Source organism: Myotis yumanensis, unplaced genomic scaffold (genome assembly GCF_028538775.1).
Source record: "Myotis yumanensis isolate MYYU_CA2020_CCGP unplaced genomic scaffold, mMyoYum1.0.hap1 SCAF_7, whole genome shotgun sequence".
Taxonomy (NCBI): domain Eukaryota; kingdom Metazoa; phylum Chordata; class Mammalia; order Chiroptera; family Vespertilionidae; genus Myotis; species Myotis yumanensis.
The window spans coordinates 36,388,451-36,671,547 of NW_027223758.1; the positions used below are offsets into that span (position 1 = coordinate 36,388,451).

At 45.2% G+C, this 283,097-nt stretch overlaps 8 protein-coding genes, 1 non-coding gene and 1 pseudogene across 16 annotated transcripts; 3 read left to right on the plus strand and 7 right to left on the minus strand.

The window, feature by feature from the left end:
- The first annotated feature begins 7,085 nt into the window (after positions 1-7,085).
- On the plus strand, positions 7,086-51,559 carry MMP24 (matrix metallopeptidase 24). Its single transcript, XM_070420196.1, has 9 exons — positions 7,086-7,307; positions 26,496-26,644; positions 30,622-30,738; positions 33,209-33,513; positions 40,818-40,979; positions 43,029-43,243; positions 45,248-45,386; positions 46,731-46,997; positions 48,876-51,559. Exons 1-9 carry the CDS (start codon positions 7,086-7,088, stop codon positions 49,211-49,213), a joined length of 1,914 nt encoding a protein of 637 aa, XP_070276297.1. The 3' UTR covers positions 49,214-51,559.
- On the minus strand, positions 9,991-10,095 carry LOC139014734 (U6 spliceosomal RNA). Its single transcript, XR_011472291.1, has one exon. It is a non-coding gene; the product is annotated as a U6 spliceosomal RNA (small nuclear RNA).
- Positions 50,912-52,602, minus strand: MMP24OS (MMP24 opposite strand). The gene has a single exon (XM_070420197.1). The coding sequence runs from the start codon at positions 52,434-52,436 to the stop codon at positions 52,275-52,277; it is 162 nt and encodes a 53-aa protein (XP_070276298.1). The 5' UTR covers positions 52,437-52,602; the 3' UTR covers positions 50,912-52,274.
- Positions 52,603-53,012: 410 nt separating this feature from the next.
- Positions 53,013-61,514, minus strand: EIF6 (eukaryotic translation initiation factor 6). Of its 2 annotated transcripts, XM_070420199.1 has the most exons (7): positions 61,412-61,513; positions 61,100-61,211; positions 60,895-60,980; positions 58,826-59,001; positions 58,136-58,312; positions 57,767-57,948; positions 53,013-53,275 (listed from the first exon to the last, which is right to left on the minus strand). In XM_070420199.1, the coding sequence occupies exons 2-7, from the start codon at positions 61,204-61,206 to the stop codon at positions 53,266-53,268; spliced, it is 738 nt and encodes a 245-aa protein (XP_070276300.1). In that variant the 5' UTR covers positions 61,207-61,211; positions 61,412-61,513; the 3' UTR covers positions 53,013-53,265. The 2 variants fall into 2 exon arrangements, with proteins under 2 accessions (XP_070276300.1, XP_070276301.1); XM_070420200.1 differs by lacking the exon at positions 58,826-59,001 and having other exon boundaries at positions 60,895-61,211; positions 61,412-61,514.
- Positions 61,515-62,011: 497 nt separating this feature from the next.
- FAM83C (family with sequence similarity 83 member C) lies at positions 62,012-69,023 on the minus strand. The gene is made up of 4 exons (XM_070421515.1): positions 68,511-69,023; positions 66,338-66,505; positions 65,989-66,113; positions 62,012-65,466 (listed from the first exon to the last, which is right to left on the minus strand). Exons 1-4 carry the CDS (start codon positions 69,021-69,023, stop codon positions 64,035-64,037), a joined length of 2,238 nt encoding a protein of 745 aa, XP_070277616.1. The 3' UTR covers positions 62,012-64,034.
- Positions 69,024-78,948: 9,925 nt separating this feature from the next.
- Positions 78,949-194,236, minus strand: UQCC1 (ubiquinol-cytochrome c reductase complex assembly factor 1). The gene is made up of 10 exons (XM_070420201.1): positions 194,137-194,236; positions 182,943-183,053; positions 171,079-171,174; positions 167,703-167,810; positions 151,691-151,763; positions 143,433-143,490; positions 125,106-125,214; positions 90,239-90,316; positions 83,316-83,429; positions 78,949-80,421 (listed from the first exon to the last, which is right to left on the minus strand). The coding sequence occupies exons 1-10, from the start codon at positions 194,158-194,160 to the stop codon at positions 80,287-80,289; spliced, it is 906 nt and encodes a 301-aa protein (XP_070276302.1). The 5' UTR covers positions 194,161-194,236; the 3' UTR covers positions 78,949-80,286.
- An 8,621-nt stretch (positions 194,237-202,857) lies between these two features.
- Positions 202,858-206,670, minus strand: GDF5 (growth differentiation factor 5). The gene is made up of 2 exons (XM_070421516.1): positions 205,991-206,670; positions 202,858-203,862 (listed from the first exon to the last, which is right to left on the minus strand). The coding sequence occupies exons 1-2, from the start codon at positions 206,613-206,615 to the stop codon at positions 202,988-202,990; spliced, it is 1,500 nt and encodes a 499-aa protein (XP_070277617.1). The 5' UTR covers positions 206,616-206,670; the 3' UTR covers positions 202,858-202,987.
- A 6,543-nt stretch (positions 206,671-213,213) lies between these two features.
- LOC139013471 (polyadenylate-binding protein 2 pseudogene) lies at positions 213,214-215,000 on the plus strand (annotated as a pseudogene).
- Positions 215,001-221,514: 6,514 nt separating this feature from the next.
- On the plus strand, positions 221,515-269,336 carry CEP250 (centrosomal protein 250). 7 transcript variants are annotated; one of them, XM_070420203.1, is made up of 33 exons: positions 221,515-221,596; positions 226,615-226,903; positions 227,960-228,016; positions 228,944-229,026; positions 229,253-229,418; positions 230,218-230,324; positions 230,581-230,832; positions 232,239-232,335; positions 234,178-234,279; positions 234,980-235,141; positions 235,642-235,820; positions 236,142-236,324; positions 238,414-238,558; positions 239,338-239,484; positions 240,793-241,023; positions 241,783-241,976; positions 242,201-242,328; positions 242,965-243,134; positions 251,001-251,168; positions 251,559-251,693; positions 252,971-253,114; positions 254,000-254,133; positions 255,537-255,675; positions 256,558-256,900; positions 257,419-257,540; positions 258,518-258,638; positions 259,689-259,810; positions 260,287-262,893; positions 265,361-265,474; positions 265,654-265,809; positions 266,259-266,360; positions 267,047-267,106; positions 268,683-269,336. In XM_070420203.1, the coding sequence occupies exons 2-33, from the start codon at positions 226,718-226,720 to the stop codon at positions 268,956-268,958; spliced, it is 7,332 nt and encodes a 2,443-aa protein (XP_070276304.1). In that variant the 5' UTR covers positions 221,515-221,596; positions 226,615-226,717; the 3' UTR covers positions 268,959-269,336. The 7 variants fall into 7 exon arrangements, with proteins under 7 accessions (XP_070276304.1, XP_070276303.1, XP_070276305.1 ...); XM_070420202.1 differs by having other exon boundaries at positions 221,516-221,601; XM_070420204.1 differs by having other exon boundaries at positions 221,516-221,601; positions 234,980-235,102.
- A 7,178-nt stretch (positions 269,337-276,514) lies between these two features.
- Positions 276,515-277,649, minus strand: CUNH20orf173 (chromosome unknown C20orf173 homolog). The gene is made up of 4 exons (XM_070419499.1): positions 277,338-277,649; positions 276,927-277,105; positions 276,680-276,845; positions 276,515-276,541 (listed from the first exon to the last, which is right to left on the minus strand). Exons 1-4 carry the CDS (start codon positions 277,647-277,649, stop codon positions 276,515-276,517), a joined length of 684 nt encoding a protein of 227 aa, XP_070275600.1.
- Between the last annotated feature and the right edge of the window lie 5,448 nt (positions 277,650-283,097).

Consider the following 283,097-nt stretch of genomic DNA (forward strand, 5'->3'; position numbering starts at 1 on the left):
CTGGTTTTACTGTTTTCTAGGTGTATCATTAGATAAATCATTTCCCCTCTCAACCTTTCCTTAGAATCCACTCCATGGGACAGTTGTGAGGATTAAGTGATATAACATAGATAAATTGCTTGGCAGACACTAAGCCCTCATTCAGTGTTAGCTGCTGCAATAGGAATTCAGAGGAAGGACAGAAGTCAAAGAGACTTCCTAAGCCTCCAACCTATATTTCCTTTCAGATTCCTGTTTTTAGTTGTTTTGGGTGGGATTTGTTGTCTTTATTTTGGGGGTAAATTTGGCTGGCTTTATGCTTAGGGCCTTCTGGCAACAAGAACTGCCCATTGCCGCAGATTTTGGTGACCACCAACTATTTCCTTCCTTTATAAGAAGCATCTCTACCCTGTGATTGAGCGATTGAGCTAGAAGTTAGTTTCCTCCTACCTAATGTTAAAGAAAAAAAAAAAACTCAGTGACACTTGTGAAAGCATGGTAAGGAAGACTTTACTCACAGTAAGGGGACTCTCACTGTGGGCATAGGGTCCACTGCAGTGAAATTTTGCAGTGGGCGCAAGAAATTAGTCTCAACTATGAATACACCATGGTCCTCGTGGGAATTTATAGTCAGGGAGCAGGGCAAGGGTCAGTGGATGGAAATTTACTAAGAAGAACCATTAGGGGTCAGGGATTCTGGCTGAACGAACCTACCAGGATTCTGGTTGAAGAGAGGCCAGGGTGATCAGACGTCACATGAGGAATGATGGAGGATGAGAAACCCAATCAGATATCAAGGTGATCAGATATTGAGGGCTAGGGGTTCTGATTAAACCAGTGGTTCTCAACCTTCCTAATGCCGCGACCCTTTAATACAGTTTCTCATGTATTGTTGGAGTGACCTCCAACAATAAAATTATTTTCGTTGTTACTTCATAACTGTAATTTTGCTACTGTTATGAATCGTCATGTAAATATCTGATATGCAGGATGTATTTTCATTGTTACAAATTGAACATAATTAAAGCATAGTGATTAATCACAAAAACAATATGTAATTATATATGTGTTTTCCGATGGTCTTAGGCGACCCCTGTGAAAAAAGGGTCGTTCGACCCCCAAAGGGGTCGCGACCCACAGGTTGAGAACCGCTGGATTAAACTGACTTAGTGGGGCTCGAAACTAGATTTACAAGGAAGTGCACAGATGGGCCCAGAAGGTTTAGGAGCCTGACAAAAGACGGGTCAAGCAAAGAATCTTTGTCACCGAATGGAGTTCTGATATCTGCAGTGAAGAAGCCCACATGATCTGGGAGAAAGAAGTTCCAAGGGAGCATGAAGAGCGCCTGCCTTGCAGCTTCGGGAGCTTTATTTAGTTCAGTTCTCAGCTTTTCTCCCCTCCTTGCAACAGCCTCTTAACCCATCTCCCTCTTATATCAAGGACTGTTGTGAGGAAAGCATCTAGCACAGAGCTGAACAAAGTAACCAGTAAATGCAAGTCCCCCTCTAACCTCCTCCACACTGGTCGCAGGTTTATACGCCTAAACGTCCTCTTCTTCCCTCTGAAGATGGATGAATATCCTAGCTCGTACGTAGCCCACCTCTCCACTTGTATACTTGCTACTCAAGGACATCGCTTCAGCAATTCTCCCCCTCTCACCTGCAGCATCCATTTCCCCCTCTACTGGATCCTTCTCAGTCAACATACACGTTATCTTCCCCATCTTGAAAACAAATAAAAAGTTAACCCTTTCTTGACTCTACTTCCTCCTCCAGCTGCCAGTTTCTCCTTCTCTTTGTAACAAAACTCCTTGGAAAAGATATGTGTGTGTGTGTGTGTGTGTGTGTGTATATATATATATATTTTTTTTTTCACCATTTTCAATTCCTCCCCTATTCTCTCTTGAACTCACTCCAATCAGATTTTTGTCCACTACATGCCACCAAAACTGTTCTTCTCAAAATTGCCAATATCTCCACATTGGTTAATCAAATTACCATTTCTTAGTCATCATATCATTTAACCTGTAAGCAGCATTTAACACAATTGATTATTCTTTGTTCCTTAAAAAAGTTTCTTCACCTGGCTTCCAGGATTTCTCCCTCTCATAGTTTTTTTTCTTTTTGCCTGTTCCTTCTTAGTGTCTTTTGTGGATTCCTTTTCATTTTCCCAGGATTGAGTCATCAGAACTATCAGAACTTTTTTTTTCTCTCTCTCTCTCCACTAAATTCCTAAGTAATTTTTTCTGGTCCTTGGCTTTTAAATATTATCTTTATTCTGAAAGCCTCTAAGTTCATATTGTAGACTAGACCTCTTTCCTGAACTCAGACCCACCTATGACAGAGCCTACTTACCACATCCACTTGGGTGTTTAAGAGACAGCACCCACTTATGTTCAAAACCAAACTCTTCCTATTTCTTTTCAAACCAGTCCCCTGGCAGCCTTCTTTGTGTCAGATAACAACAACTCCATTCTTCTAGTTACTCAGGTCAAAAAGTTTGGTGTAATTCAACTCCTCTCTTGTTCTCATACCTCATGCGCAATCCATGGCCAAGTTTTATCAACTCTGCTTGCAAAACCTATTGAGAATCCAACTACATTTCACTATTCTCACTTGGACTCTGGCCCAAGCCACCATCAGCCTACCCTGGGATTAGAGTAATGGGCTCCTACCTGGCCTTTCTGCTATTGCCTCTCAGCCTGTTCTCAGTGCAGCAACCAAAGTGCTTTTGTTAAAGGTAAGTCAGAAGGTGTCTCTTCTGTTCTCAAAACCTTCCATTGGCTTTTTATGTCAGGTAGATAAAAACTTTTCCCCTCCATAACCCTCATCTTCTAATATTCTCACCCTTCTGCCACTCCAACCACACTGGTCTCCATGTTGTTCCTGAAACTTACCAGGCATGCTCTTGCCTCAGAACTTGTTCTCTGTGTCTGAATTCATTCCTCCTAAATATCCCCATGGTCCCTTATTCCTGCAGGTTTTTACTGAAAACATATCTTTGTAATTATAAATCTCCCTAATTGACTAAAATAACGATTATAACTTAACCTTCTTTAAATCTCCAGCTATCACTCAAAATATATTTAATAAATATTTGTTGAATGAAGAAATGAGAGGGGGTGAATGGAAGAAAGGTCTCCCATGTTCCTACAGTGCTTCTTGGTAAGATTACCAATATAAAAAAGTTTTTTCTAACATCCACTATGGGAAGCCACCCATTGTCTTCACTATCAGAGATGTGTAAACAAGGATTCCTGAACGCTGGCGAACCTTGAGCCCTGGCAATGGCCAGAGCTATGCACCGATTGTTTAGTCCAGCCAATGGGGGCTCAAGCAACTTCCTCACCAAATAGTCTGAGAGTAAATCTTTCTAATATTTACTGACCTTTAGGATAGTCTGTCTGTTACCGCAATTGCCTGTCTGACTCAGGGCTAGGTGTGTATCCAAAATTGAATAAAAGGTTGGCAAGGCCTGGGCACGAGTGGAAGTCCTTCTCCTTGTGTTGGGCTTCCCACCTGGCCCCCAATATTTCCAAATTATTACTTCTTGTCTTGTCTCTGTCATTCGCTCGCGGCCCTTCTCCAGATCCCAAACCCTGAACCACGCAGGACGTGGATCCACAATCCACTCAGTTAACTATAGTTTACAAAGTGAATTCCAACCATTCATACGGTCCTTTCCATGAAGTGGGGAGGGAAGAGGTTGTGAGTTTTATTTTACGAATGAGAAAAACAAGGCTCAAAGAGATGAAATAAATGACTTGCCCAATGGTGCACCACAAAGTAGTGACAGCCAATGCCTGAATCCAGGTATCTGACTCAAACTCCTTTTCCATGAAGAAAAAGGAAAAGAGAAGTCAGAGCCCTGGTGATTCCATCTTAGGGTGTTACTCTGAAGTCTTAACACTCCTCTTCAGCTGGCTTCACAATGGACTCTGAACCTTCCTGACTAGAAAGTTACCTTAGGGATACATTTCATAAGCATCCATTTGCCTTATACCAACCTCTTCTTTCTTTATCATTAATTATCTTCTGTCACTTATATCCACCATCCTTGGAAGTCAGCTCTAGCCCTACGTCATCATTAGCACTTCAATGAGCACTTGGCATTATGAGTAAGGAGATGAATAAGACAGATCATGTATTTAAGAAGTTCAGCCCAGCCTGCTCCCTTTCACTCCTTGAATGTACTGTTTCCTCCTCCTGGAATATACCCTCTCCAAAATCTTCCAACTTTGGGCAGCTCCTTGCTCTTTCCTCAATGTTTCCAGAACACTTTGTTGCCATCTCTGTCATAATTTATTTCGTAACCACAGTGACTTACTTATGTCTGTCTCTCTCTTGAGTAGAATGTGAGCTGTTTAATTCAATGGTGTGTATACAAGTCTTCAGTCCCTGTGATCTCCCTGAAACTGCCAACCCTCTGCCTCACCTTGAAACACTCCTCCACTTTCCCATGATACATCACAACCAATTCCTCAATCTTTCTAGGCCACTCTCTAGGCTCATTTGTTGGCTCCACTTCTTTTAGGCCCTGAATATGTATGTGTCAGATGAGGCTTGTAGCCCGGCCAGGGATGGCTCAGTGGTTGAGCGTCGATCTATGAACCCGGTCAGGGCAGATCAGGGCACATGCTCAGGTTGCGGGCCCAATCCCCAGTGTGGGGCATGCAGGAGGCAGCCCATCAGTGATTTTCTCTTATCATTGATGTCTCTCTCTCTCCCTCTCCCTTCCTCTCTAAAATCATTAAAATATATATATATAGTTTTAAAAAGATGAGGCCTTTAGCTTATATGGCTCTTTCCCACTCTGGTCTTTCAGTTTCTATCATATTGACTGAAGGTTTCCAAAATATTCCTTCTCCACCCTCTTCTGAACTCATTTCTACATGCATCTCAGGCATCTTGTGGTCATTTCCATCTCAGAAAGTCTAAACCAAACTCCTGTCACCTCCCTCAAGCCATTCTAGAAAAAGTGTTCTAAGGTCAGATTGCTCCAGATAATCTATTTCATAGGGTTTACCTATACGGATTAAAGGCAATATAACATAGTAAAAGGCTTAGGCCAGGACTTGATACACAGTAGGCATTCAATAAATGTTAATTATTTTGTTATTTGTTATCATTAGTTCTTTTTAAAAAAATTTGAAACTGTTTTTTAAAAATATATATATATATTTTTTAATATATTTTATTGATTTTTCACAGAGAGGAAGGGAGAGAGATAGTTAGAAACATCGATGAGAGAGAAACATCGATCAGCTGCCTCCTGCACATCTCCCACTGGGGATGTGCCCGCAACCCAGGTACATGCCCTTGACCGGAATCGAACCTGGGACCTTTCAGTCCGCAGGCTGACGCTCTATCCACTGAGCCAAACCGGTTTCGGCTAAAATATATTTTTATTATTGATTCCAGAAAGAGGAAGGGAGAGGGAGAGATAGAAACATCAATGATGAGAGAGAATAATTGATCAGCTGCCTCCTGCATGCCCCACATTGGGGATTAAGCCTCCAACCTGGGCATGTACCCTGACTGGGAATTGAACCATGACCTTCTGGTTCATAGGTCAATGTTCAACCACCAAGCCATGCCAGCTGGGCTTATCATTAGTTCTCATATCTAGACTATTGCTGTAGTCTCCCAACTAATCTGTCTGTCTCCTCTGGTCATTGTTCTGTACACTGGGAGGAGAACTAATGTGGAACATCTATTGAGTCCTAACCACTTCATCCTTACAGCAACCTTCAATAGTTCTACCAGCATCATTTCATAAAAATGTAACAGAGCCAAGATTTGAACATAGGACTAATTCTAAAGCCTGTTCCCTTTCCACTGTTCCAAATTACCAGGTAACTATAAAATACCCTTTTCCACATATCATCCTGCTCAAAAAAAAAAAGAAAAAGAGAGAAAAAAAAGAAAGAAAACACAAACAGAAAAATCTTCAACCGCCACTCCCATCTCCCTTCAACCCACATTCATAATCCTAGGAATTAAGGTCTTGTACTATTTCCCTCACTTCCCAGCTCTTTCCTATAGAAACCCTGTGCTCCAGAGAAACTGCCCCAGTCACATCCCGTCCATCCTCACCTTCCTACCTGACGTGCCCCTCCCGTTCCTTTTCCTGGTTAAAATCCGCCCTGACTTCAAGGCCTCGCTGGAGTCCCACCTGCTCCGTAACCCCTCTTCTGCCTTCCCCGGGCCCCAGCCAGTCTCCCCGAGCCCTGAAGCACCGGCCAGTGTCCTTTTGGGCACTCTGCGTTTCCTACCCTGTGCTGCTTCTCACCAAGCTGTAAACTCTACACGTCAGGGAACCAGCCTCCTTTCTTTTGTATCCCAGGTAGTCCAGAGTTCCCCATACATATAGGAAGTGCTCGCTAATGTGGGTTGTTTGGGATGACAGATGATCTTCCCAGCTGGGTGATCTCTCTCCCTCTGGGGGGTGAGGGGTGAGCTTCACCTTAATTTCACCTAACGTCGCTCAGGTCTGCCCCCTGAAACACCCTCCGCTCCATTCTCCAGTCCTCACCAGGGCAGACCCCAGCCGCTCTCCTCCGGGCTGTTTCTTTAACTCATTCTTCTCCAATCCCGCCATTAACCCCAGGGCACCCCCGTATCCCCCCTCAGTCCAGTGGCTTCGGACCCTCGACCCCTATACCCTCCCGGGAGCCATCACGTGGCTCTCTCTCCAGGATTATTTGTTTAGCCTCTTCCTCCTCCCTCAGGGCTGCCCCTCGACCCCCCTCCTCCAGCCCCACCCCTCTGGACCCTGCCTCCTGAGCTGTTCTTCTGGCCTCCGCGGCCCCTTCCCGGCCTCGCTCCTCGACCAGTGCCCCCCGGCTGGCGCGGAACCGCCCCCCGCGGGTCCCGCCGGGTGCTGCCCCCGCGCCCCTGGCCGCCCCCCGCAGGGGCGGGGCGCGCGGAGGCGGGGGCGCGCTGGCGGCCGAGGCGGCGGCGGCGGCGAAGACAGGCGGGCCGGGCGCGTGTCCGCAGCGCCGTGACTCGGCGGCTCCGCAGCGGCTGCAGCGGGAGGACCCGGCCGGAGCCGCCGCCGCCGCCGCCGCCGCCATCGCAGCCGGGCGGCCGGGCCCCGCCGCGGGGATGCCGAGGAGCCGGGGCGGCCGCGCCGCGCCGGGGCCGCCGCCGCCCGGCCGGGCCCCGCGCTGGAGCCGCTGGCGGGCCCCTGGGAGGCTGCTGCTGTTGCTGCCCGCGCTCTGCTGCCTCCCGGGCGCCGCGCGGGCGGCGGCGGCGGCGGCGGGGGCCGGGGACCGAGCGGCGGCGGCGGCGCGGGCGGCCGAGGCGGAGGCGCCCTTCGCCGGGCAGGTGGGGCTGGTGCGCGGGGCCGGGCGCGGGCGCGGGGCCTCCGGGCAGGGCGGGGGCTGGGTCGGCGCCGGGGCCGGGCCGCGCCTGCGGCTGGGAGCCGGGTGGTGGCGGTGCGGGGGTCCGCGCCTGGGGTCGCGGGGCGGGGGCTGGCGGGCGGTGCCGAGGCCGCGGGGCCTGGAGCGCTTCAGCACCGCGGACAGGGGCAGCGGCGCGGGCGGCGCGGGCGGGTCGCTGTTGTAGCGGCGGTGGGGTGTGTGGCCTGCATGACTATGTGTGAGGGAAGCCGTACACCGCCTCGGAGTAAATAGTAAGCGCAGCCGGTCTGTTGTGGGCTGGGGAAGAGCCCGAGGATGTGCACGCTGGAGGGAGAGGATGGGTGGGGTGGGGGCCAGGGGACGGGGAAGGACTCCATCACTGTCTTCGTATCCGAAGGGCTGTCACGTGGAGCAAGGATAGACTTGCTCTGCGTGGCCCCGCGGGGCAGTACTAGGGCCAACAGGGGTGGGGGTAGGCGTTGCAAGAAGGCAGGTTTCGGCTCAATATAGGAAGAAGTTTGTAACAATCGGAGCTGCTCAACCAGCTTCGGAGGCGGTGAGCTGCTCATTACTGGCATGTGCAAGCGAAAGCTCCAGGAGAAGATGGGATGGATACATGCATACTTGCACGGATACATGCATAATAATAATAATGCCAGCTAGCATTTAATGAGCACTCACTACATGCCAGGCCTGGTGCTGTGTTGTATATAAATTAGTATCCTGTTTAATCCTCATAACTACTCTAGGAAATAGTTGCAATTATTATTCCCATTTTACATGATGCCCACCTGTCCTTCCTTCAGTGGAAATAGAGAACAATTTGCCCAAGGTCATAGGGCTAGTGAGTGATGGAGTTGGGGTTCTAACCTAGGCAGGCTGATTCTCGTCCCCGTATATATTTAACCATAACTTTGTTTTATATCACATGGTGGTGAAGACAATGGACTAGGTAATTTCTTTGGTCTCTTCCAACCTAGAGGTCTACATTCTAGTAAGTGATGTTAGTTGGGATAGTGGTTTTTTTGCTGAGGAAAATCAGAGTGATTGCCTTAGTAAATTCTAAGAGATAGAATATGCTTGTTGAAGCAAGTAGTCTATTTGTTCAGAAGAATCTGCCAGAATGGGAACTGGACATGGAACACAGGGGGTCATAAACTCTCTGAAATTATGTGCAAAATTGTGTTTGTATGTGCAGATGTGTTTCTCTAGGAGAGAATCCATAGTGTTCTTCAATCTCTCATGGGTACATGATCCAAAAAAATTAGAATATGTAGCCCAGCTGGGTGGCTCAGTTGGTTGAGCACCAAAAAAAGAGAGAGCGAAAGGAAGGAAGGAAGGAAGGAAGGAAGGAAGGAAGGAAGGAAGAAAAAGAAAGAAAGAATAGGTGGTGGGTTCAACTCCCAGTCAGGGCACATGCCTAGATTGCAGGATTTAGTCTCCAGTTGGGGCATATACAGGAGGCAACTGATGGATATTTCTCTCGCCTCTCTCTCTCTCTCTCTCTCTCTCTCTCTCTATTTCTCTCTCTCAAATCAATAAAAAATATCCTTGGGTGAGGATTTAAAAATTAGAGTGGGTAGAAAGTCTTTTTAGCCCCATTTGGTAGTTGTCTTTCAAAGATCTTATAATTGCTAGTCTACTTTTAAAAAAATATTTTATTGATTTTTACAGAGAGGGATAGAGAGTTAGAAACATCGCAGAGAGAGAAACATCGATCAGCTGCCTCCTGCACACCTCCTACTGGGGATGTGCCCGCAACCAAGGTACATGCCCTTGACCGGAATCAAACCTGGGACCCTTGAGTCCACAGGCCGATGCTCTATCCACTGAGCCAAACCGGTCAGGGCGGTTATGGCGACTTTTAATGAAAACTTTCCCTAGTCTGTGTTTCATCTTTTTTTTTTTTTTTAATCCTCACCCGAGGATATTTTTCCATTGACTTTTAGAGACAATGGAAGAGAGAGGGAAAGACAGAGAGGAATCGATGTGAGAGAAACACACCCATTAGTTGCCTCCTGCATGCGCCCTGACTAGGGCCCAGATCGGGGAGGAGCCTGCAACCGAGGTACATGCCCTTGACAGGAATTGCACCTGGGACCCTTCGGTTCGCAGGCCAATGCTCTGTCCACTGAGCCAAACCAGCTAAGGCTGTGTTTCATCTTTATTACAACTCAGCGTAATGGATTTGCATTACGTCATGGGTTTATACACTATAAAAAGTAGGATTCCTTTAGTCCTCCTGAGTGCATAGGGTGAGGTGGAAAGATCCTGACCTGGGATTTAGAAAGCCTAGCTTCTAATCTGAATGTGGCCCATGGTGGTTTCTGTGACCTTGGGCCCTTTCCTTGCTTTCTCTGGGCATGGATTTTACCATCTCAAATATGGAAGGATAGGGCCAGATGATCTAAACTCTGAAACCCTTTTATTCCTATGAAATTTCAAGCACTAAGAGGAGGCTATTTGCTTGAATGTGCCAGGATTTGGAGAGAAGGTTGTATCCATTCCTTATCCTTGTTAGTTTTATGGGCTTTGATTGTTCCACCTCTCTTAGCCTTTGTCATTGCACACTTAAGTTTGCCCCTAATAACAGGCCACCCCTAGATTAGCCGTATTCATCCTCTGGGTCATTTTTGTTGCCCTTTTCTAGTTATCCTTGGGCCCTGACTTCTTTTTTATCTACTCTTTGTGCAGGGGCCATGCTAATCCGTGTATAGTTCCAATTTTAATATATGTGCTGCCGAAGAAAGCACCCTCGCTTTCAATAGATATAAACCTGACCATTGTCCCTAGATGTGGGACCCTGTAGTCTTGCACAAAGGAAGGTTGGTTTTCTCTTCAGTTTTCAGGTTCCTTCCTGCTTCTGCCTATTCCTTTGTCAACCTTCCTGACCCCAACACGTTAGGCCACTGCCTTTAGGAAACAGTCTAGCTCCCGGATCCCTTTCCTGGGTCAAAACTGATAGCCTGGAACACAACACCCAGGACGTGGATTATTTTTATAGCAGTGCATTACCTTACATCCCCCCCACATTGACTGCCATTTTGCATCTCACTCAATACCTTTGCTTCAGCTCTTACGCTCTCCTTTGGCAAAGCATTTCCCTACCTGAAAGGGCTTCATATGATCTGCAGCCCTGAAATTTTCACTTTGCTCTACTTCTTCGGGATCACTTATAAAAAATTTAAATCAGACAAGTCCCAGCAGAGTCTCTTGGGGCCCCCTGCACGCTTAATCGCCTTTCATTCAGTGAAGTGACCATTTATTTCCACCTATTGTTTCCTGTCTCTGAGTTCTCAGGCCCTCATTAAAGCACCACCCTTAATTCCATGATGATATATTAGGCATTTTCAATGCCTGATATATTGTCCAAAACTTTCTAATAGATTAATTATATCCACTGCTTCTCTCAACAATTTGCATCTAATTATCCCTTTATTGTGCACTAGTAGATCACATGGTTGAAACCTTACAGAAATATTGTTGTTTTACTGCCAGCAGGTAATGTTGCTTACTCCTCTTTCTCTCTTTTGAAGCCTCTGGAGTTGGACTCCACGCTGCCTCCTTACTAGAAGGCTGCCTTTCCCACTGCTCATCAGTGCACATTCTTACTCCAGAAAGGCTTGTCTTTATCTTTTTTTTTTTTTTTCATTGATTTCAGAGAGGAAGGGAGAGGGAGAGAGAGATAAAAACATCAATAAGAGAATCATCGATTGGCTGCCTCCTGCACGGTCCCTACTGGGAATCAAGCCCAAAACCCAGGCCTGTGCCCTGACCCGGAATCGAACCGTGACCTCCTGGTTCATAGGTCGATGCTCAACCACTGAGCAACACTGGCCGGGCTCTCCTTTATCGTAAGGCAAGTTACCCAGGTTTCTCTGGACACCTACAGATGCTGTTTATGTCTGCACCTCCACCCATCCATCTGCATCCTTTCCTTAAAGTTCCAGCCCAGGCTTTGCTTCTCTAGGAAACTTTCCTTGACTTCTCTCGTCATTTATTTCTCTCTTCTCATGGGAATAGTTTGAGGCAGCCTCAGCCAGTTTGCCATTTAAGTTTTTTAAATAATTAAACATTATTTGTGGGGGGTGGGAGTTATGGTTCTTAGGCAGGGCCTTCCCCAACCAAAACACTTTATGTTTTTAGATCTAACACAATCCCCAACAACCAGTGGTCATCGTTAAGTATTCAAGCATTCAATGATTCTACACTTAATCCTTGATGCCAAAAGTTACATGGATCTGAAATAGATGCCCATGGGCATGTGGCCCTCCAGGTCCTTTCTAAAACCCTCCTTAGGGATGGGACTTATTGCCTACCTGTTCTTCCTTCAGTGGGAACAGAGTTATTCCTTTCGGCAGTGGTCCCACAATTTCGCCCTTGAGTTCTTTCATAACCCATTCGGTAGGTTGTCATCTAGTGGTGGGACATACAATAAAGAGGAATTGAGAGAGAGGTGGCCATGACCTTAGAGACCACCACATAAGCACATAGTAGTACTTAGCATTTCTTGAATTGCCATTATTGAATTGCCCAAGTGCACTAAACCTGATAGTAGGTGACTGGGAACTTTTTCCTGGTTTCGTGACTTCTTAGTTGAAAGCATTTTCACCATCTCTGGCTTTTGGTTCCATATCTCTCATCTTTCTTTTTTTTTTTTTTTTTTAATATATTTTATTGATTTTTTACAGAGAGGAAGGGAGAGAGATAGAGAGTTAGAAACATCAATGAGAGAGAAACATCGACCACCTGCCTCCTGCACGTCTCCTACTGGGGATGTGCCCGCAACCCAGGTACATGCCCTTGACCGGAATCGAACCTGGGACCCTTCAGTCCGCAGGCCGACGCTCTATCCACTGAGCCAAACCGGTTTCGGCTCTCATCTTTCATTACCAAAAGACAAAAGAAATTTCATTCAGTTTGTTTTCTCCTTTTTTTTTTTTTTTTTTTTCTGGGGCATGGAGGGGGCGGGGAGGAGGAGAGAAAAGGGAAAGGGAAAGGCAGGGAGGGCGTGCTCCTGGGAGGGAGAGCACCTCTCCTTTGCTTTCTTAAGTGTTTCTTTTGTATTTTGCACTTTGGGAGGGGGGGTCCTCTACTTGGCTTCCTGTGTTTGGTTTATTTAAAGCATCTCTCATATTAGCGGAGTAGAATGGCCCACAAATAGTTTTTTTGGCCCTCCCAGTTTCCCACTGATTCTAAGGAAGATTGGTACAGGCAGAAAGAGACAAGCCAATCAAACAGGCCATGTAAGTAACAGAGTGATGCCTAGTCCAAGGGCATAATGGATTCCTGCCCTCTAGACCAGCTTGAGGAATCTGCTCTGGGCAGAATGTTCTTCGGTTTGTATCTGAAGTCAAGGAAAGTTAGAGCCCTAAATGACTCTAGCGGTGGGGTAGGCCTATTAAGAAGCACTATCAGATTCCCAAGCCAAAACATATTTCAGTGTTACCATGGCCTCCAGCATATCTTCATTCTTGTCTAAAAAAAAACACACAAAAAAACAAAAAGAACTTCACTCTTAGGAAGTTCTTCCTTTTACCTAACCTGAATATAGTCCCTGTGTTTTTAATTCATTGTATCTTACAATTACTGTGCGTTTCTTATTACTACAGGGTGCTTTGTACTTCCATGTTCATAGCCCCTCTTGATCCTGGCAACAATGCCAAGAGGTAGACAGGGAAAATATTGTCCTTACTTTATAGAAGAGCAAACAGAGATTCAGAGAGATGATGTGACTAATCTATATCTTATCCAGGGACCCATGTGTAGCTAATAAACAATAGAGGACCAGAATTAGATTTTCTGTCTGTGGTCTGAGTGCTTTTCCCTCTACACTAGACTGTCCTGTTCTTGATTACTGTGATAGCTCTTTAGCCAGTATTTTCCATTTTCAGGTATGTCCCACTCCAGTCCTTGAAGAAGTAATTTTAGAGCAAATAAAAGTAAATTATAGCCGAAACCGGTTTGGCTCAGTGGATAGAGCGTCGGCCTGCGGACTGAAAGGTCCCAGGTTCGATTCCGGTCAAGGGCATGTACCTGGGTTGCGGGCACATCCCCAGTGGGAGATGTGCAGGAGGCAGCTGGTCGATGTTTCTCTCTCATCGATGTTTCTGACTCTCTATCTCTCTCCCTTCCTCTCTGTAAAAAAAAAATCAATAAAATATATTTAAAAAAAAAAAAAAAAAAGTAAATTATAATTATACCAAAGAGATTAATCTTAGGAAATGCTTAGCCTTATGATATGGTATAGTTTGAACTCAAAATGAGAGGAACTGAATTCTTAATAGACTGCAGCCAATGTCTCCCCAGTACCTAGTATATGCCTGGCACATTCAAGACATTTGATAAACATTTTTAAATTAATTTCAATGTCTCTGTCCCCCACCAACTTCTTTGAACAGTGCTTGGTGCATAAAAAATCAGTAACTTTTTGAAAGAATAAATGAATGCTTGCTAGAGGTATAAACAGGTCTGGAGAGACACTGAAGGAGAAGGAGATGAGGTCCCCAGCTGAGGTTGGGGAAGTCAGGGAATGTTTTAGAAAGAAGGCTGACATTGAAGATAAGCCTTTGAGAGAAGAGAAGGACGGAGAATGTTGAGGGGGGCAGTCCAGACAGAAGAAAAACCATGAACCAAGGTTCCACAAAAGCGTGTGGCATATTTAGTTAGCAGTAAATAATTTGCTGTGCCTGGGGCATTGGGTTACTTGCTATTTCCAGTAAGAGTGCATGAGAAGAAGAGGCTGGAAAGGGAGGCTGAGAGCAGATTGTGAAATTGGCTTTCTTCCAAAGCCAGGGGAGTCATTAAAGGTTTCTGAGCACAGAGCTGGCCTGCTCAGAGCCATGTTGAGGAGGTGGAGGGACTGGGGCCTGTGCTGAAGCTGCTCTGGGTGCTGGCACCTGCCCTGGATGTGTTCAGCTTTCTTAGCACAACTTAGGTCTGTGTACCTGTTTTAGGGATACAGCTGTGGATAAAAGCAGTGAATGCCAGCTCTGGCCCTCTCCAGCTGAGAGATTTGGGAACAAATCATCTAGGTTCTCTGGATTCAGCATTGATTCCATTCAAGTCTTTCACTAGTTTTTCTTCATCATTACTCCATGCATTCATTTTAAAAGCCAACTTTGAACCAGACTTTAATGGTATGTAGGATAACAGCAAAGCCATCTACATAAAAGATAATACTTTCTCAAAGATCATACCATGTTGTTATCATAAAGTAGGTAGAGAAGAATAAGACATTGTTATTAACAACTTTTGTTAGCAATGGTCATTTAAAAACTCAGTTATATGCCAAAAACACTCATGTGCATGGTTTTCTGTGCCCCAAAAACACAGGGCCAGAAGGATGGGAGTCATCCTCACCCCTTCCTCTCCTCACCTGCCTCAACAAAATCAATTGCCAAGCCCCAGCAACCCCACCTCCTGTGTGGATCTTCCCTGTGTCCACTTGTCTCCACCTCCACTGCCTTCACCTTAGTCTAAGCTTCCAGCATGTCACATCTGGATGTCAAAAACTTCCCATCTGATCAGCCTCTTTTTCCTGCCTCTAATCCTTTTTCAAATAGCAGCCAGAGTGACCTTTTAAAAATAAATCTACAAGGGGTCAGTTATATCTGAAGTAAATATGGCAAAAGCTATGGTTTAACAAAGCTGGTTGGTGGTTATCCAATGTTTGTTTTATTATTTTATACTAGCAGCCTGGTGCACAAATTCATGCACAGGTGGGAACCAGCCGGCCTGCCTGATGGGGGCCCATCGGGCCAGGCTGGTGGGATGGAGGGGCTGCAGGCAGTTGGCCGTCTGGCCCTGCCCCCAATTGGGGTGGGGGGGGGGGCAACTGGGGGTGGGGCCTGCTGGGGGGAGAGGCTGTGGGCAGTTGGTCGGCCAGCCCCGCCCCCGATTAGGGTGTTGGGGGCCTATTGGGAGCAGGGCTGGCCAGGAGGAGAGGCCGATCGGGCCCAGATCAGGCTGGTTGGCTGCTGCAGTGGGTGTCATAGCCACTGGTTGTTCCAGTCGCTGGGCTTTTATATAGATGCTTTTGGACACTTGAAATATTTAATTAAAAAATTAAAATAAGACAAAAAATCTGATCATGCTTGCTTAAAATTGCTTTTAGGCCTTGACTGGTATGGGTCAGTAGTTAGAGCGTCAGGCCACACACTGAAGGGTCACAGGTTTGATTCCCAGTCAAGGGCACGTACCTGGGTTGCAGGTTCAATTCCCAGGTCCAGTCAGGGCTCGTGCAGGAGGCAGCCAATCGATGTGTCTCTCTCTCTCTCTGTCTCTCTCTCCTCTTCCTCCTCCCTTTCACTCTCATAAATAAATAAATAGATAGATAAATAAATTTGATTTTAGGATAAAGGCTAAAACTACTATTACCATACTACTACTTCTTTTTAGCTCTTATTATGGAAAAAATTCAAAGACACATGAAAGTAGAATGAATAGTATTACAAACCCCCTTGTAGCCAGTACCCACTGGGATGCCTAATAAGTCTGAGGCCCTGTATCACTGAGTTCTGCCCACCTTACCAGCTTCCTTTTGTACCACCTTCTCAGTAAGCTCCAGCCACCCTGGCCTTTTTTCTAATATACAAGCTCCTTCCCATCTCAGGGATTCAATAAGATAGTCTTTTTCCTGGGATACTCATCATTCCACCTTTACCTCTTTCACTCACACCCAGATTTCAGCTGAGGTGTCACACCCTCTGGGAGGCCATCCCTGACATAGACGCATCTCCTGTCATACACTGGCATAGCACCTTCTCCTTTTCCTTCACGCCACTTACCACAACTGCAAGGAAACATTCAGTCTTTCCACATCCACCTCCCCCACCAGACTGTAAGCTGTATAAGGAAGAGTTCAGTCGGGGGTGATAGGCACGTAAACCACTACTTATAATGTACTATGACAGATGCTGTTCGTGAGGGTGCAGATGATGCCATTGGGAGCACAGAGGGAGTCCATGTGACCCCCGAGAGCCCTCCCAAATGAAGTGGCATTCAAGTTGTATTTTGTAGGCTATTTAATAGTTTATCAGGGAGAGACCAAAATACACGAGGGAAGACATTTCAGGGGCGGGGATGAAAAAGGTACAGAGGAAGGAACCTACAGAATGTGTTCAGGCAACACAAGAAGATCCGTAGCTAGAGTAGGGGGACCTTGGGGTGGACAATAAAGAGGTAGGATATAAAAACAGAAGATAAGGCTCAGATGGCAAAAGCTTGTTGAGTGCCATGATAAGGAGCTTGGGTTTTAAGACTGGCAGTGAGAAACCAGAAGGTAGGCTCCATACTGAATCCAATTAAACTAAAATAATAGAACTTTATATAATTACTCAGCGGTTATCTAGTTCAGCCATCTGCCTGTTACAGTTGAGAAAGTAAGGCCTTACCATGGTCTTTGTCTTCCCCTCTTCTAACTCATCAATAAGTCAAGCCCCAGGGACAGGAAACGAGCAGGTTTGCAGGAAGGCACTGGAAAGGGCGAGGAAGGCGAAGGCTCCTCACTTCTTAGAGAGTGAACGAGAGCATTGCCACACTCCTGGCCTTGAGAGGAGGCCTCCCCACATTGGAAAACTCAGACATCCCAGAGCTGACCCCAAACCCCAAATGTGCCACCTCCCTGGGCATGGTGGTTGTCTGGCTTGTGGTGGCCTCCTGGGAGTGGGCCAAGGACATTGTGCAGAACACCAGGGAATTCCCGCCAGTGCACTTACCACCCACTCAAGAGCTGGTGGCAGCCAAGAGGCAACACTGCGCCACTAAGGTGTTTGTCAAGAAGCTAAGTTGGGCATTGTGGGCGATCCTGAGAGCCCTTTTTAGATTGGCTGTGTAACGGGGGGGAGGGGGGGGGGGCAGAAACACAGCCTTTGGAGGCAAACCAGAGCTAGTGTGGAGGGTGTAGCATGACAGAGAACCCTCCCTAGGAGGCAGGGACATGCGGCTTCATTTTCAGTTTCTCTACCAACTTGCTCTTTGATTTTAGATAAGTAATTTCTCCCTCTCTCAGATTTATTTTTCTCTTCTGCAACACAAGCATGCTAAATTAGATGCTCTCTAGGTATGGTTGGCCAGTGCATTTTCTAGATACCTGAATGGTTAAGCCTCCACATTTAAAGTATTCAAAAATTAGTTATAACTCAGGTGGGCTCAGTGGAAAGGCTGGGCCTCAGTTGTATGGGTAGAGGAGGAAACAGGGTTTCTGTGGGACTGGAACTGGAGGGAAAAGACACAGTGATAGAGCTGATCTCTGAGGAGTCACCAAAGAGACACAGTGACTTGTTCTGGCAGCAATGACCAAAGGGGGTCAATCTATTGCTGGAGTGTGCAGGAGCAAGAACACAGACAGTGACATTGTGAGAATGCCTCCTGTGTGCCAAGATCTGCTCAATGCTTTACATGCATCTTAGTTTCCTATTGCTGCTGAAACAAATTACCACAACACGGTTCTGGAGGTCAGAAGCTCAAAATTGGGCTTAAATCAAGGTGTTGGCAGGACTGCATTCCTTCTGGAGGCTTTAGAGAGAATTCATACCTTGTCTTTCTCAGCTTCTGGAGGCCACCCACATTCCTGGGTTTGTGGCCCCTTCCAGCAATGGCAACACTCTGACATCTGTTTATATTATTACATCTCCTTCTCTGACTCTGCTCCCCCTGCCTCCTTAAGAACCCTGGTGATTACATTGAGCCCACTTGGGTAACCTAAGATTATTTTCCCCACCGAAGGTCCTTTACTTAATCATATCTGTGAACTCTCCTTTGCCATGTAAGGTAACATAGTCACAGGTTTGGGAGATTAGGATGTAGACTTCTTTGAAGGACTGTTATTTTACCTACCATAGCTCATCATCTCACTGAATCCTCTTAACAAGCCCGTTTTTTAAAAATATTTTTTTATTGATTTCAGAGAAGAAGGGAGAGGGAGAGAAAGAGATAGAAACATCAGTGATGAGAATCATTGATCAGCTGCCTCCTGCATGTTCCCTACTGGGAATTGAGCCTGTAACCTGGGCACGTGCCCTGCCCGGAATTGAACCATGACTTCCTGGTTCATAGGTCGACGCTCAACCACTGAGCCACACCAGCCAGGCCTAACAAGCCTTCTTTTATCATCCTCTATTTAACAGCCAAAGAAAAAGAAGTTAGGTCATTTGCACCAGGACACTCAGCTGAAAAGAGCAAAGTTAGGCAATAGAAGTTAGGGATTAGAGCAGCGGTTCTCAACCTGTGGGTCGTGACCTCTTTGGGGGTCGAATGACCCTTTCACAGAGGTCACCTAAGACCATCAGAAAACACATATATAATTACATATTGTTTTTGTGATTAATCACTATGCTTTAATTATGTTCAATTTGTAATAATGAAAATACATCCTGCATATCAGATATTTACATTATGATTCATAACAGTAGCAAAATTACAGTTATGAAGCAGCAACGAAAATAATTTTATGGTTGGGGGTCACCACAACATGAAGAACTGTATTAAAGGGTCGAGGCATGAGGAAGGTTGAGAACCACTGGATTAGGGTCTCACTCTCTGGAAGAGACTGAGAACCAGGCAAGGAATCTGAGATTGAGAAACAGATTAGGATCATAGCAATCTCAGCTAAGACCTGAGTACCAGACTGGGGAACTGAGGTAAACACCCAGTTGTAAGAACTGAACTAATGTGGCAATGGAAGGGGAAGGATGATCTTGGGCCAGTCTTGATGCTACTATGCAATGACACAATGGAATCTCAAGGTTGGGGTACTGATGGGCTGTTTGCTGAAGTTAGGACTGGCCAAGGAGATGGGCAGGCAAAGGACCCAAAGGTGAGAGCAGAGCTGAGGCAGAGAGGGTAGCGGCTGGCTTTTCTAAGTGGGTAACAGTCTTTCTGCCTTAGTAAATTAGAGGTGACACATTTCTTCGTGGCACTGGGTCATCACTCCCAAAGGTCCTTACGTAGTGCAGCGTTCTCAACCTGTGGGTCGTGACCCTTTGGGGGTCGAACGACCCTTACACAGGGGTTGCCTAAATACATCCTGCATATAAGATATTTACATTATGATTTATAACAGTAGCAAAATTACAGTTATGAAGTAGCAACGAAAATGATTTTATGGTTGGGGGTCACCACAACATGAGGAACTGTATTAAAGGGTCGCAGCATTAGGAAGGTTGAGAACCACTGCTGTAGTGGTTCTCACACTTTAGTAAGCAACAGAATCACCTGAGGTGCAGATCCCCAGTTCCCAACCTCAGAGTCTCTGATTCAGTGCCGTAGATCTAGGCGCAGGTTTGGGAATATGCACTTTGAACAAGCTCCCCAGATGATGCAATGCCGACAACTCATGACATACAGGACTACACACTGAGGAACACATTCTTAGTGTTTGGGGCTACAGTACAGTGAGGTGATTAGAGTTGTTTGTCACCTACCAGGAAAATGATAGTCATTAGTCATTATTATTGCTATCTTTTGCTGAGTTCTTAATACCACATATTATGTGACTTAATCTCACAACCACTCCATGAGGCACCTGCTAATGACATGATGCGGGTGATGGAAGTAAGCAGTAGAGTGGCTGGATAATTTGCCTAAGGTCATGTAAATGAAAGAATTAGGATTTGAACCCAGCACAGTTTGTCTCCAGAGTGTACACTCTTAACCCTGACCCTAAATGTGCACTCAGGCTTTCTCGCTCTCCACTGCTCTCCACATCCTACATCAAGCCTGCTCACAGCCACCTGCCCAAATAAGAAAACCAGCTCTCACTCTGAATCTCATCCCAGGAGGCAATTGTGTCTGCCTCAGGGAAACTTCCGGCAATGTCTGAGACATCTGGCAGCTAGTGGGTAGAGGCCAAGGATGCTGCTCAACACCCTACAGTGCACAGGACAGCCCTCTACTGTAACAGAATTATCTAGCCCTAAATATCAATAGTGCTGAGACTGAGAAACCCTGCTCTATAAATGGTTCTGACCCTGAACACATCAACTCATCTTCATTCAATAAATATGTATCTACGACAGGCCCTGTGCTAGGTGTGGGGATACAATGGTGAAGAAGACAGACTATGGCCCTGTCATCAGGCACTGTATAGTCAAGAAGAAGAGACGCGTGAGTCAACATGTGATTACAGCACTGTGTGATAAGAACTGTGATAAGGAGGAAGGAATGCCTAGTTTCAGATAGATCTGGGTATGAATCCAGCCACTTATTAGCTTTGTGCTCTGGGTGATTACTTAACCTCTCTGAACCTCAGTTTCCTCATCTGCAGTTCAGGGATCACAATTCCTACCTCATGGGGTCATCACATTCTAGGGTGCCTAGCACAATGCCAGGTATATAGTAAGGTGTTCTAAAAAGTGTAGCTATTATAATTGTTCTTATAATTAGAACATCTCTGTTAAAAAGTTGTTTCTTATATGAGTCAAGATCTATATCCGCTTGTCCCCATGCCCGTCTTGGTTTTGCACTGTGCCAACCAGAATATAAATCTCCTTCATCCATAGCCATTTGACTTTTGAAGACTGTCTTGTTCCCTGCAGCTCTCTTCTTCAGCCTCCACAGCCTCATCTTTCCTCACAGAACATGGTTCCTGGTCGCCTGGCCTTCCTGGCCACTCTCCCTTAGTCATTCTCTTGTTTGCCACCGTCCCTCTACACATGCAGCCTCTAGAACCGGACTTGGGCCTCCTGTGCTTGTTGAGACCAATGCCTTGCTCCTGTCACTCACATCATCACCCTAGCCTTGGTTGCCCAAACTCTTTGATCAAGTTTTTTTCATTCTTTCTCCCTCATTCTAGTCCATGCTTTCCAAATTTGACACCTTCCTGCCTGGTCCTTTTTAATAAACATCACCTCTGGCCTTTTTGATAACACCTTCCCCACTGCATTTCTGATCAAATACCTGATCCCCCACTCCTTCTCCAGGTCTTATAGTGGTTTGAGCTCCCATCCAACCAGGTGGGGGCTCCTGCATACCTCCAGGAGCTCACACAATTTTAACTGATACATCTTTCTCTCCCTCCGCACCCATGATCATGTCTGTTTTCCAAGAGCAAACAGCAGCACCACCAGTTGGCCTGCTTCTTGCTGCCTCCATTACCACTTCTAATCTTACCACCACCTCTGCTGTCTGCCACTCTCTTCCCTCTTTGGGCCACATTTTTTTCTCCTTGTTATTCTCTGTTCTGTCCTTTGTCTACCACTAATTCTGAATGTCTCCGCTTTGGCTTCTCAAGAACCAAATCCTGCCTTGTGGCCAGCAGACCAATCACACTCTACATCTTTGGTTCAGCCCAGCTATTTTGGTCCCTGCTCTGTGCTCTGAGCTTTTTCTCACTTTCCTCTGGGTTTACACCTCTTTCAGCACTCAAAGGGTGACAGACATCTTAGAGTTGGTTAACTGAGCTGTAAAGGCCAGACTTCTGACGTGGCTGGTGATTGATTAATGGGTCCAGGTGCAAAAAAGATGAAAGGTGGATCATTTTGTTTAAAACTGAATGGGATCTCTCTCAAAAAAACAAAACAAAAACTGAATGGGGATTTTTTTCCTTTAGTGGATTTTTTTTTTTTTCCAGATGGGACAATGGAGCCTATTGCCTCTTTAAACAAAGAAGTCAAACTACAATAGATTCAATTTCAGCAAATGTTTTTTCCAACCTCTAATAGATACCAAGAATCATACTTGGTGCTTTCATGTATATTACTCATTAAACCTGCCAAGATGAAATGCCTTTTTTGGTGCCCAGACTTTGCCTCCTAGACGAACTATTCATCTGTTCATTCATTATTTATTGTGCCAGGCACTGTGCTAAGTACCATAGCAAATACAAAAATAATTACGAGCCTCTGCTCCTCAGGAACTCAATCTAGTGAACAAAACATGTCAACCATCAGGTGTGACACACGGCGGCAGTTGTGCTTAGAGTGGCAGAGAAGGAAGGCGCTTCGGGAGCAAACAGGGCACCCACTAGCTCTGCCCAGGAGAGCTAAGGGAGGTTTACCAAAGGAGATGACATTTCAGCTAGACCTGAAGGATGTGTTTGCTCACACACATAAAGAGAATGGGCTTGTGGGCAGCAAGAGCAGCCTGGGTGTGAGAAAGAGCAGGACATGTTTTGGAACTGCTATGCCTGGAGTTTAGAAGACTTGCTTCAACATCAGGGGCTTCTGCCCAGAGCAGTCAGAGAACTGCCTGGGTCGCAGAGCAAGTGAGTGGCAGAGACAGAGTGAAGCAGCAGCAGTTGGAATTGTCCGGTGGCTAATCCATAGTCCTTGGCCTCCGACCCTCTAACAGGCACACACATGCGCATGTGCTCATAGGCATGTACCAGGTCCAAGCTCAGTGCCCTGTTCCCTGGTGCAGAGCTGTCATTTGACCAGCCCCTCCTGCTTCCACTTCCCCTCATAGGCGCCTGCCCCTGAGCTCTGAGGATTGTCCCCAGTGAACATGGGAGGGAAGCAGAACCCAGAGAAGGCTGATCCATCCCAGTGTTTGGTCCTGACCCAGACATTTACCTAGGACTTGAGTGCTTAGATCTTAACTCCTGTAGCTTCTGAGATAGACTCTGAGACCTTCATAGTGGATCCTATTGGCTTTGAGATGCTTCTTGCTGGAGTGTCCCAGAAAAGGATCTGGGTACGTCAGCCTGCCCTTTACTGAGGAGGAGATACTTTTAATTTCCCGGAGCCCTAGAAGGCTGGAGTGGGTTTATGCTAAAAGTTCCCTGTTCCCTACCTCCTACCATAAGCACTAATGAGAGCAGGAGGGGAGAAGATTCTTAAATTCCATGCTAGTTTAGAGGTAGGTAATCAAAAAATAATCAGTTGGCTGACTGGTTTGTCAACAGTATCTGTCCAAAGAGCCCCAGCCATTTCCTAAATGCCATAATTCATTTTAGTTGGATTTTTAGAGAGGAATCGGATTTACTGTAGATTTGTACCATACCTCTTTTTGGAAGGGCTTGCGGCAGTTTACAGATTGAAACAATGTTCTTAAGTAAGACTTTTAAGGATGAAACATACCGTGGTGGTCAGAAAGATGAAAAAAATAATAGCTACTTCCAAGCATCACTGTGTTCAACACTTATGCTATAAATCTGGCTGAAAGATTCCTGGCAGAAAGGCCAAAAAGGAAAACCATTGGTTACCCAGTGTTCATTTTCTGACCCCAAAAAACCATACAGAATCTCCTGTAGGGAAATCATTTTCCTTAAGCTAAAGTTTGATAGAAAGTGATTGTGTTTGGTCCTGAGAAGTTGAGAAACAGGGTAAAGAGTACACAATCCAAGTCGGCTGATGTTTCTCCGTGTGCAGTGCTCCCAGTGCTGCTGAGCGGTTATGTCCATAGGTCACCTGAGAGCAAGTCAGCTTGACCATGACAATGTACTGCCTTCAAAGGACCCAGGAGGACTGGCTCTTGGCTCAGGGAGAACGTGGGAAGGCGAGATGACTAGATCTCAACACGCACGTTACCCAAAGAAAGAGATAACACACACCTTTGGAGTGATTATGCCAGGTGCATTTGTTCATTTCATCTTAATGACCATCTGGGGAGGAGGAATTATTGTTTACATTTTACAAGGAAATGGAAGCTTAATTTTTTGGCTGATCCTAGGCCACCATCAAGTCACAAGTGATTCTCTGTAATTTGTCCACTTGTAAATAGATTATTATACTGGGTGGGACAAACACAGATTTACAGTTGTGAGTACTTGAAACACAGAGCTTATTCTTATATTATTTTCCATACAAACAACTGTAAACCTACTTTTGCTACACCCTGTATATCACCTCCCCACTTCCTTCCTTTCCAACCCTCTTTACTCATCACCACACAGCCCTCCCCCTAGTTGTACCCATTTTAAAGACTGCTCAGAATGTGCCATGCTCCCTCACAGCTCCAGACAGTTGCACATGCTATATCCACCAAAACAGCTCTGATCCCATCTCCACTCAGAGGCCTCTCCCAAGCTCTCCTTTCTCTCTGTCCCTGCCCCCCATGTGGCTAAGACACACTTCTTTTGTTCTCCCATAGAACCCTGTACACGCTGGATTTTTTAAAATATATTTTTTATTGTTTTCAAAGAGGAAGGGAGAGGGAGAGATAGAAACATCAATGATGAGAGAGAATCATTGATCGGCTGCCTCCTGCATGCCCCCTACTGGGGATGGAGCCCGCAACCTGGGCACGTGCCCTGCCCAGAATTGAACCATGACTTCCTGGTTCATAGGTCAACATTCAAACACTGAGCCATGCTGGCCAGGCTGTTTTTGTGTTTTTTAAAAATATATATCTTTGCCAAAACCGGTTTGGCTCAGTGGATAGAGCGTCGGCCTGCGGACTGAAAGGTCCCAGGTTCGATTCCGGTCAAGGGCATGTACCTGGGTTGCGGGCACATCCCCAGTGGGAGATGTGCAGGAGGCAGCTGGTCAATGTTTCTCTCTCATCGATGTTTCTAACTCTCTATCTCTCTCCCTTCCTCTCTGTAAAAAATCAATAAAATATATTTAAAAATATATATATATATATATCTTTATTACTTTCAGAGAGGGAGAGAGAAACATCAATGGTGAAAGAGAATCATTGATTGGCTGCCTTTTGCACCCGCCCCCTATTGAGGATCAAATCAGCAACCCAGGCATATGCCCAGACCGGAATTGAACGTGATCTCCTGGTTTATAGGTTGACACTCAGCCACTGAGCCATGCTGTTTTTAATCAGTCCAATAGGTTTTATCACAAGACAGTAAAGATGTTAGTCACCTTTGGTAAAGTAAATAATTATTTATAGTTTGTTTGCCTCCTTCCAAAAATGGTTTGATTTGCCTTGTAATAACAGGCATATCCCCAATAAGACTGTTCATATAGAAACAAGAAACAAAAACTATAGATAGAAAGGGAATAATATCGTTGTCTACATTCTTTTTCTTCCATGAGCTCACCTGGTGTCCAGGACAATCCTCTGTGGATGGGCACAGGTTCTGTCTGGCTTAGAGGTAGGCACGCAGGAGGCTCCTGTAAATGCTTATGAATTCAGGAAATACATGGATGTTCTTCTCATTCTCCAGTTGATGCCACAAGTGTTTCCTGGTGCTCTGGTTTCTTCAGGCTTCCATCCCCTCATGCACATTAGTGGGAATAATTGTCTTTACTTAGCTGCCTTTCAGATTCATTGCTTTGTTGGAGCTTCATCATCCAAGCTACTTCAGATTCTCTTGCCCTTTTTGTTTTTAATGACTCCATGCATAAAACTTAGAAAAAAGAAAAGAGCAAAAAAAGAAGTCCCCCATGATACTATAACAAAGGATATTTATTAATTTTTTTATTTAAACTTTTTAACATTATTTCAGATTTTCAGAAAAGTTTTCCAGAATAGGACAAAGAATTCCTGAATATCCTTCACCTGATTCCCCAACTATTAACATTTTACAACATCTATTTCCTCTCTCTCTCTATTTTTTTTTCCTTAGCTCATTTAAGAAAGAGTTGCAGATAAGATACACCCTATGTAAACCTAAATACTTCAGTGTGTATTTATTAAAAACAAGAAATTCTCTTATGTAATCATACTATTATTGTGCCCTTATAGGCTTTTCTATGCATATGTTTATGTATTGATATTTAAATTAAATATCAATATTGTTTTGTTTATATTTGGTTTTAATGGCTTGCTTTATAGAAGGGGTTAGCAGTAAAGAATGTATACTATAACCTCATGCCAGTAAATATTCTACAGCATAATTCATCATCAAACTCTGGCTTTAGACAAATAGGTTTGTGGAAGGCCACTCTCTTTCAGAAAAGGAACTGTTCTTGTGCCCTCGCATGTCTAGTCGTATGTTACATCTGTCAGTGGAAACCACTCAATAAATGAGCAAAGAGTCAGGGTAGTAGAAAGCCCTGAATGCAAATTTAATCTTTATTCTGTAGCCAGTAGAGATCCAGTGAAAGGTTTATAGCAGGAGAGTAAGCCAACAAGAGCTGTGTTTTCTGGAGATGAATTTGCATGTCTTCAGGAGAGAGTCAAGGAGGAAGACATCAGAGCATGAGTCCTCAAGCCCCTGGGTAAAATGATCCGTTTCAAGGGCAGATCTCTGCCCAGGTAGAACAGAGGCTTCTCCAGCATAATGCATCCTTTCCTTTCACATGTCTTTCAGAACTGGTTAAAGTCCTATGGCTATCTGCTTCCCTATGATTCACGGGCATCTGCGTTGCACTCAGGGAAGGCCTTACAGTCAGCTGTCTCCACTATGCAGCAGTTTTACGGGATCCCAGTCACCGGTGTGTTGGATCAGACAACAATCGAGTAAGATTTGCATAGGATATTGTGCCTTTGAAATTTCTGGACTTACGTTTAGGTTCACATTTGTCATGGCCTCATGTATGCACCATGCCCACCCATCCTACCTTCCTTACCTTTACTCTTCAGTGTCATCCCGGAAGGCAACACCCCAAGGTGCCCTTTCCTAGGTGAGCTGGGGATGGGCTCTGCCACAAACGTGCTGTGTGACCTTGGACAAGTCACTTAACCCTTTGGGGCCTAGGCTTCCTTATCAGCACAGCGAGGGGTTTGGCTATAGATTACCTTAAATTTCCTGACTCTAGAACTGGTGGTTCTACGAGTCATCCCTCTAGCATTCCCCGAGATAGACACTTGATGCAGAGAACACTTGAAAAAAAAGTTGACAACACTTTTTCCATTTATCAAATGTTTGCTGAGTGCCTGTGCTTGATCCTATGGTCCCTGACCCCCCAGAGGCTTACTATTTAGTGAAAAATAGTCATCTGGCTACATCAGCCTAGGACTCAGAGGAAACACTGAGTTTCAGGGAGACACTGAGAGGTAATAACCATTCAGCCACGAGGATGGTCGAGATGGCTCAGGGAGAGTATAAGAGGAGGAAGAGAAGAGTGCGGGGATGGAGCCCCTCAGAACAAACTGAGAAGGAGCAGACAGAGAGGTTTAAGAAGCCTGGGGTTGTGATGTCATGGCAGTGAAGGGGGGAATGGTGAATGAGCTCAGCTGCTGCAGGCTGGTCAAACAGGAGGCTGAGATGTGTCTGCTGAGTTTGGAAACAAAGAGGTCATTGTAAGCTCTGGAATGGTGGAGACAAAATTAGATTGCAGTGGGGAGAAGGAGAGGTGAGGAGTAGAGATGGCAAATGTAGGAAAACTTTCAAGAAGCTTAATAGTGAAAGGGAAGAATAGATGATAGCTAGAGAGGAATGAATTTTATTTGTTTATTTTAAGTTTGAAGAGAGTTGGGCATGCTTCAGTTTGTTTAAGAAATAGCCATGGAAGTTATTGAAGCTGTTTAAGAAAAGTCATGAGAAAGGAGGTGTGGGGGTTGGATCCTGAGCTCAGGTGGCGGAGAGAGCAGGGCTGGATGGGGATGTGGGGAAGGTAGTGGATGAAAGAATGGAAAATCCACCCAATTGAGGAGCCAGGATCTATCCACCCCTTGGATGAGTCACTCTGTGAGAGAATCATCTCTCTGGGCTTCAGCTTGTTCATTTACAAAGGGGAGTGTTGAATTATGACTCTCAAATTCTAGATTCCATTGTTCTGAGTGTCTAAGCTTTTAAAATGTGGTGAGTATGGGGTTTTATGATCCTAACATTCTGTCCAAATGTTTACTCCTAGGATTCTCTGATTGTGAGACTGTGGAATTCTGAGATAATACATTAGACTGCTCCTATGATGCTGGGAGTACAATGGACTCCTTAGCCCTGTGACCCCATGAGTGAGCTGGTTAGAGAGGACCCGACCGCCTTTCAAAGCGGAGGTTATTTTGAGGGCTTTGTGCAGGGCTCGTGGCAGTGCATCCTGGGGCAGAAGCACTGGTGTCTCTGCTGAGGCACCACCTGGCCTTGGGTTTTACTCTGTTCCAGAAAGCCACAGGCCTGCTGGACAGAGTTCAGAGTGTGGCAGGTGGACACGAGAGGAGGAGGCAGAGGGAATGATCTGAGGGAGGAGGATGGCATTTCCCACTTGCGGTTCTGCCCCGCCCCTTCTTTGCAGGAAGGTGGGGAATGCTGATTTGGAGGCCTGGACAGGAAGAAGGCAGTCACACTTAAAACAAGAATAGGGAAGGTGTTGGGGTAAAATTTAGAGACCTTAGTTTTGGCTTCAGCTCTGTGGCCTTGGGCAGTCCACTGCCTTCTCTGGGCCTGTTTCCCCCCTGGGGAACCTTCCAGGCCCTGTCATTGCAGAGATGGCTCCTGGTTCCTTTCCCAGGGACTGTCAGTGAAAGGAAGCTAGATTAGCAATTCAAAGTACTATTTTTTAAAAAATATATTTTATTGATTTTTCACAGAGAGGAAGGGAGAGGGAATAGAGAGCCAGAAACATCGATGAGAGAGAAACATCGATCAGTCGCCTCCTGCACACCCCCCACTGGGGATGTGCCTGCAACCAAGCCACATGCCCTTGACTGGAACCGAACCAGGGACTCTATCCACTGAGCCAAACCGGCCAGGGCCAAAGTACTATTTTTCAGTGCCTACCTTGGAAAACGTCACACATTAGTCATTCACTCATTCACTCATTCATTCATTCATTCAACAAACAGTTCCTTTAGCCCAACCTTGTGCTAAGCATGAAAATTAATAGTTCACTTATTCATTCAACTAAGTTCTAGCCCCAACTCACTGTTTTGTTATATTTTGCAAGTTACTCAATTTATGTGTCTCTTTTCCCTCACCTATAAAGCAGAGAATAAATAATTTCTGGTTACCTCACCAAGTTGTATTGAGAATCAGAAAAAAAAATTTTTTAATGTAAACACTGTGAAAATTATCAATTTTTATTCCAATGCATGGTATTGTTATTATTGTGTTTTCCATTATTGATTTCTGAGTATAGGACACTGTAGATGATGTAGACACTATATTTTATTTGGTTATAATATTCTGTCTCTTTTCTATATTGCCAGTAGCAACTGCTTTCAACAACTGCAACTGTTTTCCCTTCTAGCAATCCCAAGCTATTGTTTTAGTGAGAGAGTCATTAGGCCAGCAGGGACTTGGACGGCCTGGGCCCCAATCAGCCATGAGCTTTTAAATCTCCTACCCTGGCCCCTCTTTTATATCCCAATAATGTCCGAGGTTACTGTTCCCTGATATAACTTTACCTGGTAATAAACAGTCACCAGGATTTACTTTAGTACCAGGCACTGGGTTAACTTCTGGGGAAACAGTGATGAATATGATACAGTTCCTGTCCTCAAAGATTTTCCCATTTACTAGAGACAACAGACTAATAAATTTAAAAATGCTATGTCCTACAGTTGTTTAGCCACTTTTTGAACAACAGGGCACTTGCTGTCTTCCAAGCTATGCCGTTCTACTGTTGAACAGTTCTCACTCACTCAGCAAATCACTATTGACCACCTCTGTGTCAGGCATTGTGCCAGCACTGGGAATACAGGCAAGGTTCCTGTCCTCATGTGGCTTAGAATCTGGGAGAGAAAAAGAATAAATAAAAATGCAAATGTATCATTTCCATGAATGGTAAATGCTATGAAGAAAGTTAAGCAGGATAAACCTTAGAGAAGGTGGGCAGGGAAGTCGTCTCTGAAGGGGTGACATGTGAGCAGACACCTAAATGAAGTAAGGAGACAAACCATGTGAGAAGTGTGTTGCAAGCAGAGGGAACAGCAATTGCCAAGACCCTGCAATGGGCATAATCTTAGCATGTTCAAGGTACAGCAAGAAGGTCACTGTGGCTGGAGCAGAATATATGAGGGGAAAAAGGGTAAAGGTGTCATCAGACAAGTAGGCAGGGACTAGATCACAGGAGGCCCTGTGAGCCAAGGTAGGGAGTTTCGAATTAATTCTAGGTGTTTGGGGGGATCATTGGAGGGTTTCAAACCAGGAAGTGATACGATTCAATAACATTTACAGAGCATTTTCACATATGTGTCCTCCTTTGAGGCTCTCTACAACCTAAGGACAGCAAGAACTTGAATTTTCATGTTGCAGATGAGGAAACTGAGGCTCATGCTGATGCAGTCGCTTGCCTGGGCTCCTATGATTAGTGGTAGAGCTGGAACTATCAAGCCCATTTTCCTGACTCCCAGTCTCATATGCAGCAATGTTTCCACATATTCAGTTGTGAGTGAATGAATGAATGAGTCGATTGTGTTCCTATTGGGGAACCCATCAAAGCCAGGGTTCCAGTGACCCACACAGCAATTTAAACTGGGACTGGAGACTGTGCAGTATCTTCCTAGAGTGCTCAGTGACCACAGTGTAGGTGTGTATGTGTCTTCTCTCTGCCCAGATGGATGAAGAAACCCCGATGTGGTGTTCCTGATCACCCCCACTTGAGCCGTAGGCGGAGAAACAAGCGTTATGCCCTCACTGGACAGAAGTGGAGGCAGAAACACATCACCTACAGGTGCTTTGACTTCCTCTCTTCCTCCCTGGTTTTGGCTCCACCTTCATTCTTTTTTTCCTGGCCTGAGTTTCGGAGGTTGACACCTTAGGTGGGTCTGTGATCAGGGCGTGGGCCAGGTGCTGAGAGCCTATGACAGAGGTTCTCAACTTGTGGGTCTCGACCCCTTTGGCGGTCGAACGACCCTTTCACAGGGGTCGCCTAAGACCATCCTGCATATCAGATATTTACATTACGATTCATAACAGTAGCAACATTACAGTTATGAAGTAACAACGAAAATAATTTTATGGTTGGGTCACAACATGAGGAACTGTATTTAAAGGGCCAGAAGTTGAGAACCACTGGCCTATGACTTTGTCATCCTTGTGGCTCCAGAGGATGCTGTATCCAACTTCAGATTTATTTGGTTCTTTAGGGGTTCTTCTTTGTGTTCTGTTCACATTCCAATCATGTTTAGCTACAGAAAGTGGGGCATGGATTGTTCAGTAACTTTCAGCAATGATAAAGAACCATAGCTGAACTCATTCTCCTATCACCACTTGACAAACGACACTATCTGTGATCTACATCCCTTTCCCACTTAGTCTGATAGACTTCATTCGAGATTCCCAGCACAGGTTTCCAGTTGTTTCTTAAGGACTATAGAGAACTGGGACCTAAATCACAACAGTGTCATGTGCTGACTGTCTAGGGCCGTGGTCGGCAAACTGTGGCTCGCGAGCCACATGTGGCTCCTTGGCCCCTTGAGTGTGGGTCTTCCACAAAATACCGCCACACTCAAGGGGCCAAAGAGCCGCATGTGGCTCGCGAGCTGCGGTTTGCCGAGCCGCAGTTTGCCGACCACTGGTCTAGGAAAACCAAGGACAAAGCAGGATCAGTCTCTAAGTCACACCAGCGATCAAGAGCAGAGATGGCCGAAACCGGTTTGGCTCAGTGGATAGAGCATCGGCCTGCGGACTGAAGGGTCCCAGGTTCGATTCTGGTGAAGGGCATGTACCTGGGTTGCGGGCACATCCCCTGTGGGAGATGTGCAGGAGGCAGCTGATCGATGTTTCTCTCTCATCGATGTTTCTGACTCTCTATCTCTCTCCCTTCCTCTCTGTAAAAAATCAATAAAAATATATTAAAAAAAAAAAAAAAAAAAGAGGAGGGATGATGGAGCCCACCACAGCTTTCTCAGATGTCTGAATTCAGACTGGGGCTGGGACAAGAGCCAGACATAGGGCAGGCTCAGGTGGGCTCTGGTTGGCACCTCACAAGACTCTGAGTCCATCTTGGGTAGATCTCCTGGGTTCTGAGGTAGGATTTAAGATAGAGATCTTAGAGTGGAACTGAGGGCTCTCCTGCTGACAAGCTGTAGAGATCAGAACAGGATTCTTTCAGAAATTTGACAAGAAAAAGAAACTGAAGAAGAATCTGGGTTAGAAACTGGATAGACTCTTAGGGTCTCCTGAAGAGGTAGAGTGGATCAAGAAAAAGAACTGAATTCTAACACAACCCTGACCTTAACTTCTAGAACCCAACTTCTCTGAGCCTTAGTTTTCTTGCCTATAGAATGGGTGAATAATCCTTCTTCCAGGTGTTCATGGGGCAGAACATCCAGAAACAGTGATATTCCATTATGAGTAACCATGCAATATGGATATAGTAACCTTAAATAGCTAAATCTATAGCTGATTAAATCATATACTGCCCTATACCAGCTTTTAAATAGACTAGCAGTAGTCAGTGCCAAATGTGTGGAGTGTTTGTAAGAGACATTTCATTTAAACTCTCCACTGTTTAACTACTTTTATAACTTTTATAAATGCACATATTGTATGTATTGGGAGAATGTGAATTATTGAGCCTGGGTTGCAGGCTCAATCCCTAGTGGGGGGCGTGCAGGAGGCAGCCAATAAATGATTCTCATCATTGATGTTTCTCTCTCTCCCTCTCCTTTCCTCTCTGAAATCAATAAAAAAATATTTTAAAAAAGAGAAAGAAACATCAATGATGAGAGAGAATCATCGATCGGCTGCCTCTTGCATTTCCCCCACTGGGGATAGAGCCAGAAATCCAGGCATGTGCCCTGACCTTGAATCAAACTGTGACCTCTTGGTTCATAGGTCAACACTCAACCACTGGGCCACACCAGCCAGGCAGAGGAACATTTTAGAAACTACTATCCACCAACTTATTTTTTTTTTCTAAAAATTGAAGGGAAATCCTATATTCAACACAGACTTTGTCAGAGACTAAATACAAAGCACTGATTAAAGCAAAGATACTCTGATTTAGGCAGGGTTTGGGACCCAGAGTCTTGCCTACTCAGCCTATCCCTCAACCCCTAGGGTACCTAAGCAGAATTCTAGGTGTCAAAATTTGAAGATTATAGGACCATATGGTCTCTGATGTTCCTTTTAGCTCTGCTAGTCTTTGACTCGCTGTCTGTTCCTCCCTATTCTAATTCCTTTTCCTCTCTCACCAGCATTCACAACTATACCCCAAAGGTGGGTGAGCTAGACACACGGAAAGCTATTCGCCAGGCTTTTGATGTGTGGCAGAAGGTGACCCCACTGACCTTTGAAGAGGTGCCATACCATGAGATCAAAAGTGACCGGAAGGAGGCAGACATCATGATCTTCTTTGCTTCTGGCTTCCATGGAGACAGTTCCCCATTTGATGGGGAAGGCGGATTCCTGGCTCATGCCTACTTCCCTGGCCCCGGAATTGGAGGAGACACTCACTTTGACTCAGATGAGCCATGGACATTAGGAAATGCCAACCATGATGGTAAGGCAATGAGGGAATAGGGGATCAATCCTGGGTTTCTCAGAAGCCCCGAGTAAGAACCATAGATGAGATGAGTTCCTAGTTTCTAGAGCTTCTTGTCCAAGAACTAAGAACCTAAAAGGGTAGGAACTATGTCCCCTCATAGTATTCAACATGTGCTCCACCAGGGTCCAGGCCATGGAGATGGGTGAGATCACTTGGTAAATGGTCTAACTGGGCTGAGTCAGAAGGGAGGAGTTGGAGCATGAATAAGAGGATAAAGTAATGAATCAGAGGCTGGGGAAAAGGGTTAAAAAGTAACTAAAAGCTGAATGTGGGGTCTGAAAGCGGTAGGCTCTGGCCTGACGACAGCTTCAAAGGCCATCTTATGGGATGACGTGACTGGCTCACTCCCTTATGTCAACCTCACAGGTAACTAACATTCTTGGATAACTTTGCTCTTCATCACTATGATTTAATGAATATTACATGGATCCAGAGTTAGTACTGTACAGTAACAGTAACAATACTCTTCAGGTTGCAAAAGAGTCCCGCATCTATATTTACTCATAAGGCACATGTTTAGTAAGCAGGCAAGTGTTTGTCATTTTTAAATGAAGAGTTTGGGATTGAAGTGGCATAGCTGGCAGATAAGTGGCAGTGCCAGGGCTCAAACCATAGTTCAACCACCTGGTTATGCCTCTAGGGGCAACTAATAATTAACCCCCAGTCTCCTCACCTGTAAAATGAGGGGCTGGATTAGATGATCTCTGAGGTCCCTTCCAACTTTAATGAAACATGATACACAACCCAGGGGATCCAAACATTAAAAAAAAAAAAAAAAAAAAAGACATGGTCTCTGCCCTCTGGAAGCCCAGGGTCAAGTCGGGGAGACAGATATTGTACCTAAATCACCCTGGCACAGGCAGCCTGTACTGGAGGATATAGCAGAAATGCCAAGAAAATGCAGAAGGAGGCTAGGGGAGAAAGGGACAGAGGATCCTATTCTATTCTATTTTAGATTGTAATAGACAACTAGTATGTTAATATTCTAAGGCCCTGTCAAGTGCTTTTTACATAGTCTATATATATATTACTACCCCCATTTTACAGATAGGTAAACGATATAGAGAAATATTAGGTGACCTACCCAAGGTCCCATAGTTGGTGAATGATGAAATAAGGCTTTGAACCTGAGCATTATGATTCCATAGCACACCCAAATCACCTAGAAACTTTTTTTTAAAGAATGAGACTCCAGGCTCCAGGCCCCTAACCTTTTGCTATTCTGATTCTCTGATTCTGGGCCTGGGCCTGGGAATCTGCATGTAGGCTGATAAAATCCCTTCTGATGCAGGGGTTCCATCACCTCAAGAAACACTGTCTCCAACCCCAGAGTGTCTTTAACTTGTCTGATCGTAAGACTCAACCATGGCTTTTGTTAAAAACATGGATTCCAGGCCCTCCCCCTGGAGATTCTCATGCTTAAGCCTAGGCGAGTTTGGGAAACACTGGGCATTCCTTTTCCTTGGCGAAGCTCAGGCTGAGAGCAGACTTTAAAACCCATTTCCTCAGAGGCTGTGCCTAGTGTTTGTAAATGGGGATGACCTCCTTGAGAAAAATTTGTACTTATCTTTGCATGGATCAGGGATCATCAACTCTTGGCTCATCCTTCAAAGGGTGGTTCAGGAGGTGGTTTGGCCAAAGCTCAGCCCAGGCAAAATTATAAATCCAGTTTCTCTTTGCCCCCTGCCCTCTTCGAACCTGTGTCCTCTTTCCTACCTAGCTCCATTTCCTCTGCCCCAGTGTCCCTTCCCTTCTGTCCTGGAGGTGGTTTCCTGGCTTTCAGGACTCCTGTCCTTTATCTCATTCTTATTCTTGGATCCGTGTCAGGGAATGGCGGTCTGTGCTAACTGATAAGGTGTGAGGAGAAGAAAACTAACATTTTTTAGCTCCAGTGATATGCCAGCTTGTGAGATTTTAAGTCATAGCCCTGATAGAGATCAAGGAAACCCTCAAAGGTTGTTGTCCAGGAAGCACCGGGAAGACACTCCTCCTCCTCTGCCCTCCCCTTCCCAGCTCTGGGGTTTGCATTTCCCACATCCACTCCCTGCTGTTGGAGACCTTGGACCCAGTCTCAAAAGCCTAAGCATTGCTGGTGGTGTGGGTGGGAAGGAGTTGGGACCATCCCGGCACCTTCCTGTCTGTCCCACCCCATCCTGATGAAGGACTGCTGGTTCTGACAGAAATTCCAAGGTAGCCAATGTCTTCTTTGGACAAGAGTCAGGACTTTGCTACGCTCTGGAAAACCAAGCATGAACTGTCCAGATGCCTCTCGTAACCACAGTAATAGCTGGATGGCAAGCTGGAAAGGCACCAGCTGCCCTGGGACGGCTTTGGAAAGAGAAGGATAGGAACCAAGATTTATTGAGCACCTGTATATTATCTTGTTTAATTTCCACATAAACTCAGGGAGGGAGGGAGCAGTGTTCTCCTTGGAACTTTTGTTTTATGGCTTTCTTCTCTATTCTATATTTCCAATATGGAAAATTTCAAATTCACAAAAGTAGAGAGAATGACAATATGAACCCCCAGGCACCCATTACCCTACAACAACAATTATCAACATTATGTCATTCCTATTTTATCTATCCTCTCCCGTCACACACTTTTATTTTTTGGCTGAGATTTGTTTGTTTGTTTTAATTTCAGAGAGGGAGGGAGAGAGAGAGAAACATCAATGATGAGAGAGAACCATTGATTGGCTGCCTCCTGCACCCCCACTTACCCCCCGGGGACCGAGTCCACCACTCGGGCATGTGCCCTGACCAGGAATGGAACCTTGACCTCCTGATTCATAGATCGATGCTCAACCATGCTGGCCAGGCTTGGCTAAGGTATTTTAAAGAAAATCCCAGGCATAATCATTTCACCTGTAAATACTTTGGTATGTATCAATACCTCTGATTACTTTTTACACAACCACAAAATCAATATCAAACCCAACGAAATTAACAATAATTTCTTAAAATCAAATACCCGGTTTGTGTTCATTTTCTCAAGTTACTTCAAAAATGTCTTTTATAGTTGTTTGCTTGCATCAGGATCCAAACACCATGCATACATCATACAAGACTGATGTGTCTCCTAAGGCCCTTTTAATTTAAAAGTCACCTTGCTTCCTTTTCCTGTGCCCCAACAACCATATATATTCAAGAAACTGGGTCACTTCTCCTGAGTATAGTCATTTGGCTTGATGAGATTCAGGTTCACTTTTTTGGCAAGAATACTTCCTAGGTCAGTGGTTCTCAACCTTCTGGCCCTTTAAATACAGTTCCTCATGTTGTGACCCAACCATAAAATTATTTTCGTTGCTACTTCGTAACTGTAATGTTGCTATTGTTATGAATCGTAATGTAAATATCTGATATGCAGGATGGTCTTAGGCGACCCCTGTGAAAGGGTTGTTCGACCGCCAAAGGGGTCACGATCCACAGGTTGAGAACCGCTGTCCTAGGTGGTGCTGGTCCTCCCTAATCCATCACATTGGGAAGCACATGTGATGCAGGTTGTCCCACTTCTAGTGATGTTAAGGTTGACTGGTTGGCTCAGGTGTGTCAGCCTGACCCAACCTTTAAAAAGTTTACCTGGGGAACTTTAAAAAGGAGGGGAAAAAAAGTTGCCTAAACTCTAACCCAAAACTCCTGAATCATAATCTCCTCCACCTGTGTGTTTAAAAGGCTCTCTGTTGCAGCGGTCGCCAGCCTTTCGGACCTCACAGACCACCTGTGGTCTGAGGACCACCAGTTGGCAACCCCTGCTCTGGAGAACCACTGGATGGTAGAGGTGATTCTGATTCTCCAGCTCGTTGGAGTCTGGGTGAAAGGTAATCTAGCCCACCACGCCTTTAAGCTGGTCTTGGGGACTGCTTCCAGGTACTTTCTGTCCTCAACTCTTTCCAATGAGTCAAGTAGTGAAGTCAGCAGAATTTACTAAGCTCTGCTGGGGAGGGAGCCCAGCCCAAGGGAAGGTGACAAGACGGGAAGAGTCATCCAGACCAGCAATTCACAGGGTAGAGCCCTTTTGCAATTATTTCAGTGACTCTTCCCCACGTTGGGAGCTAGACTCAGCAGGGATCATAACGTCCATTTTGTAGATGAGGAAAGTAAAGTTTCATGTGGTTAAGAAATTCACACAGTCGGTAAGTGGCAGAGCCAGGAGTGAACCCAGGACTCTGAATTTTTAAAAGTCACCCCAGGTGGTTCTGCTGCAGGTGCTCCAAAGACCACACCTGAAAAAATATTGAACTTTTGGCACTGTCCTGTCCTGACTGCTGTCACCGAGCCCTCTCAAACACAAAGCTTGCTCTCAAGGAGCTTACAGTCCGAGGATGAATGAGAGTGTGTGCTAGATACTATCATGTAGAATGGAAAGTGGTCAGTGCCATAGAGATAGTTCAGATAAACCGCTGGTAGAGTGCAGAAGAGGCAGCATTCACTGCCAGTGGGAGAAATCAAGGAGGGCTTCCTGGAAGATATGGCATTGAGCTGAACTTTGAAGAAATAAGGCTATTCCAGGTGGAGGGGATGGCACTGGCAAAAGAACAAAGGAAAGGGGAAATTCTGTAAACTTTTGGGTGTTGGAGGAGTAAATCAGATGGGGCTCGCCAAATTTGGAGGTCCTAAGAGAAGGAAATGAAGCACACACAAGGTATATACTTGCTAAGAGGCCCAAGGCTTTGAGCTCCCAGCCCACAGGAATACTCCCTATTGGGGATGCTGGTCCTCACACACAGCTCAATGTGACCCAGCTAATTAACAGTGACAGTTTTGTGACAGGAGCCTATATGAATGCTTTACATATTTTGCCTCATTAATCTTCACCTCAGTTTTTATGATGGTACCATTATTCCCTTCATTTTACAGAGAAAGAGATTTAACCTGTCACCCTGCTAGGACATGGCAGTGCTGGGATTCATGGCAGTGTGACTCCAGGAACTGCCATTCTGACCAGTGGAGTCTTCTCCATACCTCTGCTCTTCCACCTCACACGCTCCAGGGAGTTCTCCTGCTCCTGATCCCTCTCCTTCCATCTCCTCAGGGCAGGTCTCTTGGGTTTCTGTGCAATAAGATGCCAGTTCCCCAGTTCTCTGCCTTTTGGTCCCTGGATCAAACCCCCAGGCCCTTTCCTTCAAGGACTTACTCCTGTTGTCAACAGAGACCCAGGCACAGAGGCTCACAGAGTAACAGACACAGGCTAGGGACAAAGGTTTAGTCTGGCCAGGAGCTTGGAGCCCTGCTCCCTGGTTTCCAGCAGAGATCCTTGTGGATACCCCCGAGGAAGAGCCTGGTCAGGAGACAGAGGCCTACACAGCTTGTCCCAGGTGGAAGAGCAGGCTAGGATCAGAGCCAAGACTGGACCCCAGGAAGCAGAGCTGCCTTCCGCTGGCTCTAGCAGCCGCCTTTGTTTGGAATGGAGCTCAGAGATGAGCTCACCCTTTCCTGCTGCCAGAGGGACCAGGACCTGAGGAAGGAACTGGGGGCAGCCTGGCCTCCTCATGCCAGCTTGCCCTTCCCCAGCAGAAGGCAGCCCCAGGCTCCTGGCCAACCTTGTGCTGATCTTGCCCATGCCCCCTTTGCTGAAAAAACTGGTGGTGTCAGCAGAGCAGCAGGCATACACGTGTCTGGGTCCACCCCATGGGGTTCTTCTCTTTTCCCAAGACTTTAGCCAGAAAGGCCAGAGACAATCCTCAACCCCATCTGACCCTCACAGGGCCCTTGGCTGCACTGAGGTAGGGTATCTTTGCCAGTGACACTGGGGCCAGAGTGGACACTATGACTCCTGACAACCTTCTGGGCTCCTGGCAGCCTCCCCTGTACTTGAAGGTGGCAGGAATGGACTGCAACATGCCTCAAAGCTGGGCAGTAAGAGGCAGGGCTCAAGGGCATTCCAATGCCAGAGATCAAGGGAAGCAGGGATCTGTAACTGGACAGACAGGAGTCAGGACTATTGAAACAACAGCCTGCCCAACTCCCAGCCCCTTGCATTTCTTTCACAAAGTTGGGGTTATTTAATCCCACCAAAATCAGGCTTTTCCCTGTCCCAGGCCTGATCAGGGGAGTTGGTTTTAAGAGGACCTGGTTGCTAGAACCCCAATGGCCTTGTGCTTCCCTTCTGGTCAATAGGCTTATTCTAGGCACCAACCTTCCCTACCTTATGTATGGTAACAAGAGCAACTATGCCCTCACACAACCCTATAAGGTAGGATGATTTCCCCAGGCTCAGGGGGTAGGCCTTCTGGCCAAGTTCCCACAGCTGGTGGGGGTAGAGCTGGGCATTAACGTGATCTGCTCCACTCAGGCATGTGCTCAAGACCACGATGCTATGTGGCTGCCTCAGCTTCATACTTGAGATCCCATGCCCCACTTTCAGCACCTGGACCTTATTGTTTTTTACTCAAATTTGAATTCCTGTCTTTGATCTCAATGATAACTCAGTTTAGATCTGAGGTCTTGCTGGACTGAGAGCTGCCACAGGCCTAGAGCCCGGCCTGCCCCTGGGTCTCCTGAAGCTGACCTCCAACCTCTCGCCCAGGACTCCCCTCTGCCTGTCCCACTACCTCCTCCTTGGCTCAGGCCCCTTTCGTCTCCCACCTGGGCCCTTGTACAGCTTCCGAACTGACCCCCTGATCCCCCTGCCTCTGGTCTCACCGCCCTCTAAACCCTCCTCCAACCACAGCCAGAGTGATGTCATTGTGTCACCACCCCCACTCCTGCTTAAACCCCCCACTGGCCAAGGAGCCAATCCAAATTCCTTTGCATGGCATCATAGCCTGCTGCCAGCCTGGCTGACCTCATCGCTCTCTGGCCCTCCCCTCGTGCTTTGTTCCAGAGCCAAGTGGAATGAAACTGCTTGTCCCTGGATCTTGTTTATAGCTTTCCGTCTGCCAGGAATGCCATCCCCACCCATCTTCCTCTCCTACCCCCTGAATCCATTCTCCTAACTAACTTCTTATCTTTCAACACTCAACTTATGCTTCACCTTGATGAAGCTTCATGGAACACCTTCCTTCAAGTTTAAATGACTCCTCCTTCTTGATATCCTCACTCTATAGACATCTATTAAAGCACCTGGAACACTAGTTTCACTTATTTCATTTCTCCTTCCCTTTCCCTCATGATGTCGAGAGTTCTGGAAGGCAGGGTGTGATCCAGTGTCCGGCACGGGGCCTAGCACAAAGTCTATGGGTGTTTTCCAACATAATGGATTGACTGTCTGATATCTAAGTGGGTGCCCTGGGCACCTCCCCATCCCCCTCTCCACAGGGAATGACCTCTTCCTGGTGGCTGTGCACGAGCTGGGCCACGCACTGGGACTGGAGCACTCCAACGACCCCAGTGCCATCATGGCACCCTTCTACCAGTACATGGAGACACACAACTTCAAGCTGCCTCAGGATGATCTCCAGGGCATCCAGAAGATTTACGGTGTGTGGCAGGGGAGAGGGGGCCACCACTTCTACTGGGGGGTTGGGCTGTGGCTGCCTGCCTGTCACGGGGAGCGGGGAAGGGAAGGGGGAGCACTGCCATCCATCCACATAGCTGCTGTGTCTCTGACAGCTGTCTGACCTTTAGAGACTGAAGATGTCCTTGCTTAACCAGAGTGGGCAAAGCTACCTCCCCACCTCCACCATCCCCCCTTGCCCTCACCCTGGGAAATAGGGGAGGGTATGCTACTGGGAGGGTATGCTACCTACTCCCTCTTCTCTCTTGCCTTGCCCCTCCACACACCTCCCTCTAGCCTCCTGAGGTTCACTTTCAAGGGGTCCCACCTCTAGCCAGGAGATCCACACATCTGCCCAAGTAACAGTGATACAATGTGATGAATATCATAACCAGAGCTTTTTTCTTAAACAAGAAAAACTAAGAAGCTAGGCTGATATCTTGATAAAATATGAGAAGCCTGCTACCATACCACCCACCCAGTTCTCTGGTAACACTGGTATGTGAAATTCTTGTTGTTGTCCAGTAGGTGGAGATGGGAAGACCAGTTTACTTGAGAAAATGCAGGTCCATATAGCACAACCCCCTCCCCTGCCCCACCTCCCATGTCCCACTGCCCCCAGGCTATGGAGCATAGATGGGCTCTCTCTGGACCTCACCGAGGAGGTGGCCCCACACAGAGCCCTGAAGGTTAGGCAGGATCTCCATAGGCTAAGCTGTAGAGGACTGGACAGGGGTGGTGGTAACTGGAAGGTATTTTGAAAATAGAATGGCCAGGATTTGCTGATTGATGAGACATGGGGTGAGGAGGATGACAACAGGTTTCTGGCTTTTGTAATTGTGGGGCCACAGGACTGGGATGTTGATTTGGAAATCTTTGGTGTCCAATATAGCCACATGTGGCTACTGAAATTGAAATTTATCTTAATTAGACTTAAACAAAATAAAATTTTCAGTTCCTCTGTCACACTAACACTAGTCACTCATTTCAAGTGTTCGGTAGCCAGGTGTGGTGAGAGGCTGCTGTACTGGACAGTGCAGATATAGAACATTTCTGTCATCCCAGGACATCCTATTGGACTCTAAGGGAGTCTTTCAAGCTGTGAACTGGATGAGATCACGTAGAGTGGTGATTCTTAACCTGGCTGCCCACTGGAATCACCTTCGGTTTTCAATAAAAAATACCAATACCAGACCCTCACCCCAGAGATTTGGTTTTAATTGGTCTGGGGTGCCTTCTAAGCATCAAGAGTTTTTTTAAACTCCCGAGGTGATCCTATTATGCAAGTTGAGAAGCTCTGACCTAGGGACCAAAATAGAGAGAGAGAAAAGAAGAGGACCCAGGGCTACCGCCACCTTTCGAGTAGAGGGGAATGAGGAAAGGCTGCCAGTAAAGGAGGCTGAGAAGGCACAGCCCCGGGTAGGAGGGAAACCAGGACAGTGCGGGGTTCCGGAAAAGAGAGAAGAGTGTTTTGAGGAAAGGGTTTCTATGATCTTGCTACAAGTGTGGGCCTCAGACAGCAACATGAGCATCACCCGAGAGCTTAAAGAAATGCAGAATCGCAGGCCCCACCAGATCCTCTGAGTCATAATCTGCATTTTATCAAGATCCCTAAAGAACTCATATGCACATCAAAGTCTGAACCAAGTAACCACTGAATCTGGCAACATAGAGGCCACTGGTGATCTTGACGGAGCAGTGCAGTGGGTAACGGGCAGAGCCATGCTGAGCCATGATAAAGAATGGAGGGTGTGAGGAAGTGGGCCAGCATGTGTGGAGGGGAGCAGAGAACCTAAGAAGGGACTTGTTCTCTCACAAAAGGAGAGAAGAAAGAGAACATATCAGACTTGAGGGTGGACAAATGAGAGTCTCATTTAATGGTTATTTTTCACATATTTTCTCAAAGATTGGGGAATAAAAAATGGGGAGAGAGGACAGGAGGCTGGAGTGTGACAGACCTGTCTCAGGCTGCTTACGTGATGGGGAGGCAGGGAATGGCTGGCCCCTTTCTAAGATGCAGCCCCTCTCTCCAGGACCCCCAGCCGAGCCCCTGGAGCCCACAAGGCCCCTCCCCACGCTCCCTGTCCGCAGGATCCATTCACCGTCTGAGAGGAAGCATGAGCGCCAGCCCAGGCCTCCTCGGCCACCCCTCGGGGACAGGCCATCCACACCCGGTGCCAAGCCCAACATCTGTGATGGCAACTTCAACACAGTGGCTCTCTTCCGGGGCGAGATGTTTGTGTTTAAGGTAGGCCCAGTCAACAGGCACCTTCCAGGGGTCCCCTCCCATGTCTTTCCCACCATGGAGCAGGCTGCTGCTCTGGGATTCGGCCTGCTGTGGGGCCTAGCTGGGAGCTGGCCCAATGGCCAGGACACGGGGTCTCTTCCTGGTGCTGCTGAGTGAATCAAGAGGGGGTGGGGGAATTGGTGACCTCAGGGTTACCTCTTGGAAGGGTTGGAGACTTGCTTCAGGTCTGTGACTAAGCAAGTCACCTCCCTTCTCTGGACCTCAGTTTCTCCATCTGAAAACTAGGGGTCATTCCCCTAATGAAGGTGTATGAAGATCAAATAATGCATGGCTATGAAGTAGGGGCTGGCACAGTGGTGGCTGTGTCTGTCTCCCGATCCTGCCAGGGCTGAGAGGCTGGCACTCAGGTGTGCCTGACAGGAAGCAAGCCAGGCTATATCTTGTCACCTGCCTGGTCCTGTCACCTTAGCCAGGGGCTGACTGGTGGGGAAGCCTGCTTGGTGTGTTGCACTGGGTTCTAAGGAAGCAGACTCTGAGACGATGTTTGGAATGCAGGACTTTGATGAGGGAGTACCTTTGGGATCAGCATCTGTGGGAGGGAAGCAGGATTGGGCAGAAGATGATAGTTATAAGCAGCCATTAGGCCCATTGCAGACTCAGCCACCCTCACAGGGGGCTCTGGAGCGAGGTTGGCTGGTCAGAATTACCCCATATTGGGCTCCACATGGCTGTAACTTTATACCCCCTGCCTCATTCAGTCACTGGATGAGGAAGGATGTGACCTGGAGGGAAATCTCTGAAGCGGAGGCCATCCTGAGAGGCGGGCGGGCGGTTGAAAACTGCCTGCAGACCACACTCCCAGCCTCGGAGGCAGTAAGCCCTCCAATGAAGGGGGTCTGGGCAGCACGTCTCCATCACACTGGGAGGTCGTGGAGGACTTCCCCACTCCCCTCGTGGAGTTCTCCCCAGCAAGGTTTGAGCAATGAGCAAGAATCAGGCACCCTGGGTCAGCCTGCCTCTCGCCGAGTGGCTCTAGGAAACCACTGGGCATTCCTTAGGACCCTGTATATCCCAGATCAACTTAACCAGAGTTGTGAGAGTCAAAACAAGGTTTAAACAAACTGGATGTGAAAGTGCTTTGTAAAACACCTTTGAAAAACCTTTCCTAGCCTTTGTACCATCGTTTACGAATCATTCATTCTTCTGTACTCTTGGATCCTCCAACTGAACAGCTCCTAGGCAAGTCTGGGTCTTATCATCCTCACTTACACATAAGAAAACTGAGGTCCTGGGAGGGTGTAGACCTGGCCCAGTATGCCCACCAGCCAGGGGCTGCAGTGAGGCCAGGCACCAGTTTGAAGAGGAGGGCTTTTCTCACACTCTTGGCTTACTGACCTGCCATTTATTCCACATCGACTATGTGCCCCCTATTGTTCCAGGCACTTTGCCTATATTCTCTCATCTGACCCCTCATTATTCCCCCATTTGCAGGTGAGGCTCTTTAAGTACTATGCCCAAGGTCATGCAGCTATAAGTGGAGAAACCTGAATTCACATCCAGGTCTTGGGGGAATTCCCCCAAGCAAAAGAGGGTTTGCTTCCCACGGTCCTTGCCCTGCTGGATGGAGCCAGCCATATATGAGGAGGGCACTCTGCCCAGGCTCAATGAATGACCTAGGAGTGGCTCTGCTGATGTCAGTGACTCTCTGCTGCCCTCACGTGGCTACTCCAGGCCCTGGCATCACCCCTTCTGCTCCTCCACATCTCTTCTCCCATCAGACCTGTCTACTCTGTCTCAGGCTGCTCCTTTAAGGAGGCTTACTTAAAATTAAAGAGAGTTCATGAGCATCCTGTCTTCCTCACAGGGCTTTGAAAGTTAGAAGCAGTAAATGGACAGACTTGACAAAGGGTTTCAAGGCTGGACACAGGGGAAGGTATTGGGTGGTTTGGGCTGAGCACTGGGTTCACAGGTTATGCCTCTTCCTCTCCCCTCCTTAACCCCTAGGATCGCTGGTTCTGGCGCCTGCGCAATAACCGGGTGCAGGAGGGTTACCCCATGCAGATCGAGCAGTTCTGGAAGGGCCTGCCTGCCCGCATAGATGCAGCCTATGAAAGGGCTGATGGAAGATTTGTCTTCTTCAAAGGTAACGTGGCCTGTGCTGAGGGGCTTGGGATGGTTCCCTGTCCTCGGGACCCCCTTTCTTCATCTGTGAACTGGGAGAAGTGGGGTGGGAGGCAGATGTACTCCAAGGGTCCTTCTAGCCCTAACAGAGACACTGACATTTGAAAGGACAGATCCCTTCAGGCAGGCAATGCACAATTTGGGGAAATCAAGTCAAGGAGTGATTGTTAAGGGTCTGTATGTGTCAAAGTTGGTGGGCAGCAAGCCTCAGCCACATGAAGTAGAGGGTTGTGCAGGCCACTGAAGACCATCAGTGCTCCATGGAAGGCCTCCCTATCAGTTCTGTAAGAGTCCGGAGGGAGGAGGCCACACAGCCCAGAGGCTGGAACAGTCGGGGAAGGGGGAGGGGGGCCTAATATGTGCAGCAGGCCACCCTGTGCCCTCCCCGAGCCCATCCTGTGCTAGGTGGTTTCACTTCAATTATCTTGACCTGGGTCCGGTAAGATACAGACAGTTAGTGAGAAGCAAGGAAAGCATTCCAAGGGGGAGGGAACAGCATGGGCAAAGGAGGAGTGTGGGAATGTGCACGCGTGGAGCCCCTCATCGGAAAGCTGTGAGAAGTGGCCTGGAAAGGTAGTTTAGGGGGGAGAGGCCTGAAGAGCCTTGTTTGCCAGGCCAGGATTTAATATTGATCTCTTAGGGCAACACTGGAAATTCACTGAATGTCTGTGAGCAACAGAGAACCAGAGAGCAGGTGCAGAGGCGGGAGCTGAGGAGAGTGATGTCGGCAAGGCCCATAGCAGGGAGGCTAAAGACAGCTAGAGGAGGAGGAAAGAGGGCCAGAGGTGATGCCAGGACTTGTTGGGGATGCTGGGAGGCTGAAAGGTGATGGAGATGGGGAACTCTGGAAAGCCAATCTAGAAATGCCCAGAGGCAGATGGGCCACAGGGTACCAAGGTCTGGTGCTTGGTCCACTGAGAGAGTGGCTATGGGCTAAAGCCTCAGAGTTGGGTGTCATTGGTGGAAGTGGGGGAGCAAGGAACACTAGTGTGTACGAGTGGCTGAGATAACTCAGAGAGGAGAAAGGAACAAGTCACAGAGGGTGAAACACGGAGCCTGGGCAGCATGGAATGAGTTGTCCAGGATCTGTGACTGGCTTCTGGCCACTTGCCCCCCACGGTTTGCCTGGGCCAAGAGGCCTCAGTCTTCTACTGAGGGCATCAAGCAGGCCTAGGGCTGTTTCCCTGTCGTACTCTGGCTCTATGAATGATTTCAATCTCCGAATAAGATGGGCAAGTGGCACTAGCCACAACCTCTGGCATTGAGTGACTGGGCAAAGCTGATCCTGGGCTCCTCTTGGCCACAGGTGACAAGTACTGGGTGTTTAAGGAGGTGACGGTGGAGCCTGGGTACCCCCACAGCCTGGGGGAGCTGGGCAGCTGTCTTCCCCGAGAAGGCATTGACACGGCTCTGCGCTGGGAACCCGTGGGCAAGACCTACTTTTTCAAAGGCGAGCAGTACTGGCGCTACAGCGAGGAGCGGCGGGCCACCGACCCTGGCTACCCCAAGCCCATCACCGTGTGGAAGGGCATCCCACAGGCTCCCCAAGGGGCCTTCATCAGCAAGGAAGGATGTATGTATGGGCCCGGCAGGGTGGGAGGGGGTCTCAGCAAAGCCCTCGGGCACACTCTCAGGGTACCCAGGTTTGAGAAACACTGCCTGAGAGCAAAGACAACTGCCTCATATCCACCCGTGTTCACACAGCAAAATTCTCTTACCAGCGACCAAGTCACAATTTCTTATCTCCAGGGATGATTCTCCACTGAGAGGTGTTTTCATAGACTGACTTCATTCCTTCAAACAGCATTCCTCATGGGCCTCAGGTGTACTCCAGGAGCTCCTTGAGTTATCAAGTCTGAAAAGCAATGATATGGTTTTCCCAGGGTTTGAGGGCAGGGAGGTGGAGAGAGAAGCTTTCTTTGTTTACAAGACATTTTCTAAGCTCCTCCTAGAGGCCAGAGTAGGAGCTTCTCAGGAAGAGGCTGGGTCTGGTCAGGTGCAGAGTAGGTATCATAAATGTCTGTTGAATACGTCTCCACTGATATGGTCAAAAGCACAGCCTGGCTGGTTTCACATCCCATCTCCACCACTTACTATGAGTTTGGGAAAATCACTTTTTTCCCTCAGTTTCCTCATCTATAAAACAGAGATAATAATGATACCTACCTCATAGGATTTTGTAAGGATTAAATAAATCATGTAGAGCACTTACACCAATGCCTAGCACGTGGCCCATGCCATCTGCTTTAGCTGCTATCATCATTGTCATCTTGTTGATGTGTTTTAGTTTATATGGAATGACAGATGTACTCACTCCACAGTAATTACTTAGAACCAGGTTGTGTGGGAGGGCTGAAGATGGAGCAGAGAACAAGACTTGCATTGCATCCTGTTTCTCAGGCTAGGGGCAGAAAAATAAGATAGCAACAAATGCTGCAAGGGAAAGAAATGCTGTGAGAAAGCAACTAGGCAGAGGGGGCCACTTTGGAGGTCACTGGGAAGGACTCTGACGAGAGATTACTAGTAAGAAAGCCAACAGCTCCAGGGACAGAGCAGCTATCTGGTGGCTCTCCTGTGTACCTAATGCTTTACACACGTGGTCTCACTTTCTGGGGAGCCTCAGAAACAGATGACATCAAAGACTTTGGCCAATGAACGTCTCAGCCAGGGTGGGGAACCGGCCAATGAGAGTCTGAGTGTGTTGCTTTGCATCTGTGGACTGACTTGCTGCTAAGGCTGTTGCTGGGAGCCTTGGGGTGCCCCCCCCCAAGTTTGCTGCCTTCTTTCCTCCCAGCCGCTCCCCTAGAAGGGTCCCAGAAATCTTGTAATCAGTGTTTCGAAGTGATGTATGCCAAGCCAAAAAAAAAAAAAAATCCATGATAATTGCCAAGAGGTGGTGTCTGCTGTCAAGAGGAAAAATCTTGCTCCCTGCCTCCCTTGGCTCAGGCAGGAGCTGGACTGAGGCACTAGAGCTATGGAGATTGCGCTGTCCAAGCCCTAAGTTGGGGGCTTGATCTAACCCATGTGGGGGTGCCTATGGGGAGAGTGTGACAGAGCTATGGCCCCAGGCTGAGAAGGTCCAGTCTGGGAAGCACAAATTGAATTTACCAATTTGACTTAAAGCCCCTCTATGGCTCCCCAGAACCTTTGAGAATATGGGGTGGGCTGCTCCAGGTCCTGGGTGCCCATTTCTGCAGCCATGCAGGTGATAGTCCATGACCCAGACACACTATTTGCAGGATGTGCCAAGCACTGCGCTCCCCCACCTCCAAGCGTGCCAACACCCTGTTCCCACCACCTCACCAGCCCACCCCTCCTTCAGAGCTCCTCTGGGACTCCCCCAGGTGAGAGAGGTGCCCCTCCTCCACACAGCCACAGCACCTTCCGCCCTCACATTCAGGCGCAGGGAAGTGTCTGGGAGTGGTGGTGATGCTGGGCTGTGTTTCTGCAGATTACACCTATTTCTACAAGGGCCGGGACTACTGGAAGTTTGACAACCAGAAACTGAGTGTGGAGCCCGGCTACCCACGCAACATCTTGCGTGACTGGATGGGCTGCAACCAGAAGGAGGTGGAACGGCGCAAGGAGCGGCGGCTGCCCCAGGACGACGTGGACATCATGGTGACCATCAACGACATGCCAGGCTCTGTGAACGCGGTGGCCGTGGTCATCCCCTGCATCCTGTCCCTCTGCATCCTGGTGCTGGTCTACACCATCTTCCAGTTCAAGAACAAGGCAGGCCCTCAGCCTGTCACCTACTATAAGCGGCCAGTCCAGGAGTGGGTGTGAGCAGCCTAGAGCCCTCTCTGTCCACTCAGTCTGGCCAGTCAGGCCCTTCCTCACCAGGGTCTGAGGGGCAGCTCTGGTCACTGCCCACTGGAGCCAGCAGGGCCCTAGGCTAGGGGTCATGTAGTTGAAGTGGTGGGCACATTGGCCTAGGATGAACGTGGGGCAGGGAGTGATGGCAGCTGTGCCCCAGGGTGTGTGCCTGGCACCCAGATGCCAGCCTTCTGTCCTGGGTAAACTGCTCCCTACTCAAGGGAATAGGCCAGGCCCCATGCCAGGTGGAGGCCCTGTAGTCACTGCATCCTGTGGTGTCCATGAGACGCCACAGCTTGGTTCCTGGCTGGACCCAGCACCTTCTGTGGGAAGCCAGCACTAGTGCTCTCGGTCCCATCTGGGAGAAGCCACCAGTCCTGGTCCCTCTTTGCCAACACCTGCTGGTCAGATGTCCCCCCACCCCCACCCCACTGTTCTCCAAGGCTACAGGACCCCTGCTGCCAACACAGTGGGCAACAAGACGGGTTTCCCCTGCTGGCATGCAGCAGATCCCTCAGGAAACCTGCTCCACACATCAGGGTCTCCTCTGAGACCCAGGATTTAGGGTCACATGCTGCAGGCAGGGCTGTGGCCCAGCCGGGTCTCACAAGGACCCAGCTGTCACATCTTGAACATTTAAATGTCCTGTCTCTACTGTTTAAAGTCCCATTCTGCAAAGGCTGCTTGAGGCTTTAGGTGAATTAGAGGTGACTGTCTTGGCGATGAGGCCGGGTGACAGGCCATGCCCCAGGTGATAAGGACCACGGTGCTGCTAAGGCCACTCTAACACCCAGACACCCCAGGAGCCAGGCCCTCCTCCCGAGGCTAACGCACTGGGGCAGCCCCCTATTTCTGGAGGCTGATCTGAGTTTGTGACCATCCTCCACTCTCCTTACTTTCTCCCCATTCCCTCAGTCTCTAGCAGCACCCCAGCCTGTAGCTTGTGGCCTGGGGGCTCAGCCTGACTGGTTACGTGAGGCAGAAATGGCTTCAGGCCAACATCCTCATGGCCTTGGGTAAGGGAGTCAGGGCAGCCTTCTCAAGTGCTCAGAGCCCATACCCCCCACGTACCCTGAGGCCCACTCAATCCCTCAGACTGGAACCAGTGTTCATATCATGAGCTTGGCCCTTGCTAACCCAGCTCTCTAGGCCATTTTCCTGCGTTGCTCTTTGGAAAAGAGCACGCCCATGGGTAGTGGCCCCAAGCCTAGGGGCCCACCCTACACTGTCTCTGGCAGGAATTCCTAGGGCTCAGCTTGCCTCACTCCAACCCAGTAGAGGCAGCCCTGCTGATCACTGAGAAGCCCTGGGCAAGACCAATGGGTTCAGTGATGCCCGCTGGCTCTCTGCCAAATCCAGGAGGTGGTATCAGTCCTCAGGATGCTGCCACCCTGGCCCTCTGAGCCTACAAGGACCTTGCCCCCACCCTGTGACCTCTGGTCTTTGGGTCAGCTTAACCTGTAGGAGACAGGGACTTCTGTTGCCCTGGGAGCTAACTGTCTAAAGCAAAATCTCTTGTCCCAGAGGCACCTATTGGGCTCCACTGTGTTCCCTGTCATTATCCTTCTGTGTTTTGTTTTGTTTTTCTCATTTTGGCCAAGGGCGGGCTCCCTGGGGCGGGTGGGGAACAACTGCGGAGATATAAGTGATTCATAGGTTTGTACACTGTTTTATACTTTGCAAAGCACTTTATTAGCTCACACCTGTCCACTCACATGAAACTAGTGTAGGCCCTGGGAGGCCAAGGGTAATTTTCATCACGCCCTCAAATGAAGCACAGAGAGGTTGTTACGTGCCCAGGCCGTCCAGTGAGCTGGCTGGGCCTTGGTCTCCACCTGTGGACCCCTCTAATGTCCAAGATGAGATCAGAAGTGTCTCTTTTATCCATCTTTTCCTGGCCTCCTTTCGCCCCTTCCTGGTCCCTCTCCACTCCTCAGGTTGGTGCTCTCACTTCTTGAATGCTCTAGGCCCCGCAGGCTCCCGTTGGCTCCTAATACTACCAAGGTCAGCTGAGAAAGAGCAGGAGATGGAGGCAGGCAGCCCAGGCTGCAGATGTGAGGGATGCAAGGCTAGACCCAGAGAGGGCTCAGCCTGGAGGCTTCCAAACTCGGATTATCCTGCCTTGTGATCATCTGTTTGTCCATCACCCCAGGACAGAGCAGACAGAGGGGCAAAGCCCTGGGGGTCCCAGAGCCCAGCTTCCCCTCAGCCTGGGGAACATCATAGCATTTCAGTGTCAGTCACATTTTAAACTGATCAGCCTTTGTATAATGTTTTTTAAATCATTTCTAAATAAAACAAAAATACAGTCTGTCATTTCCCTTGAATGTGGGAGAGAGAAACAGGTTCTGAGAGTGGCCTAAGAAGCTTCTGGGAGGAGAGAAACAGGGTACTTTGGGGTGTCCAGGAGCTGCCCCATTCGTCTCATCTGCCGGCCCAGCAATCGCACATCCCCTCTCTCCAAGAGGCCCAGTGGAATCGGGTCCCAGAAATACAGCCTGACAATGCCTCATTGGGTCCAGGCTGGAGGACCAACCTCCCCCGGTTCAGGAAGAGTCACCGCAGCAAGGTCTTCTCTGCAGTCAAGGCCCATCGTGCAATGACCAGCACAAAAGCAGGAGCCGAGTTCTCAGCAATAGGGGACAAGTGAGGTCAGTGGCCTTAGGGTCTCACCACGAACCCTCGCCTGGTTCTGGAAGTCAGTGACAGGAAAGCTGAGCCGGGACCCAGATGGCTGGAGCTGAGGGTGCGGGTGAGCACGAAGGCTGAGGTGGTTTGGGTGTAGGATGGGGAGCGAACAAATTCAAGGTGTCCCAAGGCGCTGCTGTGGAGGCAGCTCTGCCGGGACTTCCTTCCAGGCCCCTCGACCTCCTCAATCCCCGTCTCTGGGGCGCCGGTGGGGCTGGGGCGTGGGGCGCGGGGGCGGGAGGGAACAGGCTGAGAGAGACACTGGGCCATGGGGACAGACGACAGTGGCCGGACCGGGCGAGGCGAACAGAACCGGCGGTGAGCGGTGACTCGGAGGGCGGAGTCAGTACCAGGAGGTGCAGGCGATGAGGAAGCGCACGTCGTCCAGGGGCCCCCAGGGGCTGGGCTCGGGCCCAGGCCGCTCAGGACCCTCGGGCGCCGCGGGCTGGGGTTGGGGCTGCGCCGGCCCCGCGGCGCCCTCGCCGCCGCTCAGCTGAGCGCCCATGGTCTGCAGGAGTTGAAGCCCGTCAGGTGCTCGGCCAGCCCTACGGCCCCCTCCCTGCCCCTCCGACCCTCACCTCGCGCGGCGGGAGCAGCGGGTCCGAGAATCGCAGCGCCGGCCTCCACGTCCCGCTCGCCCGCGCCGCTGCGCCGGGAGGAGCGATCGCCGTGACGTCACCACCCCCGGCCTCCAGAGCCGTTTCTGGCCCCGGGGGCGGGACCCAACCAGCTCGACCCCACCCACCAGCAACCGGCCAATCCCGTCCCAACCTGCGGTGACGCGCCCCGCGCAGCCAGACCAATAGAAGGCCCGCCCCAGCTACTGGGGAGCCCGCGGAGGGGGAGGCTGTCCAGGTCCCCGGGCCGCCAGGCCAGCGACCTCCAACTATGTTGGGTCAAAGAGGGCAAGCCTGCCCCATAGCCAGGTGCCCCAGGATCCTCAGACCAGCCCTGGGGGAGCTGACTTTCATCAAGTATGAGGCTGAAGTTGAGAGGAAAATGGAGAACTAGTGTAGCGGAGCCCATGGCGTACCCCCGCGCATCCTCCCCCATCTTTCCCCGGGAATAACAACACATTCAGAATGATCAGAAGCAGCTGCCTTTAATTGGCTGGCACAGGACAGCAGAGCTCTCAGCTCGCAGCCAGAAGGCCTGGCAGCTAGTACATGGTAGATTTTTGCAGTAACTAGAGTCAGGAGATGGGCACTGGTGAAGAAGGGTTGGGCATCCAGCCACCTGATACCAATGAGCTCTCTGCCACATCCGGGACACAGTGGGTGGGACGTTGAGAGGGAGCCAAAGTTCAGAACCAAGAAAACGGCATGGGAGGTGACTCAGGTAAGGCTAGAGAGAGAGAGAGAAAGGAGCATTGTCAGTAGGTGCTTCACAGAGCACACCTCACCCTCCATTCTCAAGGTGCTTGCCTCCAACCTTACCCCAGGCCCTTTGTGCCAGCTCAGCCCTGAAGAACCATATTCAAAGCCCCTTCCAGGTTCCACTGATCCCTTGAGTTACAATCCATTGTAGAACTCTCAATGCTTAAAAAGTAAAAGTAACTCCTTCCCTGTTCAGATGGGTCAATAATTTATTCAGCCCAGCTGTCCTGGCTCAGTGATTGAGTGTTGACCTAGGAACCAGGAGGTCACGGGTTTGATTCCCCGTCAGGGCACATGCCTGGGTTGTGGGCTAGACCCCCAGTGTGGGGAATGTGGAAGGTAGCTGATCAGTGATTCTCTCTCATCATTGATGTTTCTCTCTCTCCCTCCCTGAAATCAATGAAAATGTTTAAAAAATAATTTATTCAAACTGTTAGTGGTCTTAGGTTGGATCCTCAAGGGTCAAGTCCAACAGACATGAAAGAAAGGAACAAGGGGGCTCAGACAGGGGAAGGGATGGGCCTAAGCCATAAATCCCCCAGTGGCAGAGCTCAGGCCAGAACTTTCTTCCTGCAAGTAATAATCATGTGCATGATTATGAAAATGAAGTACATATTTCTAGTGGCCTGACACCTTTATTTTAAGGTCTCACAGGCACCTCAAATTCAGTGAGTTCAAAACCAAAGGAGAATAATGAGTTTTGTCTCTTCTTTCCAATACCCATTTCTTTATCTTATCAAACTGCAATGCTGACCAGTGCTGCTGACTATATGACTTTAATAACAATTTCTGGGGGAGAAACCAAGATGGCGGCATAGGTAAACACCAGAGTTTGCTGCCTCGAACAACCACTTTAAAAATACAACTAAAAGACTGAACGGACATCACCCAGAACCACAGGAAGGCTGGCTGAGGAGAGACTCTTCAACTAGAAGGAAAAACAACAGCATTACGAGGCCCAGAGGAAAATTTAAAGGTACGGTGGTGCGGCGGTACGCGCGCAAAGCGGGCTGGTGGCTGAGGGCGCGGTTGTCGTTTTCAATCAGGAGTGAGTCTCAGACTCTGGGCTACAGATCCGGGCGAGTCTCTAGGGACCCAGACTCAAACGGGAGAAACGGGACTGTCTGGCTACGGTCCCTCCGAGGTTTGCAGCGGTTGTGGGGACAGAGAGGCAGAGCCCCTGGAGACGGACTGAGAGCAGCCATAGCTGCTCCCTACCCCCGCCCTGTTGAGCCCGCCCCGCCCAGGCCCTGCGCAGAGCCATTTGCCGATCGCCTCAGGCAAAGGCTGGACTAGCGCCTCCCCAGAGGACTGAAGTTTTCCACGCAGCTGATTCCTACAGCCAGTCGGCCTGGTGGTCAAATCCCTCTAGTGTTAACTACAACAATTAAGGCTTGGCTAGAACAAGACTGCGCACAGAGACCACAAGGGGGTGCACCAAGAAAGCATAAAAGATGCGGAGACAAAAAAACATGACAGAAATGGAGGATATGGAGCTAAGAATCACAATTTTGAGGGCTTGCTATAAACTTGTGCAGAGCCTCACGAAAACTAATGAGACCCTCGATGCTACGATAAAGAAATTAGAAAGTAAGCATACACGGACTGAAATAAAGAATATTATATCCAATAGCAGACCAGAGGAGCACAAGAATCAAACCAAAGATTTGACAAAAAACACCCAACTGGAAAAGCAAAATGAAAAAAGAATCCGAAAGTGTGAAGATAGTGTAAGGAGCCTCTGGGACAGTTTCAAGCGTACCAACATCAGAATAATAGGGGTGCCAGAAGATGAAAGACAGCAAGATATTGAAAACCTATTTCAAGAAATAATGGCAGAAAACTTCCCCCACCTGGTGAAAGAAATGGACTTACAGGTCCAAGAAGCGCAGAGAACCCCAAACAAAAGGAATCCAAAGAGGACCACACCAAGACACATCATAATTAAAATGCCAAGAGCAAAAGACAAAGAGAGAATCTTAAAAGCAGCAAGAGAAAGAGACTCAATTACCTACAAGGGAATACCCATACGACTGTCAGCTGATTTCTTAACAGAAACTTTGCAGGCCAGAAGGGAATGGCAAGAAATATTCAAAGTGCTGAATACCAAGAACCTACAACCAAGATTACTTTATCCAGCAAAGCTATCATTCAGAACTGAAGGTCAGATAAAGAGCTTCACAGACAAGGAAAAGCTAAAGGAGTTCATCACCACTAAACCAGTATTATACGAAATACTGAAAGGTATCCTTTAAGAAGAGGAAGAAGAAAAAGGTAAAGATACAAATTGTGAACAACAAACATGCATCTATCAACAAGTGAATCTAAGAATCAAGTGAATAAATAATCTGATGTACAGAATGAACTGGTGATTATAATGAATCAGGGACATAGAAAGGGAATGGACTGACTATTCTTGGGGGGGTAAGGGGAATGGGAGATTCGGGAAGAGACTGGACAAAAATCGTGCACCTATGGATGAGGACAGTGGGTGGGGAGTGAGGGCGGAGGGTGGGGCGGGGAACTAGAAGGAGGGGAGTTATGGGGGGGGGAAGAGGAACAAATGTAATCTGAACAATAAAAATTTAATAAAAAAAAAAAAAAAGGACCCAAAAAAAACCCACAAAAAACAATTTCTGAAGTTTCACCATTAAATGCAATATTTGCTATAATTTTTCAGTAGGTACCAATAATCAGGTTACAGAAATTTCTGTTCTTAGGTTATAAGAGTTTTTTTGTTCTTTAAATGATTAATGGTGTAAGTACTGTCTTTTTCTCATGAAAGTCTGTTTCAAAAGGGCAGGGAGTGTATATTTTATTTATCATCACATCACTATTGTCTGGCACATAACAGGTGCTTAAAAAAAGCTGTTTAACAAATGACAGAACCACTGGTCCCACTTTCCTGTTCAGACCCTTTCCACTGCTCTCTAGGGCTGACAGCACACAGTCTGTCAGTGTGGTCTCCAAACTGTCCCATCACAATCACACAGGGAAGCTTATTAAAATAGCCACACATGGTTGGGCCCCACTCCAGACTGAGCGAATCAGTAACTGAGGGATGATGCCAGGAATCTATGTAAACAATCATCCAACATAGACCAAAGGTCAAAATCATAGGTCTATAGTCAAAACTTCTTGACATGGGGGAGGGAGATTGGGGGCCTAGGTGAAAAAGGTAAAGGGATTAAAAAGTACAAATTGGCAGTTAAAAAAATAGTCATGGGGATGTAAAGTACAGTATAGGGAATATAGTTAATAATATTGTAATAACTATGTACCAGTCCTTCCAGGGGAATCACTTCCTTAAGTTATATAAATGTCTAACCACTATGTTGTATACCTAAAACTAATATAATATTGAATGTCAACTCTAATTGGAAAAAAAAAAAAAAGACTTGACATGGGCATTCAGAGTCCCCAACACTCTGGGAATAATAGTTTTCCCCTTCATACTCCTCTATCTGTGTGTCTGTTTAATGTGCTTCCCCACTCTATCTATGCACATTCAATTACCTACTCATTCCTTAAAGCCCAGACTAAATGAACTGTCCTTTCTGGATCCCAAAAAGTGTCTCTTAGAGCTTGCCAAGCACTTACGGCACCTTTTATTTCTTCTTTGAAGATAGCTAAGAGTATGTGTGGCCACTACACCTTTTCTCACCTGCTGCACTGTGAGCCCCTCAGAGACAGAAGGAGCACTAAGTTGCCTATCCCACATGAAGCCTTGTCTTTAGGGCTCAATGAACATCAGGCGGATGAATAAATGAAGAAGGGAGAATGAAGGGAAATACTGCCCGTTGCAAGTGCTATTACTGGGCACTCAACCCACTTTGCAGTTTCTGTTCTCATAAAGACGCCGGTGCTAGTTGGGTGTAGCATATCCTGGGAAGGATCCTCAATGGGGAATAAGAGAGAAGGAGCCTGAATATCCAACACCTGCTGCTCTTCCAAAAAAAGAAGAGATTCTAGAGATTCATACCCCTGAATCTCCAGGGTTGAGGCCCAAGAACCCACTTTAAAAAACAAACAAACACAAAAACCCAGGTGACTGTGCTTGTGATGTAATCCCCACCCCCAAGTCCATTAGGCACCTAAGGTCTCCTCAGTTCCTAAGGGCAGCCTCCCCTCCTTCCCTCAGTAAACAGCTCTTTTCTGTATCAGTCTGCGGGCTGGGGCACCGATACACAGGCAGATACAAACTACATGTGGTAAGTGATAAAATAAGACAGACCAGAGGGAAGCTTTGCCCAGAGAGAAGGTACACTGAACCAAGTCTTCAAAGACAGGGATGAGCAGATACTCAGGCAATGCTTGCAGCTATACCCTATGACAGCCCGGCATTGTGAAGGTGTGCCCTCACACGCAAGTAGAACCTACAGGTATGAATACAGTGTGGCTCCCGTTATAGGTGATCTCCTTCCCCTACTTTCAAAGGGCAGAAGAGAGACCCAGATACCTGTCAATGAGTGAATCCCGCATGCTGGTAGCAATGGTGCTAGGCTGGGCTTCATTCAGCTTAAAGACACTCTCCACCACTGAAAGCTCTGTGCTGGTTGTGTCCAGGCCACAGAAGGCACACCAGTCGTTCACCACCATCCCAGCAGCGATGACCTCGCTGCCCCGGTTCACAGTGCCCGCCTGGAAATGATAGCTCAATATGGATCATAACATCAATAATCAAAGTTTCTCCCATCCCTGATGAGAACTCCCCCCAAACCCTGCTCCCTGACCTGCAGCCCAATCCCAACCTGTGATGGGTAATAAGCCCAATAACGCAGGACAAAGGGATCTGCTTCAGCAGGAGACAGAGAACAAGAATGCTTACCACAAGGGGGACCTGAAGGAGAGAGGACAGTTCATCCTGGTCTTCAATTGAAGTCTTGGGATGTACCAGCCCTCCCTGATTGCTGAAGACACAGTAGCTTCCTACTAACACCTGGTCAGCCACGGTCTGTCTGAAGACTTCCACTTTGAGCACATCAGCCAGGATTTCTTCTGTCTCCTGTCAGTCAGAGGTACTGTGCTCAGCGCCCAGGGCTTGCAAGTCAAAGAATCCAGGGTCCTCCATGCCAAGAACCACACAGGGCTTAACGCCCTAAAACCCCCATTCCTCTCCTACATAGCTGCATATGAAAGCTTGATCCAGAAAAAGGAGGGGATACAGCTTGGAGCACAGTTGAGGCCAGCTATGGAGCCCCTAACATCCATGCATGCCCTGAACAGCCAGGGACTGCTCTCCACACCACCCTTTAATGCACACTCAAGGTTCAAGTGTCAATCATCTCTCCTGGGCCTGGCTGGTTTCTAATTCTGAAGGATTAATACCCTCTCCAGCTTCTTTCTTAAACTGACCACACCATGGAAGGTCTCTATTATCACTATTCCAATGAGTAACTAAAATGTGAGACCACAGGTATAAAAAGATACCCCTATTTCCTGCCTGACAGGTAAGAACGGTGACTAGCCATTTACTACGCTAGTACTGTGACTCTTGGACCAAGCTAGGCTGCCTTACCCTGTCCAGATCTGGGTGGACCAAGGCCACATAGTCATTGCAGGTGGTGACATTGCCCAGGGCTGAGAGCCGCTCCTCTACCCGCCGGATCTGCACTGAGTCTGGGAGGCAGTTTCTAATATGTTGTAGCTCCTGGTCAGTAGTGTTGTTGGGCACCAGGAGACCATGTCTGTTCCCTGGAAAGATCCAAATTGCAGGGTGGAACAAGGAAAGACCATGAATACACAGATACCTGCTGAGCCCTGGAAGCTGAGGATACAACCCAGCCCAATTAATTAGCTTTCCCAGGAAAGCTTTAGGCCAACTCCAGCCTTCTAACCAATTGATCCATACAACACTAAGAGAGACCAGGAGTCCTACTGGGCAACCCGAGACAGCCTAGGAGTCTATCCCAACACACACTACCTACTTTGACAATACCAACCAGGGGGACCTGGACTATCAGAAAGTGTTCTTGGCATTAGTTATATATTTTGCCACTTAAAAGATAACACCACACACCTACTAGAATAGCTAAAATTTTCAAAAGAACATCAATACCAAGTGTTGGCAAATATATGGAGCAACCAATAGGAGTGTAAATTGTTTAACCACTTCAGATAATTATCTGGCATCATATATTAAACTGAATATTCACATATCCTGTGACCCAGCCATTTTCTCCTAGGTATTACATAATCAATACATGTACTCACTAAAAGATATAGCAGCACTATTTATAACAGACCAAACTGAAAACTACCCAAATGCCCACTGTCAGTAGAATGGATAAAAACATTGTGATATACTTACATAAAACATACTATACAGAAACGAGAATGAACAAACTACAATTATGTTGTAACAACAATAACTAAACCTCTGCCTCCCTCTACAAGGGCACAATTCTGTGAACTTCTTAATTCTCAGTTGTTACCATTATAATATAAAATAAAACAGCAATGGTCAGGCTCAATTCTCCCTAGTTACATCAGAACTTCAAGTTCTGAAGTCATGGTTAGGAGTAAGAGTGTTTTGCCTTTGTAAGAAAATACTGCCCTGGCCAGTGTAGCTTAGTTGGCTAGTGTCATGTTGTAAAATCAAAAGGTTGCGGGATTGATTCCTAATTAGGGCACATGCCCAGGTTGCAGGTTCAATCCCCAGTCAGAGTGGGTGTAGGAGGCAACCAATTGATGTTTCCCTCTCTTGCTCAAAAAAAAAAAAAAAAAAAAATCAATAAAAAACAAAACAAAAAAGAAAATACTCAAAGGCATCATCAGAATTAAGATTTTAAAAAATTAAAGGAACAAACTCCTATATGAGCAGAACTAGAAATAAGGGGTGGCAGTAAACAGAGATTCAGCTCAAAGAGTCAATGGTGCTGAGAGGTAGGATAGGGACGCCACTCAGAGACATGGGGATTTAAGATTTAAGTAACTGAACCGGTTGCCCCAGAATCTTAGCTTTTTAGAAATCTTAGAAAAAGCAATTGACCCAGAGTCAGCAACAGGGAAGAAGTCTGATCTTGCCTCACTCCAGGTGTGGCACCTGGTGAGTCAGTTCGGTTCTGTAAGTCTCAGCTTTCCCATCAGTTGAATGAAGCCAATAATCCCTACCTCCCAGGGCAGTGATGACGAACCTATGACACGCGTGTCAGAGGTGACACGCGAACTCATTTTCTTGGTTGATTTTTCTTTGTTAAATGGCATTTAAATATATAAAATCAATATCAAAAATATAAATCTTTGTTTTACTATGGTTGCAAAGATAAAAAAATTTCTATATGTGACACGGCACTAGAGTTAAGTTAGGGTTTTTCAAAATGCTGACACGCCGAGCTCAAAAGGTTCGCCATCACTGTCCCAGGGTCTTCGTGAAGAAGATATGCGAACAAGGGTAAGAGTGAAAGCACTGAATGCTACTTGTTGTGACTACGATCCGGAAGCCTCTGCAGAGGCTGGCCTGCCCGCAGAGCCCGCCATGGAGGAACGCCTGGAAACCCCTGGGCCACCCGGGGCCCCTCCAGGGCCAGAATGACAGGTGCTGGGAGGCTCCGCTTCCCCCCCCCCCCGGGCGTCCGCCCCGCTTACCCACACACATCCGCCCGATGATGCGGCAGCCGGCGATGGAGGCGTGCACCACGGGGATGGTCTCGGCGAGCTCGCCCTCGAACACGCTGCGGGGACACGGGCTCGGGGGTCACGGGCTGCGCCCTCGAGGGCTCTGCCAGGCGCCCCCGCCACCCAGCCCCCTGCCCGCCACCCATCCACACACGCCGGCGGGCTCCCGTCGCACCTGTAGAAGTTCTCCGAGCCTCCGATGGCCACCAGGCAGTAGGTGTTGGTGAGTTTGGCAAAGCAGCCGATCTCACAGTTGTTCTCGAACGACGCTCGAACCGCCATGAGGCCTGGGGGCAGTGGGCCGGGAGTTCAGGGCCGGCGGGTCCTCTCCGGCCCGACTCCTGGTCCCCCGGGGTGACCCCTCGGGCCCCACCGCGACCCCACCCCGGCCCCACCCTCTCGGCCCCTCGGGCCTCCGGTCCCGCCCACTGGCCCCTCCGAGTCCTTCGGCCACCCCCACCCCATGACCCGGGGAACCCGAGCTGACCCTTCACACGGACTCAGCAGGCAACCAGAAACTCGACACGCTACAAATGGACCTTCTTTGCCCCAAGTAGGTTTCCGTTTCCGCCTCCGCCTAGGAGACTTCCGGGAGAGCCCGGCGCACCCAGCCGTGCTCGCGGCCTCTCTAGCTCCACCCTCTGGGTGCACTTTATGGTTGCAATCAGCCGGTTGTGACGTCACCTCGCCCCGCCCCCAGCATGCTCACGCTCGGGCATTCACTCATTCGCCATTCATTCCTTTAAGAAGTTTTAAAATATATATATATATTTATATATATGTATATATTTCTTTATTGATTTTAGAGAGGAAGGGAGGAGAGAGAGATAGAAACATCAATGATGAGAGAGAATCATTGATTGGCTGCCTCCTGCACACCCCCTACTGGGGATCGAGCCTGCAACCCAGGCATATGCCCTTGGCCAGGATCGAACCTGGGACCCTTCAGTCCACAGGCTGACGCTCTATACACTGAGCCAAACCGGCTAGGTCTCCTTTAGGAACTTTTAAAAAATAATCCTTTATTGTTGAAAGTATTACATATGTTTCCCCACCCCCACCCACCCCACCCCCAATTGACCAGGAACATTTTAGGAGGCACAATTGACCAACACTTGTGGCTGGTTGGATGTGAGGCATACAAGAGGAGCCGGGATGTCTCACAGATGAGTTGATGATGGAGAATTTACTGAAATAAAGCCTGAAGAGGAAGAGCAGGTCTGGGGAGGGTGACCTATTGAATGTGAGGTCTGAGACAGACGTGGCGGGATCTGGAGCCCAGGGGAGAGTGAAGCGCTGAGATTTGGGGCTGAAGCCTGGGGTGGATGAGGTCACCGATGGGGGTGAGACCAGGTGAGAAGTGAGAGCAGGACAGAGGCTGGAGAAAGAGGCGCAGTCAGAAAAGTAGAGGAAACCAGGCTGAAGAAGGTATTGGGGAGAGGAGAGGATGGATGAAGCAGAGTCTTAGGGAGGGTCCAGAGTAGGAAAGGGTGTGGGGCTGACTGGCTCCCACTATGTGCCCTTTGCATGTGCTTGATCACAAACTCGGCAGCCACTTTCTGTCCCATGGCTAAATGGTGCTGATCAAGGGACGTGCACTCATGGACAGGATATACTTGACCCACATTTTGTAGGATCTACAAAAACCACAAGAACTCTCAGAATGTTACAGTGAGGTCAGAGAGTGCTTGGAGCCCTTTTCCTCCCCTCGGCCCTCCTGTGGCCATCCACACTCCTCCAGAGAGCCCTCCATAATTGCACTAAATGGTGCCCTTCCCCTGCCCCCAAGGCACAGTTCCATAACACCATCCTCCTAGGGACACACCAAGCTGCTACTGGGTCGGTCATACCATGTCTGCTTTTGTTGATTTGTATCATATATAACACTGTCCCAGGCAGTGAGCTCAGGAAAAGGACCCACAACTTGTCAGAGCCTGTGCTTCTAGGAACACTCAGCAAAATGTGGGTGTGAGTGTGTGTGTGTGCATGCATGCCATTGTATATCCTCTTCATCCTCCCCAGTTCATCTCAGACCCACTCCCTCAGTCCCCTCCCTAATAGCTCTTCACCTGGTTCACTCTAACAGGAATTCCTCTAACCCCCTTCATCTGTCCAAATCCTCCTCATCCTTCAAGGCCTGGCTCAAGGCTGCCTCCTCTAAGAAATTTTTCTCCCCTCTCTACCATCACCATGACTCTCTGCCCTTCATTCTCTACCAACCTCTTTCATTGGTTTGCCTTTAATTAGATACAGCCTTGTCTTGCTGGCCAGTGGTTTAGGCATTTAATCCTAATTCATTTGTCAGCCCTATAGCATGCTCAGCAGGCTGGGTACATAGCCTAGGTACAAGAAAATACTGATTGGTGCATGTTCTGGTGTGTGTGCATGTGTGTGTGTGTGTGTTTATGTGCATATTTGTGGTCTGTGGATCCTGAGGGGTCTACAATGTGACTGAATGCATATATTTTGTGTAACCATTCATTTAGTCAAATGGCATTTATTGTGCTTATGGGTGTGCAGCTTGTGGGTGTGAACCCTGTTAGTGTGCTATGTATATTGTGAAGGCATTTGGGGCATCACTGTGATGTGTATATTTAGTATGCCTGGGCACATATGAATCGTTGATATTGTGGGTTGTGTCTGTGCAAAAACACAATCATAAGAGTAAGAGACAAATTTGGGTCCTTCCTCTGCCACTTACTTCGACCTGATTTCAAGCAAGTCATCAAATTCTTTGGGCCTCAGCTTCCATATTTATAAAATAGGAAAGATTAACATTTATGATCCTAGGATTGTCTACCTACTAGAGGTCTATCTTGTAGGATGTGAAGATGAAGGGGAGACATAACTGGTGTGAAGTGCCCAGCACAGTGGCAAATAACATTAACTGAGGGTTCCATTTCCCTGTGTGTGTGCATCTGTGCATATGCATATGTGTGTGTGTGTGTGTGTGTGTGTGTGTGTGTAAGCAAGAATCCTGAGCACAGGGAGTGTCTAACCTGGGCTTCTAGACATCCTTTCCTCCCCGGAGCTTCTACCCCAGAGTCTGGAACCTAACCAAATCTAGTCTCAGCAGATGTAGGAGGGACATGTCCCTGCTGGGAGCAAGACTAGGACTCAAAGCGGCTTCGGAGCAGCTTGAACTTGGATTTGTTGAACTTAGTGATGAGGTCCAGTTTGCTGTGGCCCAGGGTCAGCCGTTTCTCATCCCCAAATGAGCCATTGCTACTGCCATTGCAATGGTCACCTGTGGGTCTCCCAGGGAGGCCATGCTCAGGTCCCTGCCTGGCACCCTGCAACTGATGATACTTGGTGATGAGGTCCAGCTTGCTGTGGCCCAGAGTCAGCCGCTTCTCATCCGCAGAGCCCACTCCAGGCTTGCGAGCATGGCTCGGTCTAGGGAGACTATTGGGCCCCGGCCCCTCACCCCGGAATGGGCCAAACTTTGTGATGAGGTCCAGCTGGCTGTGGCCCAGGGTCTGCCGTCGCTCATCTGGACCCTGCTTGCCAGCCCTGGCTGAGGAGTTGGCTTCAGGGGGCACTCTGGAGCCCCCAGTCTTAGGGTACTGTGGCAGGAGGTCCAATTGGCCGTGGCTGTGGTTTGGAGGCAGCCTCTTATGCTCTGGGTGCCCATTGCCAGGTCTGGGGGAACCTGACTCAGGGGCACCCCCAGCACCTTGGGTCTGGGGTAGGAGATCCAGCTGGTTGTATCTCTGGTTTGGGGACAACCTCCTGTCTTTTTGGGCCTGCTCACCAGGCCACAGGGAGTCTGAGTTGGAGGTAACACGAGGATCAGGGCCTCTTGCTTCTCGAGCTCTGGGAAAGGGGATGAGGAGATCCAGCTGGCCATGGCTCTGACTCAGAGACACCTTCTTCTCCTCCACTGTCTCCAGGGCTGTGCCAGGTACCCAGCGACCTCGTGGGGGGCAAGGCTCCTGGCTTCCCGGGAGCCCATTCTCTGGGAGCCTAGATAGGGCTGGGACACCCCGGGAGAAGGGGAGGAGGGAACGTGGGCGAGTAAGCAGAGGTGACCCCACTGCCAGGGTCAAGGGGCTGGTGCTACTGTGGTTGAGGGCAGGGGAGGACTGGGACCATGGGGACGCCCCCATCTTGCCCAGGTTGGCCCTGCAGGGCCCTGGTGGTGAGCCATGGTTAGGATCTGACAGCTGGCGTTGGAGGGAGGGCTGGCCACTGGCTTTGCGACAAGTAGGGCCTGGGGATGAGGACCCCATTCCTGTGTCACTGCAGCCACCGCCTCCTGGTAGAGCAAGGTAGGAGGAGCGGCCCATGAGAGGGGAGTGCTTGATGCTGCTGAGGCTGGTGCTGGAGTGCGATGAGGACCTGCGGCTTGGGATGCTGGGCCCGAAGGCCAGGGCCACCAGAGGAGGGCACGGTGCCCTGGGATCCTCGCCGCCGCAGAAGCCCTCCACAGGCCGTGACTCGGCATACAGACAGCGGAACTCCCGGTCAAAGTCTTCCACGATGCGGCCCCGCAGCTGCAGCACCATGCTGGTGTGGGCCTGGCTGCAAAGCCAGGTGAAGCTGCGGGCAGAGTGTCAGGGTCAGGAAGCAAAGTGCAGAACCCTGGGCCTAGGCAGGTGTCACAGCAAAAGACAGCCCCACCACCACAAGGGTCCAAGTAAGGGGGCAGAGCTCTGACTACAGAGTTTGTACGGGTTCTAGCCCGGCTTGGTGACTTGGGCACGTGGTTTCCCGTCCCAGGGCCTCAGCTTGCCCGTCTATAGAATGGACCAGGGGCAAGGTTCTCTGAAGTCCCTTCAGTTCCGAGGTAAAATAGTTATTTTCTATGCCAATAGCATTAAAGTAACCCTTCCACATAGGAACCACTTCCAGGACCCAGCCTGGGGCTGTTTCACTCCCCCCCCCCCCCCGCCACACACACTGTCCCCTGAGCCCTGCATAGTGTCTGGCAGGTGGCAGCTGTTCAGCCCATGTTGGAAGAGATGGATGAGTGAATGAAAATTCAAAGCTGCCAGCTCCCAGGTGCCCCTGCCAGCCAGTGGCCCAGCCCCAGGCCCCTCTGCCTCGGTCCCGCTCGCTCACCTGTAGCTGCCCGCCACCACCTGCTCACAGTCGATGATGACGAACTTCTCCAGGGCCTGCCCCGTGAAGCGGCGGCCCGCCTTGCTGCAAAATGTGTCCCCACATGTGCTCCGTACACGCATGTTCTGAACCAAGGAGGGATGAAGGTTGGGGGTGGGTGGTGGTCTTGAGAGAATGGGACTCAGGCCATGTCTGAATCCCATGGGGTCTCTGACCTTAAACAGCTAAGGGAACCAAGTCCCCCACTCCCATGGACCCCTCCCCAGTGTTCACTAACCACCCAAGTGACTCTTCTGCCCTCCCTGACTCCCCATCCCACCCTTGGTGACTGCCCCTGTCCCTCACTGACCGGCAGGTGCCCCCCATTGAGGTCCATCTTATAGCACATCTCCAGGAAGTGGCTCAGGTGCTCCTGAGCCAGGAGCAGGTAGACAGGGACGCCACGCCTACTAGAGGCCTCCATGAGGTCACACAGGAGCTCCATGTCTGTGAATATGTCCATCACCACAGCCACCACCTGGAGGAGAGAGGGGGAGCTCAGCCTTGCCAGAGGCCATGCCGGGGTCCCAGGAAGAGAGCGCTGGATGGGAAAGCAGGAGGCCGGACCCCGCAAGAAAACCTGAACTGAAAGGGCTTTTAGCCATGACCTAGCCCAGTGGTTCTTAACTTAGACACAGGGAGGTTTCGGTGTCTTAAACCGCCAGATGTTGTATGGAAGTTTTTGTGTGCGTTTTTTTCTGAGGACAGAGTGTGTATCTGTCATCAGGTTCTCAAAGATGTCTGTGGATCAACTGCACCAGTCTGAAGCTTCACTCCGCATAGGGGGACACTAAGGCCCAGAAGGGAGAAGGAGTCAGAAGCAGAAGCCAGACCCCAGTTCCCAGTCTGGGTCCTCACTCTCTCCCCACTAGCTCCAGCCCTAGCTCTGGCCCAGGGACTGTCTGTCTGAGGTTCCCTTCTCAAGGATCAGAGCTTCAAGCCAGGCACTGGGGCCTTCAATGTCCTTTGCCAGACCTGCCTCAGTTTCCCTATAAAGCTACAGAGGTCTGCAAGACCTCTTACAACCATGGATTCCCTCTCTCCACCCACCCCAAGTGGGACCAGGTCTTCTCCTCAGTTGAGGGGCTGGGGCTTGCGGCCTCCCTCATATAATGGGCTGCGTCCGAGAAGCCCTGCATAACCCCTGGTGCCACCAAACCTCCAGCTGTCTCTTCCTCCCCCTCCCCAACGCAGGCCGACAGGAGGACATGCAGAGCACAGCGTTCCAGCTCGAGCCACACAGACCTGGGTTCATGCCTGCATTCTGCTCCCTCCTAGTAATATGGCCCTGGGCGAGTAGCTTCACCTCTGGAAGCCTCGACTTCCTCACCTGCTAAATGGAGGTAATGGTAGCTGCATCTCAGAGTTACGGGGAATGAAATGTGAAAATACTCAACGCACAACAGAAGCTCAACGCATGTTCCTTTCCTGCTGCCTCCTTAACAAACGAGGACATTGGGCCTTGGGTAGCAGGGAGAGGAAGCTTCCCAGTTACTCAGAGTCAGTGGCAGCCCAGAGCAGAAGCTTCTGGCCCAGAGGAGAAGGGTCTAGATGGGGGATGAGGAGGCAAAGTGCTTGGGGATGCCCAGTACATGGCACAGGCCTGACCAGGGATAAGGGGGGAAAGGACAAGCAGGAAAGATCAAAGGGACGGGGTGACCACAGCAGCTACCTCAGTAATAACCTCACTCCCAGTGCCAATTAGACCTGGCCCTCCCCTGCCCCGGGTAAAGGCAGGCCTGTGAGGGAGGCTCCGACTGAACAGTTGAGATCCCAGCATCCTGGCTCCTGCTCTCTGCAAGAGGCACCCTCGGGGCTGCTCCCCCAGACAAGGGCACTGAAGCCAACCTACCGCAATTCTGCCTAGGGCCATGTGATTCATCCCCCTGCCTCCTGAATCAGGGGTCCTCTGCCTCAGGCCCAGCTGGAGGTACCGTGCACAGGGGTGAGGGGTGGATGGAGACATGCGCCAGGAGTCAGGGCTGTACCTGAGTCAGGACCCTTTCCTCTCCTTCCTGAGCCCTGGGCTCTATTTTACCAACTGACTGTACCTTCCTGAGCATGTCCTAGCCCCTCTCTGACCTCAGTTTCCTCCTCTGCAAGTCAAAGGGTGCCTCATATTTCACCGAGGTTGGGATTCTTAGTTTGGGGATTATAAACTTTTTTGAGAATCTGATGAAACCCATACACCCTCTCCCCAGAAAGATGCAGGAAGGGTCCCTCTCTGCAACAAGCACGACTTTGCATGCGTTTTCAGGATGTTTGTGGAGTCCTTTAGGGCCATCCTGTTCTATGCTTATCCATAATGACCCTGAATGCCAAGGGGTTACCAAGATAAATAAAATACAGCTCACCCTCTAAGAGCTTGTGTTCTGATAGGTGCTGCACCTAAGCTGCAGTGTGTCCCTGGGCTCAGCCCTCCCCTCCCGGGGCCTCAGTTTTCACATCTGTGAAATGAATGTCTGAAGAGATGAGGTCCTTACCGTGCGGGCCTGGCTGAAGAGGAAACGCAGAAGGTCTTTGATGTTCTTGGTCTTGTCCCGCTGAAAGTGGACCACCGCCTGGGTGGGGCTGAAGCCCGTGGCCTGTGGAACCTCAGGCCAGCCCAAGTCCAGGTCTGGGGGGTCTATGTCAGAGGCCATGGGAAAGTAAGTGCCCGAGGTGACTTCTGAGAGCAGGCTGAGGCGGTCAGGTCCTGAGGCCTCCAGTCCGTGGGCCTCACCCAGCTCGGGACCCCCACGCACATGGCTGGTCATGTAGTCCACATCCAGGGAGCTCAGGAAGGGCAGTTCCTGCTCCTCCGAGATGACCTGCAGGTAGGCAGCCTCACCCCGCTCCAGGAGGGCGTCGGCCGCCAGCCGGGCTGCCTCGCTGTGCTGCAGCACCAGTGGTGAGCTCTCCCGCCACCAGGGCCGCTTCAGTTCCTCCACCCTGCCCCGCAGGGGTCCTGCCATGCCCTGTGCTCCCAGGCCCCCAGGCCCCAGGCCTCCAAACATGCCCACCCACCAGGCTGCTGTCACCCTCCAGTGGGCTCCATGGCCTGCACCCCGCTGGTTGCAGCAGGAAGATAGCAGCAAATGCGTCTCCTGCCTGCCTGCCTGCCTGCCCCAGTGTGGCAGGGCCCCCAACCCGTTGCCACCTAAGTCAGGCACTTTGCTCCGCCCCATTGCCCCTGGCTTCTGGAACCTGTTGGGTTAGCCTCACCTGTTGGCCTGCTGTTGGGACTTGCCCTCCCAGGAAAACGTCAGTGGTAGGCCCTTAGCACACTCCCATCCCCCCACCCCCACCCAGCATTACATGCCCCATCCACACCAGCTCCTAGCGAGTTTCCTTCAAACCCTGACCTTCCAGAGCCCCCTTGGAGGTTGTATTATGCCCTTGCTCAGGGACACACACACACACACACACACACACACACACACACACAGAGGAATGACTCAGGACACCAAGATAAAGACGTGAACACACAAGCATGCAGGCTGACTGACGTACTGAGAGTTGACAGACACGCATAGCCTACAGGCTGACGTGCAGACCACACATTTTGATCATATGTAAACAGATCCAAACACTAATTCAGAGACTAGCCATAACCCCAAACATACCCTGATGGCTATTGCAAGCCTAGCACCCCTGCACATAGGCCCTAATAAGAGCTGAAGGGAATGTCACAGGACTGCCAAGGACATGACCTGTCTGTGGGCCTTATTTTGTTCCCTTATGGCCCTGCCACTCTCCACCTCCATAGCTGTGGCATCACGGTCACCTGTCCCACCTTTACCCCAGCTCTCAGCCCATCCTCGAGGGTCTAGAGCTGTGGCTCTCACTCTACAGTTCCCAAGACTAGCCAGGATGTGTTAAAATGCAGAGCCCCAGGCTCCACCCACCTGAGATTCTGATTCAAAAGGTCTGAGTGGGCTACTGGAGTCTGCCTTTTTAAAAGTGACATGGTGCATCGGAGCAATGTGCTGAAGCCCACCCTGAAGAATGCTGTTCCAGAGGCCACGTTTCCAACACCCTTAACTCGGGGGAAGCTCTCGGCCTGGTGGAGACCAGACCACAGCCTTCCTCCCCGCCTCAGAAGCTGAGTATTAAATGGTTAGTAAGGAAGGTGGTTTCCAAGAATGTGAGGGGGGAGGGGAACCCACTGCGAAGTCAGGAGGCAAACAGGGCTGGCAGGTTTCTTATCTCTGTTCCTAACATGGGCCGAAGTCCCAGCATCCTCAGGAGCATGGGTGGGAGGCTTTGCTCTGGAGAAGCGGGGTCAGCAGATGGCAGCTAGTTGGGGGGCCAGGCCAGGCAGAAGTGGTCACAACAGCGTAGTGCCTGCTTGAGGGGCCACCTTCTATGGAGGGTGAGGTCCAATGAGGATGGCCAGGAGGCCTGATGCCATGTCTGGAGACCCTGTTTAGTGCTGATTGCAATTGGTCTATCTGATCTGGGGTCAGGCCCAGAGCACAGGTTCTTTGATGTCCACAGAGTTTCCCACACGGGGCCCAACACATGCACAGGGGTGCGGGGACTAGGCCCCCTCAGCGTCGAGCTGGGCCCTGTGATCAAAGATGAATGAGGCTGGCTTTTTCTTTAAGGAGTTTAGAAGTGGGCAAGGGACAGGGGTTTGGGTGGGGGGAGAAAGTAGCATAGGCCAAGAGCTGACATGTGGGAACATTACATCCCATCTCAGGGGCAGGGACAGAAATTGGAGCAGCAGGAGCTGGAAGGAGACCTTTCCCTGAGGCTGGAGTGGCTGTGTGAGGGGCAGGAGGTTGAGTAAACAAGGTCAGACCGTGGGAAGGTAATGAGCTGTGGGGCAGCCAAGGTGGCAAGGCCTTCATTAGGGCCTTATCCTCAGATTTATTTGAGGGGAGAACCAGGGCCTTATCTGGGTTGAAGAAGTGCTCCTGGGAGGGAAGGCAGCCACGTTTCTATGCTGCTGAGTCCCTGTGTGAATCCCTCAGCATGCATATGGTATATATTTTTGGCTTTTCTTTTTTTAAAAACTATTTTAATTGTGGTAAAACATACATAACAAAGTTTGCATCTTAACCATTTACAGTTCAGTGGCATTAAGCACATATGCATGGTTGTGCAACCATCACCATCATCCATTTCCAGAGCTCTCTTCATCTTGCAAAACTGAAACTCTGTACCATTAATAGCTCCCTATTTCTTCCTCTCTCCAGATCCTGGCAGCCACCTCTCTACTTTCTGTCTCTATGAATTTGGCTACTCTCGGGTACCTCATGGAAGTGGAATCATAGAGTATTTGTCCTTTTGTGACTGGCTTATTTCACTTTGCATAATGTCCTCAAGGTTCATCCATGTTGTAGCGTGGTCAGAATTCCCTTCCTTTTTCAGGCTGAATAATATTCCATTGTGTGCGTATACCACATTGTTTATCCATTCACACAATGATGGACACGGGTTATTTCTACCCTTTGATTATTGTAAATAATGCTGCTTGTATATAGGTATACAGATTTGACTCTGTATCTTTATATATTTCCCTCTATATCCACATTTGTATTATATTTCATTTTTGTAAGTAAAAAACCCCCACACTTAATATTGACAATTTTATATGGTTCAACTCAACATATATACATATAACTATGCAGAACTGTACTTGTGCATGTATGTACATGTATGTACTGTGATGTTTGAGTGTCTACTTGGCGGTCTTTAAGCATCTAGCTGCATGTCAGTGTATATTTGCCTATGTGTGCATCTGTGTGTACATACTCATGTGTGCCTGTCTGGGCAGAGATCTATTTGTGTACATGAGTGCCTGGACAGTGATGGCTGGGACCCTAACTCTGGTACAAGGGAGTTCAACTGAGAAGGGCAGGGGTGGGAAGACTGAGCCAAAGGGATCCCTGACATCCTGATAATGAAAGCATGTAAATCAAACCCCCCAGGGCTGCAGGAATGGAGGCCCCTCCCTATGGACCGAATGGGTAAAGGGCAACAGGAGGGTAGATAGATGGATCCTGGCCATGGGCCTGCGGCTAGGGGTGGGGACCCAGGGTGATGGGAACCATACAGATAGCTAAGCCCCGACCAGTGTGTTGGGCAAAGGTCCCTTAATAACTGTTATTAAGAGGAAAAAAAATATTTTCCTGTCCAAGGGTTGTGTCAGGCGCCTGCTTGGCATCCTTCTGACATCCTGGGGGACACTTAGCCTTGTCTCTAACCAGCCGAGTGGCGCCTGGGCAGGTGACTGTCTGTGGGGGTGGTGCGAGCAGAGGCTGGGCTGCAGCCCTCCAGGTGCAGGCTGCTCTGATGCCAATATTGCCACACATCTTTAATGTGGCACCTCCAGGAGAGGGGAGATAAGACTCCCGGGGAGAAGCAGCCAGGGTGAGTAGGGGAGCCAGTGTGCCCCACTCCCTTGAATCAAGGCAAAGCAACCTAAGATCTAGAGATACAGGACCACGTGGTAAGGATTCCCAGAGATTGGCTTGAGGTGGGTATTAGAAGATGAAAATGATTTCAAGATGTACAGAATGGCAAGCAGGGTGTTCCAGGCTGGAGGTAGAGGGACAAGGGCATGCCTAGTAAAGAAGGTGAGGGCGGTGGTATAGGGAAAGGGCTGTCAGAAAGGCCATCTGGGCCACACTCTGAAGAGGATCTTGTTAAAGTGCGACCTCTCTGTGTAAAGATGATGACACAGAGGTTGGCAAGATTCCTAGTGTGGAAGCAGTCCCCCGGGGGAGAGTGGCCCAAAGCACCAGACTCCCAGAAACAGCCCAGGTGGGTGTGGTTCACTGACCCTGAGTGCCACAGAGGCCTCTGGGAGGTCACACTGGCTCTGCACCTAATGAGTTGAACAATCACAACTCTGAGTCACAGTGGCTGAATCTACAAGATGGGACCAACACCACCTCCTTCACCAGGTTGTTGTGAAGAATAAGCAGGCTACTCTGTGTCAAGTGACTGACTGAGGGGAGCAGTAGCCCAGTACCTGCTTATTCCAGAGCTTTTCAGGCCATGAAAGGGCAGGGGCTTGGTGAAGGCCAGAAGACAAATGAAGCAGTGACTGGGGCGCCTCCTGGTCAGTCTCTGGCCCCTTCTGGTCCAAAGGCTGGCCCTGAAGGTGAACATGGCTCCTGGCTGTCCGTGGAGTGTGGCTCTGAGATGCTCTCAGCTCAGTTCAGGAGGCAAGGTCCTCTCCCCACTTTGCATACACAGACCAGTATTCACACCTTTCTTGGGCACTTGGGACTCTAAGGAATGAGAGTTTTGGCATTCTACTTCAGAAAGGTGGCTGTGTCTGTGTCTAGGCTGTAGACACTGTGATTCCCTCACATTCTTCCCTCCATCCCTCTCCATCATCTCATTCAATGGTGGGTGATCCAGTCCCCACTCCCTCTCCCTCTCCATCCACTCCACCCTGCAGGCATTTACTTATTTATTTGTATTGATTTGAGAGAAAGAAAGAGAGGAAGGGAGAGGAGAGAGAGAAATTGATTTGTTGTTCTACCCATGTATGTGCCCACTAGTTGTTTCTTGTGTGTGCCCTGACCAGAGATCAAATCTGCAACCTGGGTGCATTGGGATGATGCTCTAACCAACTGAGCTACCCGGCCAGGGTATACTCTGCATGTATTTAATGCCTACTTTAGGCCAGCACTATGGTTCCAAAGATGAGTAAGACTTGGTCTCTGCCCTGAAGGAATTCAGTTTAGTGGGGAAGGCAGACTCATAATTATAAGCCACAGATTAAGCTGAGGTATAAACCAAATGCTTGGGGTTTAGAGCTCATGACCCATTCTGGAATCCTGTCCCCACTCCACACTCCCAGCTGGGGAACAGCCCTGTGGCGGGCTTTCTCAGATGGTCACTAGTTGAAGGAGCTGTTTCTGGCCACAGGGAGAAAGCAAGAGGAAAGGGGCAAGCCAGCACAGGCCATGGGTTCTGGTTGCTGACTGAAATCTCGAGTGAGCTCTCAGGGCCTCAGCTCCTGCCTGTAAAGCAAGCGGCTGGGATAGAGGCCTCCAAATCCCTCACAGAACCCACATGGTATTCTATCACTTTTTAAACACACACACACACACACACACACACACACACACACACACACGTTTATTGACTTCCGAGAGGAAGGAAGAGGGAGAGTTAGAAACATCAATGATGAGAGAGAATCATTGATTGGCTGCCTCCTGCGTGCCCCATACTAGGGATCGAGCTTGCAATCAGGGCATGTGTCCTGACCGGAATCGAACCATGACCTCCTGATTCATAGGTCAACGTTCAACCACTGAGCCACGCCAGCCAGGCCTATCACTTTTTGACATCACAGGTCAGTCAGTGCTTGAAGACTCTTCCTGGAAATTCCCCAGTCAGGACCATCAGGACCTTTCCTTCCCTCAGTAGAGGGAGGAGTCCTTGACCTGGGCAGGGTATAGGTCCCAGGCTCACCAGCATGGCTCAAGGGAAGCCCCTTGGAAGCCCCAGAAAACTTGTGATGGTAAGTTAACACCTGGGCAGGGGTAAGTGGGTAGAGGATTATGGCCAGTGTACTAAGGTCTGTCCTACCCCCAACCTATGGCCCAGCCCAGTGGAGGGGGTGGGCAAGGCATGGTGGGTTGGAGTGGGGAGAAGGCTAGTTAGACATAGGCAGAACCAGGGCAACAAGTAAAGGAGGGTTGCTCCCAAGGAACGAGTTCTAACACTTTAGGAGTGTCCAGTTCTCTGCCCACAAACTTGCCACATTCCCTTCCTTCCCACTTCACACATATGGCAGATAAACCCGATTCCTGGGCACCTAGGCCAGCACGCGCGCCCCCTTCTCTCTCAGCCCTCACCTCTGAAATCCCTGTCCCCCACCTGTCCTCCACTTTCTGGTCTCAGGAAATGGTTCCCTTCTTCGGTCCAAAGCCCAGCCCTTGTTCTCAAGTCCTGGCCTCCACTTCTAGAGGGTTATAAATAATAATAATAATAATGCCACCACCTAACATTTATGGGAAGTTTCTTTCCATTAAATAGTGTACATTTAATTAGACTCTTCCCTGGCCCCACACACATCTTCAGCATTATCCCGTGCTGAGGCCTTCGTTTTTTAAAATATAATTTTATTGATTTCAGAGAGGAACGGAGAGGGAGAGAGAGAAACATCAATGATGATAGAATCATTGATCGGCTGCCTCCTGCATGCCCCGGACCGGGCATATACCCTTGACCGAAATCAAACCTGGGACTCTTCAGTCTACAGGCTAGGGTGAGAAGGCCTTCGTTTTTACCCTGCTCTCCTACCTCCTGTCCAATTTCCCCCCATTTCTTCTCACCTCCCAAGACACCACAGCTGCTGCCACACTCTGCCTTAACCCTTTGCAATCTGTTCTCTCAAAAATCCTGTTCCTGAAATGGTCTAAAGCCCTTACACCTCACCCACTTACTCCTGCAGCATTGAGAGCCGCCTCCTGGAAGCTCTCCTATCCCCTGGCCTCTGCTCCAGACTCTCCCTCCTGTGCCAGGTCCTGCTCTTCCTACCACACCCTGCGCATGCTTCTCCCATGCCCTTCCCAGTGCTTGGTCTACCCTGTGCACTTCACCTCTGGGAGCTCATCCAGCTTTGAGATTCCGAGTGTATCTTCTATACCGGACAAGCCCAGTCCTGGGACCCTGTCCTAATCCTCCCGAGGTCCCTCCTGCCCTCCCTGGGGATCTCTGTTGGCTCATCTCCCACTAGACAGCTCCTATGCAGACGCAATGAAGTGCACCAAAAGCAATGGGGTTGGGCTCAGAATACATGACTGTCCAGCTTGCTACAGGGTCACCTGGCACCAGTAAGTGGTTTCTCCTCAGTGGCCCAGGTCCCCTCTGGCATGGTGGGGGCAACAGTCCCTGACCTGTCTATTTCATAGGGCACTTTAATTAGCACTTGGGGGAAAATAAAACCACAACAAAAAGAGGATTCTTCTTTTCAAGCACCCCTCATCTGCCTGACATCGCCATCTCCCAGCTTCCAGGAGAGCTCTGTGGTTTTTCCCTCTGGGGTTTGAACTTCCTTTTAAATCCCTAGTCACTCCCAGGCCCTCAAGCCTAGATGCCTGGAATCCCACTGGGACTGCACCAAGCCACCCTGTGCGCTGCTCTGCATCTTTGCTCCCATCAGGCCAGGCCTTTCCAAGAACGCAGGTGGTTCCCTGTTGCCTGTCAGATGCAGCATAACCCAGATTACCCCCATCCGTGGCCCCACTCGGAGCTTTGCAACCTGTTCTTCCCTTAGCAACCAACTCAGTTGGTCCACTTGAGTTCAAGGCCCACTTAAGTTTTGTGCCTTCCATGGGCAGCTCCTCACTTCCAGTTTTTCTTGTCACTTATCTAAACCTTACCCATCCGTGTGTCCTGATTCTCTTCAAGGCATTTCTGATTTCTAACCCCCTGTTGATTTTTCCTGTTAGCATGTCTATGTGTCCACACACGTGGCTGGAATGTTGCTTTAGGTTTCCTTTTACTTTTTTAATTGTAGTACAACTGACCCTTCCTCCCTCTAGTACTCCTTTTCTAGCATTGAAGCATTGGACGTGGGTGTCAGAACCATCCCAGTCTGCGTGCAGGACAGATTTGGGCCTCCCGGAGCTTCAATTTTGCTCAGCAGTAACATGAGCTTAATAACACTTACCTCACAGAACTGCCACTGAGGATTAAATAAGATAACAACAGAAAATACCAAGCAGTGTCTGGCACCGAACAGAAATGCAGAATGTATTGGCTGAATTACAGCCTGGGTTTTAATCTTAACTTCATGTATAAAATAGCAATTATTTATGATTTTTTAAATTTCAGACAAAATAAAATCTTATTCACTACATTGTTCTGTATTTCTCATTTACAACCGCTAAAGACATTCTTCTCAGTAAGGGAAATATTTGTTTCTTCTTTTTTTTAAAAAAAATATATTTTATTGATTTTTTTTCAGAGAGGAAGGGAGAGAGATAGAGAGTTAGAAAGATCGATGAGAAAGAAACACCGATCAGCTGCCTCCTGCACATCTCCCACCGGGGATGTGCCCGCAACCCAAGTACATGCCCTTGACCGGAATCGAATCTGGGACCCTTCAGTCCGCAGGCCGACACTCTATCCACTGAGCCAAACCGGTTTCGGCTGTTTCTTCTTTTTTTATACATATTTTTATTGATTTCAGAGAAACATTTTTATATATATTTATAATATTTTTGATTTCAGAGAAACATTTGTTTCTACTTTTTAAATATATTTTATTGATTTCAGAGAAGGGAGAGGGAGATAGATAGAAACATCAATGATGAGAGAGAATCATTGATCAGCAGGTCCCCTACTGGAGATCAAGCCTGCAACCCAGGCATATGCTGTGACCTCCTGGTTCATAGCTCAACACTCAACTTCTGAGCCACACCGGCCAGGCTGTTTCTTCTGATGAATAAGTACACTTCCTTTTCTGTGGCAATGGAAACTACATAATCTTAAGGCTTTCCAGTTTCTGCCTTTGGCAGCCAGGAAGCTCCAGAGCAACATTTTATACTCAATTGCAGATTTCCTCGCTGACCTGCAGGAGGCAGTGTGAGCAGGGAGAGAGTCAGGGCCCTAGGGCTGGAAGATGTGGGCTGGGGCACTCTTGGCCCCTTCTTACGCTAGATGACCCTACAGGCCTCTGTGAGCCTTAGTCCCCTCACTTGTGTCAAGGGGATAAGACGATGAGGATAATATCTATTTTTAGGACTGCTGTGAGATGATATGTTAAAAACACTTCACAAATTACCCAAAAAGTCATATGAAAGTTGGTTATTAGCAGCTGAGGTTTTCTAAAATGATTATTTTCCTTCTCTTCCCTCCCAATACTTGCATCATATCTTTTAAACTTTGTTTTAATTGTTTTGCAGTTTTATTATAACTGTGTCTCTTGATTTGCTGTGATCCTTTCTGGAAGTATACAGAATACAAATAAATGACAAAATTATTCCTAGAGGACAAGAAATCAAGACCTTCACTTGTTTTGTATAACAACACTATCCAATAGAAAAACACTTAGCTATACTGACTGTTAGAGTAAGCTGAACTGTGGGTTAGTCTGAGAAAAAAGGGGCTTTTGAGAGGGCTTGTGCTGCTAATGACTGACGAGTTAGTCACTCATTCCTTCTTTCATTTGTCAAAGCTTACACGGATGCCTGCTGGGAGGCAGGCACTCTGTTGGGACTGGAGAAACAAAGGTGACTGACCCAAAACAGTGCTCACAGGGCAGGATAGGGGGAGGGATGTAAAAAGTAGTTTCACTGGAGGATACCGCCCGGAGTGAACAGGAGACGGGGGTCTTTGAAGGCACATGGAATTTCTTTGGTCAGAAGAGGGAGGGAGAGGATCCAGGCAGAAGAAACACACAGGATGGTCTCTTCTGGTAACCCCAAGGGGTTCAGTTTGTTCAGGGAAGAAATTGGTTAGAGATTCACAAAAACAAACAAAGGTCAAACTAAGAAGAACCTTATATCCTCTGAGGAACTTGGATTTTATCTTGAAGGGGAGACTTATGTAGTCAGTGAAAGATGCTGATGGCCAGAAAGTGACTTGACCTTTTGAGACGCAGTATCGTACAAGTTGCGTGCAGTGTTTGACAATTACTCATGAAGGCAGGACCTGACTCCAAGACGAGGATCATCTGCGGGAGGTATTCATGTAGGGCCTGTATGAACATGGGCCAACTGAGATGTTGAGAAAGGGAGTCAGGTTCTGGACCAGGGCTGGACTAAAGGACCTTTAAAGTTCCTTCCAAATCAGATTCCTTGATTCTAAAGCAAACCCGGTAGCTGAACTGGGATCTGTGGCTGCGGAGCTGCTGTGGGCAGCAAATGGGTTAAGGCTCAAATAACTTTTATATATGAATTAATGTGTAGAGTAGGGAGCCAAAATCTGTTCCATTAATTTTTCCATCCATTCCAGGAGCAGTTAGGTACACACAGTAAAGTTTATTTTGGTGCATGGTATACTTCACTCCATTAAAAATAAATTAATCAGCAAATTCCTGCCTGGCTCAGCTCTGGTTTATGTAAATAGTGCCCAGCTGTAATGAGTTACAAGGTGTTATTATCTCACACACACAGAGGAGGCTTCACTCTGGAGCTCCGTTCACAACAAAAGCATCTTAAATAAACTCAGAGAAGGCGGCTTGATTTGTAATGTTTTCACAGAAGTGGGATATACCTCATCCATATAGAGTTTCTTTATGTGACTCATTTTATAGCAAGTTAAATGAAGGAAGTTTGATGGGGGAGGGGCAATATGGTTCCACGCCCCCTTTCTTCAATTTAAAGAAAATCTCCCAAGAGATGACCCACACTCAGAGGGAGGAGGAGACTGGTCCTCAAGTGCCCAGGCCCAGCTGGCTCGACGGCACAGGCTCAGAAGTTGGGAAGGGCATAGGAAGCTGGGCACAGGGCTGGGCCCTGTGATGGTACAGCAAAGCCAGGAAGAATGTTTTCTTCTCCTCCTCAACATCTCAAATAAGGGGGAACCGAGAGAGGAAAGACAGCACGTTCCTCACCTGGTTCACTGTTCGTGAGGCCTCTTTCCATATGACTTGGGATATGACAAGCACTTGGTCATCAGAGGCCTTTGGGGCCCCAGAGGACAGGGCCTGGAAGCCATGGACGGGCCAGAACAGTGATATCTCCATGAATTGGAGGCAAAAGCAGCAGCAGGGACCCTCCTGACCCTCTCCCTACCCGTGTCTCTGAGCTGGGGGGTACTCCTCGGCTTATAGCATCTGCCACCTCAGATAAGTTTCTAAAAGACCCTGGATTAAAGAAGAATCATGGGAGAGTTAAATCTGATTCTTTTAATGGCCAACTCAACCCCACAGCTCAAAGCCAGCGGACAGAGCATGGTTACCCGTCTTGACTCAGCAGCATTACAAACTGCTCCTGGGCCACAGTGGGCCCTTGGTGGGGTGTCCTCTTTCTAATGTACCCCCATCCCTTCTGCAGCCTTTGGGAAAAGCTGTCCATCACAAGGTTGCTAGAGGGGACTTAGAGAATGTTTGCTGGGGAGCTCTTGCTCAGGGCTTCTCATGAGGGAGAGAACACCCCAAAAGAGCTTCTCCCATTACTAACCCCGACCAGATCAGATTCCTGGGTACACTAAGAGGAAAATCAACACAAATGGGGTCAGGTAGTTGACAGATGCTGTTCATAGGTCAGTCCAGGCCACTTTCTGCAGGGTCCTGGGCACTTCTTCTCTGGTGGTTCTTCAACACCAGCGGGCCAGCTGCTCAGAGGGACCAGCCCATCAAAGACCCTCGTCATTATAAATTGGGGAATGGGGCTTCAGGACGCTCTGAGGATTCTTCTCCACTAGAGGGCGCCAGCTCACCTCCCCGGTTAGAAGCAGATCCTCACCATTCATGGAGTCCAGGTACTGAATCTGCAACGGGGAGAGCAGCACATAGAGGAAAGGGACAGGGCAGAACAGATGTGAGATGGCATAAGGAACCAGCCTTCCAAAGGAGAGCAAAGGAGGGGCATGAGGGAACTTCTGACCATCCCAGCTCTCAGGCCACGGGCAGCCTCTGATCTCCCAAATTATTTCACTTAGGAGGTTTGGAGAAACAAGTCACTGGGAAGGCTTTAGGGAATTCCCTTATGCCTCCAAACAGACACACAGACACACAAACCCTGACTTTCTGGACTGAAAGAACTTTCTAGGGAGGATGTATCAGGGGGAGGTATGTCCTTGAGGTAGGGGTGTGTGTGTGTCCATTCAGAGTAGCAATGAATGATACCCAGGTGAGTCAATTCCCTTCTCTGAGACTTAAGTTCCCTTGTCTGAGAAAGGTCTGAGAAAGGGGATAGTAACATGTACCTCACAGGACTTATGACAAGATTAAATGATAGAACATTACTAGTCCCTGGACTTTTGTCTCTGCTGTCCTCTAGTGGGCCCTGACTCTGGTCAGTGGGCCCCAGCTTCGTCCCTCGAGGATGGCTGGGGAGTTATCCCCTGACCAGCTCTGTGGAGAGGGGACACCTGAGATGGAGAATTGGAACAGCTGCAGGGGAGATATGGTCAGGCAGTTCTGCAGGAAGCAGGTCATCTAGTGAGTGACTAAATCTCAGGAGATAAGGGCAATCTCTGGAAACTTTCCCCAGTGGCTGCTAATAAGGAGAGCAGAAGAAAAAGAAATGCTTTCAAATGGCCTGGCAAGATCTAGGGTGAGAGCAGGATCAGAACAGGAGTCAGCACTAGATTTAGGAAGATGAGACTCCATTTTGGAGTAAGAAGACATCTGGGGGATAATGGGAAGGGCAGGAGTCCAGAGGCCTCATCTTATGCCTCAGATCACCTCCCCCTTCCAATAATTACTTCACTTCTGTTGTTTCATCTTCAGGCTGCTGGCCTTTGAACAGAACCCCGGTCTCTCCCATTACCTCAGGTCTAGATTCCACATATCCTGCTATCCTCCGGGGCAAAAAGATCAACTGACCCATTATCTTCCCTAAAATCCACTCCTCTTTCCAACTACTCCATTTCTGTCCTTAGGGCCCCCACTCTGGCCACCTCCTGGGATGAAAATCTCAACATAATCCGACTGGGGCTTGGGACCACCTACCATACCAACTAGCATCCTGGTGCGGTACTAGAATCTGCCCAGGCCCCAGCTTCCTGGTCTCGCCTGTTCCCCTGGGTCAGACTTTGTCTCTCCTTCCTTTGGCCTTCCACAGCACTTTGTTCCTACTGTATCACATCACAGACTGACTTATTCCAGGGTTAGCCTTGTGCCTGACTGGCTTCCTCACCAAACCAGGAGCTGGCTCCTTAAGGGCAGGGCTAGGATTCAGTAATCTCTGCTTTCTGAATAGAGTGTCTGGCACAGAAGGTGCTCAAAACAGTTGCTCACAGAACTGGGTCCCTGTCAAAGCTCCATGCTTCCCTAACAGCCTCATCACTGTTTTCCAATTGCCGGCCTCTCCTTGGGGCAATATGGGACTTCTTATAGGGCATTGCTGGGGCAGTCCCTTCCTTTAGGACCCTCAGCTACCTCTTTGTCATGCCCCCTGGCACAGGCCCACCACAGCAGATGGAAAAGTTGGGCTGGTCTCTCAGAAAACATAGCATTTGCTTTGCCAATTGCTACTGCTGGCTGAGGGTGAGCCTAGTGAACAGTAGGAGTCTCAGAATTCTCTGTGGGTGGGGCCCTCTGGCCATAATGCCTTCTCTCTGGTGCTGGCAGATTTGAAGAACTGTCAAACAGAAGTCCTAGCTTCGGGGGTTCTCTACACTTTGGGTCTGAAAAGCCCCAGTATGTGGCTTTCCCAGCAATCAACAAGATGGTCCTGTTGCCGTCTTCTTCTCAAGAGCTGGGGTCTGGCCTTCCATTTTCTGGCTGTTGGAGGCTTGAAGGCCATAGACACAGGTGAATAAGAGAATAACTGTGGGGTGAGGCCCTTTCAGCTCCAGGGGCCAGGCCCATGAAGCAAAGATGTGACTCATGGGACAGCCTGAGCTGATGAGCTGTCTGGAGCAGCTGAGGCCTCTAGTGACTACATGAATCACCCAGCTTAGGGTTCTAGGCCAGCTGTGCAGGCTGACTCACTGGGAGACCCTAGAAAAGCATCTATGTTCCTCTTCCCTGCCACTCAGCTCACTCATCCATAAAGTAGGGGTTTCCCATCAATACAAGATGGGGGGCATAGGATCAAGGAGTGAATTCTCCATGGGCCTGAGAAAAATCAATTAAGTAGTCCTCGCTCTGGAGATTTCTCCTAGATCCTTGGATTTCAGGAAGCCCTGGAGAGCTAGAGAAGTGAGGAATGAGGGGGTGGGGGGGACCCTACTTGACTATGCATAGTGGGAAGAAGCTTGAGGGATGTCTGTGGAATGCTCCCTTGAACTCAGTCCTGTTAGAAATCAGGAGCAGGAAACATAAATCCTGGGGCTCAAAGTAGGTACAGAAATGGTGCTACAGTGGGTGGCTGCATTATACCCCATGCCCATACCTTATAGGACTATGTGTCCCAGGATATAGCACACCACTTGGCATGCAGAAGGCAATCAAATGTGCCATGAATGAATAAAAGTTCCTGAAAGCAGGTGCCTGTTCTCCTATTCCCATTCCATGACCTGTGGCCTAGCTTATGGTGGATACACAGAAAGTGCTCTTCTTCGGTGCCCACTGCTGACATGATTTGATCAGTATTCCCTCAGAGTTGCGTCTGGGAACTCAGCCTCTCATGATCCTCTGGCAGCCCAGCACTGACAGACCTCAGGAAGGACCTGCTTTCCATGAGACTCTGGAGGGGAGGGGAAGGGTTACTCACCTGTTTCCTCACATATTCCACCAATAGTTCAAGCTGTCGGGGGTCTTCACATTTCTGGTTGAAGAAGGTTCTCCATAGGGCAGCAGCCAGCCCATGATCATCTGAAAGGATCCCCTGGAACACAGAGTACCACAGTTGGTCTTCTGAGAAGTATGGAAGAGCCATGATACAAAAGCTGGGGATATTGAGAACACGCTAATAGCCATAGAATTGGCTCAGAAGGACATTACAGACACTATGCGAAACAGGGAAGCTACATGGTAGAGCTGGAAGAGGTTTTCAGAGAGTATCTGGTCCAAATTCTTCATTTTATACAGAGGAGGAACATGGAGACCAGAGGGGCTGAGCGACTGGCAGAGATGGGGCTCATGTCTGGTTGACCCTCCCAGGCCACAGCTCCCTCTACTCAGCAGTGGTCCCACTGCTGTCCACAATGTATGGGCTTGAAATAATGGAAGAATATATTTTTTTCCCAGGAACAGAGATGGGTGTGGACTGTACCTTCTCTCCTGGTCCAAGGGCATATATCTGCAAGGCAGCTGGTAATTTGGGGATGGAAGCTAGGCATCTTGGCCTCAATGTTACCCAGCTCTAGCCTGGCCATGGCTGGCTCAGCCTCTCTAAGTAGAGGAACAGGCTGTTCAGCAAGATTACCATGGTTCACAGAGGAAATGCTCAGAGCCTGTGTGTATGTGTGCCTAACATTGTCTTTCCCAGCACAGTTGGGAAGTCCAAATATCACAGAGGCTAATCAGCAGCTGGGCCATGAACTAGGGCCATTTTACTAGTATAGCTTGGACCTCTGAGGGAGGACAGGGGAGGGTCTTACTTCCTGTGATAAGGGCAACTGAAGGGAAAGGCCCTGAGAAGTTTTCTGTCCAGGTGCCTAGGTAGTGTATGGAACCAGACAAAGTGCTGACTGGGAGTTAGAAGGCTGGATCAAGTCCTAGCTCTGCCATTGCCAAGCTCAGAGATGGTGGGAAGTTCACTAAACCTGAGTCCCAGCCTTCTCATCTATAAAACAGAGATGAAAATACGTGCCCTTCTCACAGCATCCTTGATTTATAAATAAAATATAACATAAAGATGTTTTGTTGAGTGTAATATATCACTTACAAAGATTAGGAGCTTGCTTTGGCAGGCAGCTGTTGATAATAGTTGAAACAACAGTGGGATCTGGGGATCAGACCATCTGACTTCAAATGGGGGCTCTGTCACTTGATGTCTGCATGGCCTCTGAAAAGCTACTAGCTCTTCCTGAGGCTCAGTTTCTCATTGGCTAAACAAGCATAATACCTATCCCACAAAGTTGTTGCGAGAATTAAGAGATAATGGCCATGAAAGACCCTGTAAGTGTTAAATCATTACACAAAGACCCAGGACCATTTATTTGACATGTTGTGGGCTGGCCTCTGGGGCACTGCAGTACATGAGGTCTGGCTTCAGGTCTGCTGCCAGGAAAAGCCATGCCCAGTATGACAGTTTGGTGGAAAAATAGTCCACCTGTTCCAAATGTCCCTGCGAAACACGCCTGCAATTCCACCACTTAAGAGACTATCCTGGCACAATGGCCGAGTCAGGAAAACCAGCTTCTTCCGGTAGATGGGACAGGAGCCAAAGACTAGCTCAGGCACATCACCGTTTTCCTAGCTATTTGCTAACACAACAGACTGCCTGTGTCTGAAGCGCCCTGGGCACATGCTGGAGTGCTGCTGGCAGCCACCCACATGTGCTACATAGGAAGGAACAGGAGAGCGAGCGGGTGTTATGAGGACTTGGAGAATGAGCACAGAGCACAGGACAGCCAAAGCCATGGCCTGCTGCAAACAGGCAACCTTGGTGGGGGGTGAATGGCTGGGAAGGGGCAAACCCATAATCAGTTCCTGATTGTCAGAAGGAAAAGGATGACTCAGGACTCACATTAACAGTGATAACAGCCTGACTATTCCAGACTGTCAGAGTTCCTTCACACCTGGCTCCTAATGACTATGGGTGCGAAGAAGAACAGATATTATTATCCTCATTTGAAAGAAAAGTACCCGAGGCTTGGAGGTCATCTAGCTAACTGAATGTAGAACTAGGACCAGAATGCACTGGTGAGGCCAGGGGATGGTGCCTGACTAGCTCTAGTTAGGATGCAATACCTGGAACAGAGTGGAAGTGCAAGAAAAATGGTTAACTAAATCTATGAACCCAGCTTCAGCCCTCTTTCCAGCTAGTAAGTCAGTGAAAACAAACTGGAGACAGGTCTGAGAGAGTATAAATTTCAAACCAAGGAAGCAGGAAAAAAGGGTGCCTTGGAACCAAATATTAGGTTGCATAGCAATTCTCACAATCTACTAGGGCACCTACCTGTTTTCCCTACGATGCAAAAAAAAAAAAAAAAAAAAAAAAAAAAAAAAAAAAAAAAAAAAAAAGCATCCTTCAGGAAATAAAGATACTTAGGTCTAGAGTAACTGAGAGGAAGCCAAAAGGGACTCTCTGGCTCTAGAGCAGCGGTTCTCAACTTGTGGGTCGCGACCCTTTCACAGGGGTCGCCTAAGACCATCGGAAAACACATATATAATTACATATTGTTTTTGTGATTAATCACTATGCTTTAATTATGTTCAATTAGTAACAATGAAAATACATCCTGCATATCAGATATTTACATTAGGATTCATAACAGTAGCAAAATTACAGTTATGAAGCAGCAACAAAAATAATTTTATGGTTGGGGGTCACCACAACATGAGGAACTGTATTAAAGGGTTGCAGCATTAGAAAGGTTGAGAACCACTGCTCTAGAGGGCTCTGGTGATAATTAAGGGTTTAGAGTAGCAGAGTCTCACTCAATGAAGACTGATTTGACACCATGATGTGCTTAGCTTGATGCTAGGAACAGAGAATCACAGCAATACGGTCTTGCTCACAGGCAGCTTGCAATCTAGTTGAAGGAACAAAGCTAGTGCACATCAAAATAGGCTTAAATCCTGGAGAATAAGCAAATGCTAATCTGTATAGGGAGACCCTGAGGTATACTCTGTTCATGGCTGGCTCCCATTCTTGAGTCTTAGCTTCTATGACAACTCTTCAGAGACCTCCCCACACCAAGTGCATTCCCCCTGTTATTCTCTATCACTGCACTCTATTTTACTGGCTATCTCCTCTTTGGTAATGGGAAGATAGGCAGCAAACTAAGTGGGAAAGAACCAGACTATGTTTGTTTTATTCACCAATATATTCCCAGTGGAACACATGGTAGGCATAAATAAGTACCTGTTAAATTGATGGATGGATAGTGAAGTTCAGAGTAAGAGACAGAGATCGAGAGAAGTCAGGGAAAGCTTTGTGGAGAAAGGGGCCTTTAGGAATGGAGAATATTTGGAGAACTACAGGACATTCTAAGCAAGAGAGGATAATTTTAGTTTACTAAACATTTATGGAGGGAGTTGCCTACAAGGTGCCAGGCCTTGAACCGAGCCCACAGGGGCAAAGCTGACAGACTGAGCTACTACCCTCTAAACCATGGATTAGGGTACTTTTCCTGGTTGTCCAGAAGAGCCTCAATCAGGCAGAGCATGTCTGTGGGGCAGCGAGGCAAATGGCCTCACTTGGGAAAGCTACACATCAGCAGGAAATGAGAGATAAATGTAGATAGGATATGTCATAATGAGGATGGTTTACAAAAGGCCTGAAGTTCCTTGAACCTAACGTAGTAGCAAACAAGAAGGTTCTGAAAGTATCCAGGGTGGGGCACAATCCCAGCAAGAGTCTAGGGCAGTGGTTCTCAAACTTCTGGCCCTTTAAATACAGTTCCTCATGTTGTGACACAACCATAAAATTATTTTCGTTGCTACTTCATAACTGTAATTTTGCTACTGTTATGAATCGTAATGTAAATATCTGATATGCAGGATGTATTTAGGCGACCCCTGTGAAAGGGTCGTTCGACAGCCAAAAGGGTCGCGACCCACAGGTTGAGAACCGCTGGTCTAGGCAAAGGTGCTGTAGTATAGCACTGTCCACTGAGATTTCTGTGATGATGGAAATGCTCTACTGCTGCACATGAAATATAACTAGTGCAACTGAGGAACTGAAATTTTAATTTAATTAATTAATTTTTTAAAGCATGTTTTTGTTGTTTTTTTATTTCAGAGAGAGGAAGGGAGAGGGAGAGAGAGATAGAAACATTAATGATGAGAGAGAATCATTGATCAGCTGCCTCTTGCACGCCCCCACTACTGGGGGTGGAGCCCACAACCTGGCACTGATTAGAAATCAAACCGTGATCTCCTGGTTCATAGGTTGACGCTCAACCACTGAACCACACCAGCTGGTCTTAATTTTATTTTAATTAATTTAAATCAAAATAGCCACATGGGGCCCAGCTGGTGTGGCTCATGCCCGGGTTGCCACTGCTGCACCATACTGCTTGCAGCTTGTTAGCAATGCAGAATCTCAGGCCTCACTCTAGACTTGCAGAATCTGAATTTTACCTAGGTCTCCAGGTGATGCGCATGCACATTAAAATTTAAGAAAGACTGCTCTAGAATTGCATATTAAAATCACTTAGGGAACTTTTATAACTATAAATGACAACCTACAACAGTTAAATCAGAACTTAAGGGGGATAGGGCCTAAATATTGGTATTTCTAAAAAGTGTCCCAGGTAATTAGTATATTTCCCAAACGTTCCCACTTTTAAAAGTCACCTGGGGTACTTGTTGAAATACCAGGCCCCACTTCAATTGAACTGGAATCTTCAAAGAGGTGCTCAAGAATCAAATTCAAAAAGCACCCCAGGTAACTCTTGTGACCAGACATGTTTGTAAGATGACTCTTCTAGGATGGCCTAGGCTAGGGGACAGAGAAGAGATGCAATTCAGAATATATTTGTTAATATTGGTGAAAGAAATCAACTGAGCCACCTGCTATAAAGACTTCAAACAAACGCCAATAGAAAGAATTCGATTTCTTCAATTCTTTTTTGGTTAATCCTTACCCAAGGACATTTTCCCATTGATTTTTAGAGAGAGTGGAAAGGAGGGGGAGAGACAGAGAGAGAACAAGATCGATGTAGAGACACATTGATTGACTGCCTCCCATAAGCGCCCTGACCGGGGCCAGGAATTGAGCCTGCAGCCGAGGTACATGCCCTTGACTAGAATTGAACCTGCGACCCTACAGTCTGTAGGCCAATGCTCTATCCCCTACATCAAACCAGCTAGGGCTATATTTTTTCAATTCTAAGCTTCATTCTTTTATACACTGTAAGATCTCTGAAATCAGAATGTATCTGACTTAACAACTAATGTGTAGATTCAAGAATGTTTCTCAACTCCCATCTCATTCCCAGAAAGTTCATGTTAAATTAATGGTGTGTGGGGTATGCAATCTAAATTGCTCTTATAATTGGCTATCTGGTGGAAATTTTTTGTAAGCTTCTCTCCTGGCTTTAATTATTATCTTTAGGCTGATAACATTTCCTCCACCCTGAACTCTAGTTTCTTACTTTCATCCTTTTATGTATTTCCTCCCTTCCTTACTCCTCACCTACCCTGTGCCAAGCACCATGCTAGCCAATAGAAACACAAACACAACAGATACTGCCACTACCCAGAAGAAATCCCCATCCAGGATGACAGTTAATATTAATGTAGTAAGGGCTGTGAAGTCCAGGGAGGGCAGAATGGCTGAGCCTGGGGAAGTTCTGGGACCATTTCCCAGAAGGGGTGATGCTTACATTAAATCTGGAGGTAACCACAAAATGAGCATAAAATAATAAAAGCACATGGTTTATTAAAACAGATGAGATATGATGAATCCTGGTGATGTGCACACAGGTATTCATTACACCATTCTTTTAACTTTCTTATGTTTGAAATTTCCATAATAACAGGGGGGAAAAGATGAGACAGATGCTACAACATGGATGAACCTTGAAGACATTATGCTAAGTGAAATAAGCCAGACACCAAGGACAAAAACTGTATGATTCCACTTAGATAAGGCATTTAGAATAGTCAGCATTATAGAGACAGAAAGCAGAATAGTGGTTACCAGGGACTGGGGGAGGGGAGAATGGGAGAACAGTGTTTCATGAGCACAGAGTTTCAGTTTGGGTAGATGGAAAAAGTTCTGGAGCTGGATGGTGGTGATTGTTACTAAAAAATGTAAATGTACTTAATATGAATAAAATGTACATTTTAAAATAATTAAATTTTTATGCTATGTATATTTTATAATAAAAAATGAGATATCCTCGGGTGAAGATTAAAACAAACAAACAAAAGAGATATATCTAAATGTTCTGATGTGGAAGAATCCCCAAGATATAGTGTTCAATGAAAAAAGCAAGTTGCAGAACATGTGTATAGTGTGTACTTACATAAAGAAAATAAATATATGGTGCTGTGTATGCCCAGATAAGGTCTGGAAGAACACCCAACAGACTATTAACAAAGTTTCCTCTGGGGCAAGGAAGTGGGCAGGACAGGACAGGGGCCTTTTATTTTCTACTTCAAACACTTACGTACAGTTACATTAATTTTTAAAATGAGTATGTATTGCTTTTATAATTAAAGACAAAAAAGTGTGCTATTTGTCTGGCAGATGGTACTGTTTATATGTGTATGTCTTCCTCTCTCTGGGGGCACCTGGGGCTGAAAAAGTGACTGATTTGCCTTTGTCCCTCCATCCAGTTCCCTACAGGGACTCAATAAATGCTGACTAGTTGAATGATCTGCCCATATTATATGGTGTTCTCTTCCCCAAGCACAGGCAAACTAGGGCACATAGCTGCCAGTGAAGATGAGCAAATAAATACTAAGCCATGATGGCAGGCAGTGACAACCCCTGAAGCTTTGCTCGGAGGCTCTCATCACAAGCCTTTGTTGGGGAAGGCCACTGTTCTGCTTAAGGCTTTGCAATGATCTTACCTCATCATATCCCAAGATTGCTGCATAGAAATTATTTGTCATAACCATCATGTTCTTCTTCAGGATATAGGGATTAACCTACAAGAAACAAAATTGCAAGAACAAAAGTATGAAAGAAAGGAACAAACTAAAAAGTAGGATCTTTGGCTTTTAGCTGTCACACACTCTTAAGACAAAGAGAGAGGGCCCCTAACTGGCCAAAATGCCAGTTCACCCCATTTCCCTGATCTGTCAAGGATTCTCCCCAGCTTGACAGCTTCTTTTAAGGTTTCAATGCCAAATTACACAAAGCAGTAACTTGGATTAATGAACTGAGCCCCAACTGAACACAAAGTAGAAGAAACAGTTTCCTCACTGGAGGAACATAGTCTAATATTAGAAAACAGACATGTAAAAACTACAGTTGACCCTTGAACAACATGGGTATGAACTGTGTGGATCCACTTATACACGGATTTTTTCCCCTATAAGTGCCTATACTGTTTTCCATCCACAGTTGGGAGTCCATGGATTACGAGGGCCAACTGTATATATTGATCTATACTACTTTATCTATCTATCTATCTATTTTTTAAATATATTTTTAATTGATTTTGGAGAGGAAGGGAGAGGGTGAGAGAGATAGAAATATCAATGATGAGAGAGAATCACTGATTGGCTACCTCCTGCATGCCCCACAGTGGAGATTGAGCCCGTAACCTGGGCATGTGCCCTGACCAGGAATCGAATTGTGACCTCCTGGTTCATAGGCAGATGCTCAACCACTGAGCCACCATGGCTGGGTGATCTATACCACTTTACATAGAGGACGATGGATTTTGGTATCCACAGAGGGTACTGGAACCAATCCCCCATGGATACTGAGGGTAGTTTTGGGGGAGTCAAAAGTTATACATGGGTTTTCAACTGTGCAGGGGTTCAATATCAGGTTGTTCAAGGATCAACTATAATTACTTGCAACATGTTGTCTCAAATTCTATTCCAGTGATGGCGAACCTATGACACGCGTGTCAGAGGTGACACACGAACTCATTTTTTTTGGTTGATTTTTCTTTGTTAAATGGCATTTAAATATATAAAATCAATATCATAAATATAAGTCTTTGTTTTACTATGGTTGCAAATATCAAAAAAATTTCTATATGTGACACGGCACCAGAGTTAAGTTAGGGTTTTTCAAAATGCTGACACGCTGAGCTCAAAAGGTTCGCCATCACTGTTCTATTCAAAACGTGGTGAGCCATAAATGAATTTTGGTACAAATGATCTCTGCTTGGGAGACTGGGAAAGAGTTCTCTCCACACTTCAGTGGACCTCAGAGGAGGAATGTGACAGAAGAGAGTAAGGGGGAGAAGAGATGACATTCTAGACAGAGGGAATAAGGTGTGCAAAGGTGGAAAGGCATGTAAAAAATTTAGGGAGTCCCAAGAGGGGTAAACGAGCAGGAACACTGGTAAGATCTGTTGGGTCCAGATTAGGAAATGTCTTAAGGACCACTCAAAAGAGCTTGTTGTGGTAAAAGGACAAAAGAAGGAAGTGACAGATGTGGGAACAGGAAGGAAAGAGGCAGGACTATGAGATGCTGAGGAGAAAGAAGGGACTCTGAGGCCATGGACAGGAGGAGAAAATAAGATGGGCTGAAGTAGTAAGATTGTTAATGTTAAGAGAATATTCTAGAAATGCAATTCCAGTGAGACCACTGAGACCCTGGTAGGATTCCTTTCAGAGAATGTCCAGGAGGGCCTGCAGAGCCTAGAGTGCAGTTCACTGAATATCTCAATAGGGCAAAACTTTGACCTCCAAACCTCCAGAAATATGCTCGAGGGCAGGATCCAGCTTTCATTCCTCTCTGGAATCCCAGCAGGAAGTCGAGTGTAATGTGTAATATGTAGTAAGGACTTGTGAATTATTTAAGCTGACAGGTTATTTGGAGTTTTATATGGAGAATAAGATTTGTGCTTAACAACCCCGACAATGACCATGCTCACTATCCTCTTTTCCATTTACTGGATACTGGTTAACGACCAGGTGCTTTATGGACATCATCTCCTCTAATCGTCATGGGAACTCAGAGAGGTAGATGTGCTATAGTCATGTTTGTATAGACACAGAAAACTGAGACTCAGACAGGCGAAGTGACTTGCCCTAGGTCCCACAGCAAATTAGTGACAAAGCTGAGATTAGCATCCAGGTCAGTCTGATTCCAAAATCTATGTGCCTTACGTTCCATCAGGTTACTGCCTTCAGGAGGATAATTTTACTTTGGATCATAAATTCAAGACTGAGTGATTTAATCCTGTGGTTTATAACTGGTCTCTGAAGAGGGCAGAAAAGAGTAGTGAAGGATTTAGTCATAAAACCTGAGTTCAAGTCATAATTCTGCTATGAACATAGGATGTGATCTTGGGTAAGTCAAGTAACCTCTGAGTATTTCCTTGTCTTTTAAATGTCCTACATACAGATGCTGGTGTGAAAAGCAAATGAATTAGCATGTATTCATTCACTAATGCAACAACGTATGCTGAAAGCCTTAGTAAGTTGTGAAGTGCTCTGCAACTTCAAGGAATTATGAGTAATACCTTCGGTTTGTTTGTATAAAACTAAAATCAGTTCCAATACTTTATAGTTATGAATAATGTTCAAAAAGGAAGAGAGAACTGTGAAGCTCAAGACTGGAAAATGTGAAATTGGATGCAAGCAGATAGTACTATCCATGACCTTTCCCACCCCACCTTCAACCCAGGCCAAATAAAACATCCATCTTTGTGTTCCCAGAGCTCTCTGTTCACACTTCTCCCTCTGGGTACATAACATGGTTTAGAATTGCTTAAGTACCTGTCTCTCCCACTAGTCTGTGAGCTATTCAGAGGTCATAAGAAACTCTGATTAATCTCAGCAATCCTATCACCCAGTCCAGAGCCTGGCCCAGAGCAGGATTTAAGACTGGCATGCTGATGACTGAATCCTTACAAGGGCCTGAGTGCCTCGCATAACATGTTCTATCCAATGATACCCATTTATTTGTTTCTGAAATTTCATAAACATTTACTGCCGAACTTCTACTGCACCATCTTCTAGAATGGGCTGAGGTGAAAGGAGTCAAGAAATAGGCCAGAACTAGAGTTAATGTGAGGATGGGACTACAAACCCAGACCCGTTGATACCTATTGTGGGGCTCTCCCTACTCCCATACTAGCTGTTCTCCTAATTGTGCAAGAAGTACCGGATCCATAAACAAATGCTGGAGTTGTCAAACACGAAGGCAGGAGCATCTCTCAGAGGTAAACATTCACTGAACACGCTCACAGAGCTGGTTTATATGTGGCATCAAACCAGTAGGCTTTGAGCTGGAAGAGCCCTCAAAAACCACCTAGCTCAATCCCTTTGAAAAAATGGTAAACTGAACAACCCAAAAAGAAGACAACTGTCCAAGGTCACACATCAGGTTAGTGTTCGAGTCAGAATTGGAACCTGATTTCTGGAGTGCTTTTCCTATTTCACCGTCTTCAGGGCTTTTCCAGAGATCACCAACACATTAATCTGCAAACCTCAGTTCTGCTTTTCAGCAAGGTCCATTTACATATGAACACACTTTCTTCTCTTGGGATGCACCTGCATTCTGGCTGGCTACTGCCCAGCAGGAGTGGATAGCAGGAGTGGAATTCCTTATTAGCAAGGCTCTTCTACCTCCTTGTCCTATATTCTAACTCCAGTGTCCTGTAAACTGCCTCTCCTCCTCACCTCTAACTGAGAAATGGCAAGCAGCCACAGCTAGAAATGGTTTTCAGATATCATCACCCAGGCTGGATTAGATCATGAAAAGGGCCCTTCCTGGAAGAGGGTGGAAGCTCAATCAGTGCAGACACATGATATGCAGGCAACAGGTGAGCATAAGTGAGAACAGCTTCCTGAACTACTGGACTCACCCCACTGGGCCCTTCTAGCCAGTCCAGCAGCCAAGGGGAGCTGGATATTCCTTCTGGTGAACCTCTGTTGGGATTTTATCATCTCATTTAAGCTTGTTTGCTGGTGTGCAGGTTCTGTGTCCCCATTGCCAGATCATCCCATATGGAGCACCCTGTCCATGAATACACAGACGGAGAAACTCCTCCCAGATAGCATTGGGACGTTTTCTTATTAAACTCTTATCCTTTTCATAATGCTTTACTTTTTATAAAAAGCCATATATATAGCACCACCACAAGGAAAAGGTTCCTTTTATATCAGTTTACTCATATTTTCCCATTTATTTAAGCTATTAAAATTCATGCAGATATTTTATAAGCCATCAGGATTTGGTGACTGGTATTACTGAATGTTTAATAATAAACTAAACAGAAGAAATCAGAGGGTTAAATGATGACTGCAATTCCTGTAATGACTTAATTAAATTTTTATTGAGTACATAAACTATGATGTCATTTCTAGCCAACCATGGGTGTGCTTTCCCAGCATGTCACAGGGTGGGAGCACTCAATAGGAGGCTATGCTAAATGAGCAGCAAGTCTCAGCTGAAATGGGGAGGGGAGCAAGGCTCATGTAACACACTCAATAAATTATCCGTTCATTTTTAAACAAAGTCCATGAGTTATAATATATTTGCCATGCACTTTTTATGACATAATAAAAATGTTACCTTAAGGATTACTTAACACATACTACAAATGTTATAGCAGAGGCAGGCACAAGGGGCAAAGAAAACAAACATGAGCAGGCCAGAGACGGGTCCTGGAGTTTACATCCTGGGGGAATAGCATAGTATATTAAAAAGGGAATGCAAAAAAGGGAGGGGGATGCAAGAGTTCAGGGTTACTAATCAGCAGATTAATGAATGAGACAACCAACAGGGAGCAAAATTAAAGCAATAATGAATCTTTCAAGGCACATGTTTAATTAACGTAGTATTCTCAAGGAGGAATATTAGCTGTAAAGAGATGCCAGTTCATTTGAGGCCAATTTTCTGCCCTCTTTCCCATTTTTGCTGTTGCTGCTCTTAAATACGTTTATTTGACTGCTAACAGAGAAACCAGATTATGTGGATGGGGGACTGATGGAAGATTAAGTTTAAACTCTTCCAAGAGCTCTACCATGTTCTTTGTGATCTGTTCTTGGTCGTCTTTCCTGCCTCACCTCCTCCCACATTCCCACTTTTAGCTCATCCTTCAGTCAGAGTAAACTATAAGCACTTTCCCAAACATGTCAGGTGTTCTTACAGCTCTTAAGCATACTGCTGCTGGGAATCCTCCTTTTTTAATTCACTGGGATGCTAACTCCTTGTCCTTCAAGACTCAGCTTACAAATTATATGTTCCCCAAAGCCACCTTTCTCCCCAATCTGAGGTGCCACAAAAGTGATTTGAATCCAGAAACAGGTCCCATAATTCATTATTTAGCATGTGTCAAGAACTACACTAAGGGCGTTATATGTATATATGAGCTCACTTAATCCTTCCCAACAACTCTATGAGATGGATACTGTTACTATCTCCATTTTAGAGAAAAGGAAACAGGTCTGGGAAAGGGTAAGGTTATATAGCAAGGAAATAGTGGCTCAAGATTAAAATACATAGCAGTCTGACACACCATAAATAATGTGGCTGCTCCTTCATATGTTCTACATTTCAGGCTATCTGTAGAGGCAGGGCTAAGATGGTCTTGGGTAAACACAACTCAGAGAATCCAAATTCCAATGGTAGCTAGAGATGGGCCAGAAGATGGGTCATCAGTGGCCAGTTATTAATACATCAGACATCTCTAGTATAGCTAAGTCCCCTCCTGGAAAAACTGGGGGGAAAATAGTGTAACTATGGTATGGGAGGGGAAAATGAAAAAGGTTGGTATGAACAACACAAGAACTGATGGACCAGTTGGTGTGGTTCAGTGGTTGAGTGTCAACCCATGAACCAGGAGGTCACTTGTTCGATTCCTGGTCAGGGCACATGCCTGGGTTGTGGGCTCAATCCCAGTAGGGGGCATGCAGGAGGCAGCTGATTGATGTTTTTCTCTCATAGATTTTTCTCTCTCTCCCTCTCCCTAAAATCAATAAAAACATATTTTAAAAAGAAAAATAAATGATGAGCATGAAGGTGAGAATAAGCTTTAAGGCTACTAGCTTAGGCAAAGTTGCTAACAGCAAGCTGATAAGATTTTGTTGGAATGAACGAATGATAAAGGGTGGCTAGGTTGCTGACTGAAGCATAAGGAATGTATCAAATTTATCATAAGGCTAAAATGCAGTGCAAATATTGCAGGTAAGGTTTTAGTAGTCTTTCTTGTAGCCAGGAATGCCATCAGCAAAGCTGTATAGTATCAACACCATGGGCCACAGTTATTGCATGGCAATAGGCTTTGTGCATTCACTGAACATCAGCCAGTCTATTTAAACGTAATGTTAGAAATTAGCTCAGTGTGCATTCTTATGTGAGGAACATAGAAACAGGTGAGAACAGAAAGAAAGAAAAGGGACATGGACAGACCAAATACACATATGTGCATAATAACTCATTCAGTTGCTTTATGACCGAGGGTCTTTTAGCAATGATAAAAAATACAACAAATAAAATTAGCTCTAACTGTATGTGTGTGCACGTGTGAATCTGTAAATGTGTGTATATTGAAATGGTACATGGTCAGCAGGCAGAAATGCAGACGCAGTAGCCTTAATTTCTGAATGGTCACAAAGTACAGGAGTCCTTTCCTTGGACTTGGAAAAAAGCCAATCAAGAGATGGCTGTCCTTGAAAATTACAGTCATTTACTGACTTGACAAGGCAGTCAAACACATCCATAAGTCCTCCACAATCACCTTGAAAAGAAGCTGATGAGGTATATTAAGGTCCTGGGAAGATCAAACTATTACACCAATTTAATTTTCTTCTATGTCAGGCCATATAGATAAGAGGAAGACAGCTAGTATATATCTGATTTCTGATGTTTTTTATTGAATTCCACATGACAAGTCTCATGAATACTCTAGTCAGATGGGGTCAATATGGCTTGAAAGAGTCCCTGTTTTAACAACAGCACTGATGGGCAGTCCTAAAGGAAACAATTCTGAGGGCCTCCACTGAAATCCATACTGATAATAATTATGATGGTGGTAGTAACAATGAGAATATATCGCATTTGACTTGATAGTTTTCACTTATATGATCTTGTGCCTCATGATCATACCTGGCACTCGAGGAGCTCACACACTAACTGCTACTTTTGTGTTGATTCTATAAATAAGGGAACAGAGGCAAGATGTTAAGTGATTTAACCCAAAGTCACACCCTGCTTGTGACAGTGCTGGGACTTTTATCTCAGATGGCCAATCCCTAAGTCTAGTGTCTTCTCTATACTGTCATACCTTTCTGCTTCTGATGAGTCATATCAGAAATGGAGAGTCACACAAGCAAAAAGCTAAAATTGCTTATTCCAGCACTTTGTAAAACAAGAGTAAAAAGCTGAATTGTTGAAAAATTATCCTAGAAACAAGATGAGATTCAAAAAGGTAAGTGCACAGAAGCATACCAAACTAAATAAATAACAGGATGTAAAAGGGTTTGACTAGTTAGACATCATAAAGTTTCAGAGCAAATCCCTGATCATGAGCAGATAAGTGAGAAATGTGAAATGATAATAATTAAATATATTAAAAGAAATGTCATAAACAAAGATAAAAAAATTGTCTATCTTCTATTATTGTAATAGTCAAGAGTCTATTTTAGCTACCACACTTAAGAATAAACATGGAGAAACCAGAGAAATTTCAATGAAAGATGTCAGATAGGTATGGTCACATTGGTTCTATGGCTGTTCCATGGGTTGGTCTGGTTGTATCCATCATCAGTTTCCATGGATCAGTAGATCTTTTTTTTTTTTTTAAATATATTTTATTGATTTTTTACAGAGAGGAAGGGAGAGGAATAGAGAGTTAGAAACATCGATGAGAAACATCGACCAGCTGCCTCCTGCACACCTCCTACTGGTGATGTGCCCGCCACCAAGGTACATGCCCTTGACCGGAATCGAACCTGGGACCTTTCAGTCCGCAGGCCAACGCTCTATCCACTGAGCCAAATTGGTTTTGGCAGATCAGTAGATCTTAAAGGTACTCTGATACTGTCTCAAGTGAACATCACTCTCTCTCTGCATTCCTTCCTTAGGGTTGGAACCTACTCCCCAACTCCATATGAGTTGGCAGGCTGCTGATCCTGGAATCCAGTTCTCTCTTCACAGAGCCCAAACTAATCTAATCAGACCTAACTTCTGAGTAGAGACATCCAAAGGTAAAAGGCATCTAAAGTTGGATTATCCCAAAGAGACTATACTAAGTTCTGTTACTAATACTAGGATCCCTAAGCTTCCTTGTATCTTTCCTATCTGAGGCCTGTTATTAAACTCTCCTTCCTATTCCGTGAGCCTTGTTACCTGCCAATACATTCACTTGTTCACTTACTTTAGCAGAAGTCAATCTCTGTTGCTTGCAATCAGTGGATATACTGTTATTCTTCAATTTAATAAAACCTCTCCGTAATAATATAATGACACGAGCTAACATTTGTTGGATGCCTACCATGTGCCAGCAATTGTATTATTAAAAGCTTTATATGTGCTATCTCTTTAATATTCACAATAATCCTAAAAAGGGGGTGTTGTTATCCTCCTTTATAGAAGAAACATCACCTTATTTCCTGTGAAGCCTTTCAAGTACTTTAAAGTTTGCTGCTTTTGCCTTCACATGGTTTTTAATATTCCCACCAGGAAGACTAACTGTAGTTATTTTAATAAACTGTTTATAGTCTGCACCTCCATTTCCCCACTGCATTAGACTATGAGCTCCTTGAGGGCAAAGATGGCACACTGCTCGGCACATGTCATAGAATGAATCAATATATTATTTCCTGCCATAATTATCTCTTGTAATACTGATGCCCATGCACTTTTACAAATTTCAAGAAAGCTCCCTGAGTACAAGGATTTGCAAAGGGGTTGAACAAGTTTGTGTATATGCTGCTGCTGTCTTTATGGTTTCAAACACAACTGTAGCCTGAGGAGGCCCAACTCCTGTCCTTGTAGTCTGTCCTCACACGGCCTCTGAAACCCCACACCCATTTCAAATCAATCTCTTCCATGGAATAAGTTTCAAGGCCACATTTAGTTCTAGTACTACCATCCAATACAGATTTGGAGTCAAAAGACTTATACAGCAGTATGAAGTAAAAAGGAGCACTTCTAATTGAACAGAGAAAGAACATTGAGATTGCAAAGGTAAGAAAACACAAAATGGACAAGTGAGTTTTTCTTGGTCACTGGTCTCTCTAACAAGATAATAGGCAACTAACTCTTTGAAGTGAATAGGTTAAACATTAACAGACTTGATCCTTGCCTGCTCTATCACAAATGCTATGGAAGAATAATTAGGAAATTTTCTAAGAAGTGCCTTTCGTATCATATTTCTAAGTTTAAGAAAGGGCTATGCCCTGCTAACAAGTGCCAGTGCACAAAAGTTTTGGTCAGGCTTTGGTTTTCTGTTCTTAAATACAAGATTTGGAAAGTGAAAACAGTTTATTAGTGGTCACCAATGGCCAATAATCAAGGTAGAACCAATTAGTAAGACAATTAAGTATAAACAAAGGATAATGCCATTCACACCTACTAGAATGGCTATAATTTTTTTTTTTAAAGAAAAAGGAAAATAAGTATTGGTGAGGATGTAGAAAAAAATGGACCCCTCATGCATTGGCTGAAGAAAATGTAAAATGGTATAGCTGCTGTGGAAAATAGTTTGGTGATTTCTCAAAAGGTTCAACATAGAACTACCCTCTGACTGTTCCAGAAATTCCACTCCTAACTATATATCCAAAAGAATTGAAAGCTGAGACTGAAACAGATATTTGTACACCAATGTTCATAACAGAATCATTTACAATAGCCAAAAGGTAGAAACAATTTAAGTGTTCATGGATAAACAAAATGTGGTAAACACAGAACATTATCCAACCATAAAAATAAATGAATTTTTGATGTATGCTACATAGATGGACCTTGAAAATATTATGCTTAGAGAAATGTCAGTCAGAGAAGGACAAATATTGTGATTCCAATTATATGTGGTCCCTAGAATAGGCAAATTCATAGAGACCAAGTAGAGGAGAGGCTATTGGGGCTAGAAAGAGTGAAATGGGGGAGTTATTTAATCGGTACAAAGTTTTTGTTAGGAATGATAAAAAGTTTTGGGGATAGACAGCAGTGATGGTTACATAACATTGTGATAGTATTTAATACCACCAAAATTGTACACATATAAATGATTAAAATAAATGTTACATATATTTTACCACAATAAAAGAAAATTCTAATCACAAATGGTTCTTCTCCCACAAGTATTTCAATCTGTGACTTAATCATGAACCTGGTATATATATTAAAGCCTCCCTTATGATACTTATCCCATCTGAGCAGTAGTATCATGAAGTAATTTTTGTTTCTTGCTAGACATTGCCTTGTACATGTTCAATAAGTATATATTGAGTGTTTTAGCAATCACTGTGCCCTCACTGTCTCCTATGTTGTGGTAATGGAAAATCTTACTTGGATAAGATGTAATATGAACAAGATGTATATTTAGATTGAGCCCAGTAGGCGTCTCCAATGGAGCTTGAGTATAGTGCACCAGAGTCTGAGCCCCTTTCTCCTCTGCATTTACCTGCAGCCGTGAGATCTGACTACTGTCAGCAAGAGGACACTGACACACCTTAGCTTTCCAGTGACAACTGCAGGCTCCCAACTGCACCCTGGATCTCATGACTACATTTATGAGTACAGAAAAGCTGCAGGCACAACTTGCTTTTTTAATGATTTTCCTATTAAATTTAGGCAGACTGGGGACAGTGGAAAATTACAGGATGTGTGTTCCCCATCAATACCAGCCATCTCAAATGCACAGATATACAAGCCAAACAGCTGGAAACAGACAATTAACAAATTGAGTTCTTTGCTAATGAAGCCTGGGCACTATCACCTGTCCTGGGTGTTGTGGATCTAAACCAGCCGTGGGCAAACTACGGCCCGTGGGCCGGATCCGGCTCGTTTGAAATGAATAAAACTAAAAAAAAAAAAAAAAAAAGACCGTACCCTTTTATGTAATGATGTTTACTTTGAATTTATATTAGTTCACACAAACACTCCATCCATGCTTTTGTTCCGGCCCTCCGGTCCAGCTTAAGAACCCATTGTGGCCCTCGAGTCAAAAAGTTTGCCCACCCCTGATCTAAACTACCTAGAGGCAACGCCGAGCTCAATGACCCCCAGCCAGAATGCTTTTCCACTCAGCAATTCCAAGATACATATCATGTTGCCTGGACAGCAAAATTTTTTCAGAGGATCCAAAACCTAGCCCATTCCTGATCTTGAGATTCCTACCCCTTTCATCAAATAGCCCTGCCTTCTCTCTTTCTGCAATAATGGGAAACAAAAGAGACGGGCCAACCTAACAAACTGAATCACACATTAACTGGTGACTTCAGCTGGGCAGAGGAAGTCAGACTAAAGTTTAAGCCCCAAACAATAAAGTGGACATTCTCATTGTTCTCCATGTGTTGTAGAATGCTTGTTTTTCATTGTAGTTTCCTTACTTCCTATTGTTCAGAACTGTACAATTTCCAAAATATTGACCCGATGGTAATCTGAGTCTGTTTTCTACTGTAGAGATGAAGAAACAAAGGCTCAGAAAGGTCAGGGGACTCTCCCAAATATCACTCAGCTCATAGATGGTAGAGATTTTCACCGAAACAAGGTCTTCTGATTCCTAGTCCAACATACCTTTATTTTAAGGCTCAAACAGAGTTGCCATGCAGCTGATAGCTTACAGAATCCTGCAGAAGTATCCTGAGAATGGCTGAGCCTGGATTCTGGATAGGAGCGATATGGGCACTCCTCCTGAGTAATGAGAAGGCCAAGAGCAAGGCAAGGAGTAACCTTCAGACACTACTTGAAAGTGAATTGTACACTTGACCTTATGAGCTCTGAGAGTGGCCCCATCTCATTAGAATAATTCTTTTTGTCCTCTTTTTTTCAGTAAAATGTTAATGGTAAGCATTTTTTTTTTAAATTTTTCGCTAAAGGTATTACAAAGGGTATTACATAAGTGTCCTCCCCCCCCCCCCCTCCCGCCCTTGACAAACCCCTGCCCTCCAGTGTCTTATGTCCATTAGTTATGCTTATAAGGATGCATACAAGTCCTTCAGTTGATCTCTTAATGGTAAGCATTTTATCCAAAAAGAAAACCTCGATTAGAATGGTGTATCTGTTAAAGAGATGCTCTCTCTAGTGATGTCTATGTCTACTTGGACCTAAGAAATGCTCTGAAGTCTAAGTAAATTCTGGACCCGAAAACTCCATTTCCCTCCTACCTTGTGACTCTGAAAAGGCAAATCTCTGAGTCTCAGCTTTTCCATGAAAACTGCAAAATTACCTTTCCTTTTTCTTTTTATAGTACCATGTGAGATAAAAATGCTCAAAAATAATGATAAAATTAATAGCAGCAAACATCTAGCCTTCAAGCACTGTTCAAAGAGTCTCAAATGTGATAACTCATTTAACCTCCACAATGCTGTAGAGTGAAGTGGATTCTATAGCTACCTCTATTTTACAAGGAGGAAACAAAGGACAGAGATGAAGGACCTTGCCCAAGGTCACATAACTGGGGTGAATCTAAGCCCAAAAGTCTGGCTTCAGTGCCTAAATATTCTCAATCACCATGATGCTGCCTTAGAAAGGAATTTACAAACCCAATTCACTCCTCCACCTGAGAAGCAGGCCTGGGGGCTGCCTAGTCTCCTATACTATCCTGCCATCACTCTCAGCCGGCTCTGGGCCAGTTTTTCTAGGAAGTCTGTAGAAACAAAACAAAACAAACAAAAAACAACGACAAAAAAACCACAAAGGTAAATTCATATCTTATTTCTTCATCTATTTAGTTTGGAATTTAATCTAGGAGAGAGTCACCTTAATTTCTCTTCTTTGCATAAGTTAGAATGTAATCCCTATAAGATCACTTCTCTCTGGTGTACTCTCTATCAGGGATTAGCACGAGGCGAGAGACAAATGTGATCCTTGAATAAATAAATGAATGAGTGAATCAATCCTTAATAGAGCTATACAAATTTTTTCTTTTTTTTACTATTTCAAGAAAATGGATTTTAAATATAATAATGTTACGTGCAATAAACATCAATATTTCAAGAAAAACAATTTTAAATATGATTTACATGCAATAAACATTAATATTTTAAGAAAAAAAATATTTTAAGTATAATATTACCAAAATTGTACTAACAGTATATCACAAAAGTTGTAGGAAATATTAAAAATCTGCAAATAATAGGATTACTTCTATTATATTCTAAAAATTTTTTTCTCTGGCTCTATTTTCGTTCATCAGTTTATGTTGTTCTTGTTCATTATAGTATTCCACAAATGAGTGAGACAGCATTGTGGAGGTTAAATATCAGGTGATATTTATCTTTCTCCGACTGGCTTATTTCACTTAGCATAATGCTCTCCAGGTCCATCCATGCTGTTGCAAAAGGTAAGAATTCCTTTTTTTTTACAGCAGTGTAGTATTCCATTGTATAGGTCAGGGGTGGGCAACCCCTAGCACGTGTGCCAAACATGGCACGCCAGTAACTTTTGCTGGCACGCAAAACCCTCTCTTATAATCTTCCATTTACAATTTTTTTCTTATTATCGACTTTTTTATTTTTCAGATAAATTCGGTGTAGGTGCATCTTAGATAAATAAATAATTTTACATAACAAGTTATCTTAAAGACCATAGACATGGATTGACGAGAGAGGGGAAGGGCAATTTCTATGCTTCTGCCTTAACTCTCCCTGCCTTCCTAGATCTGACCAGTGTTTTGGTTTCATCCACATACGCTTGTGAATCTTTGTTCTCAGTGATGAATTTTGTTAAGTCTCGTTATAGGAGTAGCCTGACGGATGAAAGTAGTAGCCCGTGCATATCTCTGAAGGTCGCGAAATATAAACCTGATGTAAAATCTCTGTCATCAGTGATACAGCAGCAAAAGTCCCACTGATAATATCAAACGGAGTCATAAAGTTTTCTGTTGGACTATCAGTGTACATGTATACATTAAAAAATAAATGTATTTTTCATCATCATATTACTGTGTTTTTGTTGCTCAAATGAATTTTATTATTTCTTCAAGGTTCTTCACATACGTAAACCTTAAGAGATATCAAGTAGGCGTAACATGTTCTCGAAAAATTAGGGTTGGCACGCAGAAGAATTCTGAGTCAGAGATTTTGCTGGTTTTGGCACACACTCACAAAACGGTTGCCCACCCCTGTTCTAGGAGATTGCAGGCCACAGAAGTGGCACAAAATGTAAACTTCAACTGCTTTGCAATTCTGATCAGCTAGGTCTGCAGCCCTGACTGGGCCTGCCTGCCATCAGCCAGAGCTGCCTGGACTTCCATTACACAGTCCCATGGGTCATCACCAATGGGATTCTGACATCCATATCCACCCACTGCTTCTCACCAGACAACTCTAGCATGTTCTGAACCTCACATTTGACCCCAAACCATTCTAGTCTCTCCTGGGCCTTTGAGCTGAGGATATTAGGGATGCGGCTAGTTACTCCAGGGCAAGAGAGGCTTTGAGAATAAGTAGGAAGTCTGAAAAATTGCTATTTACTCTTGTAAATTCTACCATAGGTTGGAAAATTCTTATCTTATGGGGTTTTTTCCAAGCTGGAAGGGCCCTTAGAAATAACGTGGTCTAGCTCTTCACCTGAGTCTGCTGATGAACAGTGGAACCAAGTCACCAGAAGAGTCTCTACTCTTCTGGTTCCAAGACTAGCAAGTGGTTTTGCAACTCTCCCATTCCCTCCTTCTCCTCTAGATGGAGGATCTTCCTTTGGCAGGTGACATGGCCCGGGACCTAAAGCACAACAGACAGTAAACATTTTCTGTCTTTGAAAGAGAAGTGGTATGGCCATAAATACATACATATACCCAACATACCAAATACAATAGAGTTCACTTGATATCTGATCATCTTAGCAACAGGGCATAGGACATGGATGAGAAGTAGCAGCGTGGGAGACACTTGGAAGGCCACTCACTGAGCACTTAATGGGAATCGTCTCCTACTTCCCCCATAACCAGGCACAAACCACAAGCTTGCTGATTCTTAACCCCAGCAGCTGAACTACTCAAGGCCCAGAAAAGGAGCAACACACACAGTTTACACCTTTTATTATTCTGATAGAAATTTCTCTCCTGGGAGCAGAAAGGGGTCAAAAGTCCAAAACAAAAAATATATATCTTTATAAGTCAGAGCAAAGAAGCATTAAAGCAGTTATTAAAAAAAAAATAGTCTCAGTGAACAGAGCAGAGTAGGAGGTGTTAGAAAACTCACTCCAAGTAATTTATTCGCTGGGAACCACAAAGGGCTTTCCCAAGAACAGCAAAAACACCATTAATTTCCCCAGTACCCTCCTTTCAAAGGGCTCCAAACACTTCACACATATCGTTTTAAATTGTCCTCAAAGGCTCCAAAATAAGGGGTTACTATTTCCCCAGGTTCAGATGGAGAAACTAAAACATTCATGCCTGCTCTGCTTTGTCCAAGTCATCCTAACAGATTTGGCCAACATCGACTGAGTGCCTGCTATTGCGTATGACCCATGACGGGCAGAACAGGAGGTACAAAGATGAAAGGTATCATTTCTGTCCCAGAAAGTCAGAAAGAATCCAGTGCGGCCTGACAGATGTATACATGAATCTTCTTGAAATAAGGCAGCCTGTGTCAAGTGCCATAGAAAAGGTCTAAATACAGTGCCCATGTTATCAAATGCCCAAAAATGTGCCAAGCAATGTGCTAAGTCTTTACTAGCATCACATTAAGTCACACACTATGTGTGGCCTATCTTACAAAGGAAGGAATGGCGACAATGAGAGGTGAAGCGTCTTGCCCAGGATCTCAAGGCCAACTGTGACAGAGCAGGGATTAGAACCCAGATCTATCTGGCTCCAAAGCCCATGTGATAGGAAATAACTGCTTGGAAAACCAAGTGCTGGCCTTTGGACATTTTAGTATGAAGTATCCACCTCCTATGGACAGAACATAGGAGCCCTCACTAAATTTTGGGGGAATGCTCTGTTTCCTGGCCCAAAACTGCATATATAGGGATATATGAGCAAATTTGGATTCTCCATCATAGGGACTGATTGTTCTTGTGGGTTGAAAAGCCAAAGGTAAGTGTCTTCCAAAGGGAACAAAGCTCTCTCTGGGCAAAGAAGGGCTGAAAGGTCTGAGCACTTCCTGTCCCATACTTCTGTGTATTACTATCTCACTAACACAGGCGACTTTGCTCCCATCAATGGACGGGTTAGTCAGTAGTTCGTTCACTCATTCATTATTTATATTCTACCTCCTTCCAAAAAGTGGCTCAAGTTGGCTTACAATAAAAGACATGTGGTAAGGCCAAAACAGCAAAATGTTTTAAATCAGTCAGATCTGGACTTATGACTTACTATGCTGCCCACAGCCAAGTCCTTTAACTTTTCTGCCCCTCAGTTCTCCTCAGCTGCAAAATGGGGACACTCTCACCTCTATAATAGGACAATTTGTAAGGACTCAATGAAATGGTGCCTAAGAGGTGCCTGGCACAGAGTTTGGCCCAGAGTATTTATCTCAACCAAAACAAAAGTAAAAGAAAAGAGTTAAGTAATAAAGTGTGTGTGAGAGAGAGGACAATGAGTAACTATATCAAAAGATCTAAATAAAAGAAGTGCTGTACTTTCTGGCAGCAGGGAAGCAGGACTGTTATACCATCTCACTGTTAAAAAAAAGGGAAGTATATCAGTTCATCAGGACAGAGAAAGTTCTTAATTCTAAATGCAGAGCGAGACTCATATATTCCTGAGTGAATGTGAATGTGCACACACATACACACAGGCTTCTACCATTTTTCTCTCCAACAGGAACAGGGGAAACGGCTCTCCAGAGCCCTGCTGCCCCTCTGACAACACCACACTACTTCTGTGCAATGAAGTACTTCAACAGTTAAAACATTTTTGTGCCAATATTTTAAGAGTGCAGAAGGTTCCAAATTACATGTAAAATAAACAATGCCAGACTGTGAAAACTCTTGGCTGCAACGTTCTCTGATGTTAACAAGAGTCTCTTTATTACTGTAACCTTTCAGAAGTGAATAAAAATTATTTCTCTGCCCTAGTTTTGCCCTCCAGTAAAAGGGAAGAGAACAGTGACCATGGAAAGAGCTGTACAATGACCTCTCATGAAGGGTAGGAGGCTGGGAAGGGGGCAGTTTCAAACACAAAGCCTTCCATATATGTTTCTAGTCAAAGGTTAGAACTTTAGTTTGTGCTATGCTGATCATATTGTAAAGTTTTACGTTCCTAATATTTTTATGTAACTAAAATGCTTAGGGGGACGACAGGGCATTTGTGAGAGCCCAAACTAAGCCAATGCTATGGAGGAAACCCAAATCTTGACCAGGGCTCTTTAATTATTCAGTGAACCTCCTTACTCAGAAATTTAGTCTGAAGTTCCCTTAAGAAACAGAGAAGATCTACAGGTGGACAGGACTTAAAGAAAATATGGACAGAACATAGGAGCCCTCACTTGTAGACCTTTAAGTCAATGACTGTAAATACTGGACAAACAGAAGAATCTCAAATGGTGCTAGTAGGATAAAGATAGAGTCTGCTTTTATCACTGCAGAATAGAAGGGGGAAAGTCACCAAATGAGGACAAATATGCTTTGTCCTCTCACACCACTCTGCCTTTACCCACACTGTTTCTCTGCCAGGGATGCTCTTCTTGTCTAACAAACACTTATCTGAAAGATACAAACCAAATGTCATCTACCCCAAGCTTTTCTCCTCTGGTCCTTCTCAGCAATCTTTAAATATCATAATCTGTAAATATTGTAGTCACCAGTTTATATGTGTCTTCTCCTACTAGATTTGGAAGTCAGGGACAGTATCGTCATCATCTTTGTATTTCTAGTGGCTAGAGGCTAGGCACAGAGTAGTAGCTGGAAGCTAGCAGGCCACAATAAAATGGATGGATAGATGGGTAAAACCTTGTTTGTGTCTGGGAACAGAAATAAGACAGAGAATGATGAACTGCTAAATAAACAGAACACAAGCTCTGGGATTTAACACAAGGCTAGCTTTTCAAACTTTCACAGAGTTGCAGAATGTTAAGTCTGGAAGAGAATTTAGAAATCATCTAGCTCTCCTCCCCAGAGAGGTGAGGTGATTTGACTTACTCAAGCTCACCCAGAGAGCAGCTGGGTTGGCCAGAACTCCTTCCATTATACCATACCAGCCCTTCTCTTACTGTTGAAAATTTTAGGTGTAAATATTTATTTGGTAACAAGATGAGAAATGTATTAAGACTACATATTTTGAGAATGTTATTTCCTTATAAACAAATAAACAACGGATATTACACTAGGAATTCAAATAACTTGATATAAGATACAATATCTGAGCTGCTCAAAAAGCTAAACATAGAATCACTGTATGACCCAGCAATTCCACTCCTAGGTATATACCTGCCAAAATGGAAGCATATGTTCAGATAAAAACTTGTATGTGAATGTTCATAGCAGCATTATTCATAAAAGCAAAAAAAAAAATGAAAAGAACCCAAATGTATATCAATTGATGAATGGGTCGTAAAATGTGGTATAATCCATACAAGACTATCCATAAAAAGTAATGAAGTACCGAAACATACAATATGGGTAAACCTTGAAAACATTATGCTAAGTGACAGGAAACAGACATTAAAGGCCACATATTATATGATTCCATTTATATGAAATGCCCAGAATAGGTATATCCATAGAGACAGAAAGAGTTGTGGTTGCCAGGGATGGGGTGGGGAAGGGAGGGAGGATGGGGAGTGACTGCTAATGGGCACAAAGTTGCTTTTTGAGGTGATGAAAATGTTTTGGAATTAGATAGTGGTGACGGTTGCATAACATTGCAAATTCACAAAAAAGCACATTTAAAATAGTGAATTTTATGGTTTATGAATTATACCTCCATTTTTAAAAAAATATATTTTATTGATTTTTTTACAGAGAGGAAGGGAGAGAGATAGAGAGTTAGAAACATCGATGAGAGAGAAACATCGATCAGCTGCCTCCTGCACATCTCCTACTGGGGATGTGCCCGCAACCCAGGTATATGCCCTTGACCGGAATCGAACCTGGGACCTTTCAGTTCGCAGGCCGACGCTCTATCCACTGAGCCAAACCGGTTTTGGCTATACCTCCATTTTTTAAAATGGGAAAAAAAAAAAAAAAAAGATACAATCTCTGCCTTCTAGGAGCTAACAATTTAACTGAGTCAGGACCAAAATACAGAGATACGAAAGAAGTCATTGGTTCAGTGTTATGTGACAAGTAATGTTATACAAGTCAGCAGAAGAAAGAAACTATAGTTAAAAATCTTAATGCTAATGCTAGAGCCATAGTGTTTAGTGATGATATTTTCAGGCAACACAAAGCAGTGATTAAAAGCATAGGCTCTAGAGCAGTGGTTCTCAACCTTGGCTGCACATTAGAATCACCTAGGCATCTTTTTAAAATCCTGATTTCTGGGCCTCATCCTTCGGAAATTCTGTTTCTTTGTTATGGTGTGGGGCCACAACATTAGTAACAAAGAAACAGAATTTCCGGGAGATGAGGCCCGGAAATCAGGATTTTAAAGAGATTCCCAGGTGATTCTAATGTGCAGCCAAGGTTGAGAACCACTGCTCTAGAGCCTGGCAGGTTTGGGCTCCAATCCAGGATGCCATATGTACTGTATAAGTCTGATTAAGTTACTTGACTGTTAGGCTAAATAGTTGTCTCCCAAAAGATATCTACATCCTAATTCCTGGAATCTGTGAATATTACTTTACATGGCAGAAAAGGATTTCGAAGCTGTGATTAGGTTAAGGATCTTCAGATGGGGAGTGTCCTGGATTATCCAGGTGGGTCCTAAATGTAATCACATGTATGTATTCTTATAAAAGGGAAGCAGAGAGCACTTAGACCCAGACAGAAAAGGAGAAGGTAACATGACCCACAGAGGTAGAGATTAAAGTGATGTGGCTACAAGCCAAGGAACGCCAGCAACCACCAGAAACTGGAAGGGGCAAGGAACAGATTCTCCCCTAGAGCCTCCAGAAGGAGCACAACCCTGCTAACTCCTTGATTTCAGTTCAGTGAAACTGATTTTTAGCCTCCAAAACTCTGAGAATAAATTTCTGTTGTTTTAAGCCAACGAGTTTCTAGTAAGTTGTTACAGCAGCTGCAGAAAATTAATATACCAACTTCTCAGAGACTTACTTTCTTCATCTGTAAAATGAAGGTGGAAATACTATCTATCTCACAGGTAAGACTGTGGTAAAATGTAAAATTCAAATGGTTCTGGTAAAGTGCACTTAGCTCTCCCAGAGCCAGTTTCTCACATCAGTTAAAAATGAAGCTCAGGCCTGGCCGACATGGCTCAGTGGTAAAGCATCGACCTGTGAACCAGAGATTACAGTTTGATTCCTAGTTGGGGCACATGCCCGGGTTGCGGGCTCAATCCCCAGTGTGGGGCATGCAGGAGTCAGCCAATTAATGATTCTCTCTCATCACTGATGTTTCTCTCTCCCTCTCTGAAATCAATAATATATATATATTTTTAAATGAAGTGCAAACAAGAGCAGTGGCTCTCAAATTGAAGGATTTGTTAAAACAGATTGTTGGGTCACACTTCCGGAGTTTCTGATGAGCAGATCCAAGGTGGGAATCTAAACTTGCATTTTTAACAAGTTCCTAAGTGATGCTAGAGCTGCTGATCTGCAACCACACTTTTCAGAATCTCTGGGCAAGGTTACTTTAAGGTTCCTTTCCAGTTTTAATAGTCTAAGACCCTTAGGTACATCTAATAGATGTAGCAGTCAAATAATAAACACTGCTATATCAGGTTGAAATAGTCTTAAAACTAAGTTATTTTCCTAGGTAGAGAGTGGAGGATGGGAGCATGACTAGGAGGTACATGGTAAAGACTAGTTTTAACTTTTGAACTAAGCAGAATGAAAAAATCTTAAGCAATGGTGGGACTAGGAAGAGGCTGTCCCCTCATCCAGCATGCTGGCCTCATTTTAATTTATCTTAATCCCACCTTTCTGCCTTTTCACCAGACCCCTTCCCCCGCATGCCCTCCTCTAGAAACACATCTAGGTGTCTCCTGAATTCATTTATTGGCTTTGCCGTGCACAGCATAATACCGCCTTTGTTAGTCTCCCAGCCCAGCCTCTCCAAGCACGGTGTTCAGTCTCGGTGTTCCTCTACTCTTAAAAAAACATAAGCAAGGAGTCTCTGAAAAATAATTGTAAAATCAACTAAGGCAAATTCAGAGGATTGGAGACATTCAGACCCTAAATGTTGGAAAAAGAAACAAATTCCGAAATTGTTGGCATTCTCATCTGTCTTTCACCCCTTTAATCTCTATCAGTTCTGTTGAGTAGGAAACCTCTGCCGTATTGGATTAGAAATTCTGAATAAAAGGGGCCTCAGGTTTGGGACTGCATTGAAGAAATGGAATGCTTCTAGATTCAAGAAAAGCTGTCCGTTCTAGCCGGCTTGGCTCAGTGGATAGAGCGTTGGCCTGTGGACTGAAGGGTCCCGGGTTCGATTCCAGTCAAGGGCACATGCCCGGGTTGCAGGCTCGATCCCTAGTAGGGGGCATGCAGGAGACAGCTGATCAATGATTCTCTCTCATCATTGATGTTTCTATCTTTCTCTTCCTCTCCGAAGAGAGAAAGAGAGAGAGAGACACCTAGTTAAACTCTGTGGGGGAAAAATTAGCAAAATAGCAGCTTGCTTTAAAAAGAAAAGAAAAGAAAAGCTGTTCTCTTGTCTTTGAAAGTCCTTGGTAATACCACAGAGGAGAAGGAAGCTGCCATGAGGTTGACTAGGGAAAGTTATCATGGTATAGCAAAGTGGACCCTGGACCGGGAATAGGCATACAACTGAGCCCCTTCAGATTGAGAACCATTTAATGAAAGCATCTCTGAGACACCCAGTCTAACATTTTGAGGTTCATCTATTCTATAAAGTAGATTAAAAGTACAAACAACCAGAGAGCCAGGGAACCCATGAGGCAAGACAGGGAGAAAAATGAACCTTTTGTTTTTTGGCAGGGGTTAGGATTAGGGGTAGAGGGGTGTCAGCGAAATTGAATCTTGACATAAGAAGATCATTCATTAAGTCAGTACTTGGGAGCCAGGACTGGCCACACACTAAGAACAGAAACAAGTACCTATGTTCACCCCAACCAACAGGTGGGTGGCTACGTTAGGCACTCTGTTTAAGACACCAGGGATCCTAAGATCCTTATCCCATATAATGGTCATGACCTACACAAACCCATAATTAGAGTATGTCTTATTTCAAAGTCTGTGCAAAATACTGCAAAAATACAGAGAAGGGAGAGGCCAAATATACTGTGCTAACATTATTGAGAGTGTTGGGGAAAGTTTCTTGGAGGAGGTACTATGCAGCTGTGTCTTATAGTGTCATGAGCAGAGGAGATAGGGGTTAAGTCAACTTTAGACAGAGAGAACAGCATAAACAAAGCCCAGAATCATAAAAGAGCATGGCATACTGTGACACCAGTAAAAATCTGGCATGAGTGGAACATATATTTGAGTGTATGTGTGCAGGTACTCGCATATGAAAATTTGTGTGTGGGTAGAGTTTGTTGGAAATTAGAATAGAAAGGCAGGCTGGGGCCAAAATGTGAAGATTCCACTCCCAACCCCTAATTGTCACTTTTAAGAATTTCAAACTTATTGAAAAAAACAAAGATGTAAGAGTAATATAACAAAAACTTGTATAATTTTAGATTCACAATTAATATTTTGTGACATTTGCTTTACATCTATCTACAGCTGACCCTGAAATAATGTGGATTTGAACTTTGGGGGTCCACTCATGCATATTTTTCAATAAATACTGTAACTGTATTTTCCCTTTCTTATGATTTTCTTAATAACATTTTCTTTTCTCTAGCTTACTTTATTATAAGAATACATATAGCATACAAAATATGTGCTAATCAACTGTTTATGTTATCAGTAAGTCTTCCAGTCAGCAGTAGTTAAATTTTGGGGAAGTCAAAAATTATATGTGGATTTCTGATTGCATATTTGCGGGGGAGCGGTCAGTGCCCCTAACCTGTGCATTGTTCAAGGGTCAACTTTATATATACACACAAACACACTTTTTTCTTTTACTAAATAATTTGAAGATACTTGCAAACAAAACATTTCACCCATAAATACTTCAGCATGTATCTTCTAAAAACAAGCACATTCTCCTACATAACTATGAAGGGTTCTTCTGTATGCCACTGCTAAGGAGTTTGAATTTTATCCTGTATGTGGTGAGAGCCCACAGAGATTTCTAGACAGAAGAGGGACATACTCAGATGTGGGATTTAGAAAGAAAACCTGTGGCAATTATATGGTGGGAGGGTTCAATTAAGTCAGGAAAGTCTAAGAACTAGTTAAGAGGCCATGTGCAGCAAGACAGATGATGAGGATTGACATGAAGCAATGGAACAGAGGAGAGAATAAAACCCAGAGATATCTTGGGAAAAACCTGACAGGTCAACTAGATGCAGAGGATGAGGCAGGAGATGAGGATGACTTCAAGAATTCTAGCTTGGGGGACTGGATTGATGGTGAAGACATCAGAAGTGAGACAGGACACACAGGAAAAACAGGTTCATGGAGCTATTTTTCCCATCTGCTGAGTGAGACTTATTTAGGAGAGGCATTAGTGACCCCTGAAAGGTGGGTATGGAAAATGGCTTTAGCGGTGTCCGATGCAACCAGCTCTAAGCAGTATTATAACTATGGTACAAAAGATAATCAAGTGAAACAGGGCCCCCAGATAGACTGGAGGCAAGAGATGTGTTGGCAAGAGGTAAACAGTTCCGGAATGACGAGCTAAATTAGGAGTACTTAGCATGAAGAGTACTTAAGCAGAAGTATTATAGAAAGGCAGTGCACTGAGGTAGCCAGGGCCTTGAAAAATGGAATTAGGTCTCTGTCTTTCTCCTACAGAAATGCCATGAGGTAAGCTGAGGATAAAAAGGGGATCAAATTCACTCGACTCCTTCAGTCAAGAAGCATTTACTGAATGCCTACTATGTACAAAGCTCATTTTTGTTAAGGTAGGAATACAAAGACAGGTAAATATGAATGACTTCAGGAAACTCACAATCTGTAATTGAAGGTAAAAATGACCGTGAAAGAGACAAATTATCATGTGCATAGATAGGAGATTCATGCTTTATTTAATTTCAAATACAAAAAGGTTAAAAATTCTCTTTCAGGGACATTCCCTGAAATAGTGAATCCAGTATGGCACTCGGAAGCCATTAGAGTGGCACTCCGGTTATAAGCACCCAGGCATCCAATCAGTTGGAAAACCATCTAAAGCAGCGGTTGCCAACCTTTTGGACCTCACGGGCCACCAGTGGTTCGCAGACCACCAGTTGGCAACCGCTGATCTAAAGCACATACTCTGCATACTGTTGCTACCTCTTAAAGCCTGAGGGTATGAAACTTGTATAGGGAAAGGAATGCATCTACTAGAGCAGCGGTTCTCAACCTGTGGGTCGCGACCCCTTTGGGGGTCGAACGACCCTTTCACAGGGGTTGCCTAAGACCATCAGAAAACACATATGTAATTACATATTGTTTTTGTGATTAATCACTATGCTTTAATTATGTTCAATTTGTAACAATGAAAATACATCCTGCATATCAGATATTTACATTAGGATTCATAACAGTAGCAAAATTACAGTTATGAAGTAGCAACGAAAATAATTTTATGGTTGGGGGTCACCACAACATGAGGAACTGTATTAAAGGGTCGCGGCATTAGGAAGGTTGAGAACCAGTGTACTAGAGGAACATCTTCAGTTGGACACTGTTTAAATTCATTAGGCAACTCCCAAATGGAATTGCTCTGCCTTCTAAGAATTTAGGCTTCTCTCCTCTAATAAACAAGTATCCACTCCACAGCTTAGGACATTTTAACACTTTTAAAAGAAGGATTGATATATGAGAATAAACACATTCTTAAAGGCCTCAAGCCCAAGGGATTGCTCTGTATTTACACTCCACCATTCATACCAGTGACCACAAAAACTATGCTGCGTGGGAGTTAAACCATAAAGTGGTTCTTTTAAAACAATACCTTTGGTAGGGAGTTTTAATTCTGACCTAGAGATATAGCAAAAGTTTTACCTCATGGTAAAACAGAGAAGTCTGATTGAAGACTTTTGTGGGAGGAGGGAGATGTGAGTAGAATTACAGAAGCCTGGAAGGAAATTTCCAAAACAACTAAAGTACTTATAATTCTTATTTTTACCAGCCTTTATAGATTTAAAGCCTTTGTTAGTTTAGGAGATTTAATACTCTATGTATAAATTTTTTTTTAAATCAAGTAATTCCATTAGAAGATGGGAAAGCGTGGAAAAAGAAACAGAGAAAATGAGGGTAGAGGAAACAATATCTCATTTCTTTTTCTTCCAATGTTTAAGACCAGCAGAGCAAATAAATGTCCTCCGATGCTCAGTGGATAGAGCATCAGCCTGTGCAGGGAAGGGTCTCAGGTTCAATTCCCGGTCAAGGGCACGTTCCTGGGCTGCAGGTTCGATCCCCATGTGTGTCTCTCTCCCCCCCTCCCTCCCAATTTTTCTAATGGAAAAAATATCCTTGGGTGAGGATAAACAACAACAACAAAAAAGATACCTCCCACTCCACTTTTTCCAATACTTATCAGAGGCTTCCAAAACTGTCTTCTTTCATGATATATTTACTCGGCATGCATTTAGCCAAAGGGCAATGACAGGCACTTTGGAAAATACAGAGGGATGTGTGTGATCCTGTCTCCCCGGTCCCCAATTCACCTGGAAGGCAGTCAACATATGTGCATGACAATGGTACAAACAGAAACAGTAAGAACCAGAAGAAGGGTGCATATAAATTATTATGGTACTTTCAGCTACAGGAAACTGGGATTGGCTTCCAGTCTGGGGTGGAAGGACATGGAGGAGTGTTAGGGTAATGTAGGTTTATGTACCACATGAAGAAAGACACAAGACAGGAAAAGCAAGGCATTCAGCTTGCCTGGAGTGAAGAGTATGAGAAGCAAGGATGGGATTGGATGTTCACTGAAGCTTACTATGTGCCAGGCACATGTGCTAGATTCTAAAGTTTTACATATTTAAGGTTCCAGGAGAGCTAAGGGAAATGAGTTTGGAAAAGTAGCCTGGAGTATGATCACAGAGAACCTTGCAAAGCAAAATGCTGGTACTGAAAAGCAAAATCGAATTTTACAAAGGAGTCCAGTTCAACCCAAAGTTCCTCCACCTCTTCCTAGGACCTCTGCACCATCCCTTGAAGCCGCTCTGCCACAGAGAGAGCAGGAGACTGTGAAATGACAGGAGGTTCATCATTATTCCGGAATGGTGCTAGCAAAGTATCACCTGGAGTTCTGCTAAGGCAACTGGCATGCCAGGGACCACTGATAAGGATAAACTTGCATTTTCTTAACTACAGACCACTCCACCCTTTTCCACCTAGTTAGTCTCCAGGACTTGGAAAGCTTTTAAACCTGCTCATTGTAAGCCACAAGGTGGAGATGTCTGGCAGGACAGAACTGAGAGGAAGTCGTTTAGTCAGCCTAAGGTTACCATTAACACTTTGAGCCACTGCCTTGAGCTAATTTTTATGTTTGTTTTTTAAGTTTGGTTGAAATGTCACAAATGGAAAAATTAAGTAAAGCGCCCTGTTAGCCACAAGACTGGACACACCTGGCTGCAAACCCCGCAAAAGAAACTTACTTCATTAGTAGGAGAGGCAGAAAGTGAAATTTACATCTGAAATCTGCCTGCACCAGGAGAAAGAGCTGAGGCCAAAGGCGCTGTCTGTTTTTACAGCTGTGTCAAGACTTAGTTCTCTACTCTTACCAACACTCAGGAGTGAGGCAAGGACCCAAGGAAAAATGGTCTCCAACCTCTTCAGCTGCGACTCAGCTCACAAAGGTTTTTAAGAACCAGTTAATGAAATAAAACAAGACCAGATGAGGTGATATAATGAACTTTATTTCCACAGCTAATTTATATGTTTAAATCCCAAATAATGTTTTTTTAAAAAGTCAGAACATTCTAAATTACTGATGTGATTTTTGTAACCTCAAATTTAACACTCACTTTTTATACCAGCTTCAATGAAGATATATGAGTCTGCCTCATTTTTCACAATAGCTGGGCTCCTAAAAAGCTGGTAAAAAGCAAAAATTTATCAATTAAATTTTCCCACCGAATAAGGCTGGAATTCTAATTTCAAAGGAGTTCTTGATTAAAATTTCTGATTCATCATTAATTTGCAAGTGGCTCTGTTGGTTCTTGATCTTCCCCACACCAATCCACTCAAGTAAAGTAATGGCCTCTAAGAATTACATGGCATAAGAAAAATCACTACTGCATTGATCAGTCTTATAAATTCTACTTAAATGAGTTTTCTTAAAGATGCATACCTGGGATGCCAAATAACACAGATCTGCAAATTACCACCTTCAAATCACAGGTTTCAAAGCTGACAAGAAATTTGAAAATCATGTAGCCTACCTCCATGATTTTTCTTTTTCTTTTTTAAATGAAAAACTGAAGCACAGAGGAGGAAAGACTTGCCAGTCAGGATCAGAACCAGGCCAGACTCGTTCCCTACTGCCTACTACTTTTCTCCAGCTACATATCCCTAATTTTCCCATTTCTTTAGGTTGTACACACACAGAAGACTGAAATCTCTTCTACATATACACACACAATCATTCACAACTTAGAAGTGACTTATACCATGAGATTGAAAAGGAGGATCAAGTCAATTATAATAGAAAAACAATAATAGTAATTCCACAGCTCTTCCAAACTCTCTTATTTTTAAATCACCATCTTTTACTTATAGTCTTTGAAATAAAATTGGAGCATGGCATTTCCCTTCATGAAGGCGAATTTAAGAGTCTGTACTTGGGGAACATTATGTATTATCTAAAACCTTGCTATTCAAAGTGTGCTTGCCCCTCTCTACCCTGTCCTACAAGTGGCACTCAGCACCAAGCTTTTTAGAAATGTACACTCTCTGACCCTACCTCAAACCTACTGAAACAGAATTTGCATTCTAACAAGATCCCAGGTGAATTGTAAGTATGTTAAAGTTTGAGAAACACTGATCTAACACTCTTTATAGGCAGCATCATATCTAGAACAATTCAGATAGTAAAAATGGTTGAATGAAAGGAAAGGGGAAAAAAAGGAAAAACTACTTCCTACAGGACTACGTGGATATACACCTAGACCAGAGATTAAGTCAAATATGATTTCTCTGGCAAATAAGTGGACTTTAAAACAGAATTCCAGAGGCTGAAGTTCAATTTATTCATCCAATCTTAACTGTCTAAGTAAAAAAACTGTGGGTAAGACAAGTCTCCTGCCATTATAAAGCATACAGTTAAATAGAAGGAACATGATACAGTAACATACATAGGAGATGATTCAAAATGTTGAATACTGAGATATAGATATAAATGGAGGTCCAAAAGAAAATTCATGGAGAGGGTGCAACTAAAAGATTCCTGTGGTCCAGAATCAGTAATCTAGCTCATTAAGCTACTTAGGGTAGGGATAAACTGTGGCCCACATGGCTCTAGTGGTCCAACTTCCAGCAGAGTTAGTCAACAATGATAAGAAAAACGGGCTAACTGATAGAAGAGTTACGGTGTAACTGGCATGGCGGTCAGCCTAGGTTTTAGGGTATTACTGGTCATCATTAAATGGGGATGCTTTGAGACTCTAGTACTCCTGTGTCCACTGTGTGCTGCCACAGAGATGGGGAGTAAGTACGTAAGAATATGTGGAACACTCAGTTGTATGAATACCTACAAGGCTGCTACTGATCCTGCTCTGGGCAGCTAAGACAGCAGAAAGGCATGACAGGGAGAAAAATGAAAAAGGAACCAAAGAGCACAATTACAAAGACAATTTAATATTGACTCCAAAACAGATGATGATGATGATGATGATAACAGCTAAAACTCTGATATATACTCTGATCTTCTTAGATTGAACAGACATGCCAATGGTCTGTCATCCCAGAGAAAGGCATACAAACGTCAATGAAGTAGTCGAAAGGTAAACCCATGTCCACTGTGCTTTCTACACTTGATCTTAGCCAAAAGGCGGAGAAGCAATCCATTGTGCTTCCTGTACATGCAGATCTTCTAGACATGAGAATTTGAAAATACCCTCAATCCAGACTCTCAGTAGGCAACCATCATTCTCATAAGTAAGTCTCAAAGACTACAATTTTACATACATATTAAGCACAGGAAACCATTAGGCAATAACATAGGAGTATGTGAAAATAATTATAATACAGAAGAGTAAAATATGGGTAAAGATGACCCACTTAACACCAGGCAGCAAGGAAAAATCTCTAAAACATATTACTGAGTGACAAAGAAAGTTGCATATAAGTACACAGAGGATGATGTTATGTATAATAAAATATATACACACAAAACCAATACTATGAATTTTCTATAGATAACATAGGAAAAAGTCTTAAAAGATAAATACCAAAGTAGAAACAGTGATTACGTCTTGAAAGGAGGTAACTGACCAGGATTGAGATTGATGATTAAAGGGATTTTAGTTTTAGTTAAAACATTTTGGCCCTGGCCAGTTTGGCTTAGTGGATAAAGCATCGGCCTGCGGACTAAAGGGTCCCGGGTTCGATTCCGGTCAAGGGCACATGCCCGGGTTTCAGGCTCGATCCCCAGTAGGGGGCATGCAGGAGGCCTCTCATTCATTGATGTTTCTAACTCTCTCCCTCTCTCTTCCTCTCTGAAATCAATAAAAATATATTTTAAAAAAACATTTTGAATTTTGAAAACAATTGTAAAGTTAAAACATATCTAATATATATTACGTAAAAAGGCCAAGATGTAAAATAGTGTGTATAGTATAAGGCCACTGTGTTACGTTAAAAGAAAAGAAAACTAGAAAGATTAGCATCAATTCTTTTTTAAAATATGTGATTTTAGAGAAAGAGGAAAGGAGAACAGGGAGAGGAAAAGGGAAGGAGAAGGAAAGAGAGAGAGAAATATTGATGTGAGAGAGAAACATCAATCAGTTACCTCCCATAGGCACCCAGACCATGGACCAAACCTGCAATCTGGGCATGTGCCCTCACTGGGAATCAAACCTTGGTACATGGGATAATGTTCAACCAACAGAGCCATACCAGCCAGGGAACACATCAATTCTTAACAATGATGACTTCTGGGAAGTTGGACTGGGGAAAAGACACTTGTTTTTTACATAAATACATTTTACTGTTTGATTTTTATTCTATGTATGACTTTTATAATACATCTATAAACTTTATCAACAGGGAGAGCTTTGCTCTATAATGAACAAAACCAAATTAATCCATTTCGTGACCCTGTCTGATGATTCTGCTTTAGACACTCCCAACCTGGGAGGTAACAAAAATGGGAAAATAACAAGGAACTACATCTACTGTAACATGGTCTAGACCAGCCGTGGGCAAACTACGGCCCGCGGGCCGGATCCGGCCCGTTTGAAATGAATAAAACTAAAAAAAAAAAAGACCGTACCCTTTTATGTAATGATGTTTACTTTGAATTTATATTAGTTCACACAAACACTCCATCCATGCTTTTGTTCTGGCCCTCCGGTCCAGTTTAAGAACCCATTGTGGCCCTCGAGTCAAAAAGTTTGCCCACCCCTGGTCTAGACACATAAAATACACAAAATACACAAAGAGAGCATTATTTATTTAACCAACTATATTCTAATTTTTTGTTTCATTTTTCTGTTGTCATCATTCTATTATACATACATACATATATGTCATATATTCTCCTTTTTCAGCTTAATTATTAAATGTACTAATGTACATTTTCAGTAGTACTATGCCAAAGTATTCTAGGTTGTTGGCAATCAAGCTGCTTATTTTTCAGTTCCTGAGCACAGTGCAGGTCCATTGCAGGGTCTTTTCATCCAAACTAAATTAGAGGAGGACTGGTTCAAACATTGAATCAGTGTCAAAAGTATAACATGCTTAAACTGGATTATTATTTGATATCCTCCACTCACCAAATCCATCTCTCCTATCACCATGATGTGGGTTTAATAATTCCACACAGAGGATGTCCTCACACTGACAAAACATGATAATGTATGCAAACATATAAAGTATGTAAGGCTTGTCTGTCTCCATTGAGGCAAAAGTGACTCTAGCTGAATTACTACTTGGCATTAGTCAGCATTTCATAGAAATCTATAAACAAAGCCATTCTATAAACACAAAATGGGTTAAAGACTTAAATGTAAGACTCGAAACCATAAAACTCCTAGAAGAAAATGTAGGCAGTAAAATCTCTGACATTTCTCTTAGCAATATTTTTGCTAACATATCTCCTCGGGCAGGAGTAATGAAAGAAAAATAAACAAATGAAATTACATCAAACTAAAAATTTTTTGCACAGCAAAGGAAACCATCAACAAAACAAAAAGATAATCCACTGAATAGGAGAAGATATTCACCAATGATACATCCAATAAAGGGTTAATATCCAAAATTTAGAAACTCATATAACTCAACACCAAAAAAACCCCCAAATAATCCAATTAAAAAAGTAGGCAGAGGACCAGAATAGATACTTCTCCAAAGAGGACATAACAGATGGCCAATAGATATATGAAAAGATGTTCAATATCACTAATTATGTTATTCTATGAACATGTATGACTTTTATAATACATCTATAAACTTAGTTTACTTCTCAATCTACAGGGAGAGCTCTGCTCTGTAATGAAAGAAACCATATTAACTCATACACATTAAAACCATAATGAGATAGTACCTCAAATCTGTCAGAATGGCTATCATCAATAAACCAACAAACAACAACTGTTGGTGAGGATATGGAGAAAAGTGAAACCTCATGTGCTGTTGGTGGGAATGTAGAATGGTGCAACCACTGTGGAAAACAGTATGGAGGTTCCTCAAAAAATTGAAAATGGAACTGATTTATGACCCAGCGATTCCACTTCTGGGTATATATCTGAAGAAACCCAAAACACTAATTCAAAAGAATATATGCATCTCTATGTTCATTACAGCGTTATTTACAATAGCCAAGATATGGAAGCAACAAAGTGCCCCAAAATAGACAAATGGATAGAAAAGGTGTGGTAAACATATGCAAAGGGGTATTGGGCAGAGATATAAAGAAAGAATAAAATTTTACCATTTGTGATGAGATGGCTAGACCTAGAGGGTATTATGCTAAGTGAAATAAGTCAGACAGAGAAAGGCAAATAGCATAGGATTCCATTTATGTGTGGAAAATAAATAATAAAATAAACAAAATAGAAACAGACTTATAAATACAGAGAACAGACTGATGGTTGCCAGAGGGGAAGGAGGTTGAGGGAATGGATGAAAATGGTGATGGAATTAAGAAGTACAAATTGGAAGTTACAAAATAATCATGGGGATGTAAAGTACAGCATAGGAAATACAGTCAATAATATTGTAATAGAGAACAACTGAAGATGGCAGCATAGGTAAACACCGGAGACTGCTGCCGCAAACAACCACTTCAAAAATACAACTAAAAGACAGAACGGACATCATCCAGAACCACAGGAAGGCTGACTGAGGAGAGACTCTTCAACTAGAAGGAAAGAGAACAGCATTCCGAGGCTCAGAGGAGGCGCAGTGTGGAAAATTTAAAGGTGCGGAGGTGCACGCGAAAAGCGGGCTGGTGGCTGAGGGCGCGGTTGTCGTTTTCAATCAGGAGGGAGTCTCAGACTGAGCTCCAGATCCGGGCGAGTCTCTAGGGACTCAGACTCAAACGGGAGAAGCGGGATTGTCTAGCATCAGTTGGAACGTGAGGGCAGCTTTCTCTCTGAGATTTGCAGTGGTTGCCTGGGTTCTGAGATGCAGAGCCTCTGAGAACGGGACTGAGAGCAGCCATAACTGCTCCCTCCACCCGCCCTGTTGATCCCCTGCGACCCGACCCGCCCAAGCCCTGTGCAGAGCCATTTGCCGGATAGCCTCAGGCAAAGGCTAGATTAGCAGCTCTCCAGAGGACAGAAGTTTTCCCACTGCAGACACAGCTGATTCTCACAGCCAGTCGGCCTGGTGGTCAAATCCCTCTAGTATTAACTACAACAATCAAGGCTTACCTAGAACAAGACTGCGCACAAAGACCACAAAGGGGTGCACCAAGAAAGCATAAAAAATGCGGAGACAAAAAAACATGACAGAAATGGAGGATATAGCGCTAAAAAACGCAATTTTGAGGGCTTGCAATAAACTTGAGGAGAGCCTCACGAAAACTAATGAGACCCTCGATGCTATGATAAAGAAACTAGAAATTAAACATAGACGGACTGAAATAAAGAATATTATAACCAATAGCAGACCAGAGGAGCGCAAGAATCAAGCCAAAGATTTGAAATGCAAAGAAGCAAAAAACACCCAACCGGAAAAGCAAAATGAAAAAAGAATCCGAAAATACGAAGATTATGTAAGGAGCCTCTGGGACAGCTTCAAGCGTACAAACATCAAAATAATAGGGGTGCCAGAAGATGAGAGACAGCAAGATATTGAAAACCTATTTGAAGAAATAATGGCAGAAAACTTCCCCCACCTGGTGAAAAAAATGGACTTACAGGTCCAAGAAGCACAGAGAACCCCAAGCAAAAGGAATCCAAAGAGGACCACACCAAGACACATCATAATTAAAATGCCAAGAACAAAAGACAAAGAGAGAATCTTAAAAGCAGCAAGAGAAAGAGACTCAGTTACCTACAAGGGAATACCCATACGACGGTCAGCTGATTTCTCAACAGAAACTTTGCAGGCCAGAAGGGAATGGCAAGAATATTCAAAGTGCTGAATACCAAGAACCTACAACCAAGATTACTTTATCCAGCAAAGCTATCATTCAGAATTGAAGGTCAGATAAAGAGCTTCACAGATAAGGAAAAGCTAAAGGACTTCATCACCACTAAACCAGTATTATACGAAATGCTGAAAGGTATCCTTTAAGAAGAGGAAGAAGAAAAAGGTAAAGATACAAATTGTGAACAACAAACATGCATCTATCAACAAGTGAATCTAAGAATCAAGTGAATAAATAATCTGATGTACAGAATGAACTGGTGATTATAATGAATCAGGGACATAGAAAGGGAATGGACTGACTATTCTTGGGGGGGAAAGGGGAATGGGAGATGGGGGAAGAGACTGGACAAAAATCGTGCACCTATGGATGAGGACAGTGGGTGGGGAGTGAGGGCAGAGGGTGGGGTGGGAACTGGGAGGAGGGGAGTTATGGGGAGGCAGGGGAAAGAGGAACAAATGTAATCTGAACAATAAAGATTTAAAAAAAAAAAAGACTGAATATAAAATAAAAATAAAATAAAATAAAATAATATTGTAATAACTATGTATGGTGCTAGGTGGGTACTTGAAATATTGGGAAGACCACTTTGTAAAGTGTATGATCATCTACCACTACATTGTACACTGAAAACTAATACAAAATAATATTGAATGTAAACCTGTAATGAAAAATAAAATAGATAAAACTTCAACTCAATCCCTCATTGGAGTTTTTCAGGACCAGAATCTAACAGCACTCACTTACCCCCATGACTCTGCCACGCTGCTCAACATCCTCCCACATAAAATGAACTATGATACGACACATGTATTTCCCAGTCCGGCCTTCTTGCTTCATTCGGACTAGACACATCCTGGGTGGGAAGAAGAGATAAAGAGTCACTGGCTGTTTCCATTTTTCACATCACACATTTCCCTTGAAGGTCAGTTCATCTGAGTGATTTCAGCAGAGCACAGAATAAAAAAACTGGGCCCTAACCGGTTTGGCTCAGTGGATACAGCGTCAGCCTGCGGACTCAAGGGTCCCAGGTTCGATTCCGGTCAAGGGCATGTACCTTGGTTGCGGGCACATCCCCAGTAGGGAGTGTGCAGGAGGCAGCTGATAGATGTTTCTCTCTCATCGATGTTTCTAACTCTCCATCCCTCTCCCTTCCTCTCTGTAAAAAATCAATAAAATATATTTTTTTAAAAACTGAAAGTGATTTTTAAAAAACTTCTACTAAGGTATAATATAGATACCATAAAGCACAAAATCTTAAGTGTACAACTTAATGAATTTTTACATCTTATATACACCCACATAAGCACCATCCAGATCAAGATATAGATTATTGCCCGATCAACATGGCTCAATGGTTGAGCGTTGACCTATGAACCAGATCACGGTTCGATTCCCCGTCAGGGCACATGCCCAGGTTGCAGGCTCAAGCCCCAGTATGGGGCATGCAGGAGGCAGCCGATCAATAATTCTCTCTCATCATTGATGTTCCTCTCTTCCTCTCCCTTTCTCTCTGAAATAAATAAAAAATATATATTAAAAAAAGATATAGATTATTTAGAGCAGGGGTCCTCAAACTACAGCCCGCGGGCCACATGTGGCCCGCCAAAAACATTCATCCAGCCCGCCGGGTGTTTTTGCCGCCGCTGCCTGTCCTGCTTAGCAGCCGACTCGTCCCAGGCCTGCAGTGCGCATGTGTGGAATGTCTGAGGGACAGTGAACTAGCCCCCTGTTTAAAAAGTTTGAGGGCCTCTGATTTAGAGCAACTCAGAAGGCCCCCTCACAAATGGAAGGAACCTTTCATAGTTGTAGAAGATAAGTCTGAATCCTTCATTACTGATGAAAACTGGAGTCCTACAGAAGGCAAGTAATTTGCCCAGCCACAGAGTAGTCTATAAAGGTGGGTAAAGTACTGTGCTGTCCAATATGGAAGCCACTAGCTACATGTGGCTATTTAAACACTTTAAATGTGGCTAATGCAAATTGAGATGTGGTATAAGTTTAAGATTTCAAAGATTTAATTCAAGAAAAAATATAAATATCTTAAAACTTTTACATTGCCTACATGTTGAAATGTTATTTCAGATATATTGAGTTCAATAAAACCTACTATTAAAATTAAGTTCATTTTTTTACTTTTTTAAATGGAGCTACTTTTAAATTAAATATGTGGCTTGCATTTTATTTCTGTCGGACAGCATTTGTACAGAATATAAGTCACAGAAAATATTATTATTTCATCTGTAATTATAAAATTGTTTGCCCCATTAGAATGTAATCTCCATTGAAAGCAAAGATCAAGTCTGGTGTGTTTTTTTTAATCATTGTATTTCCAGGGCTTTAGTAGGCATTCGATATATGTTTGCTGAATAAATAGATAAATTCAGGGCCAAGTTTAGGGCTCTTTCCCCTATACAACATTGCCTTTCATCAACCAAGAGGGCTTTTCTTGCTTAAGGCCTTACATAAGAATGTAAGAATTATATTTTTTAATTAATAAATACAACATTATATTTCATGATATATAAGAATATAAACAGGACCTAGCCAGTTTGGCTCAGTGGATACGGAGTTGGCTTGCAGACTGAAGAGCACGCACCTCGGTTGCAGGCCTGATTCTTCTGTACAGGAGGCAACCAATCAATGTGTCTCTCCCACATTGATGTTTCTCTCTCACTCCTCCCCCTCCCCATTCTTTCTTTCTCTCCTCCTCCCCCTCCTCCTCCTTCTCCCTTCCACTCTCTCTAAAAAAATCAATGGAGCCCTATGGTTTGGCTCAGTGGATAGAGCATTGGCCTGCGGACTGAAGGGTCTCAGGTTTGATTCCGGTCAAGGGCAAGTACCTTGGTTGCGGACACATTCCCAGTAGGGAGTGTGCAGGAGGCAGCTGATCAATGTTTCTCTCTCATTGATGTTTCTAACTCTCTATCCCTCTCCCTTTCTCTCTGTAAAATATCAATAAAATATATATTTTTAAAAATCAATGGAAAAATATCCTCAGGTGAGGATTAACAAAACAAACAAACCAAGAATATAAACAGGGTTATCAACTTTCCAAGCTAGTTCCTCATCTCATTCTCATGACCATACTTATACGTATTTCTATAATTTCCCATTAGTTACTAAGCAGTTACAATAGGACAACTTCCCTAAAAGATAATTCCTGCTATAAATATGGAATATTCAGTTTAAATTGACAAATCTACCTCCATAAACAATTAATCCTGCCCAATAAAATCTACTAGCAATAGCATGGTACAATGGAATGATCCCATCCTGTCTGCCTCAACATTTCCTTTAGTAACTAAGATGGAGAAATGCAAACATACTTATCAAATTTGCAGAGCACAAGAAGCTGGGTAGGAAGACAAATATGCTTGATGACCCAACCATGAACCAAAAATACTTCAACAAGCTGTTTCAAGGAGCTGAATCTAACGGAATGAATTTGAACAAGAATAAATCTAAGGTTCTGTAACTCGGCCTAAAAGAACAACTATAGCCCTGGCCAGTGTTTCTCAGTGGTGAGAGCACTGGCCCACACACCAAAGGGTTGCAGATATGATTCCTGGTAAAGGGCACATGTCTGGGCTGCAAGTTCAATCCCTGGCCCCAGTGGGGGCGCCTGCGGGAGGCTATTAATCAGTGTCTCTCTCACATCGATGTTTCTCTTTTTCTTTCTCTCTCTCTCTCTCTCTCTCTCCCTCCCTCCTTTCCCACTCTCTCTAAAAATCAATGGAAAAAATATCCTCAGGTGAGGATTAACAAAAACAAAAGTCTTATAGGCTTAAGTAATAGTATATGTTTTAAGGGAATCAAGAGGAAGAGGAAGTTGCTCCCCAAATTATTGTGATTTTAGATACAGTAATGGAAATACAGTATCTTCAATGTGTAAAGTAAGATTTCCTATTCAGCACAGATCAGATTCTAATAGGAATACTGTCAATAGTTTGAACAATATATATATTGATTTCAGGGAGGAAGGGAGAGGGAGAGAGAGATAGAAACATCAATGATGAGAGAGAATCATTGATCGGCTGCCTCCTGCATGCCCCCTACTGGGGATCAAGCCTGCAACCCAGGCATGTGCCCCTGACCGGAATCAAACCTGGGACCCTTCAGTCCACAGTCCGACACTCTATCCACTGAGCCAAACCAGCTAGGGCTGAACATTATATTTTTAAGAGACAAAAGGAAGAGATGAAAGATCAGAAGGTATTTAACCTGGAAAAAAACCAGGAGAGTTGCCTTAATATTGTAGAACAGTAATTAGACTGCCCAAGAGTTAGAATCAGAACCAATGGGAGGGCCACAGAAAGAGAAAGAATTACTCAGCATTGAATATTGAAAGTAGAACTTTCTAACAGGGGAGTTTCTGAAAATTCAAATAATGGAATGAATAACCTCAAAAAATAGAGAACTGCTGATTTTTGAAGGGTGAATACATATTTTGTGGGAACTCAGCCATGTGACTACCTGGTCTTTAATGTCTCTTCCAACCTTGGGAATTGCTGATGCTATGATTCTAAAGTTGCACCTCTGAACCCAATTTGTGACTAAGAAATAACACTTTGTGACAATAAAAACAGGTCATGGAAAAAGATTTGGCCACTTTATATGATATAGGGCATATTCCAAGGCAGAAACAAACTGGGGAAAATTCAGTCCTTTTCATAAGATTTTTTCTTAAAGCTAATCAAATCACTCATGTCAGCCTCTCACCTGAAAAGAGCTGTGTGTTTTGATGCTTGAGTGTCGTCAGAGGCCAATTCATCAACAGCAATAGTGAGGTAATGGAATTCTTCGTTTATTTGAAAATTCTGTAGTTTGTTAATACACCTGCCCTCTGAGGTTTAAAAGGCACGGATTTTCTCAGACCATAAACTTACTAACTATATTAACATGGGGTGAAATGTTTTTTTGTTTCAGAGTTGTTTGTTCTATAGCCATTACAGATAACAGGTAGGCTCAAATGGTCATCTGGGTAGGAAAGATCAAGCAAATTGAAAACACTTTCAAGATTGCCCTCGGACAATTCACTCAATGAACATAAATTGAGTTCCTACTGTGTGAGGGAATATATATGGGGATTATCAGAGTGATGGCTAAAAAAAGCCCAGCTTCCAGAGAGCAGTTAGTCTCCCCGGGGAGACAAAATCCACCACATATACAAAGAGTCCTAAAAGAGAATGTTGTAAGTATCCCAAAAAAAGTACAAAGCGCAATTGAGTTTGAGAGGATTACTTTTGGCTGAGTGGGATAAGAGAAAGCTTCATGGGACTTGGAAAGATGAGCTGAAGTTGGATAGATAGAGACAAAAAATAAAGAGAATTTCCAGCAGATGGAACATTATGAGCAGAGCAATGGAAGAGCTCAACACATGTAAAGAAACAATGCTTTTGTGGTAGGGCAGGTATAGGAAACAGAAAAATGTGCCAGAGAGGTCATAAAAGGCTTTGAAATGCCATGCTAAAAAAGTCTGGACTTTACTCAGTAGACAATGGAGAGCCAGGAAGAGGGAGTATAATAACATTAGCACCTTGGCACTGATAGCAGATGAGTCTCTGAGAAATTAACCCTTTCTTCTCAGCCTCAACCCTGTAATCAAACATTAATATCACCAGGGCTGGAAAAATGACAAATTTATGCTTATTTGAACAGAACTATGGTATTCAGAATAGTCTGATCCAGAAATATAAGAGCTACACAACCAGCAAAATTTGTTATAACCTGTATCTATTTTTGCTGATACTAACAGTTTAGAAAACACAGTATGGATTCAAGCCTGCTAAATAAAAGGAGGGCAAATTCAAATTATTCTGTAAACATTGTACCTGATTAGTTCAATAGACAATTGATGTAAAACACTTTCAAATATAAAGCTCTATGGCAAATTTCATCACACGTAACTAAAGTTATAAAATCAAAACAAAGAATCAGTCTTCTCATCAACAGGAAGTCTAATGAAGATACCCATCAGTTCAAACGGGAGAAAATAAGATACTAATAATCCACAGGGCTGTCCATTCACCAGCACCATATTCAGCTAATTAAAAGCTAAACTAATTTTCCCCCTGAGTTTGTGAATCAAATTCTCTAGGTAGTTAAGGACAGAATGTCGTCCTGTTATGAAGAACTTCTGTGTTTTCCTCTTCAAGGAAAAAGCACAGCACAAGGCAGGGCCCACAAATTAGACAGTCAGATGCCTGGAATGTCCAGACCAAGCAGCCAAAGGCCAATTCTTAGGTCACCTGACCTTATAGCTTACACATTCAGTCTATTCCTTTCTTTCTTTACTAACTGCTTTGAATAAGTAATACTTGCACATGGTAACAGAAACTAAGTCTCCTTCCTGCCCACATCCCCCAGCCACCTTCCCTGTTCCTCTCCCTAAGGCAGTGATGGCGAACCTATGACACACGAACTCATTTTTTTGGTTGATTTTTCTTTGTTAAATGGCATTTAAATATATAAAATAATATCAAAAATATAAATCTTTGTTTTAATATGGTTGCAAATATCAAAAAATTTCTATACGTGACACGGCACCAGAGTTAAGTTAGGGTTTTTCAAAATGCTGACACGCCGAGCTCAAAAGGTTCGCCATCGCTGCCCTAAGGCAACCATAGTAAGTAGTTTCTTAGGAATCCTTCCACATATAACCCACCAACGTACATGAACATGTATTCTTTTTATATAAATGGTAGCCTCTTTTTTCCCCATTTCTCATAGTGATAGCCATTCTACGCACACTGTTCTTATGTTGAGAAAATACTTAATCTGCTACAAAAAGATGAAGGTGAAGAAATCTCAACTCTAACTCTGTTTCAACCACAAATACCACAGTCACCCCAGTGAAACTATTTTTTAGATCCCAGAGATAATAGATTTCCACTAACTGACATAGCAATTGTTAGGGTAACATCTGATCTAGGCTGAATTCAACTTATCTGGCAATTTTTCCTATTCTAAAAATGACTAAGAAACAGGAAGAAAAAAATCCTTAATAGCAAAAATAAATATAATTAACAGCTAACACAACTATGCGCCAGGCACTGTGCTGTGATAGAGAAGCATTATTTCATTGAATCCTTATAACAACTCTACTAGACTGGTACCCTTCTTGTCTCCACCTTACAGGTGAGGAAACTGAGTCTTAGAGAAGTAACTTGCCCAGAGTTATAAGCCTAGTAAGTATCAAAGGAGATCTAAATCCTGGTCATCTGGTCCCAGAGTCTTATTGTTTTTCTGCCTTCTTTAATAACTAGAAGAAACCCTCCAGATTCCATTTCCTCTATTTTTTCATTTAATCCTCACAAGGGCAGTGATTTAAGTTTTAAAACTAGCATCACATTAGAAATAGCATATCGGAAGGGAAAAAAGACTGGCTAACTTGAGACAAGCATAATTACAACAACAAAAAGTAACTCCTGGCAGCCTAACAGGAAAAAAAGAAACTAAAAATTTATTTAAAACAGACTCAAAAAATAGTACAACTCAGGTTGTACTATTAATACAGGGAAGGTAAACCTACCCAGTGCAATTCAAAGAAGACAGCCTGCCAAAAATCAGTAAAAGTACCAGGACCTCCTGGATCATCCAGAAGATGTTAAAGTATGTTAGAAAGTGAAAAGAAAATGAGTGAAACAAATTCAAAATGGTAAACAAAAACAAAAAAGGATGTGATGATCACTCCTGGTATCCACTGCAAAACAAAACTTGTCACAGGCTCTAACTAAACAACAATAATGTTTGAGTCATTAAGTAAACTACTCTACAACAAGTGAGAATACTAGGTTTAAAGAAAAGAACAGAAAAGCTCTACTCCAATTCACATCATGGATACATTTCTCATAATAAATGCTTAATTAAATGTTGTCATGTCAAATTACATTTTGCTACTGATTCAATTTCATAATTTCAGAGCTGTTCTGGGAGGAAAAGGAAAGGTGGGAGGGAAAACTTTCATGTTAAAATATAGTAAAAATTGCCCTTAAGAATGCTAAATTGCCGAACCGGTTTGGCTCAGTGGATAGAGCGTCGGCCTGCGGACTCAAGGGTCCCAGGTTCGATTCCGGTCAAGGGCATGTACCTTGGTTGCGGGCACATCCCCAGTAGGGGACGTGCAGGAGGCAGCTGATCGATCTCTTTCATCGATGTTTCTAACTCTCTGTCCCTCTTCCTTCTTCTCTGTAAAAAATCAATAAAATATATTTAAAAAAAAAAAAAAAAAAAAAAAAAGAATGCTAAATAAACTTTAAAAAGAGACAATCGTCTGCTCAGTTTTGCTGTGAACCTAAAACTGCTCTAAACATATAGTCTATTTATAAAAATATTTTTAAAAAGAGACAATCTAGATTAGGACAACAAAAATTTTTTTTAATATATTTTATTGATTTCAGAGAGAAAGGGAGAGGGAGAGAGAGATAGAAACATCAATGATGAGAGAGAGAATCATTGATCGGCTGCCTCCTTGCATGCCCCACACTGGGGATTGAGCCTACAACCGGGGCATGTGCCCTGACCAAGAATCGAACCATGACCTCCTAGTTCACAGGTTGATGCTCAACCACTGAGTCACGCCGGCTGGGCAGGACAACAAAAATATTTTAAAATGAAAACTGATTACCTGGAAGAAGTATATTAAAATAATAAAAGACTGAATGTTTAAAAAACAGAAAGAGCCCGGCTGGTGTGGCGTGGTGGTTGAGTATCGACCTATGAACCAGGAGGTCAGCGTTCAATTCCCAGTTAGGGCACATGCCTGGGTTGTGGGCTCAATCCCCAGTATAGGGCATGCAGGAGGCAGCTGATCAATGATTTTCTCTCATGATGGATGTTTCTATCCCTCCCTCCCTCCTTCTGAAATAAACAAAAACATATTTAAAAAACAAAACAAAATAGAAAGACAATCTGATAATTTAAAAAAATTCTTGCATTAATTAACTTAGTCATTCACTTAGCAAGTATTTACTAAGCACCTGAGTATAGATTTAATCTGTGCATGAACTATTATTCTCTGTCTAGGAACAATTCCAGTTGCCCATTCAAGTTTGATAATGTTCTTAAACCTAAAATTTATTATTGAGGTTTTAAGCTTCACAGTACTATCCCTATCTCTCAGTGATTCCAGTGGCTCATAAATAATACTGATCTCTTTTACATATAAGGAAAGCAAATAATCCAGCTAGCAAAGTAAAGAAAAAAAGGAGTGTTCAAGTCCTAATCTAATCTCTCCCTAATATCTCTAAAAGGCAAGCACAGAGATGAGAAAAGGGAAGAAAGACTAACTGACCAGGAAAATCAAAATATAAAGGGCTAAGATATAACGTCTGTCTTGTGGCAAATAACTTATTAAGTCCTCTAATATGAGATTTGTCACTGCAAGATGCTTTTGCATTCACTATGTCTTTCAATCTACCTAACCACCTGTCTAGACAAAACTGATGCTCTGAGGAGGTTAAGTAACAAGGTTGCACAGTGGTGAAGAGAGCAGTTGGAATGAAGTCTTAGCTTCCCTGTCCCCTCTCTCCCCCAAAACCACAGTATCTCCCAGCACAGTGTCAGCATTGGCTGTTTCCCCCATTCTGTGACAGCACAGGTCCAAGAGCCCCTTCCTGCTGGATCAAACAAGGAGGAGGACAACATTGCCTGCAGAGTTCAAAGAAACGAGACTTTCCTAGCCATGCTTTCCTCCTCTCTGCCTAAATCTGGGAGAAAAGAATTCTTGTTATTCCTGAGGCTGACCTCCTGCCATGTACTGGCAGCTCAGAGCATCCTGTCTCGCTTGCTCTGTTTGGGCCCCTGACAATGCCAGTTGTGTTTTGGCCTTGTTTCTCCCTCATGGTAGTTTATACTCTGCTCGGAGCAGATTTGATTTGAATTAAATAAAGACTAGTGGGCACTCAGGCAGGTTTGTGACTCTGGCTGTTACGAAGGAATCCCAAAGGGGACCTTCGTGTAGTTTGTTTCCTGTACTCTGCCACCACCTAAGGCCAAGAAAGCAGAGCCTATATGGCCACACTCAAGTCTCAGCGATGTGCTAATGAATGAGTTTATTTATTTGTGAACTGGCACACTGACTCTTTCCCAGGGCTGTGTACATGGCTATCTCCACCTGGTTTCCTAAACCCCCTCTCCACGAAGCCTAACCTTTATGGGGGGAGCATAGAGGCCACAGGGACAGTCTGTGGGCAAACAGACAAATGGGGTGAGGCACTTCCTGAAGTCATCTCACCTGACAGTGAGCCTCCTCCAAGAGCTACACCTGGCCTAAGGCCTGCCTGTCAAATCCACTATAAAGAACAAGCTTATGGGTAGCAGGTACCAGTGTTCACAGGTTATGCAATGTTAGTAAAATGATGCTTTATAGATCTTTGGTTTGTGCTAAAAGCTACATGTGAGTGTTTGAACAGAGTGACTCTGGCTGCAGGCAGGAGGGAGAAAAAGGTGTGCACATGGCCAGGGCTCACCATATATAGCAGGTCTGGAGCTGCTGGAATCCAGCATGAGCTTGAAAGCCCTACAGCTACATCAAAACTGCAGTGATGGTTTTAAAGAGCCCTCTTGCAAAGGCCAGGAGTGTCTGCCAGGGCAGTTCTCTGGCTGGACTGAGACTGTTTTCCAACCCCTTCCCACCCCCACACTTTACTTCTCTTCTTTCCCAAAGGTTTCTTCCTCTAGGCTTATGAAAACATTTCAGTGTTTCCCCATCTTAAAATAAACAAATAACAAAATGCCCCCCATTCTGTAGTGATCATCCTCTCATCCATTTTTTTTTCTATTGAAACATCTTAAAAAATAGTTTAAAATTACTTCTCCTCCTCTTAATAATAACTCCTTAAGACACATGTTCTCTGGTTCCAGCCCCCAGAGGCCAATGTAACTGCTTTCCTTGACCATCCCCAGGAAGCCCCCTTCCCCCTGTGCTCCCGTAAGATCTGTATGTCTGCTGAATGCACTTATCACCCTGTACTATTTTCAGGTTTACTTGTTGCCTCGCCCAGGACACAGACAGTATGTGCCAAGAAACACACTTTTATACAGTTGATGGTCGGTGCTATGCTGTTCTTATTCAGAGGAAGAACCCCTCATCGTCCCCATGACCACTAAAAGGGACACTCCAGCAGGAAGCAGTGTTGCAGAAGAAGCAGTTTACATAGCTATGGATTTGAGTTTGGATCCTTCATGACTGGTAATGAGGACTGAGACAAATCCCTTAAAATTTCCCAAATTGTCTTCTCATTTGTAAAATGGGGTATTTGGACTAGATCTATGGTGTGTGTTTTTTTGTTTTGTTTTGGGGTTGTATTTTTGCTAATCCTCATCCAAGGAGATTTTTTCCATTGATTTTTAGAGAGAGTGGGAGGGAGGGAAAAAGAGAGAGAAACATTGATGTGAGAGAGACATATAGATCGGTTGCCTCCCCGATGCACCCAATGGAGGCCAGATTGAACCTGCAACCCAGGTACATGCCCTTGACCAAGAATCAAACCTGCAACACTTGGGTGAGCGGGACAACGTTCAAACCCCTGAGGAACACTGGCCAGGGCTAGATTTCTGGTTTTTAAACTGTGTTCTGAGTTTCCATGGAGGTATGTAAGGGTCCCTTATCAGTGGGCATGTTGTAAAGACCTGAAGTGAGCAGATCATTCCCACTTCTTTAACCCAAGTAGCAATTCTTTGATCTATTCAAACATTGTGGCTGAGCATAAAACTTCACTAAAAAAACACACACAACTCTGCTGGTAAAAAGATCGAAAACCACTAGGTCTCTCTGCCTGGAATGCTTTGTCATCTACTCTTTGACTTGCTAACTTCTAGTCATCAATCAGTGATGACCTCCCTAACTGACCTACACCCCCAACTAAATTATGTACCCCTCTACTGCCACAGAGCCCTATCATTTCCTCTCAGAGCACCTATCCCAGTTGTATTTTATTAATGATTTGTTTATTGTCTCCTTCTAAACTACCCATGAGGGCAAGGAACAAATCTGCTGCATACAGTAGTTTCAATTACAGGATAATTGCTATAATTTATGAATTTATGTTAAAGAATAAGCAAGAATTTATGTTAAAGAATTACTTAACTCAGTAATAATATTAATTAATATTAAGTATTATTAAATTAATAAATAATTATTTAGTTAGTTACTTTGGTCGTTTTAATTACCAATGAGGAAAACAACTTAATACTTTGAGCTAGCCACACTTAAATTTCCTCTCCACCATGTACTAATTAGTTCTTTGGCCAAATTTTCTGACTTCTCTAAGTTTCTGATCCCTCATATGTAAAACAGAAATATAGTAGTTGTAAGAATGTGTGAGATATATAAATAAATAAAAAGTAATATATATAAAGGACCCAGTACTTATTATATTTGATACACGACTTTAAAATAATTTTTTAAAATACAAAATGCATTTTACTCCCTCTCCATTCCATCTCCATTATAGGCATATTCTAATTTTATTTGTCCCATTGCATTTTCTAAATTTAATTTTTCTAAAATTAATTTATGCATTTATAAGGTACCAGTGTTCCGTAACAAACTTTAATAGGGAGTCCCTATTATGTTAACATTTATAACACCAACATAAATTCCAACTATAGACACGCTCCACCACCCAAAGAAACTCAAGTAGGAACAGAGGTTTGCCACTCTCGCCTGGTCAACAGGTATGGCCACTGCCCTAGCCGGATCAGTTGCGAACTGAAGAGTCCCAGGTTCGATTCCGATCAAGAGCACATGCCCGGGTTGCAGGCTCCATCCCCAGTAGGGGGCGTGCAGGAGGCAGCCGATCAATGATTCTCTCTCATCACTGATGTCTCTAACTTTCTCCCTCTTTCTTCCTCTCTGAAATCAATAAAAATATATTTTAAAAAAAACAAAACAGGCATGGCCAGGACTCTTCCAATTGCCACAGGAGCCAAGTCAGATCTGAGGCCATCAATTATTTTATAAACATTTATTGATGAAAACAAAGAGTTAAGAGATGGGACTGAGAAGAAATAGCTTATTTGCATATCTTTCTTAAAAGGTAATAATTTCATCATCCACAAAGAAGATTGATACATACATGGTAAAATATATATAAATGTTATGTGATGAGTGCTGTAATAGAAATAACCAAAATACTAAAGAAACACAAAAGAGGACTAACTGCTTTCAGAGGGTATGAAAGGCTTCAAAGAAGAGATGATATCTGAGTTGCATAATGAATGAAAAATAGAGGAGTTTGTCAGGTGGAGAGGAAAAAGGCCTTTTACTAGTAGGCTGAAGAAACCTTTGTACAGAAGACTTGAAATTTCTATTATATAGTCTTGCTTTTTTTGCAGAGGAAAGAGTGGTGGTGGTGGTGGTGCTACCTAGAATGGCAACAAATGAGACTAGTAAAGGAGTGGCATATTTGGTGGGATAGAAATGTCATGCTAAAAAACATACATTATTCTGAGAACAATGGAGAATATTAAGGATTTTGTGTGTGTGTGTGTGTACTGATCCAATGTGCATTGAGAAGCATTGATTAATACTAAATATCATTAGCATTTACTGACACAGGGAGAGGGAAGGTTGTAGGCCAAAGACCAGTTTTCAGGTACTACTGCTTATAACCCAATAAATCAATTGAATGTGTGACATCTTGAATTTTTGTTTAAAATGAATTCAAATGAAATAGAAAATACCAGAGATTATCTTTTGTAAAGATAAGTTTTACAAAACTATTGTATCAGATACATGTGTGTGTTCTGAGTCACAAAGTAAAATGATGCATTTGCTACTAAGTTTTTGGTTAAAAAAAGTTTGAGTTGGCCTGGCCAGAGTGGTTCAGTGGTTGAGCATCTACCTATGAACCAGGAGCTCATGGTTCGATTTCTGGTCAGGGCACATGTTCGGGTTGTTGTGGGTTTGATCCTCAGTGGGGGACATGCAGGAGGCAGCTAGTCAGTGATTCTCTCTCATCACTGATGTTTCTATCTCACTCTCACTCTCCCTTCCTCTCTGAAATCAATAAAAGCATATATATACTAGTGGCCCAGTGCATGAATTCATGCACAATGAAAGGAAATTAATTAGAAGAAATATTTTAATATTGCTATTCACCTTTTTTCTATAATAGAAGTGTCAGAGATGAAAGAAAATTAGTAAAATGTATATGAAAATTATAAATTGATTAATAAATAAACAGTAACAACATGATATAAAAACAACAAGGACATGATATAAAAAGAACAAAAACATTGCCCTAGCCGGTTTGGCTCAGTGGATAGAGCATCAGCCTGCGAACTGAGAGGTCCCAGGTTCGATTCCGGTCAAGGGCACATGCCTGGGTTGTGGGCTCCATCCCCAGTCGGGGACTTGCAGGAGGCAGCCGACCCATGATTCTGCTCTCATCATGGATGTTTCTATCTCTCTCCCTCTTCCTTCCTCTCTGAAATCAATAAAAACATTAAAAAAAAAAAAGAACAAAAACATAATATAAGCCAAAACCGGTTTGGCTCAGTGGATGGAGCGTCGGCCTGCGGACTGGGGGGTCCCAGGTTCGATTCCGGTCAAGGGCATGTGCCTGGGTTGCGGGCGCATCCCCAGTGGGGGATGTGCGGGAGGCGGCTGATCGATGTTTCTCTCTCGTCGATGTTTCTGGCTCTCTATCTCTCTCCCTTCCTCTCTGTAAAGGGTCAATAAAATATATATTTAAAAAACAAAACAACAAAAAAAAAAAAACATAATATAAAAACAACACTGATAAAAACAATGACTGATAAATTGATTAAACTTAATCTAACACTGAGGCCAGTGTCAGACGGGGACAAATCAATTCTTGGAACCAGAACAACCTCTCCTCCGCAGATCCTGTTAATACTTCAGCTTCGATTATGTTAGGTCGCAATCTTTTGATAATAAATCTAGTACCATTACAAAGACCCCATTTACTACTAAGATTTCTCAGTAGCATGATGATTGCACCTACTTTCAATTCTAATTTATGACACGGCATTCCTGAAGGAGTAATACTTTTAAGAAATTGGATGGGAAAATTTTCCTTTTCAGCATCATCCGTTGAATCTAGTATTATTGTCGATTACACTGTCGTCTCTGAGTCTCAATGCAATATCCGTTCTCCAGCCTTTTTCACCATGTGGGAAACGAGTAAGACAGGTCATTGCATCTAATGTAGGAAACAGGATACTGATCTGTTTCATCTTAGTGGCATTCGGATTATTGGGATCTGGTTTACAATGAATGAGCAAGTCCCTTTCAAAAGGAGGTCCTCCATCTTCGTTTCTGAATATGATGGCAACTTCGGTTACATGGTGATAATTATATCTACCCGGATCACTGTTACGATCATATTTAATCACCATTGTTATTTCCGTGTGACACCGCCTCTTATATAGATAGATTTATTTTTTTAATATATTTTTTTGATTTTTTACAGAGAGGAAGGGAGAGAGATAGAGAGTTAGAAACATCGATGAGAGAGAAACACCGATCAGCTGCCTCCTGCACATCTCCTACTGGGGATGTGCCTGCAACCCAGGTACATGCCCTTGACCGGAATCGAACCTGGGACCTTTCAGTCCGCAGGCCGGCGCTCTATCCACTGAGCCAAACCGGTTTCGGCATAGATAGATTTTTTAAAAGTTTGAATTGGTGACTGGTGACTAACCAGATGAAGGGAATGAGGGAAAAGTCAAGGAGGACTCCCAGGTTTCTGGTGTGGGCACCTGAATGGATCATAATGCCACTGACCAAGACAGGGAACAGAGGAGGAGACCTGTTTTTATCAAGTCCTTGTGGGGATACTGGATAGCCCAGACAGCAACCTCTCTCAGCACTGTTTCAGCAGCTATAGTCAATACTAATCCTGTTCAGCAAAGACAAAGGACACATCGGTCATTGCAGTTACAAGTTCACATAAATACACAACTGATAAGGGCCCTCTGGAACAGTCCCAATCCTAAATCCCAATACACAGAAAAACTTGGGAACCAGAGAAAGCAGACAGGATAAGGGAAAGATCAACACCTTCTCCAGGGAGCTAACAGGATGTGAGAAATCCTGCCCCTGTTCTAAGAGCCAGCAGGGAGCCACCACCCTTGGGAACCCAAGCAAGCTTTCTGGAGAGTCCACTGCCAGGGTATTCTGTTTATTAGGCGATTTGGTTTTTTTGGTGTTTTTTGTTTGTTTTGTTTTGTTTGGGGGGAGGGATTCTTGCTACTTTAATGACTGCTTTCTAAGCTTCACCAGCTCTCATACACACTACCACCTACAAGAGGCATTTCAATCCCTATATATCTCCAGCAAGTCCACTGAGCTTATAATATTGGATTTGGCTATCCCTTGGTTATCCTCCTTGGAGCTTCAGGCTAACAGAAAAGGGATAGAAGAACACAGCTTCTCCACAGACTTGGGGTGAATCCATTAATCCTCCTAATAAATTTTGCCATGTTAGCCATTTGAAGTGTACAATTTAGTGGCATTAATTACATCAACAATGTTATGTAACCATCACCACTGTTTTTAAAACTTATCATCAAACCAAACAATTCCTTACCATTAAACAGGAACTCCCAATTCCTTTCTCCTCTCAGCCCCTGATTACCTCTCATCTACTTTCTGTCCCTATGAGTTAGTTTATTCTAGGTATTTCACAGAAGTGGAATGATACAATATTTGTCTTTCTGTGTCTGGCTTATTTCACTTTCCATGTTCTTAACTATGATCTGTGTTTTGCTTTTGAGATCCCCTCAACCTAAAATGCCCCCTCTTCTCTGACAGAAATTTTCCTCACCCTTCATGGTGCATCTCAAATGTCACTTCTTCTACAGAGCCACTCTTCTTTTTTTTTCTTTTTTTAAATCCTCACCCAAGGATATTTTTCCATTGATTTTTAGAGATAGTGGAAGAGAGGGGCAAAGACAGAGAAATATCGATGTGAGAGAAACACATTGATTGGTTGCCTCCTGCATGAGCCCTGACCAGGGCCCAGGCCAGGGAGGAGCCTGCATCAGAGGTACGCGCCCTTAACCAGAATCAAACCCAGGACCCTTTGGTCCGCAGGCAAATGCTCTATCCACTGAGCCAAACCAGCTAGATGCCAGAGGCACTCTTTATCCAACAGTCCCCCCTCCAACCCTCCCCCACCAAATCTGGATTTAGTCTCACCTCCTTGTACTTGCATAGTGCCTGCTGTTACCTTGGGCACATCACTTGTTTCACTGTCATCCATTACAGGCAATTGTACTTGCATCTGTTTTCCACTAGACTAAGTTTCCTGAAGGTGCACACCATGTCATATCCTTCTCTCCAATACCCCACAATCCTTAACACACAGTAGGTCCTCAATCAGAGTTTGCTGGTTCAAACTGAAAAGCTACTGATTCATTCCAGCAAAGCCTGCAGATCATGAGAGCTAAGGGAGGCAGGGTGGAGGGGAAATCAAGATAGATTTGAAGCAGACAGCCTCCCTCCTCCCACTTAACTGGTGGTGGTACTCCCCACTGCTCTAAGAAATTAAACCAACCTCGCAAGGAAGGCTCAGCAGACATGTTTGGAAATGGTGGTCAACTTAAAAGAACTGCAAGTAGTTTCAAGGTTCTCCCAGCTGCTATTAGTCAGGTATTGACCTTGGGATGTGGTCACAGGGATTATATATTTTATTTTGCCATCCACTCCCTCTAACACTCTGATACCTCTAGCTATATGGGCAATAAAGAGTCTTTCATACGGCCTCTGAATATTATCTTTGAGCTCCTCTGGGAACAGCTTAGCCTCTCAATCCTCCCACTTTTCCAGTGAGTAATTCCACAGTGCCACCTCTGCAGTCCTACCCTCTTGAAAAAGTAGTTTTTCTCTCATTATATCCAGCTTCCCTCCCTGAAGCTTTTCCTAACCTTCACCATTCAGACAGAAGGTAATTTGCCTTCTCAGCTGCCTGATTTAAAAGACATGGTATATTTCAAAGAAACAGGTAGAACTAGTAAAGGTTTTGATAGTTGTGGCTTCCTCTGTGATCCCATAAGCACTACATACTCAGATTTATTATAGAACTTAGCCATTAATTTACAACTGACCACTGTACATGTCTTATCTCCCTCACTAGACTGTGAGCTTCTTAGAACTATTGCTAGTTTCCAGCAAACTTCCCAGGACAGTGTGCATGCAATAAACTATCAGCTTAAAAAAAATAACATAAAATGCACTGCTACCTAAGGTCCCTTAGCCAATCTCAGTGACTGAGTTCAGAAGAAGAAATATTTCAGAGGTGATCAAAACCAAAAAGTCTTTATATAGTAGTCAGTTCTGTGATGCAAAGCTTAGCTGAAGGGAGTCTCAAACAAGGGTCCTTTTGACAGGGCAACCATTCCCTACGTTCCTCAGATACTCACTATGGTCAAAGTAGTAAACTTAGTTCTCCAGAATTTACTTTCCCAAGACCTGGCAGTTCAATAAATACATTCCCCAGCCCCCACTTCAATGTCTCTCCTATATCCTTCTGACCTTTAATACTGTGTAACATTAGATGAAAAATTAATTTTTTTTGGCTACTTATTTTGCAGCTGAAGAAAAAATATACTGTTTAAGGTGTTAAATATTTTTACATGCAACAAACCTGGCATGAATCTAACCTGTATGCACATTTTAGAGGTACAGGCGTAAATGTCAGTGCTATAATTTGTTATAGGTTTCTGATGACCAGCAATGAAAATGACCACGAATTCTCACAATTTAAACCACTTTTACGTAAATGTGAACTTTCCTAAAACAGCCAAGGGAAAGAACTTTCCATCTAAGCTCATAGAGTCTCTTAGAGATACTGATAGAATTGTTCACTGGGTTAGATGTTCTTTGAGAAAATCCTACAAATATTAGCTTCTTTCTGGGACTATGCTTTGACCTTTAATAAAAATGTGCTTCAAGACACCAATTATTAAAATGAAAGATCAGTTTTTAATGCCTGAACAACTGCCATTTCATATAATCAGCCCTGGTGGAGGCTATAAGTTACAAATCAGCAGCATTTGAAGAAAATATATTTGGCAACTTCACTTAAATTGCTCACTTACCAGACATGAAGAAGAGTTATAAGAAACCATGAATTGAATGTATCAGGCATCTGACACCCTAGAAAATAACAATAAAGTATAAATATGTATGGTTCCAGCAGAGAAATATTGACTATATTTTAAATACTGGTAGGAATTTGTTCAACTAAAATATATGGCAGTTATAGTACTTTCTGATTATACTATCAGAGTAGTCCAGGGGAACCAAAGGGCAAGACCACAAGTTCAAAGAGCACTGAATGTAGTGAGACAACCAGGCTTCTAGTCCCTGTTATCACCTTGCAGTTCAGTCTTGGGCAAATCAATTCTCTTCTCAGAGCCTTAGTTTTCTCACTTTGTATAAGTGGCCTAAATGATTTTGATGGTTCCTTCCAACTTCCATGTAATTCTGCTATTTTCCCTTCCTGGTCTCAAATTCTTCTGGAAAACTAGGCAGACAACACCTTGTCTATTCCACTTAAGCACAGGCTTTTTCATTTGAGCCCCACTGAGAAGTCTTAAGTTCTTTTAGTCTCCTTTCCTTAAGGGTGATCCAGTGTGATTCACCTAAAATAAATAATCAGGAGGAAGAAATGGGATCTAGGAAGCTGTAGCTGAGTAAGAAAGCAGACCATTTCTAACAAAAGGCTGTTCATCACCTCCAGGAATGACAAAACTTGGCAGGACTTCTCCTTGGTTTAAGATACCAAAAATCAGGTCAGTGCTTAAGCAACCAAGCCTCTCAATTTTCAGATCTCTAAGAAATGCCTCTGACTGGATGAGGGGGGTCCCTCATTGAATGTACTCTCCTTATTACATGATGGGGAGAAAAGCTGAAGCAAGGGGATAAAGAAAAAAAAAGAATCAGTGGATAGTCTGTCATATGGAGCAATGACTCAAGAAATAAGTGGAATCTTCTGCCTTTCATGAAACAATGAAGTTCACAATGTACTAGATAACCAATAGGGGTCATTAGGAGAGAAAACACAGAACAGGACCTCTGTGAGGTATACTAACACACCAATAATAATAAAAAGCTATAATTCATTGTGGGCTTACTATGTGCCAGATATTAATAATAGGTGTTTCACATGCATTGGCTCAGTGAGTCCTCCCAACAATCCTATGAAGTAGATATTGATATTATCCCCATTTGACAGGTCAGAAAACAGATGCTTAGAGAGATCCGAACAATTGTCCAACATCACAGCTATGAAATAAATGAGACATGTGGGATCAAATTCAGATCTGCTTGATGCCAGGTACTGTGGTCTTAATTGCCAACTGTCTCTCCAATACTAATATCAGAAACTAACATTCACTAAGGGCCCATGCTATATGCCAGGTCCACTTCTGGTCACATCAATACATTATCTCACTTAATCCTTACTTTATCCCTGAAGGGAGGCATTATAATCCTCATTCTAGAGATGAGGAAATGGGCTCAAAAAGGCTAAGTAACTTGCGGGCAGCCACAATATTAATGAGCCAGTGGCTGGGTTGGGGTTTAAGTCCAGGTCTGTCACAAAGTGACACCAAAATATTCTGGTGAGCTTACTGGGAGGTGCCCAGCAGCTGTCAAGTGGACTTCCTCTTGGAGCTCAGCAGGAGGGAGGTGAAGGCTGGCCTGGCTGGCCATGCAGCTATTAAGACGCAAGCCATCTGAGAGTGGGCCAACCACCCTCCACCTAGAACAAGAATAGCCATGAGAAACTCTCAGCCCGGATCTGAAGCTGGGTCTTTTTTGGATGCTAGAACAAAACATTAAAAAGAAAAGTTTTCTTGGAAGTCTGTCTTTCAATCTGGAAAATGAAATTTGGCTGCTTCTAAAGGACAATCTGTTCAATTGCTACCTCTAGATCAAAGCTTCTCAGCAGCCTCCAGGAGCCTTTCCAATTTTCTCAGAGAGGGAATCAGTTCTTGGGTTGGAAAGCACAGACAGACAGACAGGCCAGCAGCTGGACGTGGCTCACAATTTTCCTTTCTGGGGGTCGGCTCAGGGCTGAGGATGGGAAAAGAGCTGGTATATGATTGACTCCCTGTACCCACTGGGGTCAAAACAGAAACCCAGAGTATAAAGCCCTAAAAAACAAGACCACTGAATATCTGACTGTGAATAACACAAAAACACAGCAGATTCTTTAGCTCAATGAAATGAGTTTAAACACTTCAAAGATAAAACCTGCTGTAGAGTCTTTTGCCATAATCACACTTGCTCCAATAAACACTCAGTGCATTATTTCTGAGACTAGTACTTTCTTCCTCGACACCAAATTGGAACAAAATAAATAATTAATTACTGTTATAGGGTAGCAGTATTAACACAGTTATTTTTTAATGCAGGCTCTGGGGTCAAACTGCTTGATTTAAAACCTTAACTACCTCTCAGTCGCTATGTGACTGAGTCAAGTTACTTAACCTCTCAGTGCCTGTTTTCTTCTCTATAAAAATGGGGAGAACAAGAGAACCTACCTTATAGGATTTTTGTGAAGATTAAATAAGGCCTGTAAAATGTTTAGCAAAATGATTATATTTAATAGATATCAATACATATTCAGTATTGTTTGTTTTCAGTGAGTCATTTAAACATTACAAGTCAAATTATCTTTGGAAAAACTCACTAATTTAAGACTGTGTCAATAAAATGATGATCTTCAATCATTGACTCATTCATTAAAGAGTTTCTTCTGGAAGTATTACCTCTTAAGGCAGTGGTTCTCAACCTTCTAGCCCTTCAAATACAGTTCCTCGTGTTGTGAACCAACCATAAAATTATTTTCATTGCTACTTCATAACTGTAATGTTGCTACTGTTATGAATCGTAATGTAAATATCTGATATGCAGGACGGTCTTAGGCGACCCCTGTGAAAGGGTCGTTCGACCACCAAAGGGGTCGCGACCCACAGGTTGAGAACCTCTGTCTTAAGGCCTAACAACAAAACAGTCTGCAGACAGCAGTATGAAATTAAACACAAACTTTACTGGTTGGCCACCTCTGATCCACAGTGTTTTTCATAAAAGAACTGATCTCTAAAAGACCAGTTAGCAAAGCAGTGCCTGCTCACAGAAGGTGTGATCATTTATGCACAACTGTGGGCTGCTAAGGTATCTCACCAGTCAGAATTCCCAATATCCAGCTCTCTGGATCAAGATCTTTGAACACTTTGGCTCTGAGATGACAGAGTCTACTTTGGCATTTTATGGGGGCCTGTCCAAGAAGCTGATATGCATATTGTTTACTCTCAAGTACACTGCGGGTAAATAATTCATTCTTATACAATCTTTATGAAATAGCACTGGCCTCACTTTTGTTGGAGTGAGGATGACACTGATAACCTACCTGAGGCTCTCTATCCTTTTAAAAAATTACTAAACTCTCAGAACTTTAAAGTCAAGCCCTAAAATACCAAAAACCCAAGGGACCAATGGCCACTTGAAAGGTGTAATACACACACACACACACACACACACACACACACACATATATACATATACATACATACACACACTCTTCTTTTACTCCAAACCTGTCTGGCCTACTCTTTAAAACCTAACATGCAAAAATAGTCAGTCTCATTATTTTATAGATATTCTTTATCTGCCTACAAATGCTATTTTCAGATTGGCTTTTTTATTATTATTATTCACTAGCCACAGTTTGTAATTTCTTTGGTTTGATTTTAAAATTTAATCTACCCACAAATGACAAAGATGTATCACAATGGAGCATAATACAAATGAACACTCTATGGTTCTATAAAGCAATTCTCAAATTGAGTCTTAGAAAACCTGAAATCAGAGTGGTGTCATTAAAAAATGTACTGCCTCCCTAGTTAACTACTTCAATGGACAAAGTTAGGACAAAGCCCATTGAGATATACACACTTTAATATATATAAACAACAATTTACTATACTAACAGAACATCTCATAAGCAGTTTTTATATAAGTATAATAGAATATCTAAAGATTAGATAAATTACAATTTCTAATTTGCAGTTACATTCAATCACAAACAATACATATAGTGGGAAAACTCCTAGATTTTATTTTATTTTATTATTTTTGTTTTTTTTAATGCCAGGTTTTCTTAAAAAAATTTTTTTATTGACTTCAGAGAGGAAGGGAGAGGGAAAGAGATAGAAATATCAATGATGAGAGAATCACCGATCGGGTGCCTCCTGCACACCCCCCACTAGGGACCGAGCCCGCAACCCAGGCATGTGCCCTTGACCGGAATCAAACTGGGTACCCTTCAGTCCAAAGGCCGACACTCTATACCAGGGGTGGGCAAACTTTTTGACTCGAGGGCCACAATGGGTTCTTAAACTGGACCGGAGGGCCGGAACAAAAGCATGGATGGAGTGTTTGTGTGAACTAATATAAATTCAAAGTAAACATCATTACATAAAAGGGTACGGTCTTTTTTTTTTTTAGTTTTATTCATTTCAAACGGGCCGGATCCGGCCCGCGGGCCGTAGTTTGCCCACGGCTGCTCTATACACTACTGAGCCAAATCAGCCAGGGCCTGGATTTTAAACCATATGACATAGGCTCAAGGCTTGACTACACAACTTTGGGCAAGTCACTTAGCCTCTTTAAGTTTCAACTGTTTCTGAAAACAAAACAAAAATGAACTTAAATATGTCTCATTATTCAATACTGTAACATTAACTCAAGAATTTTCAATAATGAGGACTGGCTAAGATAACTAGCAAACATCATCTCAAAATAATTATAAAAATTTGAGTAATTTATTGAATCAAATATTAAATAGGTGTCTGAGAATTAGGTTTTAATATCTGATGAAAAATACTTAAGCACATGGATTAAGGAAGCTATTTAAGAAAAATCCAGTTACTAATATTATTAGTTTCTTCATCAGATAAAGAATTTTTTCCTTTCAGATTAATTTTTCCTAAAATGAGAAACTATTAAAGATTAAAAAGAAGCAGGAAAGTTTACTTTCTTTACTATGAATAAATAAGAAATGGCCCTGGCCAGTGTGGCTCATTTGGTTGGGTGTCATCCTGTGCACTAGGACAGCAGTCGTCAACCTTTCGGACCTCACGGACCACTGGTTGGCAACCACTGCTCCAAAGGTTTCCTTAAACGAGTGGTTGCCAACCTTTCGGACCTCACGGACCACCAGGGGTCCGCAGACCACCGGTTGGTGACTGCTGCACTAGGAGGTTGCCAATTCAATTTCCAGTCAAGCGTACATGTCCCAGTTACAGACTCCAACCCCAGTAGGGGTGTACAGGAGGCAGCCAACTGATGTTCTCTCTCTCTCTCTCTCTCTCTCTCTCTCTCTCTCTCTCTTTCCTCTCTCCTCTCTCCTTCTCTCTCTCTCTCTCCATTCCTCTCTCTAAAAATCAGTAAACTATTCTTTAAAAAACTAAATAAGAAATGAAAGGTGGATACTAAATCAGGATGACAACTTATTATGATATTTTTAAATTTATAATATAATATCAATCTGCTGAAATAGTAAAAATAAACAAAACTTGCATTTGGTTTAAAAACAAAAACAAAAAACCAGCCCTAGCTGGTTTGGCTCAGTGGATAGAGCTTCGGCCTGAGGATTGAAGGGTCCTGGGTTCGATTCTGGTCAAGGGCACATGCCCAGGTTGCAGGCTCAATCCCCAGTAGGGGGCATGCAGGAGGCAGCCAATCAATGATTCTCTCTCATTGTTGATGTTTCTATCTCTCTCCCCCTTGCTTCCTCTCTGAAATTAATAAAAATATATTTTTAAAAAACCAAAAGAAGAAATAGGCATTGGGCATGACTACCCACCATGACCTGCCCAGTTAGGAATTTAAGATCAGATCACCCTGTGAGGTTATTCTCCCTTCCTCTCCGAAATCAATAAAAAATAAAAATTCCTATATAATAAAGAGGCAATATGCAAATTGACCATCACTCCAACCCACAAGATGGCTGCCTCCACGTGGTCAAAGATGGCGTGCAGGGGAGGGCCGTTGTGGGCGATCAGGCCAGCAGGGGAGGGCAGGTGGGTGTGACCGGGCTGGCAGGGGTGGGCACTTGGGGATGACCAGGCCTGCAGGGGAGGGCAGTTGGGGTAACCAGGCCTTCAGGGGAGGGCCATTGGGGGTGACTGGGCTGGCAAGGGAGGGCAATTGGGGATGACTGGGCCTGCAGGGGAGGGCAGTTGGGGGCAACCGGGCCTGCAGGGGAGGGCAGTTGGGGGCAACCAGACCTGCAGGAGGGGGGAGTTGGGGGCAACCAGGCCTGCAGGGGAGGGCAGTTGGGGGCAATCGGGCCAGCCGAGGAGCAGTTAGGCATCGATCAGGCTGGCAGGGGAGTGGTTAGTGGGTGATCAGGCTGCCAGGCAGAAGTGGTTAGGAGGCAGGCAGGCAGGCGAGAGGTTGGGAGCCAGCAGTCCTGGATTGTGAGAGGGATGTCCCAGATTGGAGAGGGTACAGGCTGGGCTGAGGGACAATGCCCCCCTGCCAAGTGCACGAATTTCGTGCACCGGGTCTCTAGAAATAAAATAAAATAAATAGTGCCTGGCCAGCATGGCTCAGTGGTTGAGCATCAACCTATGAACCAGGAGGTCACAGTTCGATTCCTGGTCAGGGCACATGCCCAGGCTGCAGGCTAGATCCCCAGTGTGGGGTGTGCAGGAGGCAGCCAATCAGTGATTCTCATCACTGATCTTTCTATCCCTCTCTAACTCTCCCTTTCTCTCTGAAGTCAATAAAAATATATTTATTTAAAAACTGCATCTATGCCGAAACCGGTTTGGCTCAGTGGATAGAGCGTCGGCCTGCGGACTGAAGGGTCCCGGGTTCGATTCCGGTCAAGGGCATGTACGTTGGTTGCGGGCACATCCCCAGTAGGAGATGTGCAGGAGGCAGCTGGTCGATGTTTCTCTCTCATCGATGTTTCTAACTCTCTATCCCTCTCTCTTCCTCTCTGTAAAAAATCAATAAAATATATTAAAAAAATAAAAATAAAAAAAATAAAAATAAAAACTGCATCTAGCTTTCTTTATTGTTGTTAACATAATTATATACAAATACAGTATTTGCTGTCTGTGAACAATACCAAGTGTGTGTGTGTGTGTGTGTGTGTGTGTGTGTGTGTGTGTGTGTTTAGGTGTTTGTTGCTTTGAGGATAATGGCTATTACTACAGACCTGCTTAGCATACATTTCCTCCCAAAACTTGTGGAACTAGAAATGGGTTAAACTTTCTCAATGACTTTACAAGTACCTGCTTCAATTAACTTTTTTTATAACTATAACAGTTTATAACATCAAAATGGATATTTTACATAATCAAAGGCTAATGGTGGTCTAAGCCAGTAAAACCCTTTTGAAAAGCAATTTATCAATGTGATATAAATAATAAAACTGCATGTGCCTTTTGACCCAATGCAGGGTCAAAAGAAAGAAGAAAAAATCATAAGGCACAATCCTGGGTTAACTAAAACAATTAAAAACTAGAAATAAAAGAGGACCGATTGGCAAAAAGTTGACTCAAAATGTTAAGCAAAACATCCAGAATGTAAAACAAGTACTAGATCAGCAATTTTTAACCAGTGTGCCACAAAAAATTTTAAAACATGCAATACCTGCCCTAGCTGGTTTGGCTCAGTGGATAGAGCATTGGCCTGTGGACTGGAGGGTCCCAGGTTCGATTCTGGTCAAGGGCACATGCCCAGGTTGTGGACTCGATCCCCAGTAGGGAGTGTGCAGGAGGCAATCGATCAATGATTCTCTCTCATCGTTGATGTTTCTATCTCTCTCTCACTCTCCCTTCTTCTCTGAAATCAATAAAAATAATAAATAAATAAATAAATCATAAATCATAAAAAAAAACATACGATACTTGACTATTTAGTCAGGGGCACTGACCTCTTTCCCCTTGGATTGTCAAAAAAATGACACATGGTGTGAATGAATCAAAATTATACCCATCGTTTTTGTCAGATGAGCAAAACACATTTTTTGGTCTGCTGCAGAACTTTAGTAATTAGTTTATGTGTATGATGAGATGAAAAAGGTTGAAAATTGCTGTATTACACAAATTTTTAGATTTTTTCCCCAAATAGTTAAAATGTTTTATTTATAGGGTTCTTCTGGTCTTTGTTTATTCTTTCAACAGGAAAAAACTAGCAGCTTTTATTACACATGTTGTGAAGAAAAATGATTTCCTTAGTGACTTAAAAAATCAATCCTATTAAGATACAATCATAAAAATAAAAAGTAGATTCGTTTTCCTTTTTAGAACTATCGAAAACAGTAACTTACTTAGAAAGAATTCCTCGAAGTCAGTTTTCTTCACACAGCTAGTATACATTCGTAGGGCTGCAATCTTAATCTTCTAGACAAAGAAAACAAAACCAAACTCAAGACATGACCAAGTGGATGTTCTACTGCTGTTAGGCGTAGGTCACAGAACCTTACATTTCTTTAACTAGAAGGAAGGATACAAACTTGTGTCTACGCAATATAATAGCTAAACAAACACAGATACTTATCTCTACTCTTAAAGCTACTCATTCATACAGACTTCACACGAGTTGCACATTTCAGGAATTTAGCATGAAAATGTCAAAAAGGCTTTTCCAATATTTAAATAAAATCTCTCCTTTAAGTCAAGCCCATTTCACCACATGTAAGCTTCTAAACCACTGTACAGCATCAGCCACATTAGCTCTTTTTCATCTGAAATCCTTAATATAAAAATTACCCATTCTCCTGACCAAAATCAATTAAACAAGCAAAAGCTTTAATCCTTCAATCTTTCCTCAGAGGCACAACTACCTATTCCTATTCTATTTTTTCCCTTTGGAGGAGAGGTCATTTTTTTCTGTATTTCCCTAGCTGATTAAGAGGGACTGTGTTTATAAATAAGAGCTTCTAATGAATATAAAATACTAGAGGCCCAGTGCATGAAATTCGTGCACTGCTAGGGTCCCTAGTGCAGGGGTGGGCAATCCCTGGCACGAATGCCAAACATGGCACGCCAGTAACTTTTGCTGGCACGCGAAACCCTCTCTTATAATCTTCCATTTACAATTTTTTTCTTAATATCGACTTTTTTATTTTTCAGATAAATTCAGTGTAGGTGCATCTTAGATAAATAAATAATTTTACATAACAAGTTATCTTAAAGACCATAGACATGGATTGACGAGAGAGGGGAAGAGCAATTTCTATGCCTCTGCCTTAACTCTCCCTGCCTTCCTAGATCCGACCAGGGTTTGGGTTTCATCCACATACACTTGTGAATCTTTGTTCTCAGTGATGAATTTTGTTAAGTCTCATAATAGAAGTAGCCTGACAAATGAAAGTAGTAGCTCGTGCATATCTCTGAAGGTCATGAAATATAAACCTGATGTAAAATCTCTGTCATCAGTGATGCAGCAGCAAAAGTCCCACTGATAATATCAAACAGAGTCATAAAGTTTTCTGTCGGACTATCAGTGTACATGTATACATTAAAAAATAAATGTATTTTTCATCATCATATACTGTGTTTTTGTCGCTCGAATGAATTTTATTATTTCTTCAAGGTTCTTCACATACGTATACCTTAAGAGATATCAAGTAGGCGTAACATGTTCTCAAAAAATTAGGGTTGGCACACAGAAGAATTTTGAGTCAGAGATTTTGCTGGTTTTGGCACGCACTCACAAAAACGTTGCCCACCCCTGCCCTAGTGGCTGCTAGGGCCTCCCTCCCTTCTCCTGGCTGGTCCCGCCCCTCAGTCGCTCCCGGACAAACTCCTGGTCGAGGGACAATTTGCACACTATGCTTTTATTATATAGGATAACAGGACTGACCTTTTACTATTCTCCAAAGCATTAGGAATTTACATAAAATTTTGATCTTACTGGTGGTTTTAATTTATTCACTGAGATGTATACTTAAGATTTACGTATTTATTGTACCGCGCCATCTTGAGTGGCTGATACGGAAGCGTATACATCCAGAGACCCTGCAACCACGGCATCCAGGGATCGGCTACTGATTCAGGAACACCGGATCTCAAGCAGCGCGAATACATGGACTCAGACAAGCCCTGCTCCTCCTCACGGAAAGGTCAGATATCGCCTAGATAAAGGTGCGGTTTGCAATTCAGGTTGGAAAGAGGAACGCGCTCGGGGGAAGTCTTCGCCCCACAAAGTCCGCGGCTGTTGGGGCCAGAGTGATCCGCAAGTGTGGAAGGGGTCCCGCAGGGTGGCTGGCAGAAGGAAACTCTAAAAATAAGCCCATAGCTGGACTGGATGCAAAAAAGGCAGCCTCGGATTTTGCCAGTGTGCCGGCTGCTTAGTGCCAGGGGAAAGAGGACGTGCGGAAGAGATTGCGCACAGAGCTAGATGGTGGAGGGGTGCCAGTTCACGCACCTTCTCAGGCTTTTTTTTTTTCTCTCCCCCTTAAATCTTTGCGTTTGATTATTAAACCCAATACATAGGATCGCCCAATTGGGGTCACTCACAGAGACTGCAGGGGAAAGTTGTTTTTTGTGGAACCTGGGAATCAGAGCGGGGAGTAACGATCAAAGAACTAGCTCTGGGGCAGTCGACTCTCCCAAACCAGTATTAAGTGCGATAGGGAAAACAAAACTTAACTACTGGCTAGAGAGGACTTATAGCCTCGGAGGTCAATCCAGAAACACTGCCACCCAGGGGCTGAACCACAAACTGACTCTTCTGTAAACACAAATAAAGGCAGTCTGGGAAACAAATACGGCCTGCTTTAAAATCAGGACTGTGGTTTACAACATGGGTGTATCGCAGGGAACTTCAACACTCTCCTGAATACCTGACAGGACTAAGGCGTGCCAAACAGAAGAGTAGAGGAAGTAAAGGACCTTCACTACTGCACATTTTTTTCTTTCTTTTTTTTTCACCTTTTACTTAAGAAACTAATTTTTTTTCTTTTTTCATCACCTGATTTTACCTTCTTAATTACTACATTTTTTATTTTTAACCAGTATTATTACTACTACCATTTACCTTTTTTTAAAGTGTCATTTTATATTCTCTTTATTTTATTTTGGGATTAGTGTTCTACATTCTATTTTCATCTTTCCTTTAGCATCATTTTACTCTACCTCAACTTTACCTTTATGCCTAAACTCTCTTCCTCACTTTTCCCCTTTTGTTGTCCTGTTTCTCTTAACCTATTCCTGCTTTAGATTTTCTCTATTCCTTCTTTTTACCCCCTGTTAAAACTTCACCCTACTTATATATCTAATTTCCAATCCCCTGCTCTAAATCCATATACACCTCTCTCTACTCTTTCTTCACTATCCAAATTTTTTTCTTTCTCTGTTGTTTTGTTGTTGTTTGCTTGATTGTTGAGTATATTGGGGTTTTTTATGCTTGTTTGTGAGATTGTTTTGCTTTTTCTTTTTATTTTTCTGTTGGGTTTTTTCCAGTTATTTTTTTGCTTCTGTTTTCCCTCGACTCACTTGATATTAGTTGTTGTTTGTAGTTTGCATTCATCTCTAGGAGTCTGTTGCTGGAATTTGTTGGGATTAGTGGCTGTTCTATTGGAGTTTTCTCCCCATATAAATAGTTCCTTCCCCTCTTCTATTTCATTCTCTTTCTTTTCTCTCTTACTTTTTTTTCCTTTTACCAATTTCATTTTTGCACTCCTTTTCTTTCTTTTACTCTTTTTTCTTTTTCTCTTCTTTCTTCCTTATCCCCTAATTCTCTTTGCTCTGGTGGTCACCTTTATTTGGGGTTATTACTATCATGAATACATTTGTGTTCAGTGCCTTGTGCGTTGTGCCTTGTTGTGTTGTATTTTGTGCCTTTAAATCAACGCAGCAGAGAGAGAACTACATAACCAAACACCTGAAGAAGAGAGATCATGGGGAGACAAAGAAACAGCCCGCATATGAAAGAAAAACAGGCATCACCAGTAAAGGAGGTAAACAAAATGGAGGAAATGGAGGCAAGCAACCTGTCAGAGAAAGAATTCAGAGAAACGGTCATAAAGTGGATAAAAAGAATGGAAGACAAATTCAACAATATGTGTAAGAACCAAGAGGAAATAAAGAAGAACCAAGAAGAAATGAAAAATGACATCACTGCCATAAAGAACTTAATAGAAAGCATCAACAGTAGACTAGAAGAAGCAGAGGACTGCATCAGTAAGCTAGAAGACAAGGTAGGAAAAAATACCCAAGCAGAGCAGCTTCTAGAAAAAAAAATTAAAAAGCAAGAGGAGAGCCTAAGAGAACTTTGGGACAACATGAAACGAAACAACATCCGCATAATAGGGGTGCCAGAAGGAGAGGAAACTGAGCAAGGAATAGAAAACCTGTTTGAAAAAATAATGACAGAAAACTTTCCTGATATAGGGAAGAAGAAACTCACACAAGTCCAAGAAGCTCACAGAGTCCCAAACAAAATGAACCCCAAAAGACAGATGCCAAGGCACATTATAATTAAATTGGCAAACACCAATGAAAAAGCAAGAATCTTAAAAGTGGCCAGAGAGAGACAGAAAGTTACCTACAAAGGATCCCAATCAGACTAGCGACTGATTTCTCAACAGAAACACATCAGGCAAGAAGGGAATGGAATGAAATATACAAAGTCATGCAAACAAAGGGTCTGAATCCAAGAATACTGTACCCAGCAAGGCTATCAATCAAAATTGAGGGTGAAATCAGGAGCTTCACAGACAAAAAAGGACTACGGGAGTTTATTACTACCAAACTAGCAATGCAAGAAATGCTAAAGGGTCTATTATAAAAAGAAAAAAAAAAAATAGTGCCAAAACCGGTTTGGCTCAGTGGATAGAGCGTCAGCCTGCGGACTGAAGGGTCCCGGGTTCGATTCCGGTCAAGGGCATGTACATTGGTTGCGGGCACATCCCCAGTAGGAGATGTGCAGGAGGCAGCTGGTCGATGTTTCTCTCTCATCGATGTTTCTACCTCTCTATCTCTCTCCCTTCCTCTCTGTAAAAAATCAATAAAATATATTTTAAAAAAAGAAAAAAAAGAAAAAGAAAAAAATAGGAAACAAAGAAGGAACACAGGGGTAAAAAATAAAAATGGTGACAAACATGTATCTATCAATAATAACTTTAAATGTAAATGGATTAAATGCCCCAATCAAAAGACATAAGGTAACTGAGTGGATAAGAAAACATGACCCATATATCTGCTGTCTACAGGAAACCCACCTCAGAAAAAAGACACACACAGACTGATGGTGAAGGGATGGGAAAAGGTTTTTCAGGCGAATGGAAATGAAAAAAAAGCTGGGGTAGCAATACTTATATCTGACAAATTAGATCTCAAAGTGAAGGACATAAAAAGAGATAAGGAAGGCCACTTCATAATACTAAAGGGAGCAATCCAACAAGAAGAAATAAGTCTGGGGAGGAAACCAAGATGGCGGCATAGGTAAACACCGGAGATTGCTGCCGCAAACAACCACTTCAAAAATACAATTAAAAGACGGAACGGACATCACCCAGAACCACAGGAAGGCTGGCTGAGGAGAGATTCTTCAACTAGAAGGAAGGAGAACAGCATACCAAGGCTCAGAGGAGGCGCAGTATGGAAAATACAAAGGTACGGAGGTGCGCGTGGAGCCAGCTGGTGGCTGAGGGCACGGTTGTCGTTTTCAATCAGGAGGGAGTCTCAGACTCTGAGCTCCAGATCCAGGCGAGTCTCTAGGGACTCAGACTCAAACGGGAGAAGCGGGATTGTCTGGCATCAGTCGGAACGTGAGGGCAGCTTTCTCTCCGAGGTTTGCAGCGGTTGCTGGGGTTCTGAGAAGCAGAGCCTCTGGGAACGGGACTGAGAGCAGCCATAACTGCTCCCTCCACCCGCCCTGTTGATCCCCTGCGACCCGACCCGCCCAAGCCCTGTGCAGAGCCATTTGCCGGATAGCCTCAGGCAAAGGCTAGATTAGCAGCTCTCCAGAGGACAGAAGTTTTCCCACTGCAGACACAGCTGATTCTCACAGCCAGTCGGCCTGGTGGTCAAATCCCTCTAGCATTAACTACAACAATCAAGGCTTACCTAGAACAAGACTGCGCACAAAGACCACAAGGGGGTGCACCAAGAAAGCATAAAAAATTCGGAGACAAAAAAACATGACAGAAATGGAGGATATAGAGCTAAAAAACGCACTTTTGAGGGCTTTCAATAATTTGCTAGAAACTGCCGATAAACTTGATGAGAGCCTCAAGAAATTTAATGAGACCCTCGATGTTGTGATAAAGAACCAACTAGAAATTAAGCACACACTGACTGAAATAAAGAATATTATACAGACACCCAACAGCAGACCAGAGGAGCGCAAGAATCAAGTCAAAGATTTGAAATGCGAAGAAGCAAAAAACACTCAACCGGAAAAGCAAAATGAAAAAAGAATCCGAAAATACGAAGATAGTGTAAGGAGCCTCTGGGACAGTTTCAAACGCACCAACATCAGAATTATAGGGGTACCAGAAGATGAGAGACAGCAAGATATTGAAAACCTATTTGAAGAAATAATGGCAGAAAACTTCCCCCACCTGGTGAAAGAACTGGACTTACAGGTCCAAGAAGCGCAGAGAAACCCAAGCAAAAGGAATCCAAAGAGGACCACACCAAGACACATCATAATTAAAATGCCAAGAGCAAAAGACAAAGAGAGAATCTTAAAAGCAGCAAGAGAAAGAGACTCAGTTACCTACAAGGGAATACCCATACGACGGTCAGCTGATTTCTCAACAGAAACTTTGCAGGCCAGAAGGGAATGGCAAGAAATATTCAAAGTGATGAATACCAAGAACCTACAACCAAGATTACTTTATCCAGCAAAGCTATCATTCAGAATTGAAGGTCAGATAAAGAGCTTCACAGATAAGGAAAAGCTAAAGGAGTTCATCACCACTAAACCAGTATTATACGAAATGCAGAAAGGTATCCTTTAAGAAGAGGAAAAAGAAGAAAAAGGTAAAGATACAAATTATGAACAACAAACATGCATCTATCAACAAGTGAATCTAAGAATCAAGTGAATAAATAATCTGATGTAGCCGTAGCCGGTTTGGCTCAGTGGATAGAGCATCGGCCTGCGGACTGAAGGGTCCCAGGTTCGATTCCAGTCAAGGGCATGTACATTGGTTGTAGGCACATCCCCAGTGGGAGGTGTGCAGGAGGCAGCTGATCGATGTTTCTCTCTCATCGATGTTTCTAATTCTCTATCTCTCTCCCTTCTTCTCTGTAAAAAATCAATAAAATATATACTAAAAAAAAAATCTGATGTACAGAATGAACTGGTGATTATAATGAATCAGGGACATAGAAAGGGAATGGACTGACTATTCTTGGGGGGGAAAGGGAGTGGGAGATGCGGGAAGAGACTGGACAAAAATCGTGCACCTATGGATGAGGACAGTGGGTGGGGAGTGAGGGCGGAGGGTGGGGCGGGAACTGGGAATAGGGGAGTTATGGGGGAAAAAAAGAGGAACAAATGTAATCTGAACAATAAAGATTTAATGAAAACAAAAAAACAAAAAAAAAGAAATAACTCTGGTAAACATATACACACCCAATATAGGAGCACCCAAATACATAAGAAAACTTTTGGAGGAGATCAAGGGAGAGATTGACAGCAATACAATCATAGTAGGGGACTTTAATACACCACTATCACCATTGGACAAATCCTCTAAAGAAAAAAATCAGCAAAGAAACATCAATCCTAAATGACTCACTAGATCAGATGGAATTAATTGACATCTTCAGAACATTTCACCCCAAAGCCACAGAATATACATTCTTCTCAAGTGCACATGGGTCATTTTCAAAGATAGACCACATATTGGGTCACAGACAAAGTCTCTTCAAATTCAAGAAAATAGAAATCATATCAAGCATCTTCTCAGATCACAATGGCATGAAACTGGAAATCAACTACAATAAAAACAATCCAAAAAAAATCAAACACATGGAGACTAAATAGCATGCTATTAAACAATGACTGGATTACCAGAGAGATCAAAGAACAAATAAAAAACATCATGGCAACAAACAACAATGAAAACACAACAACCCAAAACCTATGGGACACAGCGAAAGCAGTCTTGAGAGGGAAGTTCATAGCTCTACAAGCCTACTGCAAGAAACAAGAAACAATGATAATAAATTACCTAACACTACAACTCAAAGAGTTAGAAAGAGAGCAACAAGAAAAGCCCAGTGTAAGCAGAAGGAAGGAAATAATAAAGATCAGAGTGGAGATAAATGACATAGAGACCAAAAAAACAATACAAAAGATCAACAAAACCAAGAGCTGGTTCTTTGAAAGGATAAACAAGATTGATGAACCTCTAGCCAGGCTCACCAAGAAACAAAAAGAGAGGACCCAAGTCAAAACAACAATGCGGTACCATCTCACACCTGCCAGGATGGCTATCATCAACAAATCAACAAAGGACAAGTGCTGGAGAGGATGCGGAGAAAAAGGAACACTCGTGCACTGCTGGTGGGAATGCAGACTGGTGCAGCCACTATGGAAGACAGTATGGAGTTTCCTCAAAAAGTTAAAAATGGAACTCCCATTTGACCCATTGATACCACTTCTAGGAATATATCCCAAGAAACCAGAAACACCAATCAGAAAGGATATATGCATCCCTATGTTCATAGCAGCACAATTTGCCATAGCTAAGATTTGGAAACAGCCTAAGTGCCCATCAACGGATGAATGGATTAGAACACTGTGGTACATATACACAATGGAATACTACACTGCTATAAAAAAGAAGAAATTCTTAACATTTGCAACAGCATGGATGGAACTGGAGAGCATTATGCTAAGTGAAATAAGCCAGGCAGTGAAAGAAAAATAACACATGATCTCACTCATTTATGGATAATAAAGACCATTATAAACTGATGAACAAAAATAGATACAGAGGCAGAGCAGCATTAAACAGACTGTCAAACTACAGTAGGATGGCTGGGGAGGGTTGGGGGGGTAAGAGATCAACCAAAGGACTTGTATGCATGCATATAAGCATAGCCAATGGACACAAGACCCTGGGGGGTAGGGAAGGCTGGGGGAAGGTCAAGGCGGGGGGAAGGAGACAAATGTACTACTTGTTGTAATATTTTAAGCAATAAAAAAATCAGACAAAAAAAATAAAGTGGGAAGCACTGATCTCCTTCTGAGTTTGCAGTAAGCAGCTCAACATGAAAGATCATCTTGAGGAAAAAAAAGATTTATGTATTTATTATATGTACATTATGCCTTAATGAAAATATAAAAATAAAAAAATAAGGTCTTTTAAGAATTGAATTGTCGATCTGAAGATCAACTCAGTATTAACTAAACAGGTATTTCTAGAGACTTTCAAAATACCTCCTTAAGGATACAATTAAATAAACTAGCACATCAACAAAAGGCTTATAGAAGCTTACTTTTTTTTTTTTTTTAAAGAACTAGAGGCCCGCACAGGTAGGGTCCCTAGGCCTGGCCAGTGATCAGGGCCGATGGGGTCTTCTAGCTGCCAGCTGGGACCTTTCTTCGTTCCATGCCGCGCCCTGGTGGTCAACACACGTCACAGCAAGCAACTGAACTTCCGGTCTCCCGGTCAAACTCCCAAGGGGACACTTTGCATATTAGCCTTTTATATACAGTACTAGAGGCCTGGTGCACAAAAATTTGTTCACTCGGGGGGGAGGGGGGAATCCCTCAGCCCGGCCTGTGCCCTCTCGCAGTCTGGGACCCTTCAGGAGATAACGACCGGCTGGCTTAGGCCTGCTCCCGGGTGGCAGAGGGCAGGCCCAATCCCTAGGTGCAGCCCCTGGTCGGGCTCAGAGCAGGGCCAATTGGGGAGTTGGGGCGCCGCCCCCTGTCATGCACAGAGCAGGGAGGATCGGGAGGTTGCGATGCCACCCCTAGTCACGCTCAGGGTAGGGCTGATTGGGGGGTTGGGGCACCGCCCCCTGTCACACTCAAGGCAGGGTCAATGGGGAGGTTGCGGCGCCACCCCGTCACGCACAGAGCAGGGCTGATCGGGGGTTAGGGCGCTGCCCCGTCACTCACAGAGCAGGGTCCATCAGGGGGGGTTGGGGCTCCGTACCCTGTCACGCACAGAGCAGGGTCGATCAGGGGGTTGGGGAGCTCCCCCCTGTCACGCACAGAGCAGGGCCGATCAGGGGGTTGAGGAGCTCCCCCCTGTCACTCAGAGTAGGACCAATAGGGGAGTTGGGGCACCGCCCCCTGTCACACACAGAGCAGGGCGGATCAGGGGGTTGGGGCGCCGCACCCTGTCACACTCAGGGCAGGGCCGATGGGGAGGTTATGGCTCTACCCCGTCACACACAGAGCAGGGCCCATGTGTGGGGGGGGGGGGGGGTTGGGACGCCGCCCTCTATCACCCACAGAGCAGGGCCAATCAGGGGGTTGGGGCGCTGCCACTGTCACACTCAGGGCAGGGCCAATGGGGAGGTTATGGCTCTACCCCATCACACACAGAGCAGGGCCCATGGGGGGGTGGAGGGGTTGGGGCACCACACCCTGTCACACACAGGGCAGGGCCGATCAGGGGGTTGGGGCGCCGCACCCTTTCACACACAGAGCTGCAGGGCGATCAGGGGGTTGGGGAGCTCCCCCCTATCAGGCACAGAGCAGGGCTGATCAGGGGGTTGGGGCGCCTTCCCCTGTCACAAACAGAGCAGGGCAGATAGGGAGGTTGTGGCCCCACCCCCTGTCACACACAGAGCCGCAGGGCGATCAGGGGATTTGGGCACTGCCCCCTGTCACGTTGATCCCAGTGCCGGGAGGCCTCATGGCTCCGCTGATCCCGGTGCTGGGAGGCATATTACCCTTTTACTATATAGGATAGAGGCCTGGTGCACAGGTGGGGGCCGGCTGGTTTTCCCTGAAGGGTGTCCTGGATCAGGGTGGGGGTCCTGCTTGGGTGCCTGGCCAGCCTGGATGAGGGGATGATGGCTGTTTGCAGCTGGTCACACCCCCTTCAGGGTGGGGGTCCCCACTGGGGTGCCTGGCCAGTCTGGGTGAGGGGCTGAGGGCCGTTTTCAGGCTGGCGGGTGACTGAAGCTCCCAACCGCTCCCTTTTTTCTTTTTTCTTTTTTATTCTGGGCCAGCTTTAGCTCTGAGGCTTGGCTCCAGCTCTGAGGCCTCGGCTGCTGAAAGCAGGTATCTGGTTTGTTTGGGTTCTATAATCGAAACACTGTTTCAACTCCAGCTCTGAGATCCCGGCTGGCTGAAAGCAGGTTTCTGGGGTTTTGTTTAGCTTCTATATTTGTAACAATGTTTCAAACTGCAAGCTCAGAGGCCGGCAGCCGCAGGCGGGGGAACGTTGGCTTCCTCCGTCACTGAAGCAAGCAAGCCTCCTGTTAGCTTCAAGCTGCCTGGCTGCCGGCCACCATCTTGGCTGGCAGTTAATTTGCATATAGCCCTGATTAGCCAATGGGAAGGGTAGCGGAGGTACAGCTAATTACCATGTTTCTCTTTTATTAGACAGGATATAGATAGTTAAAAAGGGGAAGAGAGAAACATCGATGTGAGAGCACAACGTGGATTGGCTGCCTCCTGCATGCCCCCTACCAGGGATCAAGCCCACAATTCTCGTATGTGACCTGACTGCATATTGAACCAGCAATCTTTTGGTGCATGGGATGGTGCCAACCAACTAAGCCATATGGCCAGGGTAAAACTTATTTATTCTTAATATGACAGAGGAAACTATAAACTCAAATATGCACAGACTAAAAAAATATGCACAAATTGAGAATGACATAGCAACTAAAGAAAAACCAATTTAGAATTTTAGTAGAGGTATGTTACTAAGGTTCAAAGTCACCAAGGATATATTATATATCCAATACTATGTAATCTTCATTTTCTCTATACTCTCTAGAATCAAAACAACAGTCTCTGATGGGCAGAATACCCATAATAAGTTAAGGGAGGATTATGTCTCTGATTAAGATTTTTTTAATTTGCTAATTTGAGGACAGTCATGATTTCAAGGTGTTTAATCTAAAGCTCATATAAGGGAAAATGAAACAGAACATGTTAACAAGCAGACATCTATATACCTATGTAAGGAGTAAATCAGAATTGGAAGCCCACAATTAAACAAAGCCCGAGCAAATTAAACCTAAAAGCAAGCAGAAATAAAGATATAATAAAGAGTAAGAGCAGAAATCAGTAAAATTGAAAACAGAAAAATAATATAGAAAGTCAAAGAAGCCAAAGCTGGTTCTTAAATATCAGTAAAATTAATAAAACTTTAGTCAGACTGGTAAAGAAAAAAAAAGATATAAATTACCAACATCAGGAATCAGAGGGGACATCACAAATCCTAAAGATATTAGTATAATAATAAGGGAATATTAGGAAAAACTTTAGGTCAATATATTTGATTACCTAGATGAAAGGAACAAATTCTTTGAAATATAGAAACTACCAAACAAAGCTCGCTAAAATAAAATAAAAATAACATGAATAGTCCTGTATCTACAAAGTACTTGGATTTGCGGGGGGAGAGACAAAAACACTTTCCCACAAAGAAAGCTTGAGGCTCAGACTTCACTGCAGGATTTTACCAAACATCTAAAGATATCAAATCTACACACTCTTCAAAAAACAAGAGGAAAGAACACTTCCCAGCTCATTCTATGAGACCAATAGTACTCTGATAGCAAAACCAAAACTATAAAACCAGAGCCTTCATGAATGAAGCTACAAAGTCCTCAACAAAGTATCAACAAATAGAATACATCAATATTTAAAAAGGACAATACATCAGGATCAAGTGGTATTTCTCCCAAGAATGCAAATTTGATTCAACATTTGCAAATGAATCAGTGACTCACATTAGTAGGCTAAACTCAAACCTATTTAACTTCATTAACACCTTCAGGTTCTTGGAAGTATCATCTAACACAGAACATATTTTGGGAAGCAATGGTCCTTGCCATCACCAAACTAATGATATCCTAATGATATCATTATCCTAATACTTTGGCCTTGACAGGCCTACTCCTATCCTTGAAACAGGGAGTTTAGGACACCTGTTAGCTCTTCACTTCATTTGACAAATAATTTATCGAGTATCTAACTCAATGCCTGACACTGATTTGGATGCTGGGAATAGAGCAGTAAAAAAACAAACAAACAAAAAATATCAAAAACTCCTGCTTTCATAGACTTATGGCCTATTCAACTATAAACACATAATTTTAAGTAAAATTCCTAATAGCTATTTCTTGATTTTTTTAAAACTCTGCAGTTCCCTTCAGATTCTTATATATAGAGAGTCCTCTGGGTTCATAATTAATCACCCTGCCCAAGGAAAGGCAGACTTTCGTCCAAGGCCCAAATCTTTCCTTGAGAAGGAGGTTTCCCCCCACAACATGTTCATGAAGAAAGCATTCATTACAAATAATGAAGACTTCACCAGATTGGCCAGGTATTTATACAGTGCTTATACTGTGGCAATCAGGAGTATTTTATAGTTCCTCATTTTTCCTACAGCAAAGCCAATCCTTTATACTTGGGTGAGCCATTTTCCTGGACAAATCTCTAAAGCAAGTCCCTTGAGACCATCATACAGGGACTGGAAATAACAACTTGGGGAAAGAACCTCTTTAAGATTCATGTGTTAATATAAGTTAAGGAGGTAGGTGGAATAAATCTCCACCCAGTCAATATGTACTACTTGTTCTGGTCCTCAGATGACTTTGTGTTTATTTCATTCTAACTATGGAAGACTTCATTGGTCTACTTGATTAAAACAAAAACACTTAAGACAGCTTTAGGAAATGAAAATCAGCTCTCCCACTAACATGCATTTTGTTCCACACTACAAGATGAAAAACAAATCTAGTAAAAGGCTTACACTAGGGGAAGGGGCTTTGAAGTCATTTGAACCTTCTATTCTGTACTGGAATTCCTTCTACAGCATTCCTGATTCACGGTCAACCTTCTGGGCCCCAATTCAGATAAGTCCAATGACCTTGTGAAGCTACCTATCCCACTGGAGGACAATTCTTGTTAGATTTTTATTTATTGACCTTAAATCTGCTTCATGTAACATTTATTAAACATCACCTGTCCACTGGTCTCTTCATTTTTTTAAAATGTCCTTCAAATATCACAGAAGAACCATCATGTCTTCCCTTTTCCAGGCTAAACATCCTTATTTCCTTCAACCATTCTTCATTCAACATGGTTTCTAAAGCCTTCACATGGCTCAGTGCCTACTCCTAAATGCATTCCAGTTTGTCAGTGTACTTCAGAATTGGATTCAATTTTTGACTTAATGCTAATCTGGAAACTGCCTATTCTATGACATGTAGTTGAATCTGGTAAATGTTGTCCTTGTCTTACCTGATATTGATACATAAAGATAATGAAAAAGAACAGTTATTCAGGATAGTCAAATAGGTAAGGAAAAGCTACATTTAAATTCTTAAATATGAATCTAGAATAAAAATGGAACTCCACATGAAAACATTATAGAAAAAGATGGAGGGAAACGGTTGATACTGCTGATGTGAACAGAGAGCCGGCATGTTACTCCCTAATCAAAGGCATGTAAAAACACAAAAATCAAAGAATCTTACCAGTGCAATCCCAAGCAAGGGTCCAGCCATACATTTCAGGGTTCATAATCTTTCATAATGGAAAGACATACCTGCATTTTCCCACCTAACTTATACTAGAATGTCATACTGATGTTTTGATGTCACAAATTAAAATTGGTTATAGCAAGTGGACACTGCCACATCTCAAAAGTTTTTTAAAACGCAAATATTAGAAACTTAGTTGAGGTCACAAAGGAATCAAGAAAAATCAGAGGCTAACTTAAGCTAAAGCAGTGAAGAACTTTTCTGGTGATTTAGTAATCCTCCAAATGGTAGCCAACTTTCCCTCTGGAATTATTAAAAAACACACTAGACAAAGAATATAGGAGCAACCAAGTGGAACCCAATCATCAAGAAATGAATAAATTTTTTTCTTTTCCTTCTTTCTGTTCTCATTTCCCTTTTCTCTTAACTAATTTCTAATTTTCAAACAAAACACATTTTAAGTTTTTCAATCCAAATACCGTAATCATAACCATTTCTTTTAATAGGGGAAAAGATTCTGGTTAATAACATTACCAAATATACCAATGATTATAAATTGTCAAAGAATTAAGATATAAAAAAGATAACTTTCATAACATAACTATTATTTCTTTGATGATTTAAAGAGGTGCTTCATAACTTCAGGGTCTAGTATGTGTGTTATTTTCTGTATTTTCAAAGCCCCTTACTGGAATCACTGTTCACTTTTCAGAATTTATGTAAAAGGGAAATTATAGAGAGAAGCCTATATTTGCTGCAGTGAGAATCGTTAGGAAGAGAACCAGTCATTATAAGAAGAAACTAAAAGTAGAAGTCTAATAAAATTGAAATTCTAATTTGAATCCAACTTCTTAAAATTGTTAAGTGGCATTATCTGGTAATTTGGGCAAAGCTATGTTATCTAAAAAATAGCTAACATCTATTGGCTTTCTTTGATTAATATATTAACTTATGACTAATTAGGCTTATCCAACATCCTAGCAATTTCAAAAGGCAGTTCTGCCATAATGGTAGAGAGAAACTGGTAGTACTAGAAAATAAGAAAAAACGAATGGCCAATGTTTTATTACTTTAATTCTTAGAGGCATTGTTTAAAAAGCCAAGAGGCAGCATGCACCTGATGCAGAGAAGATATTCATTAATTTACAGCAACTACTATATAGCAGATAACATGTTAGGCCAAGAGTTGACTAGGAATGGTACAGCTAGCAAATATCCCCCCACAATAAGAATTATCATAAATCACAGGGGTTATTATTTAATTTAAAAGATGCTTTTATTAGTAAAAATTTAAAGAAAGTCATTACAATGACCTAGTGAAAATCACTCATAAATATGGAGAGAGTAATGTTTCCTTAAGACTGTTCATCAGAACATCTGGCCCATGTAATTCCTTAGAACTCATCTACATGACATATCATGTAGCAAGGAAAGGGCAGTCTTATTGGCTTGCTTGTTACTGAGATACTTCTAAGGAATCAAGTTAAGGGAATAGAGGGAACATTTCAGCCCTTCATGTTGTATAGATCTGACTTAGAAAGGGGACAGGGGATAACAACACATTCTGAAGCTCTCAAAATAATGTATGAATTTCACAAAAGCAAAGCAGAAGCTTTAAAAATTTTTCTATAAGGAACAGAAAGCACAAAGCCCAAAAAGAAAAAAGGAGAACTTAAAAGACTTTACCCATTTACTGTATTTCAAAGGTCCTGTGAATCCCATGGCTTCTATTATCTTCGTGAAGGCGCCAACCTTCTCCTCAACTGGCTGTGGGAAATCCTTGGTAGTAGAAAGCTATTTAACCAAAAGAAAGGGACCAAAATTAGTGGCAAAAAAAATTAGTTTTAATGCTTTTGTTGCTCATTAGGTCTAAGGGCATTTTTATTGCTTCGATTTTTTTTTTCACCTAGAATTTATTTTTTGTTAATCCCCACCCAAGGATATTTTCGCCATTGATTTCTAGAGATAGTGGACAGGAGGGAGGGAATGGGATGGGGGAAAGGGGAAGAAAAACATTTGATTGGTTGCCTCCCATATGCACCCCAATAGGGGCCCTGGGATCAAACCTGCAACCCAGGTACATGCCCTTGACTGGGAATCAAACCCATGACCCTTCAGTGCACAGGCTGACATTCTAACCATTAAGCAACACCAGCCAGGGCTAGAATTTTTTATTCTGATTTTTCTGGTCATCTTATTACTTAATGCAAACATATCTGAAACTCTATCTAACAGATGCTCTCCAAATTTCAAAACGAGACATATTTACCTCAATGACCATATACCTATGAACCCATGTCTAGGAAATGATAGATTCTTGTTAAAAAAATAAAAGTTCTATAAAAAAGGGTACTTCTAAAAGGAAATCTTGACCCCACATTTCCCAAAGAACAATTATGAGAAGAGGAATGTTCTATGTTTATTGACATAACAGGAAAAGGAAAGAAAAATACTCTCTGAAAGCATTCAAATAAGCACTAGATAAATGTTTTTTGCATTTTCTTAGTATAACAAATTTTATTAATGATTACAGAAGACATGAGTCTTGAAGTTTGCAAATAAATTCCAAGGAAAACCTGTTCTAATGCTAAGCCCCTCCAAATGAGGGCAGGCTATATAATCGATAAATTCTCCAAAAGTTAAGTATTACTTGATTTTTAACATGTAAAAATTCAGAAAGACTTATTTCTCTAAAGCAGTGGTTCTCAACCTTCCTAATGCCGCGACCCTTTAATACAGTTCCTCATATTGTGGTGACCCCCAACCATAAAATTATTTTCGTTGCTACTTCATAACTGTAATTTTGCTACTGTTATGAATCGTAATGTAATTATATATGTGTTTTCCGATGGTCTTAGGCGACCCCTGTGAAAGGGTCGTTCGACCCCCAAAGGGTCACGACCCACAGGTTGAGAACCGCTGCTCTAAAGCTTTGTCCAGGCAAGAGAATAATGTAAGAAACAAAGGACATGAGATCAGGAGTCGACCAAGATGGCGGCGTAGGTAAACACCGGAGACCGCTGCCGCAAACAACCATTTCAAAAATACAACTAAAAGACTGAACGGACATCACCCAGAACCACAGGAAGGCTGGCTGAAGAGAGACTCTACAACTAGAAGGAAAGAGAACAGCAAATCGAGGCTCAGAGGCGGCGCAGTGTGGAAAATACAAAGGTACCGAGGTGCGCGCGAAAGCGGGCTGGTGGCTGAGGGCGCGGTTGTCGTTTTCTGTCGGGAGTGAGTCTCAGACTCTGGGCTCCAGATCCGGGCGAGTCTCTAGGGACCCAGACTCAAACGGGAGAAGCGGGATTACCCGGCATCAGTTGGAACCTGAGGGCAGCTTTCTCTCCGAGGTTTGCAGCGGCTGCCGGGGTTCTGAGAAGCAGAGCCTCTGGGAACGGGACTGAGCGTGGCCATAACTGCTCCCTCCGCCCGCCCTGTTGATCCCGCCCCGCCCAAAGCCTGCGCACAGCCATTTGCTGATCGCCTCAGGCAAAGGCTGGATTAGCGCCTCCCCAGAAGACAGAGTTTTCCGCACAGCTGATTACTATAGCCAGCCGGCCTGAGGGTCAAATCCCCCTAGTGTTAACTACAACAATTAAGGCTTGGCTAGAACAAGACTGCGCACAGAGACCACAAGGGGGTGCACCAAGAAAGCATAAAAGATGCGGAGACAAAAAAACATGACAGAAATGGAGGATATGGAGCTAAGAATCGCAATTTTGAGGGCTTGCCATAAATTTGTGCAGAACCTCACGAAAACTAATGAGACCCTCGATGCTACGATAAAGAAATTAGAAAGTAAGCATACACGGACTGAAATAAAGAATATTATACCCAATAGCAGACCAGAGGAGTACAATAATCAAACCAAAGATTCGACAAAAAACACCCAATTGGAAAAGCAAAATGAAAAAAGAATCCGAAAGTGTGAAGATAGTGTAAGGAGCCTCTGGGACAGCTTTAAGCGGTCTAATATCAGAGTCATTGGAGTGCCAGAAGATGAGAGACAGCAAGATATTGAAAACCTATTTCAAGAAATAATGGCAGAAAACTTCCCCCACCTGGTGAAAGAAATGGACTTACAGGTCCAAGAAGCGCAGAGAACCCCAAACAAAAGGAATCCAAAGAGGACCACACCAAGACACATCATCATTAAAATGCCAAGAGCAAAAGACAAAGAGAAAATCTTAAAAGCAGCAAGAGAAAGAGGCTCAATTACCTACAAGGGAATACCCATACGACTGTCAGCTGATTTCTCAACAGAAACTTTGCAGGCCAGAAGGGAATGGCAAGAAATTTTCAAAGTGCTGAATACCAAGAACCTACAACCAAGATTACTTTATCCAGCAAAGCTATCATTCAGAATTGAAGGTCAGATAAAGAGCTTCACAGATAAGGAAAAGCTAAAGGAGTTCATCACCGCCAAACCAGTATTATATGAAATGCTGAAAGGTATCCTTTAAGAAGAGGAAGAAGAAGAAAAAGGTAAAGATACAAATTATGAACAACAAACATGCATCTATCAACAAATGAATCTAAGAATCAAGTGAATAAATAACCTGATGTACAGAATGAACTGGTGATTATAATAGAATCAGGGACATAGAAAGGGAATGGACTGACTATTCTTGGGGGAAAAAGGGGTGTGGGAGATGCGGGAAGTGACTGGACAAAAATCATGCACCTATGGATGAACACAGTGGGTGGGGAGTGAGGGTGGAGGGTGGGGTGGGAGCTGGAAGGAGGGGAGTTATGGGGGGAAAAAAGAGGAACAAATGTAATAATCTGAACAATAAAGATTTAATTAAAAAAAAAAAAAAAAAAAAAAAAAAAAAAAAAAAAAAGGACATGAGATCAGAAGCTTTAGGTTCAAATATTCAGTTGGTCTGTCACTTACCATCCTTGTGACCTTGGGCAAGTCACTTCATTTTCCTGAGCCTCAACCTTCTGCATTGGATAAAATTCCTTGCCTCATCCAGCTAACAGTTTCGCTGAGAGTCAAATAAGAACACCCATGTGAAAACACTCTATAAACACAGAAAGTACTAATAATTCTCACCTTATTTGTAGTGTGATACTTCCTACTCAGCTGTATGTCTATTCCAGAAATCTGTTCTGATCCACCACATGCTAAGGACTGGCTCATCTGGGGCCCCTTGGGGGTTTAAAAAACAACAACACAGATGTAAGCAACACTGAGCATTCACTTACAGGGTTAATCTAAGCAGAGCTGCTTTAAAGTAAAGACTACAGAATCTTTCCAGCCTTGCTTAACCTAGTTCCTGGTGATCTGGTCATCAAGAGGATTCAAGATTGGCACCAAGAATATTGTCGGGTATATGGTAGGTGCTTAATAAGTACCTGTTGAATACTTGGCTAAATAAAAGGATTCTGCCCTGGAAACCTGGAACTAAATAAATATGAGTCAACTCTAAGAATTGGAACTGCAATAAATACCTACTTAAACATTGGCAGCAGTGCAGTATACAGGGGGGGAGGGGAGGAACCAATGACTTTCACATCAGTCAATTTTGTTTAAAACCTGCTTTTGTCACTTATAAGCTAGGTGGCCATGAGGAAGTTACTGAAACTCAGCTGTAATGATTGAAAGAAATAATACAATAGTCCCCCTTATCAGTTGTTTCACCTTCAGGGGTTTTAGCTACCAAAGGTCAATGCAGTCAAAATATATTAAGTGGAAAATTCCATAAATAAACAATTCTTAAGTTTTAAATTGCATGTCAATCTCATGCCTTTCCACTCCATCCCACCCAGGGCGTGAATCATCCCGTTGTCCAGTGTATACATACGGTACATGCTATCTGTCCTTTAGTCATACTGGTCATCAGATAGCCTGTCACAGTATCACAGTGCTTGTGTTCAAGTGATCCTCATTTTACTTAATAATGGCCCTAAAGCGTAAGAACAGTGATGCTGGCAATTCAGATATGCCAAAGAGATACCATAAAGTGCTTCTTTTAAGAGAAAAGGTGACTATATAGTACAATAAGATACTTTGAGCGAGACCACATTCACATAACTTTTATTACAGTATATTGTTATAATCACTCTATTTTATTATTAGTTAGTATTGTTGTTAATCTCTTACTGTGCCTAATTTACATATTAAATATTATCATAGGTATGTATGTATGTATAGGAAAAAATATAGTATATATAGGGTTCAGTACTATCGCAGTTATAGGCATCCACAGGGGGTGTTGGAACATATCCCCCATAAGGGGGGACTACTGTATATGTAAAATGCCTTTTATAAAATATATACTCAATAAATAATAAAAGCTTCCTTCATCACCATCATCATTGTTCAGATCAGAATTGCCTTCCTTTTATGTTCATACACTGCATTTGAAAGTATTTTGGCAATATAATAGCAAAATTAATAACTATTATCATGTGCCAGGTACTATGCTAAGTACCTTACATATATCACCTTATTCGATCCTCACCACAACACTATTAGGTTGGTTTATTATAATAAAGACCCATAAACATAGTTTTGAAAATAAATTCCTAATATAAAAAATACATGCAAGAGATCCTCATTGTAGAGTGAATGTGGGTAAAACTGGGGGGAAGGTCTACTAAAGAAGGAGATGTTAATTAAATTAAGGTACTCAATGGAAAATCCAGTAACCACTGAGATTTTTTAAAATGTTTTTATTGATTTCAGAGAGGAAGGGAGAGGGAGAGATCGATAGAAACATCAATGATGTGAGAGAACCATTGATCAGCTGTCTCCTACACGTCCCCTACTGGGGATAGAGCCCCAACCCAGGCATGTGCCCCCAACCAGAATCGAACCCAGGACCCCTCAATCAGCAGGCCAACGCTCTATCCATTGAGCCAAACCAGCTAGGGCTACACTGAGATTTTTTAAATAGTTTATTTTTTAAAGAAGTTTTAGGTTCACAAGAAACATGAGCAGGAAGTACAGAGCACTCCAATATACATATCTACTCTCCCCCATACACAAAACATCCCCTATTGTCAATATCCTCCACAAGAGTGGTACATCTGTTACAATCAATGAACCTACATAGACACATCATTATCACTCAAAGTCCATAACTTACACTAGATTATTTTTAGCAACATGAAAAAACATATTAATATGTATAAAATTATAGGTAAAAATATGAATGCATATGGGCAAGCCTAGGAAGGAACACACTGAAATGAAAAAGTTACTTCATTAAATTAGTAGAAGTATGAGTGAATTTAAGAATCTAGTTTCCAAGCCCTCAATAATGTTGTATTATCCTATAATAGAGGCCCGGTGCATGAAATTTGTGCACTGGAGGGGGCTGTCCCTCAGCCCAGCCTGCACCCTCTCCAATCTGGGACTCTCAGGGGATGTCCAACTGCCCATTTAGGCCCAATCCCTAAACCAGCAGTGGGACATCCCTCTCACAATCAGGGACTGCTGGCTCCTAAACACTCGCCTGCCAGCCTGCCTGATTGCCCCTAACTGCTTCTGCCTACCAGCCTGATCACCCCCTAACTGCTCCCCTGCTGGCCTGGTTGCCCCCAACTGCCCTCCCCTGCAGGCCTGGTCACCCCCAACTGCCCTCCCCTGCAGGCCTGGTCACCCCCAACTGCCCTCCCCTGCCGGCCATCTTGCAGCAGCCATCTTGTGACAACCTGGGGGCAGCTATCTTGTGACGACATGGGGCGGCCATCTTGTGATGATGTGAGGGCGTCACGCAAGGGCCACCGAGGCTTTTATTAGTATAGATATTTATTTGTTTACTTGCTTATTTTCTATCACTACTACCTAAAAGATCCATGACAGTAGGAACTAGGTAGAATATCAGGATCAAGTACAATGCATGGTTCATGGGTAACACTCAATATGTGTTGAATGAACAAATGAAACCACCTGGATGGTTATGTCTTATTATTTCCTTCATATCCTTACATGCTTCATTCATCCAACCCCTATAAAATGCCATCCTTTTACCAGGTTTTAGAATACAAACAGAATCCCTATCCTCGAGAAGCTCATAACTTGTGGAGAAGAGAAAGAAGACTCACTACTCATGAAACAGAATCAAATATCACATTTTAAAGATCACCTACCATACACACAATAAAAGGGTTAGCAAGAATGTAGAGCAACTAGAACTCTCATACACTGTTGGTGGAAGTGTAAAACAGTATGATCACTTTGGAAAATTATTTGGCAGTATTGAAAGTGAATGTATGCACATCCTATATGACTCAGTAATTTCATTTCTAAGTACATGTACTCCAACAGAAATGTGTACATATGTTCACCAAAAAACAGGTACAAGAGTATTCAAAGCAGCAGTATTAATAAAAATCCAAACTGGAAACAATACAAATATCCATCAATAGGAGAATAGATAAATTAATCATGGTATATCCATATGGTAGTATATCACAACTAGAGGCCCAGTGCACGAATTTGTGCATGGGTGGGGTCCCTCAGAGTAGCCTGCAGAGATCAGGGCCCCAACTTGCACCCCCACCTCACAGCCCCACAACCCCACCTGGCACCCCGCCTTGGCCTGGCGCTACCCCCTCACCTGCTCCACCATCCTGCCTGCAGGACAATTCATCGGAACTGGGGCCTCCCCACCCAGCTCCCTCAATGCCTGGGAACCGGACAGCAGCCCCACCCCCTGCCACCATCGCTGGTCACTTTCTGCGGGATGATTGGCGGGGCAATCAGGCCCCTGCTCGCACCCGCCTTGGCCTGGCACCACCCGCTCACCTGCTCCACCATCCCACCGCGGTCCCGTTCTCGTCAGGGCCCATCAGGGCCAGCAGCACCTCCACTGCCTCCTGCTGCCAGCGCCACGCTGCCAACGCCCACCATGTTCCTCTCGACCATCCCCTGGTGGTCAGCGCATGTCATAGCGAGCAGTCAAACTCCCAGTCTCCCAAACGACTGCCCAAGCGACAATTTGCATATTAGGCTTTTACTATATAAGATAAGAATGAATAAACTATTACTACACAAAACAACATGGATGAATTTCTGAAACAAAGTTGAATGAAAGCAAACACAAGAAAGTATGTACCATATGTATAAAAGGCAAAACTACCCCATGGTGTTCATTCAAAGTGAAGACCATGGTTAACCTTGTTTATGGGTAGTGATGAGAAGGGGATCAAGGAGGCTTCTGGGGTTCTATTTCTTGATCTGGATGCTGGTTATGTTTACTTTGTAATAACTCATTAAACTGTACACTAATGATTTATTCCTTTTTCTGTGTTTTTATTATACTTCAATAAAATGTACAAAAATGCTTAAAGATATGGAATAGGCAGTGTACTGGTAAACAACAGAAATTTGGAGATGGAAAAGAATGACCTAGAATCGTCAGAAAAGCCTTCATAGAGAAGACTTAAGAAGTGAGCAGGAGCCCAGCCAGTATGGTTAAGTGGTTGAGCATTGACCTATGCACTGGGAGGTCACAGTTCATTCCTGGTCAGGGCGCATGCCCACCCAGGTAACAGTCTCAATCCCTGGTGTAGGGTGTGCGGGGGCAGCCAATGATTCTCTCTCATTATTGATGTTTCTATCTTTCTCTCCCTCTCCCTTCTTCTCTGAAATCAATCAATATATATATATATATATATATTAAAGTGAGCAGGAGAGAGATGAGTGAGAAGGCAGAGGTGAGGAAGCCATGGTATAATGGAAAGAGAAAATCACTGAGTCAGAAGACTTAGGCTGAAACTCTAGCTCTTCCTATCTCATAAATTTGTTTTGAGAATCAAATAAAATAATGTATGTTAAAGAGATATACAAACTATAATGCATAATATAAATGTGAAGACCTGTTCCAGACAACTTCAAAAATAAACTCTTTTTCAGACAGCCCCATGTTAAAAAATATATAAGATTCTGCCCTTTTTGCTGAGGCCGGTTTGGCTCAGTGGATAGAGCGTCGGCCTGCGGACTGAAGGGTCTCGGGTTCGATTCCGGTCGAGGGCATGTGCCTGGGTTGCGGGCACATCCCCGGTGGGGGATGTGCAGGAGGCAGCTGATCGATGTTTCTCCCTCATTGATGTTTCTAACTCTCTATCTCTCTCCCTTCCTCTCTGTGGAAAATCAATAAAATATATTAAAAAAAAAAAAAAAAAGCCGAAACCGGTTTGGCTCAGTGGACAGAGCGTCAGCCTGCAGACTGAAAGGTCCCAGGTTCGATTCCGGTCAAGGGCATGTACTTGGGTTGCAGGCACATCCCCAGTAGGAGATGTGCAGGAAGCGGCTAATCGATGTTTCTCTCTCATCGATGTTTCTAACTCTCTCTCTCCCTTCCTCTCTGTAAAAAATCAATAAAATATATTTAAAAAAAAAAAAAAAAAAAAAGATTCTGCCCTTTTATTTTGCTTCCAAAAAGGTTCTGAAAATGAAGAGACCCAGAAGGAAAGAAGGAGGAAGGGAAAAGGATAAGAGAAGAAGGTGAGGACTCAAGTGTTTCTTGATTACCATGGGTGTGCCTGGTCCTTTTAGCAAAAGTATAAGCTCTACCATGGCTCAGTCTATCTTAAACTTCTTTTATTTTCTGACCCAATGCTCAACACCATTCTGGGCACGGAGCGACACTCAATAAAAACTAGGCAGATTGTTTTTCATGTTTTCTGTGTGTGTGTGTGTTTAAATAGGACAACCTGGAGAAGGTCCAGAAAAGAACCACAGGAATGATCAAAGAGATGAATAAAAAGGTCTTAGTGGAAAGGTTAAAATGAATTGAGGCTGTTTAGCTTGGAGAAAAAGCAATAGAAGAACTAAGAAGTAACTTAGAATAACAACACTTAAGCTGGAAGAAATCTCAGACATCTAAATCCAACCTTTTCATTTCACAGATGAGGAAACTAAGACCAGGGAAAGGTGGCAACTTGCTTAATATAATTTTAGCACAAACTTTTTTTTAAGTTCCAATTTACACCTTGAGGAGAAAATTTATCTCAGCAGCATGAACATAAGTAGCAACAAACATATTTACTACAGACCTGGCCGGTTTGGTTCAGTGTTTAGAGCGTCAGCCAGCAGACCAAAAGGTTGCAGGTTTGATTCCCAGTCAAGAGCACTTATCTCGGTTGCAAGCTCAATCCCTGGCCCAGTCGGGGGGGTGCAAACGAGAGGCAATCAATCGAGGTGTCTCTTTCACATCTATGTTCCCCTAACCCCCGCCACCTTCCCCTCTACTCTACTCTCTAAAAAAAAAAAAAAAAAAAAAATCAATGGAAAAAATATCCTCGGGTAAGGACAAAAAAAAAAAATTACTTACTACAACTTATTGAAGATCTCCTATATGCCCAGCACTTTTATGCTTAGTGTTTTACTTATGTTTATCTCACAACAAACATGCAAAAATAGATAATATTTCTTTCCCCAAATTAGAAATGAGGACAATAAGGCTTAAAGAAGTAAAGTTCATTAAACAGTAGAACATATATTCAGATGACTATATCACACAGCTTTCAAAAACCTAAGTAAAATTTAATAACACAGGCTCATGCACAATTAGCAACCATTCTCCAAGAAAATGAACCAAGGCTCCTCAGAGAAACTGTTGAATCCCAGGCTAGAGCAAAGAAAATATAACATGAACCTGAAATATTTTGCAGTGTCAGAAAATAAGGAAGTGTTAAAAAATGATGAAGGTGCCTGGCTGACTTGGCTCAGTAGCACAGTTTGATTCCTGGTCAGAGCACATGCCCAGGTAGGGGGCGGGGCATACAGGAGGCGGCCAATCAGTGATTCTCTCTCACCCTTGATGTTTCTCTCTCTCTCTCTCTCTCTCTCTCTCTCCCACTCCCAAATCAATAAAAATATTTTTTTAAATGATGAAGGCATGTAGAAAGGAACTTGAAGGAGTTCCCAATAGCCCAAACTGGGACAATTAGATTAACAAAATAAATAATCAGAATAATAAATTATAACTCAGAAGAAAATAAATACCTATGAGCTCCTGATATAAATAAATAATGGAATAGATAAATACTTGCACACTTACATGTATTACAGCATTATTCACAATAGCCAAGATGTGGAAGCAACCCAAATGCTCATCAACAGATAAATAGCTAAAGAAAATGTGGTATATACATATAATGGAATATTATGCAGCCTTTAAAAAGACACCCTGTTACATGATATAACATGGATGAATCTTGGACATTATGCTAAGCAAAATAAGTCACAAAAGAGCAAATACTCTATATTCCATTCACATGAAGTATGTAAAGTAGTCAAAATCATAGAAACAGAAAGTAGAAAAGTGTTTACTAAAAGCAGAGAGTGGGAAAGAATATTGCATGGAGAGTTTCAGTTTTATAAAATGAAAAAGTTCTAGAGATCTGCTGTACAACAATGTGATTATACTCTACACTATTGAACTGTACACTTAAAAATGGTTAAGATTGTAAATTTAATGTTATGTTTTTAATCACAAATTTTAAATTAATTAATATTATGTATCATTTTAAAATAAGAACCACTGATGGATGGTAAACGTAGTGAGCAAAAGTATGATCAGAAACAGAATATTTGCATAGTCTCAAAATGTCTTCTCACAAAATACTTACTAATTAAAAAGAGAAAAATGATAACTTTGTAGTAGGGGAACCTGACAGACACCAATTTAATAACCAAGTGATCAAAGTTAACATCACTAGTAATAAGACGTATTGGCCACTGCTGGTGGGAATGCAGACTGGTGCAGCCATTGTGGAAAATAGTATGGTGTTTCCTCAAAACTTTAAAAATGGAACTGCCATTTGACCCAGTAATACCACTTCTAGGAATATATCCCAAGAAAATACAAACACCAATCAGAAAGAATATATGCACCCCTATGTTCATAGCAGCACAATTTATAATAGCTAAGATTTGGAAACAGCCTAAATGCCCATCGGCAGATGAGTGGATTAGAAAACCATGGTACATTTACACAATGGAATACTATGCTGCTGTAAAAAAGAAGGAATTCTTACCATTTGCAGCAGCATGGATGTAACTGGAGAGCATTACACTAAGTGAAATAAGCCAGGCAGTGAAAGATAAATACCACATGATCTCACTCATTTATGGATAATAAAGAACATTATAACCTGATGAACAAAAAGATAGATACAAAGAAGCATCGAACAGACTGTCAAATTACAGCGGGAAGGCTGGGCAGTGTTGGGGGGGGAGGGGTAAGAGATCAATCGAAGGACTTATATGCATGCATATAAGCATGACCAATGGACACAGGACACTGGGGGGGGGGCGGGGCATGTGCGGGGGGGGGGGGGGGGGCAGGCGGGGGAGGCCGGGGGAAGGTCAATGGGGAAGAAAGGGAGACATGTGTACTACTATTTGTAATACTTTAAACAAGAAAATAAAATTTTAAAAAAAAAGACATATTGGCAGCAAGTATCCCAATATGATGCACTGAGAAAGGAACATTACTTTTGCCAAAAATACATAACCTCAATCTAATTATAAGAAAATATTAGACAAACCCATATTGAGAGACTACAAAAGGACATCAGGGGGGAGAAATACTGGGAAAAGGTGTGTTGATTAGTTAATAGTATTATATCAATGTTAATTTCCTGGTTTCAATAATTGCACTATGGTTACATAGGATGTTAACATTCAAGGAAGCTAGATGAAGGGTATATACTATTTTTACAACTTTCCTGTATGTTTAAATTATTTCAAACAAAAATTTAAAAGCAGACTCATCATAGTATGACAACTTCAAGAGATTATTTAGGACAAAGATGAGAGTACAATGTCCTTAGCTTTTTAAAGATAATATGCTTATAGCATTTGACACTACCTTAGATATCACCTGATACTACCACTCATGCAATGAAGGATTCTTTTATGTCATGCCTTTAAAATACAGTCTCCCAACCATTGCCTCAATATGTCCAATGAGAGTAAATTTACTGTCAAAATGCAACCCAATCCATTACACCACAATTCTAATTAACTCAAAAGTTCTTTCTCATTCTGAGCCAAATTTGCCTATCAGACATATACCTGAGAATATCATTCTGAAGCAGAGGTTTCTGACCAGGGGTTCTCAAAGATGGGAATATACTAGTATATACCCAGGTACAGTCAATATGACAAAATGTCCAATTTATTTACATTGACTAAAATTACATCTTGTCAACATGAAATAAACCACCCTAAGTTATTTATGTAGATGCTTTGCTATAATGCTGTCCCAGAGCCTAATACAATACCTGGTATATATTAGGTGCCCCAGAAATGTTTATGATTCAAAAAATGAGACACTGCCCTAACCGGTTTGGCTCAGTGGATAGAGCATTGGCCTGCGGACTCAAGGGTCCCAGGTTCGATTCCGGTCAAGGGCATTACCTTGGTTGCGGGCACATCCCCAGGGGAAGGTGTGCAGGAGGCAGCTGATCGATATTTCTCTTTCATCGATGTTTCTAACTCTCTATCCTCTCCCTTCCTCTCTGTAAAAAAATCAATAAAATATATATATATTTTTTTAAATATATTTTATTGATTTTTTACAGAGAGGAAGGGAGAGAGACAGAGAGCTAGAAACATCGATGAGAGAGAAACATCGATCAGCTGCCTACTGCACATCTCCTACATGGGATGTGCCCACAACCCAGGTACACGCCCCCGACTGGAATCGAACCTGGGACCCTTCAGTCCGCAGGCCAACGCTCTATCCACTGAGCCAAACCGGTTTCAGCAAATATATATATTTTTTAAATGAGACACAAGTCAAAGAGTCATATAATGAGTTCCCCCACCACCATCTATACACACACAAATAACAAATGACTGAGATAAATTCTATTAAAATTTTTCAATGCACAAGAAGTAACAGAACATAGCCCAATTCTGAAAAAAGATAGCTGCCTGACTACCCAGAGTAGATGCCTCTTCTGCACAGAGATAATCTTTATTTATTCAACATACATTTAATACCTACTCTGTGTCTAGCTTAGTAAAAAGCCCAGGAAATACAAGGACAAGCAAGACATTTCTTCAGAATGGCAAGGTTTACATACTAGTTGAAGGGAATTACTCTATATTTTAAATATCTTAATACATTATATTTATACTAGAGGCCCAATCACGAAATTCTGCAAGAGTAGGCCTTCCTTCCCCCAGCTGCCAGCACTGGCTTCTCTCTGGCACCCGGGACCCGGGCTTCCCTCCGGCTGCGGCTTCGTCCAGAATGACGTCCAGTCTAATTATCACATTACCCTTTTATTATTACAGATAAGTAAATACATAAATATATATACAGATGCTCCTTGACTTACAATGGAGTCACAATCCAATAAACACACTGTAAGTTGAAAATGCATTTAATATACCTAACCTACTGAACACAACTTCACTTAGCCTTAAACTTACTCAGAACTCTCATATTAGTCTACAGTTAGGTAAAATCACCTAACACAATGCATACACTATAGAGTATCAGTTGTTTCCTCTCGTGATCATGTGGCTGATAGGGAGCTGCGGCTTGCTATACCAATGTTCAGCATCACACGAATATTAAACCACATATCACTAGCCCAGGAAAAGATGAAAATTCAAAACTGAAGTATGGTTTCTACTGAATGCATATGGCTTTTATACCATTGTAAAGTCGAAAAATCCTAAGTCAAATCATTGTAAGTTGAGGACCATCTGTACTAGTAATTTATATCAAAAATAATTTTAACTGCATCAAATAAAGTTAATGGCTACAGAAGAAATCCGTATAAATTGGTAAGAAAATAAATAAATAAATAAATAGGTCAGAAAAATAAATTCCCAGTAAATAAATGGAGAAATTATATAAGCATACAATTTTTCCAATTCACAATACAACTGATAAAGAAAAAAATGTTTAAATTAACCCTGTTAGGTAGACAAATAAATGCAAAGCAAAACAAGGTAATATTTCCTAACCACTTAATTTAAAAAAATTTTTAAATACCTAATTTAAGGGAGATAATAATGAAAAACTAATTATATATATATTGCTGGTGGCAGCATAAATTAAACTGCTTTTGGAGAAGAAAAGGTTCACAGCCTTTGACCAAGGGTATACCCACCTAGGAATTTATCTTTAATAATTAAAAATAAGAAAAACCATGTATCAAGAAAATTATAACTGCATTAAAGCCTATAATGGCAAAAATTTTTGGAAGTACTTTTAATATTAAACAAAAGGTAAGTAAATAGAATGACATGTAGCAATTAAAAATGTAACTATGAACTCTACCCAACAATATGAATAATGTCTGCTCTAATAAATGAAAAGGTACCAGAACATAAAATTCTGTGGATATTTGTTAATGTACCTAAGGAAAAAATTAGTACAAGAACCAGCAGATGTTTTCAGGTTTGAGGTCATGAGTGATTTTTATTTCCTTTATTACTAAATTAGTTTCATGGTTAACAAAATCAGGAGGAAAAAACTTTCAAGGAGTGTCCACAGTAAACTACATCATAATAAATCATGTGTCAATAGTAAATTAAAGCCTCAAATAATTCTTTGGATTTTATGTTCATAAAAAGAAAAAACAAACAAAAAAAGAAACATTCTTCCTCTCCCCCCCCACAAAAAAAAGCATCTATGAAAAGAAAACTGAAGAAAAGTTAACTCTGAGATGAATATCTGGAAACACTCCCAACAGTAAAAATCATCAGACTGTAGCATGGTATCCTAGGCTAAGTTCCACTGTTGGGGTATTTAGAAGGAACGCCCTAGACACCATACTGCAGGAATCAGTCCTGAGTTGGCACCACAGAGACCCAGGAGTGGTCTCATGAGGTTTTTTTCCATCACACAATTTGCTTGGCTAATCTATAAATACATGACATTTGCACATAAACACTAAGGTTTTCATACCAACCAAAGGAACAACAAACCTTACCTGGAAAATGCCAGACAGAGCCCTGCCCCACTGTCCCTGTGTAGGAGACAAAGGTACCAACCGGCTGCATACTGGAACCCACTGGGAGATGCTAATTGGAATCTGGTTCCTCTAAAGAAAGAAAAAAAAAGTCCGTCAAAAATCTCTATCAGACTCCACATGTAGAAGGCAAGGGGCATGTATAAATTTAGAAATTCTGTCAGAACAGGGCACATGAAAGGAGAACATCCAAAATAGAACCAGGATCAAGCCTCCCCATGCTTATCACTTCTGCCTCCTCCCACTTTGTTGGGGGTGTCCAATCTGAGCTTTCAAAAAACTGATTACATACTGGAAGGATTTGAGCAAATCAGTAAATATATTAACAATGAAGGGTCAAGTTTCTATCAGAGAAAGAAGCTGACAAGTATGAAAAGGCAGAAGGGTAGAAAAAACCCTGTGTATTGGGCTGGAATTAAAGTAATTAGTATGTGATATATATAGATATAGATATAGATATAGATATAGATATAGATATAGATATATAGATAGATAAGTAGATACAAAGATACGTGTGTGTGTGTGTGTGTGTGTGTGTGTGTGTGTGTGTATACATACACACATATATATTTCCTACCCCTGTCCTGATCGGGCTAGAAGCAATGATGGACTGGTAGTAGTGACAGCCTGGTAGCAATGACCACATACATGTAGCATCCAGACTTGGTTTCTAAATAGCAATATTCAATAAAATGAACCAGTCTTCTCTGAAGAAGAGTTGACTCCTGAATAGGATCAATGCTCCTGAAAGCCTTATTCAGAAAGAATGACATTATTTGATATTTGATCTGTCTAGTAGTTCCTTGGAAGACTCCATCTGCAAGGCTGTCTTGGAACTCACCCAGTGTGAAAAACACTTTCTCCAGAGCATTGACTGAAAACAAATAAAGGCAATTTAACTTTGTGGCTGCCTGAAGCAGTGGATAATACTGGGGGAAACAATAAGTTAAACATAAAGCTTAAAAGGAAAAGCAGGGGCCCTGGCCCGTGTGCCCAATGGCTAGAGCATCGACCTGCGCACCAAAGGGTCATGGGTTTGATTCTCGGTCAACAGCATGTTGGGGCCCTAGCCAGTTTGGCTCAGTGGATAGAGCATTGGTCTGCAGACCAAAGAGTCCGGGTTCAATTCCAGTCAAGGGCATGTATCTTGGTTGCAGGCTCCTCCCTGGCCAGGGCCCTGGTCAGGGCGTGTACAGAAGGCAATCAATTGATATGTCTCTCTCACATCAATGCTTCTCTCTGTCTTTCCCTCTCTCTTCCACTCTTTATAAAAGGTCAATAGAAAAATATCCTTAGGTGAGGATTTTTTTAAAAAGAGCATGTTGGGGGCATAGGAGGCAATCAATTGATATGTCTCACATCAATGTTTCTCTCCCCTCCCCCCGCTCTAAAATTCAAAGGAAAAAATACCCTTGAGTGAGGATTAACAACAAAAAACAAAAAAGGAAAGCAGCGGAATGAAATGTTCACAGGGACTTTGAAAAGCTCTGACATATTCCTGGGAATTTGAAGGCCATGCACATGCACAGGGTTGTGCCCACACCCAGAGCTGTGCACATAAACACAAAAGACCTGAAAATGCCCTAAGCTCTCACCTCTGATGGCCTTTGAGGCTCTGAACAAGCAGGAAGTGAAGATTAAGGCAGAATGTTGAAGGCCCCACCATGTACATGGAGCCCCTCAACAAAAACTGGGAGACTTACTGGTCCCAGGCATTTAAGGAACTCTCCAGCCACACATTATCTGACCACTAAGCTAACTGAGCAGAGAGCACACAACAAAGAATACACACTTTATAGAATTAAGTCAGAAAAGTCACCAAACAGAAATACAATAATAAATTTTGAGAAAGGAAAGAACTGATTTCCACATTATTTGAAATTACCAGTTTTCAACAAAAAAAAAATTTATGAAACACATAAAGAAATAAAATCCACACACAAAAAAGAAATCCATACACAGGGAGAAAAATCAATAGAAACTGTCCCTGAGGAAGCCCAGACATTAGACAAACTAGACAAAGATTTTGAACCAGCTATTTTATTTTTTTAATATATTTTTATTGATTTCAGAGAGGAAGGGAGAGGGAGAGATAGACACATCAACGATGAGAGAGAATCATTGATTGGCTGCCTCCTGCATGCCCCCAGGGGGGATCAAGCCCGCAACCTCAGGCATGTGCCCTTGACCAGAATCAAACCCAGGACCCTCTGTCCGCAGGCCGACCCTCTATCCATTGAGCCAAACAGGCCAGGACTGAACCAGCTATTTTAAATATTTAAGAACTAAAGGAAACCATATCTAAAGAACTATAGCAAAATATGAAAATGATAGAGAATATCAATAAAGAGAGAAACTAAAAATAAAAATTCTGGCCCAGCTGGAATGGTTCAGTTGGCTGAGCATAATCCCGTGCATCAAAAGGTTGCTGGCTCGATCCCAGTCAGGGCACATACCTGAGTTGTGGATTTGATCCCTAATCAGGGAGCGGACAGAAGGCAACTGATCAATGTTTCTCTCTCACATCTCTTCCTCCCCTTCCTCTCTCTAAGTATGTCCTCAGATGAGGAATAATAATAAATAAATAAATAAAATAAAAATTCTGGAGTTGAAAAGAACACTAAATAAACATTCACTAGAGGGGTGCAACAGATTTGAGCAGAAGAATCAGTGAGCTTGAAGACAAGGTCAATTGAGATTATCCAACCTAAAGAACAGAAAGAAAGCCGAAATCGGTTTGGCTCAGTGGATGGAGCGTCGGCCTGCGGACTGAAGGGTCCCAGGTTCGATTCCGGTCAAGGGCATGTACCTTGGTTGCAGGCACATTCCCAGTGGGAGATGTGCAGGAGCCAGCTGATCGATGTTTCTCTCTCATAGATGTTTCTAACTCTCTATCTCTCTCCCTTCCTCTCTGTAAAAAATCAATAAAATATATTTAAAAAAAAAAAAAAAACAGAAAGAAAAAATAATAAAGAAAATTTAACAGAATGTCAGAGATCTTTGGGACATCACCAAACATTACCAACATATGCATAACTGGGAGTCTCAAAAGGAGAAGAGAGAAATAAATGAAGAGAAAAAAATATTTAAAGAAATACTGGCAGAAAACATCCCAAATTTGATTTAAAAAATCAATCTATAAACCTAAGAAACTCAATTAACTCCAAGTAGGATAAACTCAAGAGATCCACAAATAGACATATCATAATCAAGTTGCTGAAAGACAATAAAAAGATAGAATCTTAAAAGCAGCAAGAGAAGCGACTCATCATTTACAAGAGATCCTCAATAACATTAACAGCTAATTTCTCCTCAGAAATCATGAGCCCAAAAGGCAGTGGGATAAAATGTTCAAAATGCTGGGGGCAGGAGCGGGGGAGGGGGAATGACTGTCAAACAAGAATTCTATATCTAGCAAAGCTATTATTCAAAAGTGAAGGAAATATTAAGACCATAGATAAACAAAAACTGAGGGAATCTGTCAATAACAGACCTGCCCTACAACAAATACTAAAGGGAGATCTGCAGGCTAAAATAAGACCTTGTACACTACAGTAACTTAACTCCACATGAAGAAGTAAAGTGCACTGGTAATGGTAACTATTTAAATAAATAAAAAATACAGTATAAATGTATTTTTTTTACTTTTTTATTGAATTTACTGGGTGACATCAGTTAATCAAATTATATGTTTTCAGGTGTACAATTCTATAATACATCATCTGTATATTGTATTATGTGTTCATCACCCCAAGTCGTCTCCTTCCATCACCATTTACTCCCTTATGCCCTCTCCTACCACCCCCACCCCTTTCCTTCTAGTAATCACCACACTGTTGTCTGTGCCTGGGTTTGTTTGTTTTTGCTTAATCCCCTCACCTTTTTCACCCACTCCCACAACTCCCATTCCCTCTGACAGCTATCAGTCTGTTCTCTATGAGTCTATTTCTACTTTGTTTATTTTGTTCATTAGATTCCACATATAAGTGAAATCATATGGTACTTGACTTCCTCTGACTGGCTTATTTCACTTATCATAATGCTCTAAATGTATTTTTTGCTTGTAGTTATTTTTTAATTTAAAAGAATTGAATAAAGCAAGAACTATAAATCTATGTTGATGGGCACACAATCTATAAAGATGTAATTTGAATGACAATAATGACACAAAAGAGGACGGAAGGGACAAAGCAATATATAATCAAAGTTTTTATATATACTATTATTGAAATCAAGTTAGTAATAATCCAAACTAGATTGTTATGAATTAAGATGTTAATTATAATCCCCAGGGCATACACTAAGAAAATAACATAAAATAATAGTAAAACTTTATACCATATACAAAAATTAACTCAAAATAGGTCAAAAACTGTTTTTTAAATAATTTTATTGATTTTTTAGAGAGATAGGAAGGGAGAAGACAGAAACAGTGATATGAGAGCGCAACATAAATCAGCTGCCTCCTACATACCCCTACTAGGGATCAAGCCCACAACTGGGCTTGTGCCCAGACCAGGAATGGAACCAGCAATCTTTCTGTGCCCAGGATGATGCCCAACCAAATAAGTCACACCGGCCAGGCTAAAGACCTAAATTTAACACCTAAAACTATGAAACTTTTAGTAGAAAATATAAGGGAAAGCTTCATGATATTGGATTTGACAATGATTTCTTGGATATAACACCAAAAGCATAGGCAACAAAAGAAAAAAGAGTTGAATTTCATCAAAATTAAAAACTTTTGTACATCAAAGAATACTACCAACAAAGTGAAAAGGCATGGGAGAAAATATTTCCAAATCATATATCTGATAAGGGATTCATATCCAGAATATATTAAGAACTCCTACAACTCAACAACAATAATAAAAAAAATAATTAAAAAATGGGCAAAGGATTTGAATAAACATTTCTCTGAAGATATAATTTTAAAGGCCAACAAGCATTTAAAATATGCTTAATGTCACTAATCCTATATGATAAAAGGTTAATATGCAAATTGACCAAACGGCAGAATGACCAGTCGCTATGACGCGCACTGACCACCAGGGGGGTGGCAGACGCTCAACACAGGAACTGCCCCCTGGTGGTCAGTCCACTTCCACAGGGGGAGCACTGCTCAGCCAGAAGCTGGGCTCATGGCTGGTGAGCGCAGCAGTGGTGGCAGGAGCCTCTCCCACCTCTGCAGAAGCACTAAGGATGTCTGACTGCCAGCTTATACCCGAACATCCCCCGAGGGCTCCCAGATTGCAAGAGGGTGCAAGCTGGGCTGAGGAACCCCCACCGCTGAGAGCACGAATTTTGCACACCAGGCCTCTAATCATTAGAGAAAAGCAAATCAAAATTACAATGGGATATCACCTCACACCCATTAAGATGGCCACTATGAAAATAAAATCAACAAGTAGCGGTGAAGACATGGAGAAATTGGAATTCTGTGTTTTGCTGGTAGGATATAAAATGGTTCAGCTGCTGTGAAAAATTAAATGGTAATTCCTCAAAAAATTAAACATAGACTTACCTTACACTCCAATAATTCCACTTCTTAGTTTAGAACCAAAAGAAGTGAAAACAGGGACTCAAACAGATATTTGTATACTCATGTTCATGGTAACACTATTTCACAATAGTCAGAAGATGGAATATCCCAGGTGTCCATTGACAGATGAATGAATAAACATAAAGTGATATATACTAGTATACACAATGGAATAGTATTCAGCCTTAAAAAGGAAGGACATTCTGACACGTTACAACATGGATAAGCCTTGAGGGCATTTGCTAAGTGAAATAATCCAGTCACAAAAGGACAAATTCTGTATGATTCCATTTATCTGAGGTACCTAGAATAGTCAAAATCTTAAAGACAGAAAGTAGAATGGTGATGAGTACAGAGTTTCAGTTTTGTAAGATGAAAACAATGGATGTTGGTGGTAATAGTAGCACAACAATGTGAATGTATTTAATGCCCTCAACTGAATACTCAAAAATGGTTAAAATGGTACATTTACATTATGTATATTTTACTAAAAATTTTTTTATAAAGTACAGAGTGCCTTTCTGTAATTTCTACTCGTCAACAAAAAGCAAAAATGATCACCAATGCCCAGGACAGCTCATTTATCTACACAAATAAAAGAGAAACATGGTAATTAGCGTACGACCGCTACCCTTCCCATTGGCTAATCAGCATATCCTTATGCAAATCAACTGCCAACTAAGATGGCGGTTAACCGCCAACAAAGATGGCAGCTAATTTGCATATGCCCAATGATGGGAGGCGAAAGGGGAAGGACTGAAGAATGGTGATCCGCAACCCAGGCGGCAGGCAAGAGCTAGGGGGTGGGCAAAGGCCGCCTTTCCCCTCCCCCAGCCGGTGATCACCATTGGAAAGCCGGGCAGCAAACCCGACCCCAGGGGCTGGGGTTGCTGGCTGGCCTGTGCTGAGCGATGGTGGCAATCGGAGGGCAGGAGGGCCCGGGCGCAGGCCAGGCGGCAACCCCGGACCCCACTGGGGCCGGGGTTGCTGGCTGGCCTGCGCGGAGCGATCCCCATGGCTATCGGAGGATGGGAGGGCCCGGGCGCAGGCCAGGCGGCAAGCCCGGACCCCACTGGGGCCGGGGTTGCCGGCTGGCCTGCGCGGGGCGATCCCCATGGCGATTGGAGGGCAGAGCTGGGGCGCAGGCCCAGCGGCAACCCCGGACACCCCAGAAGCCACCTGCCCGCCACCCGTGACCCTATCAGGTCCGGGCCACAGGCTGGCGTCCGTGTACAGCCACAGAAGCCGCCTGCCCACAGCGTGTGTAGCCACAGAAGCTGCCGGCTCACGCCTATGTACAGCCACAGAAGCCACCTGCCCGCCGTCCGTGACCCGATCCGGTCCCGGGTTTCAGGCCCTGGCCCATGTGCGGCTGCAGAAGCTGCCTGCCCACAGTGTGTGCAGCCGCAGAAACCTCCGGCTGGCGCCTGTGTGCAGTCTGCAGTCGCAGAAGCCACCTGCCTGCCGCATCCCACTATGATCCACTGAGTTATGAGGCCAGAGAGCAAGGAGAACTTCCGCCCCTGAGTCAAAGTGTGGAGCGGAGGACATGGCCTCCCCTCCTAAAATTGCCAAAGGACAGGACCTAACCTAAGCCACATCCTCTGAGACAGCCAGGCAGGCACCACTGACCCTCTCTGCAGGCCGGGCCCTCCTCCCCCTTCCCCTGTCCCTGCACAGCTCCCATAGCTCCCCACTGGCTGAGTCAGGCACAACAGGTTTGCAGCCACAGGGGCGATTTAGCAGCTAATGAAAAATGCGAGAACAAACAAATGAAGCAGCTACTGCAGTGGGGAAAAGATGTTCATCAAATTCGTTGTCTCTGAGAAACTGAGGCAGCCAGCACAGGCCCCTGCACAGGATGAGGCTTCTGCTTCTAAAGAAATGTCCTGGGGTTAGAGGTGAGGGGGTGCTGCCCTTCCACTCTCTGAGCTCTCAGAGGAGTCTGTGCTCCCCCTCCTGGTATTCTTAACACCCAGAGACCCCTCCCCAATCCAGGGCAGGAATGTTCCACGCTGACTGCCTCCAGAAAGCAGAGAACAAAGAGGCACTTCTTGACTTCAAGCCTCTAAACCAGTGGTTTTCAACCTTGGCTGCACATTAGAATCACCTGGGAATCTTTTTAAAATCCTGATTTCTGGGCCTCACCCTCTGGAAATTCTGTTTCTTTGTTATGGGGTAGAGCCACAACATTAGTAACAAAGGATGAGACACAGAAATCAGGATTTTAAAAAGATTCCCAGGTGATTCTAATGTGTAGCCAAGGTTGAGAACCACTGCTCTAAACAGACTTGACCACTGTGGGCAAAGACCTGCAGCTGAGAGGGGACAGGTTCTGGGTGCGAGGTCCAGAGCATGGAAGGCCTCCTGGGGGAGCAGTGGATCTGGAAGCCTGTGTGCTGGGTCAGAGACACCCCTGCCTCCCACCCTTCCCTGCCCTGCACATAGACGTGCCTGGACTGGGGTGAGGAGGAGAAGGAGAACTAGAGGGAAGGAACACTGAGTGTTTGTTGGCGGCCATGTAAAAAGGACTGTGACCCTTCCCTCCCACTGAGTCACTCCCTAAGGCAGCCCTCGGACTGAAGGGTCCCAGGTTCGATTCCAGTCAAGGGTATGTGCCTCGGTTGCAGGCTCAATCCCTGACCCTGGTTGGGTGCATGCAGAAGATAACCAATTGATTTGTGTCTCTCACATCGATGTTTCTGTCTCTCTTACTCTGTTCCACTCTCTCTAAAAATCAGTGGAAAAATATCCTCGGGTGAGGATTAACAAACAAACCAAAAAAAATCTAATAGTGGGTATGTGAGTGTTTACTATGTTGACTATTAAAAAAAAATTTTTTTATACTTTCAAAATAAAAATTTTTAATTTAGAAAAGCATTTAAATATCACTGGTCCCATTTGATTCTCTGATCAACCCTATCAAATTTACTGTTAAAAAAATCTGAGACTCAGAGAAGTTAGGTGACTTGCTCAAAGTCACACCCACAGAAGTAACAGAGCTAAGCTTACAACCAAGGCCCTTCAGACTCCTAAACATGTGCACTTTCCTGTATCTGTGAGTTCCTCACATGCCTAACCCAAATACCCAAATATCTGCTACTTTCATGTTTACTGACACTTTCAACCTGTCCTACAGGAGTTTCCACTGCTTTGTCACACATCCTATATAATAATAAATATAATAAAAGGGTAATATGCAAATAGACCAAACAGCAGAACAACCGGTCGCTATGATGTGCACTGACCACCAGGGGGCAGACACTCAATGCAGGAGCTGCCCCCTGGTGGTCAGTGTGCTCCCACAGGGGGAGTGCCACTCAGCCAGAAGCCGGGCTCACAGCTGGCAAGCACAGCGGTAGTGGCAGAAGCCTCTCCTGCCTCTGTGGCAGCACTAAGGATGTCTGATGCCAGCTTAGGCCCGCTCCCCCTGGAGTTGGACATCCCCCGAGGGCTCCTGGACTGCAAGAGGGCACAGGCCAGGCTGAGGGACACCCTCCCCTGAGTGCACAAATTCCGTGCACCAGGCCTCTAGTTACATTATAACACCAGGCCTGCGGGGAGGAGGGGCCCCAGCGGTTGGCCAGCTGGCCCCGCTCCCGATTGGGATGGGGGGGCCAAATGGAGGTGGGGCCGACCAAGGGGAGGGGCCGCAGGCGGTTGGCCGGCCGGCCCCACCCTAGATCGGGATGTTGGGAGCCTATGGGGGGCGGGGGGCCCAAGCTGGCTGGGGAAAGGGGCCACGGGCAGTTGGCAGCCAGCCCCTCCCCCAATCAGGGTATTGAGGGCCAATCGGGGCCCGGATCAGCTGGTTGGCTGCTGCAGTGTGCATCATAGCCACCTATCGTGCCGGTCGTTCTGCCATTCCTGTCGCTGGGCTTTTATATATATAGATGTTTAAAGGACTTCAAAGATTCACTGTATAAAGTGAAAGTGACTTTCCTTATCTAAACTTACTTTTCCCCTAAAAAGATTACTAGAAAGGATAAATGGGATGGGGGTAGGACAGATCCAATTAATAGAATCCATTCAGAGAGGCAGATTCTATGGATGCTACCACCTAAGAAGAAATGAACCTGAAACAGTCCACATGCTCAGGAATAAAAATATTTAAGATAGCTGGGGCATCCGCTAACTTCCAAAACAAACCAAGGGGTTCATTTCAGGTATATAGCCCAATAAACTTTTCATCTCTTCCCCCAAGTATCCATCTTAAAAACTAAATAACTTCGGCCCTAGCTGGTTTGGCTCAGTGGATAGAGTGTCAGCCTGTGGACTGAAGGGTCCCAGGTTCAATTCCAGTCAAGGGCACGTACCCAGGTTGTGGGCTCGATCCCCAGGAGGGGCTGTGCAGGAGGTAGCCGATCAATGATTCTCTCTCACCATTGATGTTTCTATCTCTGTCCCTCTCTGAAATCAATAAAAATATATTAAAGAAGTAAAACACACACACACTAAATAACCTGGGACATCCTAGTCGTCATTTCCTCAGCAGTCCTGATCTCAATCAATTCTTGCTCTTGCATCAACAATTACTCTGCCAAGTGAATCTTTCTGTAGGTTATAAAAGCTATCCTTCAAACAAATATATATATACTGAGCAGCAATCGTGGGCACTGCACTTTGCTAGACTGAGAAGAAATGTAAGTAAAACTGCAGTCCTTGTAAGCCATATAGTAAAAGATTAGAAAGTGTAAAATGGCAACTCAAAAGACAACCGGAGGCAAGAATAGACAGTCTCAGCTATGAAACACCAATGTCCTTGACCCAGGTTTTGAAAGACTTGCTAAAATTACACTCTCCCATCCCTCCATGGTTAGCAGCTAAGCTCTGTATCCTCCTAACCTTTTCCTGCGGCCACTTTCTCTCTCCTTTAGTTCCTGGAGGTCGCAGTATGCTAGAAGGATCCGGACTGAATCACAAGAAGGGCAGGAGCTTCCCACAAGGGTGCTAGTTAGTCTAGCAGTCTTTCCCTACCTCATTCTTCATTCATTCATTCATTCATTCATTCAACAAACGTTTATCGGACACCTATGATATGCCAGACACTGTACGAGGCCAAGTGAAAACGGCAGCTAGGACCTCAGTTTTCGTGCAGCTTTCAACCTGACCATCTGTCACAGTATCCCACATAACGGTCGTTCAGAATGGACCGACTGCTCTCTGAAACCAACCCGGGAAACCTCGGGGTCCCAAAGCGCCGCCGATGAATGTCCTCGTTTCCCACGTCAGGCTCCGGAGGTCTGAGAGGGACCTGCCCGACGTCACACGGTACCTCGGCGACAGAACAGGGACCGGATGGAACCCCGTCTCGCGGAACTCGCATCAGTGCCCCACGTGCCGCCTCTCCCTGAGGGGAAGCGGTCGCAGGCGGCGACTGAGGAAAACCAAACCGCATCGAATTCAGATCCGATGTCACTCTCCCTCTCCTCCCAAGGGGGGAAAACCACGGCCAAAAACGTTAGAGGGAGGCGGGAAGCTGCCTCAGTTTCCCCGCAGAGAGGCGGCCGCACAGACTCCCCCTGTGCACTTCCTTCCAGCTTCTCCCACCCCGTCCTCTCCGACTCCAACCCGGGCCCGCGGACAACCGCACGAAATTATTCCTTCACTCACAAGGACTCGCACCAGCAACGCCATGTTTCCTCAACAACCATTTCCGGGTGAAGGGTGAGCTTCCGGAGTCCCGGCTGCCACTACGCCTTCCCTGGGTCGTCCTCTACGGGGTCGTCCCCTACCCGCGTCCCCGAGCCAGCGGGCGCCTGGCAACGGCGGCGCAGGCGCACAAAGGCCGCTGCCGGGATGCGCGCGCTTCCCTCGGTGCGCGGAACCCGGCGAGCAGGGCTGTCGGCCGGGACGGCCCCGGGACCCGCCTCCCTCTCGCTCGTCCACGCCCGACGCTCACGGAGGCTGAAGTCCTCTGCAACGCCGGCCTTCCCTGACCTCTGGCTTCGGGATTTGCATAGCTCTCTCCTGAACCCCGACCTCAACCAGCCTCACTACTCAGCGCCCTCTTATGAGAACCCCTCCTTCCCAGGCTTGACTCCCGAGAAGATCCCCCCCGCTTTTCACTGGGGTTAAAAGACCAGGATTTGGGGAGCTCCCTTAAAAGAAGGTGATGGTATTGTCAAGAAAGAGGTTTGAGTGATAGGCCGGGACATCTATATAGTGAAGAACAGAAAGAGAGGAAGAGCTTCTTAGGAAAGAAGAAAGGGCAAATGAGTAAAAGGAAATGTAATGAGCAAAACTGAGAGTTTAAAGGATAAGAAAATCTTGATCAGACAGTGATATTTTTTAATTTAAGGTTTTAGGGTTAGAACTGTTGGGAATGATGACCAAGTGCAGGGGGTGACTATGGAAGAACGTGGCTGAAATGAAGTGGAGGTGAAGATCTCTGGACTGGAGGCCTTCCAAGAACCGAGAGCTCATGACTTAGGATGCATCATTTACTGAGACATTTAGGTTCCCGAGGATGGTGGATAAATTAGGAATGAAGAGGCCTGACACCAAAGCCTCCAGCACCAGGGCTCATGAGCTCCTTAACACTCAGCCTAAAGCCCCAGCAAGTTCCATGGTTCTCTCAAAGCTCCCTCTCCCTCGCTACATTTCCTCTCTCCCTTTACACTGTCTCTACCCCCTCAGAACTTTCATACTTCCTTAGAGGCACCACACTGAAATTCAGTCATTCATTAAAAATATATATATTTGCTGAGCACTGACCATGATTCAGGCTCAGATCTAGATGCCAAAGATACAGTAGAAAAGTTCCAGTAAAGGGAGACAAACAATAGACAAATAAATATAATCTGATGCCGAGTATTGGTAAATGCTAAGCAGGATAAGAATAAAAAGTGAGAAGGCGAGGTGCTATTTTAAATAAGATGATCAGGCAAAACCTCGCTGGATTTGATCAGAAGTATGAATGAAATGAGAATCTGGCCCATGTCAATGAGAGAGTGACCCATGTCAATTTCTTGGAAAAGAGCATCCTTGGCAGATAGAACAAGTACCAAGGCCCCAACATGGAGAATGCTTGGTCTTCCCAGGAAGAGCAAGGAGGTTATTATGGTTTGAGTCAAATGACTAAGAAAGAGTATGGTAGGAGATGAAGTTGACAAGGTGGCCCTAGAGGCCAGATCTGGGGGACCTTGTAGGCCATGGTAAAGACTTTGGCTTCTGTGTGAACTAGTATGGGTACAGAAAATTACTGGAAGCGTATACAAGAAACAGTAATGGTGTTAATAGTTGTTGATTCTGAGGAAGAGGTTTGGGAGACAAGAGGTTAGAAATGGAAGGTAGACATTTTTTTTTAATATAATTGATTTTTTACAAAGAGGAAGGGAGAGGGATAGAGAGTTAGAAACATCGATGAGAGAGAAACATTGATCAGCTGCCCCCCCGCACACTCCCCACCGGGGTTGTGTCCGCAACCAAGGTACATGCCTTTGACCGGAATCAAACCTGGGACCCTTGAGTCGGCAGGCCAACGCTCTATCCACTGAGCCAAACCGGTTAGGGTGGAAGGTAGACATTTTTTACTATATATCCTTTTGTCTTATTTAAAGTTTGTACCATATCTATATAATTACCTTTAAAATTGAAATAAAAAATACCCTGCCGAAGCCAGTTTGGCTCAGTGGATAGAGCGTCGGCCTGCAGACTGAAAGGTCCCAGGTTCAATTCCGGTCAAGGGCATGTACCTGGGTTGCGGGCACATCCCCAGTGGGAGATGTGCAAGAGGCGGCTGATCAATGTTTCTCTCTCATCGATGTTTCTGACTCTCTATCTCTCTCCCTTCCTCTCTGTAAAAAATCAATAAAATATATTTAAAAAAAAAAAAAAGAAATAAAAAATACCCATATCATTCTCAAAATCTAATTCTGGGGAAAAAAGTTTATTCATTGGTTTTATGGAAAATACAAAGAAGTAGAACTTGGTCCTTGCCTTCAAGAATATTAGAGTAGTAGATGTATAATACATAATCACAATTTTTTAAAAAAAATTCAAAAGAATTGAGTTGAACTCCTATCTCACAACATATGGTAAATTAACTCAAAATGGGACAGAGGCCTAAATGTAATAGCTAAACTATAAAATTTTTTAAAGAAAACATAAGAGTAAATCGTCATGATCCTGTGTTAGGCAAAGCCTTCTTAGATACAATAGCAAAAGCACAGATAACAAAAGAAAAATAAATTAGACTACATAAACATGTAAACTTTTGTATTGTAAAAGATACCATCAAGAAAGTAAAAACATGTGGAATGGGAGAAAATATTTGCAAGTCATGTATCTGATAAAGGACTTGTATCTGGACTATATACAGAACTCTACAAGTTAATAATATAACAATAAACACCTACCCTGACTGCTGTGGCTCAGTTGGTTTAGCATCGACCTGTGCACTGAAAGGTTGCCAATTCGATTTCCAGTCAGGACATATGCCTGGGTTGGGGGCTTAATCCTTAGTAGGGGGTATGCAGGAGGCAGTCAATCTATGTTACACTCTCACATGGATGTTTCTCTCTCTCCCTCTCCCTTCACCTCTCTAAAAATCAATAAAAACATTTTTAAAAATAAAATAAACACCCAATTAAAATGGGCAAAGCATTTGATTAACCATTTCTCCAAAGAAGACATATGAATGGCCATTAAGTTAATGAAACGATGATTAGCATCATTAGTCCTTAGGGAAATACACACACAAACACACACACACAATGAGATACCACACCCTCTAGATGGCAGACATATAATACAAAGTGCTGGCAAGGATATGAAAAAACTGGATCCCTCATACATTACTGATGCGAGTGTAAAGTGGTAGAGCTGCTTTGGAAAATAGTCTGGCTTTTCCTCAAAATTATAAACATAGAATTACTATATGACCCAGTGACTCCATTCTTATGTGTACATTCAAGATAAATTTAGACATGTTTATACAAAAACTTGTATATTAATGTTCACAGCTAAAAACTGGAAACAGATGTCCATTGACTGATGAATGGCTAAATAAAATGTGGTATATCCAGAAAATGGTTTATTATACAGCAATAAAAGGGAATAAACTGATACATGCTACAACGTGGATGACCCTCAAAAACTTTATGCTATGTGAAAGAAGTCAATCACAAGAGGTTGCATATTGTATAAGTACGATTCCATTTCTATGAAGTGTCCAGCTGTCTATTCCTGGACCTCATCACCAGAATTATAATTCTGAAATTTTAAATTTATGTCATTCTGTGTTCTCATCATCCTATTATTTCAGCTTTTATCCATTACTCCTACTACACCTGTCACTCTTCCTTGTTGAGACCTCCAGGGTTTTCATCTCCTCTTTATCGTCTGTCAACCCTCTCCTCTCTTTACTACCTCTCCTTTCTAGCTCAGACCGTGTGGTCTGTCATTTTAATTATTTTCTTGCCAATATTAAGTCCTTTGCTCAAATGTCTTTCTATCCTGTCCACCTGGAAAGACCCCAACCTTGTAATTGTCCATTTAATCAACCCCCTACATCTAGATTATTGAGTACTATTGGAGAAAATCATGCAAGAGGCCTATTGGTACCTCCCAAATATAGCTACCACCTTCTGTTGTGCTCAACCCTGCCCCCCTCCCTTCTCCAATACTACTATTTATAACTGTATTAGATTCTGAGGGCTGACATAACAAAACAAAACAAAAATCAAATGGCTTAAAACCATAAAAATGTATAGTTTTGAAGTTCTAGAGGCTAAAAGTCCAAAATCAAGGGTTTGGCAGGACCATGCTCTACCGAAGGCTCTGGAGGAGGATCATTTCTTGCCTCTTTCTAGCTTCTGGCAGTTGCCAGCAACCCTTATGTTTCTTGCTTTACAGCTTTATCATTCTGTTCTCTGGCTCTCTCATCACATGGCCTTCTCCCTGCGTGCCATTCTCTGTGTCTCTTGTCCTCTTATAAGGATTCTAGTCATACTGGCTTAGGCCCACTAATGACTTTATATTGACTTGATTACATCTGCAGAGACCCTTTCTACCATCTCTGAACAGATGGCCTCACCTCCTACTTCACAGAGAAAATAGAAGTTATAAGCCGTCAGAAGGAAACTCAACTTCCAACCACTAAATCAAATACCTGATTTTATTGTATGCATGCATTCTTTCTTCTTTTCATCATTTCATGGAAGAATTGCTGCTTTTCCTATTTAAAGCTAATCCCTAAAGAGTTTTTCTGGTCAGGTCACCAATAAGAAGCAACCAATGAATGCACAGGTGGGTGGAGCAACAAGTCGATGTTTCTTTTTCTCTCCCGTCCCCCCTTTCTCTAAAATCAATAAATAAAAGAATTTTTCAAACTTGATGTCCAAAGCTGACCTCATCATCTTCCTCTCAAAATCTATTTCTCTTTCCGTGTTCTCTTTTTTGTTGTTGTTGAATGGCACACTGTTTACCCAGTTGCCCAAGCAAAAAACCACAGGATTCACCCTTGACTTTGCTTCTCTCCCTTACTCTCCCCATCCCAACACTCTCCAAGTCCTGCTTAACTGAGCAGAAACACAGTTTCCTTAGGATTTAACACTACATGTCTAATAATGAAGCCCACACTTGTATTCACGTTTAGGCACCCAAATAATATTCAACTGATCTATAGCTACCTACAGCACTCTTTCCCGTCTGAAATTATGGAATCACATTTTTTTCCACATCCTGTAATTGTAGGGTTGATTTCATGCATTCAGATGTATAATTTGACTTTTTCTCCTGGTTTTTTTTTTTTCATCTCCTTTGATTCGGTCTATCATAGACTTATCATCCTAGCATCCTTTGAGAATCTTTATTTTCTCTTCCAGTCATGCATGAAACCTGAGGACATGATCATTGCAAGATAAGAGAATTCATGGAAAATGCTAGGCATAGTACCTGGCACATAATAAGCCCTTAATAAACATTAACAATTGTGGTGGTTGTTATTATTTCAATACTCAGCGCAGAGTCTGGACCAGAGTAGACCTTTAATAAATACTTATTGATTAGTGAATGAATGAACCAATCAATAAATCAAAGATTGATAGAATGAATACATCTCAAGCCCAGTAAACTTGATATTATTATCCCTCTTCTGCAGATAGGGAAACTGAGGCTCAGAGAGGTTAAATAACTGAGCCCAAAGTCACTCAGCTGGAAAGTGGTGGAACCAAGACTGGAACCTAGTTCCGACTGACTTCCAGGCATATGTGACTAATCCTCCTCTACTCTGATTTCTCATATCTATATTCAGATTAAATATAACAACTAAGTTGTGGAGTCAGAGTGAAGGCTGAGAGGCTTCCCAAGGTTCTGTATTTCAAGCCTTAGAAAAGCCGATTCTCCTGCTTATGGCCCTGGAACATGGGATTGTGTAAGAGGCCAAGAGATGGCATCATAGCACTGGGAGCCCACCTCTTGCCTTTCCTATGGGTCTCCCATTTTCTCTGCCTTCAGCTCTCTGCTTAGCTGTTTCTCCCAAGGAACTAACAATGTCGTGTGTCCCCAAGGGAATACTTTTAAGACAAGGATCCAAACCCCAGGTGACTAATTCCACTGCTTGCCAGGACTGGGATCAGTGGAGTCTGGGGCCCAGAAAAGAAGCAAAAATGGTATAAAGAGCACTGAGACCTGTAGGAGACCTGTAGTTACCTCCCTGGCTGTCAATTTCCTTTTCTGTCAAAATGGGGTAAGGGGGTGATATTCCTTGCCCCGTCTGCTTCATGGGACTGTTTGAGGCACATTAATAATAACAGCTAACATTACTGAGTGCCACCTCTGTGCCAGGTACTGTGTTGAGTGTCTTTCATATCCTCACAGTTAGTCCTATGAAATAGGTAGACCGTTTACCTCTTCCCCACCCCCCACCCCCCCCCCCCCCACCCCGCAAATGAGGAAACCAAGATTCATGGAATTAAGTTCCTTGCCCAAGTGCTCTAACTCTAAGTGACAGATCTGAAATTTGAAACTGGCTGCCTTTGAGCCCTTCAGTGCTGCAAGACCACGGCCCGGAGAATGTTTGTGAACTCTAAGGAATGATATAAGCCTTATACCTTTTTTGTACAAGAATGTACTGTATAAATATGCAGCTTGTTAAGATTGATCCTGGAAGAGGGTGCCTGGTGGAGATAATTTTCCAAGGAGGCGGTTGAATAGATCAGATGGTTAGGATGGGAGGGCTGTTCCTATCCACCCTACAATTTTCTGGTTGGGAAAAGGGGGACAGTACACAGTCTGAGTGGCTCTTTTGTGGAAGAGAGTCCCTAGGGCGGGTTGAGATGGGAGAGGAAGTTCCTTGTGTATCAAGCCAGAGCCACAACAGTCAGTTCAACACCCAGGCCTTTAGCAGAAGAGCATTGTGGCTGAGGTGATATGAAACGCTTTGACGGCGCGAAGGCAGGGAGCAGCTCCAGTTCTGTCAGACTTTCCAGGAAACTAGGGACACGCAGCCCAGAAAACAAGTGTGTGCAGGAGCCAGCCCCACCTGTGACCCCTCCGTCCCCTGCCTCTCTACCCTTGGGGTTTCAGCCACCCAGTTTCTACACTGCTCACTCTGTATGTACAGCCCGCTGCCTGGCTTCCCTGGCACCTCCCTTCCAGGCTCATTCTCTCTCCCACACACCAGAACTCTGTCTGCCGTGGCAGCTTCTTTGTTTACTTCCAGAGTTTGCAGGCCTGCCACTAGCCAAACACAACGAAGCCCAGCCAGGGAGGGCGAGGCTCCAAGCTCAGGCTGCCCCCTGCACAGGGCTCTTGCTTTAGGTCCTGACAACCCAGGTTTCAGGTCTAGAGAGAAGGGACACAAGATCTGCCCATAGCTGGGCAGGAATCCCCACTGTTGAAACAGCTTTGGCGAAGAGCCCTGGGAATCAAAGACTCAGCTGGAGAGAGGTAGGGAAAATGTTGAGGCCCCCTGGGTGGGAAACAGAGGCCTGGTTCTCCCTCTCTTCAGCCAGGCAGATTCTGGTCCTGAGCCCTTAGAACGAGGACTTGGGTGCCCACGTTGCCCTACCAGAGGGCTGTGCTCCCCCCCCCCGCAAGAGTTCATACGTCTCACGCCCCTCCCCAAAGATTCTAGTGGAGAAAGGGAAGTGGGCTTTTAGTCTGGGCAAAGCCCCAAGTAGGAAACATTGTCAGGATGTGTCTGGCATTGGACTGTCTGAGATTAGTAGGTAGGTTATTTATCTAATATGTAATTATGTGTTTATATCATGTATAATGTTAAGGGGAGGGGCTCTAGCTCTGTTTCTGGAGATGGGGTGAAGAGGTCGGAGGTGATAGGTGAGCAGTGCGTGTACTAAAGGTGCCAAGCAGGAGGCTAGCAGGGCCACATACAAGTTCACGTGAGGAACAGTGATCAGTGTCAAAAAGGAGATGTCTCAATGGGAGAGGAGGGATCTCTAGCAGCCCAGGTTCCCCAGAGAGAACTAGAGGCCCCTTTAGATGGTGGTCAGTTCATTCTGTGAGTATGTGGGGGTGGAGGGAGTGGGCAGCAGATACTAGTGATGTTTAGAGGAAATGAAATCCCCAATTTCCCTCACATTTAAGGAATTTCCCTCACATTTAGGGATCCATTTTAGAGACAATCAGTTTGACTAAGAAGTGCCGGGAAGAAAACCTAACTCTGTTGGCAGGCCATGGCAGAGCAGAGAGAGCTCCAGACCAACGGGCCTTTGGAAGGAACAGGAATGGGGTTAGAGGTAGCACTGGCCCCGCTCAGCCTGTACTCTCTGCCCCATTCTGCTTCAGTTTCCAGGACTGGAAGCAAGGACTGGGCCCTGGACACCGGGTGTATACGTGCGGCAACCCATCTCCCCTCCCTGGGCCAGTCATTCTTTGAGGGGTCACTGGGTCCCCTGGAGTAAATGAGAAGTTTGCCACAGCTTTAGGCACAGCTTTGCTTTTTATCTCATCAATGTACATTTTAATCTAACAGTCTAACAGCCCCACATTCCTCACCCCTGCCCAAGCCCTCTCCCCCTCTCCCCCGCCCCTGCCCAGTCAGCATCGCATCTGCATCAGGGGCAGAAAGTCACCAGGCACCATGTGATTCCAGGAGGGTGCAGCACCCGCGGCTGTCCCAAGAGGAGCACTCCCTGGAGAGTCCAGAGTCCAAGGAGGCCCAGGAAAGGAGAGGTTCGTGGGTTGAGTCTCATTGGAAAACCAGGTCTGCTGGGTCTCAGTCCCATTCAGATTCTGTCTCCCTGGGCATGTCCCTGCCAGTCAGAGCAGCAGAAGAGCAGAAATCCCAGACAGAGGGGCCTGTGGATCGAAAGGGGCCCGTAGCCCAAGTCCCACTCTGAGGGTGAGCGAGGCTGTTGGAATCCCCTTTCAGGCAGGCTGTAGAGATGCTCCTGGCTGCAGCTTCCTGACTGCTCTGTGACCCCACAAGTGCGAGGAGGGGCTCTTGAGACCAGCATCTTGGGGTTGTGCCACCAAGGAAGACAGAGGGCCAGTGCTGCTACCTGCAACCGCAAGACTCCACCACCATGTCCTCATACTGCTTATAGACCACGTTGTTGGCAGAGTCGATGAAGAGGATGCTGATGGGACTCAGCCGCGTGGGCACACAGCAGGTAGGTGGCGTGGACTCGGGGTCCATAGAGTTCATCAGGGTCTGGATGACTGCATGGTTCGTGGGCTCCAGGTGGGAGCGCAAGGGGAACTCACATAGCCCCTCACAGTGGAAGGCCTCATACTCAAGGGGCGCGATGATCCAGTCATCCCAGCCCATGTCCTTGAAATTGACATGCAGCGCCTTCCGACTGCAGCGGGCCTTGGGGTTCTTGCTGGGCCGCTTGCCCTGGCGTGTGGCCAGCGGAGCCCTCCGTTTTCGCCGCTGGCTGAACAGGTACTCATACACGGTCTTATCATCCTGGCCGGAGCGGGCCTTAATCTCATTAAAGAACAGATCCCGTTTCTTGGTGCGGCCGAACACCAGGAACAGGGCCTTCTCGTGAACCTGACGGGCAGCCCGGTCAAAGCCCAGGCCACGGAGGTCCACAGCCCGGCCCCGTTCCCAGGCCTCCAGCTCCAGGCACAGCTGGGCCGAGTTCTTAAAATTTCGGAAGAGCTTCCAGATGTCGAACACCTCCCAGCCAGATCCGTCCAGGCCTGGCACTGAGCGCACATCCAGCAAGGCTGCCGGCTGCCGGCCGCTGGGGCAGCTGGACAGCTTCAGCTGGGCAGCCCGCCCGCTACTGGGGGCCACTGGCTTGGCTGTGTCTGAGGGCTTCTTCCGCAAGATCCGCAGCTCGGCCCCTAGCAGCCCATCCTTCTCCAGGGCACTAATGTCAAACACGTACCTCTGCTTCCTGACCACAGGACCTCGGTCATCTAGAGAGAACACCCAGAAGTCATTCCCTGCAACCTCATCAAGAAAGCCAGTCACCTCTGCCTCAGGGGAGGGCCACGGCCCTCTCCCCTCTAGAGAGCTTTCTTTAACCTCTCCCCCACTCTGAGAGAGGCCAAGACCCAACCACTGAGAGCCTTTTTCAGAATAGGCAGCGTCCTACACAGCCTACCAAGGGTTGTTTATCTGTGGATGTGGCTGGGGTGATTTGAGTGGTTCTGGGTATTTGTGTCAATCACTGTTCATATCAGAAATCCACCTGCTTCAGGATTGCCTTCCACCTACCTCTCTCCTATGTTATCTAATATGCTATCTCACTGGTGAAATAGGTTTGGTGGGCAACGTGATCACTCCTGTTTTCCTAGAGGGCGAACCTGAGGCTCAGAGAAGTTAGGTGACTTGCTCAGAGTCACCAGCTAGAAAAAAGCATAGTTGAAACACTAGCCTTGAACTTTTTACGCTCAATCTGAAGCTGCTTCCACTACACCTTGAAGAAGATCTTAGTGGTCTCTTTTTACGGACGTGGCACAAAGAGGGGGAGTGACTTGACTATAGTCACACAGTGAATTAATAACAAAAGGGATCTACAATCCAATTTCCCCGCTTCCCAGTCTAATATTTTGTTGTGCATGTGTCTCACCCTGTTGGATGAATGAGTGTGTGTATGTGTGGAAGTTTGTGTGTATGACTGGGTTTATATGTGGGTAAAAAGGTGGCATATATAAGTGACATGTCAGGTGTATGTATGATTGGGCTTGTGTCAAAATTTAAAGGGTATATGTGTGTGTGTGTGTAAGAAGATTCCATGAATGTATATGTGTAAGAAGGTGTGTGTGCACATATATATATGTGTGTGTGTGTGTGTGTGTGTGATTCAGCATGTATGTACAAATATAAGGCTGTGTGTATGTATAAGAAACTCAGTAGTATGTCTGAATCAGCATGCCCTCTTTCCTAAATACAAATTTGCCATTGGAAAGCATTCATATATTGCTCTAGAAGGTGACTAATTAGGCCTTTAAACTCCCCATCTCCCCCTCTCTGAGCTCCCTTAGTGCTGGGGGGCACAATGACTTACTTTACGAGCCCCCAAGGGGTCACAGCTTTCCCTGACTGGGCAGGCAGCCAGGTCACCTCCCCCACCTCAGCCAGACCTGCTGCCTCTGTGGCTCCCCCGCCCTCTGTCATTCCCCCACAGGCCAGCTCTAATGAGGAGCCTCTCCCACTCGCTGACCCCTCCCCCACTCTGCCAGCCAAAGTCCTAAGACTCAGAACCAGAGCGTATGAGCTTCAATCACACTTAGGGAGAAACTGAGGCCCTGAAAGGGGAAGAGACTTGCTGAGATCACACAGCAAGTTGAGAGGAAAAGCCAAGACAGTAATGCCAGATGGGCAGAGGGAGAAATGAGGAGAGCAGTTATCTCCTGGGTTACTGATAAAAAGTATCTGTTTAGGACAGGACATGAAGTCTCATATTGAAGGGCTCTCAGAAATCACCCAGTCCAACCTTCATATTGTTATACAGACGGGGAAACTGACCCGGAAGGGAGAAGGAGCTTTCCCAAGGTCACACTGTTAAACCCGAGGTCTGTTGTCCACTCCCAAACCCCATATATCTGAGTGTCATTCCAAGACTCTAAGATGCCTCAGTTACTGTCTTCACCTCTCCCACCTCCTCTGCCCCCTAATCTGAGGGCAAAGTTGCAGAGCCAGGGGTAGCTAGAGATTAATTCCCCTGCCTTCTGAGAAAACTTACAAACCCCTGGAGCCTACCAAGTTTGGCCAATCCACATAGGAACAGAGCATGGCCTGGTGATCAAGAGTCTTAGAGTCTGGTCCCCAACTCTGCCACCAGCTGGCAGGTCTTGTCTCCCCTCTGGCCTTTAGTCATCCCCTCTGCACCTTGCAGGAACTGGGCTTGGTGACTCCCCAGGTGCCTCCAACTCGGACCTGCCAGCAACCCGGAACCTGTGTGAGATCGTCCCAGATACCAGCCCAGGCCAGGTGCACACTCGGTCTCCCACCAGTGCAGTGCCAGGGCTCTGAAGGGCCCCTCCGTGCATGCAGGTGCCCCTCCCTCTGAGCCGTGCCCCGGCCACCCCGCCCCCTCACCTTGCCCTTTGTCAATAAAGCTGGTGATGGTGTTGGCCAGGCCAGCCTCCAACTTCACGCTGCTGTTGCTTCCCTTCCTGTCAGCATCGGACAGCGTCCTGTACAGCGAGAGCATGTACTCGTGGGGCGTGATGGGGGGCGGGCGGAACGGTTCCTTGGGCTCTCGAGGGGCCCCAGGCTCCCTGGCCTTCTTCAGCAGGAAGGGGCTGGGGACAGCTCCTGCCTTTGGGGATACCTTACCCCCAGGAAGCTGTCCTTTTGGGGTCACAGTCCGCGTTGCAGCCTGCCTTGTCTGGGGAGGGTGTCCTGGCTTGGGTTCAGGGCCACCCGATCTGGGGGCCAGCTTTTTGGGTTCATCCTTCTTGGGCTGTGTCAGGCCTCCTGCCTGCCCGGTGCCCCCCTTTGCCCTGGCATTGGTGGCTCCCCCACCATAGCTGTGACCCCCTGGCCTGAATATATTCCGGGCCAGAGGGGGCCTCTCTTTGGCTTCTGCTTTGGCCAATCCTGGCCTGGTCCCCTGGGGTCTCTGGCCCAAGTCAGGGGCCCCCACAACAGTGCAGATAAATTCCAGGTCCAGCCAAGCCAGGTGCCAAAGCAAAAAAGTGAGGAATTTGGAGAGTCTCATCCTCTGGCCAGCCGCTGAATGACACCAAAGAGAACGGCGGCAGCAGCGAAGGTGCCTCTGGTTTGGCAGGAAAAACCATGAAAGGAGTGGACCCTCAAAAGCAGCGGCAGCAGCAGTAGCAGCAGCAGGAAAGGCTTTCTCCTCAGTCTGAGACTCTTTAAGTCTGCCGGGTGTGTGTTTGTATCCAGTCCCATAGTGGAAATGCTCTCGTATCCAGACGTGCACCGTCTCCAGTCAGCAGCTGAAAATAACTCGTTCTTGAAAGGAGAAAGCCGACCGCCCCCTTTCTCCTGCACAACTGACTGAGGGCTTGAAGGAGGCTTGTATAAGGCTGAGGGATTTTTCCAAGAAGGAAGAATGGCGTAATGCTGCCTGTGTGCTCCAGTTTTTTTTTTTTTAAGTTTTGAATCCTTTCCAGTGAAAATACTTCACACACACACACACACACACACACACACGCCTGCAGGTGCTCAGAAAAATCTTTTACAAACCTGAACTCAGGAATTGGAAACGGAATTTCAACCCAAACCAATTTAATTACTCTCTGATGTCATGCTGTCTAAACTCATTTAAGTGCGATATATTTATGTGAAAAAAATCACCGCTGCCCTTTCGAGGCCATGGCTCACGGGGGCTCTTGGCACAGAGCCCCGAAGCATGACTCTAGGCTTAGGGGGCCCCTCAGTCCATGGAACAGACTCAGGGGTCTTCACCTCCACCTCACTGGGCAGCCCACCCCACCCTCCTGAGGAGCGATGCTGAGGAATGAGCTCAAGGATCTTAAGCCCCCAAAACATGGGGAGTGTGGGTTTTCAGCTCAGTCCTTGGGGTGTTTTTAAAGCAGTTTCAACTCCTGCGTCTAGTCTGGGGCCTGATTTGTTGTTGGGGGGCAGCACAGATGGCAGCATTTACCCACAGTTTCTTTTATTTTAATAAACTTGTGGTGACCTAGAGACAGAAAATTATCAGTACCCGCCACACCCCTCCCCCAAACGCCACTGACTGGATTCAGATGATCTCTTCAGGCATTGGAGGGCACTGCCACCCGGGAGCCCACTCCTTGGAGAGAGGTATGTCCAGGGTGTGCCTCACTACCACCCCAGGAAAGACAGTTTTGTTGGAAAGGACTGGTTGAGTCCAGAGGCAGCAGACCCAGCCTGGGGCAGCAGCGGCCCCTGCAGGAGGCTGGAAAAATGACTTCCCACATGATGGGTTTCTGGTAGCTCTGGGAGAAGTCTGAATTCCAGCTGGACTCATGTGGGAACACTGTTCCCTTCACCTGGCAAATCCTCCTTTCACTTCCACAACTGGAGGAAGTCCTCCTCATCCTGAGAAATTCACCCTGAAAATTCGCCTCCTCTGGGAAGCCTTCCCGGATCCCCAGACAAAGCCAATGACCTCTTCTCGTACATTTCGCTACAACACTTGTCACAATGTAAGAGGTGTAGCAGGGGTAGAAGCAGCAGTCAGGCAAGCTTCCTTCTTAATCTAAGATCCTTGAAGCCTGCCTAACAGAGAGCTGTTCACACTCTAAGGCAAGTGAGGCGAACCTATGACACGCATGTCAGAGGTGACACGCAAACTCATTTTTTTGGTTGATTTTTCTTTGTTAAATGGCATTTAAATATATAAAATAAATATCAAAAATATAAGTCTTTGTTTTACTATGGTTGCAGATATCAAAAAATTTCTATATGTGACACAGCACCAGAGTTAAGTTAGGGTTTTTCAAAATGCTGACACGCCGAGCTCAAAAGGTTCGCCATCACTGCTCTAAGGTCACCAGACTGGTTTTCCAGCACAAGCTGACACACAGTAGAAGCAGCAGTGTTTGATGAATGGAAGATGAAACTCACAGCTGGGGTATCCAGGTGCCTGACCAGCCCTTTCGCTGTGATGCTCCTGGATCCTTGCTGCTCTTCAGAGCGCAGCAGCAGAACTTGGCCATTTCAAGCTTCATTTGGTGCTTCTAGGTCAGAAGCCCGGTAGAGCTCCCCCACCCCATCTCAAAGGACCAATGCACCACCAGGCACTCTTTGGGGAAGCTTTGAGGAAGACGATCCCTCCTATTTCCCAGATTCACACTTGGCTTCCCTTTTGACTTGTCCCCACTTACGCAGTCATCTCTGGCATTCCTCCCTCCTCTCCATTCCCATTGCTTCCCTGTCCTCATCCTCCTCACTGTCTGTCCTACTATAAGTCCCCTATGGCTGGCTTCCATGCCTTGAGGACATCTCTGTCCCAACCCTCCCTCTCTCTAAAACATACCCAACGAAAAGTGCCAACTCACGTGCCCTCCCCTCCAAGAAGCCTTCCCTCATCCGCCAGAAAACACACACTGCCGATTTGCCTTCGCACATTTTCTGTGCTCCTTTCCACTTTGGTAGCTCAAAGATAACCAGTTCTGCCCCTGCCCCTTGTCTCAAACACAGTTCATTTCTTCCACTCTGGGTACTTTTTTCATATTTTAAATATATTTTTATTGATTTCAGAGAGGAAGGGAGAGGGAGAGAGAGATGGAAACATCAATGACGAGAGAGAATCATTGATCGGCTGCCTCCTGCACGCCCCTTACTGCAACCCTGGGCATGTGCCCTTGACCGGAATCAAACCCAGGACCCTTCAGTCCGCAGGCCGACACTCTATCCACTGAGCCAAGCCAGCTAGGGCCATATATCTTTTTTAAATCATAACTTAATTCCTCATAACTGTAATAATTTATTTACATATCTGCCTCCCTCATTAGATTATGACTAGACTGTAGTATATTTATCTTTCAATTATTCCCAGCACTGGGCACAAGGCCCAGCACATAGCATATTCTCAGTATGTGTTGTATGGATGAATAAATCTCTAACTGGCCTTATATATGAAAGCCATCATTTTCTGCTTTAAGATGTAGTTATTTGTAGACGCACCCTGCCTTCCCTGCTGGACTCTGCGTTCCTTAAAGAGAGGGATTCTTGTCTTGCCACTGACTAGGAACTTTGTAAGGTCGAGTGAGTGAATAAATGAAGGGATGAATGAATCAAGCACCAATATGCCCCTGCACCCTGTTTGATAAAGAACAAGGGCTCCGGAACAAGAGGCCCGGTTGTGAATTCCAGTTCTGCTGTATGGTTTGCAGCGGTTCTCAACCTGTGGGTCGTGAACAATGAAAATACATCCTGCATATCAGATATTTACATTACGATTCATAACAGTAGCAAAATTACCGTTATGAAGTAGCAACAAAAATAATTTTATGGTTGGGTCACAACATGAGGAGCTGTATTAAAGGGTCGCGGCATTAGGAAGTTTGAGAACCCCTGGTTAGTGCATTGAGTGATCTTTGGAAACCTTTAAACCTGTCTGAAACTCTGAACAGGGATCATGACAGTACCTACTCACAGGGCTTTTATGGGGGTTCAGTGAAATGAATCATAAAAAGCGATTAGCCTAGCGCCTGGGAAACATTAATAACAGCTACTATTTACTGAGCACGTACTCTAGTAAACTAGACTTGGGGCCTGGTATCCCACAGCATTTTTACCTTAGGATGAAGATATTGTTAGTCCCACATTTTGCAGATAAAGACATTGAAGTTCAGAAAGGTTAAATTACTTTTTGAGCCTAATTCCTGCCTTGACACATTTTTTACCAAGGAATCCCAACCTGGCCTCTAGAAACACAACAAGTAAAAAAATGGGTAGTGGGGCAATTGAGGTATTCTTGGCTTCCGGTCAAGGTCTCATCCAATGAGCTGGGACTTTGGGACATGGAGGACTCAGATCAGGGGCTATTGTTTGAAGACCAGGGGACCCCCGAGTGGGGTGGGAGCAGGGAGAGGGGACTCGAAGCTTACTTAGAAGGCCCTCTCCAGGGAGGAGCCCAGGAGACCGGCCTGGCTCTCACTATAAAGGTGACTAATCACTTCAGTCCCCTCTGGTAATTGCAACCAGATGCTGCCGCTGGCAGCGCTTCAGTCCCAACATGTTTAATTACTGGGACGCAGAGTCCCTCAGTCCCCCGTGTCCCCTTACCTCCCCCTCTCCTGTCAGCAATATTAATGTCAAACTTGAGGTAAAGGATGGGAGCCTTGGGAAGCCACTGGCATGGAAATAATCTTTACAGTCCCTTCTACCATGTAGAGCCTTTAACTCTTGTACATGTTTACCCATCCATTATCTCATTGGCACTCCACAAAACATTCTCTTAAGGCCGGTAGGCCAGAATATTATTATCCCCATTTCACAGATGAGCAAACAGTAAGATGAATAATAATAATAATAATCCGTTGTTTTCAAACATTTAGCAATTTTCGAAGTGGTTTTACATTCATTGTGCTGTCAGAACCTCCCGAGATCTCTTGGAATCAGCCCAGCACAGCACAGTGACTAAGAGCATAGGCTCTGGGATCAGACAACTCAGTTTGTGTCCTGGCTCTGCCACTTAGCAATTGGGTGACCTTGGGTATTCATTCATTTCTGTATTTAGTTATCCAGCAACTATATATTAGGTGCCTAACATATGGTAGGTCCTGGGCCTGACCACTGGATATCTAACAGTGGATAAGACAACCAAGTCTGTGCTCACATTTTGTGAAAGAGACAAAGAAGCAAACAAGTGCATAGTTTCAGAGAATTCTGAGTACTGTGAAGAAAAATTAAGCAGTGTCAAAGGGATGTCTATTTTAGAGAGGAATGTGTCTTTGAGAGATGACATTTGAGTAGAGATGTGGATGTAGAGAGGGAATGAGCCATACAAGGGTCTGGGGGATAATCATTCCAGGTGGAGGAAACAGCAAATGCAAAGGTCCTGAGGCAGGAATGTGCTTGGCATATCTGAGGAACCATGAGAAGTCAGTGCATCTGAAGCAGAGTGAGGGGGAGGATGATAGATAGGGTCAGATCATGCCAGAACCACATCAAGTATGGACTCACACACCAGAGAAGGAAGTTGGATTTTATTTTTAGTGCAGTGGGAAACACAATGAAGGGTTCTAAATAGGAGAGCATCTGATCTGTAACATAATGATTAACAGGTGGGCTATCTGCCTTCAAATCCTGGCTCCCCAATTCACCAGCCATGTAATTTCAGGCTAGTTATTTAATCTTTCTGTGCCTCAGTTTCCTTATGTATAAAACTAGAGGCCCAGTGCACGAAATTCGTGCACGGGGAGGGTCCCTAGGCCTGGCTGGTGATCAGGGCCGATCGGGGCCTTCCTTCATTCCGCACTGCCCCCTGGTGGTCAGTGCACATCATAGCAGCGGTCAAACGAGTCAGTTGAACTCCCAAAGGGATAATTTGCATATTAGCCTTTTATTATATAGGACTAGAGGCCCAGTGCGCAAAAATTTGTGCACTGGTGAGGGAGGGGGGGTGGGGGTGTCCCTCAGCCCCACTTGTGCCCTCTCACAGTCTGGGACCCCTCCGGAGATAACCCCTGCTGGCTTAGGCCCGCTCCCCAGGTGGCAGATGGCAGGCCCGATCCCTTGGTGCCTGTCCCGCCTCCCCGGGGTTGAGCACATGGCAGGGCCGATCCGGGGGTTGGGGCGCCACCTCGGGTTGGGTCACACATGGGACGCCTGGACGGTGGCCTGGCGGGCCAGCCCATCGCTGCTGCCCCGCCCGGCCGCCCCGGGTTGGGTTGCACATGAGATGCCCGGATGGAGGCTGGGTGGGCTGGCCAATCACTGCTGCACTGCCCGGCCGCCCCGGGTCAGGTCGCATACAGACGCCCGCCGCCCCGGGTTGCAGATAGCAGGCCCGGATGGTGGCGGGGCAGGTGGGATGGTGCGCTCCTGCCCTGCCTGCAGTATGCAAATTAGCCGCCATCTTTGTTGGCGGCTAATTTGCATATCGCACTGATTAGCCAATGGGAGGCGTAGCGAAGGTATGGTCAATTACCATGTTTGTCTATTATTAGATAGGATGAGGATAATAATAATATACCTACTTCACAGAGTTGTTATGCATTAAGTTGTTGTGAGTCAAGCTCTTAGAACAGTGGCTCCATGCATAGTAAACACTACATAAATGTTGGCTATCATCTACAATAAAAACCACTTCCTGAACCTGCTTCTTTACCTACAAAATGAGGATAAAAATATCTCCTTCACAGACTTGTTATAAGAGCTAAATGTATTTACATATGTAAAGCACCTTTCTTTTTTTTCTCTTTCAGTAAGTAGTGGGTGCTTAAATTATAGTGGTTTTTTTTTTTAAAGATTCAGCTGTTAATATTGTTCCTGTTTCACAAATTAGAAAACTGAGTCTCAGAGAAGTTACGTGACTAACAGAAGTTTGAATTGTTTGTTTGTTTGTTTGTTTATAGCTAAAAAGGATGAAAGTAAAACTAAACCCAGACCCCTGACTCTGAATCAATGCTCTTCCCACATCAAGGAAGAACTGACCTTCTTTCTTGCTATCACCCTACATGTTAGGGATCGGCTGGAAGGAAGGCCTGGAATCCCTGACCCTCTATCTGTTTTTCTTCTAATCTGAGAGGCCTGGGCTGTCCTGATCCAGAGAAACCAGTCCTCCCTCAGCCATCATTCTGGTTTGTGGTGTTTACATTCCCCAGGAATTGCCACAGTTCTCCTCCAGTAAGCTCTCAATGGCTCCCCCAGCTGAGCTTCTTGGAAACTGCACCTTGTCCAAGCATGGGCCTTTTGTCCTATCAACGGTCGGCAAACTCATTAGTCAACAGAGCCAAATATCAACAGTACAACGATTGAAATTTCTTTTGAGAGCCAAATTTTTTAAACTTAAACTATATAGGTAGGTACATTGTTATTAACTTAATTAGGGTACTCCTAAGGCTTAGGAAGAGCCACACTCAAGGGGCTAAAGAACCGCATGTGGCTCGCGAGCCGCAGTTTGCCGACCAGGGATAGGTCAACACATCTCACTTGCCACAGAAAACCAATCTGAAAATTAATGTGTGGGTGTATGTGTGTTTCTGTCTGTTGAGGGGATGGGGTGTGAACAAAGTAGCTATATATTGTTCACTTTTATTCTTTATTTAAAATATTTTTTCCGCCGAAACCGGTTTGGCTCAGTGGATAGAGCGTCAGCCTGCGGACTGAAGGGTCCCAGGTTCGATTCCAGTCAAGGGCATGTACCTGGGTTGCGGGCATATCCCCAGTAGGAGATGTGCAGGAGGCAGCTGGTCGATGTTTCTCTCTCATCAATGTTTCTAACTCTCTATCTCTCTCCCTTCCTCTCTGTAAAAAATCAATAAAATATATTTTTAAAAAAATATATTTTTTCCACCCTGGCCACTGTGGCTCAGTTGGTTGGAGCATCCTTCATACACCAAAAGGTGGTAGGTTCAATTCCCTTCAGGGCACATACATACCCAAGTTGCGGGTTCGATCCCTTGTTGGGCACATATGGGAGGCAGCTGATCAATGTTTCTCTCTCTTTCTCTCAAATTAAAAAAAAAAGTTATGATTTTTAAAAAAGGAAGAAGAGTGCCAAGAACCTCCCAAGCTGCTTCCAGTTGCTTTTTAAAAAAAATATTTCTTGGCAGTGGCAGCAGGGCCTGCTGGCGCAGGGCGGTGATATCATCTTGTGCCCGGCCTTGGGGAGATGGGGGAGGGGTTAGGGTTAGGGTTAGGGACTACGGAATGGCCTGGAGTCTGAGGAACGGGAGCCTGAGGAGCTGCTGCTGGAGCCAGAGCATGAAGAGGAGCCAGCCCGGACCGTGCCCCACTAGGCGTCCCAGGCCCTGGGCCTGGCTTGGGAGTCCCGGCAGCCAGGAGGAGGAGGAGGAGGAGGAGGAGCAGGGACTGGTCTAGGGTGACCTGGGGGACGGCACCATTGAAGACCCGGAGCTGGAAGCGATTAAAGCTCGAGTCAGGAAGACGAGTCAGGAAGACGGAGGAAGGAGCTGAGAAGCTAAAATACAGGACAAGGTAGAGAAGCAAAGGAATATGAGTCCCCTCCAGGCAATGCTGGCCCAGTGATCATGTCTATCGAGGAGAAGATGGAGGCTGATGCCCGATCCATCTGTTGGCAATGTGGACTATGGTGCAACAGCAGAAGAGCTGGAAGCACATTTTCATGGCTGTGGTTCAGTCACCCATGTTACCATACTCTGTGACCAATTCAGTGGCCATCCCAAAGGGTTGGCATAGATAGAGTTCTCAGACAGAGTCAGTGAGGACTTCCCTGGCCTTAGATGAGCCCCTATTTAGAGGAAGACACATCAAGGTGATCCCAAAACGAACCAATAGACCAGGTATCAGCACAACAGACCGGGCGTTCCCATGAGCCCGAAACCACCAACTACAACAGTTCCCCATCTCTTCCCCATCTCTATTCTACAGTGGTTTTAACAGCACAGGTCTTGTCTACAGGTGCAGGCCTAGAGCGACTTCATGGTATTCCCCTAACTAAAAAAAAAAGTATGGACCTGGTCAATTGGGCTCGGTGGATAGAGTGATGGCCTGCGGACTGAAGGGTCCCGGGTTCGATTTCAGTCAAAGGCACATACCCAGGTTTCAAGCTCAATCCCTAGTAGGGGGCATGCAGGAGGCAGCCAATCAATGAATCTCTCTCATCATTGATGTTTCTATCTCTCTCTCTCTCCTTCTCCCTTCCTCTCTGAAATCAATAAAAATATTTAAAAAACAAACAAACGTGTATATTAGGAGGAGAGAAAGGAAAAAAAGAGGAAAGAAGGGGGGTGGAGAAAAATTTTTTAAAAAAACAACAACAGAAGATGACCTTGATTGGAAAAAACAAAAAGATATACCGTGGAAGCGGGGAGAATCCCATAACTAACTGCTGAGGAGGGACCTGCTCTGGGGGTTGGTGGTAGGGGAAGGCCCAGGGAGTGGGGTAGGGGGCTGCTTATTCACTCTGGGGATTCACCATGGACTCGACTCAGCTGTGCAAGCTGCTCCCACTGTTTCCTTGTCCCACTTCACCCCTTGGGGGCTGCTCAAGGGTAGGTGGGCATGGATGGAAGGGATTTTTTTTTTTTAAACCCAGGGCTCTAGAAGAACACCAAACTGTTCTTCTTGTCACTTTCCCACCATCTCTCCTTCACTCTCACAGTACCCTCCTGCCTGCTCCTGTCCTGCCAGGTCAACCACCCACCCACCCCTTTTCTGGCTCCCTGTTCCTTCAGATTGCCTGGTGATCTATTTTGTTTCCTTTTGTGTTTCTTTTTCTGTTCTGAGTGTCTTTCTTTGCAGGTTTCTGTATCTGTGCTGCTCCAAATATATCTGTGCTGCTCCGGGTGTAAATTCCCCTCCCCCTGGGGAAATGCACTGCCTTGTTTTGGGGGGTGTGGGGACTTTTTTTGTTTTTCAGTTTTGTTTTGTTTTTTCCTTTGCTTCCCTCCCCCCTTTTATTTGGAGGGAATGGGAAGAAGTGGGCACAGGGAGGTGGGAGGTGGATTTTATTTTTCTAGCTCATTTCCAAGAGGTGGGAGGTTTTTTTAAATATGTGTCATGAATAAAGTTGTTTTTGAAAATAAAAAACTGTTTGGCTTTTTGAGTGTAAAATATGTATATATGTATACATATATATATATATCTATCTTTATTGATTTTTTAAATTTATTGTCTAAAGTTTTACATATGTCTCCTTTTTCCCCCGCTTGACCCTCCCCCCTCCCCCCCCCCCCCCCCCCCGCCCTTTATTGATTTTTACAGAGAAAGGCAGGGAGAGGGAGAGAGAGATAGAAACATGGATTGGCTGCCTCTTGCACGCCCCCTACTAGGGATTGAGCCTGAAACCCAAGCATGTGCCCTGACCGGGAATCAAACTGGTGACCTCTTGGCATTTGGGTTGACACTCAACTACGGAGCCACACTGGCCTGGCTCCAGTGGCTTTCCCATACAAACGGCCTGTCTTGGCTCATGCTGCAGATTTTCCTAAATTCTCTCAAAGGTTCACAAGCCCCAAACAAGCAGCATCTGGCTTTGGCCTGCCATGTGCCTCTGGCTAGTGGCCCCAAGCCTGGTACTAGTGGCAGCCCAACTCAGTTTGCAACTTGGCCTCTCTCAGGCACTCCAAACCCGCACAAGTAATAGCCATCTGTAGATCTCTTTGTAACTCATGTCGGGTGGCCCCGGGCAGAGCACAGGTGGCAGCTGACCTTGGCCTGCATCCCTAGGAGGCCCCAGAGCCAGCACACCCAGTAGCCAGCTTCAGATCATGCCAGAGCACCATCCAATCACTTCCATGAGTGATACACTCAAGGGGCAGACTCAGCGGGCACCAGAGCCCTGCTGAAGCAAGTTCTGCTACCCCAGCTTTTTATTTATTTGTTTGTTTCCATTTTAATGAAATATATTTTTCCACTTCTGGATATTCATCTGAATAAACACAAAACACTAAATTAAAAAGACACATGCATCCATATGTTCACTGCAGTATTATTTGCAGTAGCCAAGATATGGCAGTAACCTAAGTCCATCAATAGATGAATGGATAAAAAAAAAGTGATATATTTATGCAATGGAATATAATTCAGCCATACAAAAAGAATGAAATATTGACATCTGCAACAATATGGATGGACCTAGTGGGTACTGTACGAGTGAAATGTCAGACATAGAAAGATAAGTGCCATATGATTTCACTTATATGTGGAATCTAAAAAACAAATAAATGAACAAGCAGAATAGAAACAGACTCACAGACACAGAACATTTTGACAGTTGCCAGATGGGAGGGAAGTTGGGGGATGGGTGAAAAGGATGAAGGGACTAAGAAGTACAAATTGGTAGTTACAGAATTGTCATGGGGATGTAAAGTATAGCATAGGGAACATAGTCAATAATATTGTCATAATTCTGTATGGTGTCCGATGAATACTATTTTTATCAGGGTGATCACTTTGTAAGTTATATAAATGTCTAATCATTAGGTTGTACACCTGAAACTAATATAATATTGTATGTCAACTGTAATTGAAAATAAAAAAAATTATTTTTAAAAAAGAAGAGTACCCCAAGGAAATTCCTGGCATTCCCCTAACATCCCATGCTCTAGCACACCACATACCTGCACACTCTTGGCATGCCCTTCCTGCCTTTGTCTGCTCAGCAGATTTATCCTTCACCATCAGCCTCTATGAAACCAGCCACTCCCTCTTTATAGAATTTGCCACAGAGTGTGTGTGCGTGTGTGTGTGTGTGTGTGTGTGTGTGTGTGAAATATTTGTTTACTCACCTGCCTCCCATGCGAATCTGTGAACTGAGGCTCTGGGCAGGGTTCATGTGGTTTTGTTCTTTGCTTCTCTCCCAGTGTCTAACTCAGGATTTGGCACATGGCAGGTATTCAGTCAATGTCTGTTGAATGATGAATGAATGGACTCATAAAGACAGCAGCAAGTTGTTCACTACAAGAGACTGAATCCTTTTGGTGCCCATGACTCTGCTTCAGACTGCTAGGTTGCAGTAAGAAAGAGAAGAATAATTTTCTCCCTCTGTCATCCTCCGCTCACTTCAGTCACTCGGGGTGTTGACATGGAGAGGAATGTGGAGAAAGGAGTGGGAAAAGTCTTCTTTGAACTAGTATTGTAACTGGCTTTGTGCTTTCTGGGCCTGGAAGATGTTTATAGCTGTTTCTGTGCATCATCGAAGCATCATGGGGTGCTTTTAGAGGCTGTGCTGGGCTCATTTCCCTTAGTAAAGACATCTCTATCACCAATGGTCTTACTCCTGGGGTCCCTTTACACCACTAGGAGGCCCTACTAAAGAGGGCCCAGGGTGGGCTTATGCAGGCTCTTTTCCCCTCACTTAGTCCACATCTGGTCTACAGAAAACATTCCCTGACAAATTCTGGGAGAGCAGGCCAACCTCAACATAGCAGCAATCTCCTGGGTTCTGCCATCAAAGCAGTTGGCATGCTTGTCTCCTGTTGATAGATTTCCCAGACAGGAGGTAGATCCAGTCACTATGCTCCCCAACTGCGATGGGGACCTCAAACTATCATGCAAGTTCCTTCCCCCACTCATCTGATCTTCCCAAAAAGGGTGGGGGCTCACAGCCAGAGGTATCTCCATATAAATTCTCTATCCTCCACTCCCTTGGCCCTATAGGTAGGGGTTTAAGAACTTTAAAATCAATTTTAGGCTATTAGAAAAAATATATATGATATTTTAGCACCTCACTTTGAAATTTCACACATATCATTTTTTTAAAATATGTTTTTGCTAATTTTAGAGAGAGAGAAAGGGAGAGGGATAAGGAGATAGAAATATTGATGAGAGAGAGACATCGATCATTGGCTGCCTCCTGCACACACACCCCACCCTCCCCACCCAATTGGGTATGGAGCCTGAAACCTGGGCATGTGGCCTGACCAGGAATAGAACCGGGACTTCTTGGCTAATGGGTTGACACTGAGCCACATTGGCAGGGCCACAATAAATGTTTGATGGGTGAATAAATAAATAAGGGAATCAGTGAATTAATCTCCCTTTACAAAGACAAAAGATTACTGTTTGGTTTTAACTCCTTTCTACACCATTTACCTTTTATTGGTATGTCTTTGTAGTCCCAAACCTCTGTTTACTCCTCATGGTCTTAAAATGTATTGTGCAGCTTGCTGATGGATTTTATGTCATTAACCTTTGTAACACTGAGGCTGACTTGATTCATTCATTCAATGGATATTTATTAACACCACATGACAGGCTCTGTGCTAAATGCTAAGTCAGACATAGTCTTCTATCCTCATGAACCTTAAATTTTAGAGTGGGCCCTGGCCAGATTGGCTCAGTGGATAGAGCATTGGCCTGTGGATTGAAGAGTCCCAGGTTCAATTCCAGTCAAGGGCACATGCCTGGGTTGCAGGCTCGATCCCCAGTAGAGGGAGTGCAGGAGGCAGCCAGTCAATGATTCTCTTCCATCATTGCTGTTTCTATCTCTCTCTCCCTCTCCCTTCCTCTCTGAAATCAATAAAAATATATATTTTTAAAAATTTAAGTGGAAGAAAGATAATAGGTGAGCAAACAAAAAAAGTGGCAAGTACTGTGAAAGAGCCAGAGTACTGTGATAGAAAAAGATAGGGTATTACTTTATTTATTTTATTTTTTAATATATTTAAAAATATATTTAAAAATATATTTATTTTCTGGGCATGTGCCCTTGACCAGAATCGAACCCAGGATCCTTCAGTCTGCAGGCCAATGCTCTATCCACTGAGCCAAACCAGCTAGGGCAGGGTATTACTTTAGATAGCATGACCAGGGAAGATCTAGCTAAGGAAGTATCATTTAAGATGAGATCTGAAGGGGGGAGGTATCAGCTAAGCTAAGAGCTGGGGGGAAAGTGGTCTAAGTAAAGGACAAAATATGTGTAAAGGCCCTGAAGCAGAAAAGAAGTTGGTGTGTGTAACCTTCAGGGTTGTTTCCATTTCTCCATTCCCTATATTGCTGTAGCCAACATTACACAGTACCTGCTGCAGGAGTATTTCCCTGGGGTGGATTCCTGCCACCTCTTTATCTGCCCAGTTTCTGGGACTTACCTTCTTCCCTCTGTAAATTGTTTGCCTTTCAGAATCAGCGTCCTCCCTTCCTCCTTTTAACCTCCTTTATCTTTTTCTCAAAGTAACTATTAAGAAATTGTTTTGTTCTTACAGGAGAAAAGATAATATAACTCTTATCAAAGTGGCTATGAATTGCCTGTTTTACTCCTGCTATCCATTCATCCATCCATTTACTCACTTAGCACTTACTGAGCACCTGTTTTGTACCAAGCCTTATGCTGGGTGCTAGAGATGCACCATCTTATGTAGGGCTTCTCAAAATGTGTTCCCACAGCCTATTTGCTGAAATGCAGATTCCTGGGCTCCACCCTTGTTACTGACTCTCTAGGGCAGCGGTTCTCAACCTGTGGGTCGCGACCCCTTTGGGGATCGAACGACCCTTTCACAGGGGTCGCCTAAGACCATCGGAAAACACATATATAATTACATGTTGTTTTTGTGATTAATCACTATGCTTTAACCATGTTCAATTTGTAACAATGAAATTGGGGGTCACCACAACATGAGGGTCGCGGCATTAGGAAGGTTGAGAACCACTGCTCTAGGGGGTGCAATCTGAGCATTTGCATTTTAATAAGTTCCCCAGTGGTTGGTTTTTTTTGGGGGGGGGGTGGTTTGGGGGGGCGGGGGGAGTGTATCGTTTTTTTCTAAATCCCAACTAAAAACTTACAACCGCTGAATGGAAGTTAAATGGAATTCACAACTCTTAAGAAAGTGCAATGATAATTTATGCAGAAAAAAAGCTATGGGAATAACGCCAGGGTCATGGAGAGAAGAAATAAGTCAGGTTTACGAAGAAAATTAGACGGCAATTTTCGGGACGGATGTAGGACATTGAGGCAAAGAGAGCAACACCCTGCGCAAAGACAAGGCGAAAACCGTGCTGTGCGTTCAAACGGCACTAATTAGCTCTGAGCGTCGTGCTGCCTGAGGCTGCTCGGAGCTGCGGGTCTGGAGGTGAGAAAAACCTAAAACTGGTTGCCCCGCAGGTATCACCGCGACCTGGGAGCGGGTTCCCTGCTCCCGCAGCTGCTAATTGCACTCGGGTTTGTGGATGGAGCGGTGCGCAGGCAACCGGGTGCCCACACACATGCGCAGTGCGTGACCCCGAAGCCAAAAGTGGGATGGTTGAGGGCAAGTGTTTTCTTCTTGTTCCTGACACTCCCCCTGCTCCAATTCAGCAGCCCTGGCTGTCCCCATTTCTGGCTAGGAGATCTGACTTTTCTTGATACAATAGAATTCCCCCCTTTCATTCTGGGCCACTCCAGTAAATCGCTGCCAGGACTCAACATGGCGGGCGGCCCCGAGCGGCGCCGGCGCCTATAGGCGCGCTGGTCGGAGGGGCGGGACCCTCCAAAAGGGCGGGAGCTGGGGGCGGGGCCTGCCCCGGCGGGGTGGTGGGCCCGTTCCCAGCCGGGCCTGAGCTGCGGCTTCGGCCGCTCCCGCGCGGAGCTACGGGCTGGGGATCCGCGGACCGAGCGCGGTGAGGTGGGGCCTCCAGGGCAGGTGGGAGGTGCCAGGCTAACGGTCCGAGGCGGAGGCCGCCCGGCCAGGGCGCCTTAGGGAATTACGTTCCCCGGGAGGACCCCGAGGCCCACAGGGGGTGGGACCTGCCCGGGGGCTCCCGGCCCCTTCCCGCCGCGTCCGGCTGCCGCCCCCATGCTGGGCTCGAGTCCGCGCAGAAAGGGGTCTTCCCGATCCCCTCTCCCGGCTGCAGACGGGCCGGGGCGGCAGGATCCGGCGCGAAGCTCTCCGCCCAGCTCGCTCCCGGCTCCCTCTGCCTTTGGGGCTTTGCGCGCGATCTGTCCGCCCCGCTCGGGAACCCTCACTCCTCGAGACCCAGCTCAAATGTCCGCACTTCCTCGGAAGTCTTCCCCGACCCTCCTGCGGGCGCGGTCGGTCTCGCCGCTCGGCTTTTGCAGTCCCGGCGCCCGCCCGGTTACTCTGCTCCGTGCACTTGTTGGGGCGCTGTGCTTTGCTTGTTCCATCTCCATGTCCCGGGGTCTAGCGCGTGATGACGATAATAATGACCCATATGTACCGAATAGCCACAAAATGTCACGTGCTACTTAATGCATTGCATGTAAAGGCCCATTTAACCTTGTGAGCAATCCCATAAGGTGGATTTTATATTTTCATATTTTATGCAAGAAAGAGTTGAGGTACTCATAAATCAATTTGCCTGGAGTCCTGCAACCTGTGAGTGGAGCTGGGAAAGGAACTGGAGGCTGTTGGTCCCAGGAACATGTGACCGTTTCGCTAGAGAGCGTTTGGGTTTGTTAAATTTCTGTGTAGCTGGTCTACATCAGCCCCTCCGGTTATGGAGGCCAGGACTACGATACACATTTTATTTTACCGAGAAGGCTTAGCAAGGAGAATTGATGTTCCTAATCATGTAGAGAGTTCATGACAAAACCAAGAGATCTGCAGGCTTCGTCCTTTTACACCCTTTAGCAAGTGCCCCGCACAGAGTTGTGATTTCACGTTTCATGGTTTGGGAGGCCACTTCAGTAATGGAGAGGGCATAGAGTTTGAAAGCAGGTTGGGGTTTCATCTTGGACACTGACCAGCTCTATCCCTTCCGTTTTTTTCAACCTCAGTTTTCTGGTCTGTAAAGTGAGGACAATCATTTTATCTCAAAGGATTGTGTGGTGTTTTTTTAAATGAAGACTGCAAATAATTGTTGTGAGAGAGTAAAGTGCTATACAACCTACACGATCTGTTTTTTTATCTTTTATAAAGTTATAGAACTGTCAGCATTTTGCATGTGACCTGTCAGCGTATGACCGTTGGTGATATGGATCAAGTTACCTAATTTCCTTATATTCATTCAGGCACTGTTTTAGGAGCTGGGAATGCAGCACTCAACAAAACAATGTCCTTACATTTGGGAAATTTAGACCCTAATGGCTATATTACACATAATAATCAGGAAGGGACAGATAAGGCATGGTAAGGTAAATAGAAATTTGTGTGAAGGGTGGTGGAATTTTATTTTGGGGGGTGAGGGAACAACTTCATGAGAAGGTGACATCAGGACAGAGACCTGGAGGTGGTAAGGGAGTGAGTGCATCACGAAGATAAAGGGAGGAGGAGGCCCTGAGCTGAGAGCGTGGCTTGGTGTGTTCCAAGCACATACAGCAAGGAGGGCTGGTGGCTGGAGGGTTCTGAGCAAAGGGGATGGGACGAAGAACGGGAATGAAAACAAGTGGAGACTGGGATCAAATAACTAGGACCCTGTTGGCCATTATAACGATCATGGGTTTTTCTCTGACTAGTATTCTCAGTGGCATAATCTGTCACTGTTTTAAAGGGATCACTTTGACTACTCTTTTGAGGAAAAGCAAATACTGGAAGCAAGGTTGAAAGCATACCTACCATCTGGTAGCTTTCACAGTAATCCAGCTGTATTATCTATTTTTTGTGTGTGTGCAAGTAATTAGCCTAAAATTTAGTAGCTTGAAACAATCATTTATCATCTTATATGTTTGTGGGTTGGAAATTCGGGAGTAGCTTAGCAGCATGTTTCTAGCTTAGGATCTCCCGGGAGATTGCAGTCAAGCTGATGGTTGCTCTGCTTCCAAGATGGTCCCTTACCACTGAGCTGCCCGAGTCTCCTCGGGACCGAGTGGGGAGAGCTGGAGTGCCTTTTATGACCTCGCTCCGGAAGTCATTTCTGCTTTATTAGCTTCATTAACTTTATTCCAGCTCACTAAGGGGAGAAAATTAAGGTTGATGGGGAAAAGCTCTGAAGCCTCTGGGGCCTCCAACTTTTGGGGAGATGAGGAGAGCCAGCAAAAGAGACTGAAGGGAGAGGCCAGAGAGGTGGGAGGAAATCAGAGAGAAAGAGGCCCCAAGTATGAGATTCATCTAAGGAGCTGCATGTTAATTTTTTTTTTCTGCAGTAAGAAACTAATTGTCTCTGCAGACTAATATATATAGTTTCTTTGCTCAGAAAATAAAACGTTTATGCCCTCAATTGTTTTTCCTTTCTTGCTTTAAGTGACAAATTCTATTTAATAATAGTCCACATCTTAGTCCTTGCAGCATTTACACCTCTACTTCAAGTTTAGGTGGTGATGCTTCTATTTTAAACTTCATTTAAATACTTCTTTTTGAGTATTTTGAATGAGGGAAGACCAAATACATAACTTATGTCACTCTTCTACCGCTGTCCACCCAGGCTCAGAGGCTCCTGCCCTCCCAGTCTGGTTCCTAGCAGAAGTAGAAAGTTGGCCTTGTTCATTTCTGTATCACTGGTAGACAGACTACCTGATACTGAGCTGGAGTTCGTGAGGGTTTATGGGATAATTTAATGTATAAAAGAAGTGATTCTTTTTCCTTTTCCTGCAGTGATGATAATGTCTATTCGGTGGTTTACAGTTTACAAAGCACAGTGACATCCATTATCCCATTTGAATGCAATCCAGTCTGGTACCATTTGCCAACTTCTGTCCTTTTCCTTTTCTGAGGGACATTGAAACCTGCCTTCTTCTGGAGCTGTGCTAGTTTATTTTCTGGCTGATCTGACAATGTGTTAATAAAAGGGTGCTCAACTGCGTCTTGAAGCTCAGAACTAAATCTCAATTTCAGAATTGATGTAATTTACTATGCTCCCTCCCTCTTTTTCTTGTTTTAGGGAATTCAGTTTTTTTTTGTTTTTTTAAATATATTTTATTGATTTTTTACAGAGAGGAAGGGAGAGAGATAGAGAGTTAGAAACATCAATGAGAGAGAAACATCGATCAGCTGCCTCCTGCACATCCCCCACTGGGGATGTGCCCGCAACCCAGGTACATGCCCTTGACCGGAATAGAATCCGGGACCCTTCAGTCCGCAGGCCGAAGCTCTATCCACTGAGCCAAACCGGTTTCGGCAGGGGGAATTCAGTTTTATAGGGATTTTTGTTTGTTTGTTTTAGTCATAAAACACTTCAAATCATTTTTAAAATAAACTTAATTTTTGGGGAACAATTTTAGATTTATAGAAAAATGTCATAGTACAGAGAGTTCCCATATACCCAGCACCCAGTTTTCCCTATTAGTAGCATCTTACATTATTAGGATGGTGCATTTGCTGCAATTTCAAATCATTTTCTGAGGTAAAGAGGCCACATAAATAAAATGTGAACAAAATGAAGTTACTTCAACTCTGGAAGCCTCAGGTTCCTTATTGTCAGATTAGAGGTTTGGACTAAATTTATAAATAGCTCTAAAAATAATTATCTGCTAAGGTAAAATGATTATATAATTCCATTTCTTCACTGAAGTATTACTATTAGCTTCTCAAATAATGTTTACATGTCAACAGCAGTCTTATCTTAAAAGAGGATTTACTATGAGAATTCTGGTAACTGGCATGGCTTCGTATACACATTAGATTGAACTACATGAAATTAGCATTCTCACTGGTTCAAAAAATGGGCAAGCATTGGCAATTTCATTAGGTCCAACCCAATATTTGGGAAGTGAGGATTCAAAGAAGGATAAGGGAGCCTGTGGGGCCTCTGAGACTCCCACTGTGTACAAAAGCCCAGCCCAGCCCTCACAGTGTTAGGAGAGAAAAGGCTTTCTTAGAGCTACTCATGTTGGTATTGTTGGCACTCAGAGCTATTTCCCAACAGGTTTGTGCCTCCAACCAGCAGAGAGATTGAACTGGCAACTTACAGAGCCATGGTGAGCTGGTTGACACTGCCTTGGTGGAAAGGAAGATGTATGGAGCAGGGGAAGGCTGTATTAACCCAGTTTATAGGCTCGGAAGAGGCTGCCTGTGGTATTGGTACCACTAAGCCTTGATTGGTGCCACTCAGTTCTTCCTACTTGATGCACTTTCCTTCCTGTCTAGCACAAGCTCTGCAGTTGCCCAGGAGGCAATGTAAGTTAGTAAACTGAGTTTTCCTCTGTAAGAAAAACACCAGCACAAGTATAATGGTAAATGACAACTGAAATCTGCTATCAGTGTGAGGGAGAGAATAGGCTGGGGTTGGGGAAGGGAGGCAGAGACTGGTGAACTCTTGTTTATATCAGTTAGCCTATGTTAAAATTGGTTTTGTTAAACATCGTTTTACTTAAAGTCATAGAACCTATGAATGGCATTAAATGAGGATTTACTGTATTGTAATTGTGTCTATCTGCCTTGATAGACTAACATCACCTTTAGTGATTCATTCATCAGGTGTTTATTAGGCACTGTGCCAGGCACTAGGGATGCAGTGGTAAGCCAGGAGCTCTTGGTCTAATGCAGAGTTTCAAGAGGCATGCCAGGAAACACTAGTCCTGTGAACTTGGTCATGGTCAAATAAATTTAGGAAATAATGATCATCAAAGCTTTCCTTGGAGATTGGGGTCCATCTTAGTATTATAAAGGCACTGAGGGGTCCTGTAGTGAAGGAACCTATTTACTTTGCCCAACCCAACTTTGTGGGACTGAATGAGTATTTGCTGAATAAATTTGAGTCTTGCAGACAGTCCTTTTAACTACACTGTGTGCTTTGGTCCCCAGCACAAGAGGAGGTCCAAGTGGCACAGCAATGATTAGAGACCCTGCTGGGAGCGAACAGCCTCTGGCTGCATAGGGGCCTGTGGGCTTATCGCCTGGAGCCTCCATGGAGACAGGAGGCCCTGGATTGAACAATATGAAGCCCCAGTCACTGCAGCTGGTGCTGGAGGATCAGGTGCTGGCACTACAGCAGCAGATGGCAGAGAACCAGGCAGCCTCCTGGCGGAAGCTGAAGAGCTCCCAGGAGGCCCAGCAGAGGCAAGCAGTCCTTGTGAGGAAGCTGCAGGCCAAGGTGAGGCAGCTGCCTTTTCCGGGAGGGAAAAGAGAAGGACACCTCCTAGAGCTGGGTGCTGAGGTGGGGTAAGGGTTGCAGGTGGCAGAACCGTGTGGTGAGAATGTCCCAAACAGCCTCTCCTTTGATGCTCACCATTACTCCATGAGATATATATTGTCTTCCTTTTATCTTTTTATTATTATATTTAATCCTGACCTGAGGATGTTTTTTCTATTGATGTTCAGAGAGAGAGAGAGAGAGAGTGGAAGGGAGGGAAGAGGGGGAGAGAGAGCGAGAGAGAAACATTGATGTGAGAGAGACACATTGACTAGTTGCCTCCCATACATGCCCTGGGGATCAAACCTGCAACCAAGGTACAGGCCCTTGATTGGGAATTGAACCCACAACCCTTTGGTCCACGGGCTGATGTTCTAACCACTGAGCCAAACCATCCAGGGCTCTATTATCTCCTTTTTAAAGATGGCATTCATGAGGGTTAAATTAGTTGTCTAGGGTTGCTTCCCTAGCCTAAATCTAGGACCTACTATACGTTTTCTGGTTCCAAAGGCCATGATCTTGCCTTTAATACAAGAAATGTAGAGAAAGTATTTTTTAAATATATTTTTATTGATTTCAGAGAGGAAGGGAGAGAGAGAGAGAAAGATAGAAACATCAATGATGTGAGAGAATCACTGATTGGCTGCCTCTTGCACATCCCACACTGAGGATTGAGCCCACAACCTGGGCTTGTGCACTGACTGGGAATTGAACTGTGACCTCCAGGTTCATGGGTCGATGTTCAACCACTGAAGCACACTGGCTGGGCAAGAAAGTATTATTTAGATACCCACATAGAAACTATAAAATGTTGGGGGTGGGTAGTGGAGGGCTGGAGGAGGTCAATGGAGGGAAAAGGGGAAAAAGAAAAGAAACTATAAAATGTTATGGCCTTACCTCAATGTCATCACCGAGTCCCCTGTTCACAGCAGATTTGCCCACGATTCTTGGGGCCTTTGGTTTGGGCAGTTTGTACCAGCTCTGCCCATTGCTCACATCCTGCTCTGTTTGCTTCAGGTGTTGCAGTACCGGAGCTGGTGCCAGGAGCTGGAGAAGCAGCTGGAAGCCACTGGGGTGAGTGAGGCTGTTCTGTGCTCCCCCTGAACCCTCAGTGAATATGCTTGTCAGGCTTCGCTTGCCGAGAGGGGTTGGGTGTGATAAGGCGGTGTTTGACAGAAGCCTCTTTCTTCAGCCCCTGAGAGCTTTGTCATGCAGGTACCTTATTGGACCTAGCTACTTCTGGCCTGTCAGACTTCAACCTTTGGCTCTCTAAGGACAAAATGCAGCATCAGGAGATTTGATCAGATTGGAAGTTTTATGGAATCAGAGGGAAGAAATGCATTTTTCCTCCAGAAGGTGTCAGTGTTTCTCTGTCATAGAGAGATGTGTGCCTTTGCCGCCTAAAAACCATATTTGTGGCAGAGGGATTTGTTTGTGCTTTTGGCTGGGTAGAACTGGCTTTCAACAACTCATTTGCCTTTGTTCCACTTCCCTATCAGTGCCATCTCACATTCCCCTTGGAAAATTCTCTCAGAGGAACGAAAGAACCAACATTTACTGAGTACTAGTCTATGTAGGCCAGGAACCATTGTTATGTAATTATATCACTTAATCTGCAAAACAACTTTCTGAGGGGGATTATATTACCTTCATTTTGTAGCTAAAGATTTTGTGGTTCAGAGAAGTTAAGTAACTTCCCAAGGTCCAAAAATTAGTGTGGTAGAAGTCAAGGCCATCAGTGAAAGACATATCTTACGCTTCTTAGGTTGAAGTTCTTTTCATTACCAAATGCCATCTTCCAGGGCAAGTCACAGTTCACTTTTGGAGAAAGGGATGCAGTGCACTTACTTTCAGGATGCAGTGATTGAGAAAAGAGGCATACTGCAAACAAAGGGAAGGAAGAATAAAAAGAAAGTGGCTGCTGTAGAAGAGGGCATCAGGGAATTGGTCTGAGTGATGTTCTCTTTGGAGGTAAATTAGGCTTGTCTCTGTCTGGCTAAGGGACCGATCCCTCAGATGTGGGACAGTGTGAAGGAGCCAAACTTGGAACAGCTGCTAATGCGATTGGAGGAGGAGCAACAGAGGTGATGGACCCCACATTCTCTGTCCTGGGTGCTTGGTTAGTGGGTAGAAAAGGCTGATGGGGAACTTCTGTCCTGGGGGCTAACATAGATTAAAATCATGGACTTTCAGCCTTAGCCCTCCAGTCTTGGCACTGGAAAATTCCAGTGGTTGCCATCTTACTCCAGGAAGTCCAGTGGTTGGACCAGACCTTTATTTTGCACTTGCTCTTACCCTTCCCCAGTGCAGGTGTGAGAGTCTAGCAGAGGTAAACACTCAGCTTCGGCTACACATGGAAAAAGCTGACGTGGTCAATAAAGCACTTCGAGAAGATGTGGAAAAATTGACAGTAGATTGGAGCCGGGCCCGGGATGAGCTGATAAGGAAGGAGAGCCAGTGGCGGATGGAGCAGGAGGTAGGAGGGACGGGGCTGGGACTGAGAGGAGGGCTTGCACTCTGGGCACTACCCTGGTCAGTGCTGGAAGGGGTTTACTTGAGGACTTGGATAGAAACTGGGCTGTCGTCATTAAAATCTCTGACCATCCCCCCGACTCATGCTGGCAGCTGACCCTGCTTGGGCCTTCAGCTTAGTTCTGCCCTTACTTGCTTAGTTGAGATTTTGCTGGCAGATGACATGACACTCAAAGCGACTCTGTCCCTGTGTAAGTAGACTAGCTGAGGTTGTAGATGGATCTGAAGTTACTGGCTCCCTCATCTGGAGGTCTGCAGATGTAGATGCTAAGGAGGTAGCTATTGAAATTGAATGGGGAAGAAGTACTAGATATGGACCCTAAGGAATTTCTAGATCCCAGTTAAAGGACACTAATGTTTTCTGAGTCTTCACTCTGTGCCAGGTATTATATATTATGATAGGTGATTTAAGATATGTTACATGATTTAATCCTCACTATAAGTCTAATAACAATGGTAATAGATCCCATTTGTTGAGCAGCTACTGTTTATCCTTTTCTAATCTAGCTCAAAGGAAGGCCAGAAATGCAGGTCATATATCCCAGGCCCTTTGATCTCTTGAATCCCTCTACTGACTTGATTAAGCTCTTCAGCCAAACTTGAGGATAGATACCCATTTATAAGCTATCTCCTATAAGTCCCTCCTTCCCTCCCCCTCAGTAGTTAGAAGGAATCCAAGACTCCTGGTTTGGCAAAAGATAGCCCTCTGCCCTTTGGTATGACCTGGGTTTCTGGACACACAGTTCTTCAAGGGCTACCTGAAAGGGGAGCATGGTCGCCTTCTCAGTCTGTGGCGGGAGGTGGTGACCTTCCGACGCCACTTCCTGGAAATGAAGTCAGCCACTGACAGGTTAGTGGGGCACTAAGTGGGGAGGTGGTTTGCCTCTACCATTCTGGACTTAGGATGGTGGGCTGCTGTTGGAGGGGATCAGATGACAGAGGGCAGGGGTGGGGGTAGGTGAGTGGAAATGTTGGTGGGAAGGGCTGGTGTTACTGGATTCAGATGATTTCTCCTAGACCTGGCTCCTGAGGCTTCACTGGGTCTGATCTCCATGCTCCCTTCCCTGGTCCCTATTGGAGTCTGCTCTTTCCTTGCTTGTACTCAGAGACCTGACGGAGCTCAAGGCTGAACATGTGAAGCTTTCAGGGTCCCTGTTGACCTGTTGTCTGCGCTTGACTGTGGGAACACAGTCTCGGGAATCTGATGGATCTGGGCGACTAGATGGGAGTGCGCCAGCCCAGCTGCTGCTGCTACTAGCCAAGACCCAGGAACTGGAGAAGGAAGCCCATGAAAGAAGCCAGGAGTTAATACAGCTGAAGAGTCAAGGGGATCTGGAGAAGGCCGAGCTTCAGGATCGGTGAGATGGGCTGGGGTCCAGAAGGGGGTCACTGAGGGGAAGTTGACTCCCATAGGGTGTGAGAGATAGTAGAGGAGATGTGAAGAGCATTCTTCTCATGAAAGGGGAAGGAGATTGCCAGAGGGCGTCTAGTTTGAAATGCAATGCCACAGCTGGGGCCATATCACTGCCCTCTGCCCTCAGACTACCTTGCAGCTCAGTTCCTCACCTGTTGACTGATAGAGCTATGACTCTGTCTTCTGTCAACACCAAACTACTTGCCATCCCCAGACCAGCCGAGCTCTTCCATGTCTCACTGCCGTTGTCCATGCTGACCTTAGCCTGCAATGCCTCCTTCCCCTTCTCTCTGCCTTATCCTTTAAGACAGTTCAGATGTCACCTCTTCTGTGAAGCCTTCTCTGACCTCAGCAGCCTGTTAAATTATGCTCATATTGGTCTTTTGACCTGCTTGTTGCAGCATTGATCTCATTGTAGCTCGTTGATTATTTAGTTTCCTTTTTTATTAGATTTTTTTATTTTTATTTTTTGGATTATAATCAAAAAGATTTTTTAAAAAATGATGATAAGAAGGACAGGGACATAAACAAAGAGCCCCTTTGAATCTCAGGGCAAAGTTCATTTTATACCCCATGGCCAGGGTTGTATCACCACCTATTGGTGGTGTCCATGAATTGCAGTTTGTTTGGTTTGGTTGTGAAGGGCCTGGAAAGCATGGCAGAGACCTTGTCTTAGTAAGTTTTGTGTCCCCTGTGTTTTGCACTTTTTCTGCCATATAGTACATACTCAGTAAATGTTTATTGAATGATGCAATAATTAAATGAATGACCATGCAGTGAGTTAAGGCTCCTAGAGTTGCTACAGAATAAATGATTAAGACTTTGAAAAAAATGAAGACTCCTAGATGACATTAATTCAAGAAATATTTCTTTAGCTACCCACATAACACCAGGATACAGTGTTAAAGTGATAAAGATATATGGTGATTTTCCTGGGAGGTTAACCATAATCTCCCCCAAGTTGCCCCTCCTTTTTTCCTATCAGAGAACCTTGGGACTATCCCATGTGGCAATTCTGATGTTCTTATTGACTTCAGGGTGCTTGACTTCAAGATCAAGCGGGGCCTGGAAGGGCCTGGGCCAGGGCTTACCTTCAGCTCTCAGGCCCACAAACACGTGTTCCAGCCTTGAGATGTGGTAAATCCCTGCATGTGTCTGAGTGGCTTTTGGCTTCCCCCAGTTCAAAACTATAGCATCCTGTGGTATTCAGGGAGTGCAGGGGCTGTGGGCACCCGGGGCTCTGTGGGGGCTACAGTGGGAGTGTCTGTGCTGGGCATGGGGTGTGCTGCATAGTAGCTGTGTTCACATCAGTGGGCTGCCCAGATGACAGTGCTATGCTCTCCTCTTCAGGGTGACCGAGCTCTCTGCTCTTCTGACCCAGTCTCAGAAGCAAAATGAAGATTATGAAAAGATGGTGAAGGCTCTGAGAGAGACGATGGAGATCCTGGTATATGAACCTGTGTTCTGGAAAAGAGGTGGGAGTGGGCTTGTAGATTCCTTGACCTTCATGAACAGGTAGTACTGGGTACAGTTAAATCTCTCTCGATGAAACCCCCTATAGCTAGAAAATAAATATTGGCTGAATCTAAAAATTAATTAACTCATTCATTTATTCATTCAAGAAATATTAACTGTCTACTATCCCTACTGTATTCCTGAGGAGACTACAATGGTATATGTATGCAGTGTGTCCTTATCAGAGAGAGTGGGACTGTTTAAGGGCACACTGGCAAACTAGGAAGGGGATGTGTGGAGAGATTCAAAACCTAGTCATAAAGGAACCAACTGGGGAGTGTGGCAAGGTTAGCCCAGAGAAGGAAGGCTTGAGGAAGCCGTGATGGCTGCCTTCACATACCTGCAGGACCGACACTGAGGCGAGGAGTTGACTTGTTTAATGTTTTCCAGATGGGCACAAGCAGTGTCAGTGACTAGAAGTTACAGATTGGTAGGGTTTGGCTAACAGCTAGAGCTTTTCAGTAGTTGAATGGTCTATCTTGGGAAGGAGCAAGGTGTGTGTCACTGGCTTGACATCTGCCAAGGCTGTTATCAAAGGGATTCTCTCAGGTTGGGCGCTAGAACTGCTGGCTTGATCCCACATTTCCTTTCATCTCCAAGAGTTCTCAGACCTCTGGTTTTAGGCAGATCCTAAACCCTTACCCACATGCATACCCCTAGGATCCCAGCTGGGATCAGCTTGGAGCTGGATATGTTTATGCCTTTTTGGTTCCTGTTTGTCAGGAATTTGAAAATTCAAATGTCTGCAGGGTCCAGATAAGGTAAAGTGAGTGAAGTGGGTCAGTGGTGAGAATTCTGGTTTTTCCAGGGCTACCAAATTTAGTTTTCAGTATAGAGAGCACTTGATCTTGGTGTTAAGAAAACAGTGAGGAGTAGCAGGGACTACAGGACCCTAAAGAATACATGTTTCATCTGGAAGAGGTATCCACTGCTCACTTAAGTAAATTATTGCCATGTAGGAATGAGAGCTGGTGTTGCCCATTTGTTAAGTTTTTGAGAAGCCAGAAATTCAGATCTCAATTCATAAAATCTCTCAATTTTGTAAATGTTGGTCCAACAAAACATTGCTACAGGTATATGTCATTAGGCCTTCACTAACACAATATGATAGGAAGGAAGAGAGGAAATCTTGTTTTTAACTATATTTTTATTATTGATTTCAGAGAGGAAAAGAGAGGGAGAAAGAGATAGAAACATCAATGATGGGAGACAATCATTGATTGGCTCAGGTCTCCTACTGGGGATCGAGCCTGAAACCCAGACATGTACCCTGACCGGGAATCAAACCATGATCTCCTAGTTCATAGGTCGATGCTCAACCACTGAGCCAAGCTGGCTTTAGTCTTAAGCATCATTTTGCTGTTTAGAGACAGTAGCCATCCTCCAATGACAGCTCACATTTATTAAGCATTTGCTTTGTGCCAGGCATTATGTTGAGTAATTTTTTCCATTTAAGCATCAAAACCTGTTTTGTAGTTACTGCTAATTATTTGTGTTTTAAAGAGAAGGAAGCTCAAAGGAGCAGTTACCTAAAGTTACCAAGTTAGTAACTGATAGAACAAGAACTCTGATCTAGGCAATCTAGTTTGGAGCTCTTAATCACCACATCCTATTGTCTTCAGTCTCCCGGGATGACATTAGCATTCATGCATGGTCAGGAAAAAAGTGGGTTAACAGAATAGACAGAATGAGACTCTGGTTGATTTGGGGCCTTGGAATGATCAATTCTTTTCTGAGAATTTGGCTCTTAGGTCCTATTTTGTTCCCTATTCAGGAGACAAATCATGCAGAATTAATGGAGCATGAGGCATCTCTTAGTAGGAATGCCCAAGAGGAGAAGCTGTCATTACAGCAAGTGATCAAGGATATAACCCAGGTACTGGCAGACCTCCTGTTCATGATGACCAGGTTATGCCTCACTCCTCCCCAGGCTTCCCAGTCATGCCTACATTTCCACTCTCTGAGGTGTTTGGACTTAGGATCCTGTGGGGATGATTTTCTCAGCGTATTTTAAGACTGGAACCTTAGGAGTAGCTGAGCATTCGTGTGTTCGTTCTGCTTGCTGGAACAGGCTCCCCCTTCCCCTGTTACTTTCCTCCATTGATTTATAGAGAGTGGGAGGGAGGGAGGCTAGAGAGTAACATCGATTGGTTGCCTCCCGCACGTGCCCCTACCAGAGCTGGGGAACCTGCAACCAGGACCCTTTGGTCCATGGACTGACACTCTAACCACTGAGCACACTGGCTAGGGCCAGGTTTCCTTTTCTTATTGCCATCTGTAATTCTCAGGCCCGTGGCTGGGTTCTGGTCTACGTTACCTCAAGAGCCTCTTCTTCCTTCGTTTCACCATTTATTACCTCGGAGAGTGCTCTAGCCTTGTTGCGAGTCCTAGGTTTAGGTGACCGAAGGTGAGAGTTGAAGGAACCACCTGTTTTGCTCTTAGATACCCTCTTCCCACACCCTAGGGAAAGGACCCAAGAAGGAAACCATCAGGTTTGTCCAGCCTGTGGTGTTAGTACTTGTGTGGACTCTGGTCCTTGCTCACCAGAGTGGTGAGCCTGCTGTGCTGGGTTTTAGGTCATGGTGGACGAAGGGGACAATATGTCCCAAGGCTCTGGTCACGAAAGCACCTTGGAGCTGGACTATAGTGACTTCTCCTCCCAGTTTGACTCCCAGGACCCAGACAAGGCTGTAACTCTGGTACGTTCAGTGCTGACTCAGAGACGCCAGGCTGTGCAGGTAAGAACCCCAGATTCCTCCTCAACCACAGGGGTGGGTATCTAGAGTGATATGTGCCCCAGGTACCCTCCTAGCCTGGACTGCCCCTTTCCCTATGTTGACCAGTCATGAGGTGTCAACACCCCAAAGTGCCCATTAGAATCTCTCTGTGTCTGCCCAGTTGTACTAGTGGGTAACGGGCACATTCTCTGTGCCAGTCAATGCAAAGATTGGCGATCGAAGCCCTGGGAGAGTATGGGTGAGTGTGCCCCAATTCTAAGCCCCCTCTCCCCCTCTACACACTATATATATTTGAAGGTGATGAACTCTGAGACTCCAAGAGTCACAGAAGCTCAATAATCTCTGATCCTCTATCTTCTCGACTGGTCACATCTCTTCTTAGCTTACCCGTGTCGTGGCAGCCCCCAAGCCCCCTGCCTAGCTCTCCATTCAGGCTCCGACATCCCTCCTCTCCCTGCCCTCTTGTTCACCATCTCACTTCTGCTACTCTTCCTGCACAGGACCTAAGGCAGCAGCTTTCAGGCTGTCAGGAAGCTGTGAGCTTCTTGCAGCAGCAGCATAACCAGTGGGAGGAAGAAGGTGAGGCCTTGAGACAGCGGTTACAGAAGCTCACTGGGGAGCGGGACACTCTGGCAGGGCAGACTGTGGACCTCCAGGGAGAAGTGGACTCGCTCAGCAAGTGAGCAGGGGCTGCTCATTCCCCCCTTCCTCCCCGGGCTCAGTTCTTGCCTGGCCATTTACCCCCTTCCATCGTGTTTCTGGTTGGCTGTCCTGCTCTCCCTGAAACCCAGGGCTGCTCAGGGCTGCCTTGCTTTGTGCTCTGCTTGTTCCTGCTCACTCAGTTTTGGGTTCTTGTGGTGATAAAAAAGTGTCCTGCTTAAAAGGGAAGATGAGAAATTTAGAGGAAACAGATGCCTCCGTCCTTTAACCCTGTGATGTCTGCTTCCAGGGAGGACTCTAGGTTCCAAGGTCTCTGCTCATCTCTGGTTCCTTCTTCCAGGGAGCGAGCGCTCCTGCAGGAGACCAGGGAAGAGCTGCAGCAGCAGCTGGCGGTGCTGGAGCAGGAGGCCTGGCGCCTGCGCAGGACAAACATGGAGCTGCAGCTGCAGGGGGACTCTGCTCAGGGCGAGAAGGAGGAGCAGCAGGAGGAGCTGCACCTGGCTGTCCGGGAGAGGCAGCGCCTGTGAGTTTGACCCGTCCCTTCTCACTGGGCTTGATCTTCCCTTCATTTTTAAAAATATATATTTTTATTGATTTCAGAGATGAAAGGAGGGAGAGAGAGATAGAAACATCAGTGATGAGAGAGAATTACTGATCTGCTGCCTCCTGCACACCCCACACTGGGGATTGAGCCCACAACCTCGTCATGTGCCCTGACCAGAAATAGAGCCGAAGCCTTCTGGTTCATAGGTCGATGCTCAACCACTGAGCCACGCTGGCCGGGTAGTCTTCCATTTAATTCCACACCCTCCTCACCACTCCCCTCTCTTAGAAGATGGAGTAAATAGAAGCCTGGTGTGAAGTGGGTTCAGATTAGCTTACTCCTCCTTCCTTTGCAAAAAGATGAATACAGAAAGTTCATCCAGGCTTTGCTCAGCACCTGTGGGGAAACAGAAATAAATAAGACACAGGCCTTCATCTCAAGCAGTTTGCAATCTGATGGGGAAGACAGACAAGAACTAATTGTAGCTTGAGGCCAGATGAAGTATCAGCTAAATAGAGTTTCAGGCCAGGAGCATAGGAATAACAATTAATTGTTGAAAGCTTCATGGAGAAGAGGGTAGACTTTGAGTTGGGCCTTGACATATTTTGATTTGTGGAGAGTGGAAGAAGGGCTAAAGGAGTAGGTTAGCAAAGAATAGGAGGCAGGAAGGCTTATGGTGTGTTCAGAGTAGCCTGGCTGGGTAAAGGGTAGGACTTACCCTGGAAAGTAGTGGGAAATGAGCTGGTCAAGAAAGGGAGTTCCCACCCTAGTCAGTTTGGCTCTATGGATAGAGTGTTGGCCTGTGGACCGAAGGGACCCGGGTTTGATTCCAGTCAAAGGCACATACCTTGGTTGCAGACTCCTCCCCGGCCTGGGCCCTGATCAGGGCATGTGCAAGAGGCAACCAATCGATGTGTTTCTCTCACATTGATATTTCTCTGTCTCCCCCTCTCTCTTCCACTTTCTCTAAAAATCAATGGAAAAATAAACTCAGGTGAGGATTAAAAAAAAAAAAAAGAAAGAAAGGTAGTTCCAGAGTAAAGAGACCCAGCTAATCTGTAAAAAGTAAGGCTTTTCAGGCTGAGCAAAAGCTTGGTTTAAATTATGGCTCTGCTACTTGGACAGTTTACTTTATTTGTAAAATGGGGGTGATAATATTTACCTTGAAGAGTCGTTGGGAAGATAAGTGTTTTTGCAAAATGCCAGTAGAGAGCCCTACATACGGTAGGGCTGCATTTGTGTAACTGGTGGCAGGAACTGTACCTTCTTCACCTCTGGTATAACCCCTCCTCCCCTGTGCCCTACCTCCTTGCACCTAATAAGTACGAATAGTGGATTCTTGAAGGATTACTATAAGGATCATGACTTGTGCAAGGAATGGTTCTTCCTGTACCAAGCAGAATTATTAACAATCCATAAAAATAAGCACATTTTAAAATTTAATTTGTTTGAATTGATAATACTTTTATCAATACTTGTATGATTCAAAAGTCAAAACTATTTTAAAAGATATACACTGAGCCTGACTGGTGTGGCTCAGTGGTTGAGTGTTGACTTATGAACTAGGAGATCACGGTTCGATTCCCAGTCAGGGCACATGCCTGGATTGCAGGCTCGATCCCCAGTAGGGAGCGTGCAGGAGGCAGCCAATCAATGATTCTCTCTCATCATTGATGTTTCTCTCTCTCTCCACTCTTCTCTGAAGTCAATAAAAATATATTTTAAAATAAGTAAGTAAAAAGATTTGCACAGAGAAAGTCTTACTCCCCCTGCTTCATTCATCCCATTTTCCTTCCTTCTATAGGTAATCATTTAAATTAATTTTTTAGTTGTCTTTCCAGTGCTGCTTTATGCAAACTATGCATAATTCTTATTTTCCCCAATATCTTGTATACACTACATACACTGTTCTGCACCTTCCTTTTTGTCACTTTATGTCTTGGAGATCTTATCATTTATTAGAGACCTTCAGTTTTTTTGCATAGCAAAGGTAATTATATTCCTGTTACCTTTTATCACATGGCCACTCCGTAAGACTTCCTCTAGCCCCATCTCCTTCCCACCTTAGTCAGGAGATGCTGGCCGGCCTGGAAGCGAAGCAGTCAGAATCACTCAGTGAACTGATCACTCTTCGGGAAAACCTGGAGTCAAGTCGCCTGGAAGGGGAATTGCTGAGGCAAGAGCAAACCGAAGTGACCGCAGCGTTGGCAAGGGTGCGTAGGCCTCCCCCTCACCTCATTCTTCACCCTGCAAGCCAGATTCTTTATATTTTTTGCCTCAATCACTAGTCTGTGCTTTTGGGTTCTTTCCTTGCCAATATACTCTCTATCTCAGAGTTAGAATGGTTTTCTGAAGTATAAATATGTCAGTCTCTTTTCTAAAACAATTTAATGCCTTCCTAGCTCCTTGGATCTGCATTCAAAGCCCTTTGCCATCTGCCTCAAACTGTTTCTAGCCTCCCCTTCATTCCAAATCCCTGTCCTAGCTCCTCATATGCCTTTACTCCTGCCACAAAGCATGAATTGCAATTTCAGTTCCACCATGTTCTTTCATGACTCTAATACTTCATGACTCTAATTCTTTCATGACTCTAACTGCTTCTTTCCTCCCCTTTTAACCACAAACTGTTCCTTATCTCAGTATCCAACTTAATGGTCAGCTCTTCTCCAAGCATATTTGATTCTCCCAAACTGAAGCGGTGCTTTCTTTGGGTTCCCAAAGCACTTTGGCTTACATTGTCTATGATGTCATTCCAGTTGTAGTTGTTTACAACCCGCTGTCTGTGCCTCTATACTGTGAGCTCCTCTTACTCCTCAGTGAATGAAGAAATGAATGAATGAATGAATGAATGGAAAACTTGGTTAGACTGTAAGGGAAGGAATGGAGTGTTAACTAATCTCTGCAAGGAAAGCAGCAGGTGTTGGGGATGTGAGCTGTGAGCTGTTGCAGGAAAACTGGAAGTAGGAAACCCTTTGACTCTCTTTGTTTTTAGGCCGAACAGTCCATTGCAGAGCTGTCGAGTTCTGAGAACAGCCTGAAGGCTGAAGTAGCTGATCTTCGGGCTGCAGCTGCCAAGCTCAGCGCCTTAAACGAGGCTTTGGCCTTAGATAAAGTCGCGCTGAACCAGCAGCTTCTCCAGGTGAGGGAAGCTTTTTCTGATAAATGGAGTAGGGCTGGGCCCAACTGAGGGTAAGCCAGTGACAGAAGCAGCTGTTGCCCATGACAAGGAAGAGTCCTTAAATGGATCAGCTCAAGGCAGATCAGCTCCCAAATGTAATCCTGAAATGAGCAGAAAGAGCATTTATGGTGCAGAGAGCAGACTATAAGGACTGGGCTTAGCCTTTAAACTACTCCTTTCCCTCACCTACAGCAGAACCGCCTTTGGGCTTTAGGGTAAAATCACCAGGGCGGGGAAAGAGGCCCGTGCCCTCAGGAAGGAAGGCTAGGTTTTTATTTATTTAATTTATTTTTATTAGCATAACAATTTATTAGCAAACAAATGAAATGACACCTCTAGATCTCAACCCATATAGGATCTTAAATAATAAACATCACAAACACAGGAAGATTAGGGTTTCTTAAAATTGTTGGTAGTATTACAGATGTCTCCCGATTCCTCCCCATTGTCCCCTTCCACCCAGCCCCACCCCACCCAGGCCTTCACTACATTATTGTATGTGTCTATGGGCTATGCATACATGCATATATGTTTTTGGTTAATCTCTCCCCTTCCCCCCTCCCCTGTTCCCTTCAGATCTGTCAGTTTTTTCCACGAATCCATGTCTTTTTTTTTTTTTTTTTAAATATATTTTATTGATTTTTTAAAGAGAGGAAGGGAGAGAGATAGAGAGTTAGAAACATCGATCAGCTGCCTCCTGCACATCTCCCACTGGGGATGTGCCCGCAACCCAGGTACATGCCCTTGACCGGAATCGAACCTGGGACCTTTCAGTCCGCAGGCCGATGCTCTATCCACTGAGCCAAACCGGTTTCGGCACGAATCCATGTCTTTGGACCCATTTTGTTCATCAGTTTATTTTGTTCATTCAGGAAGACTAGGTTTTTATTCCTGTTGCATAAGATACCAGCAATCACCAGAAAAGGATTTGCTGAAGAGCCTAAGTCTCAAAGCATCTTCTGTATGGGTTACAAATTTAGCATGTCTCTTTACTACCTGTTCCCTTGAGCCCCAGAAATCTTTGATGTTTTCTTATTCTGAATTTTTTGAGAATAATATTTTGCCTTTTTATCTCTATCCCAAGCATCAGTCCATCTAATACCTGGAATATAGGCACTAGATCAAATGAATGCATTGTCTCCCTCTCTTATAAGCACTCCTGTGTTCATCTTTGGAGATTAGAGTCATATCTCACTTGGATTTCTGTCTCAGTACTTGATCGCTAAACTAACCACTTGTCTTTGATGCCTTTCCCTTGTTGGTCAGTAGTTAGAACAGGAGAACCAGTCTGTGTGCAGCAGAATGGAGGCCGCAGAGCAGGCGAGAAACACTTTGCAGGTGGGCCTGGCAGAGGTGGAGAGGAGCAGGGAAGCCCTGTGGGAAAAGAACACTCACCTGGAGGCCCAGCTGCAGAAAGCGGAGGAGACGGGGGCTCAGCTGCAGGCAGATCTCAGGGGCATCCAAGAAGAGAAGGAAGAACTTCAAGAGAAACTAAGCGAGGTAAGAAGACAAAATGCATACCGTCACATTAAGGTATAATACATGCTCACTGCAAAACACTACAGAGATGATTGAGAAAGTGATAAAGTCTTACTTCCTAGAAATGACCAGTGTTACTAGTTTGGGGTATATCTTCCAATTTTTAAAAAGAATTCCTGTAGGAATCCTTCAGTGATTCCCCACACTCCCCCCACTCCCCCCGCCACCCCTGTTTGAATTAGGTGCCTCTCCTGTATGCTCTGGTAGTACCTTGTGCACATTTCAAACACCACACCTTCATACTATATAATAATTGTCTGTTTCCCTGTCTCCACCATCAGAGCACAAGCTCCTTGAAGGCAAGACTATATCTTATTTGTTTTTGTTCCTCCAGCTTATAGTACAGTGTCTAACACATATCAGGGGCTCAACGTTTTTTCTGAACCAATGACCTGCCTCAAAGGTCATCTTTCTCCTCCACCACACTTCTCATTGCCATAATAATTACACATAATCTCCCTTCTCAGAGCCCCTTTCTTAGGGCACTGATCACTTTCTTCCTGGTATTATGCATGTGTCTTCTCCTTAAGACTAAAAGCTCCTCTTTAGAGGTAGGTCTCTTGCAGCCCTAGCACAGGGTCTTGCGCGAAGGAGAGCATGCTTCCTGTCTGTGGGCTTGATGGGTTGATAGAGAAATACATTAATGCTACTTGGTATGAATGGGCAACTCTGGAGAGAATCATGCCCGTGCTCTGAACCTCACCACTGTCTTCCCCTCAGGCATGTCACCAGCAGGAGGCAGCCTCAGCTCAGCTGGAGCAGCTACATCAGGAAGCAAAGCGACAAGAAGAAGTGCTGGCCCGGGAAGTTCAGGAGAAGGAGGCCCTAGTTCGGGAGAAGGCAGCTCTAGAGGTGCGGTTGCAGGCTGGGGAGCGGGACCGGCAGGACCTCTCTGATCAACTACTGGGGCTCAGGTAGGACCCAGACCCAGTTCAGCCAAGGGCAGAAAGAGCTTTTCAAGGCAAAGGGTAGCCAAGCTAAGTTCCCTGCCCAAAGTGTATGGGTTCTATATGAGTTATGAATTTGTGATTGCCCCCCTAACTTCTTCAAGTAGCCAGTACTTACAACCCAACTCCTCTTTAAGGAAGGGTAACGGGCTTGATGGGTAAGAACTCTTTCTGATTCCTGAACCTGACAGCTCAGCCAAGGAGTTCCTGGAGAGCAGTCTGTTTGAGGCCCAACAACAAAATTCTCTGATAGAGGTCACCAAGGGGCAGCTGGAGGTCCAGATTCAAACTATCACTCAAGCCAAGGAAGTAATCCAAGGTGAGAACCCAAATGGAATGGCCACACATGGGGATGTTGAAAGCTGGGAAGGCAGAGGGAAGCTGTTAGAGGTCCTTCTCTAGCCAGGTTCAGGGCTTCTGGGATGGGAGTTGCTCAGAGGTATAGGAGGAGGAGTTTTGTGTGTGTTTTTAATTGATTTTTTAAAAAGAAAGATAAGGGAGAGAGAGATAGAAGCATCGATGAGAGAGAAACATCAATCAGCTCCTCCTGCACAGCCCCACCAGAAATTGAGCCCACAACTCGGGCATGTGCCCTGACCAGGAATTGAACTGGCAACCTCTCGGTGAATGGGTCTATGCTCAACCACTGAGCAACACTGGCCCAGAGGGAAGAGGAGTTTTCAGTTTTTTTATAATATATTTTTTTAAATATATTTTTATTGATTTCAGAGAGAGAAACATCAATGATGAGAGAGAATCATTGATCAGCTGCCTCCTGCAAGCCCCCTACTGGGGATTGAGCCCACAACTCAGGCATGTGCCCTTGACTGAAATTGAATCCGGGCCGTAGGCTGTTGCTCTATCCACTGAGCCAAACCAGCTCGGGCGGGAAGAGGAGGTTTTAAAAGGAGGAGGGCAGAGGCTCAGAGATCAGATCCTGTCCCTTGCATCTTAGGGGAAGTAAGGTGCTTGAAGCTGGAACTGGACACTGAACGGAACCGGGCAGAGCAGGAGCGGGATACAGCAGCCAGACAGCTTGCCCAGGCTGAGCAAGAGGGGCAGACTGCCCTGCAGCAGCTGAATTCAGCCCATGAGGAGGAGGTGAACCGGCTCCAGGAGAAATTGGTAGGTGGTGGATGTGGCTAGGGGATGGGAGAGGCCTCCCTTCAGGGAGTGTCCATCTGCTAACTCTAGGTCCAGATATTACTGCTTATAAGAGTGAAATATGTATAAGACTAGCCTGGTTACCAAGGTACCAACTCCTGCTTCCAGCTCTTTTTTTTTTTAAATTTTGTTTTTCAAGTATAGTTTACAGTCACTATTATTTTGTACTAGAGGCCTGGTGCACGAATTTGTGCACTGGTGGGGTCCCTCGGCCTGGCCTGTGGGGATCGGGCCAAAACCGGCAGTCCAACATCCCCTGAGGGGTCCTGGATTGTGAGAGGGTGCAGGCCAGGCTGAGGGACCCCACCGGTGCACAAATCCATGCACCAGGCCTCTAGTATGCATATAAGGTCTTTGGTTAATCTCTTCCCGCCCTCCCCCCTTCCCCCTTCCCTCTGAGATTCATCAGTCTGTTCCATGTTCCCATGCCTGCAGTTTCTGCTCCTGTGTTGAGCGTCTGCCCTCTGGTGGTCAGTGCATGTCATAGCTACTAGTCGAGTAGTCAGATGGTTGCTTGGGCTTTCAGTCTGCAGGCCGACGCTCTATCCACTGAGCCAAACCGGTTTGGCAGCTTGGGCTTTTATATATATAAACTAGAGGCCTGGTGCACAAAAATTTGTGCACTCGGGGGAGAGGGGGGTCCCCCAGCCCGGCCTGTGCCCTCTCGCAGTCTGGGATTCCTCGGGAGATAACGACCTGCTGGCTTAGGCCTGCTCCCGGGTGGCAGAGGGCACGCTCAATCCCTAGGTGCAGCCCCTGGTCAGGCTCAGAGCAGGGCCGATTGGGGAATTGGGGTGCTGCCCCCTGTCATGCACAGAGCAGGGTGGATCGGGAGGTTGCGATGCCACCCTCAGTCATGCTCAGGTTAGGGCCGATTGGGGGTTGGGGCACCGCCCCCTGTCACACACAGAGTAGGGCCGATTGGGGGGTTGGGGAGCTCCCCCCTGTCATGCACAGAGCAGGGTCGATTGGGGGGTTGGGGCACCGCCCCCTGTCACACACAGAGTAGGGCCGATTGGGGGTTGGGGCGCTGCCCCCTGTCACGCACAGAGTAGGGCCGATTGGGGGGTTGGGGCACCGCCCCCTGTCACACACAGAGCAGGGTCGATCAGGGGGTTGGGGAGCTCCCCCCTGTCATGCACAGAGCAGGGCCGATCAGGGGGTTGAGGAGCTCCCCCCTGTCACTCACAGAGTAGGGCCGGTAGGGGAGTTAGGGCATCGCCCCCTGTCACACACAGAGCAGGGCGGATCAGGGGGTTGGGGCGCTGCACCCTGTCACACTCAGGGCAGGGCCAATGGGGAGGTTATGGCTCTATCCTGTCACACACAGAGCAAGGCCCGTGGAGGGGGGTTGGGGCGCCAACCTCTATCACCCACAGAGCAGGGCCGATCAGGGGGTTGGGGCACCGCCACTGTCACACTCAGGGCAGGGCTGATGGAGAGGTTATGGCTCTACCCTGTCACACACAGAGCAGGGCCCGTGGGGGGGAGGGGGGCTGGGTTGGGGCGCCGCACCCTGTCACACACAGAGCAGGGCCGATCAGGAGGTTGGGGCGCTGCACCCTGTCACACACAGAGCCGCAGGGCGATCAGGGGATTGGGGAGCTCCCCCCTGTCACACACAGAGCCGCAGGGCGATCAGGGGGTTGGGGAGCTCCCCCATATCAGGCACAGAGCAGGGCTGATCAGGGGGTTGTGGCCCCGCCCCCTGTCACTCACAGAGCCGCAGGGCGATCAGGGGTTTTGGGCGCTGCTCCCTGTCACGCTGATCCCGGTGCCGGGAGCCTCGCTGCTCCGCTGATCCCAGTGCCGGGAGGCATATTACCCTTTTACTATATAGGATAGAAGCCTGGTGCATGGGTGGGGGCCAGCTGGTTTGCCCTGAAGGGTGTCCTGGATCAGGGTGGGGGTCCCCACTGGGGTGCCTGGCCAGTCTGGGTGAGGGGCTGAGGGCCGTTTTCAGGCTGGCGGGTGACTGAAGCTCCCAACTGCTCCTTTTTTTCTTTTTCTTTTTTCTATTCTGGGCCAGCTTTAGGTCTGAGGCCTCGCTGCTGAAAGCAGGTTTCTGGCCTTTACCTTCTGTATTTGATACAATGTTGCAGTCCAGCTGGCTGAAGCCTGGCTGACTGAAAGCCGGTTTCTAGGGTTTTGTTTAGCTTCTATATTTGCAACATAGTTGCTTAGAGTTGCAGCTGAGAGACCGGCAATTCAGGCGGGGAACGTTGGAGTTCGCCATCACTGGAGCAAGCAAGCCTCCCTGTTCGCTTCAGTGCATGGCTGCTGGCCGCCATCTTGGCTGACAGTTAATTTGCATAAGGATATGCTGATTAGCCAATGGGAAGGGTAGCGGTCGTACGCTAATTACCATGTTTCTCTTTTATTAGTGTAGATTACTTTCAGGCATATAGTGGTTAGGCAATCATATATTTCACAGTGTGTTCCCCCCATATTTCCAGTACCCACCTGGCACCATGCATAGTTATTACAACTTTAGTGACTATATTCATATGCTATACTTTACATCCCCTTAACTATTTTGTAGCTACCAACGTGTGTATATATATATATATTTTTTTTCTTTTTAATTGATTTCAGAGAGGAAAGGAGAGGGAGAGAGAGACAGAAACATCGTTGATGAGAGAATCATTGATCGGCTGCCTCCTGCACACTCCCTACTGGGAATCGAGCCCACAACCCAGGCATATGCCCTCAACTGGAATCAAACCTGAGACCCTTCAGTCGCAGGTCGACGCTCTATCCACTGAGGCAAACCGGTTAGGGCCCAATATGTACTTCTTAATTCCTTCACCTTTTTTATCCAAATTCTCAACCTCCCTCCCCTTTGGCATCCATTAGTCTGTATCTATGAGTCTATTTCTATTTTGTGTGCTCGTTGATTTTGTTCTTTAGATTCCACATATAAGTGAAAACATATGGTATTTGTCCTTCTCTGACTAACTTATTTCACTTAGCCTAATCCCCTCTAGTTCATCCATACTCTTGCAGATGGTGAAATTGCACTCTTTTTTATGGCCAAGTAATATTCTATTGTATGTATTTACCACAACCTTTAATTCACTTGTCTGTTTTGGGGCACTTGGGTTGCTTCCATATCTTGCCTATTGTAAATACTGCTGCAATGAACATACGGGTGCATATATTCTTTCGAATTAGTCTTTTGGGTTTCTTTGGTCTAGCTTCTAGATCTTAAATAAATAATATGTAAAAAACACTTAAGAACAGTTCCTGACATATAGTGAGCTCTTTATTATTATATGCTAGCTATTATCATTGTTGCAATATGTACAGAGAATTAAATGTGGATTCTGGGATTTAGAATTGGCCCCAGGATGGAAAGGGAGCAGAGGAATGCCTTGGACACATTCTTGTCCAATTCAAAACTATTTTTCTTTTGTCTTTTAATTATATAATTTAGTCCATTTTCTATTATTGTGATTATAGGTATATATTTGGATTTATTTCCACCATCTTATGCTATTTGTCCTGCCTTTTTATGTCTTTTGTGGAGGAGAGATCACCTTTCTTAACTTCTTTTAGAGCAGGGGTCCTCAAACTTTTTAAACAGGGACCAGTTCACTGTTCCTCAGACCATTGGAGGGCCGGACTATAGTTTAAAAAAAAACTATGATTTGACCCTGTGATCCCACTACTAGGAATATATCCCAAGAAACCAGAAACACCTATCAGAAAGGATATATGTAACCAGATGTTCATAGCAGCACAATTCACCATAGCTAAGATCTGGAAACAGCCTAAGTGCCCATCAGTAGATGAATGGATTAGAAAACTGTGGTACAACTACACGATGGAATACTATGCTGCTGTTAAAAAGAAGGAACTCCTACCATTTGCAACATCATGGATGGAACTGGAGAGCATTATGCTAAGTGAAACAAGCCAGTCAATGAAGGAAAAATACCACATGATCTCACTCATTCATGGATAATAAAGACCATTACAAACTTTTGAACAATAATAGATACAGAGGCAGAGCTGCCTCAAACTGATTGTCAAACTGCAGTGGGAAGGCCAGAGAGAGTTGGGGGGCAGGAGGGAGGGGAGTAAGAGATCAACCGAAGGACTTGTATGCATGCATATAAGCATAACTAATGGACATAAGACACTGGGGGGTAAGGGAGGGTAGGGGTTTGTCAAGGGGGGGGGGGCGGGAAAAGGACACTTATGTAATACCCTTTGTAATACTTTAAGCGAAAAATAAAAAATTAAAAAATAAATAAATAAATAAATAAAAATAAAATAAAAAATAAAAAAATAAAAAAAAACTATGAACAAATTCCTATGCACACTGCACATATCTTATTTTGAAGTAAAAAAGCAAAACGGGAACAAATACAATATTTGTATTTGCATGTGGCCCATGGGCCGTACTTTGAGGACCCCTGTTTTAGAGGATTAAATTGGATGAGTAAGTTGTAGTCTTTTCTTACCTCTTTTTCTCTCTACTGCTTTGGATGATATGTACTGTATTTTTTATTCTTTTAGTTGTTTCCTTAAATACGTATTTATTTTTGATTAATCCTCACTGGAGGATATATTTCCATTGGTTTTTTATTTACTTACTAGAGGTCCGATGCACGAAATTTGTGCATGGGTAGGGTCCCTAGGCCTGGCCGATCAGGGCCAATCTGTGGGGCGACCAGCGGGGTAATCGGGGGCGGGCTCCTGCGTTGAGGACTACCCCCTGGTGGTCAATACACATCATAGCGACTGGTCATTCCACTAGTTGTTCTGCTGTTCAGTCAATTTGCATATTAGGCTTTTATTATATAGGATTTATTTTTAGAGAGAATGGAAGGGAGTGGGAGGGGAGAGAGAGAGAGAGAAAGAGAGAAACCTCGATGTGAGAGAGACACATTGATTGGTTGCCTCTCCCATGTGTCCCAACGGGGCAACTGGGGTCGGGGATGGAACCTGCAACCCAGGCACCTGCCCTTGACCGAGAATCAAACCCATGACCTTCCAGTATGCTGGCTGATGCTCTAAACACTGAGCCACATTGGCCAGGGCTAGTTGTTTCCTTTAATATTTTAAAACTAGAGGCTCGGTGCACAAAAATTTGTGCACTCGGGGGGGGTCCCTCAGCCAGGCCTGTGCCCTCTCCCAGTCTGGGACCCTTCGGGGGATGTCCACCTTCTGGCTTAGGCCCGCTCCCTGGGGGGGATCAGGCCTAAGCTGGCAGTCAGACATCCCTCTGGCAGCCCAGGAGCCCTCGGGGGATGTCCACTTGCCAGCGGGAAGCAGGCCTAAGCTGCAGTTGGACATCCTTAGCGCTACTGAGGAGGCAGGAGAGGCTCCCACCACCACCGCTGTACTGGCAGCCGTCAGCCTGGCTTGTGGCTGAGCAGAGCTCCCCCTGTGGGAGCGCACTGACCACCAGGGGGCAGCTCCTGCATTGAGCGTCTGCCCCCTGGTGGTCAGTGTGTCATAGTGACCAGTCATTCCCAGTCGTTCTGCTGTTAGGGTCAATTTGCATATTACCCTTTTATTATATAGGATATATACTTAAAATCTCAAGTGGGGTCAAACATATGGTAACAGAAGGAAATTAGACTTTGGGTGGTGAGCATACAATAGAGTACACAGATAACGAATTATAATGTACCCCTGAAATTTATATAGTTATTAACCAATGTTACCTCAATAAATTTAATTTTTTTTAAAACCTTAGATTAAGCCCAGCTGGCGTGGCTGTGGTTGAGTGTTGACCTATGAACCAGGAGGTCACGGTTCAATTTCCAGTTAGGGCATATGCCTGGGTTGCAGGCTCCATCCTCAGTGTGGGGCATGCAGGAAGCAACTGATCAATGATTCTCTCTCATTGATGTTTCTATCTCTCTCTCCCTCTCCCTTCCTCTTTGAAATCAGTAAAAAAATATTTTTTTAAAAGCAAACAAAAGAAACACCTTAGGTTAATCAGTATATTTACTTTTTTCCTGAGTGACATAGGAGCATTCAGAATATTTCACCTTCATTCACTCCTCTCAACCTATGTACAATTTTTTAAAAAATATATTTTAATTGATTTCAGAGAGGATGGGAGAGGGAGAGAGAGATAGAAACATCAATGATGAGAGAGAATCATTGATTGGCTGCCTCCTGAACGCCCCCCACTGGGAATCAAGACCGCAACCCTGGCATGTGCCCTTAACTGGAATCAAATCTGGGACCCTTCAGTCTGCAGGCCAATGCTCTATCGACTACACCAAACCAGGTAGGGCCCTATGTACAATTTTATTCATGATGCTGCTGATGATAGATATTAAATTTTAAATACTTTCTGGATACAAAGCACCATTTAAAGTGTTTTACATGGCCCAGCCAGTGTGGCTTAGTGGTTGAGCATTGACCTATGAACCAGGAGGTCACGGTTGAATCCCAGTCAGGATAAATGCCTGGGTTGTGGGCTCAATCCCCAGTAGGTAGTATACTAGATGCAGCCAATCAATGATTCTCTCTCATCATTGATGTTTCTCTCTCTCCCTTTCCTTTCCTCTCTGAAATCAATTTAAAAAATCTATCTATCTATCTATATAAAATATTAAAAAATAAAATAAAGTGCTTTACACACTTATTTTTTTTCTATAAATTTGTAGTTTTGTTGTTGTTTTTTTAATCCTCACCCAAGGATATTTTACCCATTGATTTTTAGACAGAGGAGGGAGAGAGAACATCGATGTGAGAGAGACTCATCAATTGGTTGCTTGGTTGCCTCCCCCATGCACCAGGACCGGAGCCAGGGATTAAATCTGCAACCTAGGTGTGTGCCTTTGACTGGAAATTGAATCTGTGACCCTTTGGTGAGCAGTGAGCAGGCCAACACTAACCATGGAGCCACTTCAGCCAGGGCTACACGACTTATCTTAATCCTCTAAACCAGTGGTTCTCAACCTTTGGGTCGCCAACCTATGGTCGCGACCCCTTTGGGGGTTGAACGACCCTTTCACAGGGGTCGCCTAAGACCATCGGAAAACACATATATAATTACATATTGTTTTTGTGATTAATCACTATGCTTTAATTATGTTCAATTTGTAACAATGAAAATACATCCTGCTAATTTTATGGTTGGGGGTCACTACAACATGAGGATCTGTATTAAAGGGTCGCGGCATTAGGAAGGTTGAGAATCACTGCTCTAACAATCCTAGGAGGGAGGACACTGTTGTTATCACCATTTTTCAAGATGAGGAAACTGAGACACTGAGATGTGATAGACTTTAACTGAGGTCACACTAGTAGTGTTGGACTAAAGACTAATCCAGGCAGCCTGGCTCCAGAGCCCTTCACTAACGGAGGGTGCTGGGTTAGTCTGGGAGATCAGGGAAGGCTTTGGTGACAGGTGGACCTCTGGGAGGACCGATGCCGCGTCCTAGTGCTCTTGTATAATGCAGGGACACCCTCGTTCAGCTCGGCCTGACTTTTTGGAAGGCGAACTGCCTCCCTGAACAGGGGAGAGTGGGCAGCAGAGAGCGAGTCTGCCACCTCAGTTCCTTGTTACAGCCAAGAGCCATGATGTGGTTGCTTTAAAATAATGCATACTCGTAACTTATATTAGGGATAACTACACTTTAGAAAGTACTTTTATGTGTGGTACCATTTGATTTTTTTTATAAATCTCATTTGATTCTCATAAAGTTTGGTGAGATAGGGAAGGCACAGATGAGGGAACGGGCTTTGAGCAGTACCAGGTCATACAGCTGGTGAGCAGTGGACTTACTCTCATCTAGTTCTTCTGCCACCTCTCCTCACCCATTTGGTTCTAACAGTGTTCCTTTGTATGACCAGGAGAAAGAGTGCTCCCGGCACCAGCAGGAACTGGATAAGGCTCTGGAGACCCTAGAGAGGGAGAAAATGGAGCTAGAAATGAGGCTGAGGGAGCAGCAGGCAGAGACCGAGGCTCTTCGGACCCAGAAGGAAGAAGAACGGGCCAAGGCCGAGAGCGCCCTGTGCCAGGTGGGAGGCTGGATGTCCAGCCTGCGGCTCCCCTGCCTGTGAACACTTCCTTTTCCACTCCCCAGAGCAGTACCGCAGGGGCTTCTAGAAGAGAGTGTCGCCACCCACTCGCTGCGAGTGAGCTGGGTGACAAGCAGCATTAACTGCAGGGCCGGCAGTATGTCATACTTCCTGCGGGAGGGCTGACGTTTACCACATCCTGTCAGCTTGAAAACTAGTGGCAATCTTTGCACTTCCTGGTTCTCAGTCAGTAGGTCCAGTCCTTCCTTTGCCCTCAGCCCCCACCCCATTTGCCGGAAGAGCAATCGAATAGCTGGAATATGCTGGTGGCCTAGTGGCTGAGCATGGTGACCTCGATCCAACAAGCCCTGCACTCCTGTCCCTGCACAGATGCAGCTCGAAACAGAGAAGGAGAGGGTGTCCCTCCTGGAGACACTGCTGCAGACCCAGAAGGAACTGGCAGATGCCAGCCAGCAACTGGAACGGCTGAGGCAGGACATGAAGGTTCAGAAGTTAAAGGAGCAGGTATGGAGGGTGGTCCTGGGCAGGGAAGAAAGGGGAACATTGATTCACTCATGCAGCATTGGCCAGGTCTTTGGCACTTCGGGTCAGGCCCTGTGCTGGGTGGTAACATACGGCCAGCATCACGTATGGGTGTGGCGCCCAGTGAACATGACAGACATGGTCCCTGCCCTCAAGGAGCTTACTTTCCAGTAGCAGAGACAGACCAGGAGGAGCAGACACAAAGTAAAAGAGATAATTGCAGGTTGTGATACGTGCTGTAAAGGAAATGCATAAGGTGATATAATTGAGACTGATTCAAAAGTGGCCACTTTGGGCAAGGAGGTCAGGGAGGACCTCAAGGAGAAAGTAACATTTGAGCTGAGACATGAGGTTTAAAAGCCCCGTGAACAATAGGGATGAACCTTGGGAACATGCTGAGTGAAAGAGCCAGTCACAAGAGGCCATACAGTGTATGATTCCATTGATAGGAAATGTCCACAATAGGCCAACCTACAGAGACAGGAAGTAGATGCGTGGTTGGAAGTGAGAATAAGGGATAGCGGGTACAGTTTCTTCTGGGTGATGACAATGTTCTAATATTGATTGTAGTAGTAGTTGTAAAACTCTGTAAATGCGCTGAAAACGTTGAATTTTACGCTTTAAATGGGTGAATTGTGTGGCATCTGAACTATGTCTCGGTAAAACTGTTAAAAAGCAAAGAAGCCAGCGATTTGAAGAGTAGATTAGGCAGAGGAAATAGGCGCCATAAGGGCCCTGGGACAGACAGCAAAGGGCGTGGGGAGTTCCAGGACAGAAAGGAGGCGGCGTGGCTGCAGCATGATAAGCTCAGGGTGAGTGGAAAGATAGGCAGGAGCCCTTTGTCAGCCATGGCAGGAGCCTGGATTTGTTCAAGGGCAATGGGAAAATGTTGGTGCTTAGGAAGCAGAGAAGGACATAATTTAATGTGTGTGTGTGGGCGGGGGGGTATGAAGTAGAAATAGGGCTGTGCAACGGGAGGTTGTTGTGATGGTCTGACTAAGGGACTGCTGCCAATTCAGGGACCCTGACCGAGAACTCCTGGGTGAGCCAGTGCACTTTGTGAGGGAGGAGAGGGAATAGGAGGTGAGGAGTTGAGGTGGCAGGGCATGACAGACACAAGGTAGATTGCTGGGTCCTGCTTTAGCTTTTGCTACCCCAACTAAAAAATCAGTATTTATATGCTATTGATTTCTACGGCGTGAATTTCAAGGCCCCTGTGAAAGCTTTCCTCTTCTCACAGCTGTCTTCTCCCTTTGCAGGAGACCATTGGAATGCTGCAGACCCAGCTCCGGGAGGCTCGGCGGGAGCTGGAGCAGGCATCCCAGCAGCACAGAGATGACTTCACCGCCCTCCGAGGAGAGAGCAGCTCCCTGCTACAGGATAAGATAGACCTGCAGAAGCAGGTCCCTCCTCCTCTCTCCCAGCCCCACTCCCTCCTGCAGGACAAGGGGAACCTTGGGAGCTTGGGAGGAGAAGGTTAGGCCGAAGTGCTGAGTGGAAGATGGAAGGGTACTCAGAGCTGAGCACGGGCCCCTTGAGCTCTGGGTGGTAATCTTCCTGTGATGACTACAGAACTTAGATATTCTCAGGCAGCACCACTGTCAGTTGTTCTTTTTGTCTTCCCTCCTGGTTCATAGGTTGACACTCAACCACTGAACCACACCAGCCAGACCAAATTGCTTTTTTTGTTTTTAAATATGTTTTATTGATTTTTTTACAGAGAGGAAGGGAGAGGGATAGAGAGTTAGAAACATTGATGAGAGAGAAGCCTCGATCAGCTGCCTCCTGCACACCCCCTACTGGGGATGTGCCCGCAACCAAGGTACATGCCCTTGACCGGAATCGAACCTGGGACCCTTCAGTCCGCAGGCCGACACTCTATCCACTGAGCCAAACCGGTTAGGGCCCAAATTGCTTTTTTTATTCTGATTACTTTTCCTTCTCAAAATCCTATATCAGATGGTGTTCTGATTGTTCATTTTAAAAAATACAATCACTATACACTTGCCCATCACTTTGCCTTTGGGTGTAGTTATATTCAGCAAAGATTTTTATTTGTGCCTGTCTTTATTTAGCATATGTGAGGCTGGGAGACAGGTGACTAAGCTGAATGGTGTTTGGGGAGGAGGATAGTTAAGAAGAGTATGTAAAGATTGATTGGTGGAACCTCCAGAGCACTGGAAATGAGCTGATGATTAAGGTAAACCTTGAAGGACCATGAAGCTGTAGGCGAGAAGCATCCTCCCTCTGGGCCCCTGCCCTTGGTCCTCATGCCTTTAACTTTTCAGGTGGAGGATTTGAAGTCTCAGCTGGTTTCCAAGGATGACTTCCGGAGGCTGGTGGAGCAGGAGATTGAGGAGAAGCGGAGAGAGGCCCAGGAATGTAGCCGAATTCAGAAAGAGTTGGAGAGAGACAAAGCCAGGTAGGCTAGACAAGCCACGAAGCTGGCTTTTGCCTATCTCGCTCCAGTGGTCACTGGGAAGTTGACAGTTTTTTGCTCAGGTCATCTAGCCTTTCATGTCTCCAGCTGTGGGCTGTACAAGTAGCCAAGGGGTTAGGACACAGACCCTGTCTTCCAAGCCTACACTTCATTTACTTAGTAAATATTTAGACAAATGCATATGTACCAGGCACCATGCCAGGGGTCAGGATACAGTGATAAACAAGACAGTATGGTCCCCATTTCAACAGAATTTATAATTTTGTAGGGAAGACATTAATCAAATAACCCCCAAAATAAATTATTGCAGATTATGTTCCATGATGTGGAGGAAAGAAACAGGATGCTGAAATAGAAATGGGGCAGGCTGGGGAGGGAGATCTACTTTAGATGTTAGGGAAGTCCTTCCTCCACTGCAGGGTGAAATGGAGCCACCATGCAAAGGGTGGGAGAGTTCTATGCAGTAGGGATAGAAGTCACATGCAGTGGCTCTGGGGCAGGTCAAAGCTGGGAGTATTTGGGGAACTTGAAGGTGCAGCATGACTGGAGCCTGGTGACTGAGGAGAGAGTGACTTGAGGTAGACAAGTCCATGTCATTCAGGATTTCGTAGGTCACAGGAAGGAGTTTGTAGCTATTTTAGGTTTGGTAGAAAATCATTGCAGGGTGTTAAGCCAGCAACTCAACATAATCCAATTTATGATTAGTAGAAGGGATAGTGATGACACAAAACATCAGGAATGAGGTCCGATCACCCAGAATGAAAAGCGGCATGTATTCTCAGGGCTGTAGGAGGTTGTAGAGGGACAAATCCTTTTGTGAACGACTCTAGAGGCAGGAAGACAAGTTAGGAGACTAGTACGGTTGTCTAGATGAGAGATACTAAAGCTGAACCAGGATAGGGGAGTGGAATGGGGAGGAGTGAAGGGGTTTAGAGGACATTTAGGAAATTGGAATCAGTTATATGTAGTCATAGATTAGGTATATGTAGGATGAAGGGAGAACTGTAATATGATCAAGGCTTCTAAGTTGGGGTACTAGGTGGATGGAGGTGCCATTCATTCACTGAACTAGGGAACATAATAGGGGTGGTTGAGGAGGTGCAGAGGGGATAGAGCAGATTGGACATGTTGAATTTTAGGTATGATATAGATATTTCTGGAATTTCCCAGAGAAGAATAAACTATGAAGTTGAAATTGGGTATCATATGCGAGAAGTATTTAGGAGCACTCAGTAAGTGCTCAATAAATAGAAGTTTTTATTGTTACACTGTAATCATTATCAATACTATCTCCATTTTGATTAAATGTTTAGAACAGTCAGATGAGAAGGTAGTTCTTCATTCCCTGAGAGGATGGCTTAGCCCTCTGACCCCTCTCTTTTCAGCCTGACTCTGTCTCTAGTGGAAAAGGAACAGAGACTCCTTGTTTTAGAAGAAGCTGACTCTGTTCGACAACAGGAGCTGCGTTCCCTGCACCAGGATCTGCAGGAAGCCCAGGGAAGGCAGAAAGAGCTCAGTGCCCAGGTACTTCCCACCAGTGATGGGCCCCATTCCCTGGTGGAAGCCTGCCCCTGGAGTGGGAGATGATTGCTCAGAGTTGGTTCATGAAGAGGACCTTTCTCTTTCCTTATTACAGGGCATGCAGCCCTGGCAGGAGGAGGAAGCCAGGACTGGGCAGGATGGGGGTTGGAACCTGACATAGAGTTTGACCACCTGTGGCGAACCTGATGACCCAGAACATTGTTCCTAAAGGGCAGAGCTCATGCAGGCCTAGTTCATTCAAGCATGGCTACTCCCTAGTGTTCTTTGTCTGTTTGGCAAGACACAGCAGGGCCATAGTATTACTCCAGAATACTACGTAGGCAGCAAGGGGACTCAGTCTGCTCAATCCTTGTTGCGGAGGAAAGGTGGAACTAGGAGGGGATGAGTAAGAGAGAGACAGAAGACTGCAGGAGATAAGGACCCAGATCCTGAGTTAGACTCCCAGCTCTACTGCTTCCCGGTTGTGTGAGCATCAGTTTCTTCATCCATGAAACAAGGGTGATACTTGTTAACCATTATAGTTATATGTAAAGTGTCATGAACACAATAAGCATTCAATAAATGGTAGCCAGTATTACTGTGACTGGTCTTCTTAGGTTCAGTGTCAGGGTTTCAGGCAGAATTCTAATAGCAGGGAGTTGGCATAGTTGCCAGGGGGGCCAGAGCCAGAGCTCATTTGTGTAGCCTACACTCACGCGTAGGAGTGCGTAGGTAGGCGTGCAGGTCAGATCTTGGGTAGTACTCCTTGCAGTACTCCCTACCTGCCCAGATCAGGTTGGTGCGGGGTTGAGTAGTATAAGACCAGGGAGGGTCTGAGGAGCAGGTATCCACTCCCTGCTCAGGGTGACTACTTCCTCCCTGTAGGTGGAACTACTGAAGCAAGAAGTAAAAGAAAAAGAAGCTAATTTTCTGGCCCAGGAAGCACAGCTGCTGGAGGAGCTAGAAGCATCTCGAGTAACAGAGCAGCAGCTGCGAGCTTCCTTGTGGGCCCAGGAAGCCAAGGAAGCCCAGCTACAGCTGCGACTGCGCAGCATGGAGAGCCAGCTGGAGGCGCTGGCTGCAGAGCAGCAGCCTGGGCACCATGCCCAGGCCCAGCTAGCCAGCCTCTGTTCTGTCCTGCAGCAGGCCCTGGGGTCTGTTTGTGAGAGCAGGCCTGAGCTGAGTGGCGGGGGAGACTCTGCTCCCTCCTTCTGGGGTCCTGAGCCAGGTGAGGCAGCCATCCAAGAACTCAGTCCTTTGGGCCAAAGCCAGGCCTAGCTCCCTGGGGAGAAGGAAGAGGAATGCAGTTCCTTAGACAGTATGCCACAATGCTAAAGCCACAGACTCTGGAATTAACCCAGAGTTTGAACGCCCCCAGCTCTACGATTTGCTAGATGTGTGTCCTTGCACAAGTCACCTGTCCTCTCTGAGCTTGATTCTCTCAATTATAAAATGCAGATGTTAAAAGTACCTACCTTTCAGGACTTTTCTAAGGAGTTAATGAGGTTACAGAGGTAAAATAGCCCACACAGTTCCTGGCACCTACTGGATGATGGCTAGCATTACTGAGCACCCACCACAGTGCCTGGCACGTAGGTATGCAGACAGTGCATGATGAGAGAACTACATAGAAGGGCTTCTTTGAGGAGAGGAGGATCAGTGGGAAGGCCAAGGCCATGTCTGAAGAGGTAGAGCTGTTTTTTTCAGACTGTAACCAAGTCAGGAGGTATTGCCTCATTTATTCAGATCAAAATGGAACGAGAATCCTCTTTAAGAGAGGGCCCCTCCTGACGGCTCTCTCGGCTGAGGCGGTGGCATCTGCCCTCCACAAGCTCCACCAAGACCTGCGGAAGACTCAGCAGGCCCGGGTATGTTTCCCTGCTCTCCTCCCCTGAAAAGATTCATGCAGCAGTTTAACCTATTTTCTTCCTGAGATCAGGTTGGGATAAGTTCCATCTTTATCACTTATGACCTGGGTCCATGAACAAAGCATTTGGTTTTCTGGGCCTTGGTTTTGCTAGTAAAGTCAGGCAAATCATGCCTGCCTCATAGGGTTGAGAATGTTAGATCAGTGAGGGGCTTATGTGAGCCCTATAAGCTAGAAACCCTGTACAAATGTGTGACATTATTTTGTATCCTTTTCCTCTCAACCATGAATTATTCTTGGTGCCAAAACCTTCAAGAAAAAAAACAACAAATTGAGACCACTGAGATTTGAGGTTGTCATTTATAGGAACATGCTAAGCCTACGACTGAACTAAATGTCCTGTAAATTCCATCTCATAGTGAACTTATTAGCCAATAAAAAAATAGTGCCACCATATGCCAGCTCGTCTGAGCTGGGGACACAAATGCAGAAAGACCTGATTGCTCCCTCAAGAAGGCTTATAACATGGCTGAGGGGCCAAATTGCATTGTAAGATAAAGCAGAACCAATAGAATTAGCTGGATCAATACAGATGCACATGATGGTAATAGGAGGGACAATTCATTCTGACTTGAGGAAGGTCAGAAGGAAGAAATGACCTCTGAGTTAGGCTTTGAAGGAGGAGTTTAGGGAGAGGAGAGGTGACCCTGGGCTAAAACTTTAGCAACAGTTCTGTTTCAAATGACACAGATGGGACAAAAAGGGATTCTAGGCTCTAGTCAGCTGGAGCAGAGCTTGTCATCACTCAGGAAGCCAAGCGTATACGAGTTCAGAGGTAAATAACTCAGGATTATGAGAGTAGGTCCCGCTGGCAAACCCCAAAAGAGGCTGAAGGGAAGAAGAGGGCTTGGGCCCTGGACTGGGATAGGTTTGTGGGAGATGAGGAACGTGAGGTTAGCCATGCCCTTTCTTTCCCAGGATGACCTGAGGAATCAGGCACAGAAGCTGAAACAGCATCTCACTGATACAGAGGCTGAGAAGAGCCAGGTCCAAACAGAGTTGCGGGATCTGCAGAGACAACTCTCCCAGAACCAGGAAGGTGAGAAGCTCAAGGCAGGCACAGGGATTTGGAGGGAGGAGAGGAAAGGCAGAAAGCCCGGAAGGGGCAGAAACAGGCCTAGCAGCCACTCTTCACTGCTTGCCCACAACTGTGAGAAGATACCTAGAGGCATCTCCAAAGGGGTGAGACCCCATGAACTGTTTTCTGCTTCCCCTGGCCTTTGAGGGCCATCCTGGCAAAAGGGATTAAGAGGAACAGATTTGGTGAAGTGAGAAGTTGCTGGCTAGGCTTTTGCTTTCTCTCTCTGCAGATTAAAAATTGGCAGCCCAAGGCCAGGACTGTGAGGACATTTTTAAATTCTTTATCTTTTGTCATTGATCCATGTTACTTATTTTTTTCATCTTCAACTATGTCCCCCAAATTATTTAACCTTTAACAGCAGGATTGAGGACTGTTTGAGAGATACCAAGGAGGGGGAATATGGGGAGAACGTATCTGTGCCACAGCCATGGGCTGAAAAGGGTGGTGACCACTTGGAAGAGAAAGGAGAGGGGAGGATCTTGAGGCTCCAGGCTCTACTGTAGAAGAGAAGAGGACAACTTGGGGAGTGGGTCTGGGTCGTGAAAGTATCCCAGAGGTCTCCCTGAGAGACACACACATAGATCTGGGTTAGGTGCATTCTGCAGAAATGGTAGGGATGGGGGAAGCCAGCAGAGTAACCCTAGTCTCCAAGAACCAGAGCAAAATCCTAGAGTAGGAGACTCGCAAGGATCTCCAGTGTCATCCAGCTCAACCCTGTCTGGTCCAGAGTTGAGGATCTGAATGTGATCAGGCTGAGAAATTGTTGGGATGATTATAAGGCAGTGCTTGAGCTGCGCAGCAGACACAGACGTGAGTCTGGAAGCAGCCAGGAGCCTAGACAAACAGGAGCAGCTGGCAGATGGGTGAAGTCTCTATGAAACGATATAATTCTCTCCTTGGCCTTCTTCCCCTTTGATTCTGTTTCCCATCGTCCATCTGCCTCTACCTCCCACTTTTCCTCCACCCCCAACCATGGGCCTTGCTCCACTACCTCTCCTCTTCCCAAAGAGAAATCCAAGTGGGAAGAAAAACAGAAGTCCCTAGAGTCTGAGCTGATGGAACTGCACGAAACTGTGGCATCCTTACAGAGTCGCCTACGGCGAGCAGAGCTGCAGGGAATGGAAGCCCAGGTACGGTGGTACTGGTGTGGGGCGGGGGTTGCTTCAGGAGTCGTCCCTCAGGACCCAGCTCTAGCTCTCAGACCCATCTTGGTCTATAGTCCTATCCCATCCATATTTGTGCCCAGCTTCCTTCAGCAGTGTCTGTTTCTCTGGCTGGCCCCACTCCCTGAGCCACTAGTAAGGCCCCAGTGAATCCTCCTTCAATTATTTTTCTAAACTAAGTTTGAAACTTTTGTCCCTTGCCCTGAAGGACCAGAGTCTGGGATGACTCATTTGCACAATGCGTTCTCTGGGCGTAGCAGAGCCCTGGGACGTGGTAGGTATGTCCTTTCACAGTAGTTAGTAGCAGTAAGTGGAATGCAGGAGTTCTTTTGGTCCAAGTCCTTGACAATGCTGGTGCTACAAAGTAAGGAAAGACAGGACCTGGTTGGAGTGATGGTATCAAGGAATTGTGGTCTAAGGTGGCTGTGCATCTTGTTTTGCAGAATGAGCGACAGTTACTTCAGGCAGCTAAGGAGAACCTGACAGCCCAGGTGCAACATCTGCAAGCATCTGTCACAGAAGCCAGGGCTCAGGCGAGTGCTGCAGGGGCCCTGGAAGAAGACCTGCGAACTGCTCGCTCAGCCCTGAAATTGAAAAATGAGGAGGTGGAGAGTGAGCGCGAGAGAGCCCAGGCTCTGCGGGAGCAGGGCGAGCTGAAGGTGGCCCAAGGAAAGGCTTTACAGGAGAACTTGGCTATCCTGGCCCAGGCCTTATCTGAAAGAGAAGGGGAGGTGGAGGCTTTGCAGGAAAAAATCCAGGAACTGGAGAAGCAGCGGGAAATGCAGAAGGCAGCTTTGGAATTGCTGTCTCTGGACCTAAAGAAGAGGAACCAAGAGGTGGATCTGCAACAGGAACAGATTCAGGAGCTGGAGAGGTGCAGGTCTGTTTTAGAGCATCTGCCAATGGCCGTCCAGGAGCGAGAGCAGAAGCTGACTGTGCAGAGGGAGCAGATCAAAGAGCTGGAGAAGGACCAAGAGACGCAGAGGAACGTTGTAGAGCATCAGCTTCTAGAACTCGAGAAGAGGGACCAAGTGATCGAGTCCCAGAAAGGGCAGATTCAGGATCTGAAGAAGCAGCTGGTTACTCTGGAGTGCCTGGCCCTGGAACTGGAGGAAAACCACCGCAAAGTAGAGTGCCAGCAAAAGGCAATTGAGGAGCTGGAGAGCCAGAGGGAGGTGCAAAGAGTGGCTCTGACCCACCTGACCCTGGACCTAGAGGAGAGGAGCCAGGAGCTGCAGGTGCTAAGCAGCCAGATCCACGAGCTGGAGAGCCACAGCAGCCTTCTGGCAGGAGAGCTCCAGGAGAAGGACCAGGAGGTGAAGTCCCAGCGAGAACAGATCGAGGAGCTGCAGAGGCAGAAAGAGCGTCTGACACAGGACCTCCAGAGGAGGGACCAGGAGATGGTGCTGCAGAAAGAGAGGATTCAGGTTCTTGAAGATCAGAGGACACTGCAGACCAAGATTCTAGAGGAGGACCTGGAACAGATCAAGCTTTCCTTGAGAGAGCGAGGCCGGGAGCTGGCCTCTCAGAGGCAGCTGATGCAGGAGCGGGCAGAGGAAGGGAAGGGCCAGAATAAAGCACAGCGAGGGAGCCTCGAGCACATGAAGCTAATCCTGCGTGACAAGGAGAAGGAGGTGGAATGCCAGCAGGAGCGTATCCAGGAACTTCAGGAACACAAGGGCCAGCTGGAACAGCAGCTCCAGGGCCTACACAGGAAGGTGGGAGAGACCAGCCTACTCCTGACCCAGCGAGAGCAGGAGATAGTGGTCCTGCAGCAGCACCTGCAGGAAGCCAGGGAGCAGGGGGAGCTGAAAGAGAAGTCACTTCAGGGCCAGCTAGAAGAGGCCCAGAGAGCCCTGGCCCAGAGGGACCAGGAGCTCGAGGCCCTGCAGCAGCAACAGCAGCAGGCCCAGGGGCAGGAGGAGGTGGTGAAGGAAAAGGCAGGCACACTGCAGAGAGCTCTGGAGCAGGCCCACATGACACTGAGAGAGCGCCAGGGAGAGCTTGAGGACCAGAGGGAACATGTGCGAAGACTCCAGGAAGAACTGACAGTGGAGGGACAACGGGCACAGGCCCTGGAGGAGGTGTTGGGTGACCTAAGGGCTGAATTTCAGAAGCAGGAGAAGGCTCTGCTGGCCCTCCAGCAACAGTGTGCGGAGCGGGCACAGGAGCACGAGGCAGAGGCTAAGGCCTTGCAGGACAGCTGGCTGCAGGCAGAGGCGATGCTCAAGCAACGGGACCAGGAGCTGGAGGCCCTGCGGGCAGATAGCCAGTCCTCCCAGCATCAGGAGGAGGCTGCCCGAGGCCAGGTCGAGGCTCTGCAGGAGGCCCTCAACAAGGCTCAGGCTGCCCTGCAGGAGAAAGAGCAGCATCTCCTTGGACAGGCAGAACTGAGCCGCAGCCTTGAGGCCAGCACGGCCACCTTGCAGGCTGCCCTGGACTCCTGCCAGGCACAAGCCCGGCAGCTGGAGGAGGTCCTAAGGAAGCGGGAAGGTGAGATCCAGGACCGGGATCTCCGACACCAGGCGGCCGTGCAGGAGCTCCAGCAGGCACTTGCACAGAGGGATGGAGAATTGAGACATCAGAGGAAACAGAGGCAGCTGCTGGAGAAGTCTCTGGCCCAGAGGCTCCAAGAGGATGTGATCCAAGAGAAGCAGAACCTGGGGCAGGAAAGAGAGGAAGAGATGAGGGGCCTTTATGAGAGCCTGAGGGAGCTACAGCTGACTCTAGCACAAAGGGAAGAGGAGATCCTGGAGCTGAGAGAGCAAAGGAAGAATCTGGAGGCCTCAGCCCACAGCCGCAAAGCCTCCCCAGTGGAGGAGCCCTCTACAAAACGTGACTCTTTAGGACCCAGGCTGCAGCAGGAGCTGGAGCGGTTACAGGCAGTCCTGAGACAGACGGAGGCCAGGGAGATCGAGTGGAGGGAGAAGGCCCAGGACTTGGCGCTGTCCCTGGCCCAGAGCAAGGCCAGTGTTAGCAGTCTGCAGGAAGTAGCCATGTTCCTCCAAGCCTCTGTCCTGGAGCGGGACTCAGAACAGCAGATGCTGCAGGTGAGTCATCAATGGGTCATCAGGACCAGGGGGCAGAGCCCTGGGCGGCTGAACTCAGGCACTGCCTGCCACCCTCCACTTGTGTACCTCAAGGTGTGGGAAAGCTGAGGTCCCGAGCATCTCAACGTAAGTGGAATCCGGGTAGTTGTGCTAGTCTCGGGGGATGCGAAGAGAATAAGATACCCACAATCCCTACCCTCATCGAGCTTACAGTCTCGTGGATAAGCAGTTAGAATGCAGCACCTAATACTCAGTGCTTCTTTGGGGAAGTTTAGTGTGCTCTGAGTATGCTAGAGGGACAGCCTGCCTTTCCTGGGGGTGAGTCCCGAAGGGCTTCCTGGTAAAAGTGGTGTTAAAGGTTAGATCTGAAGGAACCAGGAAGGAATTAGCCAAGCACAGGTCGGGAGGAGCTTTCTGAGTAAGACAGAACATGGAGTATCTGTGTAGGGAGTGCAGGCTTCTGGAACCTAGAGGAGGAGATGGCAAGAAAAGTGAGGACAGCAGGGGCCCCATCATTCCGGGCTTATGAGTCATGTTAAGGATGTGGATGACCAGTGAGAAGTGGATGAAGGGTTTAAGGCAGGCGAGTGACATGATCAGATATACAGTCCAGAAAGATCGCTCAGGCTGCTGTGTGGAGCAACACTAGACCTGAGGAGACCAACTAGGAGGCTGTAAGCGAGGTCAGGGGAGAGATGGTGACCTGAGATGCTAAGTGCAGATGGAGGCACAAGGGCAGACCTAGATGATCATAGGACGTCAGGCAGTTGATTGGCTAAGAGACTGTGGAGTAAAGAAAGGACAGGAAGAAATCAGAACCCAGGTTTCTGCTCACTGAGATGCACAAAGGCAGGTTTGGGGAAGAGGAGTGGAATGAGTTTAATTTGGAAATGGAGTGAGGTACCTGTGGGGCATGCAAGGGGAGATGTCCAGCAGGCAGATCTGTCAAGTGATCTGAAGGTAAAGATGAACTTGAGACTAGAGAGACTTTGGAGTATCAGCAGTTAGGAATAAGTGGGCTCCTTAGTGGGATGGTGAGTGAGAAGGAAGAGGACCTCAGGGTATAACATTTAACCTCAAGGTCAGGGGCCATGTCTTAGTCATCTCTGCAGGCCCAGCACTGAGCACCAGGCCTCCCACAGAGTAGGCAGCCAGGAAAGAAGGGTTGACTGTTGGACACGGAGAGGCATTGTCTCTTTTGCTGAGAGGAACCAAGCCCATTTTTCCTGGGAGACTGACTCTACAGCCTTGTGCGGAGCCCCGGAGAACCCCCTTCATCATCTCCGGGGACTTGCCTTCTGGGAGCTCACAGTGCTCTGCTCTGGTTAAAGGGCAACATGCATAGAAGGGGTTATGTCTGTGAACTTTGGAGTCAAGTTCCTGGGTTTGCGATGCAGTTCTACAGTTTATTAGCTGTGCCTTCACTTCTCTGGCTCTTGGCTTTCTCGTGGATAAAATAGAGAATGATGGTACCAGCTCCATAGGGCCGTTTTGTGTATGAAATGAGGTCGTATGTACAAAGTGCATAGGAAGAAAGCATTCAATGAGTGGAGTGACTGTCCTATTTCCAGGCCCGCTCTTAGAGGCACAGAAAAAGTAGGTGTACAGCTGGGCAGGAGGGCACTTCCTGACCCTGTCCTTGGGTTACTGAGCAGTATTTTCTCTACTGTGGCTCGGGTCAGTCTCTCCTGCCACACCCACTCAAGAACATCTTTCAGTGCAACCCTTCGTCACAGTAGTACCATTTTTTTATTTTAGGCATTTTATATGCTGGGCACTGTTATTCTCACTTTTTTCCACAACAACCCTGAAAAGTAGGAACTGTTATTATTTTCACCTTATAGATGAGAAGTGACGGTTCGGGGAGTTGAATAACTTGCCCAAGGACATACAGCTTAGTAAGTGGCAAAACTAGAATTAGATCCAAGCAGCCTTTTTACTATGCAGCTCTTCCTCCCAGACAACCTCCACCCCCACACACACTCATCTGTCTCTCTTCTCGGCCATTATCATGTATGAAGCAGAGTGCCTGGAATATATCAAGCACTAGGTTCCCCACTTATCTAAAGGGATTAATTCCAAAGGTTTGATTTATGCTTCAAGGAGCGTGTATTCATTTTACAAATGAGGAAATTGGGGTTTGGAGAGCCTCTCCTGACCAAAGTCATCTAGCCAATAAGTGATGACACAATACCCAGCTCTGTGTGGCTCCAGCGTCCATGCTCTTTCCAACGCTGCAAGTTATCACTTAGCCGGTGGGAGATCTAAAACGAGACAGGTTTCAGGCCTAGCCCACCATGTATCTTGTTTTATCCATCTGTGAAGTGAAGGTTTTGCACTAGAATAGCTCAGAGGCTCCAGGACACACAAGGTTATACCCAGATGAGAATATTGAACTGAGGATAGAGGTGGAGTGAGTCTGGATCTGAGGTTGTGATGACATTTGTTCCACACCCTGACTCCCCAGGATGAGTTGGAGCTCACCAGACAGGCCCTGGAGAAGGAGCGCCTCCACAGCCCCGGCCCGACCAGCAGAACAGAACAGGGGCCCAGAGGAGAGGCAGGTGGACAGCTGGGGCAGGTGAGCTGTGGGTCTGGGGGAACAGATGGCCCAAGAGAGAGCTTGTGTCCAGGGGGCTTGTCCCCTTCTCTTGGGACTTGTATCCTGAATCCCAGACCTGCAAGATTGGTCCCTTTGCCCTCTATCTGTTCACCTGTCTAAGGCACTGCCCAGGTGAGATTCACAGGTCTCTTCCACAGGTCTCAGGAGTAGAGGCAGAGCCCAGTGCTGGGACGCAGGAGAAGCAGCCATGGGAACAAAGGCTTGAACACCTGCAGCAAGCAGTGGCACAGCTGGAGGTTGACCGGAGCAGGCTACAGCACCACAATATCCAGCTGCGCACCACCTTGGAGCAGGTAACATCCATCCTCAACTCCCTCCTCCGAGGCCCAGTGGACATGATCTCTACTTCTGGCCCTGCCCTCAGAGCAGGGGCTGGTACACTTTAGTCCAAGGGCCAAGTTCAACCTACTGCCTATTTCTAAAAATAAAGTTTTATGGGGATGTATTGTCTACAGCTTCTTGCAGGCTACAGTAATGGAGCTGAATAGTTGCAGCAGAGGTCAGATGACTCACAAGCCCCAAAAGATGTTTGTTAATATTTGTTCCAAAAGCCTGAGAGGACGCCCTACCTTTCCTGCCCAGGAGCACTTCCTGACACTCAGGGCTGCCCTAGCATGTGCTCCCCTCAGCAAGCAGTTTAGCTCCCCATGACTGCTGTCCCCTGCCACTCATGCCTACACATGCGCTGGCCTTCTCTTGAAAAGGCGAGCTGAGCCCTGACTTCTCACTTGCCTCCTGGCAGGTGGAGCGAGAGCGGAGGAAGCTGAAGAGGGAATTCCTACGCACATCACGATCAGGGGTCCTGGAGACCAGCGAAGCCACAGCATCATCCCCCACACCACAGGTTTACCTCTTCATTGACTGCAGCCTCAGGAGAGCCCAGTCCCAGCCACCAGAATCCTCCCTCTTCCGTGCATTTCCCAGGCTACCCTTGCAAGGGGCGACAGCCACTTCGGCCAATCCAGAGAGCCCCTCCTGACCCGGCTCTGCCCCAGGCAGCACTGCTCAGTGTGTCCCTGACCCCGGAAGGAGGCTCAGCTTCGGTGGGGTGGAGTCAGGGCTAGCAGCCCTGCATTCTGAGGAACTCAGCCCATCGGTAGACAGCCTGCACCCTCAGAGGGAGACTGTTTCTGTGTGCTGAGCATCTCCCAGCTCTCCACCCCCTTCCTTTAATAAGAGCTTCTCAACAGCAGACACCTGGTCTTACCTCCTCTCTGCATCCTTAGCTCGGAGCCAGGACTAGCACAAAGCAGGTGCATGCTGTACTTCTGTAAACGAAAAGGTGCCTGCGTGAAGCCAGTGCCTTCCAAGCCTTTTGGAAATTCAGCGTCAGGTCTCCGTGGGCATCACCCATTAGGCTGGTTTGGGCCTCTCCTTGCCCTGGTGCCCTGTAGCGTTCAGGCTGAGTTCCAACACTTCTGACCCATAGCCCTTGCCCTAGCCCCCAGGATTGTGATGAGCTGAGGAGGCCTGCAGAACCCCTGGGGTGGGAAGGCCTCTTCCAACAGGAATGGCATTTGTCTTCCACAGAATGGAAGAGGACAGAAGGGCTCTTCAGAGAGCAAGCACATGGTTGAACTGCAGAAAGAGGTATGTTCTAGAAGGATCCGTTTTCTAAGCCCCCTTTCCCTCCCTTGCACTCAGGCAACCAGCTTTAATGTGTGCTGTGTGCTTGGCCCTTTGTGCACCTCCCTCAGGGAGAGGGGAATAGTTCCTGTCTCAGCAAACTTCAGCCTGGTGGGCGATAAGAAGAGCCCCGTTCTAACTCAGCCTCCCATGTGGTTCGGGTGGGGGTGGGGAAGGAAGCCTTCTCCAGGCCTCAGACCTCCAGGCTCCTAGTTAGGAAAGGAAAGGACGGGGAAACGGACGAAGGAGCAGAAGAGCCTAGGAGGACAGACTAAAGCCAGCAGAAATGCCCTGGCCTCCCTGCCCTGACATGCACCTTTGCACGCAGGACTATTGCCAGCACACCAGGCGAGTAGCATGGCACCAGGCCCCTCCAGGACCCATACCTCAGAGCTCGGGTCAAGCTGCCACGCTCAGGGAAACTTAAAGTGCCTTCTTGCCTCCTAGGCCTCACGAAAGGTGCCCCCTGTCTTTCGAGGCCCAGGGGTAAAAAGAACTGTGGAATTTTTACCTCTGAGCCTGTTTTAGGATCAACAGTCTCTGCTGGCAGGGCCTGACTATGGAGCAAGACCTAAGCGATTACTTTGAATTCATACAAAACAATCCCGAAGACAGGACCCGGATTAGGATGAGGCAAGAGGGGCACCTTGCGAGTAGAATTTAAGGAAGCCCTCACAGTCCTGGAGTGCCTCCTTAAATTTTGCACCATGGAGCCTCTCTTGCCTCACCCTAGTCCTGTGTCTGCCCTGAGCTCCCAATACTTCACCTCCTGGTAGTCTCAGTATACCCATCTGAGAAATGGGTGATTAGTTGGCTATTCTCAATCCTGGCTGCACATCAGAACCACCTGGGGGGCTTTGAAAAAAATACTGGTGCACGTGGCAGTCTGCCTTTCTTTTCTAATTGCAATCAATAAAGCACAATTAATTTTCAAAAAGAAAAAAATACTGGTGGCCAGGCCTTACCCTAATCTAATTAGGTCAGAATATTTTTCAAAAGCTTCCAAAAGAACACAATGGAACTTTCTGCAGTGATTAAAATATAGGGTGTCCCAAAAAATGTATACACACACTTTGAATAATTATAAAGGCAATGTTTATTAAAATACATTTCATTTTCAAAATTGAGCTATCAACTGTTCAAGTATGTATACCTTTTGTGGGGACACCCTGCATTCTGTATATTGATTGGGATAGTGTTCCACGTGGGTATATACATTATCACATTCATCAAGATGTACACTTCAAACCTGGGCATTTTATTACATGTAAGTTATCCCTCAATAATGTTGAGGAATAGTTCTGTTGTTGTTCAAGCTCCCTGATTGATTCTCCTGTGCAGCCGGGGTTGACCATCACTGGATACCAATTCCCAGGGGCCCTTCCCCCAAACACTGTAAAGCCTGATCCTGAGATCCGTAGATATGATAGAGTTGGTTCAAGTGCTGGTCTGACAAGAGCCACAGGAGCAGCGTGGGGAGAGTTGGAGCAGCCTCAAGACCCTCAACTGCTCTCTCCCTCTTGGTTTTCCTGTCCAACAGGTGGCCCTGCTGCGAGCCCAGCTGGCCTTGGAGCGGAAGCAGAAGCAGGACTATATCGCTCGCTCGGTCCAGACCAGCCGTGAGCTAGCAGGCCTGCACCACAGCCTCTCCCACTCCCTTCTTGCTGTGGCCCAGGCCCCTGAGGCCACTGTCCTGGAGGCTGAGACCCGCAAGCTGGATGAGTCCCTGACTCAAAGTCTGACATCCCCAGGGCCAGCCCTGCTATGCCCCAGCCCCAGCCCCAGCCCCCGTGCTTCCCAAGCCACGTCCAGGTAGCAGCCTCAGCCAGGGCGGGACTCAGGTCAGCCTGGGAGCACACAGACAGGCAGATGGCTGTAGAGTGGGTCGTGGCCCCTCCACACAGCTGCACATTTGCCAAAGGAAAGGCCTAGCTGTTATCTAATCTGGGAGCCCAGGTCAGCTGGCATTCCCAGGAAGAGGAGGGAAACCTGCAAGGCTTGGGGGAAGGTCCCAGCTGACATGGGATTGAGACAAGTTAACCTTGCCTGCTAGCCTGCAGAGTCCCCCAGAGGGGTGCCTTGCCCTGGCCCAGGGGCATGTACTGCCTCTCTAGAATTTATTATCCCAGCCCTTCGCCCTTTCTTTCCCCTTCCCTTTCCCCTTCAACAATAAACCCTAGATTTTTGCATTTGTTCTGTGCTGCTGTCTCCATTTGTGTAGCTGGGCTACAGTAGCACCAAGGGCATCTATTAAGGAAGAATTTGCTACAGATTCCTGTCAGGTGGCATAAATGTGTCATCTGCCTGTGTTCTGATAGAGAAGGATTACAGAAGATACTAAGACAAGCCCACCCACAGGGAGCTGGAATCCAGCTGTCAAGAACAGACAGATACATCAAGGAGTCAGACACTTGTGTGTGCTGACTGGAAGTACTGAAAAATTCCAGGGACTAAGAAGGAAGGCATGAACTGGCCCCTGAAGGATGGAGAGGTGCTGGGAGGGGTTGCTTAGCATGCTGGTGAGAAGACTGGTCTGCCCTTGGCAGAGTGTTGGGGCTGAAGTTATGGGTAGGAAGGGAGATTATGGAGGGCATTGGGATCTAGATTTGAACTCATGGGTAGTAAAGAACCATCATATGTTCTTGACTTAAAACATATTCTGGGACTTCAAAAACACTGAGTTGACTAAAGTCAGTCTCGAATTCAGAAGCTCAGCCTGGCCTCATTCCCCTTCTGCTCTGGGTGAATGTCCTTAGGGTGTCCCTTCCTGGGCATATCAGCTAGAACGAACTCTGGTCTCCTGTAGTCCAACCACGTATCAAGCTGGTATGGAGCATAGACAGTGGCAGGACTTGTCACTTAGGACTGGCTCCCGTGAAGGCAGTCTGGACTGAACCCAGTTCACAGCCTTAAGACTGTCATTGGCAACCTCCTCAAAACCTAAGAGAGAACAATTTTCTTTAAAGAATTCCTCTGGCATTCCAACAATAACCTGGAATTCCTCTTACCTAAGCCTGGGGATGGAGCTAAGGCCCAGCTAAGAATGTGGGGGTTTGAGAGCAGCCCCCACTCACCAGACATACTTGCTTGGGGCTTAGGCCCCATTGTATCCCGTTGCACCACACCGAGTGGAAATGGGCTGTTCACAGCTGCTGGAGCTTTGTTCCAAAATCCTATGAATGGGACCCAGCAGCAGATACTAGGTGTACCCGTTAATAATTCGGATTTTTTTTTCAATAGATGGAGTTACACATATGTTGATATATATGCAATTTGATGTGAATGCTATTTTATTGTATTGACAACAAGCTTCAAAACTTCATATGTCAAATTTCCTGAGTGCTGGCTATCCCGGGGTACATCTGCCTATGGTGGTCATGTTCCCCACATCTGACTCAAAGCCTTGGACAGGACCTGGTTCATCCTGGGAAGGAGGGCAGGATGGACTTCGGGGGAGGAGGAGGATTTGGCCTGACCTTCCTGGTCTCTACCTCCTACCCTGCACCTACCTAAGGACCATGTCATGCTGGTTAATCCTGGAGCCAAGGCCAGAGCCCCGTAGGAATTTTGAGTTTCCAACCACTGCACAAGTCAGGCAGCTGGACACACGGGCCAGTGTGTGGCTGGGAGGCATTTTAATCAGCTGCTGCTTCTGATTCTCAAATTCCTCCTCTGACTTTATGCCCTGAATTTCAGAGCACAAGAAGGAGGAATTTAGGGGCTTATCCTAGATTCCCACTACCTGTAGAAGGTGAAAGCCAGGGGTCATGAAGGGAGAGTCGGCCAAGGCCTGGGGTTGGGGGAAGGGACTGGACAGAGCTAGACTGTGCACTGACCAACCACAATATCAGAGCATCAGAGGACATGGGCTCTTCTGACTTCATCAGAGGCTCAGTGGCCCTTTCGAAGCATTTGTCGAACCAGTCAGTCTCCAGGTATGTGGAGGCCGGCAGAGCATTTGCGGATCGCAGATGAACAGCTGCAATTTCTGAAAGTGTCCTCAGGCAGTCACAGGTCTTTGAGTGTGTCCTGGCCTTTTTATCGAGGTCTTTCTGACTAGACTCCAGGCCCAGGAAGGAGGCCATCAACCTCAATGTAAGCATACAGACAGCTACCAGACCCAGCATCGTGTACTGAGCCTTCATCTCTGGCCTTGAAGATGGTACCTTAGGAAACAGTAGATTGGCCCTGACGCCTGGTACTGGAGGAGGGGCTGGGGCCAACAGACACCCACAGTGTCCCTGTCCTGTGGCTTCCGCCTCTCCCCCAACCCTTCACCCCACACCTCCTCCTAACACCTTACCTCTTGCCTCCCCAAGGCCAGGGGCTAGAGGCTGAAAGTACAGGAGAGGTGACATTGTGTCCTTTGGTCTCCCAGAGGAGACGGATGCCCAGTGAGGTCTTTCACATCAGCCCAGTTATATCGGCGACCTCATCACAGAGACCACATTGTGATCTCTAGGTAGGCTATTGGCAAGGCCCCCTCCACTTTGGCATTCAGCCCAGAGTCAGCTGGCACGGGAGGCTTGGAAGCCAAGTGTTCAGGGGACAGGAGGGTGAGGAGGGAGCACCTATGTGAAAAGTGTGGTAGATGAGCAGGAGCCAGAAAGGGGAAAGGAAGGGCCACTTGGAACCTCCTGGGTCAGAGAGAATTTGCCATAGTGGTATCATTGACCCTTAAAACCTCTCAGAGGTTGAATTTCTTTTGTTTCTGAAAATTGTTACCAAGATAAACATGAAAAATATTTTTCCAAAAATATCATAGTCCAGATGGGTTTTTAAAAGATATATTTTTATTGATTTGGGAGAGGGTGAGAGAGAGAAACATTAATGATGAGAGAGAATCATTGATCAGCTGCTTCCTGCACGCCCCCTACTGGGGATCAAGTCTGTATCCACTGAGCAAAACCAGCTAGGGCAGCCCAGCAGGTTTTTAATGGGGAACAGCATTCTCCTGCTCTCCTTCACTCCTTATGTTCAGGCCTCTCTTCACTGGCCTCCCCTTCTAACTATTCTTCTAGCCTTTGCTTCCATATCTTTAAATAATATGCTTATACCACTATATCATGATGCTATATATACACAACCTGCTATATACGATCATATCACTCTGCTTAGTAGCAGCCACTTGGTCACTTTGTAACTTTACATAATGGACCCTAATCTGAATTTCATCTTGTCACTTCAAGACAAGGTTTCTTGAAGCCCTTTCTATAAGATGAGAATATTGTGCCTATACACTTTTATTTGTCAGTTTTCTCTTTACACTTCACAATATTGGTATTTTTGGTGGTTTTATTTTTATTTTATTGTTATTATTAAATAATTTATCTTCTTTGGGAGCCATGTTTTCCAATATTGGTATTTTGAACATTCACATTCTGTTATGGAAGCATTCTGTTTCATGATTAAGTTTCACATGCTTTGTTTATAGCAGCACTATCCAAAAGAAATATGTAAGCCACATACATAATTTTCTAGTATCCAAAGTTAAAAAAAAGAAACAAGAAACAGAAAATTCATTTCAATAACATATTTAACCCAGTATGCCTAAATATTATCATTTCAACATACACTTTATAAAAAGTATTATTGAGATATTTTGCATTCTTCCTTTTTAAAACTAAGCCTTCTAAATCCAAATTATATTTTACTCACAGTATGTCTAAATTTGGACACTCAGTTTTCATCAGAAATACATTAATAGATTTTTTAAATTTCACAATCTAAAAAGATTTACATATCCAGGTTGTCACGTGTATACTTAAAGGTTTCTAATGACTACTTGTGTTCATTTTATTTATTTTTAATATATTTTTATTGATTACAGAGAGGAATGGAGAGAAAGAGAGGGAGATAGAAACATCAAAGAGAGAGAATTATTGTCTGTCTCCTGCACATCCCACACTGGGGATCGAGCCCGCAACCTGGGCATATGCCCTGACTGGGAATTGAACCATGACCTCATGGTTCATAGGTCGACACTCACCCACTGAGCCATGCTGGCTGAGCCCACCACTATACTTTCTGTTCCTAAAGACGGATCATGCAGGATTTGTCTCTTTGTGCCTGTTTGTTGTTGTTTTTTCACTTAGCATAATGTCCCTCAAGCTTCATCCACAGTGCAGCATGTGACAGGATTTCCTTCCTTATTATGTCTTTAAATTTTATTAAATATTAAATACATATTAAAGAAGTTAGCAAGAAAATAAACATCCACGTACCCACCTTAATGAATAGAATGTTGTTAATATCACTGAAAACCCTGGGTGCTCCTTCCCTGCCAGATGTTAACACTATTGGGAATTTTGTGTTTATTATTCCCTTGACCTTTTCTTTTTTCTACAGCTAAGCCAGTATATATCTAAACAATGTATTATTTAATTTTGTGTGGTTTTTTTTGTTTTTTTTATTTTTATTGATTTTCCACAGAGAGGAAGGGAGAGAGATAGAGAGTTAGAAACATCGATGAGAGAGAAACATCGATCAGCTGCCTCCTGCACATCCCCTACTGGGGACGTGCCTGCAACCCAGGTACATGCCCTTGACCGGAATCGAACCCGGGACCCCTCAGTCCGCAGGCCGACGCTCTATCCACTGAGCCAAACCGGTTTTGGCTAATTTTGTGTGCTTTTAACATAGTTGTAATCATTACATGCATTTGTGTGCAACTGCTTTTTTATTGAAGTGAAATTCACATAACATACAATGAGCCATTTAAGTGTACAATTTGGTGTACTCATGTGTTGTGTGGCTACCAGGTCTCTCTACACTAAAGACTTTTCAAAAGCACCCTGTACCCATCAAATAATCACTCACCATTCTCTCCTGCCCCAACCTCTGATAACCACTAACCTGCTATGTCTATACATTTGCCTTTTCTGGATAGATCATATAAAAAGAATCATATAATATCTGATTTTTTGTGCCTGACTTCTTTCACTAAGCATAATGTTTTTGAAGTTCTTTCAAGTTGTAGCATGCATTAAATCTCTGCTCCTTTTAATGGCTGAATAATATCCCATTGTATAGACAAACCATAATTTGTTTACCCATTCATCCATTGATAGACATTTGTGTAGTTCTACCTTTTGGCTATTGTGAATAATGCTGCTATAAACATTTGTGTACAGGTTTTTGTGTAGACATATGCTTTCATTTCTCTTGGATGTCTACCTAAGAGTGGAATTGCTGGCTCATATGTGAGTTGCCGAACTGTTTTCCACAGCAATAGGTAATGATCTGCTGCCCATGGAACTCGCTGGCCTTATCACATACTCACCCAGTCATGGAACTGCAGGAGAGCTATGAAGACTTAGTTTTGACTCTAGTTCTAGCAAAATAATGAATTAAAGATATCTAAAAACTCTCCTATTACACATAGACACGAAGAACAGACTGACAGCTGTCAAAGGGAAGGGCATTGGAGGATTGGGTGAAAAAGGTGAAAGGATTAAGAAAAAACATACACAAAAACAGACACAGGCAGCAGTATGGTGAGAGCCAGAGGGAAAAGGGTTGGATGGAGGGGAAGAGAGCAAAGGAGGGATAAATGGTGGCGGAGAAAGACTTTGGGTGGTGAGTGCAAGAGACAGTATGCAGGTGATGTATTGTAGAGTTGTACACTTGAAACCTGTGTGGTTTAATTAACCTATGTCACCCCAATAAATTCAATTTTACAAAGTATAGTCCAAAATACATACATAAATAAATAAATAAATACTCTCCTACTACAAAAATTCAGAACTGCTGGTCAAAACATAGTATTAAGTTTTTTTATTGTATTTATTTTTTAATATGTATAATATGGTACACAGGCCAAAGGGTACAAAAAAATATTTGAAAAGAAACAATCCATCCCTCCCTAGTTCTCTACCTACCCAGTCTCCTCCCCAGAGGCAACTATTTACTATTCTTAATGTCTTTGTATCCTTCATATATATATAGAGAGAGAGAGAGAGAAAGAGAGAGAGAGAGAGTTTTTTATAAAAACTATTTTACATGCTGAGTGGAGAAAGTAAAACAGGAAGTCCCCAGATGCCAGAAATGAAAAGAGAAACGAAAAACAGCATAGGACGTGCTTGAGCTACCTGAGTGGCTGTTTGGAATCTAGGAGTTCCAGAGGACCCTGAGCACAGGGGAGGCAGAGAAGTGGGACAAATCTCAAAGAGCCGAACCTTCAGTGAAAAGCTGAGCTAGAAAACATTCACCCTCCGGCATAGGATGAAACACGGAGGCTCATCTCTTTCATCTCATGGGAAAAGAGCTTCCCCAAGAACTCCGTCGGGGCTTGCACTCTGCGTGAGGTTGGGTCTAAATTCAAACAATCTGCATGATCCTGGGCTCAGGCACAGAAAGTCCCCTGAGGTCCCGGAGTCGAGTCTGGCCATTCCACTCCTGACACTGTCCTCGCAGGTAAGAAAATCAGACCAGGATTTTATTCGGTGTCCGACTGATGTCCACACAATTTCCTCGTGCCCTTTACCCCTGAAAGTCCTCGTAGCCCTGCTGTTGCTGCTACAGTCCCAAGATTCCCCTGCTTTCAGGACTGAAGGGCTAGGACTTGTGTGGATTCTGAAGGCGTCAGCTGTTGATGGTGAGCTTGCCCACCATACACTCTGGCTGACTTGCATTTCTGCTTCTGTGCTGGGCATAGTCTGATTAACTTTCTCCCGTTTTCCTTGCTTCTCTGATCCAAATCCAAAGCGGGCATCCTGGTGAATGAGAGATGAATATATGTGTTAGCAGGCTGTCCTTGTCCCACTTGCCCTTATTCAACATCGAATATGCCAGGCTGCCTCCTGGAGGAGAATGGCGTTCACCTTCTCCAAGGAACCCCACAGAGTGACCCCAGAGTCCAGAAAAGAGAGCCTCAACCAGCTGCTCCTCCTCATATTGGAGGAAGAGAGAGGATTCCCCAGGAAGACAAGAGAAGGCATTCCGGGGAGAGGGAACAGTGTGTGAGAAGGTACGAAGCAGCTGGTGTGTCTGGGGAATGCCAAGAAGCCCAGTGTGTGAGCCTGGGAGAGAGGAGGGAAGGAATCAGATCATGCAGGGTCTTGAAAACCAGGCAGAAAAGTTTAGGCTCTATGCTGAAGTAATAGGGGCAAAAAGTTTTAAGTGAGGAAGGGATATGACACTTAACTGGGTCACAGATGGACAAGGCACAGAACAGCCATGAGCCCCAGGGTAGGTACTGGCCCTGGTTATCCAACCTGTTGCCCTGGTTGCATCCGAGGAAGGTGGAGCTGATCACGAGGACCTGGGGAAGAAGGGAGAGGGGGCCTGCCTCCCTGGGGCCCTTCCCACGGCAGCCCAAGCCATAGCTTACCCCTCTCATCCCCCTACCTGGTCTGTGCTATGTCCATTCCACTAGGGAATGAGATCTTCTTCCAAAATCTAAGAAAGAATTAGGAGGTGGGGGAGTTCCAGCAGCTCCTGAGACCTGGGCATGCCCTGTAGCTGCCTCAATAGGTCACCCTGCAGTCACCTCCCCTCATCTCCATGCTAAGACTGTCCGAGTTCCCAGACCTTCACCTCCTGACTCAGGGCATCTGAGGTCCATGCCAGCCCAGAAAGCTTCAGGACAAGCAGAAGCAGCTGTCTCCAGTAGCCCTGGTCCCCCACACTTCTTTGGCAGATGGAGCGTCCCCTGGTTTGGTTCCCTACCGTCTTGAAGCTCTGAACAGGGGCCTGGTTCATCCTGAGAAGGAGAACAGAAACTGGCAGAACTCTGGGGGCAGGCCTGGGCCTTCCTGCTCCCTGCCCTCTCCTCAACACCCACCCGAAGGCTGTGGTCTGTTGGGTGACATTGTTGCTGACGTCAGAAGCCCGCAGGATCGTCGAGTTCCCCACCAGCACGCATGTCCTGCAGTACAGATCAGTATGGCTCACTGAGGGTCTGGGGATCACCTTGAACAGCTTCTCCCACATTTTCCCCAGCTCGCTTGTTGAGTTCATGCCCTGGAAACAGCCAGAGGGAGGAGATTGAGGGCTAGGACCCAGGTATCAGCTCCCGGTGGAAGGAAAGCAGCCCCAGGTGGGTGAGAGCGCCATCCAGAGGTCAGGGGCTGAGGCTCTGAAGACGGGAGGTGCACCAAGCCAGGGCCAAGAGAGGGGTTTGGGCCCGAAAGTGGGAGATGGGCGAGGCCTGGGAAGGACAGGGGCAGGGTTAGGCCCAGTGTTAACCACTGACCAACCACCAGAGCACAGCATCAGGGGTCATGGACTCTGTTGTCCCCATCAGGTACCCCATCGTCTTCTCATAGCATGCATCAAACCAGTTCTGTTCTCCGACTGTGTGGTGGCAGAGGGAGTCGTTGAGGGTCTCAGCTGGGCAGCCACACTCCTTGAACTTAAGCCAAAGGCAGTTGCCACGCCATGGTACCAAGGACATCGCTTTTTCCTGGGGTGCCGATGCGGGTTTCTGATCCAGGCAGGGGACCATCAGGCACAAGATGAGCACCCAGAAGACCCATAGGACAAAAATCTGCCACATGCACTTCATGTCTGGCTTAGGCGATGGCTTCCATTGGCAGGCAGCAAACTGGCTCCTCTACCTGGGTCAGGGGCAAAGGAATGAGGTCACAAACAGCCTCTGTCCCCCACAAGCCTCTGTCCCGTTGGCTTCTATGGCGCCTCAATCCTCCATACCATCCCTCCTCCCAAACCCTCATCTTCTGCCTCCTTATCCATTTGCTCACCTCCAAATAGGACTCTAACTGGGCCTGGGATAGAATGTGCAAGAGCAGAAAGATAATATATGGTGTGTCCTGTACCCTCCGTGCAGGAGGAAAGCTTGGCTCTCAGTGGGGTCCATCTGCCACCCAGTTATATCACAGATCTCATCACAAAGTGCACATTGTGACCTCCCTCCTTTAGCCTGCCCAGGCAAAGCCACCACCCTATCCTGTCTGTAACACACAGCTGCCTACACTGAATGTAAAAGTCATGAAGTCAAATTCGTCTTCTTTACTTCTGCATCCCTAAAACTTAGAACCATTTCATAAACATCTATGGCAGCGGTTCTCAACTTGTGGGTCGCGACCCCTTTGGCAGTCGAATGACCCTTTCACAGGGGTCGCCTAAGACCATCCTGCATATCAGATATTTACATTACGATTCATAACAGTAGCAACATTACAATTATGAAGTAGAAACGAAAATAATTTTATGGTTGGGTCACAACATGAGGAACTGTATTTAAAAGGCCAGAAGGTTGAGAACCACTGATCTATGGGATACAGGAACAGAGTTGAGAGGGAATTTAAATCCTATTCTTGTGCAATATCACCTCTCCAATTGTGGAACTGGCCCAGACCTCTCTTCTCTTCTCTAAACCTTATATCCTTCAGCTATTGGACTTCCACTAAGATGTCTCAGAGACCTCTCACACTGAACAAACCTGAGACTGAACTCAGATTTTTCCCTTTAAACCAATTCTTTCCCAAGATTTCTCTGTCTCTACATGGTCCCAACATTCACTCAGTTGCTGAAGGCAGAAGCCCATGACTTCTCCCTCTCCTATGATTTCCAAATCCATTTTTAATGTATGTTTTTATTGATTCCAGAGAGAGGAAGGGACAAGGAGAGAGAGATAAAAACATCTCTGATCGTCAGCCTCCTGCATACCCCCGGCTGGGGACCGAGCCTGCAACCCAGGCATGTGCCTGGACAGAGAATCGAACTGGTGACCTCCTCGTACATGAGTCGATGCTCAACCGCTGCACAACACCGGTGGGGTCAAATCCATTTCTAATCCATTTGCTTCTATCTCCAAACTGCATCCTCTTCCTTTCTACTCTCACCCCTTAATTCAAGCCTAGCCTGGGCATTTTATAGCTTTTAAAACAATTCACAAAAATATATGAGTAAGGTCTGTCGTCCAGTTAATTAATTGTATTGTACTGATGTCAATTCCTGGTTTGAAAAATGTAGTATTGGTACTAAATGATAAGATGCTACCATTGAGAGAAACTGAGCATCAGCACCAAAAAAATGTTGCGGGTTTGATTCCCGGTCAGGGCACATACCTAGGTTGTGAGTTCAATCCCCAGTCAGAGAGTATATGAGAGGCAACCAATTGAATCGATGTTTCTCCCTCTCTCTCTCTCTTTTGCTGTGTGTGTGTGTGTGTGTGTGTGTGTGTGTGTGTGTGTCTCCCCCTTCATCTCTCTAATATCAATGAAAAATATCCTCGGGTGAGGGTTTAAAAAAAGAGAAAGAGAGAAATTGTTTGATGGGTACATGGAACCTCTCCTTACTATTTTTGCAATTTCTTATGTGCCTAAAGTTATTTCCAAAAAAATATTTTTTTAAATCATCTAGAAAAAGATGCATAGTAAATTGAATTGCTGTTTATTTATGTCAATTGATATAATCTTTTTACTGTTGTAACAACTCAAAAACTTAATCATTTTAACCATTTTAAAGTGTACAATTCATGGTGAGCAGATAATACAATATACAGGTTATGTATTATAGAACTGTACACCTGAAACCTATGTAATTTTATTAGCCAATAACTTCAATTAAAAAAATGAGCAAGCCCTCGCTGGTTTGGCTCAGTGGATAGAGCGTCAGCCTGCGGACTGAAGGGTCCTGGGTTCAATTCCAGTCAAGGGCACATGCCAGGGTTGCTGGCTCGATCCCCTAGTGGGAGGGCATGCAGGAGGCAGCCCATCAATGATTCTCTCTCATCACTGATGTTTCTATCTCTCCCTCTCCTTCTCCCTTCCTCTCTGAAACCAATAAAAAATATATTTTTTAAAAAATTAGCAAAATAGAAAAAAATAGTAAACTTCTGTCAGAATATTTTCTCTCATTGCTCTCCCTGTTAGCCAGCCTATGGGCTATCCATGCCCACTTAATCCATCAATGTGGTCAGTGGATTCCTCTCTAAGACCCTGCATCAGTATTAATAAAAGTGTTTGGAACTTTTTGTGGTGCCTGTGGAATTCAGACTGGAAAGAATCACAGTAGAGTGTTGGAGGTGGATAACGGGGTTCTGGAACTTTCTATTCACCTTCAAAGATGAAAACAGTGAAGAAAAAAAAAAGATGTAAACAGTAACCATTCAAGACTCCAAGAGACAGGAACAATAGACCATTTCCGGCATCCTGGAGGAGACCAAGTTCTCTAGGCAGGGCCATGCATGTGAGAAGGAAACTGGACTGGGAATAGAAGATGCAGGTGGTGTCCCCATTCAGCAACAATGAGCTGCGTGACACTGTCAGGAAAACTTGATCTTTACTTGGTCTTGGTTCCATCTTTTCTAAAACAAGAGGGAATAGCCCAGCCAGTGTGGCTCAGTCGTTGAGCATCGACCTATGAACAGTTTGATTCTCGGTCAGAGCACATACCCAGGTTGTGGGCTCAATCCCAAGTGTGGGACATGCAGGAGGCAGCTAATCAATGATTCTCTCTTATCATTGCTGTTTCTATCTCTCTCTTTCTCTCTGAAATCAATTTTTAAAAAAAAATTTTAAAGATGGGCTTATAGCCCTGACCGGTTTGGCTCAGTGGATAAAGCGTTGGCCTGCGGACTGAAGGGTCCCGGGTTCAATTCTGGTCAAGGGCATGTGCCTTGGTTGCGGGTGCATCCCCGGTGGGGGGTGTGCAGGAGGCAGCTGATCAATGTTTCTCTCATTGATGTTTCTAACTCTCTGTGCCTCTCCCTTCCTCTCTAAAAAAATCAATAAAATATATTTAAAATAATAATAAAAATAAAAAAATTAAAAAAGATGGGCTTATAATGTTTTCCTTCCACATCCTGCAACAGCTTCCTACCTGGTATATCTGCTTCCATTCTATCTGTTGCAGAGCAAAGAGAGAGAGAGCACTTACTTCTTTGTTTAGAAGTTTAAATATTTAGGTTTCTCGAGCTTGCAGTGGCCATGCCCATCCTGGCCAATTACCTGTTTCCAGGTGTGACTGACAGGAAAGCACTTCCCTTTGTAACTCAGACCTTTACTGGCATGCGTCTAAATGACCTTTGTTCAGTCCTTTCCTCCAACAATCAGCAGGGAACAGACTTGGAGAATGTGAAATGCAGCTTTTTGGCAAAGCTGTATAAATGGCATGCCTATACTATTTGGTCTCCCCTTTCCTCCTTTCCTGTTAAATAAAAACCAGGTTATTACCATGGCATCATATCCATCCCTCACCCATTCTTCACCCAGTAACTGGCATGATCTTAAACTAATTTCCTACTTGGATCCTTAAAATGGCATCCCATTGCACTCAGAATAAAATTCAAATTCCTGCCCTGGCCAGTGTAGCTCCCTTGGCTGGGAGTCATCCCGTGCACTGAAAAGTTGCCAGTTCGATTCCAGTCAGGACACATGCCCATGATTGTAGGCACGATCCCTGTTAGGGGTTGTGCAGGAGGCAGCTAGTTGATGTTTTGCTCTCACATTGATGTTTCTCTCTCTCCCTCTCCCTTCCATTCTCTCAAAAAAAAAGTCAATAAAAAATATTTTTTAAAAAAACAAACAAACAAAAAATCCTCACTCATCTCACACATTTTCCAGCCATTCTGGCTTTTTTTCTATTCCTAGAACTTTCCAAGCTCCATCTTGCCTCATGATCTTTGCACTTGTAGTTGCTCTTCCTAGAACATATTACTCCCTCCCACTCCTGCCCTCAGCACTTCACCTCCTTCCCTTTCTTCAGGTCTCATGTTAATGTCACTCACTTGGGGTCCCTTCTCCAACTCCTATATTATTGAAGTCCCTAAGAAGCTCTCCTAATTGGGCCCTGACTCCCTCCCTGAAACATATTCACCACGGTATTCACAAAACCCAGGGGAGACGTAGGAAATAGGAAGAGCTTGATACCATAAATACATGTTGAAGGCGTGAAAGAGTGAACCATTTAATCGGGAGCCCCACTGAGGACGGACGGCTTTGAAGTAAAATGTGGATGGGCACAGAATGGGCACAGGTCCAAGAGGAGAGAACACTTTCTGCTAAGGTTATCCCTGGGCATCCACCTGAGAATAGCTGCCTCTCTCATTTGGTGGTGGCAGCTTATGTGTGGAAAAGACCCAAGCTCTGGAGGCAGAAAAAACAGGCCTTGAATCCTAGCTTTGCCCCATTAACTAACCCTGCAACCTTCGGGAAAATCAATTCACTTCTTTGCTTCCCCATCTATAAAATGGGGTTTGAAATAGCACCTACCTCCCAAGGTTGTTCTAATGGTAGAATGGAACTAGAGCAGTTAGCATATTGCCAGTTTTCAAGTAATGTGAGTTAGTCCTGTCCTTCTCCCCTTCCCTAGCAAACTGCAGTCGGAGGGCAGAAGGGGTTCTCTGGCATTGCTCAGCTTCGCCCGAGTCAGACTGCCACCAGGCACCCAGCTCAGGTGTCCTTCCTCCTGTTCCTGGAAGCCCTTTCTAACCTAGCATGACAGTCGCTTTCTCCTATAGACTCCCGCAGTCCCCTGTGCCACCTCTCATCAAAGTCCTGGCCTCACCTCACTGCAATGATTTGAGCTGTGCACCACCAGGAGACATGCTCAGGAGAAGCACTGGTGCTGTTGGAGTAAAATCAGCCCAAAGACCCTGGCTCCCAGAGTCATTTGAGGTCCAGAAGAAATGGGTTGGAATCAGGTCCTGCCATGAATGAGCTGGGATTAGGGCAAGTTACCTAGCTTCTCCAGGCCAGTTTCTCCTCCATGAAATGCACACGGCACACCTACTTTCTATAGATTCTCAAACTTGTAACTTGAGAATCACACCTACAGGTTCTGATTCTAAAGGTCTGTGGTGGGACCCGACATTTTTCATTTCTAACCAGTTCCCAGATAATAACGAGGCTGCTGGATGGTGACACCTAGAAAACCACTGTTCTAGGAGGTTCCAAGTCGCTCCAAGGGTCTGGTGTGAAACCCATGTCGCAGTTCCTGGCAAGCGAAAGCTGCTATTGCTCTTTCCACCCGCAGAGACCGCCTCCGG

Bases quoted from the DNA above. Each gene is read 5' to 3' on its own strand.
- MMP24 (XM_070420196.1), top strand. From the start codon at position 7,086: ATGCCGAGGAGCCGGGGCGGCCGCGCCGCGCCGGGGCCGCCGCCGCCC. The intron at 40,980-43,028 runs GTGTGTGGCAGG...CCCTCTCTCCAG, and splicing joins GGGCATCCAGAAGATTTACG to GACCCCCAGCCGAGCCCCTG. The intron at 43,244-45,247 runs GTAGGCCCAGTC...CTTAACCCCTAG, and splicing joins GCGAGATGTTTGTGTTTAAG to GATCGCTGGTTCTGGCGCCT.
- MMP24OS (XM_070420197.1), bottom strand. From the start codon at position 52,436: ATGGGCGCTCAGCTGAGCGGCGGCGAGGGCGCCGCGGGGCCGGCGCAG.
- EIF6 (XM_070420199.1), bottom strand. From the start codon at position 61,206: ATGGCGGTTCGAGCGTCGTTCGAGAACAACTGTGAGATCGGCTGCTTT. The intron at 60,981-61,099 runs GTGCGACGGGAG...GTGTCCCCGCAG, and splicing joins GGCTCGGAGAACTTCTACAG to CGTGTTCGAGGGCGAGCTCG. The intron at 57,949-58,135 runs GTAAGCATTCTT...TATCATTTCCAG, and splicing joins TCCTTCAGGTCCCCCTTGTG to GCGGGCACTGTGAACCGGGG.
- FAM83C (XM_070421515.1), bottom strand. From the start codon at position 69,023: ATGTTTGGAGGCCTGGGGCCTGGGGGCCTGGGAGCACAGGGCATGGCA. The intron at 66,506-68,510 runs GTAAGGACCTCA...TCTCTCCTCCAG, and splicing joins TCTTCAGCCAGGCCCGCACG to GTGGTGGCTGTGGTGATGGA. The intron at 66,114-66,337 runs GTCAGTGAGGGA...TCCTTGGTTCAG, and splicing joins TCAATGGGGGGCACCTGCCG to AACATGCGTGTACGGAGCAC.
- UQCC1 (XM_070420201.1), bottom strand. From the start codon at position 194,160: ATGGCGTTGCTGGTGCGAGTCCTT. The intron at 171,175-182,942 runs GTAAGGTTTGTT...TAAACCCCCAAG, and splicing joins CTCTGTCTGGCATTTTCCAG to GGGCCCCAGATGAGCCAGTC. The intron at 125,215-143,432 runs GTAAGTGAGCAA...CTTCCCACCCAG, and splicing joins ATAACTCTTCTTCATGTCTG to GATGTGTCTAGTCCGAATGA.
- GDF5 (XM_070421516.1), bottom strand. From the start codon at position 206,615: ATGAGACTCTCCAAATTCCTCACTTTTTTGCTTTGGCACCTGGCTTGG. The intron at 203,863-205,990 runs GTGAGGGGGCGG...TGTTCTCTCTAG, and splicing joins CTTTATTGACAAAGGGCAAG to ATGACCGAGGTCCTGTGGTC.
- CEP250 (XM_070420203.1), top strand. From the start codon at position 226,718: ATGGAGACAGGAGGCCCTGGATTGAACAATATGAAGCCCCAGTCACTG. The intron at 232,336-234,177 runs GTATATGAACCT...TTCCCTATTCAG, and splicing joins GAGAGACGATGGAGATCCTG to GAGACAAATCATGCAGAATT. The intron at 266,361-267,046 runs GTTTACCTCTTC...TGTCTTCCACAG, and splicing joins CATCATCCCCCACACCACAG to AATGGAAGAGGACAGAAGGG.
- CUNH20orf173 (XM_070419499.1), bottom strand. From the start codon at position 277,649: ATGAAGTGCATGTGGCAGATTTTTGTCCTATGGGTCTTCTGGGTGCTC. The intron at 276,846-276,926 runs GTGGGTGTTGAG...TCTCCTTCTCAG, and splicing joins CAACAGACCACAGCCTTCGG to GATGAACCAGGCCCCTGTTC. The intron at 276,542-276,679 runs GTGAAGGTCTGG...ATTCTTTCTTAG, and splicing joins CAGATGCCCTGAGTCAGGAG to ATTTTGGAAGAAGATCTCAT.